Source organism: Bombus affinis, chromosome 17, assembly GCF_024516045.1.
Source record: "Bombus affinis isolate iyBomAffi1 chromosome 17, iyBomAffi1.2, whole genome shotgun sequence".
In the NCBI taxonomy this organism is placed as follows: Eukaryota; Metazoa; Arthropoda; class Insecta; order Hymenoptera; family Apidae; genus Bombus; species Bombus affinis.
In genome coordinates this window covers 64,203-339,961 of record NC_066360.1, presented here as the reverse complement: position 1 = coordinate 339,961, position 275,759 = coordinate 64,203, and the positions used below count along the sequence as shown (strand labels likewise).

Sequence of the window (275,759 nt, the reverse complement as noted above, 5' to 3'; positions counted from 1 at the left end):
ACTGCCATCCTTTCTTGCTCTTCTCTTGCTTCCATCTGTATCCCTCCATTTCTCACCTCTTCTAGTCCTTTCTTTCTCTTTCTTGCTCTTTTCCCTTCTTGTCCATTCCTCCAGTTTCTCTCTCTTTACTTTATGCACACTTTTACTAGTTCCTTTTTTTGACTCTATGGTTTTCCCTTCATACCTTGCTGCTTTTCTTAATGCTTTTTTTTTTATTTCTGTTAGCTTGCATTCTTCTATCAACATATAATTCGGTGTTGTCATATCTGAACCTAAGATCTATTTCACATATCTTCTTTGTATTCTATCCAGCTTTTCTTCCATGTTCCAGTTCCACACCTCTGTTCCAAACAGTGCCACGCTCTCTACCAGTGCTCCAAACACCTTCGTTCTCCTCTTGTAGTCCTGTTTGAAAATTTGTTCTCCCACGCTCCATGTTTTCTTCATTGCTATTATTGTTCTCTTTTTCCTATCTTGTATGTGTTTCTCATCACTGCCGTTTTTCTGTAGTATGTACCCTAGGTATCTTATCTCGTCCACTCCCCTAATTTTCATTTTCTTTGTCTCCTCTTGTTCTTTCTTTTTTCGAAAACTAATATCTTGGTCTTTTCCGTGCTCAGCTCCAATTCGGTTTCCTTTGAAAATTTTTCGAATTTTTTTAGCATTTCCTTTAGCTCCCCTTCTCTATCCGCCATCAGCACAATATCGTTTGCATATGCCAATGACCATACCTTCCTTTCTCCTACCATTATGTCCCCGACTTGTCCTTTCCTTTATTTTTCTTTTAGCCCCGCCACGTAGACGTTGAATAACGTCGGGTTCAACGAGCATCCTTGTCTGACTCCCCTTACTGCCCAAAATTCTTTTGTGTTGTTATCCTTGATTCTCGCCACATTCTTTGTTTCTGCGTACAACTCTTTTGTCCTTTGAATTAGTTTTTTGTTAATCCCCATTTTTCTCATTTTCTCCTCCAATTTCTCTCTGTTTAGCCTGTCGAACGCCGCTTCTAAGTCCGCAAAGCAGGCATATAGTTTCCCTTTTTCTCTACTCAACTGTTTGTCTATAATATGGTTTATCACAAATACCGCGTCGGTCACTTCTCTTCCTTTTCTAAATCCGAATTGACTCTCTTCCAGTTTGGTTTCAATCTCTGCTTTCAGCCGTTCGTCCAGTATCCCTGCGTAGATCTTGTATGATGTGTCCACTAATGTTACTCCTCTGTAACTTTTCGCTACTTTCTTGTCCCTCTTCTTGTATATCGGACATATTACTCGTTTTTTCCAATCTTCTGATATTCCCTTCCCATTTCATATTTTCCTTAACAAATCCCATAACGCTTCCCCTACTTCCTTCGGTGCATACTTCCATACTTCATTTTCTAACCCGTCTTTCCCCATTGCTTCCTTCTCCTTCAAGTTTCTTAGTTGGTAGATCACCTCTTACTTCTCCATATTATCTTGTCTCTCCTTCATTATTTTCTCTTCTGCTCGATGCTTCCGTTTTTCTGCCCTCTTTGTGCTCTGTTCCTTCTAAAATTTCCATAAAGTGATTTTTCCACTCTTCTTCGTTTATTTCTTCATCTATACTCTCTCTTCCTCTTCTATATTTATTTATGTATTTCCATACTTTTTGTTTTGTTCTGATTTTCTTGATTTTCACCATTCCCTCTTCTTCGTGTCTTTCCTTTCTTTGTTTGCGTCACTGTTTGAATGTCTTTTTTTCCTCTATGAGCGCTTCTCTACTGCATTTTCTTTTCAGAAACTTTGTCACTTTCCTTTTCATCTCTCTTTTCCTCTTTTTCCACTCCTTGTCGTACCACACTTTCTCTTCCATGCCCCATTTCCTTATCTTCACTTTCTTCTTTGGCATTGCTTCGTTTATCTTGTTTTCGATTTCTGTCCACATTTCCTCTACTATTCTTCCATTGCACGTCCAGTCCTTACATTCCTCCAAGTATTTTTCTACACTTTCGTTTGTCCATTTCCTTTTCTCCTGCTCTTCTTTCTTTTTCTCATTTTTTGTAATTCCCCCCCCCCCCCTCCCCTATTTTTATTTCTAACGGTATGTGGTCCGACTCTGTTCTTTTTCCTATTTTCATGTCGATTATTTCTTCTGTCGTCTCCTGATTGTCAATCACACAATCTATTACTGAGTTTCCTCTCTCCCCAATATATGTCCATTCCTCTCCTTCTTTATCTCTGCCATTGATTATCGTCCAGCATCTCTCTTTCAGATACTTTAGCAGTGTCCTTCCTTCCATGTTTATTGTCTTGTCTTTTGATCGTCTGTTTTTTTCTTTCCCTAGGCCCTCGTTTATCGGCCCACCCTCTTCTCCCGTTCTTGTATTCCACTCTCCGTCAATGATCATCACTTCCCCTTGTCTTCCGTCTATTCTTTCCACTATCTTTTTCCATGTCCCTTTTGTATCTTGATTATAAAGCACCATTATCCTATACGTCTTGTCGTTGTATATTTTTTTTTCTACTTGCTATTCCTCTTAGTTCTTTATTTATACCCGGTACTATTCCGGGTTCTTTTTGGGTAGTCTATATTTTAATTTTTCCCATTTGCCTTCCTCTATCCATGTTTCCGTGAATCCGATCACGTCTTCAGATATTCCCACATCTCCTTGTCCTTACTTATTAGCCCTGCTACATTCCAGAAGCATATTTTCATCCTCTTTTTATCCCCCTTTTCCCCTTTTTTCATTTTTCTCCCCCTCTCTTTCTTTCTTCCTCCAGCCTCTCTTCATTTTCGTTCTATCTGTACCATCTATTTTTTATTTTTAGTTTCTTATATTCAATTCTTACATATTCGCCCTTTTCCCTTCTTACTCTGGCTATCCTTCTCATTTGTTGCTGTACCTCCCTTTCTTTTCTTGTCAGATCGTCATCTATGTATATCCCCTTTTTCAATTTGCTTTTCTCCTTCATTATCCTTATTTTTTCCTTCATCGATTTCATTGTCGCCAATATTATTGTGTTCTTGCCCCCCCCCACACTTTTATCATATGTGCTTTTTCTACTTCTGCCCCTATCCTCATTTTTTCGTTTATAAAGTCCTTTACTGTCTCTTCATTGTTTCCTTCGTTCCAGTCCACTTCTTTAATTACTATGTTTCTTCTTCCTTTCTCTCTCTCTCTCTCTCTCTCTCTCTCTCTCTTTCTCTCTGCCCTGTCCTGATCCTCCTCAATTCTTCTGATTCTGTCCAATAATTCTTTCTTTTCCCTTTCCCACTCTCCTTTCTCTCTGGCACTCTCTCTCTCTCTCTCTCTCTTTCCCTTCTTTCCCTTTCCTCTTTCATTTCCCTCTTCAGCTCCTCCACTTGCTTTTCGAATATATCTTTTATTTCCTTTATCATTGCTTCGAATCCTCTTTCGACTCCGGGCAAAACAATGTCGCCGCTACGCATAACTGTCGAATAAAGACGAATTTGAATCTTCCGACTCCCCCCCCCCCGCATTGTCCAGTATAAATAAACCGACGCAACCAGAAACAGTTTAGTATCTACGAGTATTTACGAGCATCTTTCTGTATCAATGAGCGATCCAAGTGTTATCACGAGTTATTTACCGAGTTACGGGACGAGTATTTATCCGCGATTTTATTTTGCGATTTATACTTTGTACTAACGACTTAGCGAATATAGGCTGTACATTAATTTATTATTTTAAATAAATTCGACGGTTACGACAACAAACGATAATTTGCAATAAATCTCATGGTCAAACATCCATATATACCTGTCCTCTACAGTTGTACGTTACTCATCAGAAGAACGGTGCGATTTGCACAACTTTGGTGCACTGCCGTTGGTTATAGCACGCGCTATTGGAACTTAAATCGCAAGGCAATGGATTAACTATCTTGGATTTGTGCAACATGCAACAATAAATGTCTTAACCGTTTGAGTCTCAGGGGTCGAAAAATCGCGAACAGCGCGCTAACGCTTGTCTTAATCGATTGCGAAGAGAAACAAGCGGCGCAATAACGCTCGTCATATTTGTTATTTTTCTGACATAGTTTATAAATATTTCAAGTTTTTGTAAAGATATAGAAAGGATTTGGAAATACAAATAATTCCCTTTATTTAGCACACAACAGTTATACATATATCTTAAACTCTAAAGACCTCGAAATCCTATTCGCACGCACGCTTGTTGTCAACCGACTCTTCCAGATACTTCCAACGACTGACTCTTGTCTTTTGTCCCAACTAAGGCCTGGACATCCTCTGACGCTTACACACACATTCACATGTATAGTGTAAATGTATCATGTTCCTAACAGTTTTGTTCAATAAAAATTATTGAGAAGATAACAATGAAATACAGAATACCGTCAGTCGTCCGTAGCGTTCAAATGTACTGGGACCTTTCGACACAAAATCTAAACAGCGCGATCGCGCTGCTTGGGACGCAAACGGTTAAGTTTGTGATTTTATTGTTCAATAGAATCTAATTGTGAAATTCTGACCAAAGAAATAATATTACATATTTCAAAATCTAATCCATATTATATTTATACTTACAATAACATAATATTTTTAATCTACTATTTTAAATAACCAAGAGCTTAAATATATTTGAATTTTTGATATGAGATCTACAGAGAATAAAAAAAATAATTGGAGTAAATAAATAACTAAAACTTAATAATTTGATAATATGTTGTTTGCAGATACATCAGGGTGGCTTTCAACAGTCTTTGTGCTTTTGCATCTGTGAACCATCTTCATTGGCATTTATACTACTTGAAATGGAGGATGTTACTGGAATATATTGTAACTATATTTTTATTCTTTTATTTCTTATATATATATATATATCCCACTAGTCCAGTCGAATTACATCGAATTAAATTATATCCATTTCATTAAAAAATTCAAATTGTTGTCCTATCGTTTAATGTGTTCCTATTGATAATTGAGAATGAGAATCTGTTCAAGGTAAGAGATTATTTTCAACAATACATAATCAGAAGTGGTATAATTGTAAAAATCAGCCTCTTCTCTTACTTATTGGCATATATCTGGGGACTGATTGGAGATAGAGGAAAATATTAAGAATGAATGTTATAGGTGATTAAATAAGCTATAAAATGAGTTGTGTTTTGTTAAGATAGCAGCACCAATTGAACTGCAATTTGGATAACAAATTATTATTATCACACAAGAATATCTGTGTGAAAAATTAATAACTTTCTGTATTAACAAATTATAACATGTGTTACAAAGTTTTATTCTTCTTAAAAAAACAAATGAAAACTTTAAAATTCATAATTTTGAAATAAACTTATTTTCAGGGTGGTAAAAAGGTGTTTAAGTATACTTATACTTAATTATAATTATATATATTAAATACTTGATTGAATGCTGAATGAGGGAGCCATTTTTTATTGATATTCTTGCTGTTTTTATATATATATAGTGAATTGGGTAGTTGCTATGTCAAAGAATCAATCGATTGGAATAGGGCAGTCATCACGATAATCATGAGTATCAGGATATTATTATAAACTATGGGTGCTTAATAAGAATGTTATGTTGCTATGACAGAGGGGACACATGGTACTCTGTTACTTCCAATTGTATTGATTTCTTTGTGACTTAAACACTCATGAACAATTGAAACATTTAATTATAAATAAATGGAATAACTCTAGAAATAACTACTTAACAGGAATGGCATTTCTTGAATTAAAAAACATTTATTATTTCTTTATTAAAATTTCATAAATCAACAATTTCACATATCGTTTTTTTTTTATTTTTTTTATAACTCGCGAAGCCAATTTTATTTACTAAATATTGTAATAATGATAATAATGCACACGGTGAGCAAGCTAAATTATACAGTTGTATGTACAAAGAAAATTTAAAAGAAAAGTTTTTAGTATTTATATGAACAAAATGATGAGTCAATAATCGTAGCTTTTGTATAAATCATTATTCGCTGTCATAAATAAAATGTGTACAATTATCATGGTTAGAGGAAATATAAGAAATTTTTTGACTATACAGTAGTACTACGTTTATCCAAACGACTCGAGAAACAAGATCATTTGGATAATAAAAGTTCACTCGCTACCTTTAACAGCTACTCTTATTATAGTAGGATAGTGGATACCGGAAGGCAGTGACTCTACCTCTCCATATGATTACTTATGCCTTGAAAACTATTTAACTCTTATTACTATTTATTTGTATAATGGCTGCGTGATATTCGTTTTATATCAGTTACTACAAAATAAATGAATAGATAAAATTTCAAATAAATGAAGAGGGTAATGAAGTCGATTTATAATGCTCAGGTCTGCCACGATATCTTAGCTTGGTGCTTTTGCTCGGAGTGAAGTTTTGGCTTGACTTTCAACGAGCTCTTATCGAATTTTTAATAGAATACTGGATAAGTAATGATGCTGCACTATACATAAGAAATAAAATTATTCATATAAATTGTAATAAATGCTATGAATATGAAGCTAATGCAGAACAAGTAGTGAAAACAATAAATTATAATTTAATAAATTTATATATGCTTGTGGTTTCCCTTCATATCAAGTTGAAATGAAGCAGCAAATTTGAAACGTGCAGTATATATCTAACGTTTAGAGTAATACTCATTAAAAATATCCTCAAACAAACCAGATGGGAAACTAAAGCATATACGCAAAAGCATAAAAAATTGGCTAAAAACTGTAACATTTCTAGTTTTAGATTGTTGTGCAAAAAACTTCGACCTCAGACCCACAGAAAATCTATGGGAATTATTAAAAAGACGAATGTGTGATTCGTATGTTCCATCGCTATCATCGGTCACTCATTGAATTGCATAATAGAATTAATAGAAGCAATGCGAGCGAAAATGAGGAAGAACAAGAGGACTAAAGTGGTAGGATGCAGAATACTGGGAAACGAAAAGGCACTGACAACATGTCTTGGGAAGGCTAAAAAAGTAAAACAAGTATGACATAAGAAGAGTATAAAAGTATAAAGAGCAGAAAAAGAAGAGTATAAAATATTATGCAAAGAAAAGAAGAACAAAGAAAAACAAAGGCAGAAATATGGGCATATGTTAATAAGAAGAGAAAGAAGAAAAGCAAGACAAGTGCTCATATAAAAATGGAAGAGTGGAAATAACATTTCAATGACCTATTATAAGATAAACAAGGGATATGCAGGAGAATTAGAAGAAAGGGAAATAGAGGATTGAATAGGAAGAATAAACAAGAGGAAAGCAGTAAGCAGAGACAAGATAAAAATGAAGCACGAATATATGGTGCAGGAGAAGCCAGAAGGAAACTAAAAGAAATAGTAAGAACAATCTGGAATGAAGAAGACCTCTCAAGAGATTGGAGAAAGGGAGAAATAACAGCCATAAATAAAAATGGTAGTAAACATGAAGTATATAGCTACAGAGGGCTATTACTATTGAACACTGCGTATAAGGTTTACGCAATGATGTTAGAAGAAAAACTAATGAAAAAAGCAGAGAGGTAGAAAATACTCTCAGAAACACAACCAAGATTCAGAATAGGTCGATGCATGATAGATAACATATGTATATATTAAAATGTATATGTAAATTCTATAGAATTTAAATTACTCGCCAACTGACATTTTTACTTTTGCTTTGTTTTATTGGCAGTCATTTTGATGAATAGATTAGATCACGAGAGAAGAATGGTAATTTAGGACTTGGAAAATCGATTATTGATTTTCCAGAATCGATCGTCTGATTTACCCTAAGGATTTACGTTATTACAAATCGATTTTCACTACGTCATGCCGTTGAAGATTATTCTCCGTATCACCATAAACGAAAACACAAAAGGTGAAAGAATAGAATGTGTAGAATCTATAAGAAAACCAAAAGATGAAGTGAATTATGTCTTTTCCGCTGGAATATCAATCAAGAAGTTATCATCCTAGATTATTCAATTCATCAATTGTTAAGAACGCCTCAAAAAGTGTAACCAAGGTAGGCCAATATAGAAATATATCACACTCACGATGGATGATGAGACTGCGACGTCATACATTGATACGAACTTAAACTTTATATTTCAAAATACTTACTTAGAAGAATCATAAATCATCTCAAAAAAGGAAAATAAAGACTGAAAGTAAATCTAGTTTTGACATGGAAAGACTTTTGGAAATTCTTCAAAAACTAGATAATTATAAAAGAGAAGGAACGTACTTCGCTTTAAAGCAATTTCATGGGACTCAAAAAGCCACAGATTGGATGTTAAACTATGAAACAGAGTGGGAAAAATTCAAGATCCAAATTATGAGTAGAAAATCAAGTGCTTGAAGATGTATTTGGAGAAAATAGCACTGGAGTGGTATCAAACAAATCTGTTGAAGAACAAAGAATATAATTGGGAAGATTGGAGGACTTCATTTTTCAAAGTTTTCAGCAATAAAGTTTGGTCTTCATCACGATACGTGTATAATTTCAAATATATTTCAGGTTCGTTCGTTGATTACGCTAAAAAAAAAAAAGAAAGCTTAATATTTGAAAAAGAGAGGAAGACTATTGAAAACACAAGAATTGGTTTGATTGTTATCAGATTATCTATTCACATTAAGGATAGAATCGATAAAGAAACGATACTCAACAGATGATTTGATAAAAATTTTGGGACAGTATGAAGATAATTATCACAAAAAATTCAATAACGAAGTTCAGATGAAAGGAAAAGAAATGCAGGAGATGAAGGTATGTCTTGATAGAAATTAAAATCTATCATTCGCGAAACTAGCTTTTGTGAATCACTGAATTTTCCTGGCCGATTCCATCCGGTAGAATTATGCAGGAACATAAACAAGAATGTTCAGAAGAATTTCAAACAGGTAAATTCACTTGAGATATTCGCATCCGAAAACAAGAAGTCAATAAGATTGGATGAGAATGAAAAAACTAAAAACCCCGGAGAAGTATATAAACCATTGATAAAACACCGAGTTAGAATCAATGATCAGAAAGATGTTAAAGGTGTTTATGACACTGGAGCCAATGCAAGTTCTATTAACCAAAAGATTGTTGATCAAATAAAATCAGATCTAACCGAACATAAGAGTATTTTCAAAACTCAGTGGCAATGACTCACGAGTGTCCGGGCGAAACCGCGAATGAAGATAAATAAAATAGAAGAAATAATGGATGTTTTTGTGGTACGCAACGATAAGTTCACATACCACCTTGTCCTAGGGTTGGACGCCATAAAAAGTTCAAATTAATACAAGATAAGGATTTGAGAATTGCTCAAAAAGTTAAAAAAAATTGTTATAAAAAGATAAATCACAAAGAAGAAGAAATAATATCCGGGAAAAATAAAGAAAGAAAGAATGATCAGATGAGAAGAGAGATAAACTTCATTGAGTACATGGAGAATGATAAATTTGTTGACAACCTTGAACATTTAAACAGACCAGAGAAAAAAGAAGTGCTTTGTCTTATAGAGAAATACAGAGAGGTATTCGTTGTAGCGGCACATGATTTAGAGGACAAATCAAATCATGTTGTTGTTCTGTGCCGGAGCATCAAGACCGTTAGAATACAAGTAACGTAAACTCCGGGCAGAACAATGTCGCCGCTACAGGCAACCGTCGGGTCAAGACAAATTCAAATTTTTCGACTCTCCTTCGACCAGTATAAATAAACACGTTAAATAGACACGTTCGCGGGCGAGCAGAATATAGTACAGCATCGAGCGAATGTACACAGAAATCATCAGCACTAACGGTTATCTCCGCAATACTTGTATATTGTGTACGTAGAGCTATTTAAGGAGCAGAAATACATATAACAAGCTGTGACAGCAATAACTGCTTTCATCATTTCGCACTATCCTTAACGTGTTAAACCTCTACATTGGTGACCCTGACGTGATCGTCGTGACAGGCGTGATCGTCGTGATAGGCGTGATCGACGTGATATAAGTGAAAGAGGTGACTGTGATAGTGCCGCTGATAGACCAATCACTTTTTTTTGTGTGTGTGCCTAAGCATGACGAGCAATCCCGCCATTGCAGCCCATCCGCTGGTCCGCGTGCCTCCGGTAATGCCTAAGAACATGAGACTCTGGTTCAGCATACTGGAAGAGCAAATGAAGGCAGTGGATATAACAGACGATCGGGCGAAGTGTAGAGCCCTCGTCGGCTGCCACGAGCCGCAATACCTACAGCAAATCGGGGATGTGTATTTGTCCCTACCAGCCGTCGGGCGGTAGGCCGACAAGCCTCAAGGCCGAACTAACGCGCGCCCTTGAGGAATCGAATGACGAGAAATTCAGAAGGTTGATGGAAAAGGAAGAGATCGGCGACAGGAAACCTTCGAAATTTTATCATGATTTCAAAAGACTTGCCGGTCCTCTTGCGTCAGCCAAGTTTATCCTCACTCTGTGGAAGAATCGCCTACCAACGCGGATCAGGTGCTTTCTGGCTGGAGTCGACGGCGACGACGTAGCTAGGATGTTGCGGATAGCTGACGAGGTACACGAGGATCTCAGAGGGCGACCGGCACGCACCTCGTTTGGCGACCGTTGTCGAGCAGCCGGCACAACCCTAGACAACAAGCGAACCCTGACTTTCCGTCGTCAACGCCCTGAGCGAACAAATATCTCAACTGCGAGCGGAAATGCGCACGTCGAAGCGCGAGCTTCGTCCTAGGCTGCGACCCGAAGCGGGAAGGCGTAACCGGCCGAGATCAAGAGAAAGACCGAGAGAGAGATCGGGAAACCCCGACTTCTGCTACTATCATCGAACGTTCGGAGACCGGGCGTACAAGTGCCAGTCTCCGTGCAAATGGATGCAGGAAAACGGGGCCCGCCGTCCGTAAAAGCGGCAGACGACGACGGCATGGGCTCCCGCTGCATTTTTGTCACCGACAAGGCGACGCTGACGCCCTTCCTCGTGGACACTGGGGCCGACATAAGCGTGTATCCCCGCAGCAAAATACACCCAGGAACCAACGAACAGATGCGAATACGAACTGTTCGCGGCCAATGGGACGCGGATCCCGACGTACGGCACCATCGCCGTCACCCTCAACCTGTCCCTCAGAAGGGCATTCACATGGCGATTTGTGATAGCCAACGTCCAATCACCCATCATCGGTGTGGACTTTTTGAGCCACTATGGGTTGCTCGTGGACCCGCGAAACAAACGTCTCATCGACACGAGGACTCAATTGACAGCAAGGGGATACACCGGCACGACGGATGGAGCGTCCGTAAGAAATATAGTCGGTGAATCAGTGTATCATCGACTTTTGATGGAGTTTCCCGACCGAACTCGTCCATCTATTTTCGGGCGAGAGAAGATACGTCACGGGGTAGTACACCACATTGAAACCACACCTGGCTCACCAGTCTACAGTAAACCCCGTCGCCTGGACCCCGATCGCCTCAAAGAAGTCAAGATGGAAGGAGCATACGACTGCCGGCGGAATTTTTTTTACCAACAAGACAGCAGGCCACAGCGGAATACGCGAACCGGCTTGAAAAACGAATGGAAAAGGTCAGGCCGCAACCGGGCACGCGTCATGGCGAAAGGAAAATTTTCATTTTCAAAGAATTGGATTCCTCGCCTTACGTTTTCTTACGCCACGACGCGACGGGTGGCCCTTTACAGCCTCAATTCGATGGACCCTTCAAAGTTATAAAAAGGGACAAAAAAACTACGTTATAAAAATAAACAATCGCGACGAGCAGTTTCCATCGACCGTCTAAAACTCGCGTTCATTGTTCCGGATGATTTAGAAGATAGAGGCGTCGAATCTCGTAACATATTGATCTCCGTAGATCAAACGAACAGCCGCGATGGAAACGGCACAAACAACAACGATCAAACCAGGGAAGAAAACACCAGGGACAGGTATGTTACGAGATCCGGACAAAGAGTCCGTTTTCCCGACTAGTATCAGGCAGAGTTTGGATAACAAAAAAACCCGCAAATTATCAGACACAGGATATATCCGCAACTTTTAAAATAACGACGACAAGGAGATACTCGGCCTAACTTAATAAAAACGCTAGCACTGGTAGGGGGGTAATGTAGTGGCACATGATTTAGAGGACAAATCAAATCATGTTATTGTTTTGTCCCGGAGCATCAAGACCGTTAGAATACAAGTAACGTAAACTCCGGGCAGAACAATGTCGCCGCTACAGGCAACCGTCGGGTCAGAACAAATTCAAATTTTTCGACTCTCCTCCGACCAGTATAAATAAACAGAATATAGTACAGCATCGAGCGAATATACACAGAAATCATCAGCATTAACGGGTATCTCCGCAATACTTGTATATTGTGTACGTAGGATTATTTAAGGATCAGAAATTCATATAACAAGCTGTGACAGCAATAACTGCTTTTATCATTTCGCACTATCCTTAACCTGTTAAACCTCTACACGTCAAACACAAATTTGTCGTGAGAACTGTGAAACTCCATATATAAAAAAGACCATATAGGTGTTCGATTCCAGATCTATTGTAAATATTCTTAGAAGGAACAGATTGTAAGTTTTTTGCATAAATTACATTGATGGCATCTTGGTTTTTTCTGAAACATTCGACCAGTATATCGGGCATATAGAGCTGTTGATGAGGGCTATTAAGAAATAAGGCTTTCACTTGAAACTGGCCAAATGTAATTTTGCAAAAAATTCAGTGAAATATGTTCGTCACATCATCGAAAATGGCGGTGTGCGACCAGGAAAAGATAACCTCAGAGCAATACGCGTATTTGAACGTCCAAAGAACAAAAGAAATGTAAGACAATTGATAGGAAAAATTAATTTTTATTATAGGTACGTAGAAGATGCTTACAAACTCTTGGAATCACTTCATTACTTACTGAGGAAAAATGTGGAATTTAGCTGGACTGAGAAATGTGGGAAGTCATTCCAAAAGCTTAAGAAATATCTCTAAGTTCGATTCTATCAATATATGATCAAAATCAAGAAATATTCATTTATACAGATACAAGTGAGGATCGGTTTAGGAGCTGTTTTGAAGCAACCCCGAGACAACGGAATATTACAGCCTATTGCTTACTTCTCAAGAAAATTGAAACTGACAGAATCGAAGAAGAAAGCGTTCCATCTCGAATGTCTTGTTATTAAAGAAGCGATTCTGTATTGGCAACATTGTTTAATCGGCAGAAACTTTACCGTTTTATCATTTTCATTGATTATTTTTGAAGCGTTACTGTTTATGATAATAAATAATTATTTACACAAAAGCTGAAAATATGGATTCACTTAAGCTGTGACTCAGCTTAGTTCTTTAGTGCATGTTATACTTACCGTCATAGCGCAAAATTGGTTTTCGAAATTCAAAAAATGCAAAAAATGCCATTCTTATTAAGTAATTACCGAAGAATCGAAATAAAATATCTTTGTTCTGGAATTATTCCACATGATTTAAAAAAGAAAACGTTTCTCTAGGACCAATTGGCTCTAAGATCAATCTAAAAAAGAATCGTCAATACTAGACAATTAAACAATAAAAGATGAAACATGTGCCATTTTAAAGTTTATTACTTGTATTATATGTGGATTGTTTTTCGTACTGATTGGATAGAAGAACGTTTGCAGAGTTGTTTGGAGTGTACAGTCCCGAGAACTTCAGCGTTGCGGGTGTCACATAGAAGACACAGAAAATCGCGAAATTAATAGATCACCGGTTGTCTCCTCACGTCGTAATTCGAACTTTTCGCAAGTAAGGTAAAAATTTCGGACTTTATATATGATAGTAAAATTTATTATATGAATCCAACAGAGTAACGGTTCAGAGTGTTATAATAAAAGCGTATTAAGTGCTGAATTTGGGAAGGTTTATATACTAAGGTTTGATTCCTCTGAAGGAGTTATCGTCGGGTGCCTAACAGACGTAGCTGTCCTGTTACTGTCTGGTTATTGTTTCGATGACTGTGGTATGCAGGATGTTTTGTCAGCCGTGGTTATCCTATTACTATCTATCTATTACTATACTATCCTATATGCTATATATTCAACATGCTTCTTTACATTTATATTTGTTACAATAGTAATGTATTGTAGTGTCGTCTACTATTATGATTAGTTTATTTATTATAAATGGATTAAACAGATGCTGATTAAATAGGAAACGATGGTTGTTCAACGTGAACTAATAACAACAACGTATTATAATTAAGACAACTAGATAATTAATTAGCAATTCTCCTTACCACGGATTCAACTCTCTCTCTCTCTCTCTTTATTTTGTTTAAATTTTATACTATATATATTTATATATAAATTTTTATATAATATAAATATTTATATTAAAATTATAATTTATTTATATTTATAATTAATAATTATATGTTAATATATACTTATATATACGATAATTCATTTTTTCCAAAAAAAATATTTTTTCACAAAAATATTACATTCTTTACAAAAATATTACATTTTTTTTACAAAAATATTACATTTCTTACAAAAATATTATATTTTTTAAAAAAATATTAAATATTTTTATAAAATATTATATTATATCATATTATATTATTATTATATAATACAATATAATATAATATATAATATATATATATATATATATGTCGGATTAAAGTCAGGATTATGGGGATGGGCGTTTAATGAATTTTCATTGGAATTAGCCATTGCCGTGATACAATGGAGAGTTTATTAGCACGGGCTTATTAACAAGATTACGCACTAGTGATGATGACCTTAGGTTCGAAACGAATCCGCGGTCACGGGATGGTAAACGTATGTTCTCGCACAGTTCAAGTCTAACTCTTTATTAACTAGATGTGATGTATTCGCTGGTTGTAAGGTGGCACTGTCATTCGTCGATGAGATCGTACGAAAGAATGAATCTCCGTCTCGACGATGTCGTCGAGGAAAACTATATTGGGTGGGTCTAAGGATATGAGATCCTCGGATTCGTCAAAGAAAGCTTTCGTTCCAAAGGAGAGGGAAATTAGCACTGTTGCTAATTGGTCGATCTCCATATCGGCGTTTTGAAAGAGATGCTGGCCGCCCTTGAGGGGAGGTTGTTGACGGGGGGCAACGCTCGTGGAGGATAGGTTTCTCCTATCTTCCCGTAGTTGCAACAAAGTCTATTTGACGGACTTCGCTTGACTAAATCTTAAGATCTATAGCGGGTCCTTACGTTAGCTAAACATACGCCACAAAGGCATGCCGACACCCGGCGATCATCTTACCCGAAGGACAAAATCTGCGTGTGGCGGGCCGCGGGATAGAAACTATTGAAGTATTTACTGCCACGTATCGCTACGACTATTTCTTTTAAGGAGAGGTATAGAGTTACTCTGTGCCTTTGTTAGATAAAACGTTCATCCCTTTGACCGCGGCTACGTTCGGCGACTGATTGTCGCCTCGAGCCCAAGCTCATGATCATAAATCTCGAACAATCGGAGCGGCATTCGTTTAATCCAAGTTACAGAGTTGCGGTATTCCCGCGAATCCAAGGAGGAGCTCCGGCGTTCTTTCATCTCCGACATATATATATATATTCAATCAAATTTTTATATATTTTAACTTTATTAAATTTCCATTTAAAAAAAATGGAAATTATAAAATATTGTAATAATTTATTAATAATTTAAATTTTTATTAATTTTAATTATTAAATTTTTAAATATTAAATATTTATTTTAATTTAACTTCAATATTTTAAATAAATTATATATATATATTTAATATTTTTAACTTAAATAATAATAATAATAATAATATTTATATAAATAAACATAATAAATTAAATTTAAATCAATATATTTATACTCTATAATAAATTTAAAAATTTTTTATTTGAAATTGAACTAATATTAATCTAATTCTTTAAATAAATTATAAACAATAATAACATATTTCTAAAATTTTTTATTTTTAATAAATATTCATATTAATAAATTTATATACTTTTAATAATTTTTTAAATTTTATTATTAAATCAAAAAATAATTAATATATTTTTTAATAAACTATAAAAATTTTAAAAAATTTTAAATTATTAAAGAATATTTAAATCAACATTTATATAATAAGCTAAGTTTAAGCCTACAGTCCCTATAGCTCTCACCGTTCCTACATCTCTAAGAATTTCATCATCTTTCGCGGTGCCTAGAGTTCCTACAGTTCCTATAGCTCTCACCGTTCCTACATCTCTAAGAGTTCCATCATCTTTCGCGGTGCCTAGAGTTCCTACAGTCCCTGTAACTATCGCCGTTCCTATATCTCTCAGAGTTTCCTACAACTCTCAAGGTGCCTACACGGGCTAGAGTCTCCTACGGCTCTCGCAGTATCCAGAAGTCTGACAGCTCCTATAGCTCTCAAGGGCCTAGAGCTCCTAAAGCTCTCCTTCTCTCATCTAAGAACAATCCTTCTCTTCCTTATCTGTATCAACCCTTTGAGTGCTAAATACTCGCGGCCTATGCCGTCCGTACGGACGGCGCGCGTCTAGCACTGACGATCGCTGTGGACGGAATACTTTTTCGTTAGACTGAACTCTGTTGATTGACTATTCAAAGCGCAAATCGTAATAAGTTATAGTAATCCTTTTGCACGAGATTAAATGATTCAAGAGCATTATTTTTTAGTTATTTTTAATTATTTATTATAAACATTGAAATTTACAGTTAACTAGAATTTGGGTAATAAACTAGAAAACTAAATTTAGTAAATATAACACAAGTTAATAATTTAGTTGTGTGTGAAAAATTCAGTGCTTGAGAAAACTAAAAAAACCAGATGTAGAGTTTTCTTACAAGTGGTGACCACTTCAACAATAACGAGGCACTATTGGCATTTGTTTACTGCCGTAAGGAATGCATTTATATTTATTTCACACAAACGTAATAGTATTACTTCTGCGTAGGTGTTCGGAAAAATTGAAAAACCCATACATGCGTCCTTAGTCCATGCCGGGAACTTACAGAAAACGCATATATATATGTCCTCAGTCCACACCGATAAATAAATAAAATTTATAGTTATTTTAAAAATATTTAAATCAACATTTATATAATAAGCTAAGTTTAAGCTAATAGGCGCATGCCCTATCGATATTTTTAAATTTTTATATAAAACCATATTTCTTTCAAATAAACCAAAATAAATAAATAAATAAATATTTTTTAAATAAAGTATAATATAAACAATAATATTTTTTAGAATTTATAGTTATTTTAAAAATTTTATTATCAACATTTATATAATAAATTAAATATAAATTAATAAATTTATATTCTATTAATAAATTTTTTAAATTTTTATATATGTATATATAATTAATTATATATTAATATATATGTGGTATCTAAATGGGTCTTAGAGGAAAGGACAAGTAATGATGTTTTGATTTAATAAATAATATTCGAAGCAACGAAATAATTACAATGCTGTCGTACGTCTTATTTTCATACGCGGCTTTCGACTTCCTGATTCACACTCTCCGGCTTCTACACTCGCTCGCTCTCGCTTCTCAACTCACACTGCACACCTATTCTATTTATTAAATTTATATTTAAATCATAAATTTTTCCAAACTGAATAAAACTAAATAAATAAATTGAATATATAAATCTAAATAAACAATAAAAAAATAAAAATATAAATAAATATTTGCATCATCTAATTAATCTTATGAATAAAAAAATTTCACTTACTATATTCAAAGAAATTGGAGCAACTGAATTATAAATACATATTATAAATCACATTATTGATATTGATGGTATTAAATTAATTAATCCTTTATTGATAAAAATATTTCGTCCATTAGTTTGTCTATAAATTATATTAACTAAATAAAATAAACCAGAAGAAACTAACCCATGAGAAATCATTATTAATAAACCACCTAATAAACCAACCTTTAAACCCCTTAATATTCCTATAGATATAATTCCTATATGAATTACTGAAGATATAGCAATAATCAATTTTATATCAAATTGAAACAAACACATTCTTAAAATTAATATTCCAAATAAATTAATTATTATTAAATAATAAGATAAATTAATAAATTTATTTTTAAAAATTAAAATTAACCGTAATATTCCATATCTCTCTAATTTTAATATAACTGAAGCCAAAATTATTGTTCTAAAAAATGAAGCTTCTACATGAGCTTTAATTAATTACCCATGAAATATATATATTGGAATTTTAACTAAAAAGGATATTAATAAATAAATAAAATTAAAATAATCAAATTTAAATTCTTTAATTTCTAATAAAAAAAAAAAATCATTCTACACTGGTGTCACGTAAACTTGTGACTTAGATTATAAAAAAAGAAGGTTGAGCCGTAGCCCAGCTCTTAACATTCTGTTATCAAACTTTATTATAAATTCAATGATTACAATAGTTTTACATGAGTAGTATAATATTCTAAATCAGAGAAATCTGAACAAGAACTGCCTGAGCTTGCTGAAGATTCGGCTTATATATGTTTTAGTTTGGGCATGTTGAGGGGCTCGGTGTAGGTTATGATGATGATGAAGTGGTGCCGTGTGCGAAAGAGTCCGAAGGTAGGGGAGAAAGTCTTATCTCTGACGTAGTTTAAGGTGTGGTCGATGTCACACACGCGTTTCAGCACTCTTCTTGTAGCACCACCTTTTTTACCACCATGCGTACGGAACACTTGCATTTTTCTGTTTTACAAAACGCTGCGCACGCACATACTCTCACAATAACTCATATTAATATGTGTGTAAATACTACGTGGATAATCCAGTGTAGCACACAAAATTACGTATATCTCAATAGATAGTAAAATTTAATGTACCAATACAACAGAGTAACGGTTCAGTATATATAACAGAGTGTCGATGAGGAATCTGTCTCTTTCTCTGTTTCTTCGTTGCAATACGATTGACAATAATCTTCAGGTAGTGGTGCAGTTGACTCTAGGTACGTTTTCTCCGGATTCTTCGTTGTTTGGTTTGGGACCTTTCCTTGGTTGGCGAATAGAAAATTTTTTTTCTAGAGCAGCAGATTTCGGCTGCGTGTCCGATTCGTTGACACTTGGAACATTTATTTTCATGCGGTCACCTGATGGTTGGTTAGATGACTGAGTAAAAGTTCGTGATCGTGGATCGGTAGCATTTCGTTTCGATACTGGCGTAGTGCTGTTAGATTGGTTCTTTCGGCGGTTGGTAACACGATTTACTTCTCGTAACCATTGTCCTCTGTCGGCTGCTAGTCGTTGGGCGAGGTTCAGGTTTCTCGGATCGCTAGCTATTACCATATGTTCTATTTCGTATCGTAAATTGAGTAAATGTGTCTTAAGTGTTTCGCATTCTTCAATATCCATAGCTACGCGTCGTGCGGTTTTCGTTTTAAACCGCGTAATTTAATTCATTGAGCTGTTGTCCCAGCTTAATTTTTCAATTTGTCCCAGCAGTTACTAATAGTGGTTGGTGCTGATACGTGTTGTCTTAAACATGAATATAAGTCTCCAAGCGAGTTAATATTCAGGTATCGTATTTTTTTTCCGCTTTTTTTTTCGTCGGTTATACTTTCGATGAGTATAAGGTCAAATAGTAGCTCTCTATCACTTGCACACTTTGTCATGGCTCTTACTTTAGGATTGATAGGATAAAGTCTTCCACAATTACGTCGTCTTGACCCCGTAGTGTTTCAACAGTACGTATGACCTTTTCTGCTTGGACGCCTTGTTCTTCGTCGTAGTCGTTTCTTGGTCCAATTGTGACGTGACTAGTTTTACTTCGTTATCTTTGTAAAGCGTCTGATCCGTCAGTTTCGTCATCTGTTACGTTATCGGTAGCGGTTTCTAAAATGGATGGTCATCTGTGACTGGTCGGTTCCGGTGTCGTATTTCAGTTCTATGGTTTTTGCAAGATTACTATTTCTTTGGAGCAGTTTCTATCGCTAGTTTCTGTAAATTGTTTCATACTTTCAATGATTTCATCGGTACTATTTCTAATGCTTCTAAACTCGTGAGTTAGGCTTTGAAATTGTTCAATCAAAGTAGCAATTAGTTCGCTTTGCTTTTCGGTACTTTTGTCAGTTGGATTCATGTTGAGAGGCATGACACTTTTAGCAGAAGAAGAATCGCTACCTTCGGAACGTATTTCGGCTCTACTGTTTACATAGTGTGTGAAAGCCAATTTACTATTCTTTTGACCAAGTAGGTGTCCGTGCTCCTTCGCTATAGAATCCGTGGAGTTTCCGTTGAAGTTTCCTCTTGCAATTGCACATTATCTTGGCAACTATAATATTTAGAAGAATGTATTTTTTTAAATTCGGGATTACTTAAAACGAAAATGATGTAATATCTGTTTCCCTTTTGAACGTTTTTTAAAGACGAAAGATAGGAACCAAATCTCTTGTGTCTTTTTCCATTTAACGATGGTATTAAAATTATTTTTATTGTTGCAAAATCATGTTATCTCGATTAATAAATTATTTCTATATAAAATATTGATCGTTAAACTTTGAAGTAAATTGAACTATATAAGAACATGATTTCAACACAACATGTGAATAAGAATAAAATAAATAAAAATAACAATTTTTACATATGCTGTAAGCTCAGTCCCAAGATATGAGTCACCATAATCGACACCACGAATAGTTCGATCCCCGTATTTCGGTTAGGATAACTCTGAGAGGTATAGGAACAGTGAGAGTTATAGGGATTGCAGGAACTCTAGGCACCGTGAGAGCTGAAGGAACTCTGAGAGATATAGGAACGGTGAGAGTTATAGGGACTGTAGGAACTCTAGGCACCGCGAAAGATGATGAAATTCTTAGAGATGTAGGAACGGTGACAGCTATAGGGACTGTAGGAACTCTAGGCACCGCGAAAGATGATGGAACTCTTAGAGATGTAGGAACGGTGAGAGCTATGGGGACTGTAGGAACTCTAGGCACCGCGAAAGATGATGGAACTCTTAGAGATGTAGGAACGGTGAGAGCTATAGGGACTGTAGGAACTCTAGGCACCGCGAAAGATGGTGGAACTCTTAGAGATGTAGGAACGGTGAGAGCTATAGGGACTGTAGGAACTCTAGGCACCGCGAAAGATGATGGAACTCTTAGAGATGTAGGAACGGTGAGAGCTATAGGGACTGTAGGAACTCTAGGCACCGCGAAAGATGATGGAAATCTTAGAGATGTAGGAACGGTGAGAGCTATAGGGACTGTAGGAACTCTAGGCACCGCGAAAGATGATGGAACTCTCAAGTTTATTCTGATGTGAATACGGAGGAAAGCTCGGTATGGGTGTGCCCAAATGGGGAGACGTTCGAAATGTTGGAATATTAACAACAAAATATGCACCCATTATGATTTCAAGCACGAATTCTACATATCATGGATGTCTTCCGAAACAGAAACCTTTGGTGGTAATTGTATATAATAATGGAAAAACTGGTATCGATAGAAGTGACCAGGTGGTCTCATATGCCACTACGATACGGAAAAGCATCAAGTGGTATCGGAAATTAGCACCACATTTACTCTTAGGAACAACTATAGCAAATGCTCATATTGTGTACCAAACAGCAAAAAAAAAAAAAAAAAAAAAAAAAGAAAATACCGATAAGAAAATTTCGGGAAATTCTCGTTTCCGAATGGTTCAATGTGTTCTCAGAAAATAGTGTGTCCGGCAACCATCGGAAGAAAACGAAGAAGGTGCCCCACCATTTGGTGATACGTAAGAATCAGGAGGGCAAGCCTATAAGAAGGATGTGCACCCTATGTTACAAGAAGAAGAAGCAAACTGACTCACGCGAAGAAGCGACAAAAAACATAAAAAAACTACAACCCAAAATCATCCCAAATGTGTTTGGAATGTTTTAACGAATACCATGCGATATAGCATAATGTAATATTTTATCCAGAATATAAACTAATAAAAAGTATGGTATAATGTGTTTTTAGTATTTTTATGTTGTATATCCTATATGTAATATCCTATATTTAATTAACTCGAACAAAAAGAGCGTCACCCATACTTTGGTGACGGGGCCCCTACGATAGTATAACCGTCATGTAGATATGGGTGATGTGGCGACGAACGTGTTCATCGTTTATTGTTGAAAGTCATTTATTATCTGGATCACGTTCACATTCATAATCATAATTAGGGTTGCATTAAGCAATAAGATATTTATTAACAGTTTTTTACGATTCATGTCTGTATTTGATTCGATTGGATTAATGTAAATATTACCGTGTTTTAAGCCGTGTACTTCTCAATACGCGGGTATTGAAATACGCGGCTACACATATATCAAAATACAGGGATACAGGGATCATAATATCTATATATGCATCCGTGTACTGAGATTCACGAATACACGTATCGAAATGTATAGTTTCACGTGTATTAACCCGTACCTCATGTTTTATTTTATAATTAAATATCAGAATATTTAGCTATGTAAATTTTTCATGAGATTTAATTTATTAGGTTGCAGGTGAAAATAAGAAACATGGTTTTGGTTAATAAAGTTTAGTTTATTAACTTCTTATTTTCAGATAAGAAAACTGAAGTATTAAAATTTTGTGAAAGTAAACGGCTCCCCCCCCCCTTTTTTTTCTTTTTGTTACAATATTTCCAGCATACAAAAAACTCCGTTTCGATATCGCCGAGGTTGCTGGAATTGTTAAATATTTCTTGGTAAGTTCGGAAATTGTTGGATACTTGTTTGCCTTAGCCTTCTACCATTCAAATGGATTTAAATCGAAGCGTATTTGCGGTTTGATCATATATATTTCAATTTGAATATAAACATCATTGTTATCGATGACCTCGTCTTATAAAAGTTCTAGAGCAGATTCTTCATGTGCCTTTGCTGCACTTACTTGTTGAATATATAGTACATTGGTATTGTACGTGCGAGAGTAAGGAAACGTAGAGTGAACACACACGTATTTGTATGAGCGTCACATGATAACGAGAACTGTTGGGTAAGGGCGATGGGTTTTTGTTAGTGCTATAAACCTCCTGCGAGGACGATATCTTAAGAAGAGCAACACTAATAGAGTAGAAGTGTTCAAGGCAAGATCCAAATATGATACAGTGCTGAAAAACTAAAATTAATATATCTTAACATGGCAACAGAGCATGGTTAATGGTTCTGTTGATTTTGTTGGTTGGTTTGTTCGGGGGATTTAATCAGTGAATGAGTTTCATTAATTGAATAAAAGTTCGAGACGTTTATGGAAAAGATCACGACACCAAAGGTTAAGTAAGAAAACAATAGGAAGATTTCGAACACGCAGGAACGTTTGAGAATAAACAAAAAAGAAAAAAAATAAAATGGAAGGGAAGGAAATCACGACACCGGTGTTTGATGGAGAGGATTACAATATGTAGAAGAAAACAATTACCATGTTTCTGAAGCTTAAAAAATGTGATACTGTCGTAATTAGAAAAAAGACTAGTACAGATAATGCAGACTGGGAGAAAAATGATTTGAAGGCAATAAATATAACTTACATCTCAAATAAGCAATTAGAATTTATTAGTGAAGAACAAACGGCATATGGAATAATGAAAAAGTTAGACGAGATGTATTTGAAGGAATCTACAGCGCTACAAATTGTGTGCAGAAATAGAGTGGAAAAATAAGGCTTGATAAGCTAGTAAATGTATGAAAAAATGCGAGTGCACAAGTGAAAGAAAAGGAAAAACTGATTTACATGCTAAACATCTTATCCGAAGCATATAGCTATATGGGAGATTTGGTTGATGCCTTGAAGAAAGAAGATGAAACAGTAGCGTATGTGAAAAATAAAATCGAAATAGCTGAAATGCAAAATAAATTTGATCATGGAAAAAGAAGAACTAACGCATTTGCTGCAAAAAGGAGGATGATTCAAATGTGGGGAAGCAGGGCATTTTGTGAGAGAATGTCAGAATGGCGTCCAAGCAGGAGGCAATAACGGTTATCTACATGTCAGGCATGTTTTTGGGTACCTTTTCGCGACAGTTTCCTGGGATTGTTATATACCATCTCCGCTCTGTGCGCACGCGGGATTGTACCACGTTGACGCGTTTAGCGAACCTGTGTTGCTGAGTAATGCCATGGCCTCCGTGATATTTTCGGACGCACGTATAGGTGGTCTAGGGGATAATGACGACCAAGCAATCCGTGTGAACCAGAGTGTGGCCACTTTTCCTCATTTGTGTGAGACCTTTATGTCTAAACCTGAAGACGGCACTCGCGGATGCTTCGAAGAGATATATTGCCGAAAGTTTGCGCGACCGCTGCGACGGCGACGGAGATAGAAAAGTTCTTATGTTGGTTGCCGTCTGATTTGGGAACAGTCACTCTGGAGATAGCGGACGATATTAACGTTCTCGTCCTGGCTGGTATTTTGAGATGAATGGTGAAACACTTCCATCTGTTCAGCACTCGCAGTATATTTGCACCCATTAATGACCGTAGTTTCATCGGAGATTATGGCGGTGGATCAGCCTTTACCGCTGGTTTTCCCGAAAGTGACAAACGTGGATCTGGGAATGGCCCGGTTGCCGGAATATTTAGTTGGTCAAGATTTCCGCACAAATTTCGTAAATGCTATGATAGAATTCAGGTATTCAACCCTTTTGGCTGACTCATTTAACCCGAAAGAATATGATTTTTATATTTCGTTCATCGGTGATAATTCTTTAAAAATTAGTTTAGATGTTATTCGTCAGTTAGGGGAAAAATCCTTTAACTTGTCGACAACATTATTAAGAGATGGTTAGTCAAAGAATATACAAAAAAGTATAATTTTGGTTTTGTAAAAGATAAGTATGTAAAATTTGATGACAAAATCCACGTTTTGATACCGACTGTAAATATGTTCTAGTTTCGCGTAAAACTGAGATCATGTTAAATCAGCAGATTTCGAATAATATTAGGGGTGTTGATGTGACATCTGTTCCGTTGCCCAACATAACTTGAATTAATGGACCGCCTGTGTGTGATAAGCCCATTTGATAAATCAGTTTATCGTTCCGGTTTTTTCTAGGACGAATGATATTATCTTGACCATGACGAAGAAGGGCGCGAAAGAAATACGAGATAAATTAGCGAGGAGATATCCAACTGTCTCAGAGAAAATTTAGTTGCGTGACGTTAGGACCGTCGCGTCGGTATTGGTTAACGGAGTAAAAGAGGAGTACTCTCGTGTGTTTATCGACGAGGCGTTAATGATGCACACTGGAACAATAAGATTCTTAAATGCCTTAACATGTGCGGGGGAGGTGTACATGATCGGTGACGTGAACCAGAGCAAGAGCCAGATTCCAGATTCCATTGATACTCTGTTATAACACTCTGAACACAGCTACATACATATGAGTATGAGTTAGTGTGAGAGTAAGTGCGTGCGTAGCGTCTTGTAAAACAGAAGAATGCAACCGTTTCGTACGCATGGTGGTACAAAAGATGGTGCGACAAAAAGAATGCTGAGACGCGTGCAATGTGTATCTACAAATATCTTATAAAGCACATATTAAATAAATTTTTTTTTATTTATTAGAATATTTACAATCAATTCTCGTTGAGAATTTTCAGTAACTTAGTTTGGCGTGATACAATGACATGGATTATAATAGTTTGATAGTGTTGGTTCTAGTAGAAACTAAGGATTTAATCTAGAGGGTATTTTCTTTTTAGTCTGCGAATCTGGTCCGTCGTGTCCAGTAGTTGGGTGACTAGTGGGTTGTGGTGGTTGTTACTCTTGCGTTAAATCTGCTTCTGGACTTGTGTATTTCATCTTTGACTGTAGGTATCTTGAGGTCGCGGTGGATTGTTTCGTTGGTAACGTACCAAGGTGCATCAATTAGGGATCTTAGGGTTTTCGATTGGAAGCGTTGGAGTATTTCAATGTTGGAATTACTTGCTGTTCTCCATAGTTGGATTCCGTAGGTCCAGACAGGTTTTATTACGGTCTTATAGAGCGTAATTTTGTTCTGCGTGCTTAGGTTGGAGCGACGGCCAATAAGCCAATAAAATTTTTTGAGTTTGTCCCTGAGTCGTTTAGATTTGTCTACGATATGTTGTTTCCATGTTAAGAGACGATAGTCGTGTAACTATGGAACCTTAGTTAGGCAAAGCCCATACATTGTATCTGGATAATTGGTACACAAGCTCCGCACTTTTTATCTTTTTATATAAAAATGGAACTAATGTTTGTGGAACAGTCAGGAAAAGGCGAAAGGGCACGCCAATTACCCAGAAAAAATTAAAAAGCGTATTGTCGATTATAGTCATTTGTTAGTTATCAGCACCATTCACTCAGAACGAAAAAAATATGAAGTTGTACAAGAAATATTTTTTTCATTTAATAGATAAGTGTGTTGTAGAGGTGTGTGTGGCGTTGTGTTGTCGTCGGTGATAGTAGTAGTTGCCGGCTGTAGATGTCGCTGCTGGGACACTGCTAATTATTCTTGTATTTTGATATGCGTGACAGAAAAATAGGATCACGGGCGCCGGGAATCGAACCCGGGTCCCGAACGTTCGAAACCTAGAGCGCTAACCACTTTTTTTTTTTTTTTAACTTTGTTTATTAATTCCAGGTTTTTTACATATTTTTTTTTTACATGATTTTTTTTTCCAGAATAAACGCTGAATTCTAATTGTAGGGTGGTACAGGCAAAAGTACCGATACGCGACGGTACGACGTAGCCATGCATTATTACATTTTTTTTCTTTTTTTTTTTACGCCTATTATAGTTAGTTAAATTTAAGCCGCTGTTGCGCTGAGCTTATGTGCGATGTTTTAATTTATGTCCTGAAAGCCTGGACGCAAAAACAGGACAGTTCGCTAGCCTATTAGGGGAGGGATGGGAGGGGATGGACTGGGAGGGGAGGGGAGGGGTGTTCTGTGGGATTAGTATAGTATTCGTATATCTATTTACATATTTACATATTTACACTTTATTTGGTGAGCGTTGTCGTTCTGTGGCTCTTTATCTTGTTGCTTTTTGTTATGGGTTCCATATCCACCAATATTTTTTTGTGTTTTTTCTGTGTTTGTCTTCTGTATCCTTTTGGGGGAGGGCCATGTTGTATCTCCACCTAGTGTCTGCAGTACGGCTATCTAGGTTTTCCTCATATTGAATAGATTTCATTCCTATTTTCCTTTGCATATGATAAATTATGGGTATGTTGTTTTGGTCTTGGAGATAGTTTCTTTCGTTTAAGTATAGAAAGGCTTCGGGGGGGGGGGGATGTAGCCTGTTAACAGAGTGTTTTTGAAGTATGCGGCGTTTGGGTATAAGCAGCCGAAGATTAGGCTGTTTTCTTTGATCTTCGCTGCTTGCGAGAAGTGATTTCTCGTTAGTTTTAGGATGTGACAGTCGATGCGGTGGATGTTGGCTAAGTCGTATATTTTTTTGTTTTTTACGTATTTTCTGTATCCGCTGTGTTCAGATCTGTAAATGCTCAGGCAAGCTCTGATACATTTTCTTTCAAATATGCGAATTTTTTCCATTATTGACGCTGGTCTGTTGTACCATATTGGACAGCCGTAGGTTATAATGGGTCTTATTAGCGATTGGTAGCACATGATTTTTACTTTGTTATCGAGAAGTCTGGAATAAAACAGCCTTTTTGTATTCCAAAAAGCTTTGCTGGCTTCGGAGAGTTGGATTTCGATGTGTTGCTTGTAATTTAGTTTTTCATCTATGTTTATTCCTAGGTATTTTACGCAATTTTTGTGTGGTATGAGGTTCTCTTCGTTTGCTTTTTCTTTTAGGCGGAATTTCCTGATTTGTTCCCTTTCTGCTGGGCCGATTTTGCTTGTCATGGGTCTGAATAGTATGGTTTCGCATTTGCTCGCGTTAATTTTTAGTTTCCATGTATGATAGTAATCGCTGATTTTGTTAAAGAGTTCTTGCAGTTCTGTTCTTATCGTTTTGGTTTTGCGGCCTGTTACGTAGATGATTAGGTCATCCGCGAAGGCTATGGAGCGTTTATGTGTGGATGTGTTGAGGTTAAAGAGGTTTAGTAAGTCGTTATTGTAGATGCTGAAGAGTAGCGGGGAATTTACTGTTCCTTGTTGCAGGCCGTTCTCTATGGAGAATTCTTTGCTTGACGTGTGCGAGCCGTCGGTCATTATGAACGTTTTGTTTGTTATCATGTCCCATACTATTTTGATTAGGTATTCGGGGAAGTTCTTTTTAATCATTTTATAAATGAGCCCTGGGATCCAGACGGTGTCGAAGGCTTTTTCGATGTCTATTAGGCAGGCGGCTACTCGTTGATTTGCGTTAAAGCGCTAACCACTTCGCTACCGTATCCGTTACTTAGTTAGTGTCGTGTAGCGGTATTTGTTGTGTAGTGCCGCTACAGTGTTTTAAACGCTTATTGTTTATATGAACTAAAAATTGACAAACAAATATCAATGGCAAAATTTCACTTTATGGAAATTTTAGAAGGAACAGAGCACAAAGAGGCCTCCAAGCGGCAGTTATCGTGGCCTGTGTCACGTAAAAAAAACTCTCGTGATGATATAAAACAAAAACTTTATTTCTCAAGAGTCCAAGATCCTTGAGTATCAATTACAATACTATTACAATGTTCAAGTATCGGCTTACAAGTCAGACTGATTTGGTCGTCAATATTCGGAGTTTATATACTAAGCGAGAACAATGGAAATGATGGTGGGGATATTATTCTTGGAAGTTCCTTATCAGGATGGCGATGTGTCAACTGTCTGGGGGATATCTAGAGGTGGTCGCCTAAAGTGACGTCAGAGTAGAAGATTTTGGGGTTACACCTGCCATAGCGTGGGAGGAACCGCGCCGTATCCTACGACTGCATTGGCGAGAGTTTGGCTTCCGAAGCGATCGTAGAAGCCATGCTGAGGGGGCAAAAGGAGTACATCGCCGTCCGCTCCTACTGCGAACAAGTCATGTTCGCAAAGGAGAGCGCCGAGAGAGAAAAGGTGAGCGGACAACATCCATCGAGAGTGCCGTCACGCCGAGGAGGGCCTGGTCCCACCCTCGGATTTGAACGACGGCCCAGGTAGCGTGGCGTTAGGAGGAGTGGTCTCTCCTAATGACCCAATCAACCAAGGATGACTTCCGATTATACTATCAGGGAGAAGACGAAGGAATGCATTGGGGGCATAGCGGTAAGAGAAAGGAAGTTATGGTTATTGACATATGCAGACAATATTGTACTGATGGCGGATGTAGAAGAGGAGCTAAAAGAAATGCTAAAGAGATTCGAAAAATTTTTAAAGAAAACCGAATTGCAGCTGGTTCAAGGGCTTGGTACGAATGTTTCGTTGATTATATGAAAGAATTAGGATTTCGAAGAAGCGAGAGCGATTATTGTCTGTACGTAAAGTAGTCCCGCAGGAAGGACTTGCTCATGTGAGTCTATGGGGGCTGGCAAACCCACGTTCTCGAAGCCAGGGAGGACCGTCGGGACAAGCGTCCCGCTTACGTCAGTCCTCTATGTACACCGCAGTGAAGGTCGCCGGGAGTGTAAGGCGTTTAAGTACGGTTACACTCTCTCTACGTGGGCTTGGGTAGTAGCGCACCCAAGATCCTCATGCCAAGGATGGGACCGTCGGGATAAGTTCCCGGGTACTTTGTACCTTGAGGCTCCCGCTTACGCGAGGCCCATCTGGAACTGCCGAACACGGTTAGCAGGTCGCTGGCCGGTAGTGACGTGGCCGTACATCCACACGATAGTCCAACCAATGACTAAGGTTGGTACTACGGGGTCGAGTAAAAGCCCGGAGGGAGTAGCTACCCCTCAGCTCGGTCAATTATGGATTTGAACTCGTGGTGGCAGTGGTTGATGGTCAAGATGCTGGCAAAAGGTCCGATTTAAGGGGTACTTGGCTCCCCCGAATGATCTTCGGCGGGTGAGCAGCGTCCCACCTGCTCCGGAACCGTCCTGGTGAGTCGGAAGGGCTTAGAAAGCGCCCCGTTCTACCTGAGACGAGCGACAGCCCCTGCCAGGCTTAGCTAACCTAGGTAGCAAGGTACTAGGGCCTTGTGCGCTGGTTGGGCGTAATCCCAACTCCAATGGCCCTAGGGGTGCCCGGATATTGTATGGCGATAAATTTGCGCTCAGGAAAGCATCCGTTACCAAAGACGAGAATACTTGTACTTAAAGTATGAGAACGATAATGTTATATATTTAGTTCTATTCGTACACAATTTATTGATATGCGGAAAAAATAAAAGAAAAATCTATGAGGTTAAAAACAAGTTGTCAAACTAATTTGCGATGAAAGACTTAGGTGAAGTAAAGACTTATTAGAAATTAACATTGAATATTGTTGAGGTTATTCAGTATATAAAGAGAGAAAAACGCGTGGATGAAGTGTAAGATACAAAGTATATATTTGACTTAATAATGAAATACAGGAATACAATTTGAGCTGGTCCAGATCCGCACGCTAGCAGTGTTACTTTATGACTGAAAACCCCGAAGCCAACGTCGCCTGTCTACAGTTTATGGTCTGCCTCCCTGCTATTCTTTTGTCTATGTGCTGTCGATGGCTTCAGCGCTTGAGAAAGCTAAAAAGACCAGATGTGGAGTTTTCCTAGAAGTGGTGACCACTTCAACACAGACAATAATTATTCTCACTTCTTTGAAAACCTAATTTTTTTATATACTCGTCGAAACATTCATACCAAACTCTTGAACTTTCACACAATCCATATAACACCTTTGATAGTTTACATACTTTCCCGTTTTTATCGTTGTAACCCATAGGTTGTTTTACAAATACTTCCGATTTTATAGTTCCGTTTAGGAATGCTGTTTGTACATCCATTTGCATAATCATCAAACCACATTGACAACAATAAGATAGTAATAACTTCAGCGTTTGCATTTTTGCTACTGGAGAGCATAAATCTTGCAGTATTTCCTTTTGTTGGAAGCCTCGAACAACTAGTCGCGCTTTCTTACGATTATCGGATTTATTCGTATATACCCATTTCAAATCTAATACCTTTTTATCTTTTGGTTTCTCTACTAATTGCCAGGTTTTATTTTTGACTAAACTATTTATTTCTCGATCCATTGCTTCCTTCCATGATCTGCTATCATCTCCACATAAAGCTTCTTCATAGGTTTGAGGACTGTCTGCGCTAACTACATTCACATAAATGAAATATGAGCTCGTTTGGCCATATCTTTGAGGTTTCTTTGTTTCCCGTCCTGACCTTCTCAAATTATTTTCTATGTCCTCAAGCTTTTCTTCTGATTCGTTATTTAAGTTTCTCTCCTTTTTTATTACAATCTGCGCGACCTTTTTGTTACTTGTTTCACATTCATGAATTTCGTTTATATCCGAATATTCGTCAAAATCCCTTTCCGTTTCATTATCTGATTCATCCTTTCCTTGAAATCCTACTAAACTTTCATTTTCACCTATAAATTCTACGTGTCTTGCAATTATAATTTTATTATTAACTAAGATTCTATATCTAACGTTTTCATAACCTACAAGTATTCCAATATCTGCCTTTTTGTCCCACTTCGAATTTCTTTTAATTTCAGGTATTCTTACGAAAACTCTACTTCCGTACAATCCTAAATTATTTATTTTCGGTTTCTTTCTTAACAATATTTCGACTGGTGTTTTACTTTCATACATTTTCGAAATGGTTCTATTTTTTAAGTACGCCGCGGTTCTATCTTGTTGAAGTGGTTACCGCTTCTAAGAAAACTCCACATCTCGTCTTTTTAGTTTTCTCAAGCGCTGAAGCCATCGACAGTACATAGACAAAAGAATAGCAGGGAGGCAGACCATAAACTGTAGACAGGCGACGTTGGCTTCGGGGTTTTCAGTCATAAAGTAACACTGCTAGCGTGCGGATCTGGACCAGCTCAAATTGTATTCCTGTATTTCATTATTAAGTCAAATATATACTTTGTATCTTACACTTCATCCACGCGTTTTTCTCTCTTTATATACTGAATAACCTCAACAGGTTATGGGCCCAGGGCTGTAAAGTGTAAGATAGCAACGCGAAGTGAATAAATTGTCAAAGTATTGTGCTTAGTAAAGTAAGTGATAGTGCCAAAATGGAATCTGCAAGTGCGAAGATCGAAATGTTACGTGGCGAAGAAAACTGGCTCCAGTGGCGTTTTGTCATGCGTACACTTTTGGAGGAAGATGACGACCTGATCGACGTGTGTGAAGGGAATCTGTGTCATCCAGGTAACAGTGCGGAGAAAGAAATCGCCCGTAAAAGATTTTTGAAGGCAGATCGGCTAGCGAGAAAATTAATTGTGACCTCAGTAGGAAAGAAACCGTTGGATCTTCTTTTATGTTGCACAACAGCACATGAAATGTGGAAAAAGTTGAATACAGTATATGACATGAAGTCGGATGAGAATCTAAGTATGGTCCAGAAGCAGTTCTTCAATTTTAAATGGGAAGAATCTGAAAATGTATCTTACAACTTATCAAAGTTGGAATTGATAGCGGCGAAGATGAAAACTCTTGGGAGTGAAATTGGCGAGAAAATGCTGATAACACGCATTTTATCGGTGTTACCGAACAAATTTGACCATTTTCACAGTGCGTGGGATTCGGTGGAAGAAGAAAAGAAGACCTTAGACAGGCTTAGTACCAGGCTGATGGCGGAAGAAATCAGATGGAAGAAAGACGACCAGGAAACATCGGTGGCGCTGGTAACAAAAGGTAACAATTATAAAAGGGAACAGCAGAAGCAGTCAAGCAAACGTGAATACGAGAAACAAGGACCAAGCTGTTTCAACTGTGGAAAAGTTGGCCATCTAAAGAAAGATTGCTTTAGATGCTTTACATGCAAAAGGAAAGGCCACACCAGCAAAAATTGCTTCAAAAATAAGAAAGGAAACAACAGCAGAGACAACCAGGAACCCAGAAATGAAAATCGAGATCACAGCGGAATTGGTCTATTAGGAAGCACCTCAACGATACAAGTGGCAAACCATGATGCTTGGATAATCGACTCAGGAGCTACGAATCACATGACAGGACGACAAGAATGGTTCAGCGTCTTCGAAAAATTCGATAACACGGTAAAGATAGAAATCGGCGATGGTACGTTCATGGATGCGTACGGCAAAGGAAAAATCAAGGTAGAGACTTTTGTGGACGGCAAATGGGTAGCATGTACAATGAACGATGTCTTGTATGTACCAGGTATGAAAAGAAATCTATTTTCCATTAGATCTGTTGCAAGAAGAGGTATAGATTTCTGTATTCTAAGGGAAGGGAAAAACTGCATGTTTCTACAAAATCAGAAAATAATAGCAAGGGGTTCTGTTATTGGAAATTTATATAAGATCGACATGCGAGTTATCATACCGTCAGTTTGTAATCTTAGCAATAGAGCGGAGTCAAACGCGGACACACTGCAGTTATGGCACGAACGGCTATGTCATCAAAACATCAGACACGTTAAGGAATTTTTAAAGAATTCGAATATAAAAGTTGTAGAGGATAGTAACTTTTTCTGTGAAGGTTGCGCGTACGGGAAACACCATAGATCGAGTTTCCACCAGAAAACCAAGCGTGCGACTAAACCTCGCGAAATTATTTATACGGATGTATGTGGACCCATGGAAGTCGAGTCATTAGGCAAAAAATTGTATTTTCTTGCGTTTAAAGATGATTTTTCCAAATTCACAAAGATTTACTTCTTACGACATAAGTCAGAAGTAATCGAAAAGTTAAAAACTTTTTGCCTAGAAGTCGAAAATCAATTCAATGATAAGATTAAAGAAATTCATAGCGATGGAGGGAAAGAATTCAAAAATAAAGAAGTTAAAGAATTTTTAAGAAGTCAGGGAATTAAACATACGATTAACGTCCCATACACTCCTGAACAGTATGGCGTCGCAGAAAGAGAAAATAGAACAATAGTAGAAGCAGGAAGGTCGATGTTATATTCGAAATCTAATCTACCGCTGTTTTTATGGGCCGAAGCCATGAACACCGCAGTGCATGTCATAAATAAGACCGGGCCGACAAGACAAGACAAGAAAACACCATATGAACTGTGGTACGGGAAACCGCCAGATGTAGAAAAGTTTAGGGTTTTTGGTACTGAGTGCTTTGCACACATACCTGCGGAAAAGAGAAGAAAATTGGACAAAAAGGCTAACAAAGGATATTTGGTAGGCTATCTAGATGACGGACGAGGCTATCGAGTGTACGTGCCGACCGTAAGAAATGTAATATTAAGCCGTGACGTAATATTTAAGCCCGAATTAGAAACTGAAAAATTCGTTAATTTAAGTTTACCGAAAATTGTCGAGCGCGAAGATGTGCGTGCACAGAGCGATAGAGTATGTACGCATGAAAGTGCAGAGAGTGAAACTGAAAAACAACCTTTTATAACTAGCGAGAATGTGAGACAATTGAGAGATAGAGATAAGATCAAACGAACCGATTTTTATGGTAGCCCAGTAACGTACGTAGCGGAAAAATTACCGGTGGATTTTAACGAAGCGATGAGATCTGAAAAGAAAGAGTTATGGGAAACGGTTATGAATGATGAAATGAAATCGCACTATGAAAATAAGACGTGGATTCTTGTAGAAAAACCAAAAGATCAAAAGATACTTAGTAATAGGTGGGTTTTAACGGTAAAGCTTGTAATAAAAGGGTGTTCGCAGAAAGAAGGCATAGATTATAAGGAAACCTATAGTCCCGTTGCTCGGTTTGACACAATTAGATTAATGCTCGGTATTGCTGCCAAAAATAATTTACACTTTGAACAGTTTGACATTAAAACCGCATTTTTATATGGAAGTCTGAAAGAAGACATCTATATGAAACAACCTAAAGGTTATGATGATGGTTACGAATCGCGTTTATAAATTACTAAAAAGTCTATGTGGCTTAAAGCAGTCTCCAAGATGTTGGACGAAACGTATCACAAAATTTATTTCAAATCTAAAATTCTATCAGAGTAACGCAGATCCTTGTTTTTATATTTATACAGAAGATGACAAATTAATGCTGATGACCATATACGTAGACAATGGATTGGTAGCAGCTTCAGACAAATCTCTAATCGATAAATTTTTCAGTGATTTAAATAAAGAATTCAAAATTATGAGTTCGAAAGAAGTAAAGAGTTTTCTTGGACTTGAAATTAATAGATTAAAAGATGGTTCAATATTCATTTTTCATTTTTCAATATTCATCATTCATTTTTTCATTCATCAAACAGTGTTTCTACACCTATCGAGACTAATTGGAGCAAAAATAACATAGACAATAATGATTGTAACGCACCGTACAGAGAAGCCGTAGGAAACTTGAAAAGATATAGAATGGATTCGGAAATACAAATAATTCCCTTTATTTAGCACACAACTGTTACACATATATCTTATACTCTTAAGACCTTAAAATCCTACTCGCACGCACGCTTGTTGTCAACCGACTCTTCCAGATACTTCTAACGACTGCTCTTGTCTTTTGCCTCAATCAAGACCCGGACGTCCTCTGACGCTTACACACACACATTCACATGTACAGTGTAAATGTATCATATTCCCAACAAAACTTAATATTTTAACAAACCGTAAGTAGGCCAGACATTAGCGTGCAATAGCGTCGAGACATTTAGAGAATCTAAACGAGTATCAGTGGAAATTAGTCAAACGAATTTTGCGCTAGATAAAAGGGACCGCAGACATGGGATTCTTATATACAAAGCAGGCGGTCTGGAAACCTTTAGCGATGCTGACTATGCAGGCGACAAAGAAACAAGAAAGTCGACATCAGGCGTTGTATGTAAGTATGCGAATGCGGCCATTACATGGCAATGTGAGCGAAAACAATGTGTAGCTCTATCCACAACAGAAGCTGAGTATGTCAGTGCAGTCTCAGGAGCGAAAGAAATTATGTGGCTAAAGAAAATATTTTTTGAACGTAAAATAGAGATCTTTAAGTATATGCTACGTATAGACAATACTAGTGCCGTAAAATTAATTAAGATTCCAGAATTCCATCAAAGACGTAAGCATATTGACGTAAGATATTATTTCTTGCGAGATTTATACAATAGAGGCGAAATTGATGAAACATATGTAACAAACGAAGAGCAACTGGCAGATATATGTACAAAGGCGTTGTCATAACCAAGATTTGAATATTTAAGACAAAAGTTAGGTTTGAAAAATAAAAAAGATGTTAAGAGGTAATTGTTTATAGAGATGTAGAGTTTTTAGGGAGGGTGTCGAAGTGACTATCACTTCTAAAAAAAAAAAAACTCTACATGATCTGTTTAGTCTTCTCGTAATTTGTTTTTAGTAATAAATTAATTTGAATGGAAAAGAGAAAGGCAGCTGGAAAATGTATTTGTGAAGACATTGACAAAATCAAGGTTCAGATATTTACGACGAGAGTTAGAAAAATATTAAGATATAATTGTTTGTTGGGATGTAGAGTTTTGGGGAGGGTGTTGAAGTGGTCGCCACTTCTAGGAAAACTCCACATCTCGTCTTTTTAGCTTTCTCAAGCGCTGAAGCCATCGACAGTATATAGACAAAAGAATAACAGGGAGGCAGACCATAAACAGTAGACAGGCGACATTGGCTTCGGGGTTTTCAGTTATAAAGTAACACTGCTAGCGTGCGGATCTGAACCAGCTCAAATTGTATTTCTGTATTTCACTATTAAATCAAATATATATTTTGTATCTTACACTTTATCCACGCGTTCTCTCTTTATATAACGAATAAACTCAACATAACTATTTCCGGCCAATATTTAATATTTAGTTTTGAATTATGTAATAAGCATCTAGCGGAATTCATGATTGTTCTATTGTAGCGCTCAGCTGTTCCATTTAACTCGTGAACATAAGGTGGGCATGGTTCTAGGAGAATTCCCTTTTCCCTAATTAGCTTGTACATGCTTTTGTTCATATATTCTTTTCCATTGTCGCATCTTAGTCTCTTTATCTTCTTACCAGTAAGATTTTCAACTTTGTTTATATAATCAAGGAAACAATCGTAAACCTCATCTTTCAATTTCAAAGTATAAATGAATGCGCACTTACTGTGTTCTGCCGCGCAACACATCTGCACGCCATCCCGCGCGGCTTGCCAACCAACGGTCTACGTGTCGTCCTTCGAACACTCCATAGGCCCAAGGACCCACTATAAAGTTGCAATTCTAGCTGCATTGTTCGCACACATGGTCTAAGCACATCTGTTTGCCAGAAAAGACTTTCTAATTCCAGAAGTGTTTTCGGCCGGTTTTTAGAAAGGTCCTTGGGTTTATTATGTGCTCTTAAGAATTACGAAGAAAGCGGAGATATACCTAACGGAAAATCTGAGTTTCCCTGTAAACAATGTCGCCTAGAACCCAAGTTGGTAGGAGGTTTCTTCCTCCTCTCTTTCTTTCTAACATTGGTCCCAACCAATCGACATCGCGGATTATTGCCCTCACTTTACTAACTAAAAATGTAAGCAACGAATCCGCGTTCTTCGTTCAAAGGGCACACCCATACCAAGCTTTCCTCCGTATTCACATTAGAATAAGCTTCAGAGTTTTCCATCGTCTCTCACGGTGACTAGAGTTCCTACATTCCCTACAACTCTCACCGTTCCTATATCTCTCAGAGTTTCCTACCACAGTCAAAGATCTAACGCCTAACTTAACTTAAACTAACTTTAACTAACTTAACGCCTAACGCCTAACTAAGATCTAACATTATGTCTCATACCGTGCTACTTTCATATCTATATTATTGCAGCGTGATAAGTTATTAAGTGTTTATATCTATTCAATCGTGTATACTAATCGTGTTGGAAATATATATTTTAACTCTGTGAGCCACAGTGTTATCATACCTGAATCACCCCTATTATCTTAATCGAAATACGGGGATCGAACTATTCGTGGTGTCGATCATTCTAGTCGTAACGGGAATTTACGACTCCCGTTGACGCGTATTCTAACGACCGCGTCTCCCCGCGATAGCTCGAAAATACATGATCCTTCGAGCCGGATCACGTGCCATCAAAGAAGTGCACTGACCAGTGACTATACAGTGTCACGTGAAATCCACATTCCAACACCTTAGTCAACTGACCGAAGGAGCCGCCACCGGAGAGGAACACCTCCTTCGTTCAGCATCTGCACGAGCCCACGCCACACTGTAGCGAGTAAAAAACGACTCTCAGACCAACGCCCATTTGATCAAGGTAAGATCGTTCCTACCATTAAAATCAAACATAGCTCAACCTGACTCGATCAGCACATTGCGGCGGAGACGAAACGGCCTCGCCAGCCGCTTTACAATCACGAAGCGACAACTCGATGAATACGAAGAGTCTGGGCAAGTAAACAACGGCTACTTAGTATCTTGTCGCAATTCGTTCGACGAGTATTGGAGGAACTTAAGCGCGGTTCAAGACGAGCTAGAAGTGTTAGATCAGGGGGAAATTGCTTGTAGAGCCTCTTTATTGCAAGAGCATCTGGAGATTAACATACGACTCATAGATCTCTTTGACAAAATACCAGCAACAACCCCCTCGACAATAAAAACACGCGACTCATGCGTGAAGCCTGAGCCGACACCAATCACTTTACCAGGGGTCAGCTTGCCTCAGTTCGACGGTGCCTTCGAGAACTGGACCTATTCCTATGACACGTTCTCATCCACAGTGGACCGCAATGAACATTTGACCGAAGTCCAAAAATTCCAACACGAGTCGACGCATCAAGTCGAAGCTGTGCAACTCGAGATAGAATTATTAGACTCGGATGAACAATCGCGCGATCTCGAAATCAAAGAGCAGTATGAAGATATATACGAGCGGCTAAGACGTAACCAACGTGTCGATGACGGCAAGCCCCGTCATCGAGACCGAGAACCAGTGAATCCGCCGCTGCTATCAAATCGCCACGAAATGTCTTCATTCAGCCAACCTCTCACGATCCATTGGACCGGAAGGAAGTGAATCCCGTCCAGGACAACAAGAATCCAACTCCGCCGGCGGGGAACACCACTTTACATGTTACACCTTCTTTTTTTTTTGCGTGGGGAGGGGAAAATGCTATTACGCATGCCCAGTGACCCGCATCACTGGGTTATGTGGGAGTCGGTCGGTTGTCGTTGCCATACCCACTAAAAACCCCTCCTCCTTCTTCCTCCGCTTGGGGGGCAGACAACCCCGGTAAAACTTGTCGGCAGTCATCAGGGTTGTCCTTTCGTGCCCCGTAGTATCTACTTCTTCGGGCAGTTACTGCTCATGTCGTCCTTTCAGCCAGCTCAGAATACTGGGCTGGTCTCCTTCTGCGGTTTTTCGTTGTTTCATGTTCTTGCCCTCATTGCTCCGCGTAGTTGTTGTTTCGTTCGTTCTCCTCCTTGCTTCTTCCCAGGCCCTCGCTGTCACCCTCCTGTGACACATGACGGTCTTGCAGAATTGCCTGAATTTATTCCAGCTCTCGTCCTTGGCGGTCACCGTGGCGATCAGATTGCCCACGTCTATCTTCCCGCCCAGAGCGTTCTCCAGCTCGATCCTTCTGTCCGTCCACTTCGGACACGCGAAGAGGGCGTGCTCTGCATCGTCGTTCGGGTCTCCACAGTCGAGACAGTTGCTGTCGCTGTCCCTGCCAATCCTTTTCCTATAGACACCGAAGCTCCCATGCTCGGTTAGCAGCTGCATGGTGTGGTGATCGATGTCCATCTTCTTTTTGGTAAATAGCAGCGCACTCGGTATTAGCTTCTTTGTGATATTTTCTTTTTTGTAGTTGTTCCACTCCTTCTGCCAGTCCTCTTGAGCCTTCTTGCGAATGGCCTCCAGTTCCTCCTTCAGCTTGCAGTCGTCATCCGTGCCAATCCTGGACCCATGGATCTTGTTCCTCTCGTAGGTTTCTCCGAGCATCTTTTCTTTATGTAAATCGGGAGATTCCCGGTCAACTCGCAAAGTGCCGCGTGGGAGACGGTACGGTATGCCGTCGTTGTTATGCACAGGGCCGTTCGTTGTGCACGTTTCAGATTTTTCCTGTTCTTATCGGTATTCGCTGCTCTAGCCCACACCGGTGCTCCGTAAGTTACGATGGACTCCCACACATCGTAGTAGAGCCTACGAGCCAAGCTGGGCGGCCCGTTGATGTTGGGTAGAATTCCCCTAAGTGCTCCTATTAACTTGTCGGCTCTGTTACACACCATCTCGATATGCGCACCGAACCTCCGACTGGAGTCAATGACGACTCCGAGATACCTGATGCGATCGACCGTTTCGATGTCCGAGGAGCCCAACCTGAGTTTCACCACTCTCGGCACTCGCAAGCTTGTGATGAACATGACCTCCGTCTTTTCTCTCGCCAGGGTGAGCCCGACACTCGTGCACCAGTTGTTGGCGATCCTTAGCATCGTGTTGACCTTAGCGGAGGCCTCTTCGTTCCTCCCGACGGAGCATGTGATGGCCAGATCATCCGCGAAGGCGGTTGCTCTGACCATTGACATGTTGTCGAGTCTCTCGAGCAACCGGTCGTATACCAAGTTCCACAGGAATGGTCCGAGGATGGATCCCTGCGGGACTCCCGCCGCCACCTCGTGCTCCACCGTGCCGTGCTGGTTGCTCACGATGATCCTCCTTCCGGATAGGTAACTGCCGATTAGCCTTTTGACCTTCCATGGCAGCTTCCTCTTGTCAAATTCCTCGTATATGCTCTTCCAGCTGAGCGAATTGAAGGCATTGCTAATATCTAGGGTGATCATCACGCATACTACCTTCTTCTGTCTGCAGATGTTGGCAAACTTCATCACCTGCGTGATGGCGTCTACCGTACTCCTCTTCTTTCTGAAGCCATATTGCCTCCGATGGAACGGGTCCATTCCGATGCATCTCTCGATGATCTTCTTAAAGCATTTTTCCCAGATCTTGCTCATGGTTGGGAGTATGCTTATCGGCCGGCACGCGTTAGGGAGACTGGGATCCTTACCCGATTTCCTTAGCAGTATTACTCTGGCCGTCTTCCAGCAGACTGGGATCCTTCCTGATTCAGTGATGCCGTTGAACGCCCTTGTCACGAGCTCGCTCCTGCGACTCGCTACCAGCTTCGCGATCTCGCCCGGCACGCCATCGACTCCTGCAGCCTTCTTGGTGTTCATTCTTCCGGCGGCATCGACGACATCGCCTTCGCCGATGGCGACGCTGAGGCTAATATCTCCTTCATCTTCGGTCTCTGCCTCTTCGCGGCCCTCATAATGGGGGGGGGGGTCAGTGTCCCAAGGTGAATAGCCTCTGTAGGACTGCCTTCACCATGTCGATCGGCATGTCGTTGGTTGGTCCCTTGCTTTTACATATCTTCGTGACCGTGCGATGGGGTTTGCCCCAAGGGTCGCTCTCCAGTATCTTGCAGTATTCTGCCCAGGCTGTTTTTTTGCTGCGGGCGATCTCCTTTTTTAATTGCCTTCGGATCTCCTTGTAGGCGTTGACGAGGGGCTCGGTGTTGCCGGCATTCTTCTTCCTTTCTCTCGTCACCTTCCTGAGCGCTTTGTGCGCCTGCGCTCTCAGTTCCGCGATCATCGGGTTCCACCAGTAGTTCGCGTACTTGCAGGTCGCCGCACAGTTCGACTTCCTTAGCATCCCTTCGCACGTACCTTCGTACCTCGGCCCCATCCTCCCCGATAGCCGCGTCCTCCTTCTTCAGTGTGTCGTCGAATCTGCTCAGGAACTCCTCCGGCGACATGTCCTTGGTCACGTACCTGTAGAACTTCGATACGGTTCGGGTCTTCCTCGCCTTAAACCTGTGGAGCACGTACAGATGGTCCGAGGCCGAGTATTTGTCCAAGACCGCGCTTCCGGCGTGTATCTCGCTGACCTTATTGGATACGCTTATTATGTCGGGGAAGCTCCCGTTCATGAAGAAGGTGTACTTTTCCTTGAGCCTCGGTGGAAACACCCGGTGGCCGCTTAGTGCCTCCATTAAGACTCTCCCTCTCTTGACTGTGGTCGATCCTCCCCAACAGGTTGACTTTGCGTTGAAGTCTCCGGCTACGACGACCTTGTCGTGTCTTCTAGCAGCGCTCTTCGTCATAGTCGACAGCGTGTCTATGTATTCGGAGTATGCTAGTGTAACGTAAATCACATCAGAGACCAGGACACACACACACACCTCGGGCAGGATGGTGTCCCGGTCGGCATACTTCGAACCCGATGGACCGACGAGAGGAACACATGGCGACCTTGGCGACAATGTATATTGGCGGAGTACCTGAGGATTCATTTATGGCCTAACGGTCCTTCCACCAAATGTTCCAGAAGCGTAGCAACGGTCACGTACGCCTACAGGGTAGTGGGGATAATGAGAGAACAGATGACCGAAAGTAAAAAGATTGTAAGACTCACTCTCGTACGGTCACGGCTAGAGTTCGGAAGTGTCTTATACTTGTATAAACCAAGTGAAAATAAAGTCTTCTTCTTCCTTATAAAATTTCTCTTTATTTTTACGTGACACTAGCATATTTATGTTGGACGAACAGTATCCGCTGAAGCAGAAGACGTCGCCGACGCGGACGCCCACTATCCCGTCGCTCTTGACCTCTGTTGTTTCATCAGGCAGTTTGCCGTTGAGGAGTGTGACTCATATCGAGGCGTCTCCTTTGGTGTCATTAAACCAGTGCGGTAGCTGCCTGTTCGGCTTGGAAATTATTATTATATCCGGCCTAAGTTCGATCGCGCATTGGTGCATCATGTCCTGCGCCAGCTTGCATCTGTTGAGGTTTATCTGCAGTATCCTCATTTATTCGCTTTCAACCGCCTTCTATACTCTGGACAAGCCAGGGATCCGGTTACGTGGTCAAATTTCACACCTTTCTCCTTGCTGCAGATGGAGCAGCAGGGTGCGTTGGCGCAGGCAGCTATCGTGTGGTCTTTGGCTCCGCACTTCCTGAAAATCTCCTTTCCAGGGCTTATCGCCGTGCATTTGTTCGCGATATGACCGAACATGTGACATCTGTAGCACTTTACTACATTTGGTAGTGCCTTTATCGAGGCTATCGTCAAGCCGGTTCTGATCTTCCGGCTCGCCCCCTCTTTGGCCAGGTAGGCTTTCGGCATCGTCACTATTGCCGATTGGGTGCCCCACGGCGCCATTTTTAGGGTCTTTACTTCGACCTCAGTGATGTCGCTTATGCCCAGTTGCATTCCTATCACCCTGGCTAGTTCTTCCTTGCCTACGAGCGGGTCTATCTCCCTGATCTCTACGGAGGTCTTGTCGCGCATTGGTAGCGCTCTTACCTTGCCTCTTAGCGCCGTGTTCATATCCGCCGCGGTCTTTTTGGCGTTGCTACCTGCTTTCAGCTCGATCAGAATGTCACCTGTTCTGGTCCTCCTAATTCCACAGCTCTCTTTTAGGGTCTCCTTTGCCCCCATCAAGTCTTTGTAGACCTGGATCCACTCCTTGTCTTGCCCTACTTTGACGAGGATGGCTTCGGGTCTGTTACGTATCCTCTTCGGTCCCTCCGGCCTCTTTGGCTTGTCCAATGCCGCTCTTCCTGCGTTCGCCTTACTGACCACCGTCGGGGTGTCCGTTCTTTTTCCTCTCCTTCCGCGGACAGGGATCCAGTCATCCTTTACATCGCTGTCCGTGCAGTCCGTAGTCGCTTTTGCCGAGCTGTTGCCGGCACAGGCTCCTGCGTAGGAGGCCTCCATGGTCGTTGGTCTCTTTCTCTTGGTGTCGCCCTTCCCCTCGACGGGCGATCTCTCCTTCCTTTTTCCTTCCTTCTCCTCACTCCTCCCCGGAGGGGTGGTCATCCTGGTGGCCGTGACTGTCCTAGCGTTCCTCTTGAGCCTCATCTCGTCCAACATCGAGTGGAGCTTGATCGCTTTTTTACTGATAGCGTCCCTCCTTTTCTTGATATCAGTATCCTTTTTGCTCATGAGGTAGAGTCTGCTACCTATGTATTGGATTTCGCGGAAGACTTCTGTGATGATTTCCGTCATCGCCTTCCATTCGCTCATTTTGATGACGATACTGTCCTCGTCATTGCTTTTGGTCTCGGCCGTTGCTCTGTTCGCCATGGCCTTCCTCCTGAGACATTCCCTTGGTGCCGCCGCTTCGCTGCCGCTGTCCGACATTTCCGCCGGTGTGTCTAGCTCCGAGGTGCTGGCCGCTTCGTCCTTCGTTGCCATCTGCTGGCTCCTGGCCAGGCTTCTCGTTGTCTTGCACGCGCTCCCCTCCACTGGGGACTTTCTTAAATATCTGGTGATCTTGTCACCTTTCGGGATTTTTTCCTTGGCGAATCGGGTCGCCTTTTCGGTGGGTGGTGTCTTATCCTTGAGTGCCTGCATTGGCATCTCGACATCCTCGATGTTTCCCGCGATGTCTTCATCAAATTCGAGGTATCTTCTTGTGCTTTTTTTGCACATCTTTTCCTCTGTGACAACTGCGGGTGTTTCTTGGTCCCCGGTCGTGTTTACCGAACGAGGGGAGGCCCTGGGATCGACCTTCCCCTCGCCGTTCGTCCAGTCGTTGGGTGACCGTCGGGTCGAGCCTGGGACGCTACTCGAATCCCCGACGGGGCCTGGAAGCTCCGAAACCCCCTGAGCCGTAAGTAAGTTTATTTACCTTATTTAACTTATCCATATTGTTTTTTGTATAAAAGGGAAATGTCCGTTGACGTAGCCGGTCGTCGTATAATCACACTATATCCTTCCGAATGTATACAATTCGTATCCAAATAAACTTGCCAGTGTCGTCGTGAAATCGCCAATCGAATACTTATAGTTAATTTTAATTCTAGTTGGTCTCAATAATTAGGTACTAACTATAATACTAGCAATTCGTAATTTATTTTAACGAATCTAACTTTATAACCTTAATTTTATTTTTATCATTCTCACTTTCAGTTTTACTAATTAGACGGTTATTATCAGTTCTAACTTTACTCGTAGTACTACTAACAATTACTTATTGGTTTAAATCTAACTTTGGTCTTAGTAATTGTTTAGTTATAATTATTCTAACTTTAACTCGTAATTATTACCTTACGATCAATCTTACTAATTGTTATTAACAATTTGTTGGTATAATTAAATCTAACTTTTATTCGTAATTATCCTTTTACGAATCAAGTCCTAACTTTATAACCTTAATTTATTTTTTTTTATCCGTGCGCGTATCAATTATGTGTGTGCAGATCTATTTTCTTTCATCTACGTTCGATATTAGCTACAGAATTTACATTTAAATTAAGCGTTTATATTCTCCGTTATTGAATCGGTTTTGCCATCGAGTTCGACTCTATGCATCGTGCATTCCGTGACTCATTGATATCCGCATCGATACGAGTCGTCGATCTTGCGACCGTGTGCTCTATGCTTCGGTCGGCCCGCCACGTGCCACCAGTGTAATGGCGGCGCGTCACTAGCGTAATGGCGGCGCCCAGTGATCACCGCACGTTTCACATCGCAGTTACGGTTTACGAGTTTTTAAAAAAATAATAAAATATTCACAGTAATATCCGGATATTTGTAAAAATTCACCGTGACCTGTGCTCTCCTTCTTCTCCTCGGTTAGAAAAACCCACCGATTCATGCCCGCTGACGATGCGCTGTCCGCGAAGGGTAAATATTTACCTCGCAAAGTCACTTTCACTATTCGTCGTGGAGAGTCTTAACTTGCACTGCAGCTAGTTGATAAGTTTGTTCATCGGCCTTTATTGATTTGAAAAAATGAGCACGATGCCCCTGGTTACTGCATAACCTCAACCGTGTGACAGCTTGCCTTATAGGCACAAAACCTTAGTAAGTAATATTTGCTTATTATGGACTATTGCCTTCTCATCATAAGAACAATTATGCCCAAAAGTGGCATCGAATTCAGATGTTAGATATCCAGATTGTCATATATCAATTATGAACTTTTCCTCGTTTTAGGTTTGCGACGAGCAATTTTTATAAGCTATCCTGCTACGACACAATCAAGAGCGCTTGTGCCAGGAGAAAGGCACTAGAATTTAGTTTATTGGCTATAATTATAGTGCTATAATTAATCTGGCGTTCTATCCAAGATCAGTTCTACAGATGTTTCCTCTCCTTGAGTTGCGTCATATGACCACACGCTTCTATGTATCCCAGACTTTTCCCTTTCCGATGGAGAGTCTCCTCATTTGATTGTATTACACCCAAAGGGCTCGTGAACACATTCAGACACTAGTTGCTTTTACTTATAATGAAGAGAACGTATCCTGCTCCGACAGCTAGTATACGAGATAAGTATTGCACTAATAACTTGTTGCTTCGGGCTTATCACATACACAAATCACATACATACAACTATCACTAATACTTTTTCTTCCAGGTGGAGGATTTAACACAACAATCAACCACTCTGCTCTCACACATAATATTTGCCTAACTTAATTTAACTTAATACCACTCTACCTTCTGTGACGGTAATGGCCACACCCTGCGTCTACCCTGCTTTTCGCATAATCACTTTCTTAAATGCGACACAAGTTAAACTCATTGCATGGATTACCATCTCATATTTAATAAAGAACCTATAACATCCACCTTTGATTTATAATTTTGTTTTAAACCTATTTGTCCCTATAGAGAGTTACGAACACCGGACATAGCAAAGTATACTATCACAATATCTTTCTACGTTGGTATTAACCCTTTCCTACTCCTTCTTAGCTCTAAAGGACCGTCGCCACTATTGCTGGTCAAAATTATAACCACATTGTATCAAGAACTCTATAGACTTTTTTAGAAACCTAACCTCGACTTTTCACAGCTCGCCTAGCCTATTTGTTTGACTGAATATATGCCAAAGCTAATGTTAGCATAATCGTTACACCTTGCACTTTTGATTGCACACATCGTAGTTGAGAAATTTATTAATTCGTAAGTTTTCAAGCATATTCTACGAAGTCGATATAACATCGGCATGGCCGGGCCACGTGGCCCGGCATACGATCCCCTATTGATAAGGCATATCTAGATAGCCTAACACGCCAGTATCCAGGACCTAAACAAAAATTTTCTATGGGACGAGACAAATACGAAACGAACGAATACGTAACGAAACGAATTTTTGGACAGGATCACATCTTTCACATAGTATCGGACAACTTCCCTATTATCGAAGACGGAATCATTGGGCTACCATGTTTAGGGAAGTATAACTATTCAATATCCAATGACAAAATCCGACTAAACGACAAAACCATTTTGTTTCAGAAACCAATACACTTAACTCCTGGTGTACTGGTGACCCGAGGAGATCGCTCGTCTCCGCGAGGCGTGAATCCGCGCTCGGCGCCGGTTCACCAGATCCCGCCGTAAACGGCGGCTGGACGAAGCCACGGTGGCTCGTCTGTACGAGGTGAAGAGACGGGCTTGGGACGAGCTTCTGACCAGCCTCGACTCCGATTCCCTGGGGGCACCCTTACAAGATGGTATTGAACAAATTCCGTCCATGGGCGCCTTCCGCAACGGAGAGCATGGACCTTCGGTTCATGGAGGAGGTTGTCGGCACTCTGTTCCCGGGAGCGGCGAACGAGGAAGATGGCAGGTTCACCGATGAGGAAGAGCAGGAGCGTCAACCGCCGGAAGTTGGAGCCCGGAATCGAGGGTCACCGAGGAAGAATTGACCTAGGCTGTAGGGAGGCTCGGAGCGCGGAAAGCTCCGGGTCCCGACGGAGTCCCAGCCCGCCTGTGGAAGGACGTCGCCGGGGTCTTGCCCTGAGATTAATACGTCTGTTCGACAGATGCCTGTCTCGCGGCGAATTCCCCGTCTTGTGGAAGGAGGGACGGATGGTCCTGCTGCCGAAGCCGGGACGGTCTTCGTACTCGCCTTCCGTCTTTCGGCCGGTATGCCTTTTGGACGAGGCTGGCAAGCTACTGGAGAGAGTGGTAGCTGCCCGCCTCGAGTCGCATTTGTCTGGAAGTGTTCTCGGACTGCACGACAGCTAGTTTGGCTTTCGGAGGGGGCGGTCTACGGCCGACGCTGTCGCCCGTGTCCGTTCCTTGGTCGAGGGGGTCGAGCAGCGTGGTTGCGTGGCATTGGCCGTGTCGCTGAACGTGGTCAACGCTTTCAACAGCATCCCCTGGAACAAGATATGTCGGGCCCTCGAGTTTCATTGGGTACCCGCGTACCTGCGGCGTGTGGTCCGGGCGTTCCACCGGGACCGGAGTATCGTCTACACCGTTCGCGGCGGGGCGATGGCAGATAGGGCGGTGTACTGCGCGGGGTCCTGCAGGATTCTGTGTTGGGTCCGTTGCTGTGGAACATCGCGTACGACGCGGTGCTTCCCCCGGACTCGGCATTGGCGTGCTACGCCGACGACACCGTCAATTCACATCAATTCACATCAGAGACCAGGCCACACACCGCGGGCAGGATGGCACCCAGATGTCTGCACATCCTTGACGCGTACCCTCAATAGTCTTAAGTACTCACCAGGGGTCTTGCAATTGTCATAGTTAAGGTCCCTCAGACTAAGCGAGTATCTCTTGTCTTAGATTTCCTTTTACGTTTATTGTTTACTACGGAAAGTCGGTTTTCCTCACTTCTGGTATATTCCGTTGGCAACTTTCTCACGAGGGCGGTTGAAACCCTTCCTGGTCCACCAACCGTCTTATTATCCAATCGGAGACGGTGTCTACTGCCCTCACTTCCTTAACCAAAATTAACATCAACAAATCCGATAGACCCGTGTCCTCAGACACGCCCACACGTACTTTCCTCGGATACAGTATCGTCAGTACGTTTTATACGTACTGATTGCTCCATGCATTAACCTCGAGTACAACTTAGACGCTAACGAAGAGTAAAGTTCGTCATCCCGTTGACCGCGGATTCGTTATCGAACCTGAGGCCATTGTCATTAGTGTCGCGAGTACCTAGACGTTGTGGTTAACTACCAACGCTGTAATATCTCTACTTGTGTTAATAAACTGTACCTTTGTTCTACCGCATCGATGGCTAATTCCAGTGAAGATTCATTGAACACCCCTAATCCTAATCCTAACTGCAACTCGACATCAGAAGTGGGATCAGGGCAGTTAACTATGCAACAGCATATAGCCATCTTGCGTGAGTTAGTTCAGACGCTAGTGCAAAAATCGAGTGAGGAAACTAAAAATTTATCGCTTCCGCGCTTTAATCCTGGTATCGCGGGTTCCGACCCAGCTGCATGTTGCGCGGTTGTTAATCTGATCTTGGAAGAAAATCCTTTACGGGGCAGTGCGTTATTTTCTGCTCTAGAAGGTTCTGCAACAATGGCTTTCGCAAGTACCTGTTGCTCAAGATGTTACCTGGTCAAAGTTTAAGGTCATTTTTATTGCACGTTTTGGTGGCAAAGAAACAGCTACCTCAGTACTAATGAAGATGTCCAATGAAAAACCACTGAAGGACGAAACCACGGGAGCTTTCGGCATTCGTATCCGTTCCTTCCTGAAGGCGAAGTGGGAAAATTTAACTTTGGCTGAGGTAATCAACGCCTCCGTCGTTTTTCAATTGGCTTCACTAGACCAGCGTATTGAACGGATAGCACTTCAAGCGATATCAAGACTGAAGATCAATTCCTGAATGAAATGGGAGCTTTCTACTACGCGAAGAAGAGGCCGGCGTCTTCGTCAGACAACTCCTCAGCGGGTCCTGAAGCTAAACGACATAAGCCTTTTGACTCCCGGAATAGGTGCTACCACTGTCGTAACTATGGACATAAAGCACCCGAGTGCCGAAAGAGGATAAAATTGGAGGCGGAGAAGTACAGAGAAAAACCGATCGGCCACATCGTCGAAGGTGTCCTGCTACAAATGTAACGAGGAGGAGCATATCACGCCTAATTGCCCAGTGTTGCGGAAAAGGAACCGTACTTCCAAGGATGAGCGCCGGGTTGACTCCTGTGTGGTGGAGGCCCCAAGATTAAGTCATCTGGGTGAGTCGTTCCCATTTTGCTTCGATTCTGGAGCCGAATGTTCATTGATTAAGGAATCCGCAGCCTCGAAATTTTCCGGCAAAAGAACGACCGATATAATAGTAATGCGAAGAATAGGGAATACATGTGTTAAGAGTACATCTCAGATTTTGTCCACTATATGTATTAACGGTTTTGCATTGGAGATAACTTTTCACGTCCTGACCGATAAGCTATTTAAAACATGATATCATGATTGGTCGCGAGATTTTAAGCCAAGGTTTTGACGTACATATTACGCAAAATAGCCTCGTTATCAGTAAACCAAAGATAATTAATGCCTGTAGTAAAACTACGGAAGATGAGATCGATATTAACATGATCGACACTGATGTAATTAGTAACGATAAAAGTCGATTAATATCCGTTTTCGAAAAATTCAAAGATTCTTTCATTGCGGGTTTCCCACGCACTCGCGTAAGTACGGGCAAGTTGGAAATACGGTTACTTGATCCTAACGTCACCGTACAGAGAAGCCCTTACAGACTTAGTGAAGAAGAGTGAAGAATAGTACGTGAGATTATAGGCGAACTAATTAAAGCCAACATTGTAAGGCCTAGCAATTCATCGTACGCGAGCCCTATGTTACTCGGGAAGAAGAAGGACGGCTCAGATAGATCATGTGTAGACTTTCGAGAGTTAAATAAAAATACGGTCGCGGATCGGTATCCCCTGCCTCTTACTCCGGATCAAATCGCAAGACTGCAACAGGCGAGATACCTTATTAGCCTAGACATGACCACCGGGTTTCACCAAATCCCCATTCATCCTAATTCGACGGAGTACACAGCGTTCGTTACCCCCGACGGACAATATGAATACATAACGATGCCGTTTGGACTGAAAAAAATGCATCGTCCGTTTTTCAGAGGGCCATTCTCAATGCCTTAGGCGACATCGCTTATTCATATGTTGTTGTTTATATGGATGACGACCTAACTATTGCCGGCTCGATAGATCAAGTTTTAGAAAGATTTTTTTTTTTTTTTTTTTTTTATTTATTAGAATATTTACAATCAATTCTCGTTGAGAATTTTCAGTAACTTAATTTGGCGAGATACAATGACATGGATTATAATAGTTTTATATTGTTGGTTCTAGTAGAATTTAAGGATTTAATCTAGAGGGTATTTTCTTTTTAGTCTGCGGATCTGGTCCGTCGTGTCCAGTAGTTGGGTGACTAGTGGGTTGTGGTGGTTGTTGACTCTTGTGCTATATCTGCTTCTGGACTTGTGTATTTCATCTTTGACTGTAGGTATCTTGAGGTCTCGGTGGATTGTTTCGTTGGTAACATACCAGGGTGCATTTAATAGGGATCTTAGCGTTTTCGATTGGAAGCGTTGGAGTATTTCAATGTTGGAGTTACTTGCTGTTCCCCATAGTTGGATTCCGTAGGTCCAGACAGGTTTTATTACGGCCTTGTAGAGGGTTATTTTGTTCTGTATGTTTAGTTTGGAGCGTCGGCCCGTGAGCCAATAGAATTTTCTTAGTTTTTCCTTTAGTTGCTTTGTTTTTTCCGAGATATGTTTTTCCCAAGTTAGCCTCCTGTCCAGGGTCATGCCCAGGTATCTTACGGAGTCCTTGCTTGGGATTATTGTGTTGTTAATGGTGACCTGGGGGCAGGTTTGTTTTCGGAGCGTGAAGGTTACATGGGAGGATTTTTTTTCGTTTATTTTAAAACCCCATTTTTGGAACCACTTTTCCATGGAGTCGAGACTTCGCTGGAGAGTGGATGAGGCAATTGCCGGGTCTGCGTGGGTAGCTAATAGTGCTGTGTCGTCGGCAAATGTTGCTATTGTTACCTCGTTTGATATGGGTAAGTCGGCAGTGTAGATGGAGAATAGTAGGGGTCCGAGGACACTACCTTGCGGTATGCCGGATTCTATTTGGAATGTTGCGGAAGTGGCGCCTAGACATTTAACTATGAATTGTCTGTTGGTAAGGTAGGATTTTAAGATGGAGTAGTACGGGTGGGGTAGGATTTTTTTAAGCTTGTAGAGTAGCCCTTCATGCCATACTTTATCGAATGCTTGTTGGATGTCTAGGAATACGGCTGAGCAGTATTTTTTCTTTTCAAGGGTCTGGCTGATCATGTGGGTTATGCGGTGGATTTGCTCTACTGTTGAGTGTTGTTTTCGGAAGCCGAATTGGTGATCTGGGAGAGTTTTCAATTCTTCTAGGAGTGGAAGGAGACGATTCGTGAGCATCCTCTCGAATAGTTTAGAAAGGGTAGGTAAGAGACTGATTGGGCGATAGGAGCTGGCTTCATATATTGGTTTACCTGGTTTGGGGATGAGAGTGATTAGTGAGATTTTCCACGCCTTAGGAAAGTGTTCAAGGCGGAGGATGGCGTTAAAGATTGATGCGATGAGTGCGATCCCTTTTATGGGGAGTTCCTTGATTGCTTTATTTCCTATTAGGTCGTGACCTGCTGCTTTCTTGGGGTTTAGGCGACTGATTGCTTCTATGATCTCTGCAGAAGTGAAGGGTTGGATAGGAGGGGACATTTGGAAGGGAGTGTGCAGGTATTCGGTGACGTCTGCTGCAGCTATGGAGGAATGGGGTTGGAATACTTCAGTCAAGTGTTTCGCAAATAGGTTGGCTTTTTCTATAGGGCTACGCGCCCATCCACCCTGCGGGCGGCGGATTGGAGGTATTATTTGTGGGGGGCGCGTGAGTTTCCTGGAGGCTTTCCATAGTGAGTAGTTTGAGTCGGCTGTGGGGGACAGGCTGGCGAGATATTTGTGAAAACGGTCGTTATTGTAGTTCTTTATGGTTTTGGATAGTTTTCTAGTTGCGTTGTTTAGTTTGCGTTTGTCCTCCGGTGTTCTGTGGGTCTGCCATATCCTTCTTAGTCTACGTTTTTCTGCTATTTTTTTTAATAAGTACTGGGGGTATTCGTGATTGCTGATGGACGTTTTTGCCGGTGTGGAGACGCGGATAGCGTTTATTATGCTCGCATTTAGGTATTCCGTGGCTGCTTCGATTTCGTCATTGGTTTTTAGTGAGGTTGAGGCTGAAGTTGTGCGGGTAAAGACTTCTCTAAAGAGCTGCCAGTTGGTGTGTTGGTTATGAATGGAGCCATTAGGTGTATTCTCGATAATAGTTGAACTGACTGTTACTATCACGGGGGAATGATCAGAGGACAGATCGGCCGAGGAATTGATTTGGACGTGTCTTGGCGAGATATTTTTGGTTATGAAGAAATCAAGGAGATCGGGTATTTTGTTTGTGTCGGTGGGCCAGTGTGTGGGTTCGTATGTGGTAAGGTAGTTGAGGTTGTTGGTTATTATGCTGTTGAGGAGGTTTTTGCCTCTTACTGTAACCAGTCTGCTACCCCATTGGGTGTGTTTAGCGTTATAGTCTCCTCCGGCTATGTATCTGTTGCCCAGGGTGCCCAGGAAGTGGTCGAAGTCTTCTTTGGCGATGGAGTGTCTGGGAGGGCAGTATACAGCTGAGGTGGTGATTGTACCATGATAGTCTTCTATTGCTACGTTTGTTGCTTGGAGGTAGTCTTTCTGGAATGGTGGAAGTTCGTAGTGCTTGATGTTTGCTTTGATTATGATTCCGGTGCCGCCGTGGGCCTTTCCGCTGGGGTGTTGGGTATGGTAGAACTTGTATCCGTTTATGTTCAGGTAGTTTTTGTCGGTGAAGTGGGTTTCAGATATGAGCATTATGTCGATTAGCTGGTGTTTTAGGAAGAGTTCTAGCTCAAGTTTGCGTTGCGCTAGACCATTGGCGTTCCACAGAGCTATGCGTCTTGGCTTTATTTTGTGTCTGGGCGTATTAATTTTTCCATTATGTGTGTTAATAGCGATAGCAAATTGTTTATTTGTTCTGATTGTTTCTCTATTAGCTTTTCCAGTCTAGAGACGTTGTCTGTGTTAGGTGAGGTGGGGGCACTATTTTGGGGAGGATCCCTGTGGCTATTTGGTGTATTTTGAGTGCCTTGTACCGTTTGGGCATAGGAGTTTGAGGGAGTGGTGAGTTTGATAGGGCTGGGTGTTTGATTGGTTGGGGGGATTGGGATTACGGTGGATTTCGGCGTGCTGGGTGTTTGGTAATTTTCCTCTCTTGTTCTGAGTTTGGGGTATTTGCTTGAGTACAGGGTTTTGTAGGCTGAGCAGCCTTTGTAGTTGGCAGGATGATCACCTTGACAGTGGATGCACTTCGCTGGGGTTTCCGGTGATTTCCTGCATTGGTCGGTGGGGTGAGTACCTGCACATTTGACGCAGCGGAAGGTGTGGTTGCAGTATTTCTGTGTGTGCCCATATCTTTGGCACCTTTTGCATTGGACTATCTCCTTTTTGGTTTGCGGTGGTTCGAATTTAACGATGGCGTTCATTAGGCGACTGATACTGTAGATTTCCTTGTTGTTTGGTTTCTGTTTTAAATCAATGAAAAATAGGGATAGCGGGTCTTTTGTAACTCTGTGCCTTATATTGCTGACATTGGTGACTTCGTGGCCGAGTTTCGATAGTTCTATTTTTAGTTCGTCGATGTCTGCGGAGTGGTGGATGTTTCGTAGCACCACCCGAAAAGGTCTTTCTTCTTTGAGTTGGTAGGTGTGGAAGTTGGCGTTCAGGGCCCTGAGTGTTTTGGTGAGCTTCCTGTAAGCTTCTGGATTTGTCGGCAGGATTTTTACTTGATTGTTGGCTATCTTCAGGTTATAGTCCTCCTTGGAGATATCTCTCTCTAAGGACTTGGTCATTGTCTGGATGTCGATGACATCATTAACAAATATTGGTGGGGGAGGAGGGCTTCTCTGTGCTTGTTGGTTTGGTGGCGGGCCTGCGATTTCCATGGCGTCGTTTGTGGATTCAAGTATTGTGAACCTATTGTGGGTGTTGAAGTGTGTTGTTTGCTGTTGGTTTGAGTTTGTATTTGGTGGTTCAATTTTACGTTTTTTCGCTTTATTGGCATCGTTGGCGCGTGGAGATCTGCTGCACTTCTGCCACGGGGGGAGTAGTGCGGGGTAGTTGTAAGTTTGCGTGGGCGAGCCTGGTGGTGAAAGCTGGGCCATCATCGAGCTAGCTATTTCAATATAAATAACTAGTCGTGAGGCTATGAGTCAAGGTTCGGGTAGGGGTTAGCTGCGTAGGCTTTTCTTCTCTCTGGCGGATAGGAAACACTTGGAAGGATAGGAGCACGTTATGTTCACGTTCGACGGTTGGGTGACACGTGTTGCTTTCGAACTTCACTGGGCACTAGAGACACGTCTGTACGCTTCGGCACTCAACAGCGAACTCGTTTTAGAAAGATTGGACATCGTATTAAATGCCCTCGTAAACGCCGGATTTTCTTTTTGTTGAAGTGGTCACCACTTCTAGGAAAACTCCACATCTGGTCTTTTTAGCTTTCTCAAGCGCTGAAGCCATCGACAGCACATAGACAAAAGAATAGCAGGGAGGCAGACCATAAACAGTAGACAGGCGACGTTGGCTTCGGGGTTTTCAGTCATAAAGTAACACTGCTAGCATGCGGATCTGGACCAGCTCAAATTGTATTCCTGTATTTCATTATTAAGTCAAATATATACTTTGTATCTTACACTTTATCCACGCGTTTTTCTCTCTTTATATACCGAATAACCTCAACACTTTTAACTTCGCTAAATGCTCTTTTTTAAAGACGTCGATACTCTATTTGGGATATGTATGTAGTATCGTGGAGAAAAAGGCCTAAGATATCGGTCGAACCATAAACAATGTCGCGAGAGCCGAGGCGTCGTCGGGTCCATCAATGTGTCGTAGGTCCTTTCAAGTGAATAGTTTCGTAGAAAAGGCCCACGTGATCCTGGCCACGGGTGTCTGCGGAACACGGAACGTTCTACCGACGTTTCATACCGGAGGCCACAAAAACACTTAAACCGCTCAATGATCTGTTAACTGCAAACCTGTAAATTGCATCCGCTAAGGTTCGCAACGATATCTTTGACCCCCGCTCGGCAAAAATATAGCGCGTACGATCGCGAACTACTCGCAATATACAGCGCAATCAAACACTTTCGACACACTTTAGAGGGCAGAAACTTCGTAGTATATACCGACCACAAACCTCTTACCTACGCGTTCAGACAAAAACTAGAAAAATGTTCGCCCCGACAATTTCGATATCTAGACTACATCGGTCAATTCACCACCGACATACGTTACATAAAGGGTCTAGATAACAATGTAGCCGACGCTCTGTTCCGCATCGAAGCGATAGGAAAGTCAGTGAATCATTAAACTCTCGCCGCCGCGTAAGAAAACGACAACGAACTAAGCGACATCGTCAACTCCGGTACAACCGCGTTACGGTTAATGAAGATACGCTTTCCTGATCACGGCGCAGAAATATCCTGCCACATATCAGACGACATTGTAAGACCGTACGTACCGAAATCCTTGAAGCGCGACGCATTTAATTCGCTCCACGGACTTTCCCATCCAGGGATACGTGCCACGCAAAAATTGGTGACGTCACGTTTCATTTGGCCGTCCGTAAATAAAGATTACCGGACTTGGGCACGACAATGTACCCCGTGTCAACGATGCAATGTCACCAGGCACTTATTCTCACCTGTCAGAACGTTCGAAACTTCAGCAGGCCGGTTCGAGCACATACACACATACATTATCGCGATGCAATATTCACAAGGATACCGATATTGTCTAACGTGTATCGACCGTTTTTCGCGTTGGCCCGAAGCCATTCCCATCGTTGATATGGAAGCGACAACCGTTGCCTCCGTTCTCCTCTCTACACGAATAGCTCGTTTTGGCGTACCTTCGAAAATAACTATCGATCAAGGACGCCGGTTCAAACTGGTAAACTGCAACCGGTAAAAACTGTAATTCCGACAGAAAACATTGTATGGTTATGTCGTATCGTCACGTATCGGTACTTTTGCCTAAGCCACCCCGCACTCGAAGGCCATTGTTTATTGCGAACAACATACAAATGTAATTCTCATCTACTGGTCAATAAATGTTATATAGAAAAAAAGCACTCGTTCTCATCCGATCACGAAAGTTAAGCAGCGCCAGGCACGGATAGTACTTAAATAGGTGACCGCTTGGTAACTCCGCGTGGTGAAAAACAAAACACCTTTTTGTTTTTCCAATCCTCTTTACTTCCCTTAATAATCTATTTTCAATAATCTATAATCTAAACATGAGGAAATAGAAATGCTTTAGTTTTACATGACTAATACCATATATAACACTCATTCTTGCATACATTTTTTCAAATATTCTTTTTTTGTACATTAAAAGCAAATAAATCACTTATTTCAGCTAACGTTCATACCGCTCATAATGGAATCATTTTCGTCTGAAGGCAATTTGAGAGATGTGGTAGAGTTTGATTCTTTTGATGTAAAAATTTGATTCCTATGTGGGGCATGCTAGCAGAGTCCCTTTTAGAGATATTTTTTATTTTGTTTGCCCACTGTCGATTTATAAAGTATGTGAATTCTTGTTTTGACCCAAATTTATTTTGTGCAAAAGGTACTTTAATTATTCTAAATCTTCTTTTTGATCGTAGGAATAGTTTTATTTTAGATTGTTAATATTGGATGGTATCAAGCTTTTGTCTCGTAATTTTTTTTTTTTTTTTTTATTATAGGTATAGGGCTCGAAAGCCGACTTTCTTACTTTATTTTTAGTACGGATTCTTGAAGAGCGGTTTGTATAAGTTTTTCTATTTTGTCTATAAATGAGACGATTTGCCTCTTGGTTAGGTTGACATTGTTGTAGATACATAGGTCGCAGTACTTTTCAAGCTGATTTTGTAATTTTTTCTAGTTTATTTTTTTGTACTTGCACCTGGGTTCGTCACTCTGTGTTTCTAGGGTTAGGAAGTCAGATGTATTTTTATTTATCTGTAATACGGGAGCGTTATGGTCGCATTCGTAGTCTATAGTTTTGAGCCTGTTATTTGCCCGTAAATTAGGGAATTGTAATTGTGTGTCTCCAAGGCATATGTTTAGGTATGAGCCTTCTTTTGGGCAAGAGTCAATCCATTCTTCGTGCGTTTTTAATGATTGTTTTAGTTCAATTGTGTTTGTTGTTCATTTAGGGCTTCGAATATGCTTTTTTTGAAGTCTTCGATAAGTTTATTACGGTATGGTTTGTTACGGATATGGTTTTAATTGGATTTGGATTTTGCATTACTCGTAGTAATAAATTTGTTCGATGTGATTGGTTTTTCAGAGACTTGGTTTCGGCTTATTCCTTGTCTTAGGATGGCTGAGAATTTTGGCTACGGGATGAATTTGCGGCTTATTTGAGCAACGCGTTTGTTTTTGATTCTTTGCATTTGATGATATTTTCGCAAAGTTTTTTGAAAGGTTTGCAAAGAATTTTGGGCATCCTTCACACAAAGGATGTATCCGCAGTTTTTACGGTTCACGCAGTACACTTTGCCTTTGTTTACCGTGTCTTCCTTTCTGATTCTGCACTCGCTTGGACCGTGCGGCTCCGTGCAGTTTGCATTTGTGACATTGCGTTATGTCATTTTTTCTGACTTTATCCAATTTACCCTAAAGTAAATTAGACGGTTCAATTTTAGTAAGTAACTAATATTGCTTTGTGGGGATACTTGGATTATGTAAATTGGAAGCAATTCATTGTTTTCTATTGATCTTTTTATTGAGAAGTACCAATATTTTGTCAATTGTACGTCGGACATCTGTAGTGCTTGTAACTCTGCGAGTATCTTTGTCTCGAAGAAACTATTGTTTAGACCCTTTAGTAAGACCGTGTGGTACTTCTTTGATTTGGATGTATATGCGTAAACCCTGTCTTAGTTGCAATTACGATTTCTTTCGCTTTGTTAAAGACTGGTATACTTCGTAGGAATAGCACATGTTTATCTGCGTGTATTCGTTTAATATGGAATGAATTTATGTTTAGAGTCTCTTCAAAGAGTTTTACTGTCTCCTTCTGGTCTTGGTTAATAATGTATATTGGAGGCGATTTGTCTCTATTTGTGGGGGGCTGTGGTGTCAGCGTTCTTTGTTCATCAGCGTTCTCTGGCTTCTCGGTAGCGTTGCCGCTGGAAATGCATTGTCCATTTCGCTGGGCTACGCCTGGGACGTTGTGGTTTTCGTTGATGATAGTATATCTCTCTCTCGATCCATCCTTTATTCTCTTTCGGACATGTGATTTCCCTGTGATTTCCTGAGAGGTCGTATGACTACTTGCTTTCTTCCGTAGATTTTCGTTCTTTTTCCTTATTATGATGGTTTCTTTTATTGTTCCTATTTGAGGGTGTTGCTGTATCCGAGATAGGCAGGACTCTTGCGAATGCAATACGCTGAACCTATTTTTCGTTCGTATTGCCGATAATGGGGAGCTATCTGCTGAATTTATGGTTTCGTTTCCTTCGCGGTCCGCGTCTCCTGTTGCGCTTTCCTTTTTGTTTACACTTTCCTGGCTACTTTGTGCCCTGTTATTCCTGTTCACCAGGTTTGGCGGACGGTTGAGTTTCCGCGTCCTTTGGGTGCCAAAGCTTGTATTGCCAAGAAAGTTCTTGATTTACTTTTGCTATATTTTTCTTTTGGTTGTTTCTTTCATTCTCTCTACCTTCTTTCCTTCTCTTATTTTCTTGATTGTTTTTATAGTGAGCATTATTTATCACTTTTCGTTATTGAGTTTTACTGTATAAATTGGCAAACTCACTAACAGGCCTTACGCCTGGTATTTTTTGCCAGTGAGGACCGACCTGCTTTGGGGGTTCCCAGCACTCCGACGAGAAAGAATGCATTCAGCTCGGTATGAGCGTTAGTTGAAGTAATCAATTTTGGTATTTAATATTATTGAATAAAAAGCTTTTACGACGTACAATTATGTAAGAGGATAAAAGAGATATGTAAAATCTTGCCCGGCTTCGTTTTCAAGAAAATGGACTGTGAAGTTAAGTAGGGGCAACTTCATAATTGATTTTCGCGAAAACAAAGCGAAAAATGTCATTTTACATTTTCGACTTCATTTTCGCCACGCGCAGGGAATCATTGCCCTTCGGTTTGTGTCACAATTTTTGGCACATGTATTTTTGCATTCTCTCAAACGACGTACGTATGTATAATACTTGCACATTCTCCAATTCCCAATATTGAATACATATAACATTATCGGAAAGTATAAACAAAGTAATATATAAGTAAGCGTGTATGCGAGAATGATACAACATATGGTGATAATCGTTTAATGCTAAAAAGATATTTTCTTCATGTATACGAACATAGCTTATTAACACTTAGCCAACCGCGCCAGCACAGGCCAACCTATAAACTGCCCATCGTGCATATTTCTAAGTAAGGAGGAGAACATCTAAATAAACTCGCAAAGGAAATAAAAAGTAAAATAAAAGATCATAATAATAACAAATTCTCAAAATTCATAGAGACACTCTCTGCGTACGTGCATTTTTCTAAGTAAGCAGAACTGATATTAACTAATATTTGAAAAACAAAGAAGTCTAAAAATTACTTAAGTGGTCAATTATATTCTGCGGTAATGATTTTGTTGAATGATTTCACATATTGTGTATACAAAACATCAAATTAAAACTATAAACAGATATAGGTAAAATTAAAAACATTAAAGATGACTAATGATAAATGACACGACTTGAACGTGAAGTTAAAAATTCATAATGCATTTTAATATTTTTTTACAGTGTGGTATCGTTCGACTTCAACTTTATTTAGTCATAACTGATAGTGTAACTTTTTAATTAATTTTAAGACCACTAAATTGGTGTATTTTACTACATATTGCACTTTATAAAAGCAGAAAGAATCGCAATTAATTGGGAACAATTCTAAGTAGACAATAACTGATAATAACAGCAACATCAAAAAAGAAAATGCGTTGCTAAAGTCAAAAAGGGAGACCTCCCCCTGTTCGGTCACTCAGCGATGTTCTTCACAGGGGGGGGGGGGGAGATCTGATGGTTCGGTTGGCCAAGTGTTAACAAAAGTAAAAAGAGCCAACACCACACGGAGTTCCCAACCGGTCGCCCATCTAAGTACTAACCGTGCCCAGCGATCGGACGAGAACGACTACTTTTTTTTCTTTTATAACGTTTATTGACCAGTAGGTAGTATTACATGTGTATGTTTCTCATAATAAACAATGAATTTCGGTTGTGGGGTGGATCAGGCAAAAGTACCGATACGTGACGGTACGACATAGCCATGCTATATTTTGTGTGTCGGGTTTACGTTTTTTTAAGTTTACAATTTGTAACTGAAATTTAGATTGACGTTGTTGTAGACCTTTAGGTCGCAATTCTGTTCGAGTAGGTTTTGGAATTTTTTTCAGTCTGTCTTTTTGTAATTGAACCTGGGTGTTTCGGTCTGTGTTTCGAGTGTTAGGAAGTCAGACGTGTTCTTGTTTATCTGAAATGCTATGCCGTTATGGCCGCAGTCGTAGTCTAGGGTTCTGAGAGTGCTATTTGGTCATACATTTTAGAATTTTAGTCGCCTGTCTGCTAGGCATATGTCCAGGCATGAGCGTCCTTTTAGATAAGAGGATAGCTCGGAGCTGTAATGATTTGTTTTGTAATGTATGCTTTTATTGTCTAGCCAGTTTCTAATGAAGTTTCCTCTCGTACTGTTTAGTTCGTTTTTCCAGCTTGTATGTTTTGCATCAAGGTCGCCAGCTATTACATAATAGTTTTCCTGTCTGTCGATCTGTAAAAGTTCAAAGAGATTGTTGAATTCATCGTTAAATTGTTTCTGGTTTCCGTAGGCTGCGTAGGCCGCAGTGATAAATAAATTTTCCATACTGCTTATTTTTATTTTTATGATCGTTGTTTCTAGGATTTTGAAACTTGTTATTTTGTCGTTTTGGATTGTTTTGAAATTCAGTGGTTGTTACGGTTTGCCAATCCTCCCTCTAATCAAGTGTTCAAGGAAACTTTAATTTGTGGCGGCATCGACCACGAAACTTTCCAACGGCTTCGCGGTACAAAGAGCTATGCCGTCGAAGCGCAATACCGACATGACCAATGTATTGTAACCCCAAACTCTTTTGCCCTGACGTCACCTTAGGCGACCACTTCTAAACATTCTCCAGACAGCCGATACTTGAACATTACACATGGCGACCTTGGCGACAATGTATATTGCCGGAGTACCTGAGGGTTCATCTATGTCCTAACGGTCCTTCCACCGAATGTTCTAGAAGCGTAGCAACAGTCACGTACGCCTACAGGGTAGTGGGGATGATGAAGGATGAAAAACAAAAGAAGAAACAGATGTCACCGAAAGTAAGAAGATATTGTAAGAGCCTCAGTCTCGAACGGCCACGGCTAGAGTTCAGAAGTGTATAAACGAGGAAAAAATAAAGTTTTCTTCTTTCCTCTAAATTTCTTCCTTATTTTACGTGACATTTTGGCGATCCTGCCAGGATATATCAACGTTGGATAAAACAAGATTACGGTTTTGACCAACGGGACATCCGACCAAAGGTGTATCAAGCAACCTGGACTACGAAAAACGGTTTTATTAGTAAGTAGAACCATTTCCTCTAAAAGAATCGATCGATTGCATTCGATAACGTCAGACTCCGACGATCTATTACTCTGAAATGGACAAAAGGGACGATAAGAAAGTTACACCTGTCGCTTCGACTAGCGGTGATCCAAACCTGCGGGCAATTTTGGATATGATGCAGCGCCAGCACGAAGAACATAAGGCAGTTATAAATGATTTGTATAAACTAATCCGCGATGAAAGCACTCAACGGATCAAGGAAATAGAACTAATAGGGAAGACTGTGGCCGAACTCAAGCTAGGAGTACAATCCTCCGTAGATACGTCTGAGTTCAACTCAATTGTGACAGACGATACTAGTTCTGCCAGCAGAAGCACTACTCGGGACACCCGCATAGTGAAATCTCCGGAAGAACGCGTTCGGATCAAAGAAACTCCAGAAACCTCCGACCCAGCGAACTCCGAGGACGAGGAAGAAGAATCAGCCTCGTACGAACGACATATGTTCGACGCGAAAACCAGCATCGAGTTCATCCCAGTCCTCAACGGTCAAGATGACATTGGAGTGGAGGGATTCATCAGGGCGGGTAAGCGAAGCTAGATCGGAATGTAAGGAAAAGCGTGCTTTATTGAAATTAATTCTAACCAAACGCATTGTCGGCGAAGCCGAAAGAGGCATTAGACATTCGGTTATCGAGACGTACGGCGCCTTATTCGAAAATCTGAGGAAGTTCGTATCGATTAGCGTAACTTCAAACGGTGCGCGCGATAAATTACAAAGAACTCGGCAAAGTTTTAACGAATCAGTACACGGATACGTCAAAAGATTTCGACAAGGTCTTAATGAACTTATATACGCATTGCAACACGAAATTCGCGATCCTATTCGACGAGCAGTCGCGATAGACCTAGAGAACGAACGCGCAACCAAAACGTTCATACTAAATTTAAAACCCGAGATAGAAATCAGAACATCAAGCATGAAACCGCGCACCTTACAAGAAGCACAAGATGCCGCGTTCGAAGCAGAACTATTAATCGGAGAAATTGAGCGAAACCGCGGAAATCAGTGCAGGCAGCAAATAAGAGCTCACTCATTCGCCCGAGGGAATGTATCGTCACAACGCAAACCCCCACTTAGGAGCGGTCCGATGACTACGCTCAATCGCCTGCCGACAAGCACTCAAATAAACAACGGAGGAAGAATGAAGTGTTTTAAGTGCAACCAGATAGGACATACCGCAAATTACTGCCGAAATTTTCAACCGGCCAGCCAGCAAAATCTTCCGCCACCGCGCAGCTACAATATAAACATGGAGAATGCGGGACGAGAAGAGGAAACAGCGCTACCAGAACCTCGAGAGACGTCGTACGAGTACACGCAACAACAGGAAAACTTCTATCCATTGGAGTTCGATCGGGAACAGAAATCAAACGATATTTAATCGATACCGGTGCAGGAATAAATTTAGTTAAAAGATCAAGTGCCATATTTAAACCCAAAAAGACAGTAGCTAAAACATTTTACATGGGCAATGACAAATACCAAACTGACGAAACAGTAGACTTTCAATTCTTTAACATCATGAACACATTTCACGTTGTGCCAGACGATTTTCCTTTAATAGAAGACGGAATAATTGGTTTACCTATGCTCTCTAACTACTCATATCGAATTAACAACGAATCAATACAATTAAACGGGAACGAAATATTTTTCCAGGCGCCGAAAACCATTCTCCCAGGGCAAACCAAAATCGAAACAATTTATCTGGATAAAGTTCCGACGAGAGTATGTTTCTGCAATACTGGTGAGCAACCAACTATAATCACTAATGATCTTTCTTATGAACACGATCTCGATAAAATTGCTAAAATGAAACAAATAATTAGACTAGACCATATTGAAGACAAACTTCGTATTCCTATCGAAAAGATCCTTCTACATTACATAGACGTGTTTGACCTAGAATCCGATACCCTACCTTGTACTAACCTAACAAAACCAAACACACTATTACCCTACGCGAAAACAAAATCGTCAATACCAAATCGTACCGACCTCCCGAAGCCCATAATGCAGAAATTGAAAAACAAATGAAAAAAATGTTAGATAAAAATATCATTGAAGAATCAGATTCTCCTTACAACAGTCCAGTATGGGTAGTACCCAAGAAATCAGACGCATCAGGCAAACAGAAATGGCGTATAGTTATCGACTTTCGAAAATTAAATGAACTTACCGATCAAGACGCCTACCCACTACCGACAATCGACGACATTCTATCACAATTAGGCAACGCCAAATTCTTCTCTGCTCTAGATTTATCTTCGGGATTCCATCAAATACCTATGGACCCCGACTCAAAGAAATATACAGCCTTTAGCACACCTCAGGGACACTTTCACTATAATCGCATGCCATTCGGTTTAAAAAACGCCCCAGCCACCTTCCAACGCATGATGGATACCGCGTTACGAGGATTATTGAACAAATACTGCTTTGTATACCTTGACGACATAATAATATTCGGTAGTACAATTCAACAACACAATGAAAACCTTGCTATAGTATTGCAAAGATTAAAAGAGTTAGGACTAAAAATCCAACCCGACAAATGCGAGTTTCTAAAACCTGAATTAGAATACTTAGGACATGTCATAACACACGAGGGCATAAAGCCAAATCCTAAAAAGATCTCCGCAGTTAAAGACTTTAAGATTCCCAAAACACCAACAGACGTAAAGTCATTTCTCGCATTAGCTGGATACTACAGAAAATTCATTAAAAACTTTTCCAAACTCGCCAAACCATTAACAGATCTCACAAAGAAAGACAATCCTTTTAGATGGACAGAAACGCAACAGACACAACAAGACAAGCTTTGACACACTAAAAGAAAAGCTATGCTCAGCCCCAGTCTTAGCATACCCAGACTACACGAAAACATTTACACTCACCACAGACGCTTCCAATGAAGGAATAGGCGCAATCTTATCACAAGACGGACATCCTTGTTGTTACATATCACGGACACTCAACCCCCCAGAGAAAAATTATTCTACCACAGAAAAGGAATTATTAGTTATCGTATGGGCAGTTAAGAGACTCAGGCAATACCTGTTAGGAAGACGATTCGTTATTCGAACCGATCACCAAGCACTCACTTGGCTCAAAAATTGCAAAGACCCTTCCTCGCGTTTGATTAGATGGAGACTTAAACTCGAAGAATACGAGTACGATATTCAGTATTGCAAAGGTAAAGAGAACACAGCAGCCGACGCACTTTCCAGAAAAATTTACCAAATTACCGACAAATCAGTCCCAGACACACCTGCAAACTCCGAAAATATTGTAGAACACTTTAACGCATGGTCAGAAGACGCGACACCCCCGAGACGACTTAAAATCACGCCAAACGATCACACCTTCTATCAATTGAATAGAGAAACATTAGGTCCATTCGACAAAGATACTTGGATTCGAAAAATTTTTGAGCTAACGAAGAAACACAAGAAAATTGGGATAGGAGACAATAGTTTTACCGAAACCGAAAAAGCTAGGATCAAAGTAACACTCATGTTTATTAATGACCAAATTGAAGAAATAACTTTTGCATACGAACCAATACAAACCATAACTGACGAACAAGCTCTAGACATTATACGCGAAAACCATAACGACATTAGTGGACACTTGGGTATTCAAAAGACATATAGTAAAATCAAAGACCAATTCAAAATCCCACGCCTCATGGAAAGGATAGAAGATTTTATAAAAAATTGCGAAGCTTGTCAACGACAAAAGCTAGTCAGAATCAGGCCCAAGGAACAACCCGTAATTCCTCAGACACCAGTAGAGCCAAACGAAAAGATAGCCATGGATCTAATTGGTCCGATGCCTAAAACCTCACGTGGAAATCAATACATTCTTTCGATTCACGATGACCTAACGAAATATCTCGTTCTAGTACCACTGAAAACACAACGAACCGAATCGATTATCGATGCACTACTACACCACTACATTTACATCTTCTCAGCACCCAAAACGATACTGACAGACCAGGGACAAAACTTTATTAGCGAACTAATGGAAAAATTCGAAGAAGCATTTAAAATCAAACATATAAAGACCACTAGTTTTCATCCTCAATCTAACGGATCTTTAGAACGAACACACGCCACAGTAAAAGACATGATTCGCACGAGCCTACACGATTCTAATAAAGAATGGGATCAGGTATTAGACTTTATTTGCCTAGGGTATAATACCGCGATACACGATGCAACTGGATTTTCACCCTTCGAACTAACATTTGGAAGAAAAGCCAACCTCCCGTCTTCCGTATCCCGAACTTCCAATTACACCTACGAAGAAATGTTTGCACTATGGCAAAAACAATTGCAAAAATATAGAATGATAGCGAAGAACACTCTTGAACAAAGTAGAAAGAGGTACATGAGAGATCAGACAAGAAAAATCATTAGAAGTCAAACCTTATTTAAGGAAGGAGATCGTATACTCCTTCACAACGATCATAAGTCGGATAAATTGGACGACGAATGGTTAGGACCCTACGTTATTAAATCAGTCAAGACACCGTATTATGAGATTCTCATTAGAGATCGAGTTAAGAAAATCCACGGTAACAGAATAAAACCTTATTTTTCAGGACGATCGCCCTTGCCGTCGGCTTTACCACCTTTAACGGATTAAAAATAACCCCTATTGACAATAATGGAATATTTCATGAGAAAATATCCAAAGCATATCTTTATAGCGAACACATAAATGTTATTATAGGACTAGATATTAGTGCTGTATTGGAACAAGTAAGATATATTGAAAAGGGAGTAGCCGAAGTTAGGAATCACTGCGAGACACGAAAAGACTGTAGCATATTACCAGAAATACGCTCTTTACAAGCAAAACTAAATAACGTCAGAACACTTAGCATCGAATTACGATCCTTAGCTCACATTCATCCCAGAAGTAGACGAGGACTAGTAGACGCTATCGGATCTATTAGTAAAACTCTTTTTGGAACCCTAGCCGCGAACGATCTAGATATAATCAACAAAAATATAGACAAACTCTTTGAAGAAGGTAACAGCCTAAAAACCATAGTAGCCAACCAGACAGCTTTGATTAAACGAATTTTAAATAACGACGTCATCCAGCGACTGAAACAAGTAGACACAGGTGTAACAAACGAACTTAAAACGCTTAACAAAAACGAGATCACCTTAATAAAAGTCATAGCTCTAGAAAGCTCACTCTCTGACTTACATTTCCAAATCGACGAAATATTCAATTTAATCATCTTAGGAAAACAAGGAATAATAAGCCCACAGATTATTGATCCCGGAACTTTTATTAACAATTACGCCCAAGTACTAGGTAGCAAAACAGTAGGAAACGCTTTTATACCAAAGGAAGAGAATTTCCAAAATATTTTAGATATCTCAGAACTCACATTGTTTACTCGACAAAACAAAGTTTTCTTTGTAATTTCTGTACCAACAGTTATGGACATGGAATGGGATATAGAGCAAATATATCCCATACCATCTCTCACGAACAAAGTGTTTTTAGCACCTTTAGTAGTTCATCCGATATTTTTAACGTCAGGACTAAATTACATCAATGTCGATCAAAACTACTTGGATAAGCAATGCCGTTCTATATCTGACTTTTACATTTGCAAACAAACTCGGCCGATTCACGACCGTCGAGTGAAGCACGATTGTAACTCTGAAATCTTAAGCGCAGAAAACACTGTCAAATTCTGTAAGGTGGTAGTTTATAACATTGAAGATATAACTTTTATCCCATTAAATGCTGAGAATCATTTTATAGCTATACCAGAAAAACCAATAGATCTGAGCATTTTCGAAGAAAAGACACATCGAATTGTTAGACTAGAGAAACCATCTTTGTTACAAACTAATAAAACCGTAGACATATTGTACAAGAATAACCATATGAGAATCAGTGGTAGTAGCAAGGAAATTTCTTAAAATCAAAACAGTCAATGTAACTAATGATTCAGACTGGATTGTTTTACTAAATAAACTAGAGAAAACTCCAAAACTTATTAACGATAATTACGGATACAAAGACACTCTGGATGGAATCGAAGATCAAACGAATCAACTAACTTTTGCTCATAGAATCGATCAAGTTGAATCACGGGGAATATCTATATTACAAATTATAGGATATTTATCCATTGCTCTCATATGCTTATACTTTCTCAACAAAATAGGAATGCCGAAATTGTGTTTTCATTTATTCTGTTGTAAAATCAAGCGAAACACGACAAATAACAATCCACCAGCCAGCGCTCCGATGCCAATCAACCCGGCACCTATCAACATATTCACCCCGATTCTACCTGTGCCCAGCACCAGCAACGATTCACAAGTAACCTTCGACCTGGAAACACCCAAGGCAAAATTTCACCCATCTATCTTAAAGAGGAAAAGGAACTTCGAGGACTAAGTTCATTCTAAGGAGGGGGGAGTGTAACCTCAAACTCTTTTGCCCTGACGTCACCTTAGGCGACCACTTCTAAACATTCTCCAGACAGCCGATACTTGAACATTACACATGGCGACCTTGGCGACAATGTATATTGCCGGAGTACCTGAGGGTTCATCTATGTCCTAACGGTCCTTCCACCGAATGTTCTAGAAGCGTAGCAACAGTCACGTACGCCTACAGGGTAGTGGGGATGATGAAGGATGAAAAACAAAAGAAGAAACAGATGTCACCGAAAGTAAGAAGATATTGTAAGAGCCTCAGTCTCGAACGGCCACGGCTAGAGTTCAGAAGTGTATAAACGAGGAAAAAATAAAGTTTTCTTCTTTCCTCTAAATTTCTTCCTTATTTTACGTGACAGTATCATCGATATCTCTACGTTTCTTTCGCCGAATTCTCGGAAGAACGCATATGCGGCGACCGTCGCGGTACATGTAATAAACGTATGTGTAGTAGGAATATCGAAGAGTAACAAAGGAAAGAATCCGTGGTTTCGAACAAAAGAATCAGTCAGTCTATCTCAAACTGCGAAGTACGAAAAGTCCCGGTATAAACAAACCACTAACAAAACATGAATTGTTATATTTTCGTCTTAATTGTTAATCGAAGATACATTTTTGTTGGGAATATGATACATTTACACTGTACATGTGAATGTGTGTGTAAGCGTCAGAGGACGTCCGGGTCTTGGTTGAGACAAAAGACAAGAGCAGTCGTTAGAAGTATCTGGAAGAGTCGGTTGACAACAAGCGTGCGTGCGAGTAGGATTTTGAGGTCTTAAGAGTATAAGATATATGTATAACAGTTGTGTGCTAAATAAAGGGAATTATTTGTATTTCCGAATCCATTCTATATCTTTTCAATTTTGAACTGAAATTGTTGCTTCTTTATTTATTATTAAACTTTGTTAACAAATCAAGTGTAGTTTTCCGCATGCACTCATTCCAATCACTTCTATTCTCGTAATAGAAATAGGGGATCAATCAGTTCGTGGCGTCAATTGTTTAATCGTAACGACAATTTACAACTCTCGTTGACGCGTTATCTCGCGATCGCGTCTCTCCACGAACGGTTGAAACAGTGGATTTTTTTATGAGGATTGCCATTCCTTCTCCTTGGCTAGCGTTCGGCCTGTCGCGTCTTAACATAGAATAGTTTTTGATGTGTACTTTGTGTCTTTTGTTCAATGTTGCTTCTGAGATAAGTACGATGTCGGGGGTTTCTTTATTTATTAGGGTTAGCATACTGTATCTTTTTTGGTTTTGATTTGAAATTAGAGAGTTGGCATTTATTGCAATTATTTTCAGATGTTTTAAGTTAAACCGATGTTTTTTGCTGTAATTGTTGGTTTAATGGATTTTGGTTATTCGTCATCTATACTACGGATAGTGTTAAAGATGGCGTCGATTCGTTCTTCGTGCGTTGATAACGATCTTTTCATTTCATTTAATTGTATTTGTTGTTCGTTTAATGTTTTGAGTATACTTTTTTTAAAGTCTTCGATGACGTTTATGATGTTTAGTTGAGTGGTGTTATCGGTTGAGGTTAAGTTTTGGTTTGAGCGCGGAGCTGAGTTTGTTGTTTGTGGTGGATTTTCGATCGCCTGATGTAGGTTATTTTTTTATTTATTTCTTTATATTCACAATTTGTCTAACCTGGAAATTTGGTAGAATTTTTTAATAGTTATATTAACATGTTGGTGGCTACCCCCAGTGGGGTACCATCCTCGCGTTTGCTAGGTTATATCCTTCGTGAGATCTGTTGGGAGGTTCGTTTTTAGCCTTCTTTCCATATTTAAAGTGCTGATCGTTTCCGCAATTAGTCAGTTTGGCGAGATATATCTAGGCGAGATATTTTTTGTTATGAAGAAGTCAAGTAAATCAGGAATTTTGTTAGTGTCAGTGGGCCAGTATGTGGGTTCATATGTGGTGAGGTAGTTGAGATTGTTGGTGGTTATGCTATGCAGGAGGTTTTTGCCTCTTACTGTGACAAGTCTGCTGCCCCATTGGGTATGTTTGGCGTTATAGTCTCCTCCACCTAAGAATCTATTGCCTAGGGCATCAAAGAGGCTGTCGAAGTTCTCTTTAGCAATCGAGTGTCTGGGAGGGCAGTATACTGCTGAGGTGGTGATTGTACCATGGCGGTCTTCTATTGCTACGCTTGTGGCTTAAAGGTAGTCTTTCTGGAATGATGGAAGATCGTAGTGCTTAATGCTGGATTTGATGATGATTCCGGTACCGCCGTGTGCCTTTCCACTGGGGTGTTGGGTGTGGTAGAAGTTGTAGCCGTGTATTTTGAGGTAGTTTTTGTCGGTGAAGTGGGTTTCAGATATGAGCATTACGTCGATTTGCTGTTGCTTTAAGAATAGTTCTAGTACAAATTTGTGCTGAGCTAGACCGTTGGCGTTCCACAGAGCTATTCGCATTGGTTTTATTTTGCTTCTGTGCGTATAAATTTGTCCATGAAGAGTGTGAGTAGTGACAGCAAGTTGTAAATTTACTCAGATTGCTTCTCGATAAGTTTTTCGAGTCTGGTGAAGTTGTCTGTGTTTTGTGAGATGGGAACACTATTTTCTGAGTGTTCACTGTGGGTTTTCGAGTTGTTTATGTTTCCTTGTGTTGCCTGAGCATAGGATATTGATGGTGTGGTGAGTTTTGGGGGTCTTGGTTCTTGTATGGTTATTTCCTTGGGTCTCAGCTTTGGATACTTAGTATTATGTAGAGTTTATAGGCTGAGCATCCTTTGTAGTTCGCAGGATGCTCTCCCTGACAGTGGATGCACTTCGCGGGGGTTTCTGGTTTCTGATTTAGCGCATTGGTCAGTGGGGTGACTACCTGCTAATTTTACGCACCGGAAATTATGATTGCAGTATTTCTGCGTGTGGCCGTGCATTTGGCACTTTTTGCATTGTACTATCTCTTTCTTTGCAAGAGGTGGTTCCAACTTAACTATGGAGTTCATCAGCCGGTTGACGTTGTAGATTTCTTTGTTATTTTCTTTTTGTTTTATATCTATGAAAAATAGCGATAGTGGATTTTTTGTGACTCTATGTCTTATGTTGCTGATGTTGGTTACCTCATGGCCAAGCTTTTGAAGTTCGAACTTTAGTTCGTCTAGGTCGACTGAGTGGTGGATATTGCGTAGCACCACTCGAAATGGTCTTTCTTGCTTGAGTTGGTATGTGTGGAAGTTGGCATTCAGAGTTTTTAACAACTTCGTTAATTTTCTGTATGCGTCTGGGTTGGCCGGCAGGACTTTTACGCTGTTGTTGCTGATTTTCAATTTATATTCGTCCTTGTCGATTGCTTTTTGGATTGTCTTTGTCATTGATTGAATGTCAATGACATCATCGATGAAGATTGGCGGTGGAGGGGGTTTTTTTGTGTAGGTTGTGTATTTACCTCTGTGGTTGTATCCATAGCGACTTCAGCCTCCAGTATCGCGAACCTGTTGTGGGTGGTCACTTGGCTGGCTGGCGGGTTGGTTTGCCTTTTGTTGACATTGGTCCTGCTAGCTTCGAGTTTGCATTTTTTCGTAAGAGGATGGTTTGCAAAGAGAGGTGTATTGCCCCTTTGCCACGGGGGAGGAAAAGCGGCGTTGTTGTAACTAAGCTCCGTAGAATCCGTTTGGTATGATTGGGCCATCGTCGATCTAGCTAATTCAATATGAATAACTAGTCGTAAGGCTAGAACTTGTATCCGTTTATGTTCAGGTAGTTTTTGTCGGTGAAGTGGGTTTCCAATACGAGCATTACGTCGATTTGCTGGTGTTTTAGGAAGAGTTCTAGTTCAAATTTGTGTTACGCTAGACCGTTGGCATTCCACAGAGCTATGCGTCTTGGTTTTATTTTGCGTCAGGGCGTATTAAGTTATCCATGATGAGTGTTAGTAGCGATAGCAAATTATTTATTTGCTCTGATTGTTTCTCTATTAGCTTTTCAAGCCTAGAGACGTTGTCTGTGTTAGGTGAGTTGGGGGTACTATTTTGAGGAAGATCCCTGTGGCTATTTGGTATATTTTGAGTGCCTTGTACCGCTTGGGCATAGGAGGTTGAGGGAATGGTGAATTTGGTAGGACTGGGTGTTTGATTGGTTGAGGGGATTGGGGTAATAGTGAATTTCGGCAGGCTGGGTGTTTGGTAGGTTACCTCTTTTGTTCTGGGGTACTTGTTTGAGTACAGTGTTTTGTAGGCTGAGCAGCCTTTGTAGTTGGCAGGATGGTCACCTTGACAGTGGATGCACTTCGCTGGGGTTTCCGGTGATTTCCTGCACTGGTCGGTGGGGTGTGTACCTGCACATTTGACGCAGCGGAAGGTAAGGTTGCAGTATTTCTGCGTGTGCCCGTATCTTTGGCACCTTTTGCATTGCACTAACTCCTTTTTGATTTGCGGTGGTTCGAATTTTACGATGGCGTTCATTAGGCGGCTGATATTGTAATTTCCTTGTTGTTGGGTTTCTGTTTTAAATCGATGAAAAATAGGGATAGCGGGTCTTTTGTGACTCTATTCCTTATGTTGCTGACATTGGTGACTTCGTGGCCGAGTTTCGATAGTTCTATTTTTAGTTCGTCGATGTCTGCGGAGTGGTGGATGTTTCATAGCACCACCCGAAAAGGTCTTTCTTCTTTGAGTTGGTAGGTGTGGAAATTGGCGTTCAGGGCCCTAAGTGTCTTGGTGAGCTTCCTGTAGGCTTCTGGATTCGTCGGCAGGATTTTTACCTGGTTGTTGGTTATCTTCAGGTTGTAGTCCTCCTTGGAGATATCTCTCTCTAAGGACTTGGTCATTGTCTGGATGTCGATGACATCATTAATAAATATTGGTGGGGGAGGGGGGCTTCTCTGTGCGTGGTGGTTAGGTGGCGAGCCTGCGGTTTCCATGGCGTCGTTTGTGGATTCCAAAATTGCGAACCTGTTGTGGGTGTTAATTTGCGTTGATGGCTGTTCGTTCGAGTTTGTGTCTGATGGTTCGGTTTTGCGTTTTTTCGCCTTATTGGCGTCGTTGGCACGGGGGGATCTGCTGAACTTCTGCCACGGGGGGAGTAGCGCGGGGTAGTAATGGGTTTGCACAGGCGAGCCTGGTCGTGATTGTTGGGCCATCATCGAGTTAGCTATTTCAATATGAATAACTAGTCGTGAGGCTATGCGGCAGGGATCGGGTTGTGGTTAGGTGCGTAGGCTTTTCTTCTCTCTGGCGGATAGGAAACACTTGGGAAGATAGGAGCACGTTGTGTTCACTTTCGACGGTTGGGTGACCCGTGTTACTTTCGAACTTCACTGGGCACTAGAGACACGTCTGCACGCTTCGGCACTCGACAGCGAACTCCTTAACGAAAAGTGTGAACAATGAATCCGCGTTCGTCATGCAAAAGGCACACCCACGCCGAACTTTCTTCCGCCTGAACGCAATAGCGACCAAGGAGTCAAAATTCTAACGCCTAACGTCTAACTCTGAACAGAACGCCAACGGAGCGTAATTCAAGTCGGTCCGCGACATTGCCAAACATTCGCTTATTCTATTAAGTATCATACCGTGCTACGTCCTCTAAGAGACTAAATTCAATTGTAAGAGCCTTGCTCTATATTGTACACATCTATATTATTTGCGCGCGATAAAGTTGTTAATTGTTTATATCTATTCAATCGTGTAGACTAACTGTTGGAAATATACATTATTATAACTCCGTGACTCCCAGTGTTATACCGCAACAACTACCCCGATTATCCTAACCGAAATACGGGAATCGAACTATTCGTGGTGTCGATTATTCTAATCGTAACGGGAATTTACGACTGCCGTTGACGCGTATTCTAACGACCGCGTCTCCCCGCGATAGCTCGAATCTACAAACGCAACACAAAGTAATTTTGCTTCATGATAATGCACCATCACATACAGCAAAACCGGTCAAGGAAACGATTGATGCGTTCAGTTGGGAAATACTTTCGCACGCGGCTTACTCACCAGACTTGGCTCCGTCCGATTACTATTTATTTGCATCGATGGGACACGCACTTTCTAACCAGCACTTCATTTCTTACAAAGATGTACGAAAATGGCTCGATGACTGGTTTGCCTCAAAATAGCGACAGTTTTTTTTGGCGTGGCATCCACCAATTGCCAGACAGGTGGGAAAAATGTATAGCTAGCGATGGGCAATACTTCGAATAAAATATTTTTAATCATTTTCATACAATAAACGTGTATTTTCTATACAAAAATTCCGGTTTCATATTTACATACCTGGTAGCTGCGAAAATAATAGACCCCCTCCTCATTGAACTGCTAAACAACACAGCAGGGAAAGAAAACTACACCATTAAACAAACAAAAATAAATCAGGTGAAAGTGCAAACCAACACCCTAGACACATTCAGAAAAGTGACAAGATCACTAAAGGATAAAAAGAAAATAATTTTTGCGAACCCTATATCAACAATAAAATATAAAAACTACAACGAGACAAAACCTACATACTATCCAAATTAAACAATATAAAATACAACTATTCTTACGACAAAAGAGAAGATTTAGAATTCCTAAAGTACCTACTGTACAAAATAAAATCGCAAACGAAACAAGAATTTACAAACTCTATAAATCAATACTGGATAAACAAAATGAAAAATATCTCCAAAAACGACTCTGCCAGCATGTTCCCGCATATAAGTCAAATTTTCAGACCAAAACAACAAAACTCCATCCCGCCTCTCAAACTGCCCCCAGAAAAAGCCTCCCTCGTCCAAGAAGCAGGTATAGCGATACGCAACACCAACAAAGACACCGAGGATAACTTCATAATATCCAAAACAACGGAAAGAGTAGACATTATTGGCACCCACTTTTCCAAAACACCTACGCAAAACGATCACATGGGTCGAGAACAATTAAACAGAATTATCATCGCCAAAACAAACAAACTCAAAAATAAAATAGAACAAGACATAGCGCTAAATAAAATAGTCTGCTCATTCTTAAATGAAAACATCTCGGATAGCCCCAAACAATCAGAACCAGAAACAAACTACAAATTACAACCAACTAAAAATAATCTTCTCCAAACTAAGCAACAAAAAATCCTCCGGCTTCGATGGCATTACAAAAAAAGATAAATACGGCTCATCGCCTGCAAACCTACGACCTATAAGCCTCCTTCTGCGCAAAAATAAGGTAATCCCAGAAAATCAATTCGGCATCCAGTACAAACACTCCACAATCCACGCAATAAATAAATTGACCTCGGACATCTGCTGAGCGTTAAACGCAAGGCAACAAGTAGCCGCCTGTTTAATAGACCTTGAAAAAGCCTTCGACACAGTCTGGATCCCAGGTCTTATATACAAAATGATCAAGAAAAACTTCTCGCAATACTTAATTAAAATAGTCTGGAACATGATAACAAACAAAACATTCGTAATGACCGACGGCTCACACGCATTAAGCAAAGAATTCTCCATAGAAAATAGTCTACAACAAGGAACAGTAAATTCTCCGTTACTTTTCTGTATTTACAATAGCGACTTACTAAATCTATTTAATCTCAATACATCCACCTATAAACGCTTCATAGCCTTCGCAGATGACCTAATCATCTACGTAACAGGCCGCAAAACCAAAACAATGTGCAGTTTTCTAAGTAAGCAGGACTAATATTTGAAAAACAGAAAAGTCTAAAAATTATTTAAGTGGTCAATTATATTTTACGGTAATGATTTCACATATTGTTTATACAAAACATCAAATTAAAAGTATAAAAAGATATAGGTAAAATTAAAAACATTAAAGATGACCAATGATAAATGACACGACTTGAACGTGAAGTTAAAAATTCATAATGCATTTTAATATTTTTTTTTACAGTGTGGTATCGTTCGACTTCAACTTTATTTAGTCATAACTGATAGTGTAACTTTTTAATTAATTTTAAGACCACTAAATTGGTGTATTTTACTACATATTGCACTTTATAAAAGCAGAAGAAGAGTCGCAATTAATTGGGAACAATTCTAGGTAACTGGATAAGTAAACAATAACTGATAATAACAACAACAACAAAAAAGGGAATGCGTTGCTAGAGTCAAAAAGGGAGATCTCCCCGTTCGGTCACTCAGTAATGTTCTTCACAGAGGGAAGACCTGATGGTTTGGTTGGCTAAGTGTTAACAAAAGTAAAAAGAGCCAACACCACACGGAGTTCCCAAGCGGTCACCCATCTAAGTACTAACCGTGCCCAGCGCTGCTTGACTTTCGTGATCGGACGAGAACGAGTACTCTCAACACGGTATGAGCGTTGGCTGAAGTAATCAGCTTTGTTATTTCATGTTATCCAATAGACAAAATATTTAAGAAAACATACATGTATTTATGAGGATAAATGGTATTTTTTTAGACGTGCATACAGATATATAACATTTTTCCTGGCTTCGTTTCCCAAACAATGGATTGTGAAGTTCCGTCATATAGGTACGCGTATACTTAAAAAGTAGCGAGTCAAGTGGACGGAACTTCGTAATTGATTTTCTGGAAAACCAAGTCTTGTGTTAAAAATTGTCACTTCATCATCGACTTATTTTTGTATAGGAAATCAGGCCCTTTCGACCTGCACCATCATAATACTCTAATTTTCTCGCCTACTTCAATTTTGAAATTATTTAGTTTCACTGCATTGCGTATAACTACCAACAGCAAAATATTAATATTCACGAACAACACGGCTGTTCTGACAACGATCATAAATCGTCAAATCCACGTCATTCCATACTACCTGACAGCGGACCGTTAGGTTTTGACTTGACCTTTGCACATGGCCCAACATTACATTTGCCCCATTACCTAGGGCAATTAGGATCCGTCCCTTGTCCCTCAACGCCGACAAACGCAGCAGCCTGTAAAAACTGCAAACATTCGACCAAGAATTTTTTTTTTTTTAGTCTTGAGTCTAGTCTTGTGTACAGTTTGGCCGTGATTTGAACTTCATTGTAATATTATACTTAATCGTTCTCGTGAATAAAAGCCTACAAAATTTTAAAAACACGGTCAAATTACGTTACTCCTTCTTTATCATAAATTTTACGTGATACTGTAGAACGGCTTCTTTGGTCTCTATTATAGTAACGCGGAAAGATCGCCGACATAGAGACAATGTCGGCGACGAAGAGCAAATGCCAACAAGCAGAAACGGTCGGAAAACTTGAATAGGGCTTAGCGGCACTCGACAACAAAACTTTCCAACGGCGGTCCAAACATCACCGAGGCGCAAGTGCCGACAGGCCTAATCAGCCATCGATATCCGTAAGGTTCTTCCTTATAGGACATTTTTTGTAATATTGGAAGAAGGCGTAGGTAGCAACGGTGGCGGACGCGTAACGAACGCGCGCGTAGTAGAGATATTGATGGATGACGAAAAGAAACGAATCGGATCAAGAAAATAGTTGAGTTGTAACCGAGGGGAGAGAATCGTCAGTTGGAATCGAGAGTTGTACGTAAATACCAATGGTCAAAGAAGAAATCGGCAAGTACTTAAAAAGAAAAACACAAGGAAAGAACGGCAATACATCCAAACCAGCTAGCTGCTGAAGCGAGCAAAACTCTCATAAAAAGAAGAATAAAAAGAAAACACCCCACTGACCTCGCTACAGAAATAAAATAGTCATACTCGGATAAAGTTAGAGAAATTTAACAAATGTCCAGCTGGACAAATTGTAAAGTGCAAATTAAAAAGAACAAAAAAAAAGGAAATGGATTGCATGTTTGCCCATAGAAGAGTCAGTGGGGTGTTTTCTTTTTATTCTTCTTTTTATGAGAGTTTTGCTCGCTTCAGCAGCTAGCTGGTTTGGATGTATTGCCGTTCTTTCCTTGTGTTTTTCTTTTTAAGTACTTGCCGATTTCTTCTTTGACCATTGGTATTTACGTACAACTCTCGATTCCAACTGACGATTCTCTCCCCTCGGTTACAACTCAACTATTTTCTTGATCCGATTCGTTTCTTTTCGTCATCCATCAATATCTCTACTACGCGCGCGTTCGTTACGCGTCCGCCACCGTTGCTACCTACGCCTTCTTCCAATATTACAAAAAATGTCCTATAAGGAAGAACCTTACGGATATCGATGGCTGATTAGGCCTGTCGGCACTTGCGCCTCGGTGATGTTTGGACCGCCGTTGGAAAGTTTTGTTGTCGAGTGCCGCTAAGCCCTATTCAAGTTTTCCGACCGTTTCTGCTTGTTGGCATTTGCTCTTCGTCGCCGACATTGTCTCTATGTCGGCGATCTTTCCGCGTTACTATAATAGAGACCAAAGAAGCCGTTCTACAGTATCACGTAAAATTTATGATAAAGAAGGAGTAACGTAATTTGACCGTGTTTTTAAAATTTTGTAGGCTTTTATTCACGAGAACGATTAAGTATAATATTACAATGAAGTTCAAATCACGGCCAAACTGTACACAAGACTAGACTCAAGACTAAAAAAAAAAAAATTCTTGGTCGAATGTTTGCAGTTTTTACAGGCTGCTGCGTTTGTCGGCGTTGAGGGACAAGGGACGGATCCTAATTGCCCTAGGTAATGGGGCAAATGTAATGTTGGGCCATGTGCAAAGGTCAAGTCAAAACCTAACGGTCCGCTGTCAGGTAGTATGGAATGACGTGGATTTGACGATTTATGATCGTTGTCAGAACAGCCGTGTTGTTCGTGAATATTAATATTTTGCTGTTGGTAGTTATACGCAATGCAGTGAAACTAAATAATTTCAAAATTGAAGTAGGCGAGAAAATTAGAGTATTATGATGGTGCAGGTCGAAAGGGCCTGATTTCCTATACAAAAATAAGTCGATGATGAAGTGACAATTTTTAACACAAGACTTGGTTTTCCAGAAAATCAATTACGAAGTTCCGTCCACTTGACTCGCTACTTTTTAAGTATACGCGTACCTATATGACGGAACTTCACAATCCATTGTTTGGGAAACGAAGCCAGGAAAAATGTTATATATCTGTATGCACGTCTAAAAAAATACCATTTATCCTCATAAATACATGTATGTTTTCTTAAATATTTTGTCTATTGGATAACATGAAATAACAAAGCTGATTACTTCAGCCAACGCTCATACCGTGTTGAGAGTACTCGTTCTCGTCCGATCACGAAAGTCAAGCAGCGCTGGGCACGGTTAGTACTTAGATGGGTGACCGCTTGGGAACTCCGTGTGGTGTTGGCTCTTTTTACTTTTGTTAACACTTAGCCAACCAAACCATCAGGTCTTCCCTCTGTGAAGAACATTACTGAGTGACCGAACGGGGAGATCTCCCTTTTTGACTCTAGCAACGCATTCCCTTTTTTGTTGTTGTTGTTATTATCAGTTATTGTTTACTTATCCAGTTACCTAGAATTGTTCCCAATTAATTGCGACTCTTCTTCTGCTTTTATAAAGTGCAATATGTAGTAAAATACACCAATTTAGTGGTCTTAAAATTAATTAAAAAGTTACACTATCAGTTATGACTAAATAAAGTTGAAGTCGAACGATACCACACTGTAAAAAAAAATATTAAAATGCATTATGAATTTTTAACTTCACGTTCAAGTCGTGTCATTTATCATTGGTCATCTTTAATGTTTTTAATTTTACCTATATCTTTTTATACTTTTAATTTGATGTTTTGTATAAACAATATGTGAAATCATTACCGTAAAATATAATTGACCACTTAAATAATTTTTAGACTTTTCTGTTTTTCAAATATTAGTCCTGCTTACTTAGAAAACTGCACATTGTTTTGGTTTTGCGGCCTGTTACGTAGATGATTAGGTCATCTGCGAAGGCTATGAAGCGTTTATAGGTGGATGTATTGAGATTAAATAGATTTAGTAAGTCGCTATTGTAAATACAGAAAAGTAACGGAGAATTTACTGTTCCTTGTTGTAGACTATTTTCTATGGAGAATTCTTTGCTTAATGCGTGTGAGCCGTCGGTCATTACGAATGTTTTGTTTGTTATCATGTTCCAGACTATTTTAATTAAGTATTGCGAGAAGTTTTTCTTGATCATTTTGTATATAAGACCTGGGATCCAGACTGTGTCGAAGGCTTTTTCAAGGTCTATTAAACAGGCGGCTACTTGTTGCCTTGCGTTTAACGCTCAGCAGATGTCCGAGGTCAATTTATTTATTGCGTGGATTGTGGAGTGTTTGTACTGGATGCCGAATTGATTTTCTGGGATTACCTTATTTTTGCGCAGAAGGAGGCTTATAGGTCGTAGGTTTGCAGGCGATGAGCCGTATTTATCTTTTTTTGTAATGCCATCGAAGCCGGAGGATTTTTTGTTGCTTAGTTTGGAGAAGATTATTTTTAGTTGGTTGTAATTTGTAGTTTGTTTCTGGTTCTGATTGTTTGGGGCTATCCGAGATGTTTTCATTTAAGAATGAGCAGACTATTTTATTTAGCGCTATGTCTTGTTCTATTTTATTTTTGAGTTTGTTTGTTTTGGCGATGATAATTCTGTTTAATTGTTCTCGACCCATGTGATCGTTTTGCGTAGGTGTTTTGGAAAAGTGGGTGCCAATAATGTCTACTCTTTCCGTTGTTTTGGATATTATGAAGTTATCCTCGGTGTCTTTGTTGGTGTTGCGTATCGCTATACCTGCTTCTTGGACGAGGGAGGCTTTTTCTGGGGGCAGTTTGAGAGGCGGGATGGAGTTTTGTTGTTTTGGTCTGAAAATTTGACTTATATGCGGGAACATGCTGGCAGAGTCGTTTTTGGAGATATTTTTCATTTTGTTTATCCAGTATTGATTTATAGAGTTTGTAAATTCTTGTTTCGTTTGCGATTTTATTTTGTACAGTAGGTACTTTAGGAATTCTAAATCTTCTCTTTTGTCGTAAGAATAGTTGTATTTTATATTGTTTAATTTGGATAGTATGTAGGTTTTGTCTCGTTGTAGTTTTTATATTTTATTGTTGATATAGGGTTCGCAAAAATTATTTTCTTTTTATCCTTTAGTGATCTTGTCACTTTTCTGAATGTGTCTAGGGTGTTGGTTTGCACTTTCACCTGATTTATTTTTGTTTGTTTAATGGTGTAGTTTTCTTTCCCTGCTGTGTTGTTTAGCAGTTCAATGAGGAGGGGGTCTATTATTTTCGCAGCTACCAGGTATGTAAATATGAAACCGGAATTTTTGTATAGAAAATACACGTTTATTGTATGAAAATGATTAAAAATATTTTATTCGAAGTATTGCCCATCGCTAGCTATACATTTTTCCCACCTGTCTGGCAATTGGTGGATGCCACGCCAAAAAAAACTGTCGCTATTTTGAGGCAAACCAGTCATCGAGCCATTTTCGTACATCTTTGTAAGAAATGAAGTGCTGGTTAGAAAGTGCGTGTCCCATCGATGCAAATAAATAGTAATCGGACGGAGCCAAGTCTGGTGAGTAAGCCGCGTGCGAAAGTATTTCCCAACTGAACGCATCAATCGTTTCCTTGACCGGTTTTGCTGTATGTGATGGTGCATTATCATGAAGCAAAATTACTTTGTGTTGCGTTTGTAGATTCGAGCTATCGCGGGGAGACGCGGTCGTTAGAATACGCGTCAACGGCAGTCGTAAATTCCCGTTACGATTAGAATAATCGACACCACGAATAGTTCGATTCCCGTATTTCGGTTAGGATAATCGGGGTAGTTGTTGCGGTATAACACTGGGAGTCACGGAGTTATAATAATGTATATTTCCAACAGTTAGTCTACACGATTGAATAGATATAAACAATTAACAACTTTATCGCGCGCAAATAATATAGATGTGTACAATATAGAGCAAGGCTCTTACAATTGAATTTAGTCTCTTAGAGGACGTAGCACGGTATGATACTTAATAGAATAAGCGAATGTTTGGCAATGTCGCGGACCGACTTGAATTACGCTCCGTTGGCGTTCTGTTCAGAGTTAGACGTTAGGCGTTAGAATTTTGACTCCTTGGTCGCTATTGCGTTCAGGCGGAAGAAAGTTCGGCGTGGGTGTGCCTTTTGCATGACGAACGCGGATTCATTGTTCACACTTTTCGTTAAGGAGTTCGCTGTCGAGTGCCGAAGCGTGCAGACGTGTCTCTAGTGCCCAGTGAAGTTCGAAAGTAACACGGGTCACCCAACCGTCGAAAGTGAACACAACGTGCTCCTATCTTCCCAAGTGTTTCCTATCCGCCAGAGAGAAGAAAAGCCTACGCACCTAACCACAACCCGATCCCTGCCGCATAGCCTCACGACTAGTTATTCATATTGAAATAGCTAACTCGATGATGGCCCAACAATCACGACCAGGCTCGCCTGTGCAAACCCATTACTACCCCGCGCTACTCCCCCCGTGGCAGAAGTTCAGCAGATCCCCCCGTGCCAACGACGCCAATAAGGCGAAAAAACGCAAAACCGAACCATCAGACACAAACTCGAACGAACAGCCATCAACGCAAATTAACACCCACAACAGGTTCGCAATTTTGGAATCCACAAACGACGCCATGGAAACCGCAGGCTCGCCACCTAACCACCACGCACAGAGAAGCCCCCCTCCCCCACCAATATTTATTAATGATGTCATCGACATCCAGACAATGACCAAGTCCTTAGAGAGAGATATCTCCAAGGAGGACTACAACCTGAAGATAACCAACAACCAGGTAAAAATCCTGCCGACGAATCCAGAAGCCTACAGGAAGCTCACCAAGACACTTAGGGCCCTGAACGCCAATTTCCACACCTACCAACTCAAAGAAGAAAGACCTTTTCGGGTGGTGCTATGAAACATCCACCACTCCGCAGACATCGACGAACTAAAAATAGAACTATCGAAACTCGGCCACGAAGTCACCAATGTCAGCAACATAAGGAATAGAGTCACAAAAGACCCGCTATCCCTATTTTTCATCGATTTAAAACAGAAACCCAACAACAAGGAAATTACAATATCAGCCGCCTAATGAACGCCATCGTAAAATTCGAACCACCGCAAATCAAAAAGGAGTTAGTGCAATGCAAAAGGTGCCAAAGATACGGGCACACGCAGAAATACTGCAACCTTACCTTCCGCTGCGTCAAATGTGCAGGTACACACCCCACCGACCAGTGCAGGAAATCACCGGAAACCCCAGCGAAGTGCATCCACTGTCAAGGTGACCATCCTGCCAACTACAAAGGCTGCTCAGCCTACAAAACACTGTACTCAAACAAGTACCCCAGAACAAAAGAGGTAACCTACCAAACACCCAGCCTGCCGAAATTCACTATTACCCCAATCCCCTCAACCAATCAAACACCCAGTCCTACCAAATTCACCATTCCCTCAACCTCCTATGCCCAAGCGGTACAAGGCACTCAAAATATACCAAATAGCCACAGGGATCTTCCTCAAAATAGTACCCCCAACTCACCTAACACAGACAACGTCTCTAGGCTTGAAAAGCTAATAGAGAAACAATCAGAGCAAATAAATAATTTGCTATCGCTACTAACACTCATCATGGATAACTTAATACGCCCTGACGCAAAATAAAACCAAGACGCATAGCTCTGTGGAATGCCAACGGTCTAGCGTAACACAAATTTGAACTAGAACTCTTCCTAAAACACCAGCAAATCGACGTAATGCTCGTATCGGAAACCCACTTCACCGACAAAAACTACCTGAACATAAACGGATACAAGTTCTAGCCTCACGACTAGTTATTCATATTGAATTAGCTAGATCGACGATGGCCCAATCATACCAAACGGATTCTACGGAGCTTAGTTACAACAACGCCGCTTTTCCTCCCCCGTGGCAAAGGGGCAATACACCTCTCTTTGCAAACGATCCTCTTACGAAAAAACGCAAACTCGAAGCTAGCAGGACCAATGTCAACAAAAGGCAAACCAACCCGCCAGCCAGCCAAGTGACCACCCACAACAGGTTCGCGATACTGGAGGCTGAAGTCGCTATGGATACAACCACAGAGGTAAATACACAACCTACACAAAAAAACCCCCTCCACCGCCAATCTTCATCGATGATGTCATTGACATTCAATCAATGACAAAGACAATCCAAAAAGCAATCGACAAGGACGAATATAAATTGAAAATCAGCAACAACAGCGTAAAAGTCCTGCCGGCCAACCCAGACGCATACAGAAAATTAACGAAGTTGTTAAAAACTCTGAATGCCAACTTCCACACATACCAACTCAAGCAAGAAAGACCATTTCGAGTGGTGCTACGCAATATCCACCACTCAGTCGACCTAGACGAACTAAAGTTCGAACTTCAAAAGCTTGGCCATGAGGTAACCAACATCAGCAACATAAGACATAGAGTCACAAAAAATCCACTATCGCTATTTTTCATAGATATAAAACAAAAAGAAAATAACAAAGAAATCTACAACGTCAACCGGCTGATGAACTCCATAGTTAAGTTGGAACCACCTCTTGCAAAGAAAGAGATAGTACAATGCAAAAAGTGCCAAATGCACGGCCACACGCAGAAATACTGCAATCATAATTTCCGGTGCGTAAAATTAGCAGGTAGTCACCCCACTGACCAATGCGCTAAATCAGAAACCAGAAACCCCCGCGAAGTGCATCCACTGTCAGGGAGAGCATCCTGCGAACTACAAAGGATGCTCAGCCTATAAACTCTACATAATACTAAGTATCCAAAGCTGAGACCCAAGGAAATAACCATACAAGAACCAAGACCCCCAAAACTCACCACACCATCAATATCCTATGCTCAGGCAACACAAGGAAACATAAACAACTCGAAAACCCACAGTGAACACTCAGAAAATAGTGTTCCCATCTCACAAAACACAGACAACTTCACCAGACTCGAAAAACTTATCGAGAAGCAATCTGAGTAAATTTACAACTTGCTGTCACTACTCACACTCTTCATGGACAAATTTATACGCACAGAAGCAAAATAAAACCAATGCGAATAGCTCTGTGGAACGCCAACGGTCTAGCTCAGCACAAATTTGTACTAGAACTATTCTTAAAGCAACAGCAAATCGACGTAATGCTCATATCTGAAACCCACTTCACCGACAAAAACTACCTCAAAATACACGGCTACAACTTCTACCACACCCAACACCCCAGTGGAAAGGCACACGGCGGTACCGGAATCATCATCAAATCCAGCATTAAGCACTACGATCTTCCATCATTCCAGAAAGACTACCTTTAAGCCACAAGCGTAGCAATAGAAGACCGCCATGGTACAATCACCACCTCAGCAGTATACTGCCCTCCCAGACACTCGATTGCTAAAGAGAACTTCGACAGCCTCTTTGATGCCCTAGGCAATAGATTCTTAGGTGGAGGAGACTATAACGCCAAACATACCCAATGGGGCAGCAGACTTGTCACAGTAAGAGGCAAAAACCTCCTGCATAGCATAACCACCAACAATCTCAACTACCTCACCACATATGAACCCACATACTGGCCCACTGACACTAACAAAATTCCTGATTTACTTGACTTCTTCATAACAAAAAATATCTCGCCTAGATATATCTCGCCAAACTGACTAATTGCGGAAACGATCAGCACTTTAAATATGGAAAGAAGGCTAAAAACGAACCTCCCAACAGATCTCACGAAGGATATAACCTAGCAAACGCTGGAGGATGGTACCCCACTGGGGGTAGCCACCAACATGTTAATATAACTATTAAAAAATTCTACCAAATTTCCAGGTTAGACAAATTGTGAATATAAAGAAATAAATAAAAAAATAACCTACATCAGGCGATCGAAAATCCACCACAAACAACAAACTCAGCTCCGCGCTCAAACCAAAACTTAACCTCAACCGATAACACCACTCAACTAAACATCATAAACGTCATCGAAGACTTTAAAAAAAGTATACTCAAAACATTAAACGAACAACAAATACAATTAAATGAAATGAAAAGATCGTTATCAACGCACGAAGAACGAATCGACGCCATCTTTAACACTATCCGTAGTATAGATGACGAATAACCAAAATCCATTAAACCAACAATTACAGCAAAAAACATCGGTTTAACTTAAAACATCTGAAAATAATTGCAATAAATGCCAACTCTCTAATTTCAAATCAAAACCAAAAAAGATACAGTATGCTAACCCTAATAAATAAAGAAACCCCCGACATCGTACTTATCTCAGAAGCAACATTGAACAAAAGACACAAAGTACACATCAAAAACTATTCTATGTTAAGACGCGACAGGCCGAACGCTAGCCAAGGAGAAGGAATGGCAATCCTCATAAAAAAATCCACTGTTTCAACCGTTCGTGGAGAGACGCGATCGCGAGATAACGCGTCAACGAGAGTTGTAAATTGTCGTTACGATTAAACAATTGACGCCACGAACTGATTGATCCCCTATTTCTATTACGAGAATAGAAGTGATTGGAATGAGTGCATGCGGAAAACTACACTTGATTTGTTAACAAAGTTTAATAATAAATAAAGAAGCAACAATTTCAGTTCAAAATTGAAAAGATATAGAATGGATTCGGAAATACAAATAATTCCCTTTATTTAGCACACAACTGTTATACATATATCTTATACTCTTAAGACCTCAAAATCCTACTCGCACGCACGCTTGTTGTCAACCGACTCTTCCAGATACTTCTAACGACTGCTCTTGTCTTTTGTCTCAACCAAGACCCGGACGTCCTCTGACGCTTACACACACATTCACATGTACAGTGTAAATGTATCATATTCCCAACAAAAATGTATCTTCGATTAACAATTAAGACGAAAATATAACAATTCATGTTTTGTTAGTGGTTTGTTTATACCGGGACTTTTCGTACTTCGCAGTTTGAGATAGACTGACTGATTCTTTTGTTCGAAACCACGGATTCTTTCCTTTGTTACTCTTCGATATTCCTACTACACATACGTTTATTACATGTACCGCGACGGTCGCCGCATATGCGTTCTTCCGAGAATTCGGCGAAAGAAACGTAGAGATATCGATGATACTGTCACGTAAAATAAGGAAGAAATTTAGAGGAAAGAAGAAAACTTTATTTTTTCCTCGTTTATACACTTCTGAACTCTAGCCGTGGCCGTTCGAGACTGAGGCTCTTACAATATCTTCTTACTTTCGGTGACATCTGTTTCTTCTTTTGTTTTTCATCCTTCATCATCCCCACTACCCTGTAGGCGTACGTGACTGTTGCTACGCTTCTAGAACATTCGGTGGAAGGACCGTTAGGACATAGATGAACCCTCAGGTACTCCGGCAATATACATTGTCGCCAAGGTCGCCATGTGTAATGTTCAAGTATCGGCTGTCTGGAGAATGTTTAGAAGTGGTCGCCTAAGGTGACGTCAGGGCAAAAGAGTTTGAGGTTACACTCCCCCCTCCTTAGAATGAACTTAGTCCTCGAAGTTCCTTTTCCTCTTTAAGATAGATGGGTGAAATTTTGCCTTGGGTGTTTCCAGGTCGAAGGTTACTTGTGAATCGTTGCTGGTGCTGGGCACAGGTAGAATCGGGGTGAATATGTTGATAGGTGCCGGGTTGATTGGCATCGGAGCGCTGGCTGGTGGATTGTTATTTGTCGTGTTTCGCTTGATTTTACAACAGAATAAATGAAAACACAATTTCGGCATTCCTATTTTGTTGAGAAAGTATAAGCATATGAGAGCAATGGATAAATATCCTATAATTTGTAATATAGATATTCCCCGTGATTCAACTTGATCGATTCTATGTGCAAAAGTTAGTTGATTCGTTTGATCTTCGATTCCATCCAGAGTGTCTTTGTATCCGTAATTATCGTTAATAAGTTTTGGAGTTTTCTCTAGTTTATTTAGTAAAACAATCCAGTCTGAATCATTAGTTACATTGACTGTTTTGATTTTAAGAAATTTCCTTGCTACTACCACTGATTCTCATATGGTTATTCTTGTACAATATGTCTACGGTTTTATTAGTTTGTAACAAAGATGGTTTCTCTAGTCTAACAATTCGATGTGTCTTTTCTTCGAAAATGCTCAGATCTATTGGTTTTTCTGGTATAGCTATAAAATGATTCTCAGCATTTAATGGGATAAAAGTTATATCTTCAATGTTATAAACTACCACCTTACAGAATTTGACAGTGTTTTCTGCGCTTAAGATTTCAGAGTTACAATCGTGCTTCACTCGACGGTTGTGAATCGGCCGAGTTTGTTTGCAAATGTAAAAGTCAGATATAGAACGGCATTGCTTATCCAAGTAGTTTTGATCGACATTGATGTAATTTAGTCCTGACGTTAAAAATATCGGATGAACTACTAAAGGTGCTAAAAACACTTTGTTCGTGAGAGATGGTATGGGATATATTTGCTCTATATCCCATTCCATGTCCATAACTGTTGGTACAGAAATTACAAAGAAAACTTTGTTTTGTCGAGTAAACAATGTGAGTTCTGAGATATCTAAAATATTTTGGAAATCCTCTTCCTTTGGTATAAAAGCGTTTCCTACTGTTTTGCTACCTAGTACTTGGGCGTAATTGTTAATAAAAGTTCCGGGATCAATAATCTGTGGGCTTATTATTCCTTGTTTTCCTAAGATGATTAAATTGAATATTTCGTCGATTTGGAAATGTAAGTCAGAGAGTGAGCTTTCTAGAGCTATGACTTTTATTAAGGTGATCTCGTTTTTGTTAAGCGTTTTAAGTTCGTTTGTTACACCTGTGTCTACTTGTTTCAGTCGCTGGATGACGTCGTTATTTAAAACTCGTTTAATCAAAGCTGTCTGGTTGGCTACTATGGTTTTTAGGCTGTTACCTTCTTCAAAGAGTTTGTCTATATTTTTGTTGATTATATCTAGATCGTTCGCGGTTAGGGTTCCAAAAAGAGTTTTACTAATAGATCCGATAGCGTCTACTAGTCCTCGTCTACTTCTGGGATGAATGTGAGCTAAGGATCGTAATTCGATGCTAAGTGTTCTGACGTTATTTAGTTTTGCTTGTAAAGAGCGTATTTCTGGTAATATGCTACAGTCTTTTCGTGTCTCGCAGTGATTCCTAACTTCGGCTACTCCCTTTTCAATATATCTTACTTGTTCCAATACAGCACTAATATCTAGTCCTATAATAACATTTATGTGTTCGCTATAAAGATATGCTTTGGATATTTTCTCATGAAATATTCCATTATTGTCAATAGGGGTTATTTTTAATCCGTTAAGGGTGGTAAAGCCGACGGCAAGGGCGATCGTCTTGAAAAATAAGGTTTTATTCTGTTACCGTGGATTTTCTTAACTCGATCTCTAATGAGAATCTCATAATACGGTGTCTTGACTGATTTAATAACGTAGGGTCCTAACCATTCGTCGTCCAATTTATCCGACTTATGATCGTTGTGAAGGAGTATACGATCTCCTTCCTTAAATAAGGTTTGAGTTCTAATGATTTTCCTTGTCTGATCTCTCATGTACCTCTTTCTACTTTGTTCACGAGTGTTCTTCGCTATCATTCTATATTTTTGCAATTGTTTTTGCCATAGTGCAAACATTTCTTCGTAGGTGTAATTGGAAGTTCGGGATGCGGAAGACGGGAGGTTGGCTTTTCTTCCAAATGTTAGTTCGAAGGGTGAAAATCCAGTTGCATCGTGTATCGCGGTATTATACCCTAGGCAAATAAAGTCTAATACCTGATCCCATTCTTTATTAGAATCGTGTAGGCTCGTGCGAATCATGTCTTTTACTGTGGCGTGTGTTCGTTCTAAGGATCCGTTAGATTGAGGATGAAAACTAGTGGTCTTTATATGTTTGATTTTAAATGCTTCTTCGAATTTTTCCATTAGTTCGCTAATAAAGTTTTGTCCCTGGTCTGTCAGTATCGTTTTGGGTGCTGAGAAGATGTAAATGTAGTGGTGTAGTAGTGCATCGATAATCGATTCGGTTCGTTGTGTTTTCAGTGGTACTAGAACGAGATATTTCGTTAGGTCATCGTAAATCGAAAGAATGTACTGATTTCCACGTGTGGTTTTAGGCATCGGACCAATTAGATCCATGGCTATCTTTTCGTTTGGCTCTACTGGTGTCTGAGGAATTACGGGTTGTTCCTTGGGTCTGATTCTAACTAGCTTTTGTCGTTGACAAGCTTCGCAATTTTTTATAAAATCTTCTATCCTTTCCATGAGGCGTGGGATTTTGAATTGGTCTTTGATTTTACTATATGTCTTTTGAATACCCAAGTGTCCACTAATGTCGTTATGGTTTTCGCGTATAATGTCTAGAGCTTGTTCGTCAGTTATGGTTTGTATTGGTTCGTATGCAAAAGTTATTTCTTCAATTTGGTCATTAATAAACATGAGTGTTACTTTGATCCTAGCTTTTTCGGTTTCGGTAAAACTATTGTCTCCTATCCCAATTTTCTTGTGTTTCTTGGTTAGTTCAAAAATTTTTCGAATCCAAGTATCTTTGTCGAATGGACCTAATGTTTCTCTATTCAATTGATAGAAGGTGTGATCGTTTGGCGTGATTTTAAGTCGTCTCGGGGGTGTCGCGTCTTCTGACCATGCGTTAAAGTGTTCTACAATATTTTCGGAGTTTGCAGGTGTGTCTGGGACTGATTTGTCGGTAATTTGGTAAATTTTTCTGGAAAGTGCGTCGGCTGCTGTGTTCTCTTTACCTTTGCAATACTGAATATCGTACTCGTATTCTTCGAGTTTAAGTCTCCATCTAATCAAACGCGAGGAAGGGTCTTTGCAATTTTTAAGCCAAGTGAGTGCTTGGTGATCGGTTCGAATAACGAATCGTCTTCCTAACAGGTATTGCCTGAGTCTCTTAACTGCCCATACGATAACTAATAATTCCTTTTCTGTGGTAGAATAATTTTTCTCTGGGGGGTTGAGTGTCCGTGATATGTAACAACAAGGATGTCCGTCTTGTGATAAGATTGCGCCTATTCCTTCATTGGAAGCGTCTGTGGTGAGTGTGAATGTTTTCGTGTAGTCTGGGTATGCTAAGACGGGGGTTGAGCATAGCTTTTCTTTTAGTGTGTCAAAGCTTGTCTGTTGCGTTTCTGTCCATCTAAAAGGATTGTCTTTCTTTGTGAGATCTGTTAATGGTTTGGCGAGTTTGGAAAAGTTTTTAATGAATTTTCTGTAGTATCCAGCTAATCCGAGAAATGACTTTACGTCTGTTGGTGTTTTGGGAATCTTAAAGTCTTTAACTGCGGAGATCTTTTTAGGATTTGGCTTTATGCCCTCGTGTGTTATGACATGTCCTAAGTATTCTAATTCAGGTTTTAGAAACTCGCATTTGTCGGGTTGGATTTTTAGTCCTAACTCTTTTAATCTTTGCAATACTATAGCAAGGTTTTCATTGTGTTGTTGAATTGTACTACCGAATATTATTATGTCGTCAAGGTATACAAAGCAGTATTTGTTCAATAATCCTCGTAACGCGGTATCCATCATGCGTTGGAAGGTGGCTGGGGCGTTTTTTAAACCGAATGGCATGCGATTATAGTGAAAGTGTCCCTGAGGTGTGCTAAAGGCTGTATATTTCTTTGAGTCGGGGTCCATAGGTATTTGATGGAATCCCGAAGATAAATCTAGAGCAGAGAAGAATTTGGCGTTGCCTAATTGTGATAGAATGTCGTCGATTGTCGGTAGTGGGTAGGCGTCTTGATCGGTAAGTTCATTTAATTTTCGAAAGTCGATAACTATACGCCATTTCTGTTTGCCTGATGCGTCTGATTTCTTGGGTACTACCCATACTGGACTGTTGTAAGGAGAATCTGATTCTTCAATGATATTTTTATCTAACATTTTTTTCATTTGTTTTTCAATTTCTGCATTATGGGCTTCGGGAGGTCGGTACGATTTGGTATTGACGATTTTGTTTTCGCGTAGGGTAATAGTGTGTTTGGTTTTGTTAGGTTAGTACAAGGTAGGGTATCGGATTCTAGGTCAAACACGTCTATGTAATGTAGAAGGATCTTTTCGATAGGAATACGAAGTTTGTCTTCAATATGGTCTAGTCTAATTATTTGTTTCATTTTAGCAATTTTATCGAGATCGTGTTCATAAGAAAGATCATTAGTGATTATAGTTGGTTGCTCACCAGTATTGCAGAAACATACTCTCGTCGGAACTTTATCCAGATAAATTGTTTCGATTTTGGTTTGCCCTGGGAGAATGGTTTTCGGCGCCTGGAAAAATATTTCGTTCCCGTTTAATTGTATTGATTCGTTGTTAATTCGATATGAGTAGTTAGAGAGCATAGGTAAACCAATTATTCCGTCTTCTATTAAAGGAAAATCGTCTGGCACAACGTGAAATGTGTTCATGATGTTAAAGAATTGAAAGTCTACTGTTTCGTCAGTTTGGTATTTGTCATTGCCCATGTAAAATGTTTTAGCTACTGTCTTTTTGGGTTTAAATATGGCACTTGATCTTTTAACTAAATTTATTCCTGCACCGGTATCGATTAAATATCGTTTGATTTCTGTTCCCGATCGAACTCCAATGGATAGAAGTTTTCCTGTTGTTGCGTGTACTCGTACGACGTCTCTCGAGGTTCTGGTAGCGCTGTTTCCTCTTCTCGTCCCGCATTCTCCATGTTTATATTGTAGCTGCGCGGTGGCGGAAGATTTTGCTGGCTGGCCGGTTGAAAATTTCGGCAGTAATTTGCGGTATGTCCTATCTGGTTGCACTTAAAACACTTCATTCTTCCTCCGTTGTTTATTTGAGTGCTTGTCGGCAGGCGATTGAGCGTAGTCATCGGACCGCTCCTAAGTGGGGGTTTGCGTTGTGACGATACATTCCCTCGGGCGAATGAGTGAGCTCTTATTTGCTGCCTGCACTGATTTCCGCGGTTTCGCTCAATTTCTCCGATTAATAGTTCTGCTTCGAACGCGGCATCTTGTGCTTCTTGTAAGGTGCGCGGTTTCATGCTTGATGTTCTGATTTCTATCTCGGGTTTTAAATTTAGTATGAACGTTTTGGTTGCGCGTTCGTTCTCTAGGTCTATCGCGACTGCTCGTCGAATAGGATCGCGAATTTCGTGTTGCAATGCGTATATAAGTTCATTAAGACCTTGTCGAAATCTTTTGACGTATCCGTGTACTGATTCGTTAAAACTTTGCCGAGTTCTTTGTAATTTATCGCGCGCACCGTTTGAAGTTACGCTAATCGATACGAACTTCCTCAGATTTTCGAATAAGGCGCCGTACGTCTCGATAACCGAATGTCTAATGCCTCTTTCGGCTTCGCCGACAATGCGTTTGGTTAGAATTAATTTCAATAAAGCACGCTTTTCCTTACATTCCGATCTAGCTTCGCTTACCCGCCCTGATGAATCCCTCCACTCCAATGTCATCTTGACCGTTGAGGACTGGGATGAACTCGATGCTGGTTTTCGCGTCGAACATATGTCGTTCGTACGAGGCTGATTCTTCTTCCTCGTCCTCGGAGTTCGCTGGGTCGGAGGTTTCTGGAGTTTCTTTGATCCGAACGCGTTCTTCCGGAGATTTCACTATGCGGGTGTCCCGAGTAGTGCTTCTGCTGGCAGAACTAGTATCGTCTGTCACAATTGAGTTGAACTCAGACGTATCTACGGAGGATTGTACTCCTAGCTTGAGTTCGGCCACAGTCTTCCCTATTAGTTCTATTTCCTTGATCCGTTGAGTGCTTTCATCGCGGATTAGTTTATACAAATCATTTATAACTGCCTTATGTTCTTCGTGCTGGCGCTGCATCATATCCAAAATTGCCCGCAGGTTTGGATCACCGCTAGTCGAAGCGACAGGTGTAACTTTCTTATCGTCCCTTTTGTCCATTTCAGAGTAATAGATCGTCGGAGTCTGACGTTATCGAATGCAATCGATCGATTCTTTTAGAGGAAATGGTTCTACTTACTAATAAAACCGTTTTTCGTAGTCCAGGTTGCTTGATACACCTTTGGTCGGATGTCCCGTTGGTCAAAACCGTAATCTTGTTTTATCCAACGTTGATATATCCTGGCAGGATCGCCAAAATGTCACGTAAAATAAGGAAGAAATTTAGAGGAAAGAAGAAAACTTTATTTTTTCCTCGTTTATACACTTCTGAACTCTAGCCGTGGCCGTTCGAGACTGAGGCTCTTACAATATCTTCTTACTTTCGGTGACATCTGTTTCTTCTTTTGTTTTTCATCCTTCATCATCCCCACTACCCTGTAGGCGTACGTGACTGTTGCTACGCTTCTAGAACATTCGGTGGAAGGACCGTTAGGACATAGATGAACCCTCAGGTACTCCGGCAATATACATTGTCGCCAAGGTCGCCATGTGTAATGTTCAAGTATCGGCTGTCTGGAGAATGTTTAGAAGTGGTCGCCTAAGGTGACGTCAGGGCAAAAGAGTTTGGGGTTACAATACATTGGTCATGTCGGTATTGCGCTTCGACGGCATAGCTCTTTGTACCGCGAAGCCGTTGGAAAGTTTCGTGGTCGATGCCGCCACAAATTAAAGTTTCCTTGAACACTTGATTAGAGGGAGGATTGGCAAACCGTAACAACCACTGAATTTCAAAACAATCCAAAACGACAAAATAACAAGTTTCAAAATCCTAGAAACAACGATCATAAAAATAAAAATAAGCAGTATGGAAAATTTATTTATCACTGCGGCCTACGCAGCCTACGGAAACCAGAAACAATTTAACGATGAATTCAACAATCTCTTTGAACTTTTACAGATCGACAGACAGGAAAACTATTATGTAATAGCTGGCGACCTTGATGCAAAACATACAAGCTGGAAAAACGAACTAAACAGTACGAGAGGAAACTTCATTAGAAACTGGCTAGACAATAAAAGCATACATTACAAAACAAATCATTACAGCTCCGAGCTATCCTCTTATCTAAAAGGACGCTCATGCCTGGACATATGCCTAGCAGACAGGCGACTAAAATTCTAAAATGTATGACCAAATAGCACTCTCAGAACCCTAGACTACGACTGCGGCCATAACGGCATAGCATTTCAGATAAACAAGAACACGTCTGACTTCCTAACACTCGAAACACAGACCGAAACACCCAGGTTCAATTACAAAAAGACAGACTGAAAAAAATTCCAAAACCTACTCGAACAGAATTGCGACCTAAAGGTCTACAACAACGTCAATCTAAATTTCAGTTACAAATTGTAAACTTAAAAAAACGTAAACCCGACACACAAAATATAGCATGGCTATGTCGTACCGTCACGTATCGGTACTTTTGCCTGATCCACCCCACAACCGAAATTCATTGTTTATTATGAGAAACATACACATGTAATACTACCTACTGGTCAATAAACGTTATAAAAGAAAAAAAAGTAGTCGTTCTCGTCCGATCGCTGGGCACGGTTAGTACTTAGATGGGCGACCGGTTGGGAACTCCGTGTGGTGTTGGCTCTTTTTACTTTTGTTAACACTTGGCCAACCGAACCATCAGATCTCCCCCCCCCCCCCTGTGAAGAACATCGCTGAGTGACCGAACAGGGGGAGGTCTCCCTTTTTGACTTTAGCAACGCATTTTCTTTTTTGATGTTGCTGTTATTATCAGTTATTGTCTACTTAGAATTGTTCCCAATTAATTGCGATTCTTTCTGCTTTTATAAAGTGCAATATGTAGTAAAATACACCAATTTAGTGGTCTTAAAATTAATTAAAAAGTTACACTATCAGTTATGACTAAATAAAGTTGAAGTCGAACGATACCACACTGTAAAAAAATATTAAAATGCATTATGAATTTTTAACTTCACGTTCAAGTCGTGTCATTTATCATTAGTCATCTTTAATGTTTTTAATTTTACCTATATCTGTTTATAGTTTTAATTTGATGTTTTGTATACACAATATGTGAAATCATTCAACAAAATCATTACCGCAGAATATAATTGACCACTTAAGTAATTTTTAGACTTCTTTGTTTTTCAAATATTAGTTAATATCAGTTCTGCTTACTTAGAAAAATGCACGTACGCAGAGAGTGTCTCTATGAATTTTGAGAATTTGTTATTATTATGATCTTTTATTTTACTTTTTATTTCCTTTGCGAGTTTATTTAGATGTTCTCCTCCTTACTTAGAAATATGCACGATGGGCAGTTTATAGGTTGGCCTGTGCTGGCGCGGTTGGCTAAGTGTTAATAAGCTATGTTCGTATACATGAAGAAAATATCTTTTTAGCATTAAACGATTATCACCATATGTTGTATCATTCTCGCATACACGCTTACTTATATATTACTTTGTTTATACTTTCCGATAATGTTATATGTATTCAATATTGGGAATTGGAGAATGTGCAAGTATTATACATACGTACGTCGTTTGAGAGAATGCAAAAATACATGTGCCAAAAATTGTGACACAAACCGAAGGGCAATGATTCCCTGCGCGTGGCGAAAATGAAGTCGAAAATGTAAAATGACATTTTTCGCTTTGTTTTCGCGAAAATCAATTATGAAGTTGCCCCTACTTAACTTCACAGTCCATTTTCTTGAAAACGAAGCCGGGCAAGATTTTACATATCTCTTTTATCCTCTTACATAATTGTACGTCGTAAAAGCTTTTTATTCAATAATATTAAATACCAAAATTGATTACTTCAACTAACGCTCATACCGAGCTGAATGCATTCTTTCTCGTCGGAGTGCTGGGAACCCCCAAAGCAGGTCGGTCCTCACTGGCAAAAAATACCAGGCGTAAGGCCTGTTAGTGAGTTTGCCAATTTATACAGTAAAACTCAATAACGAAAAGTGATAAATAATGCTCACTATAAAAACAATCAAGAAAATAAGAGAAGGAAAGAAGGTAGAGAGAATGAAAGAAACAACCAAAAGAAAAATATAGCAAAAGTAAATCAAGAACTTTCTTGGCAATACAAGCTTTGGCACCCAAAGGACGCGGAAACTCAACCGTCCGCCAAACCTGGTGAACAGGAATAACAGGGCACAAAGTAGCCAGGAAAGTGTAAACAAAAAGGAAAGCGCAACAGGAGACGCGGACCGCGAAGGAAACGAAACCATAAATTCAGCAGATAGCTCCCCATTATCGGCAATACGAACGAAAAATAGGTTCAGCGTATTGCATTCGCAAGAGTCCTGCCTATCTCGGATACAGCAACACCCTCAAATAGGAACAATAAAAGAAACCATCATAATAAGGAAAAAGAACGAAAATCTACGGAAGAAAGCAAGTAGTCATACGACCTCTCAGGAAATCACAGGGAAATCACATGTCCGAAAGAGAATAAAGGATGGATCGAGAGAGAGATATACTATCATCAACGAAAACCACAACGTCCCAGGCGTAGCCCAGCGAAATGGACAATGCATTTCCAGCGGCAACGCTACCGAGAAGCCAGAGAACGCTGATGAACAAAGAACGCTGACACCACAGCCCCCCACAAATAGAGACAAATCGCCTCCAATATACATTATTAACCAAGACCAGAAGGAGACAGTAAAACTCTTTGAAGAGACTCTAAACATAAATTCATTCCATATTAAACGAATACACGCAGATAAACATGTGCTATTCCTACGAAGTATACCAGTCTTTAACAAAGCGAAAGAAATCGTAATTGCAACTAAGACAGGGTTTACGCATATACATCCAAATCAAAGAAGTACCACACGGTCTTACTAAAGGGTCTAAACAATAGTTTCTTCGAGACAAAGATACTCGCAGAGTTACAAGCACTACAGATGTCCGACGTACAATTGACAAAATATTGGTACTTCTCAATAAAAAGATCAATAGAAAACAATGAATTGCTTCCAATTTACATAATCCAAGTATCCCCACAAAGCAATATTAGTTACTTACTAAAATTGAACCGTCTAATTTACTTTAGGGTAAATTGGATAAAGTCAGAAAAAATGACATAACGCAATGTCACAAATGCAAACTGCACGGAGCCGCACGGTCCAAGCGAGTGCAGAATCAGAAAGGAAGACACGGTAAACAAAGGCAAAGTGTACTGCGTGAACCGTAAAAACTGCGGATACATCCTTTGTGTGAAGGATGCCCAAAATTCTTTGCAAACCTTTCAAAAAACTTTGCGAAAATATCATCAAATGCAAAGAATCAAAAACAAACGCGTTGCTCAAATAAGCCGCAAATTCATCCCGTAGCCAAAATTCTCAGCCATCCTAAGACAAGGAATAAGCCGAAACCAAGTCTCTGAAAAACCAATCACATCGAACAAATTTATTACTACGAGTAATGCAAAATCCAAATCCAATTAAAACCATATCCGTAACAAACCATACCGTAATAAACTTATCGAAGACTTCAAAAAAAGCATATTCGAAGCCCTAAATGAACAACAAACACAATTGAACTAAAACAATCATTAAAAACGCACGAAGAATGGATTGACTCTTGCCCAAAAGAAGGCTCATACCTAAACATATGCCTTGGAGACACACAATTACAATTCCCTAATTTACGGGCAAATAACAGGCTCAAAACTATAGACTACGAATGCGACCATAACGCTCCCGTATTACAGATAAATAAAAATACATCTGACTTCCTAACCCTAGAAACACAGAGTGACGAACCCAGGTGCAAGTACAAAAAAATAAACTAGAAAAAATTACAAAATCAGCTTGAAAAGTACTGCGACCTATGTATCTACAACAATGTCAACCTAACCAAGAGGCAAATCGTCTCATTTATAGACAAAATAGAAAAACTTATACAAACCGCTCTTCAAGAATCCGTACTAAAAATAAAGTAAGAAAGTCGGCTTTCGAGCCCTATACCTATAATAAAAAAAAAAAAAAAAAATTACGAGACAAAAGCTTGATACCATCCAATATTAACAATCTAAAATAAAACTATTCCTACGATCAAAAAGAAGATTTAGAATAATTAAAGTACCTTTTGCACAAAATAAATTTGGGTCAAAACAAGAATTCACATACTTTATAAATCGACAGTGGGCAAACAAAATAAAAAATATCTCTAAAAGGGACTCTGCTAGCATGCCCCACATAGGAATCAAATTTTTACATCAAAAGAATCAAACTCTACCACATCTCTCAAATTGCCTTCAGACGAAAATGATTCCATTATGAGCGGTATGAACGTTAGCTGAAATAAGTGATTTATTTGCTTTTAATGTACAAAAAAAGAATATTTGAAAAAATGTATGCAAGAATGAGTGTTATATATGGTATTAGTCATGTAAAACTAAAGCATTTCTATTTCCTCATGTTTAGATTATAGATTATTGAAAATAGATTATTAAGGGAAGTAAAGAGGATTGGAAAAACAAAAAGGTGTTTTGTTTTTCACCACGCGGAGTTACCAAGCGGTCACCTATTTAAGTACTATCCGTGCCTGGCGCTGCTTAACTTTCGTGATCGGATGAGAACGAGTGCTTTTTTTCTATATAACATTTATTGACCAGTAGATGAGAATTACATTTGTATGTTGTTCGCAATAAACAATGGCCTTCGAGTGCGGGGTGGCTTAGGCAAAAGTACCGATACGTGACGATACGACATAACCATACAATGTTTTCTGTCGGAATTACAGTTTTTACCGGTTGCAGTTTACCAGTTTGAACCGGCGTCCTTGATCGATAGTTATTTTCGAAGGTACGCCAAAACGAGCTATTCGTGTAGAGAGGAGAACGGAGGCAACGGTTGTCGCTTCCATATCAACGATGGGAATGGCTTCGGGCCAACGCGAAAAACGGTCGATACACGTTAGACAATATCGGTATCCTTGTGAATATTGCATCGCGATAATGTATGTGTGTATGTGCTCGAACCGGCCTGCTGAAGTTTCGAACGTTCTGACAGGTGAGAATAAGTGCCTGGTGACATTGCATCGTTGACACGGGGTACATTGTCGTGCCCAAGTCCGGTAATCTTTATTTACGGACGGCCAAATGAAACGTGACGTCACCAATTTTTGCGTGGCACGTATCCCTGGATGGGAAAGTCCGTGGAGCGAATTAAATGCGTCGCGCTTCAAGGATTTCGGTACGTACGGTCTTACAATGTCGTCTGATATGTGGCAGGATATTTCTGCGCCGTGATCAGGAAAGCGTATCTTCATTAACCGTAACGCGGTTGTACCGGAGTTGACGATGTCGCTTAGTTCGTTGTCGTTTTCTTACGCGGCGGCGAGAGTTTAATGATTCACTGACTTTCCTATCGCTTCGATGCGGAACAGAGCGTCGGCTACATTGTTATCTAGACCCTTTATGTAACGTATGTCGGTGGTGAATTGACCGATGTAGTCTAGATATCGAAATTGTCGGGGCGAACATTTTTCTAGTTTTTGTCTGAACGCGTAGGTAAGAGGTTTGTGGTCGGTATATACTACGAAGTTTCTGCCCTCTAAAGTGTGTCGAAAGTGTTTGATTGCGCTGTATATTGCGAGTAGTTCGCGATCGTACGCGCTATATTTTTGCCGAGCGGGGGTCAAAGATATCGTTGCGAACCTTAGCGGATGCAATTTACAGGTTTGCAGTTAACAGATCATTGAGCGGTTTAAGTGTTTTTGTGGCCTCCGGTATGAAACGTCGGTAGAACGTTCCGTGTTCCGCAGACACCCGTGGCCAGGATCACGTGGGCCTTTTCTACGAAACTATTCACTTGAAAGGACCTACGACACATTGATGGACCCGACGACGCCTCGGCTCTCGCGACATTGTTTATGGTTCGACCGATATCTTAGGCCTTTTTCTCCACGATACTACATACATATCCCAAATAGAGTATCGACGTCTTTAAAAAAGAGCATTTAGCGAAGTTAAAAGTGTTGAGGTTATTCGGTATATAAAGAGAGAAAAACGCGTGGATAAAGTGTAAGATACAAAGTATATATTTGACTTAATAATGAAATACAGGAATACAATTTGAGCTGGTCCAGATCCGCATGCTAGCAGTGTTACTTTATGACTGAAAACCCCGAAGCCAACGTCGCCTGTCTACTGTTTATGGTCTGCCTCCCTGCTATTCTTTTGTCTATGTGCTGTCGATGGCTTCAGCGCTTGAGAAAGCTAAAAAGACCAGATGTGGAGTTTTCCTAGAAGTGGTGACCACTTCAACAAAAAGAAAATCCGGCGTTTACGAGGGCATTTAATACGATGTCCAATCTTTCTAAAACGAGTTCGCTGTTGAGTGCCGAAGCGTACAGACGTGTCTCTAGTGCCCAGTGAAGTTCGAAAGCAACACGTGTCACCCAACCGTCGAACGTGAACATAACGTGCTCCTATCCTTCCAAGTGTTTCCTATCCGCCAGAGAGAAGAAAAGCCTACGCAGCTAACCCCTACCCGAACCTTGACTCATAGCCTCACGACTAGTTATTTATATTGAAATAGCTAGCTCGATGATGGCCCAGCTTTCACCACCAGGCTCGCCCACGCAAACTTACAACTACCCCGCACTACTCCCCCCGTGGCAGAAGTGCAGCAGATCTCCACGCGCCAACGATGCCAATAAAGCGAAAAAACGTAAAATTGAACCACCAAATACAAACTCAAACCAACAGCAAACAACACACTTCAACACCCACAATAGGTTCACAATACTTGAATCCACAAACGACGCCATGGAAATCGCAGGCCCGCCACCAAACCAACAAGCACAGAGAAGCCCTCCTCCCCCACCAATATTTGTTAATGATGTCATCGACATCCAGACAATGACCAAGTCCTTAGAGAGAGATATCTCCAAGGAGGACTATAACCTGAAGATAGCCAACAATCAAGTAAAAATCCTGCCGACAAATCCAGAAGCTTACAGGAAGCTCACCAAAACACTCAGGGCCCTGAACGCCAACTTCCACACCTACCAACTCAAAGAAGAAAGACCTTTTCGGGTGGTGCTACGAAACATCCACCACTCCGCAGACATCGACGAACTAAAAATAGAACTATCGAAACTCGGCCACGAAGTCACCAATGTCAGCAATATAAGGCACAGAGTTACAAAAGACCCGCTATCCCTATTTTTCATTGATTTAAAACAGAAACCAAACAACAAGGAAATCTACAGTATCAGTCGCCTAATGAACGCCATCGTTAAATTCGAACCACCGCAAACCAAAAAGGAGATAGTCCAATGCAAAAGGTGCCAAAGATATGGGCACACACAGAAATACTGCAACCACACCTTCCGCTGCGTCAAATGTGCAGGTACTCACCCCACCGACCAATGCAGGAAATCACCGGAAACCCCAGCGAAGTGCATCCACTGTCAAGGTGATCATCCTGCCAACTACAAAGGCTGCTCAGCCTACAAAACCCTGTACTCAAGCAAATACCCCAAACTCAGAACAAGAGAGGAAAATTACCAAACACCCAGCACGCCGAAATCCACCGTAATCCCAATCCCCCCAACCAATCAAACACCCAGCCCTATCAAACTCACCACTCCCTCAAACTCCTATGCCCAAACGGTACAAGGCACTCAAAATACACCAAATAGCCACAGGGATCCTCCCCAAAATAGTGCCCCCACCTCACCTAACACAGACAACGTCTCTAGACTGGAAAAGCTAATAGAGAAACAATCAGAACAAATAAACAATTTGCTATCGCTATTAACACACATAATGGAAAAATTAATACGCCCAGACACAAAATAAAGCCAAGACGCATAGCTCTGTGGAACGCCAATGGTCTAGCGCAACGCAAACTTGAGCTAGAACTCTTCCTAAAACACCAGCTAATCGACATAATGCTCATATCTGAAACCCACTTCACCGACAAAAACTACCTGAACATAAACGGATACAAGTTCTACCATACCCAACACCCCAGCGGAAAGGCCCACGGCGGCACCGGAATCATAATCAAAGCAAACATCAAGCACTACGAACTTCCACCATTCCAGAAAGACTACCTCCAAGCAACAAACGTAGCAATAGAAGACTATCATGGTACAATCACCACCTCAGCTGTATACTGCCCTCCCAGACACTCCATCGCCAAAGAAGACTTCGACCACTTCCTGGACACCCTGGGCAACAGATACATAGCCGGAGGAGACTATAACGCTAAACACACCCAATGGGGTAGCAGACTGGTTACAGTAAGAGGCAAAAACCTCCTCAACAGCATAATAACCAACAACCTCAACTACCTTACCACATACGAACCCACACACTGGCCCACCGACACAAACAAAATACCCGATCTCCTTGATTTCTTCATAACCAAAAATATCTCGCCAAGACACGTCCAAATCAATTCCTCGGCCGATCTGTCCTCTGATCATTCCCCCGTGATAGTAACAGTCAGTTCAACTATTATCGAGAATACACCTAATGGCTCCATTCATAACCAACACACCAACTGGCAGCTCTTTAGAGAAGTCTTTACCCGCACAACTTCAGCCTCAACCTCACTAAAAACCAATGACGAAATCGAAGCAGCCACGGAATACCTAAATGCGAGCATAATAAACGCTATCCGCGTCTCCACACCGGCAAAAACGTCCATCAGCAATCACGAATACCCCCAGTACTTATTAAAAAAAATAGCAGAAAAACGTAGACTAAGAAGGATATGGCAGACCCACAGAACACCGGAGGACAAACGCAAACTAAACAACGCAACTAGAAAACTATCCAAAACCATAAAGAACTACAATAACGACCGTTTTCACAAATATCTCGCCAGCCTGTCCCCCACAGCCGACTCAAACTACTCACTATGGAAAGCCTCCAGGAAACTCACGCGCCCCCCACAAATAATACCTCCAATCCGCCGCCCGCAGGGTGGATGGGCGCGTAGCCCTATAGAAAAAGCCAACCTATTTGCGAAACACTTGACTGAAGTATTCCAACCCCATTCCTCCATAGCTGCAGCAGACGTCACCGAATACCTGCACACTCCCTTCCAAATGTCCCCTCCTATCCAACCCTTCACTTCTGCAGAGATCATAGAAGCAATCAGTCGCCTAAACCCCAAGAAAGCAGCAGGTCACGACCTAATAGGAAATAAAGCAATCAAGGAACTCCCCATAAAAGGGATCGCACTCATCGCATCAATCTTTAACGCCATCCTCCGCCTTGAACACTTTCCTAAGGCGTGGAAAATCTCACTAATCACTCTCATCCCCAAACCAGGTAAACCAATATATGAAGCCAGCTCCTATCGCCCAATCAGTCTCTTACCTACCCTTTCTAAACTATTCGAGAGGATGCTCACGAATCGTCTCCTTCCACTCCTAGAAGAATTGAAAACTCTCCCAGATCACCAATTCGGCTTCCGAAAACAACACTCAACAGTAGAGCAAATCCACCGCATAACCCACATGATCAGCCAGACCCTTGAAAAGAAAAAATACTGCTCAGCCGTATTCCTAGACATCCAACAAGCATTCGATAAAGTATGGCATGAAGGGCTACTCTACAAGCTTAAAAAAATCCTACCCCACCCGTACTACTCCATCTTAAAATCCTACCTTACCAACAGACAATTCATAGTTAAATGTCTAGGCGCCACTTCCGCAACATTCCAAATAGAATCCGGCATACCGCAAGGTAGTGTCCTCGGACCCCTACTATTCTCCATCTACACTGCCGACTTACCCATATCAAACGAGGTAACAATAGCAACATTTGCCGACGACACAGCACTATTAGCTACCCACGCAGACCCGGCAATTGCCTCATCCACTCTCCAGCGAAGTCTCGACTCCATGGAAAAGTGGTTCCAAAAATGGGGTTTTAAAATAAACGAAAAAAAATCCTCCCATGTAACCTTCACGCTCCGAAAACAAACCTGCCCCCAGGTCACCATTAACAACACAATAATCCCAAGCAAGGACTCCGTAAGATACCTGGGCATGACCCTGGACAGGAGGCTAACTTGGGAAAAACATATCTCGGAAAAAACAAAGCAACTAAAGGAAAAACTAAGAAAATTCTATTGGCTCACGGGCCGACGCTCCAAACTAAACATACAGAACAAAATAACCCTCTACAAGGCCGTAATAAAACCTGTCTGGACCTACGGAATCCAACTATGGGGAACAGCAAGTAACTCCAACATTGAAATACTCCAACGCTTCCAATCGAAAACGCTAAGATCCCTATTAAATGCACCCTGGTATGTTACCAACGAAACAATCCACCGAGACCTCAAGATACCTACAGTCAAAGATGAAATACACAAGTCCAGAAGCAGATATAGCACAAGAGTCAACAACCACCACAACCCACTAGTCACCCAACTACTGGACACGACGGACCAGATCCGCAGACTAAAAAGAAAATACCCTCTAGATTAAATCCTTAAATTCTACTAGAACCAACAATATAAAACTATTATAATCCATGTCATTGTATCTCGCCAAATTAAGTTACTGAAAATTCTCAACGAGAATTGATTGTAAATATTCTAATAAATAAAAAAAAAAAAAAAAAAAAATCTTTCTAAAACTTGATCTATCGAGCCGGCAATAGTTAGGTCGTCATCCATATAAACAACAACATATGAATAAGCGATGTCGCCTAAGGCATTGAGAATGGCCCTCTGAAAAACGGACGATGCATTTTTTTCAGTCCAAACGGCATCGTTATGTATTCATATTGTCCGTCGGGGGTAACGAACGCTGTGTACTCCGTCGAATTAGGATGAATGGGGATTTGGTGAAACCCGGTGGTCATGTCTAGGCTAATAAGGTATCTCGCCTGTTGCAGTCTTGCGATTTGATCCGGAGTAAGAGGCAGGGGATACCGATCCGCGACCGTATTTTTATTTAACTCTCGAAAGTCTACACATGATCTATCTGAGCCGTCCTTCTTCTTCACGAGTAACATAGGGCTCGCGTACGATGAATTGCTAGGCCTTACAATGTTGGCTTTAATTAGTTCGCCTATAATCTCACGTACTATTCTTCACTCTTCTTCACTAAGTCTGTAAGGGCTTCTCTGTACGGTGACGTTAGGATCAAGTAACCGTATTTCCAACTTGCCCGTACTTACGCGAGTGCGTGGGAAACCCGCAATGAAAGAATCTTTGAATTTTTCGAAAACGGATATTAATCGACTTTTATCGTTACTAATTACATCAGTGTCGATCATGTTAATATCGATCTCATCTTCCGTAGTTTTACTACAGGCATTAATTATCTTTGGTTTACTGATAACGAGGCTATTTTGCGTAATATGTACGTCAAAACCTTGGCTTAAAATCTCGCGACCAATCATGATATCATGTTTTAAATAGCTTATCGGTCAGGACGTGAAAAGTTATCTCCAATGCAAAACCGTTAATACATATAGTGGACAAAATCTGAGATGTACTCTTAACACATGTATTCCCTATTCTTCGCATTACTATTATATCGGTCGTTCTTTTGCCGGAAAATTTCGAGGCTGCGGATTCCTTAATCAATGAACATTCGGCTCCAGAATCGAAGCAAAATGGGAACGACTCACCCAGATGACTTAATCTATCAGTTGGGGCCTCCACCACACAGGAGTCAACCCGGCGCTCATCCTTGGAAGTACGGTTTCTTTTCCGCAACACTGGGCAATTAGGCGTGATATGCTCCTCCTCGTTACATTTGTAGCAGGACACCTTCGACGATGTGGCCGATCGGTTTTTCCCTGTACTTCTCCGCCTCCGATTTTATCCTCTTTCGGCACTCGGGTGCTTTATGTCCATAGTTACGACAGTGGTAGCACCTATTCCGGGAGTCAAAAGGCTTATGTCGTTTAGCTTCAGGACCCGCTGAGGAGTTGTCTGACGAAGACGCCGGCCTCTTCTTCGCGTAGTAGAAAGCTCCCATTTCATTCAGGAATTGATCTTCAGTCTTGATATCGCTTGAAGTGCTATCCGTTCAATACGCTGGTCTAGTGAAGCCAATTGAAAAACGACGGAGGCGTTGATTACCTCAGCCAAAGTTAAATTTTCCCACTTCGCCTTCAGGAAGGAACGGATACGAATGCCGAAAGCTCCCGTGGTTTCGTCCTCCAGTGGTTTTTCATTGGACATCTTCATTAGTACTGAGGTAGCTGTTTCTTTGCCACCAAAACGTGCAATAAAAATGACCTTAAACTTTGACCAGGTAACATCTTGAGCAACAGGTACTTGCGAAAGCCATTGTGTTGCAGAACCTTCTAGAGCAGAAAATAACGCACTGCCCCGTAAAGGATTTTCTTCCAAGATCAGATTAACAACCGCGCAACATGCAGCTGGGTCGGAACCCGCGATACCAGGATTAAAGCGCGGAAGCGATAAATTTTTAGTTTCCTCACTCGATTTTTGCACTAGCGTCTGAACTAACTCACGCAAGATGGCTATATGCTGTTGCATAGTTAACTGCCCTGATCCCACTTCTGATGTCGAGTTGCAGTTAGGATTAGGATTAGGGGTGTTCAATGAATCTTCACTGGAATTAGCCATCGATGCGGTAGAACAAAGGTACAGTTTATTAACACAAGTAGAGATATTACAGCGTTGGTAGTTAACCACAACGTCTAGGTACTCGCGACACTAATGACAATGGCCTCAGGTTCGATAACGAATCCGCGGTCAACGGGATGACGAACTTTACTCTTCGTTAGCGTCTAAGTTGTACTCGAGGTTAATGCATGGAGCAATCAGTACGTATAAGACGTACTGACGATACTGTATCCGAGGAAAGTACGTGTGGGCGTGTCTGAGGACACGGGTCTATCGGATTTGTTGATGTTAATTTTGGTTAAGGAAGTGAGGGCAGTAGACACCGTCTCCGATTGGATAATAAGACGGTTGGTGGACCAGGAAGGGTTTCAACCGCCCTCGTGAGAAAGTTGCCAACGGAATATACCAGAAGTGAGGAAAACCGACTTTCCGTAGTAAACAATAAACGTAAAAGGAAATCTAAGACAAGAGATACTCGCTTAGTCTGAGGGACCTTAACTATGAAAATTGCAAGACCCCTGGTGAGTACTTAAGACTATTGAGGGTACGCGTCAAGGATGTGCAGACATCTGGGTGCCATCCTGCCCGCGGTGTGTGGCCTGGTCTCTGATGTGAATTGATGTGAATTGACGGTGTCGTCGGCGTAGCACGCCAATGCCGAGTCCGGGGGAAGCACCGCGTCGTACGCGATGTTCCACAGCAACGGACCCAACACAGAATCCTGCAGGACCCCGCGCAGTACACCGCCCTATCTGCCATCCCCCCGCCGCGAACGGTGTAGACGATACTCCGGTCCCGGTGGAACGCCCGGACCACACGCCGCAGGTACGCGGGTACCCAATGAAACTCGAGGGCCCGACATATCTTGTTCCAGGGGATGCTGTTGAAAGCGTTGACCACGTTCAGCGACACGGCCAATGCCACGCAACCACGCTGCTCGACCCCCTCGACCAAGGAACGGACACGGGCGACAGCGTCGGCCGTAGACCGCCCCCTCCGAAAGCCAAACTAGCTGTCGTGCAGTCCGAGAACACTTCCAGACAAATGCGACTCGAGGCGGGCAGCTACCACTCTCTCCAGTAGCTTGCCAGCCTCGTCCAAAAGGCATACCGGCCGAAAGACGGAAGGCGAGTACGAAGACCGTCCCGGCTTCGGCAGCAGGACCATCCGTCCCTCCTTCCACAAGACGGGGAATTCGCCGCGAGACAGGCATCTGTCGAACAGACGTATTAATCTCAGGGCAAGACCCCGGCGACGTCCTTCCACAGGCGGGCTGGGACTCCGTCGGGACCCGGAGCTTTCCGCGCTCCGAGCCTCCCTACAGCCTAGGTCAATTCTTCCTCGGTGACCCTCGATTCCGGGCTCCAACTTCCGGCGGTTGACGCTCCTGCTCTTCCTCATCGGTGAACCTGCCATCTTCCTCGTTCGCCGCTCCCGGGAACAGAGTGCCGACAACCTCCTCCATGAACCGAAGGTCCATGCTCTCCGTTGCGGAAGGCGCCCATGGACGGAATTTGTTCAATACCATCTTGTAAGGGTGCCCCCAGGGAATCGGAGTCGAGGCTGGTCAGAAGCTCGTCCCAAGCCCGTCTCTTCACCTCGTACAGACGAGCCACCGTGGCTTCGTCCAGCCGCCGTTTACGGCGGGATCTGGTGAACCGGCGCCGAGCGCGGATTCACGCCTCGCGGAGACGAGCGATCTCCTCGGGTCACCAGTACACCAGGAGTTAAGTGTATTGGTTTCTGAAACAAAATGGTTTTGTCGTTTAGTCGGATTTTGTCATTGGATATTGAATAGTTATACTTCCCTAAACATGGTAGCCCAATGATTCCGTCTTCGATAATAGGGAAGTTGTCCGATACTATGTGAAAGATGTGATCCTGTCCAAAAATTCGTTTCGTTACGTATTCGTTCGTTTCGTATTTGTCTCGTCCCATAGAAAATTTTTGTTTAGGTCCTGGATACTGGCGTGTTAGGCTATCTAGATATGCCTTATCAATAGGGGATCGTATGCCGGGCCACGTGGCCCGGCCATGCCGATGTTATATCGACTTCGTAGAATATGCTTGAAAACTTACGAATTAATAAATTTCTCAACTACGATGTGTGCAATCAAAAGTGCAAGGTGTAACGATTATGCTAACATTAGCTTTGGCATATATTCAGTCAAACAAATAGGCTAGGCGAGCTGTGAAAAGTCGAGGTTAGGTTTCTAAAAAAGTCTATAGAGTTCTTGATACAATGTGGTTATAATTTTGACCAGCAATAGTGGCGACGGTCCTATAGAGCTAAGAAGGAGTAGGAAAGGGTTAATACCAACGTAGAAAGATATTGTGATAGTATACTTTGCTATGTCCGGTGTTCGTAACTCTCTATAGGGACAAATAGGTTTAAAACAAAATTATAAATCAAAGGTGGATGTTATAGGTTCTTTATTAAATATGAGATGGTAATCCATGCAATGAGTTTAACTTGTGTCGCATTTAAGAAAGTGATTATGCGAAAAGCAGGGTAGACGCAGGGTGTGGCCATTACCGTCACAGAAGGTAGAGTGGTATTAAGTTAAATTAAGTTAGGCAAATATTATGTGTGAGAGCAGAGTGGTTGATTGTTGTGTTAAATCCTCCACCTGGAAGAAAAAGTATTAGTGATAGTTGTATGTATGTGATTTGTGTATGTGATAAGCCCGAAGCAACAAGTTATTAGTGCAATACTTATCTCGTATACTAGCTGTCGGAGCAGGATACGTTCTCTTCATTATAAGTAAAAGCAACTAGTGTCTGAATGTGTTCACGAGCCCTTTGGGTGTAATACAATCAAATGAGGAGACTCTCCATCGGAAAGGGAAAAGTCTGGGATACATAGAAGCGTGTGGTCATATGACGCAACTCAAGGAGAGGAAACATCTGTAGAACTGATCTTGGATAGAACGCCAGATTAATTATAGCACTATAATTATAGCCAATAAACTAAATTCTAGTGCCTTTCTCCTGGCACAAGCGCTCTTGATTGTGTCGTAGCAGGATAGCTTATAAAAATTGCTCGTCGCAAACCTAAAACGAGGAAAAGTTCATAATTGATATATGACAATCTGGATATCTAACATCTGAATTCGATGCCACTTTTGGGCATAATTGTTCTTATGATGAGAAGGCAATAGTCCATAATAAGCAAATATTACTTACTAAGGTTTTGTGCCTATAAGGCAAGCTGTCACACGGTTGAGGTTATGCAGTAACCAGGGGCATCGTGCTCATTTTTTCAAATCAATAAAGGCCGATGAACAAACTTATCAACTAGCTGCAGTGCAAGTTAAGACTCTCCACGACGAATAGTGAAAGTGACTTTGCGAGGTAAATATTTACCCTTCGCGGACAGCGCATCGTCAGCGGGCATGAATCGGTGGGTTTTTCTAACCGAGGAGAAGAAGGAGAGCACAGGTCACGGTGAATTTTTACAAATATCCGGATATTACTGTGAATATTTTATTATTTTTTTAAAAACTCGTAAACCGTAACTGCGATGTGAAACGTGCGGTGATCACCGGGCGCCGCCATTACGCTAGTGACGCGCCGCCATTACACTGGTGGCACGTGGCGGGCCGACCGAAGCATAGAGCACACGGTCGCAAGATCGACGACTCGTATCGATGCGGATATCAATGAGTCACGGAATGCACGATGCATAGAGTCGAACTCGATGGCAAAACCGATTCAATAACGGAGAATATAAACGCTTAATTTAAATGTAAATTCTGTAGCTAATATCGAACGTAGATGAAAGAAAATAGATCTGCACACACATAATTGATACGCGCACGGATAAAAAAAAATAAATTAAGGTTATAAAGTTAGGACTTGATTCGTAAAAGGATAATTACGAATAAAAGTTAGATTTAATTATACCAACAAATTGTTAATAACAATTAGTAAGATTGATCGTAAGGTAATAATTACGAGTTAAAGTTAGAATAATTATAACTAAACAATTACTAAGACCAAAGTTAGATTTAAACCAATAAGTAATTGTTAGTAGTACTACGAGTAAAGTTAGAACTGATAATAACCGTCTAATTAGTAAAACTGAAAGTGAGAATGATAAAAATAAAATTAAGGTTATAAAGTTAGATTCGTTAAAATAAATTACGAATTGCTAGTATTATAGTTAGTACCTAATTATTGAGACCAACTAGAATTAAAATTAACTATAAGTATTCGATTGGCGATTTCACGACGACACTGGCAAGTTTATTTGGATACGAATTGTATACATTCGGAAGGATATAGTGTGATTATACGACGACCGGCTACGTCAACGGACATTTCCCTTTTATACAAAAAACAATATGGATAAGTTAAATAAGGTAAATAAACTTACTTACGGCTCAGGGGGTTTCGGAGTCTCCAGGCCCCGTCGGTGATTCGAGTAGCGTCCCAGGCTCGACCCGATGGTCACCTAGCGACTGGACGAACGGCGAGGGGAAGTTCGATCCCAGGGCCTCCCCTCGTTCGGTAAATACGACCGGGGACCAAGAAACACCCGCAGTTGTCACAGAGGAAAAGATGTGCAAGAAAACCACAAGAAGATACCTCGAATTTGATGAAGACAACGCGAGAACCATCGAGGATGTCGAGATGCCAATGCAGGCATTCAAGGAAAAGACACCACCCACCGAAAAGGCGACCCGAATCGCCAAGGAAAAAATCTTGAAAGGTGACAAGATCACCAGATATATGAGAAAGTTCCCAGTGGAGGAGGGCGCGTGCAAGACAACGAGAAGCCTAGCCAGGAGCCAGTCGAAGGCAACAAGGGACGAGGCAGCCAGTACTTCGGAGCTAGACACACCGGCAGAAATGTCCGACAGCGGCGGCGAAGCGGCAGTAACAAGAGAATGCCTCAGGAGGAAGGCCATGATGAACAGAGCAACGGCCGAGAACAAAAGCAACGACGAAGACAGTATCGTCATTAAAATGAGCGAATGGAAGGCGATGACGGAAATCATCAGAGAAGTCTTCCGCGAAATTCAAGGAATAGGTAACAGACTATACCTCACGAGCAAAAAGGATGCCGACATCAAGAAAAGGAGGGACGCTATTAGTAACAAAGCGAACAAGCTCCACTCGATGCTGGACGAGATAAGGCTCAAGAAGAATGCTAGGATGGTCAGAGCCACTAGGCTGACCTTCTCTCTGGGGAGGAGCGATAAGAAGAAAGGGAAAAGGAAGGAGATATCGCCCATCGAAGGGAAAGGATCTACATAAAGATGAAGATGCTCGGAGAGACTTACGAGAGGAACAAGATCCATAAGACCAGGATCGGCGCGGATGACGGCAGCGAGCTGAAGGAGGAACTGGAGGCGATTCACAAGAAAGCCCAAGAGGAGTGGCAGGAGTGGAACAACTACAAAAAGGAGAATGTCACAAGGAAATTAATACCGAATGCGCTGCTATTTACCAAAAAGAAGATGAACATCGATCATCATACCATGCAGCTGTTACAGCTGTCCACTCCTTGTCTTGTCCTACTTTGACAAGGATGGCTTCGGGCCTGTTACGTAGCCTCTTCGGTCTCTCCGGCCTCTTTGGCTTGTCCACTGTCGCCCTTTCTGCGTTCGCCTTCCTGTCCATCGTCGGGATGTCCTTTCTTGTTCCTCTTCTTCCGCGGACAGATCCAGTCTTCCTTTCAATCGCTGTCCGTGCAGTCCGTAGTCGCTTTTGCCGAGCTGTTGCCGGCACAGGCTCCTGCGTAGGAGGCCTCCACGGTCGTTGGTCCCTTTCTCTTGGTGTAGCCTTTCCCCTCGACGGGCGATATCTCCTTCCTTTTTCCTTCCTTCTCCTCACTCCTCCCCGGAGGGGTGGTCATCCTGGTGGCCGTGACTATCCTAGCGTTCCTCTTGAGCCTCATCTCGTCCAACATCGAGTGGAGCTTGATCGCTTTTTTACTGATAGCGTCCCTCCTTTTCTTGATGTCGGTGTCCTTTTTGCTTATGAGGTAGAGTCTGCTACCTATGCATTGGATTTCGCGGAAGACTTCTGTGATGATTTCCGTCATCGCCTTCCATTCGCTCATTTTGATGACGATACTGTCCTCGTCATTGCATTTGGTCTCGGCCGTCGCTCTGTTCGCCATGGCTTTCCTCCTGAGACATTCCCTTGGTGCCGCCGCTTCGCTGCCGCTGTCCGACATTTCCGCCGGTGTGTCTAGCTCCGAGGTGCTGGCTGCTTCGTCCCTCGTTGCCATCGGCTGGCTCCTGGCCAGGCTTCTCGTTGTCTTGCACGCGCCCTCCTCCACTGGGAACTTTCTCATATATCTGGTGATCTTGTCACCTTTCAAGATTTTTTCCTTGGCGATTCGGGTCGCCTTTTCGGTGGGTGGTGTCTTTTCCTTGAATGCCTGCATTGGCATCTCGACATCCTCGATGGTTCTCGCGTTGTCTTCATCAAATTCGAGGTATCTTCTTGTGGTTTTCTTACACATCTTTTCCTTTGTGACAACTGCGGGTGTTTCTTGGTCCCCGGTCGTATTTACCGAACGAGGGGTGGCCCTGGAATCGACCTTCCCCTCGCCGTTCGTCCAGTCGCTAGGTGACCATCGGGTCGAGCCTGGGACGCTACTCGAATCACCGACGGGACCTGGTGGCTCCGAAACCCCCTGAGCCGTAAGTAAGTTTATTTACCTTATTTAACTTATCCATATTGTTTGTTATATAAAAGGGAAATGTCCGTTGAAGTAGCCGGTCGTCGTATAATCACACTATATCCTTCCGAATGTATACAATTCGTATCCAAATAAACTTGCCAGTGTCGTCGTAAAATCGCCAATCAAATACTTATAGTTGATTTTAATTCTAATTGGTCTCTAATTAGGTACCCGCCAGTTGGAGGTGTCTCCTTGTGGCGTTTTCATAGTTGATATTGTTTCCTCCCTTCTGAGTTTCCCTGTGACTGTTCTATATGCGATGCCCCAAGATTCCCTGTTATCTTCCTTGGTAAAGAAATCCTGCCAACTTTGGACTTTTGTTCTTGATATCATCCGCTGATACTCCTTTCGGGTTTCCCTGTATCGCAGCTTCTCTTGTTCCCTCGTTGCGAGGTCCTTGACCCCTTGGTATCTTCTTCTCGCCTGGTAGGTGCTCCTTTTGCTCTGGTGAGTTCGGGCGTTCACCAGGTTACTGAGCTGTAGTGCCACTTCTTCTTTTGAATGGCGGCATCGCAGGCTCTTATCAAGGTTACCTGGAGTTGCCCGGCCATTCGCTCGACGTCCTCAGCCCGCTGGAGGGTTATTTCTTTGAGTGTCTCTGTTCCCTCCATGACAGCTCTCTGAAATTCCTCCCAGTTGGCCTTCTGCGTATTGTATCTTCTTTCTTGAAGCTGCGGCATGGTACTTCTCTTCCCGAAATCTAGGAGCGTCTCCAGTATCCTATGGTATGGTATTTTCCCTTCGAAGCTGTATAGTTCTTGTATTAACAGGATATCGTTACCATCAGCATCCATCCTGATGCTGATCTCGTAGGGAACTGTTTTGGATCGCTGAATGTTATGCTGCAGGATCCATATTCCCCCTTTTCTCCCATGTCCTCTTCTGTCTCTGTTTCCTGTTTCACTCATACTGTGTGCGTGAAACAAGTACTTCCAGTGCTTTCTTATACTTCGGGCAGTTCACGCTGGAGGCTGCGTGATCGCCCTTCTTCCCTGCCTTCCTGCAGTTTACGCAGCTGGCGTCTTTGTTTTTGCTTGTACACTCTTTCGTGCTATGCCCGCTTTCTGCGCAGTGTGCGCAGATTTCGTAGTCGGCGCGGCAGTATTTTGCCACGTGCCCATAGCCTTGGCATTTGTAGCATCGGCTGGTAGCGATATAGTCCCTCGCCTTGCATGCGTGCCATGCTATAAGTACTTTCCTAGTTAGGAGCTTTCCCTTACCTGGGGGGGGGGGTACTTCCATTAACCAGTTGGTTTCCTCGGCATCCTTGCGACCCGTCCTGAAGCAGTACTTGATGGCCGCAATGTCTTCTTCGTTGAGCCTGTCTTGATTATGTTTCCTCATGCAGACCAGTATCTCCTTTTCCGGGATTGCCCTCGGGACGTCGTAGGCAATTATCCGGGGGAGTCTCCTCTGTGGCGTGCTAGCTTTTAGGCCGGCCTCTTTCGGTTTTTTATTCTCCGTGAAGGCCTTTATGCCCTCCCGGTTCGCCGTTTCCACAACTAGGCCGTTACCGCCGATCTTTCTTACTGCGGTAACTTGTATCCCCTTCTTGCGCGGGTTTACCAGCGCGAAGACCCTTCCTTCGCTTCTTCACTGGTTTTTATCTCTCCCTCTTTGTCCTCGGGGCGGATTATAATGACGTTTCTCGGCGGCTTTACCACCAACTGTCCGATCCTCGTGTTGGTCACTCGAACCTTTTCCGCGTACGTGGGCTGCTTCGGTTCGGCCTTCGCGGTTTTCTTGACGGCTGTTTCCAGCCGCTTGCTGACTTGCTGTGACTTGTTCACTGCGCTTAGTATTTGTGTGTCCTTGACCGAGCCTGTGCATTGCTCCAGTTTCCCGGTCAGGTAGCTGTTGTGGAGCAGGAGTTCCTCAACGATTCCTCTCATGTCTTTGAAGTACCGCATGATAGTTGCGGTCTGTTCCATGTTGACCTTTTTACTGGGGTCAAGGCAGAAGGCTAGTATCTTCTTTTCAATGTCCCCGGCTTGCACTCTTATGTCTGATATCGACCGAGTTGTATCACGTGCCGGTCGGGTTTCCTCCTTGGATTCTTTCTCTTTCTCCTCCTCCTCCGCCCTTTTCCTCTTCTTCATTTCTGGGCTTTTACTCTGCGGTGAACCTTCTGGCTTTTGTGTCCTGAGTGGCTGCAGGATTACCCTTGCTTTCGTGGTGGGTGGCGTCTGTCCTCTTGACGTCATTTTGACTATTAGCGGCGATCCACCAGCAGCGTATTGCTTCTTCCACGCAGACATTTCCCCCTCCTTAGCTTCGCTTTGCTCCGCTAAAGCGTAAGGCTCTGGTGGGGCTTTTAAGTTGAATGATGCCCGCATCTTCGTTCCGATTCGAGGAGCTCAGTGGCACTGTGAAACGGCTGAAGAAGGGGAAATGTCCAGACCCCGACCTAATCGAGGTAGAAACAATCCAACGGGCCTGGGGTGGAATACACCAGGAGCTCCTAAGGCTCATGAACGGCTGCCTCGCCTGGGGGATCTTCCCTAAACGGTGAAAGATTGGAAATGTTATCACCATCCTCAAAGGACCAGATCGGGACAGAAGCGACCCCAAGTCCTATAGGCCAATCTGCCTGCTCTCCATGATAGGCGAATTGCTGGAAAGGCTAATGATCACCAGGATGGGGCCAATCCTCTATGGCCGCGCGTTATCCTCGAATAGACAATACGGATTTCGCCCCGGGAGATCGAGGGCGGATGCGATCACCAAGTTCCGGGAGAAAGTCGAGCAAATGAGCGATAAGAAATACGTCCTCGCAATCGCGCTCGACATATCAGGAGCTTTCGATAACGTTTGGTGGACGAACGTGCTGCACGAACTGAAAAGAAGAGGCTGCTCCGACAACCTGTACTGGCTGACAAGGAGCTACTTCTCGGACAGAACTGTGTAGATCGTGGGGAAAAACGAATAGTGAGCAAGCCCATTACGAAAGGATACCCGCAGGGATCGGTACTGTGTCCAAGCTTCTGGAACCTTGTACCAGGTATCTAAATATGAAACCGGAATTTTTGTATAGAAAATATACGGTTATTGTATGAAAATGATTAAAAATATTTTATTCGAAATATTGCCCATCGCTAGCTATACATTTTTCCCACCTGTCTGGCAATTGGTGGATGCCACGCCAAAAAAAACTGTCGCTCTTTTGAGGCAAACCAGTCATCGAGGCATTTTCGTACATTTTCGTAAGAAATGAAGCGCTGGTCAGAAAGTGCGTGTCCCATCGATGCAAATAAATGGTAATCAGGCGGAGCCAAGTCTGGTGAGTAAGCCGCGTGCGAAAGTATTTCCCAACTGAACGCTTCGACCGTTTCCTTGACCGGTTTTGCTGTATGTGATGGTGCATTAACACGCAGAAAAATTACATTGTGTTGCCTTTTTTGATATTCTGGTCGTCTTTCACGCAAAGCTTGATTCAAATCGGTCATTTGTTGTCGTTAGCGCTGAGTATTAACGGTTTCGCCAGGTTTTAACAGCTCATAATAGATCACGTTCCACGTTCCACGTTCTTCGTTCCTCATGTCAAAATTACCACTTCTGAATTTTTAAACTACTCAAAGCACTGTGATTTACCAAGAGCATGCTCACCGTAAGCTTCGACAAGCATTCGATGCGATTCTGCAGCAGTTTTCTTCAAATGGTAACAGAAAATCAATGCTGTCCGCAAATCGTAGTTTCCAGGCACAAAATTCGACATGTTCAACGCTATTACAAACTATGCTGTTGTATGAAACTTGTATTGTTCTGAGTCGAAAATGTTTGTGAGATGTCAACAAAGACTTTTGGCATCAATGACGCAGTTCAGTGATAACTACATTATCAGCTAGGGCCAACTATAGGCAAATTCCGGTTTCATACTTACAGACCTGATATTCGATGACCTGCTGGCCGAGCTAACGGAAAGCGAGACAGAGTGCGAACCTATCGCGTACGCGGACGAAATAATGATGCTGGTCGCCGGTAACGCGAGGAGCGAGCTTCAGGAAAAAGGGCAGGAGGTAGTTACCCGAATCTCTGCCTGGTGCACCAGGAAGAAGTTAGCGTTATCGGCACGGAGGACCGAGTTGCTGCTTGTCAAAGGCAAACTGGACACGGAGAGACCACCAATCATTAAGATCAGCAGCAGTAATGTAAGGATGGAACAAGCGATCAAATACCTGGGAGTGCATCTCTAAAGAGGCCTAAAAATCTACAGGCACGTACAAGAAATAACCGGTAAGTGCCAAAAACTTTTCAGCAGCCTCGCGAGAGTGGCCAAGGCAAAATGGGGACACGGACACGCGGCCATGCGTACCCTGTACAAAGGGCTGTACGAGCCGATCGATAACCACATACGCCGCAGCCGGTTGGAGTGATCTGCTGAAGGGGAAAGCGAGGAGTAAGTTGATAAGGTCACAGAGGATGGCGCTCCTCCAAGTGACCAAGGCGTATAGAACAACGTCAACCGAGGCACTACAGGTCATCGCTGGAGTCATACCCATCGACCTCCTAGGTGAAATCAGGGCGAGACTCCACAACAAGAAAAAAGGACGCGACGAAGTGCGCGGCGAAAGAACCATCGTCGGAGAGGCGATAGAGAAGTGGCAAGAACGCTGGCGAACAACATCGAAGGGCAGGACGACCTTCGAGTACTTCGACAGTGTCAAGAACAGACATGAGAACCGCTGGGTAAGACCCGACCACTACACGACACAGTTCATTAGCGGCCACGGGGACTTCAACAGCAAACTCAAGTCATTCAGTCTCAGAGAAGTGGACACATGCAGATGCGGCAGAACAGAAACCCTCATCACATCCTAGGGGACTGTCCAATCTTCAACGAAGAAAGGCATGAATTCCGGAACGCAATAGGAGAACTCGATCTGCGCTGGCCGGAAGAAAAGTGGGAGTTCGTAACAAAGGACGTATACCCCCACTTCCGTCAGTTCACAAGGAAAGTACTCCAAGCAAAGGAATAGAAGAGAAGGAGAGCCCTACGAGAGATGGGAGGCGCATCGCAGCCAGGACGACCCCCAGAAAGAAGATCGACACAACTGGAGGAGCAAACAGGCCGGCCTCCAAGTCGAAGTCCAAGGCTGGCTCGGCGGGTGTCCGAACAAAGAAGGGAAGAAGAAGAAGAAAGCAACGCAGAGGGACCCACCACAATGACGGCACCTGAAAGCGGAGAGACTAATATCAACAACAACAGCAAAGGCAACAGCAACAGCAACAACGACAACCACAATAACAACGAAGAAGAAGACGGCAATACCCAATAGAAGAGGAGAGGGATTAAGAAGAAGAAGAAAACAGCGAAGAGGAAGAAAACCTGCATAACAACTCAGGACCCAAGACAGGACAATACACAAAAGTACTGGGAACGGAGATGAGAATTAAGAAGAAGAGGAGAGGACAACCAGTACGAGTCGGAGAGGCGACCTGTGACCGTCAGTGCAGGCGGTACTCATGCAAATGAGTGCAGAGACGGTGCAGGGACAATTGGTTGCAAAGCCAACCTGCTGGGATCGAGCTACATGCTGGCAGTTCCGGCCTCTTCGTGGCCCCCGCTGGTAACGGTGCTGTGCGATGCGTGCATCGCTCGACGCCGGCTAAACGAGCTGCCGCCCGAAAGGGTAGGTTCAATGTGTCCAATAACCCGAAAGGAGAGAGCAGGGTGTTTCCAAGTCGCGCGCCGACCACCTATGCGCGCCGTTCCCCGGGCATTGGACGTCAGAAAGTAGGATATAATTAACATCTGATTGCGAAGCCAGTGTGAGTGCTATACTCCAGGAATGGCGTGGTCGGCCCAAATGGTTGAGCCCTAACCGCTCAAACTACTTGTCCCTTCAGTGGCGTTGTCGGTGGTGATAGGCATTTGGGTTTGTCTGTTTGCATGGGCTGCGCTTGTGATGTTGTCTTTTTCATCAGTTCGAGGGGAGGGGGGTGATTGTCCGTACGTCATTGCTCATGTTTCTGGTTTCTGGTGTTGTAGCCAGGGACGTAGGTTGTCTGTTTGGTTTGTTTCTTAACATTTTATTTTCTTTTTTTATGCTTTCCACAATCGTATTTTGAGTTTCTGTTTTTTTCGTTAATATTGATTTTGGATGGCCCTGCAGTTGCGATAAGCTGGGTTCTTGTGATTGTAGGACTTCAAATCTATTTTTTGTTGGTATTACCGTTGGCTGGGAGCTTCTTTTTTGCTTCATGTTTTTGTTTTTATCGTCGTGCTCTTCTTGTGAGTCGCTTTCTTCTCCTTTTAAATTTTCTTGTTTTGTGTTTATTTTGTTCCTGGTTACCAGGTTTGGGGGCGGATTGAGTTTCCGCGTCTTTTGTGTAGCAGTTCTTATGCTGCTATCTTTAATTATTTGTTGTTTTTCTATTTTTCTTTTGATTCCTTTTTTTGACGAGCTTATGGCGGATTCCGCCTCCTTGGTTTCGATTTCATTCCTTTCTTCTTCTATTTTTAAATTGTTTGTAGAGAGGTTGATGTTATCAGAACAGAACGTCGAACAGAACTGCGACCTAAAAATCTACAACAATGTCAACCTAACAGACAGACAAATCGACTCGTTCATAGACGAAATAGAAAAACATATACAAAACGCCCTACTAGAATTCGTACCGACGTTAAAAAAAAAGACTCCTGCTAGCCATATGTAAACTATAAACTAAAAAAACTACAACGAGGTAAAAGCTACATACTATCTAAATTAAACAACCTAAGACACAACTACTCTTACGACAAAAGAGAAGACATAGAATTCCTAAAGTACCTGCTACACGAAATAAAATCACAACTAAAACAAGAATTCACAAACTCTATAAATCAATACTGGACAAATAAAATAAAAAATATCTCCAAAAAAGACTCTGCTAGCATGTTCCCGCAGATAAATCAAATTTTCAGACCAAAGGAACAAAACTCCATTCCGCCCCTCAAACTGCCACCAGAAAAAGCCTCCCTCATCCAAGAAGCAGGCATCGTGATACACAACACCAACAAAGACACCGAGGATAACTTCATAATATCAAAAACAACGGAAAAACTAGACATTATCGGTACCCACTTTGCCAAAACTCACACACAAAACGAACACATGGGCCGAGAACAATTAAACAGAATTATCATCGCCGAAACAAACATACTAAAAAATAAAATAAAACAAGACATAGCGCTAAACAAAACAGTCTGCACATTCTCAAACGAAAACACATCGGACGACCCCAAACAGCCCGACCCAGAAATAAACTACTTTACAAACTTCAATCAACTAAGTACAATCTTCTGCACGCTAAACGACAAAAAATCCGCCGGCTTCGATGGCATCCCAAACTTCTCGCTCAAATGCTTACCAAACAAAATAAAATGGTACTACACAGTACTGTTTAATAACGCACTAAACAACACGTACTTTCCTAAAAAATGGAAAAAAGCCAAACTCATAGCCATTACAAAAAAAAAAAAAAAAAAAAATACAGACGGTTCATCACCTGCAAACCTACGACCTATAAGCCTCCTTCTGCTTAAAAAAAATAAGGTAATAGCAGAAAATCAATTCGGCTTCCGTCACAAACACTCCACAATCCACGCAATAAACAAACTTACGTCGGATATCTGCTGGGCACTTAACGCAAATGAACGAGTAGCCGCCTGCCTAATAGACCTCGAAAAAGCCTTCGACACAGTCTGGATTCCAGGGCTCATTTATAAAATGATTAAAAAGAACTTCCCTGAATACCTAATGAAAATAGTCTGGGACATGATAACAAACAAAACTTTTATAATGACCGACGGCTCGTACACATCAAGCAAAGAATTCTCCATAGAGAACGGCCTGCAACAAGGAACAGTAAATTCCCCGCTACTCTTCAGCATCTACAATAACGACTTACTAAACCTCTTTAACCTCAACACATCCACACATAAACGCTCCATAGCCTTCGCGGATGACCTAGTCATCTACGTAACAGGCCACAAAACCAAAACGATAAGGACAGAACTGCAAGAACTCTTTAACAAAATCAGCGATTACTATCACACATGGAAACTAAAAATTAACGCAAGCAAATGCGAAACCATACTATTCAGACCCATGACAAGCAAAATCGGCCCAGCAGAAAGGGAACAAGTCAGGAAATTCCGCCTAAAAGAAAAAGCAAACGAAGAGAACCTCATACCACACAAAAATTGCGTAAAATACCTAGGAATAAATATAGATGAAAAACTAAATTATAAGCAACACATCGAAATCCAACTCTCCAAAGCCAGCAAAGCTTTTTGGAATACAAAAAGGCTGTTTTACTCCAGAATTCTCGATAGCAAAGTAAAAATCATGTGCTACCAATCGCTAATAAGACCCATTATAACCTACGGCTATCCAATATGGTACAACATACCAGCGTCAGTAATGGAAAAAATTCGCATATTCGAAAGAAAATGCACCAGAGCTTGCCTGAGCATTTACAGACCAGAACACAGCGGATACAGAAAATACGTAAAAAACAAAAAAATATACGACTTAGCAAACATCCACCGCATCGACTGTCACATCCTAAAACTAACAAGAAACCACTTCGCGCAAGCCGCGAAGATCAAAGAAAACAGCCTAATCTTCGGCTGCTTATTCCCAAACGACGCATACTTCAAAGACACTCTGTTAACAGGCTACATCCCCCCCCCCCGAACCTAGACGAAAGAAACTATCTCCAAGACCAAAACAACATACCCATAATTTATCATATGCAAAGGAAAATAGGAATGAAATCTATTCAATACGAGGAAAACCTAGATGGCCGTACTGCAGACACTAGGTGGAGATACAACATGGCACTCCCCCAAAAGGATACAGAAGACAAACACAGAAAAAACACAAAAAAATATTGGTGGATAAGGAACCCATAACAAAAAAACAACAAGATAAAGAGCCACAGAACGGCAACGCTCACCAAATAAAGTGTAAATATGTAAATATGTAAATAGATAAACAAATATTATACTAATCCCACAGAACACCCCTCCCATCCCTCCCTAATAGGCTAGCGAACTGTCCTGTTTTTGCGTCCAGGCTTTCAGGACATAAATTAAAATATCGTACATTGGCACAGCGCAACAGCGGCTTAAATTTAAGGCACAATAATAATCTTAAAAAAAAAAAAAAAAGTAATAATGCATGGCTACGTTTATTCTGGAAAAAAAATTATGTAAAAAAAATATGTAAAAAACCTGGAATTAATAAACAAAAATAAAAAAAAAGCAATGGTTAACGCCTTAGGTTGCGAACGTTCGGAACCCGGGTTCGAATCCCGGCGACCGGAGTCCGATTTTATTTCCACGTACCAAAAAAACGGAGGAAAAATCAGCAGTATCCCGGCAGCGACATCTACAGCCCCCAGTGACAATTACAGCGGACCAGGCCCAACAACTATAACTCACTCACGGCCACCTCAACATATTTTTAATTTTTAAATTTAATAGTAATGAATTTATTAAAATTATAATTGATAATAAGCAAGTCATACATAACAAAAAGATAAATAAATCAATTAATAGGTATCATTTGTGGAATTCGTTAGAAGTAAATTTTAATTACTCTAATTGATTTAAAAGATCAATTCTTAATTTCAGACATTTAATGATAGAAAAATAATAAGTTAAATTATTAATTTTAGAATGACAATCTAATGTTATTTAATTAACTAATTTTTCATATTAATTTTTTTTAATCCGATTTGAAAATAATTCATAAGAAGTTCTTTCTAATATAATTGGTATAAAACTATGATTTATTCCACAAATTTCAGAGCGTTGACCAAAATAAATTCCAGGACGAATACAAAATATGTTTAGTTGATTAATTCTATCAGGAATTGCATCAACTTTAATTCCTAATGAAGGGATTGTTCATGAGTGAATTACATTTGTAGAAGATACAATTATACGTATTGAAATTTTAAATGGAATAATTAATCGATTATCAGTTTCTAAAAGTCGAAATTGATTTATTGATTCACAATTTAATATATATGAATCAAATTCATAGTTATTAAATTCTGGATATTTATAAGATCAATATCATTGATGACAAATAGATTTAATAGAAAAATAAGGATTTATGATTTCATCAATATAATATAAAATTTTTAGTGATGGAAAACGAATAATTATTAAAATAATTATAGGAGTTAAAGTTCAAATAATTTCAATAGTATGATTTTTTAATAAATTTAAGTTTAAGAAATTATTTAATGTAAAATCTATAAGGAAAAATGTAGTTAAAGTAATAATAATAATTATTATGATTATAGTTAAATTATGAAATGAAATAAGATTATCTGAATAAACAGAATTTGAGTCTTGAAATATAAATATATTTCATGTAGAAATTTTTAATAAGTAAGTTTATTTGAATTTTAAGTTCAATTCAAAATTAATGTTTTATTAAAATATATATATGTCGGAGATGAAAGAACACCGGAACCTTCCCTTTGGAACTTTGGGAAGACCCCTAGTATTGTAATTTAGATTTCACCATAGCCGTATTGAGAAACTGTTGTCATTCGATCCGACTGTACTTATTTGAGATTTATGATCATGAGCTTGGGCTCGAGGCGACCATCAGTCGCCGAACGTAGCCGCGGTCAAAGGGATGAACGTTTTATCTAACAAAGGCACAGAGTAACTCTATACCTCTCCTTAAAAGAAATAGTCGTAGCGACACGCGGCAGTAAATATTTCAATGGTTTCTGTCCCGTGGCTCGCCACACGCAGATTCTATACTCCGGGTAAGATGATCTCCAGATGTCAACATACCTCCGCCGTATATGTTTAGCTAACGTGAGGACCCGCAATAAATCTTAAGATTTAGTCAAGCAAAGTCCTTCATATAGACAAGCAGTCTTTGTTGCAACTACGGGAAGATAAGAGAAATCTATCCTTCCACGAACGATGCCCCGTCAGCAACCCCCCCTTAAGGGCGGCTAGCATCTCTCTCAAAACGCCGGTATGGAGATCGACCAATTAGCAACAGCGCTAATTTCCCTCACTTTTGGAACGAAAGCTTTCGTTGACGAATCCGAGGATCTCATGTCCTTAGACATACCCATTATAGTTCTCCTCGACGGCATCGTCGAGACGGAGATTCATTCTTTCGTACGATCTCATCGACGAAGGACAGTGCCACCTTACAACCAGTGAATACCTCACATCTAGTTAACAAAGAGTTAGACTTGAACTGTGCGAGAACATACGTTTACCATCCCGTGACCGCGGATTCGTTTCGAACCTAAGGTCATTATCACTAGTGCTACGAGTGCTTAATCTTGTTAATAAGCCCGTGCTAATAAACTCTCCGTTGTATCACGACAATGGCTAATTCTAATGAAAATTCATTAAACGCCCATCTCCATAATCCTGACTTCAATCCGACATATATAAATAAAAGAAAAGGAAATATCTTTTTTTATTGAATTTTAAATTCAAGGCACTAATCTGCCATATTACTAAATATAATAATAATTATATATATGTCGGAGATGGAGAGACACCGGAGCCTTCCGTCGAAAACCGGGGAAAAACCCCTAATATTGTAGTTTGGATTCCGCCATAGCCGTAGCTAAACAATCACCGTCCTTCAGCCCAATTGTAATTGCCTGCAATCTATGAGAATGAGTTTGGGTTCGAGGTGACAACCAGTCACCGAACGTAGCCGCGGTCAAGGGACGAACATTTTCTAACAAAGTCATGGAAAAGTTTATAGCCCTCCATAAAAAGAAATAGTTGTAACGGTTTTTCAATTTTTCCGAACACCTACGCAGAAGTAATACTATTGCGTTTGTGTGAAATAAATATAAATGCATTCCTTACGGCAGTAAACAAATGCCAATAGTGCCTCGTTATTGTTGAAGTGGTCACCACTTGTAAGAAAACTCTACATCTGGTTTTTTTAGTTTTCTCAAGCACTGAATTTTTCACACACAACTAAATTATTAACTTGTGTTATATTTACTAAATTTAGTTTTCTAGTTTATTACCCAAATTCTAGTTAACTGTAAATTTCAATGTTTATAATAAATAATTAAAAATAACTAAAAAATAATGCACTTGAATCATTTAATCTCGTGCAAATGGATTACTATAACTTATTACGATTTGCGCTTTGAATAGTCAATCAACAGAGTTCAGTCTAACGAAAAAGTATTCCGTCCACAGCGATCGTCAGCGCTAGACGCGCGCCGTCCGTACGGACGACATAGGCCGCGAGTAGTCAGCACTCAAAGGGTTAATATCTGGTTTGTCATCTTCTCGAGGGTTCGAAAATAGTTCAAGCAAAAGATTGTTTCTCAAGTTCAGCTAAAGGGCATAAAATACAGGATATTAAAGGCGAGTGTGCGAATAAAGCTGCTTGGAAATGTTAAATTTTATAATTTCTATTTTTTCTTAATGAAAGGTATTGTAATAGATCGGAGTGATGTTCTCAATTAATATGAATTTACACAAACTCAATCCAACTATTTTGGATTCAGTTCAGACAGATTCATATTTTATTTACTACAAATTATCTACAGATTAATTATCTGAAGATGAAAATACTTTGATTCATATCAGTTCACATCTAAACTTATTTTACTTGAATAGATTGAAGCAGTCTTTTACAGCTTTTTTCTACAGGAAAGGAATACGAGTTATTAAAATTTCACTTTTTATGGGTAGCAACAATCGTGTGCGTTGAACGAAGCTTTATTCTGTCGCTCATTCAATTTTGCTATGTTTATTTTACCAGTTTGAGTTGAATTCCAGGCATCAAAATTTCCCACGGATTCAATTATCAATTTCATAAACTGAAATATTTCGATATTAATAGAGCATTGTTTTATACAATAATAAAAGTTAGAATAATAGTAAAAAATAAGTAAATGGTTACCTTAAAATCAGCAGTCCAATCAGATAATTCATTTATTCGATATAACATATCCGTGAACCAACTGTTTAATCCTAACTTTGAAGGGTAAACTCTCTTTGTCCAAGACGGCGGAACAGCATCCATCATTATATAATTTTGTAGATCTTCCATCTCAGCATTAATAATTAATTCTCCCTATCAAAAAAATATCACTAATTAATTGTCTGGCGTTATATTACAAAGCAGCATTTAAAGTTTGAAAATTCAGAAGATTAGGAAACTTTCTTCATCTATTATCGATAAATTTGAGAAGTTATAATTTTTTTCCATAAGCAGATACATTCAATATAAACAATTTCGAATTTACTGTCACATTTCAGTAGTTTTAAGTTGATCACGTTCTAATTGATTTAATGATGATGGAAGAAGTACGGCAATATGTTCCAAGAGTTGTAACAGTAATTTGAGTCGCATAGGAGAATGTCGTTTTGCCATTGCACTCATCGTATGATATAATTCTACAATGATTTCTTTCATTACGATATTTTTAAAAATATTTTATATAACATACAATTTGGAAATTAGGTTCCAAAAACACATGTGGCGGCACACGAGCACGGAACTTTCCAACGGCTTCGCGACACAAAGCGCTATATCTTCAAAGCGTAAGGCCGACGCGCCTAATGTGCCATCGATATTCCTATGGTTCTTCCGCCGAATGTTTGGAAGAATGCACGCGCGGCAACCGCCGCGGTACATCTAATAAACGCGTGTGTAGTAGGGATATCGAAGGGCAACTAAGAAAAGAATCCGTTCGGTTTCGAACAAAGAGTCATTCTGCCTCCAGCCGCGAAGTGCGAAAGGTTCAGGTATCATAGCGACGCAAACACAAGCCGAGACACGCGATTATAAACTCTCGATGGTTAATCGTTAAGTGTGAATCGTATGAATTGTTGACTCGTTGATTGTTATAAGTAATAAACTTTTTGTTGAACATCGGAGTATTCCTTCTGCACCTATCACGACATACCACCTCACACATATAAGAAACATTCGGTATTTGCACAAAAGTTGAAACTCAAGTGTTGCAGTTATAGGGAGGTAGAGACTGTTCTAAAAACTGAGATCTTCGATATGCTCAACGTAGAAGAGGATAACGCGAGTTTTCGTTTTCTTTTACTCTTTTTTTTATTTATTATTTGTATTCACAATTTGTCCAATTTGGACATTTGGTAGAATTTTTTAACAGTTATATTAACATGTAGGTGGCTACCCCCAGCGGGATACCATCCTCGGTTTCGCTAGGTCATATCATTTGTGAGGTCTGCTGGGTACTTCCTTTTTAGCCTTCTATCCATGTTTATGGTTTTGAACGTTTCCGCTGCTAGCCGGTTTGGCTAAACGCGTTTTTTTTTATTTATTAGAATATTTACAATCAATTCTCGTTGAGAATTTTCAGTAACTTAATTTGGCGTGATACAATGACATGGATTATAATAGCTTTATATTGTTGGTTCTAGTAGGACTAAGGATTTAATCTAGTGGGTATTTTCTTTTTAGTCTGCGGATCTGGTCCGTCGTGTCCAGTAGTTGGGTGACTAGTGGGTTGTGGTGGTTGTTGACTCTTGTGTTATATCTGCTTCTGGACCTGTGTATTTCATCTTTGACTGTAGGTATCTTGAGGTCACGGTGGATTGTTTCGTTGGTAACATACCAGGGTGCTTTTAATAGGGATCTTAGCGTTTTCGATTGGAAGCGTTGGAGTATTTCAATGTTGGAGTTACTTGCTGTTCCCCATAGTTGGATACCGTAGGTCCAGACAGGTTTTATTACGGTCTTGTAGAGGGTTATTTTGTTCTGTATGTTTAGTTTGGAGCGTCGGCCCGTGAGCCAATAGAATTTTCTTAGTTTTTCCTTTAGTTGCTTTGTTTTTTCCGAGATATGTTTTTTCCAAGTTAGCCTCCTGTCCAGGGTCATGCCCAGGTATCTTACGGAGTCCTTGCTTGGGATTATTGTGTTGTTAATGGTGACCTGGGGGCAGGTTTGTTTTCGGAGCGTGAAGGTTACGTGGGAGGATTTTTTTTTTTGTTTATTTTAAAACCCCATTTTTGGAACCACTTTTCCATGGCGTCGAGACTTCGCTGGAGAGTGGATGAGGCAATTGCCGGGTCTGCGTGGGTAGCTAATAGTGCTGTGTCGTCGGCAAATGTTGCTATTGTTACCTCGTTTGGTATGGGTAAGTCGGCAGTGTAGATTGAGAATAGTGGGGGTCCGAGGACACTACCTTGCGGTATGCCGGATTCTATTGGGAATGTTGCGGAAGTGGCGCCTAGACATTTAACTATGAATTGTCTGTTGGTAAGGTAGGATTTTAGGATGGAGTAGTATGGGTGGGGTAGGATTTTTTTAAGCTTGTAGAGTAGCCCTTCATGCCATACTTTATCGAATGCCTGTTGGATGTCTAGGAATACCGCTGAGCAGTATCTTTTCTTTTCAAGGGTTTGGCTGATCATGTGGGTTATGCGGTGGATTTGCTCTCCTGTTGAGTGTTGTTTTCGGAAGCCGAATTGGTGATCTGGGAGTGTTTTCAATTCTTCTAGGAGTGGAAGGAGACGATTCGTGAGCATCCTCCCGAATAGTTTAGACAGGGTAGGTAAAAGACTGATTGGGCGATAGGAGCTGGTTTCATATATTGGTTTACCGGGTTTGGGGATGAGGGTGATTAGTGAGATTTTCCACGCCTTAGGAAAGTGTACAAGGCGGAGGATGGCGTTAAAGATTGATGCGATGAGTGCAATCCCTTTTATGGGAAGTTCCTTGATTGCTTTATTTCCTATTAGGTCGTGACCTGCTGTTTTCTTGGGGTTTAGGCGACTGATTGCTTCTATGATCCCTGCAGAAGTGAAGGGTTGAATAGGAGGGGACATTTGGAAGGGAGTGTGCAGGTATTCGGTGACGTCCGCTGCAGCTATGGAGGAATGGGGTGGGAATACTTCAGTCAAGTGTTTGGCAAATAGGTTGGCTTTTTCTATAGGGCTACGCGCCCATCCACCCTGCGGACGGCGGATTGGAGGTATTATTTGTGGGGGGCGCGTGAGTTTCCTGGAGACTTTCCATAGTGAGTAGTTAGAGACGGCTGTGGGGGACAAGCTGGCGAGATATTTGTGAAAACGGTCGTTATTGTAGTTTTTTATGGTTTTGGATAGTTTTCTAGTTGCGTTGTTTAGTTTGCGTTTGTCCTCCGGTGTTCTATGGGTCTGCCATATCCTTCTTAGTCTACGTTTTTCTGCTATTTTTTTTAATATGTACTGGGGGTATTCGTGATTGCTGATGGACGTTATTGCCGGTGTGGAGAAGCGGATAGCGTTTATTATGCTCGTGTTTAGGTATTCCGTGGCTGCTTCGATTTCTTCATTGGTTTTTAGTGAGGTTGAGGCTGAAGTTGTGTGGGTAAAGACTTCTCTAAAGAGCTGCCAGTTGGTGTGTTGGTTATGAATGGAGCCATTAGGTGTATTCTCGATGATAGTTGAACTGACTGTTACTATCACGGGGGAATGATCAGAGGAGAGATCAGCCGAGGAATTGATTTGGACGTGTCTTGACGAGATATTTTTACTTATGAGGAAATCAAGGAGATCGGGTATTTTGTTTTTGTCGGTGGGCCAGTGTGTGGGTTCGTATGTGGTAAGGTAGTTGAGGTTGTTCGTTATTATGCTGTTGAGGAGGTTTTTGCCTCTTACTGTAACCAGTCTGCTACCCCATTGGGTGTGTTTAGCATTGTAGTCTCCTCCGGCTATGAATCTATTGCCCAGGGTGTCCAGGAAGTAGTCGAAGTCTTCTTTGGCGATGGAGTGTCTGGGAGGGCATTATACAGCTGAAGTGGTGATTGTACCATGACAGTCTTCTATTGCTACGTTTGTTGCTTGGAGGTAGTCTTTCTGAAATGGTGGAAGTTCGTAGTGCTTAATGTTTGATTTGATTATGATTCCGGTGCCGCCGTGGGCCTTTCCGCTGGGGTGTTGGGTATGGTAGAACTTGTATCCGTTTTTGTTCGGGTAGTTTTTGTCGGTAAAGCATTATGTCGATTAGCTGGTGTTTTAGGAAGAGTTCTAGCTCAAGTTTGCGTTGCGCTAGACCGTTGGCATTCCACAGAGCTATGCGTCTTGGTTTTATTTTGTGTCGGGGCGTATTAATTTATCCATGATGAGTGTTAAGAGCAATAGCATATTGTTTATTTGCTCTGATTGTTTCTCTATTAGATTTTCAAGTCTAGAGACGTTGTCTGTATTAGGTGAGGTGGGGGCACTATTTTGGGGAGGATCCCTGTGGCTATTTGGTGTATTTCGTGTGCTTTGTACCGCTTGGGCATAGGAGTTTGAGGGGGTGGTGAGTTTGATAGGGCTGGGTATTTGGTTGATTGGGGGGATTGGGGTAAAGGTGAATTTCGGCGAGCTGGGTGTTTGGTAATTTACCTCTTTTGTTCTAAGTTTGGGATACTTGTTTGAGTACAGGGTTTTGTAGGCTGAGCAGCCTTTGTAGTTGGCAGGATGGTCACCTTGACAGTGGATGCACTTCGCTGGGGTTTTCGGTGATTTCCTGCATTGGTCGGTGGGGTGTGTTCCTGCACATTTGACGCAGCGGAAGGTATGGTTGCAGTATTTCTGCGTGTGCCCGTATCTTTGGCACCTTTTGCATTGCACTATCTCCTTTTTGATTTGCGGTGGTTCGAATTTTACAATGGCGTTCATTAGGCGACTGATATTGTAGATTTCCTTGTTATTAGGTTTTTGTTTTTAATCGATGAAAAATAGGGATAGCGGGTCTTTTGTGACTCTATGCCTTATGTTGCTGACATTGGTGACTTCGTGGCCGAGTTTCGATAGTTCTATTTTTAGTTCGTCGATGTCTGCGGAGTGGTGGATGTTTCGTAGCACCACCCGAAAAGGTCTTTCTTCTTTGAGTTGGTAGATGTGGAAGTTGGCGTTCAGGGCCCTAAGTGTCTTGGTGAGCTTTCTGTAGGCTTCTGGATTCGTCGGCAGGATTTTTACTTGATTGTTGGTTATCTTCAGGTTGTAGCCCTCCTTGGAGATATCTCTCTCTAAGGACTTGGTCATTGTCTGGATGTCGATGACATCATTAATAAATATTGGTGAGGGAGGGGGGCTTCCCTGTGCGTGGTGGTTAGGTGGCGAGCCTGCGGTTTCCATGGCGTCGTTGGTGGATTCCAAAATTGCGAACCTGTTGTGGGTGTTAATTTGCGTTGATGGCTGTTCGTTCGAGTTTGTGCCTGCTGGTTCGGTTTTGCGTTTTTTCGCCTTATTGGCGTCGTTGGCACGGGGGGATCTGCTGAACTTCTGCCACGGGGGAGTAGCGCGGGGTAGTGATGGGTTTGCACAGGCGAGCCTGGTCGTGATTGTTGGGCCATCTTCGAGCTAGCTATTTCAATATGAATAACTAGTCGTGAGGCTATGCGGCAGGGGTCGGGTTGGGGTTAGGTGCGTAGGCTTTTCTTCTCTCTGGCGGATAGGAAACACTTGGGAAGATAGGAGCACGTTGTGTTCACTTTCGACGGTTGGGTGACACGTGTTACTTTCGAACTTCACTGGGCACTAGAGACACGTCTGCACGCTTCGGCACTCGACAGCGAACTGAGATTTCGCCTTTCTTATATGGTATTTCTACAACATCAGACCCGTAAAAGTATTGCATATCATTTGGACATCCTCGTTCTTGTTTCGGCTGTGGAAACGTGGAGGAGGTCATGGTTGATTGAGGGATGAGGCTCCCCCCGTTGACCCCTTCGGATTGCGCCTTCTCGCTGATGGCTGGTAGTTGTACCGGCGTAGTCCAACAATCCGCAAAAGACAAAATCAGCGATTTGTCCGACGTAGTGATCTGTGGGCTTAGTGGACAAGTGTTGAGATCAGCTGGCGCGTTCTGAAAACTACCGACAATTAAATGATTAGTCATAGTTGTAATAGCGTGGAGATTATCTCGATCTGGGTCACTCGCAGGCGTGGCTCCTCGCGGCCATGGCGATGGAGAATTCTTCACGTTAGGGCCCGGAGAAAGATTCTCTACTATGATGTCCATGTCAGGTGTAACATGTGACACTCGATGATGGCGGCAAGCAGAACGGACACGTGCACGTCGCTCCGTAAGCATAACCGAAATATCTGGGTAAATTAAAGAACTCGGGCGGAAAAGTGCACGAAAATGAAGTTTCTAGTGCTCCGGAATGAGTGGGAATACAAGAAATAGGGGAGCTCGCTGGTATAAAAGCGAGAGAAACGATTGAAAGTGCTGTGTGTGGAATGTGAGGTTAGGGGCAGAGCGGAGGCCATCTTGGGTCGCGAGACCGAAGCGGCACCGTGCGGGCTACCAGGGTAACCAAGGAGTGGTGGAGAGCGCCCCCGTGGAGGGCCAGTCTAAACTCCCCGCGTCGAACAGTGATAGGGACACTGCGAGTTTTAGTATCCGGTCATCAGTCAGACGACTGGCGACGTTACGACGACATCGGCAAGTTATTTAGGACACGAATCGCATACACGCGGAAGGATACATTTCAAACATACATATATATATATGTATATTAAAGTTACAAACACAATATGGACAAGTACTATAAGGTAAGTAAACTTACGGCTCAGGAGGTTTCGGAGCTTCCAGGCCCCGTCGGGGATTCGAGTAGCGTCCCAGGCTCGACCCGACGGTCACCCAACGACTGGACGAACGGCGAGGGGAAGGTCGATCCCAGGGCCTCCCCTCGTTCGGTAAACACGACCGGGGACCAAGAAACACCCGCAGTTGTCACAGAGGAAAAGATGTGCAAAAAAAGCACAAGAAGATACCTCGAATTTGATGAAGACATCGCGGGAAACATCGAGGATGTCGAGATGCCAATGCAGGCACTCAAGGATAAGACACCACCCACCGAAAAGGCGACCCGATTCGCCAAGGAAAAAATCCCGAAGGGTGACAAGATCACCAGATATTTGAGAAAGTCCCCAGTGGAGGGGAGCGCGTGCAAGACAACGAGAAGCCTGGCCAGGAGCCAGCAGATGGCAACGAAGGACGAAGCGGCCAGCACCTCGGAGCTAGACACACCGGCGGAAATGTCGGACAGCGGCAGCGAAGCGGCGGCACCAAGGGAATGTCTCAGGAGGAAGGCCATGGCGAACAGAGCAACGGCCGAGACCAAAAGCAATGACGAGGACAGTATCGTCATCAAAATGAGCGAATGGAAGGCGATGACGGAAATCATCACAGAAGTCTTCCGCGAAATCCAATACATAGGTAGCAGACTCTACCTCATGAGCAAAAAGGATACCGATATCAAGAAAAGGAGGGACGCTATCAGTAAAAAAGCGATCAAGCTCCACTCGATGTTGGACGAGATGAGGCTCAAGAGGAACGCTAGGACAGTCACGGCCACCAGGATGACCACCCCTCCGGGGAGGAGTGAGGAGAAGGAAGGAAAAAGGAAGGAGAGATCGCCCGTCGAGGGGAAGGGCGACACCAAGAGAAAGAGACCAACGACCATGGAGGCCTCCTACGCAGGAGCCTGTGCCGGCAACAGCTCGGCAAAAGCGACTACGGACTGCACGGACAGCGATGTAAAGGATGACTGGATCCCTGTCCGCGGAAGGAGAGGAAAAAGAACGGACACCCCGACGGTGGTCAGTAAGGCGAACGCAGGAAGAGCGGCATTGGACAAGCCAAAGAGGCCGGAGGGACCGAAGAGGATACGTAACAGACCCGAAGCCATCCTCGTCAAAGTAGGGCAAGACAAGGAGTGGATCCAGGTCTACAAAGACTTGATGGGGGCAAAGGAGACCCTAAAAGAGAGCTGTGGAATTAGGAGGACCAGAACAGGTGACATTCTGATCGAGCTGAAAGCAGGTAGCAACGCCAAAAAGACCGCGGCGGATATGAACACGGCGCTAAGAGGCAAGGTAAGAGCGCTACCAATGCGCGACAAGACCTCCGTAGAGATCAGGGAGATAGACCCGCTCGTAGGCAAGGAAGAACTAGCCAGGGTGATAGGAATGCAACTGGGCATAAGCGACATCACTGAGGTCGAAGTAAAGACCCTAAAAATGGCGCCGTGGGGCACCCAATCGGCAATAGTGACGATGCCGAAAGCCTACCTGGCCAAAGAGGGGGCGAGCCGGAAGATCAGAACCGGCTTGACGATAGCCTCGATAGAGGCACTACCCAATGTAGTAAAGTGCTACAGATGTCACATGTTCGGTCATATCGCGAACAAATGCACGGCGATAAGCCCTGGAAAGGAGATTTACAGGAAGTGCGGAGCCAAAGACCACACGATAGCTGCCTGCGCCAACGCACCCTGCTGCTCCATCTGCAGCAAGGAGAAAGGTGTGAAATTTGACCACGTAACCGGATCCCTGGCTTGTCCAGAGTATAGAAGGCGGTTGAAAGCGAATAAATGAGGATACTGCAGATAAACCTCAACAGATGCAAGCTGGCGCAGGACATGATGCACCAATGCGCGATCGAACTTAGGCCGGATATAATAATAATTTCCAAGCCGAACAGGCAGCTACCGCACTGGTTTAATGACACCAAAGGAGACGCCTCGATATGGGTCACACTCCTCAACGGCAAACTGCCTGATGAAACAACAGAGGTCAAGAGCGACGGGATAGTGGGCGTCCGCGTCGGCGACGTCTTCTGCTTCAGCGGATACTGTTCGTCCAACATAAATATGCTAGTGTCACGTAAAAATAAAGAGAAATTTTATAAGGAAGAAGAAGACTTTATTTTCACTTGGTTTATACAAGTATAAGACACTTCCGAACTCTAGCCGTGACCGTACGAGAGTGAGTCTTACAATCTTTTTACTTTCGGTCATCTGTTCTCTCATTATCCCCACTACCCTGTAGGCGTACGTGACCGTTGCTACGCTTCTGGAACATTTGGTGGAAGGACCGTTAGGCCATAAATGAATCCTCAGGTACTCCGCCAATATACATTGTCGCCAAGGTCGCCATGTGTTCCTCTCGTCGGTCCATCGGGTTCGAAGTATGCCGACCGGGACACCATCCTGCCCGAGGTGTGTGTGTGTGTCCTGGTCTCTGATGTGATTTACGTTACATACCTCCCTCCTTAGATTGATTTTGGTCCTCTAAAATCTCAGTGTTTCTTCAGGATTGTTTTATGGAGGCTAATTGGCTAAAAGTGTGTTTTCTTCTTTGTCTTAATCGACAAGACAAAACAAAAACAAAGTGCATAACAGCTACTTATGGAGAAGGTGAAGACCGTCCTGGAAAATAAGGTTTAATACGATTACCATGTATTTTCCTAATCGAGTCATTCACCATTATTTCGTAATAAGGGGTTTTTACTTTTTCAATGGTGTACGGCCCTAACCATTCAGTATCTAATTTGTGTTTTTTATGATCATTATGAACTAATATTAAATCTCCTTCTCTAAAAATGGATTGAGGTTTAATAATTTTTTTTCTTTGATCTCTTTGGTATCTTTGTTTACTCTTCATTAGAGTTTCCCTGGCTTTAAGTAGCTTGGCATCCCATTCTCGTTTCCTGAAGCTGACCTCATCAGCGTATGTTCTTTGCGAATTTTGGGATATGGTAGATGGGAGATTGGCCTTGTGTCCAAATGTTAGTTCGAAAGGGGTATATCCAGTGGCATCATGAACCATAGTGTTATATGCTAGACACACAAAATTTAGGTTTTGATCCCATTCTGTTTCATTATCGTTTTGTATAGCTTTTAACATGTCGGATATTACAGCATGTGTTCGTTCTAGGCTTCCGTTGGATTGTGGATGGAATGAGGTGGTTTTTATGTGTTTGATCCTAAATGCTTCTTCATATCGTTGCATTAGCTCGCTAATGAAACTTTGTCCTCTGTCAGTTAATATACGTTTCGGTGCGGAGAATATATAAATGTAATGATTCAATAAAGCATTCCAGATTGATTGGGTCTGTTGTGTTTTTAGGGGCACAAGTATTAAATATTTGGTTAGTTCATCGTGTATAGAGAGAATGTATTGGTTTCCTATCTTGGTCTTTTTCAACGGGCCTATCACATCCATAGCGATTTTGTCGTTAGATTCTAACGGGGTGTCGGTTATCTGTGGTTCCTCCTTTCCTCTTATCCGAGTAGTCTTTGATGTTTGACATGTCGCGCAAGTTCCTATTCTGCTTTTTATTCTGTCTATTAGGTGTGGGATATCATATTTGCCTCGGATTCTGTCGTACGTCTTTTGTATTCCGGGATGTCCTACCAAGTCATGATTTTCTTTTAGTACTTGTTCTATTTCCTCTTCGCTTAAACTCTGTATTGGTTCGTAAGCAAATTCTATGTCGTCGCGTTGGTCATTGAAAAATAAAAGAAATCTTTTTATGTGTGCTTTGTCTTGTGCGTTTAAGTTATTGTCTCCTATTCCTATCTTTCTATTTGTTTTAAGTATGTCTGATATTTTCTGTAACCATACGGTTTCGTCATATGGGCCCAGATATGGTTTTGTTAATTGGAAAAAGTTGTCTTTGTTAGATGTTAGTTTCAATAATTTTGGTATTTCTTCTGATATTTCCCAGTCTCTGAATTGTCTTAATAAAACGTCAGTTTGTGTTATCGCGTGTACTCTGGATAGGGTGTCAGCGGCTACGTTTTCCTTTCCTTTTACGTACTCTATATCGTATTCGTATTCCTCTAATCTCAATCTCCATCGAATCAATCGACTAGAGGGGTCCTTGCAGTTGTGCAGCCATTTAAGGGCTTGGTGGTCTGTTTGAATTTTGAATTTGCGGCCTAATAAATATTGCCTAAATCTTCTAACTGCCCAAACGATGGCCAATAATTCTTTTTCCGTCGTAGTATAATTTCGTTCAGGGGGGTTTAATGTCCTTGAAATGAAGCAACAAGGGTGTCCGTCTTGTGAAAGGATGGCTCCTAGACCTTCATTACTGGCGTCCGTTGTTAACGTAAATGTTTTCGTATAGTCGGGGTATTTTAGTACTGGTGCTTGGCATAGTCTTTCTTTTAATGTATCGAAGCTAAGTTGTGTTTTGTCAGTCCAGTGGAATTGTATGTCTTTCTTAGTTAGTTCCGTTAACGGTTTGGCAATTTTCGAGAAATTCTTAATAAATTTTCTATAGTATCCGGCTAACCCAAGGAACGATTTTACATCCGTAGGATTTTTGGGTAGTTTGAAGTTCTTTACTGCTTCTATCTTTTCAGGGTTAGGTTTTACTCCGTTTGCTGTCACTAAGTGTCCTAAATATTCCAATTCGGGTTTTAGGAATTCACATTTATCCGGTTGTACTTTTAGACCTACTTCCCTGAGTCTTTGGAGTATAATGGCTAGGTTTTTATTATGTTCCTCTATCGATTGCCCGAATATAATGATATCATCGAGATAGACGAAACAGTGATTATTAATTAAACTTCTTAACGCGGTGTCCATCATTCTTGGAAAGGTAGCGGGTGCGTTCTTGAGCCCGAATGGCATTCTGTTATAGTGGAAGTGCCCTTGTGGTGTGCTAAATGCAGTGTACTTCCTCGAATTCTCATCCATGGGTATTTGGTGGAATCCCGAGGATAAGTCTAAAGCGGAGAAATATTTTGCGTTCCCTAGTTGCGATAGTATATCGTCAATGTCGGGTAATGGATATGCGTCTTGGTCCGTTAATTCGTTTAACTTCCGAAAGTCAATCACTATTCGCCACTTTTGTTTCCCCGACGCGTCGATTTTCTTTGGGACGACCCAGACGGGAGAGTTATAGGGAGAGTCGGAGGGTTCTATAATCTTTTTGTCTAACATTTCCGTCATTTGTTTGTTTATTTCGATTTTATGGTGTTCGGGAGGACGGTAGGATTTTACGTTGATGATTTTATCTTCTTTCAATGTAATGGAATGTTTAGCAAGAGATGTACATGGTAATGTTTCGCTGTCTAAATTAAATACATCCATGTAATAGAGAAGAATCTTTTCTACAGGTTCTCTGAGAGGTTTTTCTATGTGCGATAGTCGAATCGAAGATTTGAATTTTTGGATTTGATCTATGGTATTTGTATTTTCGATAATGTTAGAAACTTGAATTGAGGACTTACCACCATTGATAAAGCACACTGGCGTTGGCTTCCCTTCGAGGTATACAATTTTTTGAATGGTTTCTCCTGGTGCAAGGGTTGGTTCTTGTTGCAGCAGAAGGGTGTTGTTATCTAATTTCAATGTTTCGTTGGAGAGTTCGAATCGATATTGATTCAAACCGGGTAAGCCTAATACGCCATCTTCTATAATTGGGAAATCGTCATCTATTAAAGAGAAGTCTATCTTTTTGTCGAACAAATTCAATTTGACTTTGGAATTAGATTCGTATTCGGAATGTCCCATGGAGAATTTCTTTGTGTCTGGTATTGTTGTCTTTCCTGGGTAGCATCTTTGTTTAAGCAAGTTGATTCCTGCCCCGGAGTCAACGAGAAATCGCAATCCTGGTCGTCCTGGTAATTGTAATAGTATTGTGGGTAATCTTCCTGAGGTAGCATTGTTAATTCTGATTGTTCTTGAACGTGGTTTATTCCTGGAGGGGCTTTTCTTTGAGGCGGTATCGGAAAATTTTGGCATTGATTTGGAAGGTGTCCCAATCGATTGCATTTGGGATATTTCGCTTGCGTCCTTTCGCTTAATGGTCTGTTCCCAAACTTCGTAAAATTGTTCGTTCTTGGTAGAATATTTTGTGTGAGTGGAGTTTTATTATTTGTGTTACTTGTAATAGCGAGGCGATTGTCTACTGGATGAGAAGCCTGGTTACGATAAAATGGCGGGGCGGTTGTTTGTCGCGTCATCTGTCTGCGAGAGCTGTGCTCGCGAAAGTATCTTTCCATATTCATTGCTTTCCTTTCTGCTTCGATGAGGTTTGGGGGGGGGGATTAGCCATTAGCGCCTGCCCTATTTCTGGACGAAGGCCTCCTACATAGTCGGTCACAGAGTCCATGTATAGTTGCTCGTTCATCACCCGTCGAGTTAGTTCGTCTCTATACTCGTTGGTAATGCTGTGTTGGAGTTTGTTAAAAACACTTCGAAATCTGATGTTATAGTTTTGCACGCTTTCGGTTAATCCTTGCCTCATTCCCCTTAATTCGTCCTGTTGTTCTCTCACTGATACTTGCGCAGCTACATTACGTCTCAATGCTTCATACAGAGATTCGAATTCGGTAATACGAATATTGCGGATTGCCATTGCGGCTTTTCCTACAATCTTCTCTATTTTAATCATTTTTAGCAATAGTGTTGGTTCGCTACACATCATTCTTACTTCTTGTATTTCATGAATAAAATCCTCCACGTCTATATCATCCTCTCCGTTTAATATCGGAATGCATTTTAATGCACTCTCAGCTTTTAGCTCTGGTTGCGTATATTGTTCAGGAAAAGTCCTTTCCCAGGATGGTTGAGGTGGTGTTTGAAGTAATGGGCGAGATTCTCGAAGGACCGATAGATCTTTAGCGGTGTGGGTTACTTCGTCTACGGTTATTAGGGAACTGGCCTCCGATACATTTCCCGTTTTTGTTTTTGCTACAACTTCATCCATACGCAGTGCAAGCATACTCATTTGTTTCTGCATTGCATCAAGCAAAGCTTTAACTGTTGGGTCTATTCCGCTGTTAGTTAAAGCGGCGCTAACAGTTTCGGTTTTGTCTTCTCGTGGCGTTGCCATTGTTATACTAATTGTGCTGTCTGTTCTCGATCTGTATTTGACAAAAGAATCCAGGGCTTGCTCACCTTGATCGTTTAACCCGTAGGAAAGGTTCCGTTGCGGTGTTCCTTTGTCGAAACGTCGAAAGTGTCTGCTCTGTTACAGTGGTCCACTGATCCTCAATCTTCAAAGTTGACCGTAGCCCGAAATGCGTAATTTCGTTTTTTTGAAGTTGATGGATCCTGGCAGGATCGCCAAAATGTCACGTAAAGATAAAGAGAAATTTTATAAGGAAGAAGAAGACTTTATTTTCACTTGGTTTATACAAGTATAAGACACTTCCGAACTCTAGCCGTGACCGTACGAGAGTGAGTCTTACAATCTTTTTACTTTCGGTCATCTGTTCTCTCATTATCCCCACTACCCTGTAGGCGTACGTGACCGTTGCTACGCTTCTGGAACATTTGGTGGAAGGACCGTTAGGCCATAAATGAATCCTCAGGTACTCCGCCAATATACATTGTCGCCAAGGTCGCCATGTGTTCCTCTCGTCGGTCCATCGGGTTCGAAGTATGCCGACCGGGACACCATCCTGCCCGAGGTGTGTGTGTGTGTCCTGGTCTCTGATGTGATTTACGTTACACTAGCATACTCCGAATACATAGACACGCTGTCGACTATGACGAAGAGCGCTGCTAGAAGACACGACAAGGTCATCGTGGCCGGAGACTTCAACGCAAAGTCAACCTGTTGGGGAGGATCGACCACAGACAAGAGAGGGAGAGTCTTAATGGAGGCACTAAGCGGCCACCGGGTGTTTCCACCGAGGCTCAAGGAAAAGTACACCTTCTTCATGAACGGGAAGACGAGCTTCCCCGACATAATAAGCGTATCCAATAAGGTCAGCGAGATACACGCCGGAAGCGCGGTCTTGGACAAATACTCGGCCTCGGACCATCTGTACGTGCTCCACAGGTTTAAGGCGAGGAAGACCCGAACCGTATCGAAGTTCTACAGGTACGTGACCAAGGACATGTCGCCGGAGGAGTTCCTGAGCAGATTCGACGACACACCGAAGAAGGAGGACCTCAACGCGGCTATCGGAGAGGATGGGGCCGAGCCCCTGCAAAAGAGCATCGAAGGTACGTGCGAAGGGATGCTAAGGAAGTCGAACTGTGCGGCGACCCGCAAGTACGCGAACTACTGGTGGAACCCGATGATCGCGGAACTGAGAGCGCAGGCGCACAAAGCGCTCAGGAAGGTGACGAGAGAAAGGAGGAAGAATGCCGGCAACACCGAGCCCCTCGTCAACGCCTACAAGGAGATCCGAAGGCAATTAAAAAAGGAGATCGCCCGCAGCAAAAAAACAGCCTGGGCAGAATACTGCAAGATACTGGAGAGCGACCCTTGGGGCAAACCCTATCGCACGGTCACGAAGATATGTAAAAGCAAGGGACCAACCAACGACATGCCGATCGACATGGTGAAGGCAGTCCTACAGAGGCTATTCACCTTGGGACACTGACCCCCCCCCCCCCATTATGAGGGCCGCGAAGAGGCAGAGACCGAAGATGAAGGAGATATTAGCCTCAGCGTCGCCATCGGCGAAGGCGATGTCGTCGATGCCGCCGGAAGAATGAACACCAAGAAGGCTGCAGGAGTCGATGGCGTGCCGGGCGAGATCGCGAAGCTGGTAGCGAGTCGCAGGAGCGAGCTCGTGACAAGGGCGTTCAACGGCATCACTGAATCAGGAAGGATCCCAGTCTGCTGGAAGACGGCCAGAGTAATACTGCTAAGGAAACCGGGTAAGGATCCCAGTCTCCCTAACGCGTACCGGCCGATAAGCATACTCCCAACCATGAGCAAGATCTGGGAAAAATGCTTTAAGAAGATCATCGAGAGATGCATCGGAATGGACCCGTTCCATCGGAGGCAATATGGCTTCAGAAAGAAGAGGAGTACGGTAGACGCCATCACGCAGGTGATGAAGTTTGCCAACATCTGCAGACAGAAGAAGGTAGTATGCGTGATGATCACCCTAGATATTAGCAATGCCTTCAATTCGCTCAGCTGGAAGAGCATATACGAGGAATTTGACAAGAGGAAGCTGCCATGGAAGGTCAAAAGGCTAATCGGCAGTTACCTATCCGGAAGGAGGATCATCGTGAGCAACCAGCACGGCACGGTGGAGCACGAGGTGGCGGCGGGAGTCCCGCAGGGATCCATCCTCGGACCATTCCTGTGGAACTTGGTATACGACCGGTTGCTCGAGAGACTCGACAACATGTCAATGGTCAGAGCAACCGCCTTCGCGGATGATCTGGCCATCACATGCTCCGTCGGGAGGAACGAAGAGGCCTCCGCTAAGGTCAACACGATGCTAAGGATCGCCAACAACTGGTGCACGAGTGTCGGGCTCACCCTGGCGAGAGAAAAGACGGAGGTCATGTTCATCACAAGCTTGCGAGTGCCGAGAGTGGTGAAACTCAGGTTGGGCTCCTCGGACATCGAAACGGTCGATCGCATCAGGTATCTCGGAGTCGTCATTGACTCCAGTCGGAGGTTCGGTGCGCATATCGAGATGGTGTGTAACAGAGCCGACAAGTTAATAGGAGCACTTAGGGGAATTCTACCCAACATCAACGGGCCGCCCAGCTTGGCTCGTAGGCTCTACTACGATGTGTGGGAGTCCATCGTAACTTACGGAGCACCGGTGTGGGCTAGAGCAGCGAATACCGATAAGAACAGGAAAAATCTGAAACGTGCACAACGAACGGCCCTGTGCATAACAACGACGGCATACCGTACCGTCTCCCACGCGGCACTTTGCGAGTTGACCGGGAATCTCCCGATTTACATAAAGAAAAGATGCTCGGAGAAACCTACGAGAGGAACAAGATCCATGGGTCCAGGATTGGCACGGATGACGACTGCAAGCTGAAGGAGGAACTGGAGGCCATTCGCAAGAAGGCTCAAGAGGACTGGCAGAAGGAGTGGAACAACTACAAAAAAGAAAATATCACAAAGAAGCTAATACCGAGTGCGCTGCTATTTACCAAAAAGAAGATGGACATCGATCACCACACCATGCAGCTGCTAACCGAACATGGGAGCTTCGGTGTCTATAGGAAAAGGATTGGCAGGGACAGCGACAGCAACTGTCTCGACTGTGGAGACCCGAACGACGATGCAGAGCACGCCCTCTTCGCGTGTCCGAAGTGGACGGACAGAAGGATCGAGCTGGAGAACGCTCTGGGCGGGAAGATAGACGTGGGCAATCTGATCGCCACGGTGACCGCCAAGGACGAGAGCTGGAATAAATTCAGGCAATTCTGCAAGACCGTCATGTGTCACAGGAGGGTGACAGCGAGGGCCTGGGAAGAAGCAAGGAGGAGAACGAACGAAACAACAACTACGCGGAGCAATGAGGGCAAGAACATGAAACAACGAAAAACCGCAGAAGGAGACCAGCCCAGTATTCTGAGCTGGCTGAAAGGACGACATGAGCAGTAACTGCCCGAAGAAGTAGATACTACGGGGCACGAAAGGACAACCCTGATGACTGCCGACAAGTTTTACCGGGGTTGTCTGCCCCCCAAGCGGAGGAAGAAGGAGGAGGGGTTTTTAGTGGGTATGGCAACGACAACCGACCGACTCCCACATAACCCAGTGATGCGGGTCACTGGGCATGCGTAATAGCATTTTCCCCTCCCCACGCAAAAAAAAAAAAGAAGGTGTAACATGTAAAGTGGTGTTCCCCGTCGGCGGAGTTGGATTCTTGTTGTCCTGGACGGGATTCACTTCCTTCCGGTCCAATGGATCGTGAGAGGTTGGCTGAATGAAGACATTTCGTGGCGATTTGATAGCAGCGGCGGATTCACTGGTTCTCGGTCTCGATGACGGGGCTTGCCGTGCGACACGTTGGTTACGTCTTAGCCGCTCGTATATATCTTCATACTGCTCTTTGATTTCGAGATCGCGCGATTGTTCATCCGAGTCTAATAATTCTATCTCGAGTTGCACAGCTTCGACTTGATGCGTCGACTCGTGTTGGAATTTTTGGACTTCGGTCAAATGTTCATTGCGGTCCACTGTGGATGAGAACGTGTCATAGGAATAGGTCCAGTTCTCGAAGGCACCGTCGAACTGAGGCAAGCTGACCCCTGGTAAAGTGATTGGTGTCGGCTCAGGCTTCAGGCATGAGTCGCGTGTTTTTATTGTCGAGGGGGTTGTTGCTGGTATTTTGTCAAAGAGATCTATGAGTCGTATGTTAATCTCCAGATGCTCTTGCAATAAAGAGGCTCTACAAGCAATTTCCCCCTGATCTAACACTTCTAGCTCGTCTTGAACCGCGCTTAAGTTCCTCCAATACTCGTCGAACGAATTGCGACAAGATACTAAGTAGCCGTTGTTTACTTGCCCAGACTCTTCGTATTCATCGAGTTGGCGCTTCGTGATTGTAAAGCGGCTGGCGAGGCCGTTTCGTCTCCGCCGCAATGTGCTGATCGAGTCAGGTTGAGCTATGTTTGATTTTAATGGTAGGAACGATCTTACCTTGATCAAATGGGCGTTGGTCTGAGAGTCGTTTTTTACTCGCTACAGTGTGGCGTGGGCTCGTACAGTGGGCGTGTAGATGCTGAACGAAGGAGGTGTTCCTCTCCGGTGGCGGCTCCTTCGGTCAGTTGACTAAGGTGTTGGAATGTGGATTTCACGTGACACTGTATAGTCACTGGTCAGTGCACTTCTTTGATGGCACGTGATCCGGCTCGAAGGATCATGTATTTTCGAGCTATCGCGGGGAGACGCGGTCGTTAGAATACGCGTCAACGGGAGTCGTAAATTCCCGTTACGACTAGAATGATCGACACCACGAATAGTTCGATCCTCGTATTTCGATTAAGATAATAGGGGTGATTCAGGTATGATAACACTGTGGCTCACAGAGTTAAAATATATATTTCCAACACTTAGTATACACGATTGAATAGATATAAACACTTAATAACTTATCACGCTGCAATAATATAGATATGAAAGTAGCACGGTATGAGACATAATGTTAGATCTTAGTTAGGCGTTAGGCGTTAAGTTAGTTAAAGTTAGTTTAAGTTAAGTTAGGCGTTAGATCTTTGACTGTGGTAGGAAACTCTGAGAGATATAGGAACGGTGAGAGTTGTAGGGAATGTAGGAACTCTAGTCACCGTGAGAGACGATGGAAAACTCTGAAGCTTATTCTAATGTGAATACGGAGGAAAGCTTGGTATGGGTGTGCCCTTTGAACGAAGAACGCGGATTCGTTGCTTACATTTTTAGTTAGTAAAGTGAGGGCAATAATCCGCGATGTCGATTGGTTGGGACCAATGTTAGAAAGGAAGAGAGGAGGAAGAAACCTCCTACCAACTTGGGTTCTAGGCGACATTGTTTACAGGGAAACTCAGATTTTCCGTTAGGTATATCTCCGCTTTCTTCGTAATTCTTAAGAGCACATAATAAACCCAAGGACCTTTCTAAAAACCGGCCGAAAACACTTCTGGAATTAGAAAGTCTTTTCTGGCAAACAGATGTGCTTAGACCATGTGTGCGAACAATGCAGCTAGAATTGCAACTTTATAGTGGGTCCTTGGGCCTATGGAGTGTTCGAAGGACGACACGTAGACCGTTGGTTGGCAAGCCGCGCGGGATGGCGTGCAGATGTGTTGCGCGGCAGAACACAGTAAGTGCGCATTCATTTATACTTTGAAATTGAAAGATGAGGTTTACGATTGTTTCCTTGATTATATAAACAAAGTTGAAAATCTTACTGGTAAGAAGATAAAGAGACTAAGATGCGACAATGGAAAAGAATATATGAACAAAAGCATGTACAAGCTAATTAGGGAAAAGGGAATTCTCCTAGAACCATGCCCACCTTATGTTCACGAGTTAAATGGAACAGCTGAGCGCTACAATAGAACAATCATGAATTCCGCTAGATGCTTATTACATAATTCAAAACTAAATATTAAATATTGGCCGGAAATAGTTATGTTGAGTTTATTCGTTATATAAAGAGAGAACGCGTGGATAAAGTGTAAGATACAAAATATATATTTGATTTAATAGTTTTTTTTTTTTTTTTTTTTTTTTTTATTTATTTAAATTCACTATTTGTCCAATTTGGACATTTGGTGGAATTTTTTAGCGGTTACATTAGCATGTTGGTGGCTACCCCCAGCGGGGTACCATCCTCGTGTTTGTTAGGTTATGTCCTTTATAAGGTCTGCTGGGTGCTTCCTTTTTAGTCTTCTGTCCATATTTGTGATTTTGTATGTTTCCGCAGCTAGCCGGTTTATGTGTGTTGCTATTCTTGATTTGTATTTCTCGGAGTATCTGCTGATTTCTTCCTTGACCGTTGGCATTCCCAGGTCCCTTCGTATATCTTCGTTTCTGACGTACCAAGGTCCGTTTACTATTGTCCTGAGGATTTTAGCCTGTATTACCTCTATCTTGTTTATATGGCTCATTGCTGCCGTCCCCCATAGTGGTATTCCGTACGTCCAGATTGGTTTTATGATCGTTTTATATATTTTTACTTTATTTTCTGTGCTTAGTTTGGATTTTCGGCTTGTTAGCCAATACATTTGTCTCCTTGTTTTCTGTATTTTTTCTACTATTGATTTGATGTGTAGTTTCCAGGTAAGTTTTTGATCTAAGTGGAGTCCTAGGTATTTGACATGCTTTGTTTGCGTTATATGCGTACCGTTCAATAGGATGTTTGGTGGTATCTTTTTCCGTAGCGTGAATGTAATATGGTTGCATTTATTGGGGTTTGCTTTTAATTGTTTTTCTTGTAGCCAATTTTCTATTTTTACGATATGTTCTTGTAGTATTTTGACTGCCGTTTCTGGGTTAGTATGCCTGGCTAGTATAGCTGTGTCGTCCGCGAATGTCAATACTGTGCTGTTGGTAGTTGTTGGTATGTTCGCCGTGTATAATGTGTATAGTATTGGGCCTAGGACGCTTCCTTGTGGTACCCCGGCCTTGATGTCTTTAACTTGAGAATGTGTGTCCTTGATTTTTATTACGAAGGTTCTGCTGCTTAGGTAGGATTTTATTAAGTGGTGTATTTGCTCCGGAAATTGTTTCCTAATTGTTTGTAGTAGACTTTCATGGTTAATTTTATCGAATGCTTTCTCTATGTCTATAAAGAGGGCTGTGCAGTATTCCTTGTTTTCTAGTGCTACTATTATTTCGTTTATAAGCCTGTGCATTTGCTCTATCGTGGAGTGTTTGTTTCTGAAACCAAATTGGTGATCCGGTATTAGTTTTTTTGTCTCTATTATTGGTTTTATGCGGTCGTATATTATCTTTTCCAGTATTTTGGAAAATACTGGGAGCAGTGATATTGGTCTGTAGGATGCAGTTTGGTGCGGGTCTTTGCCTGGTTTATGTAACATTTTGATTTGTGCTAATTTCCATGGTTTGGGGAAGTATTGAATTCTTAGAATTGCATTGAATATTATTGTAATTAGTCTTATTGCTTTTGGCGGAAGGTTTTTCAAGATTTTACCATTGATTAGGTCGATTCCTGGCGCTTTGTTGTTTTTTGTTTTATCAATTATGTTTCTAATTTCTTGTGCCGATGTTTTAGGTATGGTGTATTCCTTGTCGGCTGTGGTAGTAGTGGTTTGTGGATCCTCCTCCGTATGACTTTTGAGGTTGCTGTTGTTGATAATGTGTGGTGTGAATGTGTTGCAGAGGTGGTTGGAGAATTCTTCGGCTTGTTCTTCGTTGCTTCTTGCCCATGTGTTATCTGCTTTTCTGATTGCCGGGACGGGTATTATTGGCTTCCTTATTTTTTTCGTGGCTTTCCATAGTGAGTAGTTGGTGTTCTCGTGTGTGGAGAGTGTCCCTATGAACTTTGCGAATTCGTTATCGTTGTGCTCCTTTATTTTGTTTTTTATTTCCTTTGCAAGTTTGTTTAAGTGTTTTTTGTTTTCTCGGGTTCTGTATTTTTGCCATTTTGCTTTTGCTTTTCTTTTTTCTTTGATTTTGTCGAGTATTTCTTGCGGGATTGTTATTGTTTGTCTGCTGGTTGGTTCGGGAGTAGTGGTTGTTCTTGCTGCTTCCTGAATAGTTGCTGTCAATGTTTCTACTGCCTGTTCTATGTGTTCAGGAGTTTTTAACGGGATGTTGCAGTTTATTTTGCTTTCTATTATTTCTTTGAACGTTTGCCATTTGGTGGTTTTGTTGCATAGTGTTTCTGGTTTGCTATAGTGAATTGGTTTGTTTCTGTATTCAATTATTATGGGTGTATGATCGGAGCTGAGCTCGAGGTTGGGTGTTATTTTTAGTTTATTTGTGTTTAGTCCCCTTGTAACTGCAAAGTCCAGAAGATCTGGTTTTTTGTTCAGGTCAGTCGGCCAATGTGTCGGTGTTCCTGTGGATAATATATTGAGGTTATTATTTCTTATGTATTTTTCCAGTGTTCTACCTCGAGGTGTAATGTTTCTTGACCCCCAAAGCGTGTGCTTTGAGTTGTAGTCTACCGCTGCGATGTACTTGTCCCCTAGGTCCTGGAAGTATTCTTCCCACATTTGTGTTGTTATTTTGTGTCGCGGAGGCACATATACTGCTGACAACTGGAAGTAGTTGCTGCTAGTTTGAACTGTAACAGTGGTTGCTTGTAAATATTCTTTGTTAACTTGGCTGTGTAGATAATGTTTGATATCGTTTCTGACTATCACTGCTGTCCCTCCGTGAGCTTTTCCTGAGGGGTGTTTGGTATCATATATGGTGTAGTATGGTATTTTCAAGTAGCTTTTTGTAGTGAAGTGTGTTTCTGAGACAAGTAGTATGTCTATATCGTTATTGTATATGAATGTTTTAATTTCGAGGGCTCGTTGTTGCAGGCCATTTGAGTTCCAGGCTGCTATTTTTAGAGTGTCCGTTTTTATTTTTTGCTTAGCACGTTTGTAATTAGTTGTAGCATGACTGTGATTTGTTGAGTTTGCTGTTTTAATACTGCATTTTGTTCGCTTATCATTCTGGTTAGCATTTCGGTGTTCTTTATGGATTGTTTGAGTAGTTCTTTGATTTCTGCAGTGTCATTGTTACTATTGCTGTGGTATTGGTTGTGTGTATGTGTTGATTGGCTGGTTATTTGAGCATAGCTTAGACCACCAATGGTGTTGGTGCTGATAGGTTTGGTGTTTGTTGCTTGCTCTGTACTTGGAATTATTTCAGGATTTGTGCTGTCCTGTTGGGCTTGTGTGTTAGTGATTGTTCTGCTTCGTAGGGGCGGGAACAGTTTACGTTGTAATTGTTTTCTTACTTCACATCCTTTATAGCTGGCTGGGTGGTTTCCGTTACAGTTGTAGCATTTAACCTCCTCAATTTTTCCCGTGGATGGGCAGTGTGTCGTGAGATGATTTTTTGCGCATTTAACGCATGCCGGGGTTCTATTACAATAATTTTTGGTGTGTCCGTATTGTTGGCATCTTATGCATTGTGGGATTTCTTTTTTATGCCTGGGTGGCTCCACTTTTACTATTGTGTTTAGTAATTTTTCTATATCGTATATTTCCTTATTGTTGTTTTTAGGTTCTAGTTCAACTAGGAATAGCGGTAGTGGTTGTTTGGTATCGTATTTGTTTATGTTATTTATTGACCTTACTTGGTGTCCGATTTTTGCCAGTTCTTCACTTATTTTTCCAGTATTTGTTTTTGGGTGTAGTCCCCTGATTACTGCTTTGTAGCTTTTGTCTGTTTTGAGCTGAAAAGTGTGATATGCTGCATTTTTTTCCTTTAGTGATCTTGTAATTTTTCTGAATGTTTCTGGGGTGTTGGTTTGTACTTTAACCTGGTCTATTTTTATCTGTTTGATGATGTAGTTGTCTTTTCCTGCGATGTTGTTTAGCAGTTCGATGAGGGGGTCAATTATTTTTGCGTCTACGTATATCGGTGGTGGTTTGGGTGTACGGTTTGTCGGACTTTCCGTTGGGTCCGTTGCTGCCTCTTCTGGCAGTGCGCTGAATGGATTGTGCAGTTTGATATCTTGTAGCCATTGTTTTTTTTCATATGTATCAATTTTCCTCGCGCTTGCGAGCGGGGTTACCTTCCGTTTTTTGCTGGAGGTTGCCACCGTCCAGCTTTCTTCCTGGTGTATTGGTATGTTTTGCTCTTCGTCGGATTGTGTTGTTTCCATAATGTCATCATTTTTCTCTACATATGTAGAGTCTGTAGCTTTATTTATGAAAAATGTTTCACCGGAGTTAATTATTTTTATTGGTGGAATCTGCATGATTCCACTTTTTGTCTATTTTTGGCTTTAACTTTGTCCCTATCTCTTCTCTCTTGCCGCACTTTCACTGGAGCACTGTTTCGCACGTCCGTTTAGGTCGCCTGCCCAGGCGGAACTGTGATTTAATAGTGAAATACAGAAATACAATTTGAGCTGGTTCAGATCCGCACGCTAGCAGTGTTACTTTATAACTGAAAACCCCGAAGCCAATGTCGCCTGTCTACTGTTTATGGTCTGCCTCCCTGTTATTCTTTTGTCTATATACTGTCGATGGCTTCAGCGCTTGAGAAAGCTAAAAAGACGAGATGTGGAGTTTTCCTAGAAGTGGCGACCACTTCAACACCCTCCCCAAAACTCTACATCCCAACAAACAATTATATCTTAATATTTTTCTAACTCTCGTCGTAAATATCTGAACCTTGATTTTGTCAATGTCTTCACAAATACATTTTCCAGCTGCCTTTCTCTTTTCCATTCAAATTAATTTATTACTAAAAACAAATTACGAGAAGACTAAACAGATCATGTAGAGTTTTTTTTTTTTTAGAAGTGATAGTCACTTCGACACCCTCCCTAAAAACTCTACATCTCTATAAACAATTACCTCTTAACATCTTTTTTATTTTTCAAACCTAACTTTTGTCTTAAATATTCAAATCTTGGTTATGACAACGCCTTTGTACATATATCTGCCAGTTGCTCTTCGTTTGTTACATATGTTTCATCAATTTCGCCTCTATTGTATAAATCTCGCAAGAAATAATATCTTACGTCAATATGCTTACGTCTTTGATGGAATTCTGGAATCTTAATTAATTTTACGGCACTAGTATTGTCTATACGTAGCATATACTTAAAGATCTCTATTTTACGTTCAAAAAATATTTTCTTTAGCCACATAATTTCTTTCGCTCCTGAGACTGCACTGACATACTCAGCTTCTGTTGTGGATAGAGCTTTTTTTTTTTTTTTTTTTTATTTAGTAGAATATTTACAATCAATTCTCGTTGAGAATTTTCAGTAACTTAGTTTGGCGTGATACAATGACATGGATTATAATAGTTTTATATTGTTGATTTTAGTAGGACTAATGGTTTAATCTAGTGGGTATTTTCTTTTTAGTCTGCGGATCTGGTCCGTCGTGTCCAGTAGTTGGGTGACTAGTGGGTTGTGGTGGTTGTTGACTCTTGTGCTATATCTGCTTCTGAACTTGTGTATTTCATCTTTGACTGTAGGTATCTTGAGGTCTCGGTGGATTGTTTCGTTCGTAACATACCAGGGTGCATTTAATAGGGATCTTAGCGTTTTCGATTGGAAGCGTTGGAGTATTTCAATGTTGGAGTTACTTGCTGTTCCCCATAGTTGGATTCCGTAGGTCCAGACAGGTTTTATTACGGCCTTGTAGAGGGTTATTTTGTTCTGTATGTTTAGTTTGGAGCGTCGGCCCGTGAGCCAATAGAATTTTCTTAGTTTTTCCTTTAGTTGCTTTGTTTTTTCGGAGATATGTTTTTCCCAAGTTAGCCTCCTGTCCAGGGTCATGCCCAGGTATCTTACGGAGTCCTTGCTTGGGATTATTGTGTTGTTAATGGTGACCTGGGGACAGGTTTGTTTTCGGAGCGTGAAGGTTACATGGGAGGATTTTTTTTCGTTTATTTTAAAACCCCATTTTTGGAACCACTTTTCCATGGAGTCGAGACTTCGCTGGAGAGTGGATGAGGCAATTGCTGGGTCTGCGTGGGTAGCTAATAGTGCTGTGTCGTCGGCAAATGTTGCTATTGTTACCTCGTTTGATATGGGTAAGTCGGCAGTGTAGATGGAGAATAGTAGGGGTCCGAGGACACTACCTTGCGGTATGCCGGATTTTATTGGGAATGTTGCGGAAGTGGCGCCTAGACATTTAACTATGAATTGTCTGTTGGTTAGGTAGGATTTTAAGATGGAGTAGTATGGGTGGGGTAGGATTTTTTTAAGCTTGTAGAGTAGCCCTTCATGCCATACTTTATCGAATGCCTGTTGGATGTCTAGGAATACGGCTGAGCAGTATTTTTTCTTTTCAAGGGTTTGGCTGATTATGTGGGTTATGCGGTGGATTTGCTCTACTGTTGAGTGTTGTTTTCGGAAGCCGAATTGGTGATCTGGGAGAGTCTTCAATTCTTCTAAGAGTGGAAGGAGACGATTCGTGAGCATCCTCTCGAATAGTTTAGACAGGGTAGGTAAGAGACTGATTGGGCGATAGGAGCTGGTTTCATATATTGGTTTACCGGGTTTGGGGATGAGGGTGATTAGTGAGATTTTCCACGCCTTAGGAAAGTGTTCAAGGCGGAGGATGGCGTTAAAGATTGATGCGATGAGTGCAATCCCTTTTATGGGAAGTTCCTTGATTGCTTTATTTCCTATTTGGTCGTGACCTGCTGCTTTCTTGGGGTTTAGGCGACTGATTGCTTCTATGATCTCTGCAGAAGTGAAAGGTTGAATAGGAGGGGACATTTGGAAGGGAGTGTGCAGGTATTCGGTGACGTCCGCTGCGGCTATGGAGGAATGGGGTTGGAATACTTCAGTCAAATGTTTGGCAAATAAGTTGGCTTTTTCTATAGGGCTACGCGCCCATCCACCCTGCGGGCGGCGGATTGGAGGTATTATTTGTGGGGGGCGCGTGAGTTTCCTGGAGGCTTTCCATAGTGAGTAGTTTGAGTCGGCTGTGGGGGACAAGCTGGCGAGATATTTGTGAAAACGGTCATTATTGTAGTTCTTTATGGTTTTGGATAGTTTTCTAGTTGCGTTGTTTAGTTTGCGTTTGTCCTCCGGTGTTCTATGGGTCTGCCATATCCTTCTTAGTCTACGTTTTTCTGCTATTTTTTTTAGTATGTACTGGGGGTATTCGTGGTTGCTGGTGGACGTTTTTGCCGGTGTGGAGACGCGGATAGCGTTTATTATGCTCGCATTTAGGTATTCCGTGGCTGCTTCGATTTCATCATTGGTTTTTAGTGAGGTTGAGGCTGAAGTTGTGTGGGTAAAGACTTCTCTAAAGAGCTGCCAGTTGGTGTGTTCGTTATGAATGGAGCCATTAGGTGTATTCTCGATGATAGTTGAACTGACTGTTACTATCACGGGGGAATGATCAGAGGAGAGATCAGCCGAGGAATTGATTTGGACGTGTCTTGACGAGATATTTTTAGTTATGAAGAAATCAAGGAGATCGGGTATTTTGTTTGTGTCGGTGGGCCAGTGTGTGGGTTCGTACGTGGTAAGGTAGTTGAGGTTGTTGGTTAATATGCTGTTGAGGAGGTTTTTGCCTCTTACTGTAACCAGTCTGCTGCCCCATTGGGTGTGTTTAGCGTTGTAGTCTCCTCCGGCTATGAATTTGCTGCCCAGGGTGTCCAGGAAGTGGTCAAAGTCTTCTTTGGCGATGGAGTGTCTGGGAGGGCAGTATACAGCTGAGGTGGTGATTGTACCATGACAGTCTTCTATTGCTACGTTTGTTGCTTGGAGGTAGTCTTTCTGGAATGGTTGAAGTTCGTAGTGCTTGATGTTTGACTTGATTATGATTCCGGTGCCGCCGTGAGCCTTTCCGCTGGGGTGTTGGGTGTGGTAGAAGTTGTAGCCGTGTATTTTGAGGTAGTTTTTGTCGGTGAAGTGGGTTTCGGATATGAGCATCACATCGATTTGCTGTTGTTTTAAGAATAGTTCTAGTTCGGCTTTGTGCTGAGCTAGACCGTTGGCGTTCCACAGAGCTATTCGCATTGGTTTTATTTTGCTTCTGTGCTTATGAATTTGTCCATGAAGCGTGTGAGTAGTGACAGCAAGTTGTTAATTTGCTCAGTTTGCTTCTCGATAAGTTTTTCGAGTCTGGTAAAGTTGTCAGTGCTTGGTGGGGTGGGAATTCTATTTTCTGTGTGTACACTGTGTGTTTTCGAGTTGTATGCGTTTCCTTGCGTTGCCTGCGCATAGGATACTGTTGGTGTGGTGAGTTTTTGGGGTTTAGGTTCTTGTATGTTTATGTCCTTGGGTCTCAGTTTTGGATACTTTATATTATGTAGCGATTTGTAGGCTGAGCATCCTTTGTAGTTCGCAGGATGCTCTCCTTGACAGTGGATACACTTGGCGGGGGTTTCCGTGGATTTAGTGCATTGGTCAGTGGGGTGATTACCTGCACATTTTACGCACCGGAAGTTGTGATTGCAGTATTTCTGCGTGTGGCCGTACCTTTGGCACCTCTTGCATTGTATTATTTCTTTCTTTACAAGAGGTGGCTCGAACTTAACTATGGAGTTCATCAGCCGATTGATATTGTAGATTTCTTTATTGTTTGTTTTTTGTTTTAGGTCTATAAAAAATAAGGATAGTGGGTTTTTTGTGATTCTATGCCTAATGTTACTGATGTTAGTTACTTCGTGGCCGTGATTTGACAGTTCGCATTTTAGTTCGTCTAGATCGACTGAGTGATGGATATTGCGTAGCACCACTCGAAATGGTCTTTCTTGTTTGAGCTGGTATGTGTGGAATTTGGCGTTTAACGTTTTTAATAGCTTGGTTAACTTTCTATAGGCGTCTGGGTGGGACGGCAGTATTTTCACTTGGTTGTTGTTAATCTTTAGCTTGTAGTCTTCTTTGCTGATGTCTTTTTCGATAGTTTTAATCATTGACTGTATGTCGATTACGTCGTTAATGAATATCGGTGGGGGAGGGGGAATTCTTTGAGTATGGAGATTATTTACCTCTTCGGTTGTAATCATGGAGTCTTCCGTGGACTCCAGAATTGAGAATCTATTGTAGGTAGTCACTTGGCTGGCTGATGGTTTGGTTTGAATCTTGTTTACATTTGTCTTGGTCGGTTCGAGCTTTCGTTTTTTCGTGTGGTGGTCATTTACCAGGATAGTTGCGTTGCCCTCTTGCCACGGGGGAGGAAACATGGCGGTGTTATAATTTTGCTCCGGGGAGCCTGTTGGAAATGATAGAGCCATCATCGAGCTAGTTGGTTCAGTGTGAAAGAACTAGTCGAGAGGCTGTTAACCCCTGGCTAGGTTAGTTGGATTTGCTTTCGTCAGCTGGGCGTCACGTGGAGTTTTGTGAACTTCACAGGGCACTGGACACACGTCTGCACGTCTCGGCACTCAGCAGCAACTGGATGGTACTTGCTATTTTGTGGACTTTGCCGGGCACGTCTGCACGCCTCGGCGCTCACGAACGAACTGGTAAACTTAAATTAACGAATTTTTCAGTTTCTAATTCGGGCTTAAATATTACGTCACGGCTTAATATTACATTTCTTACGGTCGGCACGTACACTCGATAGCCTCGTCCGTCATCTAGATAGCCTACCAAATATCCTTTGTTAGCCTTTTTGTCCAATTTTCTTCTCTTTTCCGCAGGTATGTGTGCAAAGCACTCAGTACCAAAAACCCTAAACTTTTCTACATCTGGCGGTTTCCCGTACCACAGTTCATATGGTGTTTTCTTGTCTTGTCTTGTCGGCCCGGTCTTATTTATGACATGCACTGCGGTGTTCATGGCTTCGGCCCATAAAAACAGCGGTAGATTAGATTTCGAATATAACATCGACCTTCCTGCTTCTACTATTGTTCTATTTTCTCTTTCTGCGACGCCATACTGTTCAGGAGTGTATGGGACGTTAATCGTATGTTTAATTCCCTGACTTCTTAAAAATTCTTTAACTTCTTTATTTTTGAATTCTTTCCCTCCATCGCTATGAATTTCTTTAATCTTATCATTGAATTGATTTTCGACTTCTAGGCAAAAAGTTTTTAACTTTTCGATTACTTCTGACTTATGTCGTAAGAAGTAAATCTTTGTGAATTTGGAAAAATCATCTTTAAACGCAAGAAAATACAATTTTTTGCCTAATGACTCGACTTCCATGGGTCCACATACATCCGTATAAATAATTTCGCGAGGTTTAGTCGCACGCTTGGTTTTCTGGTGGAAACTCGATCTATGGTGTTTCCCGTACGCGCAACCTTCACAGAAAAAGTTACTATCCTCTACAACTTTTATATTCGAATTCTTTAAAAATTCCTTAACGTGTCTGATGTTTTGATGACATAGCCATTCGTGCCATAACTGCAGTGTGTCCGCGTTTGACTCCGCTCTATTGCTAAGATTACAAACTGACGGTATGATAACTCGCATGTCGATCTTATATAAATTTCCAATAACAGAACCCCTTGCTATTATTTTCTGATTTTGTAGAAACATGCAGTTTTTCCCTTCCCTTAGAATACAGAAATCTATACCTCTTCTTGCAACAGATCTAATGGAAAATAGATTTCTTTTCATACCTGGTACATACAAGACATCGTTCATTGTACATGCTACCCATTTGCCGTCCACAAAAGTCTCTACCTTGATTTTTCCTTTGCCGTACGCATCCATGAACGTACCATCGCCGATTTCTATCTTTACCGTGTTATCGAATTTTTCGAAGACGCTGAACCATTCTTGTCGTCCTGTCATGTGATTCGTAGCTCCTGAGTCGATTATCCAAGCATCATGGTTTGCCACTTGTATCGTTGAGGTGCTTCCTAATAGACCAATTCCGCTGTGATCTCGATTTTCATTTCTGGGTTCCTGGTTGTCTCTGCTGTTGTTTCCTTTCTTATTTTTGAAGCAATTTTTGCTGGTGTGGCCTTTCCTTTTGCATGTAAAGCATCTAAAGCAATCTTTCTTTAGATGGCCAACTTTTCCACAGTTGAAACAGCTTGGTCCTTGTTTCTCGTATTCACGTTTGCTTGACTGCTTCTGCTGTTCCCTTTTATAATTGTTACCTTTTGTTACCAGCGCCACCGATGTTTCCTGGTCGTCTTTCTTCCATCTGATTTCTTCCGCCATCAGCCTGGTACTAAGCCTGTCTAAGGTCTTCTTTTCTTCTTCCACCGAATCCCACGCACTGTGAAAATGGTCAAATTTGTTCGGTAACACCGATAAAATGCGTGTTATCAGCATTTTCTCGCCAATTTCACTCCCAAGAGTTTTCATCTTCGCCGCTATCAATTCCAACTTTGATAAGTTGTAAGATACATTTTCAGATTCTTCCCATTTAAAATTGAAGAACTGCTTCTGGACCATACTTAGATTCTCATCCGACTTCATGTCATATACTGTATTCAACTTTTTCCACATTTCATGTGCTGTTGTGCAACATAAAAGAAGATCCAACGGTTTCTTTCCTACTGAGGTCACAATTAATTTTCTCGCTAGCCGATCTGCCTTCAAAAATCTTTTACGGGCGATTTCTTTCTCCGCACTGTTACCTGGATGACACAGATTCCCTTCACACACGTCGATCAGGTCGTCATCTTCCTCCAAAAGTGTACGCATGACAAAACGCCACTGGAGCCAGTTTTCTTCGCCACGTAACATTTCGATCTTCGCACTTGCAGATTCCATTTTGGCACTATCACTTACTTTACTAAGCACAATACTTTGACAATTTATTCACTTCGCGTTGCTATCTTACACTTTACAGCCCTGGGCCCATAACCTGTTGAGGTTATTCAGTATATAAAGAGAGAAAAACGCGTGGATGAAGTGTAAGATACAAAGTATATATTTGACTTAATGATGAAATACAGGAATACAATTTGAGCTGGTCCAGATCCGCACGCTAGCAGTGTTACTTTATGACTGAAAACCCCGAAGCCAACGTCGCCTGTCTACAGTTTATGGTCTGCCTCCCTGCTATTCTTTTGTCTATGTACTGTCGATGGCTTCAGCGCTTGAGAAAACTAAAAAGACGAGATGTGGAGTTTTCTTAGAAGCGGTAACCACTTCAACAAGATAGAACCGCGGCGTACTTAAAAAATAGAACCATTTCGAAAATGTATGAAAGTAAAACACCAGTCGAAATATTGTTAAGAAAGAAACCGAAAATAAATAATTTAGGATTGTACGGAAGTAGAGTTTTCGTAAGAATACCTGAAATTAAAAGAAATTCGAAGTGGGACAAAAAGGCAGATATTGGAATACTTGTAGGTTATGAAAACGTTAGATATAGAATCTTAGTTAATAATAAAATTATAATTGCAAGACACGTAGAATTTATAGGTGAAAATGAAAGTTTAGTAGGATTTCAAGGAAAGGATGAATCAGATAATGAAACGGAAAGGGATTTTGACGAATATTCGGATATAAACGAAATTCATGAATGTGAAACAAGTAACAAAAAGGTCGCGCAGATTGTAATAAAAAAGGAGAGAAACTTAAATAACGAATCAGAAGAAAAGCTTGGGGACATAGAAAATAATTTGAGAAGGTCAGGACGGGAAACAAAGAAACCTCAAAGATATGGCCAAACGAGCTCATATTTCATTTATGTGAATGTAGTTAGCGCAGACAGTCCTCAAACCTATGAAGAAGCTTTATGTGGAGATGATAGCAGATCATGGAAGGAAGCAATGGATCGAGAAATAAATAGTTTAGTCAAAAATAAAACCTGGCAATTAGTAGAGAAACCAAAAGATAAAAAGGTATTAGATTTTTTTTTTTTTTTTATTTATTAGAATATTTACAATCAATTCTCGTTGAGAATTTTCAGTAACTTAATTTGGCGTGATACAATGACATGGATTATAATAGCTTTATATTGTTAATTCTAGTAGGACTAAGGGTTTAATCTAGTGGGTATTTTCTTTTTAGTCTGCGGATCTGGTCCGTCGTGTCCAGTAGTTGGGTGACTAGTGGGTTGTGGTGGTTGTTGACTCTTGTGCTATATCTGCTTCTGGACTTGTGTATTTCATCTTTGACTGTAGGTATCTTGAGGTCTCGGTGGATTGTTTCGTTGGTAACATACCAGGGTGCATTTAATAGGGATCTTAGCGTTTTCGATTGGAAGCGTTGGAGTATTTCAATGTTGGAGTTACTTGCTGTTCCCCATAGTTGGATTCCGTAGGTCCAGACAGGTTTTATTACGGCTTTGTAGAGGGTTATTTTGTTCTGTATGTTTAGTTTGGAGCGTCGGCCCGTGAGCCAATAGAATTTTCTTAGTTTTTCCTTTAGTTGCTTTGTTTTTTCCGAGATATGTTTTTTCCAAGTTAGCCTCCTGTCCAGGGTCATGCCCAGGTATCTTACGGAGTCCTTGCTTGGGATTATTGTGTTGTTAATGGTGACCTGGGGGCAGGTTTGTTTCCGGAGCGTGAAGGTTACATGGGAGGATTTTTTTTCGTTTATTTTAAAACCCCATTTTTGGAACCACTTTTCCATGGAGTCGAGACTTCGCTGGAGAGTGGATGAGGCAATTGCCGGGTCTGCGTGGGTAGCTAATAGTGCTGTGTCGTCGGCAAATGTTGCTATTGTTACCTCGTTTGATATGGGTAAGTCGGCAGTGTAGATGGAGAATAGTAGGGGTCCGAGGACACTACCTTGCGGTATGCCGGATTCTATTGGGAATGTTGCGGAAGTGGCGCCTAGACATTTAACTATGAATTGTCTGTTGGTAAGGTAGGATTTTAAGATGGAGTAGTATGGGTGGGGTAGGATTTTTTTAAGCTTGTAGAGTAGCCCTTCATGCCATACTTTATCGAATGCCTGTTGGATGTCTAGGAATACGGCTGAGCAGTATTTTTTCTTTTCAAGGGTTTGGCTGATCATGTGGGTTATGCGGTGGATTTGCTCTACTGTTGAGTGTTGTTTTCGGAAGCCGAATTGGTGATCTGGGAGAGTTTTCAATTCTTCTAGGAGTGGAAGGAGACGATTCGTGAGCATCCTCTCGAATAGTTTAGACAGGGTAGGTAAAAGACTGATTGGGCGATAGGAGCTGGCTTCATATATTGGTTTACCGGGTTTGGGGATGAGGGTGATTAGTGAGATTTTCCACGCCTTAGGAAAGTGTTCTAGGCGGAGGATGGCGTTGAAGATTGATGCGATGAGTGCGATCCCTTTTATGGGGAGTTCCTTGATTGCTTTATTTCCTATTAGGTCGTGACCTGCTGCTTTCTTGGGGTTTAGGCGACTGATTGCTTCTATGATCTCTGCAGAAGTGAAGGGTTGAATAGGAGGGGACATTTGGAAGGGAGTGTGCAGGTATTCGGTGACGTCCGCTGCAGCTATGGAGGAATGGGGTTGGAATACTTCAGTCAGGTGTTCAGCAAATATGTTGGCTTTTTCTATAGGGCTACGCGCCCATCCACCCTGCGGGCGGCGGATTGGAGGTATTATTTGTGGGGGGCGCGTGAGTTTCCTGGAGGCTTTCCATAGTGAGTAGTTTGAGTCGGCTGTGGGGGACAGGCTGGCGAGATATTTGTGAAAACGGTCGTTATTGTAGTTCTTTATGGTTTTGGATAGTTTTCTAGTTGCGTTGTTTAGTTTGCGTTTGGCCTCCGGTGTTCTATGGGTCTGCCATATCCTTCTTAGTCTACGTTTTTCTGCTATTTTTTTTAATATGTACTGGGGGTATTCGTGATTGCTGATGGACGTTTTTGCCGGTGTGGAGACGCGGATAGCGTTTATTATGCTCGCATTTAGGTATTCCGTGGCTGCTTCGATTTCGTCATTGGTTTTTAGTGAGGTTGAGGCTGAAGTTGTGCGGGTAAAGACTTCTCTAAAGAGCTGCCAGTTGGTGTGTTGGTTATGAATGGAGCCATTAGGTGTATTCTCGATGATGGTTGAACTGACTGTTACTATCACGGGGGAATGATCAGAGGAGAGATCGGCCGAGGAATTGATTTGGACGTGTCTTGGCGAGATATTTTTGGTTATGAAGAAATCAAGGAGATCGGGTATTTTGTTTGTGTCGGTGGGCCAGTGTGTGGGTTCGTATGTGGTAAGGTAGTTGAGGTTGTTGGTTATTATGCTGTTGAGGAGGTTTTTGCCTCTTACTGTAACCAGTCTGCTACCCCATTGGGTGTGTTTAGCATTGTAGTCTCCTCCGGCTATGAATCTATTGCCCAGGGTGTCCAGGAAGTAGTCGAAGTCTTCTTTGGCGATGGAATGTCTGGGAGGGCAGTATACAGCTGAAGTGGTGATTGTACCATGACCGTCTTCTATTGCTACGTTTGTTGCTTGGAGGTAGTCTTTCTGGAATGGTGGAAGTTCGTAGTGCTTAATATTTGATTTGATTATGATTCCGGTGCCGCCGTGGGCCTTTCCGCTGGGGTGTTGGGTATGGTAGAACTTGTATCCGTTTATGTTCAGGTAGTTTTTGTCGGTGAAGTGGGTTTCAGATATGAGCATTATGTCGATTAGCTGGTGTTTTAGGAAGAGTTCTAGCTCAAGTTTGCGTTGCGCTAGGCCATTGGCGTTCCACAGAGCTATGCGTCTTGGTTTTATTTTGTGTCTGGGCGTATTAATTTTTCCATTATGATTGTTAATAGCGATAGCAAATTGTTTATTTGCTCTGATTGTTTCTCTATTAGCTTTTCAAGTCTAGAGACGTTGTCTGTGTTAGGTGAGGTGGGGACACTATTTTGGGGAGGATCCCTGTGGCTATTTGGTGTATTTTGAGTGCCTTGTACCGCTTGGGCATAGGAGTTTGAGGGAGTGGTGAGTTTGATAGGGCTGGGTGTTTGATTGGTTGGGGGGATTGGGATAACGGTGGATTTCGGCGAGCTGGGTGTTTGGTAATTTTCCTCTTTTGTTCTAAGTTTGGGGTATTTGCTTGAGTACAGAGTTTTGTAGGCTGAGCAGCCTTTGTAGTTGGCAGGATGATCACCTTGACAGTGGATGCACTTCGCTGGGGTTTCCGGTGATTTCCTGCACTGGTCGGTGGGGTGTGTACCTGCACATTTGACGCAGCGGAAGGTGTGGTTGCAGTATTTCTGTGTGTGCCCATATCTTTGGCACCTTTTGCATTGGACTATCTCCTTTTTGGTTTGCGGTGGTTCGAATTTAACGATGGCGTTCATTATGCGACTGATATTGTAGATTTCCTTGTTGTTTGGTTTCTGTTTTAAGTCAATGAAAAATAGGGATAGCGGGTCTTTTGTGACTCTATGCCTTATGTTGCTGACATTGGTGACTTCGTGGCCGAGTTTCGATAGTTCTATTTTTAGTTCGTCGATGTCTGCGGAGTGGTGGATGTTTCGTAGCACCACCCGAAAAGGTCTTTCTTCTTTGAGTTGGTAGGTGTGGAAGTTGGCGTTCAGGGCCCTGAGTGTCTTGGTGAGCTTTCTGTAAGCTTCTGGATTCGTAGGCAGGATTTTTACCTGATTGTTGGTTATCTTCAGGTTATAGTCCTCCTTGGAGATATCTCTTTCTAAGGACTTGGTCATTGTCTGGATGTCGATGACATCGTTAATAAATATTGGTGGGGGAGGGGGGCGTCTCTGTGCGTGGTGGTTAAGTGGTGAGTCTGCGGTTTCCATGGCATCGTTGGTGGATTCCAAAATTGCGAACCTGTTGTGGGTGTTAATTTGCGTTGGTGGATGTTCGTTCTAGTTTATGTCTGCTGTTTCGGTTTTGCGTTTTTTCGCCTTATTGGCGTCGTTGGCACGGGGGGATCTGCAGAATTTCTGCCACGGGGGGAGTAGCGCGGGGTAGTGATGGGTTTGGACAGGCGAGCCTGGTCGTGATTGTTGGGCCATCATCGAGCTAGCTATTTCAATATGAATAACTAGTCGTGAGGCTATGCGGCAGGGATCGGGTTGGGATTAGGTGCGTAGGCTTTTCTTCTCTCTGGCGGATAGGAAACACTTGGGAAGATAGGAGCACGTTGTGTTCACTTTCGACGGTTGGGCGACACGTGTTGTTTTCGAACTTCACTGGGCACTAGAGACACGTCTGCACGCTTCGGCACTCGACAGCGAACTGTATTAGATTTGAAATGGGTATATACGAATAAATCCGATAATCGTAAGAAAGCGCGACTAGTTGTTCGAGGCTTCCAACAAAAGGAAATACTGCAAGATTTATGCTCTCCAGTAGCAAAAATGCAAACGCTGAAGTTATTACTATCTTATTGTTGTCAATGTGGTTTGATGATTATGCAAATGGATGTACAAACAGCATTCCTAAACGGAACTATAAAATCGGAAGTATTTGTAAAACAACCTATGGGTTACAACGATAAAAACGGGAAAGTATGTAAACTATCAAAGGTGTTATATGGATTGTGTGAAAGTTCAAGAGTTTGGTATGAATGTTTCGACGAGTATATAAAAAAATTAGGTTTTCAAAGAAGTGAGAATAATTATTGTCTGTGTTGAAGTGGTCACCACTTCTAGGAAAACTCCACATCTGGTCTTTTTAGCTTTCTCAAGCGCTGAAGCCATCGACAGCACATAGACAAAAGAATAGCAGGGAGGCAGACCATAAACTGTAGACAGGCGACGTTGGCTTCGGGGTTTTCAGTCATAAAGTAACACTGCTAGCGTGCGGATCTGGACCAGCTCAAATTGTATTCCTGTATTTCATTATTAAGTCAAATATATACTTTGTATCTTACACTTCATCCACGCGTTTTTCTCTCTTTATATACTGAATAACCTCAACAGTCTGTATATGAAGTATGAGAGCGATGATGTTATATACTTAATTCTATTCGTAGATGATTTATTAATATGTGGAAAAAACAAAAGAAAAATCGATGAAATTAAAAATACATTGTCAAACAAATTTGCGATGAAGGACTTAGGTGAAGTAAAGACTTACTTAGGAATAAACATTGAATACGATCACAAGAAATGTGAGATGAAATTAGATCAAAGTAGTTATATAAAGTCATTAGCGAAACGATATAATATAGAAAATAGTAAACTATAATTTAGACTAATGGAACAAAACATAAATTTAGAACCCGCACAATCAGCCTCAGACGATATAAGATATAGAAATCTCATAAGAGCTTTATTATATATTATTACTGGAACGAGATTAGACGTTAGCTATAGTGTAAACTATTTAAGTCGATTTCAATACAGTTACGACGGGACCTATTATAAATATGCGTTGAGAATTTTGAAATGCTTATATTTAACCAGAAAATTAAGATTAACTTATAAAAGAAATTTGAACCCTGAAGTCATTAATTGTTTTGTTGACGCTGATTGGGCTGGTGATAAAATAGATAGAAAATCCACTACGGAATTTATCATAAGATTTTTCGGAAACGCAATTTACTGGAAATCGAGAAAGCAAAGTAGCGTGACAAAATCATCAACGGCCGCCGAGTAATGTAGCTTTGTCAGAAGCAGTGAGTGAAATAAAATTTGTAAAGAAATTATTGAAAAATTTCAAAATTACGATCGACAGACCAATAAAAATTTACGAAGATAATTCTGGAGCGATTGCGATATCAAAATTTGGAAACTTAACAAAAAATTCTAAGTACATTGAAGTTCATTTCCATTTTATTTATTTTTTTTTTTATTTATTTATTTATTGAAATTCACAATTTGTCCAATTTGGACATTTGGTGGAATTTTTTAACAGTTAAATTAGCATGTTGGTGGCTACCCCCAGCGGGATACCATCCTCGTGTTTGCTAGGTTATGTCCTTTATAAGGTCTACTGGGTGCTTCTTTTTTAGTCTTCTGTCCATGTCTATGGTTCTGTACGTTTCCGCAGCTAGCCGGTTTGGGTGTGCTGCTATTCTTGATTTGTATTTTTGTGAGTATCTGCTAATTTCTTCCTTGACCGTTGGGATTCCCAGGTCCCTCCGTATGTCTTCGTTTCTGACGTACCACGGACCGTTTACTATTGTTCTAAGGATTTTAGCCTGTGTTACCTCTATTTTATTTATATGGCTCATTGCTGCCGTCCCCCATAATGGTATTCCGTACGTCCAGATTGGTTTTATGATCGTTTTATATATTTTTAATTTATTTTCTATGCTTAATTTGGATTTTCGGCTTGTTAGCCAATGCATTTGTCTCCTTGTTTTCTGTATTTTTCTACTATTGATTTGATATGTAGTTTCCATGTGAGTTGTGTATCTAAGTGGAGTCCTAGGTATTTGACATGCTTTGTTTGTGTTATATGCGTGCCGTTCAATAGGATGTTTGGTGGTATCTTTTTCCGTAGCGTGAATGTAAAATGGTTGCATTTATTGGGGTTTGCTTTTATTTGTTTTTCTTGTAGCCAATTTTCTATTTTTATGATATGTTCTTGTAGTATTTTGACTGCCGTTTCTGGGTTACTATGCCTGACTAGTATAGCTGTGTCTTCCGTGAATGTCAGTACTTTACTATTGGTAGTTGTTGGTATGTTCACCGTGTATAATGTGTATAATATTGGGCCTAGGACGCTTCCTTGTGGTACCCCGGCCTTGATGTCTTTAACTTGAGAATGTGTGTCCTTGATTTTTATTACGAAGGTTCTGCTGCTTAGGTAGGATTTTATTAAGTGGTGTATTTGCTCCGGGAATTGTTTCCTAATTGTTTGTAGTAGACTTTCATGGTTAATTTTATCGAATGCTTTCTCTATGTCTATAAAGAGGGCTGTGCAGTATTCCTTGTTTTCTAGTGCTACTATTATTTCGTTTATAAGCCTGTGCATTTGCTCTATCGCACAGTTCGCTGTTGAGTGCCGAAGCGTGCAGACGTGTCTTTAGTGCCCAGTGAAGTTCGAAAGCAACACGTGTCACCCAACCGTCGAAAGTGAACACAACGTGCTCCTATCTTCCCAAGTGTTTCCTATCCGCCAGAGAGAACAAAAGCCTACGCACCTAACCCCAACCCGATCCCTGCCGCATAGCCTCACGACTAGTTATTCATATTGAAATAGCTAACTCGATGATGGCCCAACAATCACGACCAGGCTCGCCTGTCCAAACCCATCACTACCCCGCGCTACTCCTCCCGTGGCAGAAGTTCAGCAGATCCCCCCGTGCCAACGACGCCAATAAGGCGAAAAAACGCAAAACCGAACCAGCAGACACAAACTCGAACGAACAGCCATCAACGCAAATTAACACCCACAACAGGTTCGCAATTTTGGAATCCACCAACGACGCCATGGAAACCGCAGGCTCGCCACCTAACCACCACGCACAGAGAAGCCCCCCTCCCCCACCAATATTTATTAATGATGTCATCGACATCCAGACAATGACCAAGTCCTTAGAGAGAGATATCTCCAAGGAGGGCTACAACCTGAAGATAACCAACAATCAAGTAAAAATCCTGCCGACGAATCCAGAAGTCTACAGAAAGCTCACCAAAACACTTAGGGCCCTGAACGCCAACTTCCACATCTACCAACTCAAAGAAGAAAGACCTTTTCGGGTGGTGCTACGAAACATCCACCACTCCGCAGACATCGACGAACTAAGAATAGAACTATCGAAACTCGGCCACGAAGTCACCAATGTCAGCAACATAAGGCATAGAGTCACAAAAGACCCGCTATCCCTATTTTTCATCGATTTAAAACAGAAACCCAACAACAAGGAAATCTACAACATCAGTCGCCTAATGAACGCCATCGTTAAATTCGAACCACCGCAAATCAAAAAGGAGATAGTCCAATGCAAAAGGTGCCAAAGATACGGGCACACGCAGAAATACTGTAACCATACCTTCCGCTGCGTCAAATGTGCAGGTACACACCCCACCGACCAGTGCAGGAAATCACCGGAAACCCCAGCGAAGTGCATCCACTGTCAAGGTGACCATCCTGCCAACTACAAAGGCTGCTCAGCCTACAAAACTCTGTACTCAAACAAATACCCCAAACTTAGAACAAAAGAGGTAAATTACCAAACACCCAGCTCGCCGAAATTCACCGTTATCCCAATCCCCCCAACCAATCAAACACCCAGCTCTATCAAATTCACCACTCCCTCAAACTCATGTGCCCAAGCGGTACAAGGCACTCAAAATACACCAAATAGCCACAGGGATCCTCCCCAAAATAGTGCCCCCACCTCACCTAATACAGACAACGTCTCTAGACTTGAAAAGCTAATAGAGAAACAATCAGAGCAAATAAACAATTTGCTATCGCTATTAACAATCATAATGGAAAAATTAATACGCCCAGACACAAAATAAAACCAAGACGCATAGCTCTGTGGAACGCCAATGGTCTAGCGCAACGCAAACTTGAGCTAGAACTCTTCCTAAAACACCAGCTAATCGACATAATGCTCATATCTGAAACCCACTTCACCGACAAAAACTACCTGAACATAAACGGATACAAGTTCTACCATACCCAACACCCCAGCGGAAAGGCCCACGGCGGCACCGGAATCATAATCAAAGCAAACATCAAGCACTACGAACTTCCACCATTCCAGAAAGACTACCTCCAAGCAACAAACGTAGCAATAGAAGACTATCATGGTACAATCACCACCTCAGCTGTATACTGCCCTCCCAGACACTCCATCGCCAAAGAATACTTCGACCACATCCTGGACACCCTGGGCAACAGATATATAGCCGGAGGAGACTATAACGCTAAACACACCCAATGGGGTAGCAGACTGGTTACAGTAAGAGGCAAAAACCTCCTCAACAGCATAATAACCAACAACCTCAACTACCTTACCACATACGAACCCACACACTGGCCCACCGACAAAAACAAAATACCCGATCTCCTTGATTTCTTCATAACCAAAAATATCTCGCCAAGACACGTCCAAATCAATTCCTCGGCTGATCTCTCCTCTGATCATTCCCCCGTGATAGTAACAGTCAGTTCAACTATCATCGAGAATACACCTAATGGCTCCATTCATAACCAACACACCAACTGGCAGCTCTTTAGAGAAGTATTTAATCACTCAACCTCTGCCTCAATTTCGCTAAAAACAAAGGAAGATATTGAAACAGTCACAGAATACTTAAACACGAGCATAATAAACGCTATCCACTCCTCCACACCTACTAAGACTTTTATCAGCAAAGACGAATATCCCCATTACATATTAAAAATAATCAGAGAAAAAGGAAGACTAAGAAGAGTATGGCAGACCCATAGAACACCGGACGACAAACGCAAATTAAACAACGCAACCAGGAAGTTAATCAAAATCATCAAAAAATAAAAAAATGACTGTTTTAAAAAATATCTCGACAATTTGTCCCCCACTGCCGTCTCCAACTACTTACTATGGGAGGCTTCCAGGAAACTTACGCGTCCCCCGCAAATAATCACTCTAATTCGCTGTCCGCAAGGCGGATGGGCACGAAGCCCTAAAGAAAAAGCCAACCTGTTCGCTAAATAGCTATCCAACGTATTTAAACCTCATTCCTCCAATATCGTCCCGGAAATAACAGAATATCTGCACTCTCCCTCCCAAATGTCTCCTCCTATTAAACCTTTCACTTCTCTAGAGGTTACAGAATTAATCCATCGCCTAAACCCCTAATTTAACTCGATTATAATTGTACGAGATTTGTGATAATGAGCTTGGGCTCGAGGCGACAACCAGTCGCCAAATGTAGCCGCGGATGAACATTTTTACCTGAACATAGGGATGGAGTAATTCTATAGCTCTTCTTAAAAGAAATAGTTGTAGCGGCACGCGACAGTAAACTTTCCAACGGTTTCTGTCCCGTGGCTCACCACACGCAGGCCCTATTCTTCGGGTAAGATGATTACCAGATGTCGATGCATCCCCACAGTACATGTTCAACTAGCCTGAGGACCCGTTACAAATCCTAAGATTCAGTTAACTAAAGTCCTTCAAAGAGACAAACGGTCTTTGTCCCAACTACGGGAAGATAAGGGAGATTATTTTTCTCACGAACAATGCTTCCCGCTAGTAACTTTCTCTCAAGGGCGGTTAGCATCCTTCTTCAATGACCAACATAGAAACTAACTAATTAACAGGAACGCTCATTTTTCTCATTTTCCGAACGATGGTTTTCCTCGACGAATCTGATGATCTTGTGCCCTTAGACATACCCCATCATAGTTTTCCACTGCAGCATCACCGCGGCGGAAAATCGTTCTCTCGTGAGGTCCGATTAGCGAGTTACATAGCGTTTTTACGCTCGGTGAACATTCTACGTTTTAACAAAGAGTTGGTTTAGTAATACTTGTACCGTAGACAAGCAAGTGGAGTACAACTTAGACTTCGGAAGAAAGCGCATTTGGTTATACCGTTGACCGCGGATTCGTTATTGAACCTAAGATCATTGTCATTAACATCTCGAGTATCGAATTACCACGGTTACTTGTCAAATTCTGTAATAATCATATTTGCACTAGTAAATATCTCTATTGCATAACAATAATGTCTAATCCAAATGAAGATTCGTTTCACGCCCCTAACTCTAGTCATAATGTGAACCCGACATATAAATAAAGCTATTTTTCTATGTTTTATACTGCATTAATTTCATCATACCATTGTAGTAACGATGGTGGTAGTAAACTATTTATAACTATTGACATTTGTTCAAATTATGTATTTTTACTTATTTTGGTGAATTACTCCACGGCGCTACGACCAAGTTGAGTGTCGGTCACTGGTGATCACCATGGCATTCAACGTGTTAATATAAACATGCATTTTATTATTGTTTTTGATAATCTATAGCACATTATTTAATTCATTATATTATTTGTTATTAAATAGGTTTTGATTCACACAGATTTAATTTTTACGTTCTGTATTTCACCATCATGTACAGCCATATGAAGACACCGGATACACTCAGATAATTAACACGTGACGGACGCCAAAACAAAAGAGCGTTGTTGGAAGTCGTACCAACTTTGCATGGAGGGACTAGTGATCATACCAACCTGATATTTTCCTCAATAATATTATAGTAATAGTTGTTTATACTAATGAAAAAATGTACACAGTAAAGTTCTAACATCAATTTTGTTTTAATTTACCTATACCAGAACACGAATGGTTTGTATTGACACCGTGCGAATCGCGGTTGCTACGCTCAATAGGAATGTTATGTTACTATACCAGAGATCACGGATGTATATCTGTATATTATACATGTATATGCATAAGTATTTGCGTATGCATGTCTCAAACGGCAAAATTGGATTTGGAAACAATTTCTCTTTGCTAATTTAAAGATAACCGAATATAGTTCGCAAATATAAAATGGTTTAAGCATAATATTACCGAGGACGCTATTTTAGCTCCGCGTTATTTTTTCCATTTCCCAATTTATGTGCTTTTGCCTAGTTATAGTTTTGGAAAGTATTACACTGTCTGTTTTTGTACTGCAGCTGCATTTATTTGAGATTCTACTAACGCTTTAATTTTAGCAGCAACAGAAGAGAAAGTTTCTTCCGTTGCCTCTCGCAAAGCGCGTGTTACATATTCCTCCGTAACGTTCTCGTATGCCTCTTTGGCTGTAACATACATAAAGAAAAATGATAATTATTTATCCTGGTTTAAAGTTACAAAGAGATTCCAATTAATAAACATATCTAATCATCCATTTACACGTTAATAACAAAAGCGTCAAAAATAAACAAATACGGCGCTTTATATCAACCATGTTTGTGAAGTTTTAATGAAATTTCATGCAATAAATTATGCAATTAATGATATAGACATTTTGCTGTTTCGTCATACTGAATATAAAAAGTGTTAAATAATACTTTTGTAGATAGCCACAAATCTTTATTATTTCTAATGGGGATAAAATGTATCGATGTCACCATACGTTATAATCCAACCATTCTCTCAAAGACTAGTATAAAAGTTTCATCATTATCTACAGAACGATTACGTTTCAAAGAAAAATGTAAAGTAAGTGATTATTGTCTGACTGTTTATTGACGCACATTAGAACCATAAATATGGTGAATCAAATTTTCAGCAAGCAAACTAACAGTAAATTATTCTTCCACTTGTGAAATATACCGCTGTGCAATAATAACTAACAATGACTACTACATTCACTTACTATGTAAATTAAGAACTAATATTACATCATGTTTTTTGACATTGAAGAGTAGATCATACCACAGCATTCACGTAAAGAAACAAATTTTCGTTATTACATGTCTATTTATAAACGAATTTACAGCATTGTTCATCGAGTAGGAATATCAGGGCAGAATTTCTCATAGACATCAGGACTAGAGACACGCATCGGTAGCGATACCATGGACAGCGATGCTTCGATTTCCCAATAAGTGATTATTCAAGTGTTGCATCTGACGATTGCTTGCTTCAGAAGCAGTCTTATCGCAAACGCAGTGTGCTCCAATTGTGGCGGTATAAATAACTTTTATTGCATATATTTATTTAATTAAAATGAATACAAACGTATCCACTTTTGAAAATAAATTTAATTTTTATTGTCGAGTGCGTGTCACGATTCGGACGTTAACGAATCGATGGTGATAATCGTTGTCGAACTGTATTCAACCGTTATCGTCGCAAGAAAGCGAAAAAAAAGGAAAAGAAAAGAAAAAGGAAAACATCAGAACCGGCTAATTGGCGACGACAATTAATTCTCGGCGAAGGAGTTTGGACATGTAACTGTCGTGCCGATAAAGCAATATAAATAAATCGTGGCAAACGAGTGGGTCGGTAGAATTAAGAATCTAATCGGTGAAAGGAGAAAACTGGTAATCTGAGATGGTCTACAAAAAATTTAAGGGTCATTCGACGAGAAAATGAGTCTCAATACTTAGCGTTGTAATTTTATCAACTAATATATTATGTACTTTCAATTTTAATTTTATTGTGCTTTAATTTTGTTGAAGTGGTCACCACTTCTAGGAAAACTCCACATCTGGTCTTTTTAGCTTTCTCAAGCGCTGAAGCCATCGACAGCACATAGACAAAAGAATAGCAGGGAGGCAGACCATAAACTGTAGACAGGCGACGTTGGCTTCGGGGTTTTCAGTCATAAAGTAACATTGCTAGCGTGCGGATCTGGACCAGCTCAAATTGTATTCCTGTATTTCATTATTAAGTCAAATATATACTTTGTATCTTACACTTCATCCACGCGTTTTTCTCTCTTTATATACTGAATAACCTCAACAAATTTCAAACGCAGTCCATCACTCATGTTATGGTATTAGGATGTGTAGCATTTTATCGCGTGCTTCGCGATTTTAATAATAAAGACTACAAATGTCATATTATGAAAGAAAATGTGTAGAGAGATACACATATGGAACAAATTAGGAAGAACAGGTAAATTGTAAAATTTATTATAGATTTATAAAATTAATTATTTTGTAAATTTGTAATAGTTGTAAGTGTAGAATCTTACGAATACTGGAATGTCTTTATTATGGAACGGTCTCATTTATTTATTTCTGTATCAGCATTTGTGCGATAGTTAACAACATTTAAGAGAGTCAGTATCATCAGTCCTATAATATTATATTTGTTACATATATGTTTGAAATAGTTTCTCCTAGACGGTGTCACAGGCTCAGAAATAATAATAGGGTGGACAAAACATCCTGCATGCCATAGCCACTAAAACAATAACCAGATAGTAACAGAACCCTCCTTTTAGTACAAGAACCCTCCCTTTAGTACAAGAACCCTCCCCATAGTACAAGAACCCTCCCAAATCAGTACTCAACAGCTTTTTATTATAACACTCTGAATCGTTACTCTGTTGGATTCGTACAATAAATTTTACTATCATATCTAAAGTCTGAATTTTGTACTTTACTTGCGAAAAGTTCGAACTACGACGCGAGGAGATCACCGGTGATCTGTTGATTTTGTGATTTCCTGTGTTTTCTACGTGACAACGACAATACTACCAGCAAAAGTCTTAACATCAGAAGAAGAAGCAAAAATTGCAGCATATCACGATGTTGACTTAACTATCGGAGAGATCTCTACAAAAATTAATAAATCTACTGCATTTATTTACAATTCCCTGGAAATGCCGAAGAAGTACGATAAAAACCACTATACTGGTGACAATACTAAATTAACGAGAGAAAATTGTTCACGAATATTCAAAGAAATTATTAGTGGGAATAAAAGAGTTAGCGAAGTGACAAGAATTTTGGACTTTTCGGTGATCGCACAACGTGCCCAAAAACATTGTGGCAAAATAGAAGATTAAAGTAGATCAAAAGATCATTGAAACCACCTCTTGCGCAGGAGCATAAAAGAGTAAGAATGTAATTCGTTCAAAATCACATGTCATAGCGTGAGAAGTGAAAAGATATCACATTTTCTGATGGAAAAAAGATTTAATTTAGTCAGTCCAGGCAGATTTAAACATTATTGACATTCTTTGGTTAAATTTCGGTGAAGGAAGTTTGATGGTGTGAATTGCATTCAATTATTTCTAAAAAAAAAAAAAAAAAAATCACCAATTTGTATGACCTCTACAAGAATGAATTCAAAACAATACGTAGACTTAGTAGATGATTGTTTGATTACAATTCTTTAAGAAAGTCACAAAGAAAATGTTATCTTTCAACATTCGACAAAAGAATTGGAAAATAAAGTGGTCTTTACGCTGCCCAGATTTAAATTCAAAAAACTTAGTCGGAACGCTATCAAGAACCGTATATAAAAGCGGCATATAATAATGTTACGATACTACAATATTTCAAAAATTAATTTGTAATATGGACCATCGAATATTCGAAATGATTAAGCGTAATAGTGGAAGTACATGTCATTAATATCATAATTTTTATGTTCTTTGTAATAATTTGGTACATTGTACTTTACACATTACGTATTGCATATGCGTTATTTTGTTTGCGTTATATAATAGCTAAGAAAATGACAGCGCAGGACAATGATTGTAGCGCTTTTCCGACATTAAAAAAAATGTTTCCTACATCTGGCTCATCTCTCGAAATCACATGAATTTCGTGAAAGTAATTCTTATATTATCGGAGATCGAGAAAATATTTACATGGCCTGTTTTAGGTGAAACACTTTGTATATTGGGAATTACATCAGAAATATTGTTTAATAACCGTTTAAGCCTAGCTCGTTTTCAAAAAGTCTAGTGAGTGGCTAAAATAAAACCGCTTTTGAAGAAGAATAAGGATGAATCGGACCCAGTTAATTATAGGTCCGTATCACTTTTTCCTAATATTAACAAAATTTTTGAAAAATCGTAAACAGAAATGTTATCAATTTTTGTCATAATAATAGTCTTATGTCAGACAAATAGTGAGAATTTCGCAATAAGATAAGCACAGTTCATGCTGTAAATACATTTATATCTATTATATGTTGGAGTAATGGCAAGTTATGTGCGGGCGGTCTTTTGATTGTTTTGACAAACACATTCGGCACGATATGTTTAGATGGACTCGTAACTAACAGTTTTCCGAGTCATCTTATTAATATAATATAGACCATGAATAATAACAAAAATTATTTTGTAATACCTGCATCGACCAAGTGATGAATAGAATTTAAAATTACGATCGTTCACATCAAGGCACACTGGACGCGATTTATTTACCAATCCTGTTTCCTATATTTTATAATCATTTAATTTATTTTCTTTAAACAGTGATTCCAATAAGATTACCATAGCGTACACAGGTTATCAGACACGGAGATCCATTTACGATAAATAAACAGCTTCGAGATTTTTTTCAATTAAAGTCAAATGTATCTTTGAAACTGAAGATTAAGAGTAAACGTCAAAAAGTGTGAAACAGTACCATCTAGTACTGTCTTTCAAGATAATATAGACTCAACTATAATAATAATAAAAAATTTTGCCACGGGCGCACACAACTATGGAATGAGTTCACTGTACCGATTATTTTTTGCAAAAATCTCGGAAAATAAGCGGGACCGCCGATTACGTATTTAGGAAAAATCGGAGGTGAAGTAGCTTTTCGGTAGTTTTACAATTCAGTCTTTTCTTTTATGTATATTATAATTTACGATCGATTTATTTCAATATTGCCACATGAATGTTTCAAGAGAATTTCTATAGGAAATGAATTTCTACCATGTTTTTGGGATTTTTTACAACTTTGGAATATCAGTGTATGAGCAGCACATCTCCTCCGACAGCGGTCTCCTGTAGTGGTTGCAGATCCTGAAACTGGATCCGCATACAGGTAGCTGTGGTCACAACTGAATAACTATAGCGCGTTGCTTGAGCGTACCTCAACTTTGTACTTATGAAAAGCGTACTTGGTAAGGCTTCGCGCCAGGTACAGGTACGTGAAGAAAATAATAACGTATTTGCTATCGTAATCTAAAATCTCCGAAAAGTTCTGTATTCTTATTCGGGATACCATTTTGTTAATTTATTTTCATCTCGACATAAGTTATAGATTAATTTAGGTATCATTTTTAAAAAATTATAGATTGTGGCTACTAAGTATAAAATATGATATGAGTGAACAATCTTTTATGAATATATTAGGAAACTGGTAAGAATATGATTAGGAATATATATACTAACAATTACTCACATTTTATTGACAAGTGTCCAAAAAGTTCGCAAGCTGCCAGATTAAACGCATGAATATCTTTTGCACCTTGACTAGATTTTCTGGCCCAAATGTAAATTCTCACGTCTCTGTACTCTTCTTTATTTTCTTTAATATTTGATTTCCCTCTCGTAATATATATATTGTGTGCTATTTGATTATTTTGCAAATAGTTTATTATCAAAAATGCCCAATTAACAAAATCATCCATATTCTGCACATTGGAATACTTTATACAAAATCCTTTTGCTGGGTAGTTTCCTAATATTTGTATAGGTCCTGCATATTCTTCAAGATCCTAAAAAATAGTACTAGTATAGGTAATAATGTTATACAATAACAAATAGTTATATCTCTATATAAATAGTGTTATAATCTCAATTTTTTTACTTTCGTAACATTCATTTACAAAATGCAAATGAACTTCATCGTACTTAGAATTTTTTGTCAGGTTTCCAAATTTGCATATCGCAATGACTCCAGAATTGTTTTCGTAAATTTTGATTGGTCTCTCGATCATTATTTCGAAGTCTTTCAACAATTTTATTACAATTTTAACTTCGCTCACTGCTTCTGATAAAGCTACATACTCGCGGCTGTTGGTGATTTTGTCACACTACTTTGCTTCCTCGATTTCAAGTATTATTACGTTTCCGAATAATCTTATTGCGAATCCCGTAGTGGATTTTCTATCTACTTTATCCCCAGCCCAGTCAGTATCAACGAAACAATCCATAACTTTAGAATTTAAGTTTCTTTTGTAAGTTAATTTTAATTCTCTAGTCAAATACAAGTATTTTAGAATTCTTAATGCTTATTTATAACGAATCTCGTCGTAACTGTTTTGTTACGCTATAGTTATGGTCCAATGTTATTCTAGTACTAATATATAATAGAGTTCATATGAGATTTCTATATCACATCGTCTGAGGCTGATTGTGCGGGTTCTAAACTTAAGTTTTGTTCCATCGGTGTACAATATAGTTTACTATTTTCAGTATTATATTGTCTCCCTAATGACTTTATATAATTACTTTGGTCTAGTTTCATTTCACATTTCATATAATCATATTCAATGTTAATTTCTAATAAGTCTTTACTTCACCTAAGTCTTTCATCGCAAATTAGTTTGACAACTTGTTTTTAACCTCATAGATTTTTCTTTTATTTTTTCCGCATATCAATAAATTGTGTACGAATAGAACTAAATATATAACATTATCGCTCTCGTACTTTAAGTACAAGTATTCTCGTCTTTGGTAACGGATGCTTTCCTGAGCGCAAATTTATCGCCATACAATATCCGGGCACCCCTAGGGCCATTGGAGTTGGGATTACGCCCAACCAGCGCACAAGGCCCTAGTACCTTGCTACCTAGGTTAGCTAAGCCTGGCAGGGGCTGTCGCTCGTCTCAGGTAGAACGGGGCGCTTTCTAAGCCCTTCCGACTCACCAGGACGGTTCCGGAGCAGGTGGGACGCTGCTCACCCGCCGAAGATCATTCGGGGGAGCCAAGTACCCCTTAAATCGGACCTTTTGCCAGCATCTTGACCATCAACCACTGCCACCACGAGTTCAAATCCATAATTGACCGAGCTGAGGGGTAGCTACTCCCTCCGGGCTTTTACTCGACCCCCGTAGTACCAACCTTAGTCATTGGTTGGACTATCGTGTGGATGTACGGCCACGTCACTACCGGCCAGCGACCTGCTAACCGTGTTCGGCAGTTCCAGATGGGCCTCGCGTAAGCGGGAGCCTCAAGGTACAAAGTACCCGGGAACTTATCCCGACGGTCCCATCCTTGGCATGAGGATCTTGGGTGCGCTACTACCCAAGCCCACGTAGAGAGAGTGTAACCGTACTTAAACGCCTTACACTCCCGGCGACCTTCACTGCGGTGTACATAGAGGACTGACGTAAGCGGGACGCTTGTCCCGACGGTCCTCCCTGGCTTCGAGAACGTGGGTTTGCCAGCCCCCATAGACTCACATGAGCAAGTCCTTCCTGCGGGACTACTTTATGTACAGACAATAATCGCTCTCGCTTCTTCGAAATCCTAATTCTTTCATATAATCAACGAAACATTCGTACCAAGCCCTTGAACCAGCTGCAATTCGGTTTTCTTTAAAAATTTTTCGAATCTCTTTAGCATTTCTTTTAGCTCCTCTTCGACATCCGCCATCAGTACAATATTGTCTGCATATGTCAATAACCATAACTTCCTTTCTCTTACCGCTATGCCCCCAATGCATTCCTTCGTCTTCTCCCTGATAGTATAATCGGAAGTCATCCTTGGTTGATTGGGTCATTAGGAGAGACCACTCCTCCTAACGCCACGCTACCTGGGCCGTCGTTCAAATCCGAAGGTGGGACCAGGCCCTCCTCGGCGTGACGGCACTCTCGATGGATGTTGTCCGCTCACCTTTTCTCTCTCGGCGCTCTCCTTTGCGAACATGACTTGTTCGCAGTAGGAGCGGACGGCGATGTACTCCTTTTGCCCCCTCAGCATGGCTTCTACGATCGCTTCGGAAGCCAAACTCTCGCCAATGCAGTCGTAGGATACGGCGCGGTTCCTCCCACGCTATGGCAGGTGTAACCCCAAAATCTTCTACTCTGACGTCACTTTAGGCGACCACCTCTAGATATCCCCCAGACAGTTGACACATCGCCACCCTGATAAGGAACTTCCAAGAATAATATCCCCACCATCATTTCCATTGTTCTCGCTTAGTATATAAACTCCGAATATTGACGACCAAATCAGTCTGACTTGTAAGCCGATACTTGAACATTGTAATAGTATTGTAATTGATACTCAAGGATCTTGGACTCTTGAGAAATAAAGTTTTTGTTTTATATCATCACGAGAGTTTTTTTTACGTGACACAGGCTACGATAACTGCCGCTTGGAGGCCTCTTTGTGCTCTGTTCCTTCTAAAATTTCCATAAAGTGAAATTTTGCCATTGATATTTGTTTGTCAATTTTTAGTTCATATAAACAATAAGCGTTTAAAACACTGTAGCGGCACTACACAACAAATACCGCTACACGACACTAACTAAGTAACGGATACGGTAGCGAAGTGGTTAGCGCTTTAACGCAAATCAACGAGTAGCCGCCTGCCTAATAGACATCGAAAAAGCCTTCGACACCGTCTGGATCCCAGGGCTCATTTATAAAATGATTAAAAAGAACTTCCCCGAATACCTAATCAAAATAGTATGGGACATGATAACAAACAAAACGTTCATAATGACCGACGGCTCGCACACGTCAAGCAAAGAATTCTCCATAGAGAACGGCCTGCAACAAGGAACAGTAAATTCCCCGCTACTCTTCAGCATCTACAATAACGACTTACTAAACCTCTTTAACCTCAACACATCCACACATAAACGCTCCATAGCCTTCGCGGATGACCTAATCATCTACGTAACAGGCCGCAAAACCAAAACGATAAGAACAGAACTGCAAGAACTCTTTAACAAAATCAGCGATTACTATCATACATGGAAACTAAAAATTAACGCGAGCAAATGCGAAACCATACTATTCAGACCCATGACAAGCAAAATCGGCCCAGCAGAAAGGGAACAAATCAGGAAATTCCGCCTAAAAGAAAAAGCAAACGAAGAGAACCTCATACCACACAAAAATTGCGTAAAATACCTAGGAATAAACATAGATGAAAAACTAAATTACAAGCAACACATCGAAATCCAACTCTCCGAAGCCAGCAAAGCTTTTTGGAATACAAAAAGGCTGTTTTATTCCAGACTTCTCGATAGCAAAGTAAAAATCATGTGCTACCAATCGCTAATAAGACCCATTATAACCTACGGCTGTCCAATATGGTACAACATACCAGCGTCAATAATGGAAAAAATTCGCATATTTGAAAGAAAATGTATCAGAGCTTGCCTGAGCATTTACAGATCTGAACACAGCGGATACAGAAAATACGTAAAAAACAAAAAAATATACGACTTAGCCAACATCCACCGCATCGACTGTCACATCCTAAAACTAACGAGAAATCACTTCTCGCAAGCAGCGAAGATCAAAGAAAACAGCCTAATCTTCGGCTGCTTATACCCAAACGCCGCATACTTCAAAAACACTCTGTTAACAGGCTACATCCCCCCCCCCCCCCCGAAGCCTTTCTATACCTAAACGAAAGAAACTATCTCCAAGACCAAAACAACATACCCATAATTTATCATATGCAAAGGAAAATAGGAATGAAATCTATTCAATATGAGGAAAACCTAGATAGCCGTACTGCAGACACTAGGTGGAGATACAACATGGCCCTCCCCCAAAAGGATACAGAAGACAAACACAGAAAAAACACAAAAAAATATTGGTGGATAAGGAACCCATAACAAAAAGCAACAAGATAAAGAGCCACAGAACGACAACGCTCACCAAATAAAGTGTAAATATGTAAATATGTAAATAGATATACGAATACTATACTAATCCCACAGAACACCCCTCCCCTCTCCTGCCCTCCCAGTCCATCCCCTCCCATCCCTCCCAGTCCATCCCCTCCCATCCCTCCCCTAATAGGCTAGCGAACTGTCCTGTTTTTGCGTCCAGGCTTTCAGGACATAAATTAAAACATCGCACATAAGCTCAGCGCAACAGCGGCTTAAATTTAACTAACTATAATAGGCGTAAAAAAAAAAGAAAAAAAATGTAATAATGCATGGCTACGTCGTACCGTCGCGTATCGGTACTTTTGCCTGTACCACCCTACAATTAGAATTCAGCGTTTATTCTGGAAAAAAAAATCATGTAAAAAAAAAATATGTAAAAAACCTGGAATTAATAAACAAAGTTAAAAAAAAAAAGTGGTTAGCGCTCTAGGTTTCGAACGTTCGGGACCCGGGTTCGATTCCCGGCGCCCGTGATCCTATTTTTCTGTCACGCATATCAAAATACAAGAATAATTAGCAGTGTCCCAGCAGCGACATCTACAGCCGGCAACTACTACTATCATCGACGACAACACAACGCCACACACACCTCTACAACACACTTATCTATTAAATGAAAAAAATATTTCTTGTACAACTTCATATTTTTTCGTTCTGAGTGAATGGTGCTGATAACTAACAAATGACTATAATCGACAATACGCTTTTTAATTTTTTCTGGGTAATTGGCGTGCCCTTTCGCCTTTTCCTGACTGTTCCACAAACATTAGTTCCATTTTTATATAAAAAGATAAACAGTGCGGAGCTTGTGTACCAATTATCCAGATACAATGTATGGGCTTTGCCTAACTAAGGTTCCATAGTTACACGACTATCGTCTCTTAACATGGAAACAACATATCGTAGACAAATCTAAACGACTCAGGGACAAACTCAAAAAATTTTATTGGCTTATTGGCCGTCGCTCCAACCTAAGCACGCAGAACAAAATTACGCTCTATAAGACCGTAATAAAACCTGTCTGGACCTACGGAATCCAACTATGGAGAACAGCAAGTAATTCCAACATTGAAATACTCCAACGCTTCCAATCGAAAACGCTAAGATCCCTATTAAATGCACCCTGGTATGTTACCAACGAAACAATCCACCGCGACCTCAAGATACCTACAGTCAAAGATGAAATACACAAGTCCAGAAGCAGATTTAACGCAAGAGTAACAACCACCACAACCCACTAGTCACCCAACTACTGGACACGACGGACCAGATTCGCAGACTAAAAAGAAAATACCCTCTAGATTAAATCCTTAGTTTCTACTAGAACCAACACTATCAAACTATTATAATCCATGTCATTGTATCACGCCAAACTAAGTTACTGAAAATTCTCAACGAGAATTGATTGTAAATATTCTAATAAATAAAAAAAAATTTATTTAATATGTGCTTTATAAGATATTTGTAGATACACATTGCACGCGTCTCAGCATTCTTTTTGTCGCACCATCTTTTGTACCACCATGCGTACGAAACGGTTGCATTCTTCTGTTTTACAAGACGCTACGCACGCACTTACTCTCACACTAACTCATACTCATATGTATGTAGCTGTGTTCAGAGTGTTATAACAGAGTATCAATGGAATCTGGAATCTGGCTCTTGCTCTGGTTCACGTCACCGATCATGTACACCTCCCCCGCACATGTTAAGGCATTTAAGAATCTTATTGTTCCAGTGTGCATCATTAACGCCTCGTCGATAAACACACGAGAGTACTCCTCTTTTACTCCGTTAACCAATACCGACGCGACGGTCCTAACGTCACGCAACTAAATTTTCTCTGAGACAGTTGGATATCTCCTCGCTAATTTATCTCGTATTTCTTTCGCGCCCTTCTTCGTCATGGTCAAGATAATATCATTCGTCCTAGAAAAAACCGGAACGATAAACTGATTTATCAAATGGGCTTATCACACACAGGCGGTCCATTAATTCAAGTTATGTTGGGCAACGGAACAGATGTCACATCAACACCCCTAATATTATTCGAAATCTGCTGATTTAACATGATCTCAGTTTTACGCGAAACTAGAACATATCTACAGTCGGTATCAAAACGTGGATTTTGTCATCAAATTTTACATACTTATCTTTTACAAAACCAAAATTATACTTTTTTGTATATTCTTTGACTAACCATCTCTTAATAATGTTGTCGACAAGTTAAAGGATTTTTCCCCTAACTGACGAATAACATCTAAACTAATTTTTAAAGAATTATCACCGATGAACGAAATATAAAAATCATATTCTTTCGGGTTAAATGAGTCAGCCAAAAGGGTTGAATACCTGAATTCTATCATAGCATTTACGAAATTTGTGCGGAAATCTTGACCAACTAAATATTCCGGCAACCGGGCCATTCCCAGATCCACGTTTGTCACTTTCGGGAAAACCAGCGGTAAAGGCTGATCCACCGCCATAATCTCCGATGGAACTACGGTCATTAATGGGTGCAAATATACTGCGAGTGCTGAACAGATGGAAGTGTTTCACCATTCATCTCAAAATACCAGCCAGGACGAGAACGTTAATATCGTCCGCTATCTCCAGAGTGACTGTTCCCAAATCAGACGGCAACCAACATAAGAACTTTTCTATCTCCGTCGCCGTCGCAGCGGTCGCGCAAACTTTCGGCAATATATCTCTTCGAAGCATCCGCGAGTGCCGTCTTCAGGTTTAGACATAAAGGTCTCACACAAATGAGGAAAAGTGGCCACACTCTGGTTCACACGGATTGTTTGGTCGTCATTATCCCCTAGACCACCTATACGTGCGTCCGAAAATATCACGAAGGCCATGGCATTACTCAGCAACACAGGTTCGCTAAACGCGTCAACGTGGTACAATCCCGCGTGCGCACAGAGCGGAGATGGTATATAACAATCCCAGGAAACTGTCGCGAAAAGGTACCCAAAAACATGCCTGACATGTAGGTAACCGTTATTGCCTCCTGCTTGGACGCCATTCTGACATTCTCTCACAAAATGCCCTGCTTCCCCACATTTGAATCATCCTCCTTTTTGCAGCAAATGCGTTAATTCTTCTTTTTCCATGATCAAATTTATTTTGCATTTCAGCTATTTCGATTTTATTTTTCACATACGCTACTGTTTCATCTTCTTTCTTCAAGGCATCAACCAAATCTCCCATATAGCTATATGCTTCGGATAAGATGTTTAGCATGTAAATCAGTTTTTCCTTTTCTTTCACTTGTGCACTCGCATTTTTTCATACATTTACTAGCTTATCAAGCCTTATTTTTCCACTCTATTTCTGCACACAATTTGTAGCGCTGTAGATTCCTTCAAATACATCTCGTCTAACTTTTTCATTATTCCATATGCCGTTTGTTCTTCACTAATAAATTCTAATTGCTTATTTGAGATGTAAGTTATATTTATTGCCTTCAAATCATTTTTCCCCCAGTCTGCATTATCTGTACTAGTCTTTTTTCTAATTACGACAGTATCACATTTTTTAAGCTTCAGAAACATGGTAATTGTTTTCTTCTACATATTGTAATCCTCTCCATCAAACACCGGTATCGTGATTTCCTTCCTTTCCATTTTATTTTTTTTTCTTTTTTGTTTATTCTCAAACGTTCCCGCGTGTTCGAAATCTTCCTATTGTTTTCTTACTTAACCTTTGGTGTCGTGATCTTTTCCATAAACGTCTCGAACTTTTATTCACTTAATGAAACTCATTCACTGATTAAATCCCCCGAACAAACCAACCAACAAAATCAACAGAACCATTAACCATGCTCTGTTGCCATGTTAAGATATATTAATTTTAGTTTTTCAGCACTGTATCATATTTGGATCTTGCCTTGAACACTTCTACTCTATTAGTGTTGCTCTTCTTAAGATATCGTTCTCGCAGGAGGTTTATAGCACTAACAAAAACCCATCGCCCTTACCCAACAGTTCTCGTTATCATGTGACGCTCATACACATACGTGTGTGTTCACTCTACGTTTCCTTACTCTCGCACGTACAATACCAATGTACTATATATTCAACAAGTAAGTGCAGCAAAGGCACATGAAGAATCTGCTCTAGAACTTTTATAAGACGAGGTCATCGATAACAATGATGTTTATATTCAAATTGAAATATATATGATCGAGCCACAAATACGCTTCGATTTAAATCCATTTGAATGGTAGAAGGCTAAGGCAAACAAGTATCCAACAATTTCCGAACTTACCAAGAAATATTTAACAATTCCAGCAACCTCGGCGATATCGAAACGGAGTTTTTTGTATGCTGGAAATATTGTAACAAAAAGAAAAAAAAGGGGGGGGGGAGGAGCCGTTTACTTTCACAAAATTTTAATACTTCAGTTTTCTTATCTGAAAATAAGAAGTTAATAAACTAAACTTTATTAACCAAAACCATGTTTCTTATTTTCACCTGCAACCTAATAAATTAAATCTCATAAAAAATGTACATATCTAAATATTCTGACATTTAATTATAAAATAAAACATGAGGTACGGGTTAATACACGTGAAACTATACATTTCGATACGTGTATTCGTGAATCTCAGTACACGGATGCATATATAGATATTATGATCCCTGTATCCCTGTATTTTGATATATGTGTAGCCGCGTATTTCAATACCCGCGTATTGAGAAGTACACGGCTTAAAACACGGTAATATTTACATTAATCCAATCGAATCAAATACAGACATGAATCATAAAAAACTGTTAATAAATATCTTATTGCTTAATGCAACCCTAATTATGATTATGAATGTGAACGTGATCCAGATAATAAATGATTTTCAACAATAAACGATTAACACGTTCGTCGCCACATCACCCATATCTACATGACGGTTATACTTTCATAGGGACCCCGTCACCAAAGTATGGGTGACGCTCTTTTTCTTCGAGTTAATTAAATATAGGATATTACATATAGGATATACAACATAAAAATATTAAAAACACATTATACCATACCTTTTATTAATTTATATTCTGGATAAAATATTACATTATGCTATATCGCATGGTATTCGTTAAAACATTCCAAACACATTTGGGATGATTTTGGGTTGTAGTTTTTTTATGTTTTTTGTCGCTTCTTCGCGTGAGACAGTTTGCTTCTTCTTCTTGTAACATAGGGTGCACATCCTTCTTATAGGCTTGCCCTCCTGATTCTTACGTATCACCAAATGGTGGGGCACCTTCTTCGTTTTCTTCCGATGATTGCCGGACACACTATTTTCTGAGAACACATTGAACCATTCGGAAACGAGAATTTCCCGAAATTTTCTTATCGGTATTTTCTTTTTTTTTTTTTTTTGCTGTTTGGTACACAATATGAGCATTTGCTATAGTTGTTCCTAAGAGTAAATGTGGTGCTAATTTCCGATACCACTTGATGCTTTTCCGTATCGTAGTGGCATATGAGACCACCTGGTCACTTCTATCAATACCAGTTTTTCCATTATTATATACAATTACCACCAAAGGTTTCTGTTTCGGAAGACATCCATGATATGTAGAATTCGTGCTTGAAATCATAATGGGTGCATATTTTGTTGTTAATATTCCAACATTTCGAACGTCTCCCCATTTGGGCACACCCATACCGAGCTTTCCTCCGTATTCACATCAGAATAAACTTGAGAGTTCCATCATCTTTCGCGGTGCCTAGAGTTCCTACAGTCCCTATAGCTCTCACCGTTCCTACATCTCTAAGAGTTCCATCATCTTTCGCGGTGCCTAGAGTTCCTACAGTCCCTATAGCTCTCACCGTTCCTACATCTCTAAGAGTTCCATCATCTTTCGCGGTGCCTAGAGTTCCTACAGTCCATATAGCTCTCACTGTTCCTACATCTCTAAGAGTTCCATCATCTTTCGCGGTGCCTAGAGTTCCTACAGTCCCCATAGCTCTCACCGTTCCTACATCTCTAAGAGTTCCATCATCTTTCGCGGTGCCTAGAGTTCCTACAGTCCCTATAGCTGTCACCGTTCCTACATCTCTAAGAATTTCATCATCTTTCGCGGTGCCTAGAGTTCCTACAGTCCCTATAACTCTCACCGTTCCTATATCTCTCAGAGTTCCTTCAGCTCTCACGGTGCCTAGAGTTCCTGCAATCCCTATAACTCTCACTGTTCCTATACCTCTCAGAGTTATCCTAACTGAAATACGGGGATCGAACTATTCGTGGTGTCGATTATGGTGACTCATATCTTGGGACTGAGCTTACAGCATATGTAAAAATTGTTATTTTTATTTATTTTATTCTTATTCACATGTTGTGTTGAAATCATGTTCTTATATAGTTCAATTTACTTCAAAGTTTAACGATCAATATTTTATATAGAAATAATTTATTAATCAAGATAACATGATTTTGCAACAATAAAAATAATTTTAATACCATCGTTAAATGGAAAAAGACACAAGAGATTTGGTTCCTATCTTTCGTCTTTAAAAAACGTTCAAAAGGGAAACAGATATTACATCATTTTCGTTTTAAGTAATCCCGAATTTAAAAAAATACATTCTTCTAAATATTATAGTTGCCAAGATAATGTGCAATTGCAAGAGGAAACTTCAACGGAAACTCCACGGATTCTATAGCGAAGGAGCACGGACACCTACTTGGTCAAAAGAATAGTAAATTGGCTTTTACACACTATGTAAACAGTAGAGCCGAAATACGTTCCGAAGGTAGCGATTCTTCTTCTGCTAAAAGTGTCATGCCTCTCAACATGAATCCAACTGACAAAAGTACCGAAAAGCAAAGCGAACTAATTGCTACTTTGATTGAACAATTTCAAAACCTAACTCACGAGTTTAGAAGCTTTAGAAATAGTACCGATGAAATCATTGAAAGTATGAAACAATTTACAGAAACTAGCGATAGAAACTGCTCCAAAGAAATAGTAATCTTGCAAAAACCATAGAACTGAAATACGACACCGGAACCGACCAGTCACAGATGACCATCCATTTTAGAAACCGCTACCGATAACGTAACAGATGACGAAACTGACGGATCAGACGCTTTACAAAGATTACGAAGTAAAACTAGTCACGTCACAATTGGACCAAGAAACGACTACGACGAAGAACAAGGCGTCCAAGCAGAAAAGGTCATACGTACTGTTGAAACACTACGGGGTCAAGACGACGTAATTGTGGAAGACTTTATCCTATCAATCCTAAAGTAAGAGCCATGACAAAGTGTGCAAGTGATAGAGAGCTACTATTTGACCTTATACTCATCGAAAGTATAACCGACGAAAAAAAAAGCGGAAAAAAAATACGATACCTGAATATTAACTCGCTTGGAGACTTATATTCATGTTTAAGACAACACGTATCAGCACCAACCACTATTAGTAACTGCTGGGACAAATTGAAAAATTAAGCTGGGACAACAGCTCAATGAATTAAATTACGCGGTTTAAAACGAAAACCGCACGACGCGTAGCTATGGATATTGAAGAATGCGAAACACTTAAGACACATTTACTCAATTTACGATACGAAATAGAACATATGGTAATAGCTAGCGATCCGAGAAACCTGAACCTCGCCCAACGACTAGCAGCCGACAGAGGACAATGGTTACGAGAAGTAAATCGTGTTACCAACCGCCGAAAGAACCAATCTAACAGCACTACGCCAGTATCGAAACGAAATGCTACCGATCCACGATCACGAACTTTTACTCAGTCATCTAACCAACCATCAGGTGACCGCATGAAAATAAATGTTCCAAGTGTCAACGAATCGGACACGCAGCCGAAATCTGCTGCTCTAGAAAAAAAATTTTCTATTCGCCAACCAAGGAAAGGTCCCAAACCAAACAACGAAGAATCCGGAGAAAACGTACCTAGAGTCAACTGCACCACTACCTGAAGATTATTGTCAATCGTATTGCAACGAAGAAACAGAGAAAGAGACAGATTCCTCATCGACACTCTGTTATATATACTGAACCGTTACTCTGTTGTATTGGTACATTAAATTTTACTATCTATTGAGATATACGTAATTTTGTGTGCTACACTGGATTATCCACGTAGTATTTACACACATATTAATATGAGTTATTGTGAGAGTATGTGCGTGCGCAGCGTTTTGTAAAACAGAAAAATGCAAGTGTTCCGTACGCATGGTGGTAAAAAAGGTGGTGCTACAAGAAGAGTGCTGAAACGCGTGTGTGACATCGACCACACCTTAAACTACGTCAGAGATAAGACTTTCTCCCCTACCTTCGGACTCTTTCGCACACGGCACCACTTCATCATCATCATAACCTACACCGAGCCCCTCAACATGCCCAAACTAAAACATATATAAGCCGAATCTTCAGCAAGCTCAGGCAGTTCTTGTTCAGATTTCTCTGATTTAGAATACTATACTACTCATGTAAAACTATTGTAATCATTGAATTTATAATAAAGTTTGATAACAGAATGTTAAGAGCTGGGCTACGGCTCAACCTTCTTTTTTTATAATCTAAGTCACAAGTTTACGTGACACCAGTGTAGAATGATTTTTTTTTTTTATTAGAAATTAAAGAATTTAAATTTGATTATTTTAATTTTATTTATTTATTAATATCCTTTTTAGTTAAAATTCCAATATATATATTTCATGGGTAATTAATTAAAGCTCATGTAGAAGCTTCATTTTTTAGAACAATAATTTTGGCTTCAGTTATATTAAAATTAGAGAGATATGGAATATTACGGTTAATTTTAATTTTTAAAAATAAATTTATTAATTTATCTTATTATTTAATAATAATTAATTTATTTGGAATATTAATTTTAAGAATGTGTTTGTTTCAATTTGATATAAAATTGATTATTGCTATATCTTCAGTAATTCATATAGGAATTATATCTATAGGAATATTAAGGGGTTTAAAGGTTGGTTTATTAGGTGGTTTATTAATAATGATTTCTCATGGGTTAGTTTCTTCTGGTTTATTTTATTTAGTTAATATAATTTATAGACAAACTAATGGACGAAATATTTTTATCAATAAAGGATTAATTAATTTAATACCATCAATATCAATAATGTGATTTATAATATGTATTTATAATTCAGTTGCTCCAATTTCTTTGAATATAGTAAGTGAAATTTTTTTATTAATAAGATTAATTAGATGATGCAAATATTTATTTATATTTTTATTTTTTTATTGTTTATTTAGATTTATATATTCAATTTATTTATTTAGTTTTATTCAGTTTGGAAAAATTTATGATTTAAATATAAATTTAATAAATAGAATAGGTGTGCAGTGTGAGTTGAGAAGCGAGAGCGAGCGAGTGTAGAAGCCGGAGAGTGTGAATCAGGAAGTCGAAAGCCGCGTATGAAAATAAGACGTACGACAGCATTGTAATTATTTCGTTGCTTCGAATATTATTTATTAAATCAAAACATCATTACTTGTCCTTTCCTCTAAGACCCATTTAGATACCACATATATATTAATATATAATTAATTATATATACATATATAAAAATTTAAAAAATTTATTAATAGAATATAAATTTATTAATTTATATTTAATTTATTATATAAATGTTGATAATAAAATTTTTAAAATAACTATAAATTCTAAAAAATATTATTGTTTATATTATACTTTATTTAAAAAATATTTATTTATTTATTTATTTTGGTTTATTTGAAAGAAATATGGTTTTATATAAAAATTTAAAAATATCGATAGGGCATGCGCCTATTAGCTTAAACTTAGCTTATTATATAAATGTTGATTTAAATATTTTTAAAATAACTATAAATTTTATTTATTTATCGGTGTGGACTGAGGACATATATATATGCGTTTTCTGTAAGTTCCCGGCATGGACTAAGGACGCATGTATGGGTTTTTCAATTTTTCCGAACACCTACGCAGAAGTAATACTATTACGTTTGTGTGAAATAAATATAAATGCATTCCTTACGGCAGTAAACAAATGCCAATAGTGCCTCGTTATTGTTGAAGTGGTCACCACTTGTAAGAAAACTCTACATCTGGTTTTTTTAGTTTTCTCAAGCACTGAATTTTTCACACACAACTAAATTATTAACTTGTGTTATATTTACTAAATTTAGTTTTCTAGTTTATTACCCAAATTCTAGTTAACTGTAAATTTCAATGTTTATAATAAATAATTAAAAATAACTAAAAAATAATGCTCTTGAATCATTTAATCTCGTGCAAAAGGATTACTATAACTTATTACGATTTGCGCTTTGAATAGTCAATCAACAGAGTTCAGTCTAACGAAAAAGTATTCCGTCCACAGCGATCGTCAGTGCTAGACGCGCGCCGTCCGTACGGACGGCATAGGCCGCGAGTATTTAGCACTCAAAGGGTTGATACAGATAAGGAAGAGAAGGATTGTTCTTAGATGAGAGAAGGAGAGCTTTAGGAGCTCTAGGCCCTTGAGAGCTATAGGAGCTGTCAGACTTCTGGATACTGCGAGAGCCGTAGGAGACTCTAGCCCGTGTAGGCACCTTGAGAGTTGTAGGAAACTCTGAAAGATATAGGAACGGCGATAGTTACAGGGACTGTAGGAACTCTAGGCACCGCGAAAGATGATGGAACTCTTAGAGATGTAGGAACGGTGAGAGCTATAGGGACTGTAGGAACTCTAGGCACCGCGAAAGATGATGAAATTCTTAGAGATGTAGGAACGGTGAGAGCTATAGGGACTGTAGGCTTAATCTTAGCTTATTATATAAATGTTGATTTAAATATTCTTTAATAATTTTAAATTTTTTAAAATTTTTATAGTTTATTAAAAAATATATTAATTATTTTTTGATTTAATAATAAAATTTAAAAAATTAATAAAAGTATATAAATTTATTAATATGAATATTTATTAAAAATAAAAAATTTTAGAAATATGTTATTATTGTTTATAATTTATTTAAAGAATTAGATTAATATTAGTTCAATTTCAAATAAAAAATTTTTAAATTTATTATAGAGTATAAATATATTGATTTAAATTTAATTTATTATGTTTATTTATATAAATATTATTATTATTATTATTATTTAAGTTAAAAATATTAAATATATATATATAATTTATTTAAAATATTGAAGTTAAATTAAAATAAATATTTAATATTTAAAAATTTAATAATTAAAATTAATAAAAATTTAAATTATTAATAAATTATTACAATATTTTATAATTTCCATTTTTTTTAAATGGAAATTTAATAAAGTTAAAATATATAAAAATTTGATTGAATATATATATATATATATATATATATATATTATATATTATATTATATTGTATTATATAATAATAATATAATATGATATAATATAATATTTTATAAAAATATTTAATATTTTTTTAAAAAATATAATATTTTTGTAAGAAATGTAATATTTTTGTAAAAAAAATGTAATATTTTTGTAAAGAATGTAATATTTTTGTGAAAAAATATTTTTTTTGGAAAAAATGAATTATCGTATATATAAGTATATATTAACATATAATTATTAATTATAAATATAAATAAATTATAATTTTAATATAAATATTTATATTATATAAAAATTTATATATAAATATATATAGTTTAAAATTTAAACAAAATAAAGAGAGAGAGAGAGAGAGTTGAATCCGTGGTAAGGAGAATTGCTAATTAATTATCTAGTTGTCTTAATTATAATACGTTGTTGTTATTAGTTCACGTTGAACAACCATCGTTTCCTATTTAATCAGCATCTGTTTAATCCATTTATAATAAATAAACTAATCATAATAGTAGACGACACTACAATACATTACTACTGTAACAAATATAAATGTAAAGAAGCATGTTGAATATATAGCATATAGGATAGTATAGTAATAGATAGATAGTAATAGGATAACCACGGCTGACAAAACATCCTGCATACCACAGTCATCGAAACAATAACCAGACAGTAACAGGACAGCTACGTCTGTTAGGCACCCGACGATAACTCCTTCAGAGGAATCAAACCTTAGTATATAAACCTTCCCAAATTCAGCACTTAATACGCTTTTATTATAACACTCTGAACCGTTACTCTGTTGGATTCATATAATAAATTTTACTATCATATATAAAGTCCGAAATTTTTACCTTACTTGCGAAAAGTTCGAACTACGACGTGAGGAGACAACCGGTAATCTATTAATTTCGCGATTTTCTGTGTCTTCTATGTGACACCCGCAACGCTGAAGTTCTCGGGACTGTACACTCCAAACAACTCTGCAAACGTTCTTCTATCCAATCAGTACGAAAAACAATCCACATATAATACAAGTAATAAACTTTAAAATGGCACATGTTTCATCTTTTATTGTTTAATTGTTTAGTATTGACGATTCTTTTTTAGATTGATCTTAGAGCCAATTGGTCCTAGAGAAACGTTTTCTTTTTTAAATCATGTGGAATAATTCCAGAACAAAGATATTTTATTTCGATTCTTCGGTAATTACTTAATAAGAATGCCATTTTTTGCATTTTTTGAATTTCGAAAACCAATTTTGCGCTATGACGGTAAGTATAACATGCACTAAAGAACTAAGCTGAGTCACAGCTCAAGTGAATCCATATTTTCAGCTTTTGTGTAAATAATTATTTATTATCATAAACAGTAACGCTTCAAAAATAATCAATGAAAATGATAAAACGGTAAAGTTTCTGCCGATTAAACAATGTTGCCAATACAGAATCGCTTCTTTAATAACAAGACATTCGAGATGGAACGCTTTCTTCTTCGATTCTGTCAGTTTCAATTTTCTTGAGAAGTAAGCAATAGGCTGTAATATTCCGTTGTCTCGGGGTTGCTTCAAAACAGCTCCTAAACCGATCCCCACTTGTATCTGTATAAATGAATATTTCTTGATTTTGATCATATATTGATAGAATCGAACTTAGAGATATTTCTTAAGCTTTTGGAATGACTTCCCACATTTCTCAGTCCAGCTAAATTCCACATTTTTCCTCAGTAAGTAATGAAGTGATTCCAAGAGTTTGTAAGCATCTTCTACGTACCTATAATAAAAATTAATTTTTCCTATCAATTGTCTTACATTTCTTTTGTTCTTTGGACGTTCAAATACGCGTATTGCTCTGAGGTTATCTTTTCCTGGTCGCACACCGCCATTTTCGATGATGTGACGAACATATTTCACTGAATTTTTTGCAAAATTACATTTGGCCAGTTTCAAGTGAAAGCCTTATTTCTTAATAGCCCTCATCAACAGCTCTATATGCCCGATATACTGGTCGAATGTTTCAGAAAAAACCAAGATGCCATCAATGTAATTTATGCAAAAAACTTACAATCTGTTCCTTCTAAGAATATTTACAATAGATCTGGAATCGAACACCTATATGGTCTTTTTTATATATGGAGTTTCACAGTTCTCACGACAAATTTGTGTTTGACGTGTAGAGGTTTAACAGGTTAAGGATAGTGCGAAATGATAAAAGCAGTTATTGCTGTCACAGCTTGTTATATGAATTTCTGATCCTTAAATAATCCTACGTACACAATATACAACTATTGCGGAGATACCCGTTAATGCTGATGATTTCTGTGTACATTCGCTCGATGCTGTACTATATTCTGTTTATTTATACTGGTCGGAGGAGAGTCGAAAAATTTGAATTTGTTCTGATCCGACGGTTGCCTGTAGCGGCGACATTGTTCTGCCCGGAGTTTACGTTACTTGTATTCTAACGGTCTTGATGCTCCAGGACAGAACAATAACATGATTTGATTTGTCCTCTAAATCATGTGCCACTACATTGCCCCCCTACCAGTGCTAGCGTTTTTATTAAGTTAGGCCGAGTATCTCCTTGTCGTCGTTATTTTAAAAGTTGCGGATATATCCTGTGTCTGATAATTTGCGGGTTTTTTTGTTATCCAAACTCTGCCTGATACTAGTCGGGAAAACGGACTCTTTGTCCGGATCTCGTAACATACCTGTCCCTGGTGTTTTCTTCCCTGGTTTGATCGTTGTTGTTTGTGCCGTTTCCATCGCGGCTGTTCGTTTGATCTACGGAGATCAATATGTTACGAGATTCGACGCCTCTATCTTCTAAATCATCCGGAACAATGAACGCGAGTTTTAGACGGTCGATGGAAACTGCTCGTCGCGATTGTTTATTTTTATAACGTAGTTTTTTTGTCCCTTTTTATAACTTTGAAGGGTCCATCGAATTGAGGCTGTAAAGGGCCACCCGTCGCGTCGTGGCGTAAGAAAACGTAAGGCGAGGAATCCAATTCTTTGAAAATGAAAATTTTCCTTTCGCCATGACGCGTGCCCGGTTGCGGCCTGACCTTTTCCATTCGTTTTTCAAGCCGGTTCGCGTATTCCGCTGTGGCCTGCTGTCTTGTTGGTAAAAAAAATTCCGCCGGCAGTCGTATGCTCCTTCCATCTTGACTTCTTTGAGGCGATCGGGGTCCAGGCGACGGGGTTTACTGTAGACTGGTGAGCCAGGTGTGGTTTCAATGTGGTGTACTACCCCGTGACGTATCTTCTCTCGCCCGAAAATAGATGGACGAGTTCGGTCGGGAAACTCCATCAAAAGTCGATGATACACTGATTCACCGACTATATTTCTTACGGACGCTCCATCCGTCGTGCCGGTGTATCCCCTTGCTGTCAATTGAGTCCTCGTGTCGATGAGACGTTTGTTTCGCGGGTCCACGAGCAACCCATAGTGGCTCAAAAAGTCCACACCGATGATGGGTGATTGGACGTTGGCTATCACAAATCGCCATGTGAATGCCCTTCTGAGGGACAGGTTGAGGGTGACGGCGATGGTGCCGTACGTCGGGATCCGCGTCCCATTGGCCGCGAACAGTTCGTATTCGCATCTGTTCGTTGGTTCCTGGGTGTATTTTGCTGCGGGGATACACGCTTATGTCGGCCCCAGTGTCCACGAGGAAGGGCGTCAGCGTCGCCTTGTCGGTGACAAAAATGCAGCGGGAGCCCATGCCGTCGTCGTCTGCCGCTTTTACGGACGGCGGGCCCCGTTTTCCTGCATCCATTTGCACGGAGACTGGCACTTGTACGCCCGGTCTCCGAACGTTCGATGGTAGTAGCAGAAGTCGGGGTTTCCCGATCTCTCTCTCGGTCTTTCTCTTGATCTCGGCCGGTTACGCCTTCCCGCTTCGGGTCGCAGCCTAGGACGAAGCTCGCGCTTCGACGTGCGCATTTCCGCTCGCAGTTGAGATATTTGTTCGCTCAGGGCGTTGACGACGGAAAGTCAGGGTTCGCTTGTTGTCTAGGGTTGTGCCGGCTGCTCGACAACGGTCGCCAAACGAGGTGCGTGCCGGTCGCCCTCTGAGATCCTCGTGTACCTCGTCAGCTATCCGCAACATCCTAGCTACGTCGTCGCCGTCGACTCCAGCCAGAAAGCACCTGATCCGCGTTGGTAGGCGATTCTTCCACAGAGTGAGGATAAACTTGGCTGACGCAAGAGGACCGGCAAGTCTTTTGAAATCATGATAAAATTTCGAAGGTTTCCTGTCGCCGATCTCTTCCTTTTCCATCAACCTTCTGAATTTCTCGTCATTCGATTCCTCAAGGGCGCGCGTTAGTTCGGCCTTGAGGCTTGTCGGCCTACCGCCCGACGGCTGGTAGGGACAAATACACATCCCCGATTTGCTGTAGGTATTGCGGCTCGTGGCAGCCGACGAGGGCTCTACACTTCGCCCGATCGTCTGTTATATCCACTGCCTTCATTTGCTCTTCCAGTATGCTGAACCAGAGTCTCATGTTCTTAGGCATTACTGGAGGCACGCGGACCAGCGGATGGGCTGCAATGGCGGGATTGCTCGTCATGCTTAGGCACACACACAAAAAAAAGTGATTGGTCTATCAGCGGCACTATCACAGTCACCTCTTTCACTTATATCACGTCGATCACGCCTATCACGACGATCACGCCTGTCACGACGATCACGTCAGGGTCACCAATGTAGAGGTTTAACACGTTAAGGATAGTGCGAAATGATGAAAGCAGTTATTGCTGTCACAGCTTGTTATATGTATTTCTGCTCCTTAAATAGCTCTACGTACACAATATACAAGTATTGCGGAGATAACCGTTAGTGCTGATGATTTCTGTGTACATTCGCTCGATGCTGTACTATATTCTGCTCGCCCGCGAACGTGTCTGTTTATTTATACTGGTCGAAGGAGAGTCGAAAAATTTGAATTTGTCTTGACCCGACGGTTGCCTGTAGCGGCGACATTGTTCTGCCCGGAGTTTACGTTACTTGTATTCTAACGGTTTTGATGCTCCGGCACAGAACAACAACATGATTTGATTTGTCCTCTAAATCATGTGCCGCTACAACGAATACCTCTCTGTATTTCTCTATAAGACAAAGCACTTCTTTTTTCTCTGGTCTGTTTAAATGTTCAAGGTTGTCAACAAATTTATCATTCTCCATGTACTCAATGAAGTTTATCTCTCTTCTCATCTGATCATTCTTTCTTTCTTTATTTTTCCCGGATATTATTTCTTCTTCTTTGTCATCTATCTTTCTATAACAATTTTTTTTAACTTTTTGAGCAATTCTCAAATCCTTATCTTGTATTAATTTGAACTTTTTATGGCGACCAACCCTAGGACAAGGTGGTATGTGAACTTATCGTTGCGTACCACAAAAACATCCATTATTTCTTCTATTTTATTTATCTTCATTCGCGGTTTCGCCCGGACACTCGTGAGTCATTGCCACTGAGTTTTGAAAATACTCTTATGTTCGGTTAGATCTGATTTTATTTGATCAACAATCTTTTGGTTAATAGAACTTGCATTGGCTCCAGTGTCATAAACACCTTTAACATCTTTCTGATCATTGATTCTAACTCGGTGTTTTATCAATGGTTTATATACTTCTCCGGGGTTTTTAGTTTTTTCATTCTTATCCAATCTTATTGACTTCTTGTTTTCGGATGCGAATATCTCAAGTGAATTTACCTGTTTGAAATTCTTCTGAACATTCTTGTTTATGTTCCTGCATAATTCTACCGGATGGAATCGGCCAGGAAAATTCAGTGATTCACAAAAGCTAGTTTCGCGAATGATAGATTTTAATTTCTATCAAGACATACCTTCATCTCCTGCATTTCTTTTCCTTTCATCTGAACTTCGTTATTGAATTTTTTGTGATAATTATCTTCATACTGTCCCAAAATTTTTATCAAATCATCTGTTGAGTATCGTTTCTTTATCGATTCTATCCTTAATGTGAATAGATAATCTGATAACAATCAAACCAATTCTTGTGTTTTCAATAGTCTTCCTCTCTTTTTCAAATATTAAGCTTTCTTTTTTTTTTTTAGCGTAATCAACGAACGAACCTGAAATATATTTGAAATTATACACGTATCGTGATGAAGACCAAACTTTATTGCTGAAAACTTTGAAAAATGAAGTCCTCCAATCTTCCCAATTATATTCTTTGTTCTTCAACAGATTTGTTTGATACCACTCCAGTGCTATTTTCTCCAAATACATCTTCAAGCACTTGATTTTCTACTCATAATTTGGATCTTGAATTTTTCCCACTCTGTTTCATAGTTTAACATCCAATCTGTGGCTTTTTGAGTCCCATGAAATTGCTTTAAAGCGAAGTACGTTCCTTCTCTTTTATAATTATCTAGTTTTTGAAGAATTTCCAAAAGTCTTTCCATGTCAAAACTAGATTTACTTTCAGTCTTTATTTTCCTTTTTTGAGATGATTTATGATTCTTCTAAGTAAGTATTTTGAAATATAAAGTTTAAGTTCGTATCAATGTATGACGTCGCAGTCTCATCATCCATCGTGAGTGTGATATATTTCTATATTGGCCTACCTTGGTTACACTTTTTGAGGCGTTCTTAACAATTGATGAATTGAATAATCTAGGATGATAACTTCTTGATTGATATTCCAGCGGAAAAGACATAATTCACTTCATCTTTTGGTTTTCTTATAGATTCTACACATTCTATTCTTTCACCTTTTGTGTTTTCGTTTATGGTGATACGGAGAATAATCTTCAACGGCATGACGTAGTGAAAATCGATTTGTAATAACGTAAATCCTTAGGGTAAATCAGACGATCGATTCTGGAAAATCAATAATCGATTTTCCAAGTCCTAAATTACCATTCTTCTCTCGTGATCTAATCTATTCATCAAAATGACTGCCAATAAAACAAAGCAAAAGTAAAAATGTCAGTTGGCGAGTAATTTAAATTCTATAGAATTTACATATACATTTTAATATATACATATGTTATCTATCATGCATCGACCTATTCTGAATCTTGGTTGTGTTTCTGAGAGTATTTTCTACCTCTCTGCTTTTTTCATTAGTTTTTCTTCTAACATCATTGCGTAAACCTTATACGCAGTGTTCAATAGTAATAGCCCTCTGTAGCTATATACTTCATGTTTACTACCATTTTTATTTATGGCTGTTATTTCTCCCTTTCTCCAATCTCTTGAGAGGTCTTCTTCATTCCAGATTGTTCTTACTATTTCTTTTAGTTTCCTTCTGGCTTCTCCTGCACCATATATTCGTGCTTCATTTTTATCTTGTCTCTGCTTACTGCTTTCCTCTTGTTTATTCTTCCTATTCAATCCTCTATTTCCCTTTCTTCTAATTCTCCTGCATATCCCTTGTTTATCTTATAATAGGTCATTGAAATGTTATTTCCACTCTTCCATTTTTATATGAGCACTTGTCTTGCTTTTCTTCTTTCTCTTCTTATTAACATATGCCCATATTTCTGCCTTTGTTTTTCTTTGTTCTTCTTTTCTTTGCATATTTTATACTCTTCTTTTTCTGCTCTTTATACTTTTATACTCTTCTTATGTCATACTTGTTTTACTTTTTTAGCCTTCCCAAGACATGTTGTCAGTGCCTTTTCGTTTCCCAGTATTCTGCATCCTACCACTTTAGTCCTCTTGTTCTTCCTCATTTTCGCTCGCATTGCTTCTATTAATTCTATTATGCAATTCAATGAGTGACCGATGATAGCGATGGAACATACGAATCACACATTCGTCTTTTTAATAATTCCCATAGATTTTCTGTGGGTCTGAGGTCGAAGTTTTTTGCACAACAATCTAAAACTAGAAATGTTACAGTTTTTAGCCAATTTTTTATGCTTTTGCGTATATGCTTTAGTTTCCCATCTGGTTTGTTTGAGGATATTTTTAATGAGTATTACTCTAAACGTTAGATATATACTGCACGTTTCAAATTTGCTGCTTCATTTCAACTTGATATGAAGGGAAACCACAAGCATATATAAATTTATTAAATTATAATTTATTGTTTTCACTACTTGTTCTGCATTAGCTTCATATTCATAGCATTTATTACAATTTATATGAATAATTTTATTTCTTATGTATAGTGCAGCATCATTACTTATCCAGTATTCTATTAAAAATTCGATAAGAGCTCGTTGAAAGTCAAGCCAAAACTTCACTCCGAGCAAAAGCACCAAGCTAAGATATCGTGGCAGACCTGAGCATTATAAATCGACTTCATTACCCTCTTCATTTATTTGAAATTTTATCTATTCATTTATTTTGTAGTAACTGATATAAAACGAATATCACGCAGCCATTATACAAATAAATAGTAATAAGAGTTAAATAGTTTTCAAGGCATAAGTAATCATATGGAGAGGTAGAGTCACTACCTTCCGGTATCCACTATCCTACTATAATAAGAGTAGCTGTTAAAGGTAGCGAGTGAACTTTTATTATCCAAATGATCTTGTTTCTCGAGTCGTTTGGATAAACGTAGTACTACTGTATAGTCAAAAAATTTCTTATATTTCCTCTAACCATGATAATTGTACACATTTTATTTATGACAGCGAATAATGATTTATACAAAAGCTACGATTATTGACTCATCATTTTGTTCATATAAATACTAAAAACTTTTCTTTTAAATTTTCTTTGTACATACAACTGTATAATTTAGCTTGCTCACCGTGTGCATTATTATCATTATTACAATATTTAGTAAATAAAATTGGCTTCGCGAGTTATAAAAAAAATAAAAAAAAAACGATATGTGAAATTGTTGATTTATGAAATTTTAATAAAGAAATAATAAATGTTTTTTAATTCAAGAAATGCCATTCCTGTTAAGTAGTTATTTCTAGAGTTATTCCATTTATTTATAATTAAATGTTTCAATTGTTCATGAGTGTTTAAGTCACAAAGAAATCAATACAATTGGAAGTAACAGAGTACCATGTGTCCCCTCTGTCATAGCAACATAACATTCTTATTAAGCACCCATAGTTTATAATAATATCCTGATACTCATGATTATCGTGATGACTGCCCTATTCCAATCGATTGATTCTTTGACATAGCAACTACCCAATTCACTATATATATATAAAAACAGCAAGAATATCAATAAAAAATGGCTCCCTCATTCAGCATTCAATCAAGTATTTAATATATATAATTATAATTAAGTATAAGTATACTTAAACACCTTTTTACCACCCTGAAAATAAGTTTATTTCAAAATTATGAATTTTAAAGTTTTCATTTGTTTTTTTAAGAAGAATAAAACTTTGTAACACATGTTATAATTTGTTAATACAGAAAGTTATTAATTTTTCACACAGATATTCTTGTGTGATAATAATAATTTGTTATCCAAATTGCAGTTCAATTGGTGCTGCTATCTTAACAAAACACAACTCATTTTATAGCTTATTTAATCACCTATAACATTCATTCTTAATATTTTCCTCTATCTCCAATCAGTCCCCAGATATATGCCAATAAGTAAGAGAAGAGGCTGATTTTTACAATTATACCACTTCTGATTATGTATTGTTGAAAATAATCTCTTACCTTGAACAGATTCTCATTCTCAATTATCAATAGGAACACATTAAACGATAGGACAACAATTTGAATTTTTTAATGAAATGGATATAATTTAATTCGATGTAATTCGACTGGACTAGTGGGATATATATATATATATAAGAAATAAAAGAATAAAAATATAGTTACAATATATTCCAGTAACATCCTCCATTTCAAGTAGTATAAATGCCAATGAAGATGGTTCACAGATGCAAAAGCACAAAGACTGTTGAAAGCCACCCTGATGTATCTGCAAACAACATATTATCAAATTATTAAGTTTTAGTTATTTATTTACTCCAATTATTTTTTTTATTCTCTGTAGATCTCATATCAAAAATTCAAATATATTTAAGCTCTTGGTTATTTAAAATAGTAGATTAAAAATATTATTTTATTGTAAGTATAAATATAATATGGATTAGATTTTGAAATATGTAATATTATTTCTTTGGTCAGAATTTCACAATTAGATTCTATTGAACAATAAAATCACAAACTTAACCTTTTGCGTCCCAAGCAGCGCGATCGCGCTGTTTAGATTTTGTGTCGAAAGGTCCCAGTACATTTGAACGCTACGGACGACTGACGGTATTCTATATTTCATTGTTATCTTCTCAATAATTTTTATTGAACAAAACTGTTAGGAACATGATACATTTACACTATACATGTGAATGTGTGTGTAAGCGTCAGAGGATGTCCAGGCCTTAGTTGGGACAAAAGACAAGAGTCAGTCGTTGGAAGTATCTGGAAGAGTCGGTTGACAACAAGCGTGCGTGCGAATAGGATTTCGAGGTCTTTAGAGTTTAAGATATATGTATAACTGTTGTGTGCTAAATAAAGGGAATTATTTGTATTTCCAAATCCTTTCTATATCTTTACAAAAACTTGAAATATTTATAAACTATGTCAGAAAAATAACAAATATGACGAGCGTTATTGCGCCGCTTGTTTCTCTTCGCAATCGATTAAGACAAGCGTTAGCGCGCTGTTCGCGATTTTTCGACCCCTGAGACTCAAACGGTTAAGACATTTATTGTTGCATGTTGCACAAATCCAAGATAGTTAATCCATTGCCTTGCGATTTAAGTTCCAATAGCGCGTGCTATAACCAACGGCAGTGCACCAAAGTTGTGCAAATCGCACCGTTCTTCTGATGAGTAACGTACAACTGTAGAGGACAGGTATATATGGATGTTTGACCATGAGATTTATTGCAAATTATCGTTTGTTGTCGTAACCGTCGAATTTATTTAAAATAATAAATTAATGTACAGCCTATATTCGCTAAGTCGTTAGTACAAAGTATAAATCGCAAAATAAAATCGCGGATAAATACTCGTCCCGTAACTCGGTAAATAACTCGTGATAACACTTGGATCGCTCGTTGATACAGAAAGATGCTCGTAAATACTCGTAGATACTAAACTGTTTCTGGTTGCGTCGGTTTATTTATACTGGACAATGCGGGGGGGGGGGGGGGAGTCGGAAGATTCAAATTCGTCTTTATTCGACAGTTATGCGTAGCGGCGACATTGTTTTGCCCGGAGTCGAAAGAGGATTCGAAGCAATGATAAAGGAAATAAAAGATATATTCGAAAAGCAAGTGGAGGAGCTGAAGAGGGAAATGAAAGAGGAAAGGGAAAGAAGGGAAAGAGAGAGAGAGAGAGAGAGAGTGCCAGAGAGAAAGGAGAGTGGGAAAGGGAAAAGAAAGAATTATTGGACAGAATCAGAAGAATTGAGGAGGATCAGGACAGGGCAGAGAGAGAGAGAGAGAGAGAGAGAGAGAGAGAGAGAGAGAAAGGAAGAAGAAACATAGTAATTAAAGAAGTGGACTGGAACGAAGGAAACAATGAAGAGACAGTAAAGGACTTTATAAACGAAAAAATGAGGATAGGGGCAGAAGTAGAAAAAGCACATATGATAAAAGTGTGGGGGGGGGGGCAAGAACACAATAATATTGGCGACAATGAAATCGATGAAGGAAAAAATAAGGATAATGAAGGAGAAAAGCAAATTGAAAAAGGGGGTATACATAGATGACGATCTGACAAGAAAAGAAAGGGAGGTACAGCAACAAATGAGAAGGATAGCCAGAGTAAGAAGGGAAAAGGGCGAATATGTAAGAATTGAATATAAGAAACTAAAAATAAAAAATAGATGGTACAGATAGAACGAAAATGAAGAGAGGCTGGAGGAAGAAAGAAAGAGAGGGGGAGAAAAATGAAAAAAGGGGAAAAGGGGGATAAAAAGAGGATGAAAATATGCTTCTGGAATGTAGCAGGGCTAATAAGTAAGGACAAGGAGATATGGGAATATCTGAAGACGTGATCGAATTCACGGAAACATGGATAGAGGAAGGCAAATGGGAAAAATTAAAATATAGACTACCCAAAGAATTCGACTGGAAATGCAGGGCAACAATGAGAGTAAGGAAAAAAGGAAGAGCAAAAGGGGGAGTAGTACCGGGTATAAATAAAGAACTAAGAGGAATAGCAAGTAGAAAAAAAAATATACAATGACAAAACGTATAGGATAATGGTGCTTTATAATCAAGATACAAAAGGGACATGGAAAAAGATAGAGGAAAGAATAGACGGAAGACAAGAGGAAGTGATGATCATTGGCGGAGAGTGGAATACAAAAACGGGAGAAGAGGGTGGGCCGATAAACGAGGGCCTAGGGAAAGAAAAAAACAGACGATCAAAAGACAAGACAATAAACATGGAAGGAAGGACACTGCTAAAGTATCTGAAAGAGAGATGCTGGACGATAATCAATGGCAGAGATAAAGAAGGAGAGGAATGGACATATATTGGGGAGAGAGGAAACTCAGTAATAGATTGTGTGATTGACAATCAGGAGACGACAGAAGAAATAATCGACATGAAAATAGGAAAAAGAACAGAGTCGGACCACATACCGTTAGAAATAAAAATAGGGGAGGGGGGGGGGGAATTACAAAAAAATGAGAAAAAGAAAGAAGAGCAGGAGAAAAGGAAATGGACAAACGAAAGTGTAGAAAAATACTTGGAGGAATGTAAGGACTGGACGTGCAATGGAAGAATAGTAGAGGAAATGTGGACAGAAATCGAAAACAAGATAAACGAAGCAATGCCAAAGAAGAAAGTGAAGATAAGGAAATGGGGCATGGAAGAGAAAGTGTGGTACGACAAGGAGTGGAAAAAGAGGAAAAGAGAGATGAAAAGGAAAGTGACAAAGTTTCTGAATAGAAAATGCAGTAGAGAAGCGCTCATAGAGGAAAAAAAGACATTCAAACAGTGACGCAAACAAAGAAAGGAAAGACACGAAGAAGAAGGAATGGTGAAAATCAAGAAAATCAGAACAAAACAAAAAGTATGGAAATACATAAATAAATATAGAAGAGGAAGAGAGAGTATAGATGAAGAAATAAACGAAGAAGAGTGGAAAAATCACTTTATGGAAATTTTAGAAGGAACAGAGCACAAAGAGGGCAGAAAAACGGAAGCATCGAGCAGAAGAGAAAATAATGAAGGAGAAACAAGATAATATGGAGAAGTAAGAGGTGATCTACCAACTAAGAAACTTGAAGGAGAAGAAAGCAATGGGGAAAGACGGGTTAGAAAATGAAGCATGGAAGTATGCACCGAAGGAAGTAGGGGAAGCGTTATGGGATTTGTTAAGGAAAATATGAAATGGGAAGGGGATATCAGATGATTGGAAAAAACGAGTAATATGTCCGATATACAAGAAGAGGGACAAGAAAGTAGCGAAAAGTTACAGAGGAGTAACATTAATGGACATATCATACAAGATCTACGCAGGGGTACTGGACGAACGGCTGAAAGCAGAGATTGAAACCAAACTGGAAGAGAGTCAATTCGGATTTAGAAAAGGAAGAGAAGTGACCGACGCGGTATTTGTGATAAACCATATTATAGACAAACAGTTGAGTAGAGAAAAAGGGAAACTATATGCCTGCTTTGCGGACTTAGAAGCGGCGTTCGACAGGCTAAACAGAGAGAAATTGGAGGAGAAAATGAGAAAAATGGGGTTTAACAAAAAACTAATTCAAAGGACAAAAGAGTTGTACGCAGAAACAAAGAATGTGGCGAGAATCAAGGATAACAACACAAAAGAATTTTGGGCAGTAAGGGGAGTCAGATAAGGATGCTCGTTGAGCCCGACGTTATTCAACGTCTACGTGGCGGGGCTAAAAGAAAAATAAAGGAAAGGACAAGTCGGGGACATAATGGTAGGAGAAAGGAAGGTATGGTCATTGGCATATGCAAACGATATTGTGCTGATGGCGGATAGAGAAGGGGAGCTAAAGGAAATGCTAAAAAAATTCGAAAAATTTTCAAAGGAAACCGAATTGGAGCTGAGCACGGAAAAGACCAAGATATTAGTTTTCGAAAAAAGAAAGAACAAGAGGAGACAAAGAAAATGAAAATTAGGGGAGTGGACGAGATAAGATACCTAGGGTACATACTACAGAAAAACGGCAGTGATGAGAAACACATACAAGATAGGAAAAAGAGAACAATAATAGCAATGAAGAAAACATGGAGCGTGGGAGAACAAATTTTCAAACAGGACTACAAGAGGAGAACGAAGGTGTTTGGAGCACTGGTAGAGAGCGTGGCACTGTTTGGAACAGAGGTGTGGAACTGGAACATGGAAGAAAAGCTGGATAGAATACAAAGAAGATATGTGAAATAGATCTTAGGTTCAGATATGACAACACCGAATTATATGTTGATAGAAGAATGCAAGCTAACAGAAATAAAAAAAAAAGCATTAAGAAAAGCAGCAAGGTATGAAGGGAAAACCATAGAGTCAAAAAAAGGAACTAGTAAAAGTGTGCATAAAGTAAAGAGAGAGAAACTGGAGGAATGGACAAGAAGGGAAAAGAGCAAGAAAGAGAAAGAAAGGACTAGAAGAGGTGAGAAATGGAGGGATACAGATGGAAGCAAGAGAAGAGCAAGAAAGGATGGCAGTACACCAAATTATAGAAGAAAGGAGAAAAAAGAAGCAGAAGAGAGGAGGAAAAGGATAAGCGAATCAAAATACTTAAAAGGAAGACTGAAGCGGAAGGACAGAAAAATATTAGCAAGATTCAGATGTGGAAACGAGACTAAAGCAAGAGAATACTGGAAAGAAGAGGGGAAAAAAAGATGCAGGCTATGTAAAAGGAAAGAAGAAGACCTTGTTGAGAAACGCTAAGTTGGTATGACCGCTAGTTCCTATAAGCTAAGTTGGTACGACTCTTAACGACGCTCTTTTGTCTTAGAAGTCGACCACGTGTTAATTGCTTAAGCGTATCCGGTGTGTTCAGACGTTTTGTATAAGAAGTAGAAATAAAAGGTGTGATAATCAATCCGTGTGAATCAACATGAATATCAACCCCAACCTATATCTAACAACAGACCTGAGACGTGTAATATAAGAATGTAAAACGTGTAATAGAAGAAGAATGCCAAATAACGGGAGGACCAAAGGACACGGAAAAAATACTAAACGAGACTGGAGGACTAACAGAACTGAAAACAATAATGGAGAAGAGAAGGGCAATACAAGACGGGGAGGAATAAGGAAGCATAGCAAGGAGGCGAAAGCCCAAAAGTTGCCATAATTTTAGAGACAGAATAATTAAGGGAGTGCAATATAATAGAGTAGATAAGAGGGGAGGTAGATATATAAGAAGTGTAATAGGTAAACGAGACGTAAAATCGAAAGCTCGTCCAAAGCCGAAAGGCACAGACTAAGCAATAACGTTTTTTATGTTTTGTGTAAACTTTACAGGCTCTTGCTGGCCTTGATTTCGATATTGTTGCGTCTATATGCTTTGGAAAACAACTCCAATATTTCGCGTACAGTCTCTCTGGTAAATCTCCCTTCGATAATCGTCCTCTTCGTTTATACTCTGGTAACGGTATATTTTTTAGTAATGATTCAGCTATCTCAATCCTATATTCAGTGTAAGACCGTTTTTTCCTAGTATTTATTTTGTTGAATAAAATGTACGAGTTGAACAAAGCAATATTAAAGAGGTAAAAGAAAACTTTTCGGTGGTATCCTTTCATACATTTCCTCATCACAGGGAAGCATGCTAACATTTGGTCTTGCCGATCAATTCCAATCATTCCTTTGTTATACTCAATGACACATTTTGGTTTCAAAGTACAATTGAATCGATTTTTGTCTGGTTCAATCATTTTTGCTGTTTCGTGTTTTGAAAAAAGAATATAAAAGTCTTGTTTATTTTTCCATTTCAATGCCAGTATTCCATTGCAGTTCCTCATTCTATATTCACCCTTTTTTAATTTTACTTTAGAAAAATCTTTTGGCATATTATTTCTGTTGGAGCACACTGTTCCAACAACATTACTTTTACTGTTAATTACAGATTTAAACAGTCCTTTATGTAATATTGACTGTGATAGTTCTTTGACAACACTTTAGGATGCACTGTCACTAGAATATATTTTATCACTACTAATGTATATTTTAAAATCATAGCAATAACCCGATTTTGACTCACATAATTTATAAAATTTTATACCGGATCTTGTCCCTTCCAATGGATTAAATTGTTTGTAGGATAAGCGTCCCTTATAATTCATCAATGATTCATTGGTAACAATGTCCTCTTGCGTTGTATATACTTCTTATAAATCTTTGATTCAAAAAAAGGTTTAAAAAAGGTTTTATTTTACATAATTTATCTGTATTGTTAGCCAAATTGCTATCTGCAAAATGCAAACATCTAGTTATTTACAGAAATCTTTTGAATGACATCGTTTTTCTGAAAATTGGAGTTTCTATGACTGCTCTCTTAGATCAATTTATTTGTATTGTTGGTTTCTTAACTTCAGTCATTATTGTACATAGTGCAAAATATACTTTGATCCCACCACAGTTTACAGGAAACCAAGTTTCGTCTAGTTTTAGTTTTTTATTTTCATTGTTCATTATTTGATTTGCATATCGATTCATTTCCATAACAATATTTTCCCAAAATATATTATCAAATATTATATTAAAAACATCTACTTCTTTTTTGTTTTCACCTAACTTACTCAAAGTTGCCACTTTTATACCACAAATCTCTGTATATGTTTCAAATTTTTGGTACATTAGTTTCTTCTTTCCAAATCCATAGCTCTAGTTGTTGATGATTACTGTGATCTTCGTCGTCGGTATCATCTTCGATAACCAGTCGCTTACAACGTTCTCGTACAGAAAGTGAAATATCACTACTGTCACTATCACTATTTAAAATATCTATTAAATCACTTTTTGCGATGTTAGCAGAACTTTCAATGTCCTCAACAACGCTTAACATTCTTTTTAAAGTTATTTTTAGGGGTACCTTTCTAATATTTTTCAAGAAAATATACTGCACCTCCGAATGCGGACAAGAAAAAAAAGCATTTGTCGCATGTATCCCAACAAATATACAAAGTTTCACGTACAAAGTACACGTGTTGTTTATGTTTGGCCCGAAGGATATACCACGTCTCTAACACGACGTTGTAGGTTAAAAGCTTAATGATACAATAAGGTTAATTGAAAATACTTATAAACTGTAAACAACAATGTGATATTGTAAATAGTTATAATGTAAATATTTTTAAATGTCAGAAAATGTTAATAAATCATGCCAAAATTTCAAAATTTTTATTTTTCCTATTAAATTGGAATTGCATCACTGATTAAGCTTTATGCTATAACAATTAAAGTTTCAAAAATAAAATAGAATCATAAAATAATTACTTCTTTACTCATAATGCATTACTACAATAATCTTATTTCATTAACTGAATAATGCTTAATAAATATTATTAAGAAAAATGAAGTTTATGAGAGTAATGTGTAAGTTTTATTAACTTTCCTTTGACATTGCACTTTTTAACAATCAACATATGTATTTATAAATTAATTAAAGATTTAATTTCTGTTATTTTTGCTTCAAAGGTGGAATATACTTACGAAGACAAACTCAAGGAAAACAACTCAACAGCTTTCACTAAGCTATGTTTTGTTACAAGTTGAGGTAATTGTTTACATCTTTGTGGCAACAGCAGAGAATGACAGTATTCAATCGGACTAGCATTAATTGCAATTATATCATCTTTGTCTGTATTATTTAAATTCATTATTTGTTCTTCTGACACAAGTTTTGTAAAGTTAAAATCTTTCTCATTGAAAGGTTGGTTCATTGAAATAATATTTTCTGGAGATCTTCTTTTATAACCGCGATCAATATTTAGCTAAAATTAATAAAAATGGTCAGTATTAAATATTAAAAAAAGTAAATATTATTTATTATAAGATTACCAATAATAAAGAAAATTTATATAATGATTAAAACAAGTTTGTATGGTATGTTTTGTCAGAGGACAATATATAATTGGATTGTTCATATAAAACTTTTATAAAAATTTGAATCATTAAATATTTTAGACATTTAATGCCTATGTCTAATGAATACAAAATATCAGTACATATAAGAATCAATCTAATATACATTACTATTTTATCTTCATCAGTATAAGATCAATTATTTTTTAGATGAGAAAAAAAGTTGAAATTTGATATAAGATGTTTTTTTTTTGGTAAACTATTATATGGCACACCATTACATAAATTCGGTTGTAGGACTCTTTTGACCCCGTTCACTGGCTATACTTTTTAGATAAAAGTAGCTTTAGATAAAAACTGCTATTTTACTAATTTTGTATTCCTTACAATGTTTAGATATTTTGCAAATTTTTAACCACAATTTCTATGGATTAAATTAACGGAAGTCATATTCACAAGACACAAGTATTCCAAGATCTGGTTAATGACTAAATGTACAAATGAAGGTGCAACATCCCATTGGAAGATAAAGTACATTATTGGCAAACAGATACAGGTACAGGTACAAGCTAATGAGTTCAGAAGTCTTCCAACAAAGTCTCAGCCACCATAAATGTCCGATGCTGAGAAGATAGATAAAATTGTGTAGGTCGGGCATACCATAGGTAACCACATTATTGTCCAAATCAATACCAACTCATTTTGCCAACCAGCACTCTGGCAACGCACACATATTAATCTTTTTTGCAAAAAGATGTTAATGAGATGCTAGTCACAACAACTTAGTAATAGGCGACGTTTATAGCAGGGAGGCATGTTTAACCAGGGTATACTCATCATGTCAAAAAATGGCAATAATTTGTGTTATGGCGATTCATATCAGTAATAAAATTAAAAAATAAAACCGTCATTTCATTACAACTTAATTCTATATTATAACAGCCACACATACTCTGTATTTGGCCATTATACTTCATCGCTTACTTTTTGTGATACATTTTAGGTACACAATTTTCAAAGTTTTCAAAGAAGGCACAACAGCTAACTGGTTAATCAGCAATTGTATACTCCAATAAATGTACTGTGGCACGCAATATGATTTTTCTCAAATATTAAGTTTTCTGAATGTGAGGTTGGCGGTAGCCAAAACTTTCATCATTGAACTCCTCTACTTACAAGTTTTCTAACAATATATCATGCACTCTATGGACATTAAAGTACTGAATACTACAGTATTTCAAATTTATTTACTATGCAGAAAAAACAATATTACATTTATGTTTCATTTATAAATGTTATATTTATGATTGTATATATAAAATGCTATTTATCATAAGAATAAGGTAAGAAGAGAAGAAACATTTATGTCAAAATAGAATAAAAACTAGAATAGAATAAAAAAATAGAATAAAAAAAATATTGAAAAACAGACATTATATGTATACAGAAGAATTGAATCCTGAATCTTAGCATAGGACTTTAACGGATTACCATCATACTATCGCATTGTTTGTTAAATACCATAGTTGAATCACATTTTAGCGTAGTAGTAAAATTTCAATCACTAATGTTTCAAAAAATATTGGATCTTTGCCCTCATAATGGAATACTTTTGCAGAGTGAGGATCTTCCCATATGCAGAATTTTAACTAAATCAGTAATACAAATGTCTTGCAGTTCCATTGTTATTTCTTAATTATGAATTTACATATATATGAATCGATATAATTATTTTTTTCTTTTCATTGTGTTAAATAATTATATTAACTAAGTCATACTAGAGTAACTTAACACATTAGCACCATGACTCACATATATGTCATTTGGATTCCTCTGCTAGAACCTGAATGATATATATAGATGAGTTTCTAAATGCTGTGATGCCAATGTGTTAAAGGATTATAAGTTCTTTGAAATACAATCGGGGATAGAGACATTATGATTCTCACAATCATAAATCATAAAACATTAAATAATTTCAGTTCACTAATACGTATAAATTCCTAAAAGTATAATACATTGATTAATAAATAAACAATCCTGATATTGTCTTGGCAATATAATAACAAATATGATATATTCATTGCTACTTCTTTAACTGTTATTTTATATATGATTTTGCACTATAAAATTAATTTATATAATTTTATTCTTATAAAAATTCCTAGAATAAACAATATTATCTATATTATATTATTAGATATAATTACAGTTACATAATATTTATTTCATTTTTATTTTTGTAAATTGTCACTGATTTTGTAAATATTTTTGTTTTGTCTGCTTATTTTTATTTTATAAGTTATCAACAAACTGTACTTGTAAGTATTAAAACTAAGAGATAAGCATACGTAACAAGATTTATAGGTATTAATGACATTAATACACAAAACATATTTGTAATTATTAAAATTTGAACTAGAAAATTATCTTACGAATATTTATGCAAGGGATGGTAAAATTAAAGCATACATTTACACATATGACAAGTGAACAATAAAAACATGTGAAATATTTTATCCTGTAAATTACTATATTACTTAAACAAAATTGTAACAACTAAAAAATATTTAAAAATAAATTAAACAAATATTTATTATAATTAATTATTTAATAACATTACCTGGACTAAAAAGTGATATTTGCCTTCCAATATTTTCGAATCTTGAATGTTTAATATATAACGAAACACTCCATTCTTCTGGGCTTCCATCCACTTTTCTTTTAAAACCAAATCAAAATTAGATTCCTCATCTTTTTTAATATCTTCACTACAAACACAATTCGCTTCAGTAGAAGAATTGTAGGACATGACTGTGTCGGATTTTGTTATGTAGATTTAAATAATATGAAATCATTTAACACAACTAACCACACCTATTTTAGGTATAAACTATGTGGTGATCGAAACATAACCTAGTTAATATTCTATGTAATATATATATATATATACATATGTATGTATGTACTTCTCCATAGATTTCCTGCGAAATTAAATGATACTGACACGATAAAAATATTATAATACAGTGAGTTAGAATATGCAATAGTGAATACAATACATGTAAAACGAATTTATACCATATTTAGATTAACTAGTTATATTTATTATTTTTTTGTGTATCACAATTACTTAGATGAAGTGAGAAGTGTTGTATAATATTAAATATTTATTTTTTATCTTTTATCTTAGGTATTTTAATCTACAATATGATAGTATTACATAATTTTTTTTACATTAAGATCTTATTAATTAACAATATCATTGCATTATTGTAACACTAGTTACATGAAAGTTATAATATGACTTTTTTAAAGAATTAAAGCATGATATCTTTATTATATTAGAAAATATGTTTAATCCTTTGCACTCCAAATTTTATTTCAATTTTGTTACCAGCAGCTCCTAACGCTTTTAAGTGTTTTATCTGAAATTTACTTTAACTAAAAAATAAGACAATTTAAATAAATAAAGGAAGAAACAAATTCATTTAAATATCAGTTTTATTCACGCTATTGTTGTATTTTGTAATTTTTAAGTGTATGTATTATGTATGTAAGTATTAAGTGTATCTTGAAACAATTTCCAGGATGCAATCCTTGTTTTCTTTCGCACATTTCACAAAAAAAGGTGGAATTGAAAGAATGTGGAGTGAGACTCGACAAAGTAGCTCCTGAAATAAAAACTGATGTTGAGTCATACTCGACATAGGAGTGCAAAGGGTTAATACATTAATAAAAAATTAATAGTACAAAATTTAACAAAGAAGAAATTAAAAGAAGACATTAAGTTACATTTAAAATTTGTATTTCATATTGAATTTGTTGATCTCTGTTAAAAGTTTCTCATGGTGGTATTAAAGCTAGTAAGTATAAGTAAATAAAGATAATTAGTTTAAAAAATTGTTATTTTAATGTTTGATCTCTGAATTAATTTTTTCATTCTGATGTTAATTTGAAATTTTATTAATTTTTAATGAAATCTTGTATTAGATTTAACTTTTTGTTGAAAAATATAAAACAACAATTTTTTTCTATTGTAACTTTGGGAATATTTTGATTTAAATTTTCTTCTACTTCCTTTTCATTGTTATTTTTACTATCTGATATTATGAAAATCATTGTTAAAACTTGGAAACGCGCACGTCGATTATATTGTCTATTCGTTACAACACACGCACAAGGGTCGACTTCCGAGACTATGCATGCCGAACCGAAAAATCAATGGAAAACCATAAATAAGGAAAGAGAACAAGAAGTGTATCAACGCTATGTTACAAACAGCACGCCAGCGACATCCATATACTCATTCATCAAACACGCACAAATGTCGCAGGACACTTGAATTCCTAATAATTATTTTATATTTACAAATAATAATCACTACGGTAAATATATTTTCTATATTTCACTGTGCTTCTAGATGTTTTTGTGTTTTCTTTTATTTCTTTCATTTCTGAATCTTATTTGCTTTCTTTATGCTCTTCCATTTTCTAATGTAGTATAGCAAAGTCTGAATATTGTCTGGTCTATGTTTGTGAGTTAAAAATTAACAATTTTTTATTACAATTCTTTTGTATTGCCAGTCATAATTTACTTGCATTACTCTGTTTTTTACCACATAAATTTGGAACCTACATAAAGAACAATATAAAATTTGTAGATACGTGCAAAATAGCTATACTCTATATATATCTATATAATATCACAGAGGAAATTTCCTCTCTCATACATATGTGTATATATGATACATATATGATATATATGTATAAAGCAAATCAGTTATACATATATGTTAGTATATTATTATATACTATTTGTTACATAATATATAATTATTTATTATTGTTATATATTATTTTGTATATATAATTTTGTATTATTATAATTATATATTATAGTTATATTATTTTACTATTTCATTAATAGTATTAGTAAATTATTAATAATAAATAATAAATTAAATATGAATTATATAAATTGTACACAAAATAGTAAATTATTATTTTATAATAATAATATTATTGAATTTATTTATTTATTGAAATTATTTTGAATTTACCAGAAACGATATTAGAAAGAACGAATTATTAATTAGATAAATAAATATGAATCAAATTGTATCATGTTCGATCTCACTTTATTCAAAAAAGGTTCGTCAGTAGCAAAATCTTTTTTCACAAGGAACCGAAAAGAAAGAAGGTTTGTCGTTGCAACGGTAATATTCCCTGATACATAAACTTTTAATCTTTTTCTATCGTTTCCGCCCTGTACTGTATTGTACCCCTACTATATCCCTCTCTGTTGTACATTCGGTATTTTTTCAGTATTTTTCGCTGCCGGCAAAATATATATAAAGCATGTGGAGAATTTATTCTATCGTCGTATCCCTTTCAGAAGAACTAAGATTGTTGATTCGTTAGAAGTTTCTAAAATTACTTACCAAATTAAGAGAACGTTAATATAAATTATATCATTGATTCATGTGTTAATTTTTCTAACATGTGCTAAAAATGAACCCCTCAATCAAAGAATGCTAATACATGATAACTACCGCTTGTAATTATACTTATTAAAATTTTTTTAACAATTTTATTTCAATATGTTTGTTGCTTACGAAGGCTATGTATATATACAGTTTTGTTTTTCGTTTAATATTTACTCCCAAACGTAGAACTTACTTAGCAAACTACGTACTGATAAAGTTTATGTTACATTGAATCGTTTTAAGAGCTTATTTATTTCGTGTAAATTTTGTTCTGCATGTTGAGCTATTTTTCCTTCCGGTAGAACTTTTGGTTCGTACTTTAGCAATTGATAGCCATCAACTAAATACTTCTTTGACTCCTGCTGCAAAAAGAAACAAACCTTCAAATACTTGTTAATGTAAAGTGCAAATAAATGATGGCAGAAATTTTTGTTCACAATTTATGTAATTGTCTGTTAATATTGTATAATTATCGTATTATGTAAAAAATGCTTCAGCCCCTTATAACTATAATTACTGTTAGAACACGCGTATATTACCGAAAGAAATAGAAACAAAGGCAACCGAAGATAATACAAAAAATGTATTTTGTAGATTAAGTACGTTGCATATATGGTACATTTGTATTGTATGTGGAGAGTGAGGGAACGTAGAGAGAAACGATACACAAGTATGTATCCCCTCCATAGTATGTATGTGAGCGTTGATGGCCTAGAACTCCGTTGAGAAAAAAGAGAGAAGTGCAGTGTGAAATCTCGTGTCCTAGGCCTCCGGCGAGTAGCCCACGTGGCGAGCAGAGTTATGTGAATATTCTAATATTCTAGTATTCTAATACTAGGGAGGGGATACATACTTGTTTGTGTTTTCGCTCTACGTTCCCTCTCCCTCGCACGTACAATACAAATATATTACATATTCAACAAAGACCAATAGTGTTGAATCTACTGATTAGTAATGTTATCAAAAATTCCTTATTGACTATTTTTGACTAGTAGTTTTCTGAGTCCATGAGTCAACAGCTTATCACAGACAACGTAATTTTTCACGTGCGGATCCATGATCTTAAAAATGATCAATTATTTATCAGTTATTTTGTTTATAAAAATAGTACATACAAGTTGTTATACTCCAAAATTTTATAGAAAATTGCTGTGCGACGACAGTATCTTCAAAATGATTAATAAGTACAATATTCTACGCTTATTACTTTCGTTACGAAATAGTCGAATAAGTAGACAAATATCCTCGAACAATTGAGTACTATACAACTTTTTGTAACAAACTTTGCAACGGCAGTCAACGTGGACAAAATTTTAAGTACTTTAAGTATTAACGTGTTAGTTTATTAAAGAGACGAGTAGTAAAAATGTAATAGTTAATTATATTAAAATCATTTTAAGTACAAGTACAGAGATAGTGCATGTCGGTCGTAACCATCGCTCACTTGATTCTACCGTATGACTCGCTATGCTGCTCGCTATATTCTTCGCTATACTAATTCGCTCTAAAGACTCCTTTCCCTAGAGGGGATGTCCGTCTATTTATATTGTCCGATGGATTTACAGAAGGTCATATGTGGTTCCGGTTGACGATTATTCATAACAGCGATAATGTTTTTGTCCAAAGTTTGTTTATTCTTAAACCTTGCAAATCAAAACAGCGTTGATACTCTAAGGTACAACAATAAAAGTCACTTCCGATTCGAATCGTCCTATGACTCATGTGTCGCTACATATCCATGTTTATAAGAGCAGTAATAGACCACCTACTTAGCCTTATCAGAAATTATTTTAGCTTCTTTTCAAATCACAGACGATGAGATCAAGGTTTTCGAAAACTTTATATGATCTTTGAAACGGTGTTCGGGATTTCGAGTGGCCGTTCGTTTATGCCTTGGATAGCACCTATCCGTTCTTTGAGAAATTTCGAATTACCTATCCTCCTCGAGCTGTAAATCTGATGATTCAGAGGTCAGGGAGAAACCCCAGGGAAAACCCCCGGTCGGGAAGGCACGATGCATGGACGAGACCCAACGGCTGATGGGGGAAATCAGCGACATACTAGGACAGTCATCAACAGAGCGTCGTACCGTGCGGGTGAAATACTTCACTCTCAACAAGATCTTACAACTGCTGTGTTCAAAACATCAAACTTTACTTTTATGCAACAACTTTACTTTTACTTTTATACACTAACAATCGATCTATTAAACCTCCTCCACCTTGAGTATTAAGTCATTCAAGGTACGCGATATCGACCAATCGGTTGGGCTTGGCCGGTCGCTCTTTAGTTGATAATTCTCAACAGACGGTATGCAAGATAACATCATAGATACAGATTTTCAGAATGTTGTCTCAAAATTTTCACATTATCTTAAAACTTGAGAATGAAATGACAACTATGGATATAATATTTCGATATGATTACAATAATAAAGCACTTCAATGAGGTTGAAAGAAGCGATAACTTTTTTTTTTTTTTTTGACGTGGAGGAAATCCGCACGGACACCCGAGTACCTGCGTCACACTATAAGTCAGGGGGCCCCGGCCCCGTCCAACCAAACGTCCCAGTTTGGAAGGACGGCCTCGAGGACCCTTAGCCCCGGCGCGCCTGCTCTCATGCCGAGCCTGGCACGCCATCTGTCGAGCAGGGCCCGTCGAGCCCGACCCTCAACGTCGGCGCCCACCGGATCGACCTCGTCCGACAGACCCCGAGTGTGAAGGTAAATCTCGCGACACCTCAGTGCCTGCAGTTCGAACGGGGGGAACCCGGCGAGCACCGCCGCTGCTGCCGCAAAAATGGTGTGGAAGCCCCTCACTACCCTGATGGCCACCGTCCTGTGCAACCTCCTGACCTTCAGAAGACTGCGGCGGCTGGCTATCAGGTCCTCTGCCCAGATTGGAGTTCCATAGAGGAGCCTCGATCGCACCACGCCGGCGTACAGCCGGCGCACTCCGATGCCGGGCTAGCTGAACATGTACTGTAGAGATGCGTCGACATCTGGTAATCATTTTACCCGAAGAATAGGGTCTGCGTGTGGCGAGCCACAGGACAGAAACCGTTAGAATTGTCGTTTACACGCGTTTACTGTCGCGTGTCGCTATAACTATTTCTTTTAAGGAGAGCTATAGAATTACTCCATACCTTTGTTAGGTAAAAACGTTCATCCCTTGACCGCGGTTACGTTCGGCGACTGGTTATCGCCTCGAGCCCAAGTTCACTATCATAAATCCCGAACGAACACAGTCGGATTGAATGACGACAATTGCTTAATTACGGCTATGGTAGAATCTAGATTAAAGTGTTAAGGGACTTTCCCAAAATTCTAAAGGGAAGGCTCCGGTGTCCTTTCATCATCGACATATATATTATTATTTAAATATGTAGTATTATTTAAGTATGTGTCAAATTTGATATTTCATCTTACCAATAATGGCACTAAAATCTCCATTTCTGTATGTCTCCTACTAAGGTCTGCGTGGGCTGCATGTAATTCGAAAAAAATCAAGCCTCGAATTCGATTTTCAGCTGAAACAAAAAGCTCAAATTATACGTACTGTTACTATCCGTACCAAGTGGATGAGATACAATGAAATTGTAAAGTAAAGCATGACGTAAGTAAGCGTTCTAATTGATCTGATTCAGGTAGGATCGTGCTCATTGCGCACATACATACGTAGGCAACTGTATGAATTTTTGAAATTGCCGATTTTTATAATCTTATGTAATTGACGATTTTTAAGAAAGCATACTAGTTATATTTGAAATAAAAATAGAGTTAAAATTAAAGATAATGTTTTTTCGTTGCAGCTTTGCTTTCTGATAAATTTGTAAAAGTTTATCAATTGCATGTTTATTGTTTTCTCTTATATATACCTATCATGTATAGCTATAAATGATATGCAGTGATATTTGTACCTATCATATCAAATTGCAAAGGAAGAAATATTAGTAGTAATAACATAATATTAATATATCTTCTATACAAGGATTATTGGTAATTATTTACGACGTGGATGAACTTATCCAAATCAATTCCTCGGCTGATCTCTCCTCTGATCATTCCCCCGTAATAGTAACAGTCAGTTCAACTATCATCGAGAATACACCTAATGGCTCCATTCATAACCAACACACCAATTGGCAGCTCTTTAGAGAAGTCTTTACCCGCACAACTTCAGCCTCAACCTCACTAAAAACCAATGACGAAATGCGTCGGAATACCTAAATGCGAGCATAATAAACGCTATCCGCGTCTCCACACCGGCAAAAACGTCCATCAGCAATCACGAATACCCCCAGTACATATTAAAAAAAATAGCAGAAAAACGTAGACTAAGAAGGATATGGCAGACCCATAGAACACCGGAGGACAAACGCAAACTAAACAACGCAACTAGAAAACTATCCAACACCATAAAGAACTACAATAATGACCGTTTTCACAAATATCTCGTGAGCCTGTCCCCCACAGCCGACTCAAACTACTCACTATGGAAAGCCTCCAGGAAACTCACGCGCCCCCCACAAATAATACCTCCAACCCGCCGCCCGCAGGGTCGATGGGCGTGTAGCCCTATAGAAAAAGCCAACCTATTTGCCAAACACTTGACTGAAGTATTCCAACCCCATTCCTCCATAGCTGCAGCGGACGTCACCGAATACCTGCACACTCCCTTCCAAATGTCCCCTCCTATTCAACCCTTCACTTCTGCAGAGATCATAGAAGCAATCAGTCGCCTAAACCCCAAGAAAGCAGCAGGTCACGACCTAATAGGAAATAAAGCAATCAAGGAACTCCCCATAAAAGGGATTGCACTCATCGCATCAATCTTTAACGCCATCCTCCGCCTTGAACACTTTCCTAAGGCGTGGAAAATCTCACTAATCACCCTCATCCCCAAACCCGGTAAACCAATATATGAAACCAGCTCCTATCGCCCAATCAGTCTCTTACCTACCCTGTCTAAACTATTCGAGAGGATGCTCACGAATCGCCTCCTTCCACTCCTAGAAGAATTGAAGACCCTCCCAGATCACCAATTCGGCTTCCGAAAACAACACTCAACAGTAGAGCAAATCCACCACATAACCCACATGATCAGCCAAACCCTTGAAAAGAAAAAATACTGCTCAGCCGTATTCCTAGACATCCAACAGGCATTCGATAAAGTATGGCATGAAGGGCTACTCTACAAGCTTAAAAAAATCCTACCCCACCCATACTACTCCATCTTAAAATCCTACCTAACCAACAGACAATTCATAGTTAAATGTATAGGCGCCACTTCCGCAACATTCCCAATAAAATCCGGCATACCGCAAGGTAGTGTCCTCGGACCCCTACTATTCTCCATCTACACTGCCGACTTACCCATATCAAACGAGGTAACAATAGCAACATTTGCCGACGACACAGCACTATTAGCTACCCACGCAGACCCGGCAATTGCCTCATCCACTCTCCAGCGAAGTCTCGACTCCATGAAAAAGTGGTTCCAAAAATGGGGTTTTAAAATAAACGAAAAAAAATCCTCCCATGTAACCTTCACGCTCCGAAAACAAACCTGCCCCCAGGTCACCATTAACAACACAATAATCCCAAGCAAGGACTCCGTAAGATACCTGGGCATGACCCTGGACAGGAGGCTAACTTGGAAAAAACATATCTCGGAAAAAACAAAGCAACTAAAGGAAAAACTAAGAAAATTCTATTGGCTCACGGGCCGACGCTCCAAACTAAACATACAGAACAAAATAACCCTCTACAAAGCCGTAATAAAACCTGTCTGGACCTACGGAATCCAACTATGGGGAACAGCAAGTAACTCCAACATTGAAATACTCCAACGCTTCCAATCGAAAACGCTAAGATCCCTATTAAATGCACCCTGGTATGTTACCAACGAAACAATCCACCGAGACCTCAAGATACCTACAGTCAAAGATGAAATACACAAGTCCAGAAGCAGATATAGCACAAGAGTCAACAACCACCACAACCCACTAGTCACCCAACTACTGGACACGACGGACCAGATCCGCAGACTAAAAAGAAAATACCCACTAGATTAAACCCTTAGTCCTACTAGAATCAACAATATAAAGCTATTATAATCCATGTCATTGTATCACGCCAAATTAAGTTACTGAAAATTCTCAACGAGAATTGATTGTAAATATTCTAATAAATAAATAAAAAAAAAAAAAAAAAAAAAAAAAAAAAAAAAAAAAAAAAAAAAAAAAAAAAATCAACAACCGGCACGAGCGAGCATGGTAACTCAAAAACAGGCACATGGATAGTGTCACGGTGGTCCCGGGAATACAGCGATAGGATAATCATATCTCATATACCTTAGCCATCGAAACAATAACTAAACAGTAATAGGATGCTAATATAATCGGCATCCAGCGATAACCCCTCCACAGGAACTAAACCCTTGATATAAAAACCCTCCCAAGTCAATACTCGACATTCTATTCTGTTCTGTTATAACATTCTGTATCGTTACTCTGTCAGTTGCTAATAGATTTTGTAATAACGATCATAATTGAAATACGAGTCTCTCACCTCTCGTGCGGAACGTGAAATAATCTCGAATCGACATGACAATAGCAACAGCGCACGCAGCACACAGCAGTGAGGTGAACGAGATAAGTGCTAATGAAATAATGTGGCTATTAGGTAGCGGTTGTACAGATCACATAATTAATAATGTCAATTATTTTGATAAATCTATCGACCTTAAAGAACCGGTAAATATATATTTAGGCGATAATAGATCGATAAAGGCAACAAAAGTAGGGAATGTTATAAGCTATTTTGAAGCATTTGGAAAGCAAAATAAAATAAATATGAATAATGTTTTTTATGCGAAAGAAATGTCCGCAAACTTGATTAGTTTAGGCAAGTTAACAGATGATAAGAACACGGTTATTTCAAAAGGAAATATTGCAAAAGTAATAGAAGAGTACAATAAACTTACAGCGGTAGCGGTTAAAGAAAATGGAACATATAGAATGAAAAGTATATTGAAAGGGAAGGAGCACTTAGCAAACAGTGCCGAACGTATAAGTAAAAAGGAAAGATGGCATAGGATGCTAGGGCACGTAAATTTTAAATATTTAAATATTTTGGGTAAAGAGCAGCTAGTGACTGGTATACCGAATGAATTTGAAAAGGAATTTTTGAAATGTAGGGTGTGCATAGAAAGTAAAATGCATAATTTACCATTCAAAAATAATCGAACCAAGGCTAGGGAGATAATGGAAATTATTCATACGGACGTGTGCGGTCCCTTTAAGACTACCGGATTCAATGAAGAGAAATATTTCATCTTATTTATCGATGATTATAGTAAAATAGCTAGAATTTATTGTATAAAATCAAAAGATGAGGTCTTTGATTGTTTCGTACAGCTTGTAAATGAAGCCGAGAATTTAACGAGCAAGAGGTTAAAAATATTGAGATGCAATAATGGAGAAGAACACTTAAATAATCGAATTTATAAATTTGCTAGAGATAAAGGTATCAGAATAAATAATTGCCCAACCTACGTACATGAATTAAACGGAACAGCGGAAAGGTATAATAGAACAGTGATAGTGTAACCCCAAACTCTTTTGCCCTGACGTCACCTTAGGCGACCACTTCTAAACATTCTCCAGACAGCCGATACTTGAACATTACACATGGCGACCTTGGCGACAATGTATATTGCCGGAGTACCTGAGGGTTCATCTATGTCCTAACGGTCCTTCCACCGAATGTTCTAGAAGCGTAGCAACAGTCACGTACGCCTACAGGGTAGTGGGGATGATGAAGGATGAAAAACAAAAGAAGAAACAGATGTCATCGAAAGTAAGAAGATATTGTAAGAGCCTCAGTCTCGAACGGCCACGGCTAGAGTTCAGAAGTGTATAAACGAGGAAAAAATAAAGTTTTTTTCTTTCCTTTAAATTTCTTCCTTATTTTACGTGACATTTTGGCGATCCTGCCAGGATACATCAACGTTGGATAAAACAAGATTACGGTTTTGGCCTACGGGACATCCGACCAAAGGTGTATCAAGCAACCTGGACTACGAAAAACGGTTTTATTAGTAAGTAGAACCATTTCCTCTAAAAGGATCGATCGATTGCATTCGATAACGTCAGACTCCGACGATCTATTACTCTGAAATGGACAAAAGGGACGATAAGATAGTTACACCTGTCGCTTCGACTAGCGGTGATCCAAACCTGCGGGCAATTTTGGATATGATGCAGCGCCAGCACGAAGAACATAAGGCAGTTATAAATGATTTGTATAAACTAATCCGCGATGAAAGCACTCAACGGATCAAGGAAATAGAACTAATAGGGAAGACTGTGGCCGAACTCAAGCTAGGAGTACAATCCTCCGTAGATACGTCTGAGTTCAACTCAGTTATGACAGACGATACTAGTTCTGCCAGCAGAAGCACTACTCGGGACACCCGCATAGTGAAATCTCCGGAAGAACGCGTTCGGATCAAAGAAACTCCAGAAACCTCCGACCCAGCGAATTCCGAGGACGAGGAAGAAGAATCAGCCTCGTACGAACGACATATGTTCGACGCGAAAACCAGCATCGAGTTCATCCCAGTCCTCAACGGTCAAGATGACATTGGAGTGGAGGGATTCATCAAGCGGGTAAGCGAAGCTAGATCGGAATGTAAGGAAAAGCGTGCTTTATTGAAATTAATTCTAACCAAACGCATTGTCGGCGAAGCCGAAAGAGGCATTAGACATTCGGTTATCGAGACGTACGGCGCCTTATTCGAAAATCTGAGGAAGTTCGTATCGATTAGCGTAACTTCCAACGGTGCGCGCGATAAATTACAAAGAACTCGGCAAAGTTTTAACGAATCAGTACACGGATACGTCAAAAGATTTCGACAAGGTCTTAATGAACTTATATATGCATTGCAACACGAAATTCGCGATCCTATTCGACGAGCAGTCGCGATAGACCTAGAGAACGAACGCGCAACCAAAACGTTCATACTAAATTTAAAACCCGAGATAGAAATCAGAACATCAAGCATGAAACCGCGCACCTTACAAGAAGCACAAGATGCCGCGTTCGAAGCAGAACTATTAATCGGAGAAATTGAGCGAAACCGCGGAAATCAGTGCAGGCAGCAAATAAAAGCTCACTCATTCGCCCGAGGGAATGTATCGTCACAACGCAAACCCCCACTTAGGAGCGGTCCGATGACTACGCTCAATCGCCTGCCGACAAGCACTCAAATAAACAACGGAGGAAGAATGAAGTGTTTTAAGTGCAACCAGATAGGACATACCGCAAATTACTGCCGAAATTTTCAACCGGCCAGCCAGCGAAATCTTCCGCCACCGCGCAGCTACAATATAAACATGGAGAATGCGGGACGAGAAGAGGAAACAGCGCTACCAGAACCTCGAGAGACGTCGTACGAGTACACGCAACAACAGGAAAACTTCTATCCATTGGAGTTCGATCGGGAACAGAAATCAAACGATATTTAATCGATACCGGTGCAGGAATAAATTTAGTTAAAAGATCAAGTGCCATATTTAAACCTAAAAAGACAGTAGCTAAAACATTTTACATGGGCAATGACAAATACCAAACTGACGAAACAGTAGACTTTCAATTCTTTAACATCATGAACACATTTCACGTTGTGCCAGACGATTTTCCTTTAATAGAAGACGGAATAATTGGTTTACCTATGCTCTCTAACTACTCATATCGAATTAACAACGAATCAATACAATTAAACGGGAATGAAATATTTTTCCAGGCGCCGAAAACCATTCTCCCAGGGCAAACCAAAATCGAAACAATTTATCTGGATAAAGTTCCGACGAGAGTATGTTTCTGCAATACTGGTGAGCAACCAACTATAATTACTAATGATCTTTCTTATGAACACGATCTCGATAAAATTGCTAAAATGAAACAAATAATTAGACTAGACCATATTGAAGACAAACTTCGTATTCCTATCGAAAAGATCCTCCTACATTACATAAACGTGTTTGACCTAGAATCCGATACCCTACCTTGTACTAACCTAACAAAACACACTATTACCCTACGCGAAAACAAAATCGTCAATACCAAATCGTACCGACCTCCCGAAGCCCATAAAGCAGAAATTGAAAAACAAATGAAAAAAATGTTAGATAAAAATATCATTGAAGAATCAGATTCTCCTTACAACAGTCCAGTATGGGTAGTACCCAAGAAATCAGACGCATCAGGCAAACAGAAATGGCGTATAGTTATCGACTTTCGAAAATTAAATGAACTTACCGATCAAGACGCCTACCCACTACCGACAATCGACGACATTCTATCACAATTAGGCAACGCCAAATTCTTCTCTGCTCTAGATTTATCTTCGGGATTCCATCAAATACCTATGGACCCCGACTCAAAGAAATATACAGCCTTTAGCACACCTCAGGGACACTTTCACTACAATCGCATGCCATTCGGTTTAAAAAACGCCCCAGCCACCTTCCAACGCATGATGGATACCGCGTTACGAGGATTATTGAACAAATACTGCTTTGTATACCTTGACGACATAATAATATTCGGTAGTACAATTCAACAACACAATGAAAACCTTGCTATAGTATTGCAAAGATTAAAAGAGTTAGGACTAAAAATCCAACCCGACAAATGCGAATTTCTAAAACCTGAATTAGAATACTTAGGACATGTCATAACACACGAGGGCATAAAGCCAAATCCTAAAAAGATCTCCGCAGTTAAAGACTTTAAGATTCCCAAAACACCAACAGACGTAAAGTCATTTCTCGGATTAGCTGGATACTACAGAAAATTCATTAAAAACTTTTCCAAACTCGCCAAACCATTAACAGATCTCACAAAGAAAGACAATCCTTTTAGATGGACAGAAACGCAACAGACAAGCTTTGACACACTAAAAGAAAAGCTATGCTCAGCCCCAGTTTTAGCATACCCAGACTACACGAAAACATTCACACTCACCACAGACGCTTCCAATGAAGGAATAGGCGCAATCTTATCACAAGACGGACATCCTTGTTGTTACATATCACGGACACTCAACCCCCCAGAGAAAAATTATTCTACCACAGAAAAGGAATTGTTAGTTATCGTATGGGCAGTTAAGAGACTCAGGCAATACCTGTTAGGAAGACGATTCGTTATTCGAACCGATCACCAAGCACTCACTTGGCTCAAAAATTGCAAAGACCCTTCCTCGCGTTTGATTAGATGGAGACTTAAACTCGAAGAATACGAGTACGATATTCAGTATTGCAAAGGTAAAGAGAACACAGCAGCCGACGCACTTTCCAGAAAAATTTACCAAATTACCGACAAATCAGTCCCAGACACACCTGCAAACTCCGAAAATATTGTAGAACACTTTAACGCATGGTCAGAAGACGCGACACCCCCGAGACGACTTAAAATCACGCCAAACGATCACACCTTCTATCAATTGAATAGAGAAACATTAGGTCCATTCGACAAAGATACTTGGATTCGAAAAATTTTTGAACTAACCAAGAAACACAAGAAAATTGGGATAGGAGACAATAGTTTTACCGAAACCGAAAAAGCTAGGATCAAAGTAACACTCATGTTTATTAATGACCAAATTGAAGAAATAACTTTTGCATACGAACCAATACAAACCATAACTGACGAACAAGCTCTAGACATTATACGCGAAAACCATAACGACATTAGTGGACACTTGGGTATTCAAAAGACATATAGTAAAATCAAAGACCAATTCAAAATCCCACGCCTCATGGAAAAGATAGAAGATTTTATAAAAAATTGCGAAGCTTGTCAACGACAAAAGCTAGTTAGAATCAGACCCAAGGAACAACCCGTAATTCCTCAGACACCAGTAGAGCCAAACGAAAAGATAGCCATGGATCTAATTGGTCCGATGCCTAAAACCACACGTGGAAATCAATACATTCTTTCGATTCACGATGACCTAACGAAATATCTCGTTCTAGTACCACTGAAAACACAACGAACCGAATCGATTATCGATGCACTACTACACCACTACATTTACATCTTCTCAGCACCCAAAACGATACTGACAGACCAGGGACAAAACTTTATTAGCGAACTAATGGAAAAATTCGAAGAAGCATTTAAAATCAAACATATAAAGACCACTAGTTTTCATCCTCAATCTAACGGATCCTTAGAACGAACACACGCCACAGTAAAAGACATGATTCGCACGAGCCTACACGATTCTAATAAAGAATGGGATCAGGTATTAGACTTTATTTGCCTCGGGTATAATACCGCGATACACGATGCAACTGGATTTTCACCCTTCGAACTAACATTTGGAAGAAAAGCCAACCTCCCGTCTTCCGTATCCCGAACTTCCAATTACACCTACGAAGAAATGTTTGCACTATGGCAAAAACAATTGCAAAAATATAGAATGATAGCGAAGAACACTCTTGAACAAAGTAGAAAGAGGTACATGAGAGATCAGACAAGGAAAATCATTAGAACTCAAACCTTATTTAAGGAAGGAGATCGTATACTCCTTCACAACGATCATAAGTCCGATAAATTGGACGACGAATGGTTAGGACCCTACGTTATTAAATCAGTCAAGACACCGTATTATGAGATTCTCATTAGAGATCGAGTTAAGAAAATCCACGGTAACAGAATAAAACCTTATTTTTCAGGACGATCGCCCTTGCCGTCGGCTTTACCACCCTTAACGGATTAAAAGTAACCCCTATTGACAATAACGGAATATTTCATGAGAAAATATCCAAAGCATATCTTTATAGCGAACACATAAATGTTATTATAGGACTAGATATTAGTGCTGTATTGGAACAAGTAAGATATATCGAAAAGGGAGTAGCCGAAGTTAGGAATCACTGCGAGACACGAAAAGACTGTAGCATATTACCAGAAATACGCTCTTTACAAGCAAAACTAAATAACGTCAGAACACTTAGCATCGAATTACGATCCTTAGCTCACATTCATCCCAGAAGTAGACGAGGACTAGTAGACGCTATCGGATCTATTAGTAAAACTCTTTTTGGAACCCTAGCCGCGAACGATCTAGATATAATCAACAAAAATATAGACAAACTCTTTGAAGAAGGTAACAGCCTAAAAACCATAGTAGCCAACCAGACAGCTTTGATTAAACGAATTTTAAATAACGACGTCATCCAGCGACTGAAACAAGTAGACACAGGTGTAACAAACGAACTTAAAACGCTTAACAAAAACGAGATCACCTTAATAAAAGTCATAGCTCTAGAAAGCTCACTCTCTGACTTACATTTCCAAATCGACGAAATATTCAATTTAATCATCTTAGGAAAACAAGGAATAATAAGCCCACAGATTATTGATCCCGGAACTTTTATTAACAATTACGCCCAAGTACTAGGTAGCAAAACAGTAGGAAACGCTTTTATACCAAAGGAAGAGAATTTCCAAAATATTTTAGATATCTCAGAACTCACATTGTTTACTCGACAAAACAAAGTTTTCTTTGTAATTTCTGTACCAACAGTTATGGACATGGAATGGGATATAGAGCAAATATATCCCATACCATCTCTCACGAACAAAGTGTTTTTAGCACCTTTAGTAGTTCATTCGATATTTTTAACGTCAGGACTAAATTACATCAATGTCGATCAAAACTACTTGGATAAGCAATGCCGTTCTATATCTGACTTTTACATTTGCAAACAAACTCAGCCGATTCACGACCGTCGAGTGAAGCACGATTGTAACTCTGAAATCTTAAGCGCAGAAAACACTGTCAAATTCTGTAAGGTAGTAGTTTATAACATTGAAGATATAACTTTTATCCCATTAAACGCTGAGAATCATTTTATAGCTATACCAGAAAAACCAATAGATCTGAGCATTTTCGAAGAAAAGACACATCGAATTGTTAGACTAGAGAAACCATCTTTGTTACAAACTAATAAAACCGTAGACATATTGTACAAGAATAACCATATGAGAATCAGTGGTAGTAGCAAGGAAATTTCTTACGAGATTAAAATCAAAACAGTCAATGTAACTAATGATTCAGACTGGATTGTTTTACTAAATAAACTAGAGAAAACTCCAAAACTTATTAACGATAATTACGGATACAAAGACACTCTGGATGGAATCGAAGATCAAACGAATCAACTAACTTTTGCTCATAGAATCGATCAAGTTGAATCACGGGGAATATCTATATTACAAATTATAGGATATTTATCCATTGCTCTCATATGCTTATACTTTCTCAACAAAATAGGAATGCCGAAATTGTGTTTTCATTTATTCTGTTGTAAAATCAAGCGAAACACGACAAATAACAATCCACCAGCCAGCGCTCCGATGCCAATCAACCCGGCACCTATCAACATATTCACCCCGATTCTACCTGTGCCCAGCACCAGCAACGATTCACAAGTAACCTTCGACCTGGAAACACCCAAGGCAAAATTTCACCCATCTATCTTAAAGAGGAAAAGGAACTTCGAGGACTAAGTTCATTCTAAGGAGGGGGGAGTGTAACCCCAAACTCTTTTGCCCTGACGTCACCTTAGGCGACCACTTCTAAACATTCTCCAGACAGCCGATACTTGAACATTACACATGGCGACCTTGGCGACAATGTATATTGCCGGAGTACCTGAGGGTTCATCTATGTCCTAACGGTCCTTCCACCGAATGTTCTAGAAGCGTAGCAACAGTCACGTACGCCTACAGGGTAGTGGGGATGATGAAGGATGAAAAACAAAAGAAGAAACAGATGTCATCGAAAGTAAGAAGATATTGTAAGAGCCTCAGTCTCGAACGGCCACGGCTAGAGTTCAGAAGTGTATAAACGAGGAAAAAATAAAGTTTTTTTCTTTCCTTTAAATTTCTTCCTTATTTTACGTGACAATAGACATGGCACGTTGCTTGTTAGCAGAAGCGAAAGTACATAAAAGGTACTGGCCGAAAATAGTTTGTACAGCGGTATACTTGAAAAATCGAATACTGGTAAATACTATAGAGAGAAAGACACCTTTTGAAATATTCTTCGGGAGAAAACCAAGTGTTGAAAATCTACATCTATATGGAAGTAAAGTTTTTGTAAGAAGACCAGAACAAAAAAGAGTTGTGGCGGCACACGAGCACGGAACTTTCCAACGGCTTCGCGACACAAAGCGCTATATCTTCAAAGCGTAAGGCCGACGCGCCTAATGTGCCATCGATATTCCTATGGTTCTTCCGCCGAATGTTTGGAAGAATGCACGCGCGGCAACCGCCGCGGTACATCTAATAAACGCGTGTGTAGTAGGGATATCGAAGGGCAACTAAGAAAAGAATCCGTTCGGTTTCGAACAAAGAGTCATTCTGCCTCCAGCCGCGAAGTGCGAAAGATTCAGTATCATAGCGACGCAAACACAAGCCGAGACACGCGATTATAAACTCTCGATGGTTAATCGTTAAGTGTGAATCGTATGAATTGTTGACTCGTTGATTGTTATAAGTAATAAACTTTTTGTTGAACATCGGAGTATTCCTTCTGCACCTATCACGACATACCACCTCAGTTTCTAAATGGGATAAGAAGGCAGACATGGGAATTTTGTTAAGATATAGTGAAGTAGGTTACAGAGTGTTATTAGGTGGGAAAATAACAGTAGCTAGACGTGTAGAGGTCATAGAAACAGACACAAAATGTGTCGGTTTTATGGAAAATTCATTCGATAAAGATAACGATGACATTGAGGATAATGATTTATTGGTAAGCGTGAATAAGAAAGAGTTAGAAAGTAGGGAAGATGAAAATGATAACAGTCCTGGAAGCTTAAACATCCCTAGGAGATCTACACGTAATAAGAGAAATCCAGTAAGGTATCCAGAAAAAGAAAACATTAGTGAAATCCATGCAAATTATTGTAGAGTAGATATCCCTTGTACATTTGAGGAGGCGATTTGTTGTGAAAATAGCGAAGATTGGAAACAAGCTATGGATAAGGAAATAGAATGTCTTTATAAGAATAAAACTTGAAAATTGGAAGAAAGGATAAAAGGCAAAGAAGTATTAGATGTAAAATGGGTTTATACGAGAAAATCAGATGACAGGTCTAAGGCTAGATTAGTGGTAAGAGGATTCCAACAAAGAAACGTAGCCGATGACATATATTCCTCAGTAGCGAGTAATCAGACTTTTAAGATATTGCTATCATATTGTTGTCAAAATGGATTAATTATTGAGCAAATGGATATAGAAACTGCTTTTTTAAATGGTGAAGTAACCTCGGAGATATATGTAAATTAACCAAAGGGATATACGGACGGAACGAATGGAGTTTGTAAACTATCGAAAGCGCTTTATGGGTTAAAAGAAAGTCCAAGGGACTGGTATGAGTGTTTTGATAGGTATGTGACGAGATTAGGTTTTAAGAAGAATAACATAGAGTTGTGTCTATATACACATGGAGACGGAGAAAATGTTGTTTATATGTTAATACATGTAGACGATTTGCTAATTTGTAGTAAAAACAAAAGGAAGATACAAAGTGTAAAGAAGTTATTAACTAATAGATTTGAAATGAAAGATTTAGGTGAAGTCAAAGAATATCTTGGAATAAATATAGAGTATGATTATTTCAAAAATGAAATGAGATTAAGCCAAAAGAAATACATTGAATCATTTTTTTTTTTTTTTTTTTTATTTATTTATTAGAATATTTACAATCAATTCTCGTTGAGAATTTTCAGTAACTTAATTTGGCGTGATACAATGACATGGATTATAATAGCTTTATATTGTTGATTCTAGTAGGACTAAGGGTTTAATCTAGTGGGTATTTTCTTTTTAGTCTGCGGATCTGGTCCGTCGTGTCCAGTAGTTGGGTGACTAGTGGGTTGTGGTGGTTGTTGACTCTTGTGCTATATCTGCTTCTGGACTTGTGTATTTCATCTTTGACTGTAGGTATCTTGAGGTCTCGGTGGATTGTTTCGTTGGTAACATACCAGGGTGCATTTAATAGGGATCTTAGCGTTTTCGATTGGAAGCGTTGGAGTATTTCAATGTTGGAGTTACTTGCTGTTCCCCATAGTTGGATTCCGTAGGTCCAGACAGGTTTTATTACGGCTTTGTAGAGGGTTATTTTGTTCTGTATGTTTAGTTTGGAGCGTCGGCCCGTGAGCCAATAGAATTTTCTTAGTTTTTCCTTTAGTTGCTTTGTTTTTTTCCGAGATATGTTTTTTCCAAGTTAGCCTCCCGTCCAGGGTCATGCCCAGGTATCTTACGGAGTCCTTGCTTGGGATTATTGTGTTGTTAATGGTGACCTGGGGGCAGGTTTGTTTTCGGAGCGTGAAGGTTACATGGGAGGATTTTTTTTCGTTTATTTTAAAACCCCATTTTTGGAACCACTTTTCCATGGAGTCGAGACTTCGCTGGAGAGTGGATGAGGCAATTGCCGGGTCTGCGTGGGTAGCTAATAGTGCTGTGTCGTCGGCAAATGTTGCTATTGTTACCTCGTTTGATATGGGTAAGTCGGCAGTGTAGATGGAGAATAGTAGGGGTCCGAGGACACTACCTTGCGGTTTACCGGATTCTATTGGGAATGTTGCGGAAGTGGCGCCTAGACATTTAACTATGAATTGTCTGTTGGTAAGGTAGGATTTTAAGATGGAGTAGTATGGGTGGGGTAGGATTTTTTTAAGCTTGTAGAGTAGCCCTTCATGCCATACTTTATCGAATGCCTGTTGGATGTCTAGGAATACGGCTGAGCAGTATTTTTTCTTTTCAAGGGTTTGGCTGATCATGTGGGTTATGCGGTGGATTTGCTCTACTGTTGAGTGTTGTTTTCGGAAGCCGAATTGGTGATCTGGGAGAGTTTTCAATTCTTCTAGGAGTGGAAGGAGACGATTCGTGAGCATCCTCTCGAATAGTTTAGACAGGGTAGGTAAGAGACTGATTGGGCGATAGGAGCTGGCTTCATATATTGGTTTACCGGGTTTGGGGATGAGGGTGATTAGAGAGATTTTCCACGCCTTAGGAAAGTGTTCTAGGCGGAGGATGGCGTTGAAGATTGATGCGATTAGTGCGATCCCTTTTATGGGGAGTTCCTTGATTGCTTTATTTCCTATTAGGTCGCGACCTGCTGCTTTCTTGGGGTTTAGGCGACTGATTGCTTCTATGATCTCTGCAGAAGTGAAGGGTTGAATAGGAGGGGACATTTGGAAGGGAGTGTGCAGGTATTCGGTGACGTCCGCTGCAGCTATGGAGGAATGGGGTTGGAATACTTCAGTCAGGTGTTCAGCAAATATGTTGGCTTTTTCTATAGGGCTACGCGCCCATCCACCCTGCGGGCGGCGGATTGGAGGTATTATTTGTGGGGGGCGCGTGAGTTTCCTGGAGGCTTTCCATAGTGAGTAGTTTGAGTCGGCTGTGGGGGACAGGCTGGCGAGATATTTGTGAAAACGGTCGTTATTGTAGTTCTTTATGGTTTTGGATAGTTTTCTAGTTGCGTTGTTTAGTTTGCGTTTGTCCTCCGGTGTTCTATGGGTCTGCCATATCCTTCTTAGTCTACGTTTTTCTGCTATTTTTTTTAATATGTACTGGGGGTATTCGTGATTGCTGATGGACGTTTTTGCCGGTGTGGAGACGCGGATAGCGTTTATTATGCTCGCATTTAGGTATTCCGTGGCTGCTTCGATTTCGTCATTGGTTTTTAGTGAGGTTGAGGCTGAAGTTGTGCGGGTAAAGACTTCTCTAAAGAGCTGCCAGTTGGTGTGTTGGTTATGAATGGAGCCATTAGGTGTATTCTCGATGATGGTTGAACTGACTGTTACTATCACGGGGGAATGATCAGAGGAGAGATCGGCCGAGGAATTGATTTGGACGTGTCTTGGCGAGATATTTTTGGTTATGAAGAAATCAAGGAGATCGGGTATTTTGTTTTTGTCGGTGGGCCAGTGTGTGGGTTCGTATGTGGTAAGGTAGTTGAGGTTGTTGGTTATTATGCTGTTGAGGAGGTTTTTGCCTCTTACTGTAACCAGTCTGCTACCCCATTGGGTGTGTTTAGCGTTATAGTCTCCTCCGGCTATATATCTGTTGCCCAGGGTGTCCAGGATGTGGTCGAAGTATTCTTTGGCGATGGAGTGTCTGGGAGGGCAGTATACAGCTGAGGTGGTGATTGTACCATGATAGTCTTCTATTGCTACGTTTGTTGCTTGGAGGTAGTCTTTCTGGAATGGTGGAAGTTCGTAGTGCTTGATGTTTGCTTTGATTATGATTCCGGTGCCGCCGTGGGCCTTTCCGCTGGGGTGTTGGGTATGGTAGAACTTGTATCCGTTTATGTTCAGGTAGTTTTTGTCGGTGAAGTGGGTTTCAGATATGAGCATTATGTCGATTAGCTGGTGTTTTAGGAAGAGTTCTAGCTCAAGTTTGCGTTGCGCTAGACCATTGGCGTTCCACAGAGCTATGCGTCTTGGTTTTATTTTGTGTCTGGGCGTATTAATTTTTCCATTATGATTGTTAATAGCGATAGCAAATTGTTTATTTGCTCTGATTGTTTCTCTATTAGCTTTTCAAGTCTAGAGACGTTGTCTGTGTTAGGTGAGGTGGGGGCACTATTTTGGGGAGGATCCCTGTGGCTATTTGGTGTATTTTGAGTGCCTTGTACCGCTTGGGCATAGGAGTTTGAGGGAGTGGTGAGTTTGATAGGGCTGGGTGTTTGATTGGTTGGGGGGATTGGGATAACGGTGGATTTCGGCGAGCTGGGTGTTTGGTAATTTTCCTCTTTTGTTCTAAGTTTGGGGTATTTGCTTGAGTACAGAGTTTTGTAGGCTGAGCAGCCTTTGTAGTTGGCAGGATGATCACCTTGACAGTGGATGCACTTCGCTGGGGTTTCCGGTGATTTCCTGCACTGGTCGGTGGGGTGTGTACCTGCACATTTGACGCAGCGGAAGGTGTGGTTGCAGTATTTCTGTGTGTGCCCATATCTTTGGCACCTTTTGCATTGGACTATCTCCTTTTTGGTTTGCGGTGGTTCGAATTTAACGATGGCGTTCATTATGCGACTGATATTGTAGATTTCCTTGTTGTTTGGTTTCTGTTTTAAATCAATGAAAAATAGGGATAGCGGGTCTTGTGTGACTCTAAGCCTTATGTTGCTGACATTGGTGACTTCGTGGCCGAGTTTCGATAGTTCTATTTTTAGTTCGTCGATGTCTGCGGAGTGGTGGATGTTTCGTAGCACCACCCGAAAAGGTCTTTCTTCTTTGAGTTGGTAGGTGTGGAAGTTGGCGTTCAGGGCCCTGAGTGTCTTGGTGAGCTTCCTGTAAGCTTCTGGATTCGTAGGCAGGATTTTTACCTGATTGTTGGTTATCTTCAGGTTATAGTCCTCCTTGGAGATATCTCTCTCTAAGGACTTGGTCATTGTCTGGATGTCGATGACATCGTTAATAAATATTGGTGGGGGAGGGGGGCGTCTCTGTGCGTGGTGGTTAAGTGGTGAGCCTGCGGTTTCCATGGCATCGTTGGTGGATTCCAAAATTGCGAACCTGTTGTGGGTGTTAATTTGCGTTGGTGGCTGTTCGTTCGAGTTTGTGTCTGCTGGTTCGGTTTTGCGTTTTTTCGCCTTATTGGCGTCGTTGGCACGGGGGGATCTGCAGAATTTCTGCCACGGGGGGAGTAGCGCAGGGTAGTGATGGGTTTGCACAGGCGAGCCTGGTCGTGATTGTTGGGTCATCATCGAGCTAGCTATTTCAATATGAATAACTAGTCGTGAGGCTATGCGGCAGGGATCGGGTTGGGGTTAGGTGCGTAGGCTTTTCTTCTCTCTGGCGGATAGGAAACACTTGGGAAGATAGGAGCACGTTGTGTTCACTTTCGACGGTTGGGCGACACGTGTTGTTTTCGAACTTCACTGGGCACTAGAGGCACGTCTGCACGCTTCGGCACTCGACAGCGAACTCCATTGAATCATTAGCAAACAAATATACGTTACAAAATAGCGAATTGTACTGTACACCTATGGAGACCAAGTTAAAAATTGAAAAAGCTGAGATAAATAGAGAGGATATTGGATAGAAAAATTTAATTGGCACATTGTTGTATATTAGTGTAAATACCAGACCCGATATAAGTTATAGTGTGAATTATTTGAGTAGATTTCAAGATTGTTGTAATGAGACACATTTTAAATATGCTTTGCGAATATTGAAATATTTGTACCGAACTAGAGATTTAAGATTAGATTATAAAAGGAATGAAAAATGTGAAACGATAGATTGTTATGTGGACGCTGATTGGGCAGGAGATCATTTAGATAGGAAATCGACTCTGGATATGTAATTAAATTGTATAGAGATGTAATCGGTTGGAAGTCTAAAAAACAAAGGTATGTGACAAAAGCCTCGACGTATGCAGAGTATGTAGCTCTATCGGAAGCGGTGAGTGAATTAATGTCTATTAGGAAAATTATGAAAATCTTCAATGTAAATCTAGACAATAACCCTGTACAAATTTATGATGATAACTCCGAAGTGGTAAGTATAGCAAAGCATGGAAATTTTACAAAAAATTCTAAACACATTAAAGTTCATTACCACTACGTTCACGAGTGCTTAAAGGAGAACAAGATAAACATACTTAAAGTAAGTACAGACGAAAATACTGCGGATATTTTTACGAAGGCACTGTGCAGAGAGAAATTCGAAAGGTTTAGGTCATGGATGAATGTAAACTAAGAGAAATGTAAATAGAGCAATAAGTGTTAAAGTTTCTGTTACATAATTTCTCAAAGCATGTAAATACGATTAAGTGTACAGTATAAATGTAAGGAGGCGTGTTAGGAACATGATACATTTACACTGTACATGTGAATGTGTGTGTAAGCGTCAAAGAGCGTCCAGGCCTTAGTTGGGACAAAAGACAATAGTCAGTCGTTAGAAGTATCTGGAAGAGTTGGTTGACAACAAGCGTGCGTGCGAGTAGGATTTCGAGGTCTAAGATATATGTATAACTGTTGTGTGCTAAATAAAGGAAATTATTTGTATTTCCGAATCCCTTCTATATCTTTACAGTACTCAAGGAAACAACTGGTGTTTGACCAGGGCAGGGCAAATCTTGATTGAAATTAATAATAAGGTACCGGCGCACGAGGTTGCAGTGAAACTGAAGACGGCCATGAAGAAGGACATGGAAATATCAAGTAGGGAGACATTGAGATAAAAAATATAGATCCCATTACTACCAGGGAGGAGCTGACCGAGGACACCGAGCTGGACATCAAGGAGGAAATATGAATTCAGATAAAATCGCTGAGAACCCAGCAGGCGATGGTGGTAGCTCCAGTGAATAGCATTCCACGTGAGAAATCCACCATCAGGATTAGGACAGGATTGACAATAGCAACAACCAGAGTTATCCCGAATGTCCTCAGATGCTATAGATGTCACATGCTAGGGCATAATGCGACGAGGTGTACGGTACTGAGTACAAGGAGGGAGCTATGTCGGAGGTGTGACGATAGGGATCACGCTATAAACGGCTGTAGTAAAGAGCCAAGATGTGCGATCTGCGCGGCAGAGAGAAGAGACAACCTGAGACATATAACAGGATCACTGGCATGTCCAGCGGTGAAGGATACGATGAGAGGAGGAAATAGACTTAGAAGATAATAATCCTAATTTAAAATTTGAATAGGTGTAGGTTGGCCCAAGAGCTAATGTATCAGTATGTCTGCAAAACTAAAGTCGACGTGGTCCTTATCACTGAGCCTTATCGACAGAAGGCTTACTGGTGTAACGATAACAAAGGTGATGCATCGTTGTGGGTGATCCTGTTCAGAGGAAAACATCCAGATGAAAGTACTGTGACAACCAGCAACGGACTAGTGAGCATTACTGTTAACGACGTGTATTGCTTTCGGGGTATTATTCCCCCAATGTCAAACCAGAAGAATTTTACGAATACTTAAAGGAAATGGAGACCATCATCCAGACAAACAGGAAGAGTTATCCCTCAGTGATGATCGCCGGCGATTTTAACACGAAGACTACTGCGTGGAGCGGCCAGAGAACTGATTGCTGGGAGACGAGTCCAATGAATATGTTGGTAAAGAATGGTATCGTACCCATCAATATGAGGGAAAGCTATGCGTTCTGTAGGAACGGGAGAACGAGTTTCATCGACGTGATCAGTACGGATTGAAGACTGGCCAAGAAATATGTGGGAGAGAAAATACCAAATGTGTGGATAGCGTCAGACCATACGTATGTCCTGCATGATTTTAAAACGAGAAAGACGAGGCGTAACCGAAAAAATTTTAGGTATTCGTCGAAGGATGCCGATTTAAATAAAGTTATTTTAAAATTTGACGAAATCTAGTAAACCTCAGTGAAAGGATACCTGCGATATGGAAGGTGACGAAGGTGGTACCTATCCCGAAACCGGGTAGGGACCCTATAATACTATCGTTGTACCGGTCGATCAGTATGTTGCCAACACTTAGTAAAGTCTAGGAACATACCTTCAAGAATTTGACCAAGGAAAAGCTGGGGCTCGACCCCTTCCATATAAACCAGTTTGGATTTTGCAAGAGGAAGAGCACGGTGGACGCGCTGCGCCGGGTAGTTGAATTGGCGGACAGCTTCAGAAGAAAAAACGGATATGTGTGCTTGCAGCGGTGGATATTAAGAATGTGTTCAATGCTCTTACTGGAATAAGATTCTGCTGGAGGCTGAAGCGAGAGGGATGCCCCGGAAGCTTTTATGTCTTCTAGGCAGCTACCTGAAAGACAGGAAGATTGTAATCCGTAACAGCGGAGGGTCGGTGAAGAGGAAAGTTTACCCGGGTGTCCTACAGGGTTCTATATTAGGTTCCCTGTTATGGAATCTTTTATACGAAGGCCTCCTGAAGGAGCTTCAGGATATCCCTCGTTTGAATGCGGTCGCCTTTGCCGACGAACTGGCACTGATACTTGACATAACTAGCCAAGAGGAGATCGGGGTAAGCTTGGGCAATGAATGTAGTGACACTGTGATGTGCTGACAATAGATTAGTGATAGCACACGAAAAGACGGAGGTAATCCTGCCCACCGGGAAACATAATCCCAATGTCATGGACATTTAGATTGAGAGTCATCCAGTGAGAACCAAGAAAGGGATCAGATACCTTGGGGTGCAGTTGCATAATTGCAGGAGGTTCGGAGCTCACTTTGAGAAAGTCCGTGGCAAGGCGGATTTATTCATGGGGGCGCTGAGGATGTTGCTAACTAACGTTAACGGGTCCACTGTCTCAGTCAGGAAACTTTACTATGGAATATGGGAGACAGTGGTGCTTTATGCTGTTGATCAGGAAAAACAGAAACATCTTCCGGGGGGCAGCATTCGTAAGATCGTCTACGGCCTACAGCACTGCATCGCATGCAGCGCCGTGCGTATTGACGGGCACAATGCCGATTTACTACAAAGCGGAACTCCGGGCCGAGATGTATGAAGTAAAGAAGAATTACCAACAAGAACATTATGAGAGTCGGTCTAGCGTAGGAATTGCTTCAAATTTCGTGGAAAGGATGAAGGCAGTGATAGAACGTATAGACGACAAGTGGAGGAAGAATGGAGCTCTTATAGAAATGACAATTGGACGAAGAAATTAATAGGGGACGCTTGTACTTTCAAGAAGTGCAAAAGAGATATTGATCATTGGACGATGCAACTATTGGCCGGATACGAGATATTAAACGTGTATCATAGGGCTATCAGCAAAGAGGTTCATTCTAGATGCTGAGATGCGACACAGAAGGAGACGACACGGAGCATGCGTTGTGACACTGTCCTAGGTTGATCTTCGACAGAACCAAATTGGGGAGCTATGTCGGCACGCTATTGACGACGGAAAATATTATTGAAGAGGTAATCATGATGACAACTGGAGTTACTTATTATTATATAGTTATTATTATACATTACTTATTATTATTATATATTATTATATTATTATTATTATATTATATTATATATTATACATACTTATTATTACTAAAATGAAGTCACTTGCGGTCGACCCTGACGTGAAGGGGAGGGACCCTCCCCTGACGGGAGGTTCGAACTAAAAGAACCTAATGTGAAATCCGAGAGCCACTGAGAAGAACGGCGTAGATGAACTCAATGACGTGCTATTATTTATTAATTATTTATGGAGGGAAAGGACTAAAGGAAACATTAATACTTTGTACTCGAAAATTCCATGAGGTGATCAAAAAAAGAAGCTATGGTCAAGACATGTAGCTAAACTATGGAAAGAAAGAGAACAAAGCTAAAGGCTAAAAACATTATATACTGGTGGACACGGGAGATTGAGATGGGTGGGAAAGAACTGATCAAGAAATTTATCCAGTTTTTTGCATAATTATATTTTCTCGATGAGAAGATCTTTTTCTACTGCCGCTAATCCTCCAGTTTGTTGTCCAATCAATTGAGCCAGAGCAATCGTTACATCAATGTTGTAAAAATGATTTGGGTGGAGGGTACTTTCGTAACGACTTATAAATTCTTTACATGCAATAATGTCATTTTTCTTCATGGTTGAAAGGTATATACCAATATTTTCTAACATTTTTTCAATTTCCACATAAGGAACAATTGATTCACAAATTTTGCATATATAATCCTGTTCTTGTTCAAAAAAAGTTTTTGGTAACATGTATCCTGGACAATTCCTGGAAAGAAGCAAACAGATAAAATCATTCTTGTATACAAATAATTTGAAAAATAATGTTCCCCAACTTTTCGTAGTATTTTTGTGTTAAAGAGAAAGAGTTTAAGACTTTAAGAGCTCATAGTACTTTTCAAGAGAGTGTGTAATTATCATAGATTCTGAAAGCAACTCTTTTGCTGTAAAATTAATTTTTTTTATTTACAAGTGTCTGACGTTGTACGTCAGCCACTTCGCAACATATTCCAAATAAGCCACAGCATAGATTTAGTTTAAAAGTACTATAACGTTGCCACTCTCATTCCTGGACCATCAATATAAAAATGACTACTTTATGTTATTTTCATTTTTATTTAGAAAATATTGTATTTTAGTTTAAATTGTGTATTTTTCTTTAAGATTAAATGAGGATTATTATTAATATAAGTTCAGTCTTTGTCTTTTATATTTTTTAATAAAAAATTAGCAACGAAATATATTCGAGGCCAGACACTGCGCATCCACGTGAGTGCACCACATAATCACGACTATCAAGCATAAATAGGGAGCTGGTAGTTCGATTCAGTTCCTTGATTAGTGGCTTCAAGAACCGACTTAGAGACTAGATCTTTGAGAAACCAAGAGACTCATAACCGGTTGATTCGCTTCAAGTTTAATGAGCTCGCGAAGAGCTTAATCACCGAAACCCTAGAATTTACCTGATCCAGTTTTATCTGTCTGTGTAGAGCTCTCAAGATCAACTTGATTGAATCAGCTAGCGAAGGAATACTTTTGGTTTAAGAACACGCTCTGGGATAAATCTAATGTTGATTTAAGGTTGAGTTTAAGATTCGTTCTACGTCTAATGATCCAGCGAGGAGCGGAGCTTCTTAGTAGCGATATCTCAATAAAAGTATCTCAATAAAACTTACTGGATTTACTGAGTTTGAGCTTTATTTACAAAGCCTGTCGCACATGCGCAGTCAGTTTAATTAATAAGATAGATTTTAAGCATCTCAATTATCGTACATATTGAAAACGTTTCAGAATATTATAAACTTCCGTATTCAAACTTTCAATATTATATCATTATCATTCAAATACTTGTCATTTCAGTTTATTATATTAGTATTGTTGTATTTATTGTATCAATATTATTATTCATATTATTTTCATTGAATAAATCTCTGTTTAAAGATCTTAACTTGTGAATTTCTACTCTAAACGCGCCACACGAACATTATTTCCACTCTTACTCCACTCTTACGCCACTGATGCTAACCGTTCTTTTATCAATAACAGGTGCCATAACCTCTGAGAGCGCTTCTTCAAGATTGTCGTTATAATATTTATTAATGCCAACAAAAATTATTTCACAGCAATCTAGACGAAGAAGCTTCGAAGTATGATTGAAGCATGAATTACAAGCTCTTTTGGATAGTAGAATTTCCATTATTCGAATTTATGGAGGAAATTAATGGAGTGACGACTGCTTGAATGAGGGAATTTGTGGATGGTAGAACACGCGTGTTTTATTATCATTATCGTTCCACTTTTCAAAAAGAATAATTCAAGAACAATTACAAAAAATACAATATAATATAAATTTTTTAAATCATTTACAGATTTCATATTTTTTTTTTACTGCTACATCAAGTAAATTTGTTAATAGCTTGAGCTGCGTTGAATCATCCTATTTATACCTGAAGACAGTGGTTTCCAACGTGGAAGGCGCGGAGTATTGCCAGGGGAGGTGGCAACATTTTTTAATAAAATATTAATTTTCATACCATAATATCTACAAATAAATAAAACTTCATATCGTAAAGCACGTATATGTTATAGCACAATTTTATTATTATTCTGTTAATTGTAGTTTTCAGCTTTTTTTATTATTTAAAACGTTTTTATATTATTATATCTGTTAAAAAGGTAAAAGGTAGGGAGGCGCGGAAAGAAATTTTTTTTTAGGAGAAGCATAGTAGCATAAAGGTTGGAAACCGCTGTCTCAAGACACTTAAGTCCATTAATGTCATGCTGGCCCCAAACGTCTTAGGAATCGCCGAGGAGGACGCGTGGGATCAGTGGCGATCCCAGCTGAACAACGAGAGAGGCGAACATCGAGACGCGGAGGCGGTCCTTCCAAACTGGGAAACATGGAGAAGCTGCCGCGACCTCCCGCTCACCTATAGAATGATCCAGGTGCTCACGGGACACGACGTATTCGGCGAGTAACTGAGAAAAATCAGACGGGAGAGACGGACATCTATCACCACTGCGGGGAGGGCAGGGACACGACGCAGCACACGCTGAAGCTTTGTCCGGCATGGGAGCTGTCCCGCTACACCCTGTGACACGTCATTGGTAAAAGATTGATCCCCCTCGGCGATTGTACAAGCGATGCTGAGCGGGCCACAGGAATACGAGGCTGCCCGCCTCTTTTGCGAGCGAGTTATGCTCGCAAAGGAACGAGCAGAAAGGGAGAGAAAGAAAAACTCACACCCTTGTAGGATAACGCGATGGAGGGGGATAGCGGTCAGGCGGTCTGGAGCCGCTCCATCGTCGACTCAACGGACCACGACTAAAAGGGGGGATAGCGCTAGGGACAATGCCCCCCCCCCGACCCTTTAACACCAAATTCAACAGTCGGAGAATCATTAAAACTGGCTCGAACAAGAGGACGGGGAAAAGGGGTACAACTGAAGACAATTCATAAGAGGTTCCTGGAGCACTCCTATCATACGCGTAGGATGGGCATCGTGGAGTTTTAGTCGGTAAGAGTTCGACATTACTCTGCTGTTATCGATTATTAGCAACAGCGGAGTGTCCATGAGGATTTAATAATTTAATCTTTAAAAATATATTAAATTAATAATATTTATTAAATAAATTTAATTTAATAAATTTATATTCAATAAATTTCATTAATTAATAATAAATTTTAAATTTTAAATATTTTTAATTAATAAATTTTTAAATTTTATATAAATTCCCCTTACATATTAAATTTAAAAATTCAATTTATTATTATTATTATATATATATATATATATAATTAATTAATTATTTAAATTAATAATTTTATATTAAAATACTTTAATTAAATAAAAATTCAAATTTATTTAATATAAAATTTAAAATTTAATAAATTATAATAAATTAAATTAAAATAATTTATTAAATAATAATAATAATAATAATTATAATATATATATGTCGGAGATGTAGAGACATCGAGCCTTTCTTTTGGAAGATTTCTCAATATTTGGGCTCGGGGTGACATAACTGGTCGCCGAACGTAGCCACGGTCACGGGATGAACGAAATGTTTTACAAAGGAGGTTCCAGTGTTAACGGATACGCTGTATAAACAATCAAGTCTTGATCAGGAGCAATGCTGGTTTATGTGGAACTGCCTAGTTACGGCGCTTGGGAATTTGTTGATATTCCCGATCGATATGTATTTGATATATGTTACTGTATCTGTCTTTTATTTTGCAATCTCCTTGGAGAGTTTACTGTCATCGTCTTGGAGTCAGTCTTAGAGAAACCCTGTGCCTGAGTGAACGTGTCAGTGTGCTATCAAAAATATATTAAAACGTACAGAAAGTTTCCCGTTGACCGTGGATTCGTTACAGAACCCAAGAATATTATTAAAAGCATTTGTTTACTTATTAACATCATGATGGCAAATGCTAACGAAGAATCGTCTCGCGCTCGAAATCCAAACGACAATTCGACATCAGAAGTGGGATACGTGCCGTTTATTACTATGCAAGAGCATTTGACTGTCATGCGAGGAATAGGAAATACTACCATTAAGAGTACTTTACAAATTTTGTCTGTTGTGTGTATTAACGAATTTACGTTGGAGATAGTTTTCCATGTCCTTGCTGATAAATATTTAAAATATGACATAATGATTGGTCGTGAAATTTTGAGCCGGGGTTTTGATATAAAAATCATAAAAATATTCATTTAAGATTTAAAGGAATATGTCATTGTTTTGATTGATGCTTTTACAAAATTTGTGTATTTATATCATACTCGTAAAATAGATTCTTCTAATACAGTAAAGGCGAGTTATAGCGGATCAGGGTAGATGTTTTACTGGTAAAGAATTTCAGGATTTTTGTCAAAGTAAACATATTAAACTTCACTTAATAGCTACCGGTGTTAGTAGGGCCAATGGTCAGGGAAAACAGCAAGACCTTATGGTTTATTGCTTCCCGATGACTTTGTAGAAAAGGAAGTAGATATCTCCAATGTAAGACAGCAGGCTATACAAAACATAGAGTCAAACGCTAAATATGATAAGGAAAGATTTGATAGAACTAAGGCTAAAATAGTTAAATTTAATCTTGGAGACTTTGTATTACGTAAAAATGAAGAAAGAAATCAAACAAAATTAGATCCTAAGTACAGGGGTCCATTTATAATAGCAGAGATTTTGGAAGGAGATAGATATATTTTAAAAACGATGGATGGCAAACGGTCGTATAAGTACAGTCATGATAAGTTAAGGAAAATGCCAGATGGTTGCATTCCTGCTGAGTTGGATGTGTGTAGTGATGATATTGGCAACGACAGTGACGATTGAGGTACAGTGATTGAGAAGGAATGTTTTGATCATAACATTTCACACACGCCCAATGTGGTGTTGTGAAGTAATTTGGTGTTTCACACACGCCCAATGTGGTGTTGTGAAGTAATTTGGTGTTTCACACACGCCCAATGTGGTGTTGTGAAGTAATTTGGTGTTTTACACACGCCCAATGTGGTGTTGTGAAGTAATTTGGTGTTTCACACACGCCCAGTGTGGTGTTGTGAAGTAATTTGGTGTTTCACACACGCCCAATGTGGTGTTGTGAAGTAATTTGGTGTTTCACACACGCCCAATGTGGTGTTGTGAAGTAATTTGGTGTTTCACACACGCCCAATGTGGTGTTGTGAAGTAATTTGGTGTTTTACACACGCCCAATGTGGTGTTGTGAAGTAATTTGGTGTTTCACACACGCCCAGTGTGGTGTTGTGAAGTAATTTGGTGTTTCACACACGCCCAGTGTGGTGTTGTGAAGTAATTTGGTGTTTCACACACGCCCAATGTGGTGTTGTGAAGTAATTTGGTGTTTCACACACGCCCAATGTGGTGTTGTGAAGTAATTTGGTGTTTCACACACGCCCAATGTGGTGTTGTGAAGTAATTTGGTGTTTCACACACGCCCAGTGTGGTGTTGTGAAGTAATTTGGTGTTTCACACACGCCCAGTGTGGTGTTGTGATATAATTTGGTATATTCATGTATAAGAGTAGTACTGTGATGTGTTCTGGTGAGAGATTGAGAAGTCTAATGACTGGAGGATCAGAGGATGCAACTAAATAACAGTTTTGGAGAAAGACATTGTAATATGACAGATTGTTGTTTATGTTTGTTAACAAATATTTAGTAAGAATCTTTGTTGTTGTGGTGGACCCTTGGCTTATTAGAATGTTTTGTTAAATTATAAAAGATGTTAAATTGAGTCTAATGTTAAGAAAACCGAATATTTTAGATGCACCCGAGGACGGGTGATTGTCAGGATGGCCGTGTCGGAGATGTAGAGACATCGAGCCTTTCTTTTGGAAGATTTCTCAATATTTGGGCTCGGGGTGACATAACTGGTCGCCGAACGTAGCCACGGTCACGGGATGAACGAAATGTTTTACAAAGGAGGTTCCAGTGTTAACGGATACGCTGTATAAACAATCAAGTCTTGATCAGGAGCAATGCTGGTTTATGTGGAACTGCCTAGTTACGGCGCTTGGGAATTTGTTGATATTCCCGATCGATATGTATTTGATATATGTTACTGTATCTGTCTTTTATTTTGCAATCTCCTTGGAGAGTTTACTGTCATCGTCTTGGAGTCAGTCTTAGAGAAACCCTGTGCCTGAGTGAACGTGTCAGTGTGCTATCAAAAAATATATTAAAACGTACAGAAAGTTTCCCGTTGACCGTGGATTCGTTACAGAACCCAAGAATATTATTAAAAGCATTTGTTTACTTATTAACATCATGATGGCAAATGCTAACGAAGAATCGTCTCGCGCTCGAAATCCAAACGACAATTCGACATATATATATATATATATATATATATATAAATATAATAACATTTCTTAAATAAAATATATATAATAATTTCATTTAAAAAAAAAATAAATTATTTAAATAAATTAATTTAATAACATTTTTATAAAAATTTTAATTTTTAAAATATTTATATTTATTTATTTATTTATATATATATATATATATAAATATTTCTAAAATAAAATATATATAATAATTTCATTTTTATATAAATTTTCTATTTAAATAAATTAATTTTAAAATAATAATAATAATAATAATAATAATTATATATATATATATATATATATATATATATATTTATTATTGATCTTTAAAAATATATTAAATTAATAATATTTATTAAATAAATTTAATTTAATAAATTTATATTCAATAAATTTCATTAATTAATAATAAATTTTAAATTTTAAATATTTTTAATTAATAAATTTTTAAATTTTATATAAATTCCCCTTACATATTAAATTTAAAAATTCAATTTATTATATATATATATATATATAAATATAATTAATCATTTAAATTAATAATCTTATATTAAAATACTTTAATTAAATAAAAATTCAAATTTATTTAATATAAAATTTTAAATTTAATAAATTATATTAAATTAAATTAAAATTATTTATTAAATATTATATATATATATATATATATATAATTTCATTAAAAAAAAAATCATTTAAATAAATAAAGGACTTGATACTAATAGAATTAATTCTATTATTAAATTATAAATTTTTATATAAAATATTTATTTTTAATAAATATAAATATTAATTTTAATGAATAAATTAAACTTAATTTATTTAATTTCTATCATAACCTTATTTTTTATATTAATAAATTCATCTAGAATTTATATTCAATGATTATCAATAGAATTTTCTACTATTATTATAATTAGATTAATTAATATTAAATCAACAAACAAAATTGTTAGAATTTTATATTTTATAATTTCATCAATTTCAAGTTTAATAACAATTATAATTATTTCATTTAATTTTACTCAACTATTTACTTTTAAAAATCCTGATATTAATTTAATATTAATAATCTCTATATTTAGAAAGATTGGAATATTTCCATTTTGTTTTTGAATAATTTTTATTTATAATAAATCCTCATGAAGACAAATTTTTATTATTTCAACATTTATAAAATTTATTCCTATTTATTTTTTTTCCTCAATTATTAATCTTTCACCAACTATAATCACCTTTTTATTTTTAAATAGTTTATTTATTTCATTATACACAAATTTAAACTTTTCTATCAAAAAATTATTTGGATGCTCATCAATCTTTAATTCTTTATTATTTATTTTAATAATTTATAGAAATAAAAATTTATTTTTATTATTTATAATTATTTATTTAACTTCATTTCTTAATTTAATTTTAATTTTAAAATTTTATAATATTAAAAATTTAAATTTTAATAATATTTCATTAAATTCTTACTATTTATTAATTTTTATATTATTTATATATGCTTCATTTCCATTATTTTTAACATTTATAATAAAATGAGAATTCATTTATTTTTTAAATACAAATTTTAGAAATAATTTAATTTTTATTTTTATATTATCAAGAATATTAATACTTTGAAATTATTTCATTCTATTTAAATTCTTAATTTTAAAATTTAAATTTAATAAAATATCTAATATTAATTTTATTAATATTAAAAAAATTTCTTTATTCATTTTAATAACTTATTCATTTACCTTTATATTATTTAACTTAATTTAATATAAATTTAATAATTTAATCCTTAAATTTGCAATTTAAAATTTTTTTTTTTAAACTATATTAAATATTTATTTGATTTATTATTATTATTATTATATATATATATATATATATATATATATATAGATTAAAAATAAATACTAATTAGTATTAGAAAAATTTCAATTTTCATTAATAAATTTACAATTTATTTCTTTTTCAGACATAATACTAAATATTAAATTTAAAAAGATTTTAAGTTAATTTTAAACTATTAATCTTCAAAATTAAAAATATTAATAAATTAATAAATCTTAATAAAAAAATGATTAATATCAACTAACCATAAAAATATTGGAATAATATATTTTATTTTTGCTATATGATCAGGAATAATTGGTTCATCAATAAGTTTATTAGTTCGAATAGAGTTAAGTCATCCAGGAATATGAATTAATAATGATCAAATTTATAATTCTTTAGTAACTAGACATGCATTTTTAATAATTTTTTTTATAGTTATACCATTTATAATTGGAGGATTTGGTAATTACTTAATTCCATTAATATTAGGATCACCAGATATAGCTTTTCCTCGAATAAATAATATTAGATTTTGACTATTACCCCCATCATTATTTATATTATTATTAAGAAATTTATTTACACCTAATGTAGGAACAGGATGAACTATTTATCCCCCTTTATCTTCTTATTTATTTCATTCTTCACCATCAATTGATATTGCAATCTTCTCATTGCATATATCAGGAATTTCTTCTATTATTGGATCATTAAATTTTATTGTAACTATTTTATTAATAAAAAATTTTTCATTAAATTATGATCAAATTAATTTATTCTCATGATCAGTATGTATTACTGTAATTTTATTAATTTTATCTCTACCAGTATTAGCTGGAGCAATTACAATATTACTTTTTGATCGAAATTTTAATACCTCATTTTTTGACCCTATAGGAGGAGGAGATCCAATTTTATATCAACACCTATTTTGATTTTTTGGTCACCCAGAAGTGTATATTTTAATTTTACCTGGATTTGGATTAATTTCACAAGTTATTATAAATGAAAGAGGTAAAAAAGAAACCTTTGGAAATTTAAGAATAATTTATGCTATATTAGGAATTGGATTTTTAGGATTTATTGTTTGAGCTCATCATATATTTACTGTTGGATTAGATGTTGATACACGTGCATATTTCACATCCGCTACAATAATTATTGCCGTACCTACAGGAATTAAAGTTTTCAGATGATTAGCTACATATCATGGTTCAAAAATAAATTTTAATATTACAATTATTTGATCTATTGGATTTATTTTAATATTTACAATTGGTGGATTAACTGGAGTAATGCTTTCTAATTCTTCAATTGATATTATTTTACATGATACATATTATGTAGTTGGTCATTTTCATTATGTATTATCTATAGGAGCAGTCTTTGCTATTATTACTAGTATTATTCATTGATTCCCAATAATTACAGGTTTAATAATAAATCAAAAATGATTAAAAATTCAATTTGTTATAATATTTATTGGTGTTAATATAACATTTTTTCCTCAACATTTTCTTGGGCTAATATCTATACCTCGACGATATTCAGATTATCCAGATTCATATTATTGTTGAAATTTAATCTCTTCAATTGGAGCAATAATTTCAATAAATAGATTATTACTTTTAATTTTTATTATTTTTGAAAGATTAATTTCTAAACGATTAATTTTATTTAAATTTAATCAATCATCACTTGAATGATTAAATAATTATCCACCTTATGATCACTCATTATTAGAAATTCCATTAATTTCAAAAAATAAAATTAAAAATATTTTCAATAAATAATTTATTTAAATAATAATAATAATTTAATATTTACAATTAATATGGCAGATTAGTGCTTTGAACTTAAAATTCAACTATAAAGACAATTTTTTTCTTTTATTAATATTAATATTTTAATAAATCAATATATTTTGAACTGAATTTAAAATTCAAATAAATCTAATTAATTTATTAATAATTTCTACATGAAATATATTTTTATTTCAAGATTCAAATTCTTTTTACTCTGATAATCTTATTTCATTTCATAATTTAACTATAATAATAATAATAATAATTATTACTTTAACAATATTTTTTATTATAGATTTTTCATTAAATAATTTTTTAAATCTTAATCTTTTAAAAAATCATACTATTGAGATTATTTGAACTTTAACACCTATAATTATTTTAATAATTATCTGTTTTCCATCTTTAAAAATTTTATATTATATTGATGAAATTATAAATCCTTATTTTTCAATTAAATCAATTGGTCACCAATGATACTGATCCTATGAATATCCAGAATTTAATAATTATGAATTTGATTCATATATATTAAATTATGAATCTATAAATCAATTTCGACTATTAGAAACAGATAATCGATTAATTATTCCATTTAAAATTTCAATACGAATAATTGTATCTTCAATAGATGTAATTCACTCATGAACTATTCCATCGTTAGGAATTAAAGTTGACGCAATCCCTGGACGAATTAATCAATTAAATTTATTTTGTATTCGTCCTGGAATTTATTTTGGTCAATGTTCAGAAATTTGTGGAATAAATCATAGTTTTATACCAATTATATTAGAAAGAACTTCTTATGAATTATTTTCAAATTGAATTAAAAAAAAAATATTATGAAAAATTAGTTAATTTATAACATTAGATTGTCATTCTAAAATTAATAATTTAATTTATTATTTTTCTTCCATTAGATGTCTGAAATTAAGAATTGATCTTTTAAATCAATTATAGTAATTAAAATTTACTTCTAATGAATTCCACAAATAATACCTATTAATTGATTAATTATTTTTTTAATATGCATAATTTGTTTAATTTCAATTATAATTTTATTAAATTCTATAATATTAAATTTTAAAATTAAAAATTTAAAAAAAAAAATTATTTATAAAAAATGAAAATGATTATGATAAATTTATTTGAAACTTTTGATCCATCAATTAATAATTATTTTCAATTAAACTGAATTTTTATATTTATACCAATTATTATTTTTCCTAATATATATTGACTAATTCCATCACGAATTATAATAATTTTTAAATTATTTATTAAATATCTATTTAATGAATACAAAATAATTATATCAAATAAATATATTATAAATATTATTATATTTTTAAGAATTATAATCTATATTATATTATTAAATTTATTTAGATTAATTCCTTATATTTTTACATCAACTAGGCATCTATTATTTAATTTATCAATATCTTTATCTTTATGAATAAGATTTATAATCTATTCAATTATTAATTTTCCTATTAAAACTTTAAGACATTTAGTTCCATTAAATTCACCAAAATTTTTAATAAATTTTATAGTAATTATTGAATTAATTAGATTAATAATTCGACCTTGGACCTTATCTATTCGATTATCGGCAAATTTAATTTCAGGTCATTTAATTTTAATTTTATTAAGAAATTTTATAATAAATTTTTTTCTATTATCCCCAATTTCATTAATTATTCAAAATATATTATTAACTTTAGAAATTTCTATAGCTTTAATTCAAGCTTATGTATTTTCAATTTTATTAACATTATATTTCTCAGAATCAAATTAAATGAAAAAAAATTTTCCATTTCATATAGTAACTATTAGTCCTTGACCTCTTATTTCATCTATAAATTTAATAAACTTGATATTAAGAACAATTTTATGAATTTATTCAAATAATTTAATATTAATAATTATAAACTTAATTATATTAATTTTAGTTTCTCTAATGTGATTTCGAGATATTATTCGAGAAAGAACATTTCAAGGAATACATTCATTATTAATTATTTCAATAATAAAATTTAGAATAATTATATTTATTATTTCTGAATTATTTTTTTTTATTTCATTTTTTTGAACTTTCTTTCATAATTCAATTTCTCCTTCAATCGAAATTAATTTTTCTTGACCTCCTTCTGTAATTAAATTTTTTAATCCATTTGAAATTCCTTTATTAAACTCTATTATTTTAATTACATCAGGATTTACTGTTACATTAAGACATTATTACTTATTAAATAATAAATCAAAATCAAGTATTTTAAATTTAATATTTACAATTATTTTAGGATTTTATTTTAATTTTATACAAATATTTGAATATTATAATTCATTTTTTTGTATTAATGATAGAATCTTTGGATCAATTTTTTATTTATCAACAGGATTTCATGGAATTCATGTTCTTATTGGAACTTTAATGTTATTATATTCTTTTATTCGAATATGTAAAAACCACTTTTCATCAATTCATCATATTAATTTTGAATTCTCAATTTGATATTGACATTCTGTTGATGTAATTTGATTATTTATTTATATATTTTATTATATCTTAATAAATTAAATCTTCTTATATTTAATTTTTATTAATAAATTAAATAAATATATAGTATAATTATTACAATTAATTTCCAATTAAAAAATTTAAAATAACTTAATATATTTAATTAATATTATAATTTTTTATTTATTAAATTTAATTATTATTTTAATTATTTTATTCTTAAATAAATTTTTATCAATAATTAAAAAAATTAATTTTGAAAAAAATCTTCCATATGAATGTGGATTTAACCCTATTACAAAAATAAATTTACCATTCTCACTTCCATTTTATTTAATTTCATTAACATTTATAATTTTCGATATTGAAATTATTTTATTAATACCTTTAATTTCATTTATTAAAACCCTAAATTACTTATATATATTTATTATAATAACTTTTTTTTTCTTAATATTAATTTTTTCATTAATTATAGAATGATTTTGTAATTATTTAAATTGAATATATTAAATATATATATATATATATATATATATAAGGATTTTTTTAAAAATCTATATTTAAGTCGAAATTAAAAGTAATATTATTACTTCTTATATATATATATATATATATATATATATATATATATATATATATATATATATATTAAATAATTTTAAATTAAAGCCAAAAAGAGGCATTTTATTGTTAATAAAATTATTGAATTATATTATTCTAATTTAATTTATATAGTTTATAAAAACATTATACTTTCAATATAAAATTATTAGTAAAAAAATAATTAATTATAAATAGAAATAAATTAATAAAGCTTCTAACTTTAATCTAGATATTAAATTATCATTATTTCTATTCATAATATATATATATATATATATTTAAAAATTTAATAATTTCCTTAATATTTTCAATATTATGCTCTAATATATAACCTATTTAAATATTAATTAAATTCATTTACTATTTTTTTTTTAAATTAATAAATTTATTTAAATTTATTATTTTAAATTATTTTTAAATTTTTAAATTTATTTATTATAAATATATATATATATATATATATATATATAATTAATTAATTTAATAAAATTAATACTATTAAATAAATATATATTAATAATATATAAAAAATTTTTAATATATAATTTATTTCAAATAAATTACAAAAAAAATATATAATCTTTCCTGTAAATTTTTCAATTACTCCTTTTTCAAAATAAATCTCATAAAAAACTAATCAATAAAATAAATAATTTAAAATAAATTTATAAAAAAAATCCATTATAAAAAAACTTTTAATTAATATAACAAATTTATTTAAAAAATTTATATTAAATATTAATAATGAAAATAAAATCCCTAATAATATTATTTTAAAAACAAAATATTTAAAAATATAAAACAAATTAACTCCAATAAAAAAAAAAAAAAATTATAAATAAATTTTCTAATAAATAATATAATTAATAAAATAAATATTATATGTGTTATTATAATTCTATCTTCATCAAAATAAATTAAATTTATTATAAAATAATTTATTATTAAAATATTTATTAAACGAAAAGAATATGATACAGTAAAAATTGTACCAATAATTAAATTTAATAATCTAAAAATTCTTATTATATTTAAAAAATAATACTCAATAATTAAATCTTTAGAAAAATATCCAACTAAAAAAGGAAATCCACACAATATAAATAATGAAAATATTATTAATAAACCTTTTATTGGATATACATAATATATTCCAAAATAAAAACGAAAATTTTGAATTCCTCTTATATAATGAATATAACTACCTACACATATAAATATTATAGATTTAAAAAAAGCATGAATAAATAAATGTAAAAATGTTAAATTTACTATTCCTAAAGAAAAAATTCTTATTATAAATCCTAACTGACTTAATGTTGATAAAGCAATAATCTTTTTAAAATCTATTTCAAAATTTGCTATCACACCTGATATAAATATTGTTATTCTTGAAACTATTAAAATATACTCCTTATATTTTAAATCAATTAATATATCATAATTAATTAATAAATAAATTCCAGCAGTTACTAATGTTGATGAATGAACTAAAGAAGAAACAGGAGTAGGAGCTATTATTGCAGCAGGCAATCAAATTATAAATATTAATTGTGCACTTTTCCTAAATACTATTATTAAAAATATTAATAAAATTAATAAATTTATATTATATAAAATTAAATTTCATCTACCAAAAATTATTATAAAAGAAATAATTATTAATAATCTTGAATCTCCTAAACGATTTAAAATCACAGTAATTATTCCTGAATTAAAAGCTAAATTCTTTTGATAATAAATAATTAAACAATAAGAAATTAAACCTAACCCATCTCATCCTAATAATAAAGTTAATATATTAGGACTTAAAATTAAAAAAATTATTGATATTAAAAATAACATTATCAAATAATAAAAACGTTTAATTAAATATTTATTATTTAAATTTATATAACTTACCCTATATAATAAAATTACTGAACAAATTAATATAACTAAAAACAAAAACATTAATAATTTGAATCTAATTATTAAAATTAAATTCATTTTTATTGAATTTAAATTATAAATTATTCATTCATAAATAAATAATTTATTAACTAATAAGACATAAAATCTTAAAAATATAAATATTAAACTTATTAAAATTAAAGTAATTCTAAAAACAATTATTTTTAAAATAACTTAAAATACTATCATACATCTTTGAAACCACAATTCAATATTTTTTAAAATTAAACTATTTAAATAAATTAAATTAATAAATCTAAAATAATTAAATTTAATGGTAATAAATGTAAAATTAAAGTTAAATAATTTATTAAACCCCTATTTATTAAATTAAAATTAAAATTATAAATTTTTCCAAACTGAATAAATCTATATAAATAAATTGAATAAATAAATCTAAATAAACAATAAAAAAATAAAAATATAAATAAATATTTATATCATATAATTAATCTTATTAATAAAAAAATTTCACTTACTATATTTAAAGAAATTGGGGCTCCTGAATTATAAACACATATTATAAATCATATTATTGATATTGAAGGTATTAAATTAATTAATCCTTTATTTACAAAAATAATTCGTCTATTAGTTTGTTTATAAATTTCATTAACTAAATAAAATAAACCTGAAGAAACTAACCCATGAGAAATTATTATTAATAACCCTCCTAATAAACCAATTTTTGAACCACTAAATATTCCTATAGATATAATTCCTATATGAATTACTGAAGATAAAGCAATGATTAATTTTATATCAAATTGAAATAAACATAATATTCTTAAAATTAATATTCCAAATAAATTGATTATTATTAAATAATAAATTAAATTAACAAATTTATTATTAAAAATTAAAATTAATCGTAATATTCCATATCTTCCTAACTTTAATATTACTGAAGCTAAAATTATTGAACTAAAAAATGAAGCTTCAACATGTGCTTTAATTAATCATCCATGAAATATAGATATTGGAATTTTAATTAAAAAAGATATTAATAAATATATAAAATTAAAATAATCAAATATAAAATTCTTAATCTCTAAAAAAAAAAAAATTATTCTACCTCTTCTTTCTAATATTTTAAAAATTAAATACAACATTGGTAAAGAAAATACTAATGTATAAAATATTAAATAAAATGCAGCTAAAATTCGGTCTTCTCTATACCCTCATTCCATAATTATATAAAAAATTAATAATAATCTAGATTCATATATAAAATAAAATATTAATAAATCTATGACTATAAAATTTAATAGCATTAAAAAAAATAAAATTAAATTTAATATTAAACATCCTTTTTTTATTTCATTTAAATTTATAAAAATTATTCCAAAAACTCAAATTATTATTAAAATTAAATAATTTGAATAATTATTATTTCTTAAACCTATAAAAATATTAATTCATTTTATTCATCTAATATTTTTTAAAAAATATAATCCTATCAAAAATATTAAATTTCTTAAAATATAAAAATTAATATAATTTATAAAAAACATTACAGCTAATAAAATTAAAATCTCATTCATTATATTAAATTTAAAAAATTAATTTTTTGATGACCATATTCATAATTTAATCTTACTAATAATGATAATCCTAAAACTCTTTCACATACTGAATAGATTAAATAAATTAAATATAAAAATCCACTATAATCTATTGATAATAAATAAAATAAAATTATTGCAATTAAATACTCTACTCCAATTAAAAATCTTAAAAAATAAATTCAATAATTTAATACAACAATTAATATCAAAAATACTATATTAAAAATTATATAATCTAAAATAAATTTAATATTATATTAAAATTATATATATATATATATATATATATATAAATATAATATTAAACTTCAAAAAAATTTTCTTAAAAATATCTATAATTCCCAAAATTATTATTTTTTTATTAAACTATTTTTTGTCAATTAAATATAAATGTTTTATAGTTTTAAAAAAAAAACATTAATCTTGTAAATTAAAAATTTAATTATAATATTAATATAACAAAAAATTTAATAAAAATTAAAAATGAAAACTTTATTAATTCTTAATTTTATCATATACATAAATTTAAATATTAATTTAATACTTATTATTTACTATTTTTATATAAACATTTTTCATTATCCTTTAAAACAATTAATTTGTTTAATTTTTTATATTATTTATATAACATTTAATACTTTAATTATAAAACAAAATTTTTCAATAAATTTATATATTTTAATAATTATCTTTATTAGAGGAATTTTAATTATATTCTCTTATTTTATTAGATTAATTAATAAAATAAATAAAAAAAATAATATTTATAAAATATTAATTCTAAATTCATTAATTATATTAATTATAATTTTTCAAATTAATCAAATTAAAATTATTCTAAAACATTTAAATTTTAATTTTCATAAAAATTATAAATTTAAAATTATCAAAAATTTATACTATAAACCAAATAATTTAATTTTATTAATTATTATTATTTTTCTAATTTTAATACTTCTTATTATAACAAAAATTTATTATATTAAAAATAAAAATTTACGAACAAAAAAATGAAAAAAATAATTTCTATAATTTATAAAACTCATTTATTAAACTTACCATTATCATTTATTAATTTACCAACACCAATCAACATTAATTATTTATGAAATTTTGGTTCAAGACTAGGAATATTTTTAATAATTCAAATCATTTCAGGCTTATTTTTATCAATACATTATTGTCCAAATATTAATTTTGCTTTTTATAGAATTTCTAATATTATAAAAGATATAAATTCAGGATGATTAATTCGTTTAATTCATATAAATGGAGCATCATTTTATTTTTTAATTATATATTTACATATTGCACGAAATTTATTCTATTACTCATTTAAATTAATTCAAGTATGATCAATTGGTGTATCAATTTTATTTTTATCAATAGCAACAGCTTTTTTAGGTTATGTTCTACCATGAGGACAAATATCATTTTGAGGTGCTATAGTTATCACAAATCTTATTTCAGCAATTCCATATATTGGTCAATTTACTGTTGAATGAATTTGAGGAGGATTTTCAATTAATAATGATACATTAAATCGATTTTACTCTTTTCATTTTATTTTACCATTTATTATTTTATTAATAGTATTTATTCATTTAATAATTTTACATATTACAGGTTCTTCTAATCCAATTCATTCAAAAATAAATATTTATAAAATTAATTTCCACCCATATTTTACTATTAAAGATATAATTACTATTATTCTTACATTTATAATATTTATATTAATTAATTTACAATTACCTTTTATATTAAGAGATCCTGATAATTTTAAAATAGCAAATCCTATAATTACACCAATTCATATTAAACCTGAATGATATTTTCTATTTGCATATTCAATTTTACGTACAATTCCAAATAAATTAGGAGGTGTAATTATATTATTTATATCAATTTTTATCCTATATATTATCCCTTTAATTAATTCTAATAATTTAAAAAATAATAAATTTTACTTTATTAATAAATTCATATATTGATGATTTATTAATATTTTTATTATATTAACCTGATTAGGAGGTCAAGTAATTGAATATCCTTATACTAATTTAAATATATTTTTCACTTTAATATACTTCTTATACATAATTATTTCTATATATATAAATAATATATGAGATTTAATTTTAAAAAATTAGTTAATGAACTTGAATAAGTTTATGATTTGAAATCATATTATAGAAATAAAATTTTCTATTAACTTAAAAAATTACACTATAACCATATTAACCTTTATTATATTCATATATATATATATATATATATATATTTATAAATTCTAAATTTATTAATTAATTAATTTTATAATAAAAATATTAATAATAATAATAAATATTTATATTTATTTATTTATTTATAATATATATATATATATATATATATATATATATATATTAAATTAATTAAAATCAAAATATACATTTCTAATATTTAAAATAAAAATATTTATAATAATTTATTAATCTTAATAATATAACAATATTTTAAATTTATTAATTTAATATATATATATATATATATATATTAAAACTTAATAAACTTAAATTTTATATAATTTTAATTTTTAAATTTCAATTAAATTTATAAAATAAATAAATAATATTATATTTTTATTTATTTATTAATATATAAATATATATATATATATATATATATAATTAATTTAATATAATTATTTCCTTTATTAAATAAATTAAAAAACAATATATCAAAACTAATACTAATAATTCAAGTCAACATGCTTTTATTAATATATCATATCGAATTCGTGGTAAAACTCCTCGAATTATAATTAAAAAAATTAAATGAAATATAAAAATTAATAAAAAATATAAAGATCAATTATTTAACCCATAAAATATTACAGTTAAAATAATCCTAATAAATATAATATTTATATATTCTGATAAAAAAATTAATACAAATAATCTTCTAAAATATTCAAGATTAAATCCAGAGACTAATTCAGACTCTCCTTCAATTAAATCAAATGGAACTCGATTTAAATCAATTAATACTCTAATCATAAAAATTAAATATAAAGGATATAAAAAAAATATAAAATTAATATTCTTTTGAAATTTTAAAAATCTAAAAAATGAATAATCTTCAATTATTATCATTATAATAAAAAATATTATAAATAATAAAATTTCAAATGAAATTATTTGAGAAACAACACGTAATGATCCTAAAATTGAATAATTACATATTGATACCCAACCAATTATCATAATTGGATAAACTATAAATCTCAAAATTAATATTAAATAAATAATTCTAAAATCAATAAAATAAAATTTATAAATTCAAGGATAAATTAACCATAAAATTATTGATAAAAAAAATATAATTATTGGACTATATAAATATCTTAAATTAATTCTTAAATAAAAAAATTCTTTAGTTAACAATTTTAATGCATCTCTAAATGGTTGAAATAAACCTTTAAATATAATCTTATTAGGGCCTTTTCGTAGCTGTATATATCCTAAAATTTTACGTTCAAATAAAGTTAAAAAAGCTACCCTAATTAAAATTATTAAAATTAATAAAATATAATTTAATAAATTATTTATAATTATTATATATTAAAATATATTTTAATTTATTTAAATTCTAAATTTAATGCACTAAATATGCTAATATAATTATTTTAAATATATTTATTAATTTAAATAATAATTTAATTACAAATTATAGTCCTTTCGTACAAATAATTTATTATATTTTTATAGATAGAAACCAATCTGACTTACGTCGATTTGAACTCAAATCATGTAAGATTTTAAAAGTCGAACAGACTTAATTATTAAATTTCTTCATTTAAAATTTATCTTAATTCAACATCGAGGTCGCAATCATCTTTTTCAATTTGATCTTTAAAAAGACATTACGCTGTTATCCCTAAGGTAATTTATTCTTTTAATTTTTATTAAAAGATCAAAAAATATTATTCTTTAATCAAAGTTAATATTTAAAATAAAGTTTAATAAATTTATTTATCCTCCCAATAAAATATTAATATTTAATAATTAAATTATAATCAACATATTAATATCAAATTCTATAGGGTCTTATCGTCCCATAAATAAATCTTAGCATTTTAACTAAAAATTTAAATTAATTAAATATATATGAGACAGTATATATCTCATTAACTCTTTCATTCCAGTCCTCAATTAAAAAACAATTGATTATGCTACCTTTGTACAGTTATTTATACTGCAGCCATTAAATTTTTATCATTGGGCAGAATTGACTTAAAATTATTATTCAATAAGCCATGTTTTTGATAAACAGGTGGATATAATTAACTTGCTGAATTCCTTATATATATATATATATATATATTAAATATTATTTATAACTTAAATTTTAAATTTATATATTATTTATTAATTACTAATTCAATCATTATATTTAATTTAATTAAATTAAAAATTATTTTTTTTTAAAAAATATATATTTCATCTATTAATATAATTTTAATACTTTAAATCTTTAAAATTTTAAATTATTAAATTATTAAATACTTATTAATAAAAATCATTATTAAATTAACATTATTAATATTAAATAATAAAATTATATATTATAAATTTATAGATTATCCCATAAATTTTTTATATAAAAATATAAAAATTTTTAAAATATAATTTTTTATATTCTTTATATATAAATTAAACTTATTTCAAAAAAAACTAGATATAAAAAAATTCGATTAACATTTAATTTCTAAATAAATATTTTAACTTTTTATTCCACAAAAGCATAATTAAATATTTAGCTCTTCTTTTTTCGAGATCATTAAATTTATAAATTATATTAATTAACCCTGATACAAAAGGTACAAAAATTATTTTACTTATTTAATTTTTAAAAAATTCATTTACATTACTTTATCTATTAATTTAAATATTTATTCATAATTTATTACTCAAACAAATAAAAATTATATAATTTTAAATAATTATAATATTTTCAAAATCTTAAATATTAAATTTATTTAATTAAATAAAATTTTAACTTACAAATTAAACCTTTCATTGTAAATGAAATATTTTCGCTTAAACTAAAATTTTATTCTAAAAACATTTTCCAATATTTTTACTATGTTACGACTTATTCCATAAATGAAATTGACGGGCAATTTGTACACTTTTCAAAACTAATTTCAATTTAATTAATTTTATTAAATTTACTATTAAATCCTCTTTCAAATTAATTTTAAAATTTAAATTATCCAAAAAATTAAATTTATTATAATTCATAAATTCTTAAATACACTACATTTTGATTTGAATTATTATTTTATTAAATATTATTAATAATAAATTTTATTTTAAAATATACAACAATATATAAATTTTTTATTTAAGTTAATCTTATCGTGGATTATCAAATTAAACTACAAATTTCTCTAATAAGAATGAAAAGCCGCCATATAATTTAATTTTAATGATTCAACATTTATTTATAAATTAATTATCATTATTTTATATAATAGGGTATCTAATCCTAGTTTAATTATTTATCTTATTATATATATATAAATATTAAATTTAATATATTTATAAATCAAATTTCACCTAAAATTTAAAAATTTAATTAAACTTAACCAATTCTATATTAATATTAATTAACAAAATTAATTTGCAAAATTAGTTTAACCGCTATTGCTGGCACTAATTTTAATCTTTACTATCTTTCTTTTCTAAATTTAACTTTCATTAATTTATTAAATTTAATCACTAACCTAAATAAATTTTTAATATAAAATTATCTTATATTAATAAAAAAATATTATTAATTTAAAAATCATTATAAAATTTTCTTATATTATTAATTATTATTAATTCTTTTAAAATCAAAGTTTAATATGCAAATTTACATTAAATATAAATTAAATAAATAAAATATTTATTAAACTTAAATTTTAATTATTAAGCTAATTATTTAATTTAAAATATTTATAAATTATATTTTTTAAACAAAAAAAAATATAAATTTAAATTTAATTTATTTATTAATTTTAAACAAAAAAAAGAATAATTTTATTTAATATTAAATTAAATTTAAAATTTAATATTTTTTTTTTTTTTAAAAAATATAATTTATATTTTTAACATTAACATTAATTTTATAAATTATTTATTTTTATAAAAATTATAAATTATAGATATATACATTTTTATAGTACTTTATTGATTTTAAAAAATCTACCTAATCCTTTTTAAAGATCAAATTGAAAAAGATGATTGCGACCTCGATGTTGAATTAAGATAAATTTTAAATGAAGAAATTTAATAATTAAGTCTGTTCGACTTTTAAAATCTTACATGATTTGAGTTCAAATCGACGTAAGTCAGATTGGTTTCTATCTATAAAAATATAATAAATTATTTGTACGAAAGGACTATAATTTGTAATTAAATTATTATTTAAATTAATAAATATATTTAAAATAATTATATTAGCATATTTAGTGCATTAAATTTAGAATTTAAATAAATTAAAATATATTTTAATATATAATAATTATAAATAATTTATTAAATTATATTTTATTAATTTTAATAATTTTAATTAGGGTAGCTTTTTTAACTTTATTTGAACGTAAAATTTTAGGATATATACAGCTACGAAAAGGCCCTAATAAGATTATATTTAAAGGTTTATTTCAACCATTTAGAGATGCATTAAAATTGTTAACTAAAGAATTTTTTTATTTAAGAATTAACTTAAGATATTTATATAGTCCAATAATTATATTTTTTTTATCAATAATTTTATGGTTAATTTATCCATGAATTTATAAATTTTATTTTATTGATTTTAGAATTATTTATTTAATATTAATTTTGAGATTTATAGTTTATCCAATTATGATAATTGGTTGGGTATCAATATGTAATTATTCAATTTTAGGATCATTACGTGTTGTTTCTCAAATAATTTCATTTGAAATTTTATTATTTATAATATTTTTTATTATAATGATAATAATTGAAGATTATTCATTTTTTAGATTTTTAAAATTTCAAAAGAATATTAATTTTATATTTTTTTTATATCCTTTATATTTAATTTTTATGATTAGAGTATTAATTGATTTAAATCGAGTTCCATTTGATTTAATTGAAGGAGAGTCTGAATTAGTCTCTGGATTTAATCTTGAATATTTTAGAAGATTATTTGTATTAATTTTTTTATCAGAATATATAAATATTATATTTATTAGGATTATTTTAACTGTAATATTTTATGGGTTAAATAATTGATCTTTATATTTTTTATTAATTTTTATATTTCATTTAATTTTTTTAATTATAATTCGAGGAGTTTTACCACGAATTCGATATGATATATTAATAAAAGCATGTTGACTTGAATTATTAGTATTAATTTTAATATATTGTTTTTTAATTTATTTAATAAAGGAAATAATTATATTAAATTAATTATATATATATATATATATATATATATTTATATATTAATAAATAAATAAAAATATAATATTATTTATTTATTTTATAAATTTAATTGAAATTTAAAAATTAAAATTATATAAAATTTAAGTTTATTAAGTTTTAATATATATATATATATATATATTAAATTAATAAATTTAAAATATTGTTATATTATTAAGATTAATAAATTATTATAAATATCTTTATTTTAAATATTAGAAATGTATATTTTGATTTTAATTAATTTAATATATATATATATATATATATATATATATATATATATAAATAAATAAATATAAATATTTATTATTATTATTAATATTTTTTATTATAAAATTAATTAATTAATAAATTTAGAATTTATAAATATATATATATATATATATATATATATATATATATATGAATATAATAAAGGTTAATATGGTTATAGTGTAATTTTTAAGTTAATAGAAAATTTTATTTCTATAATATGATTTCAAATCATAAACTTATTCAAGTTCATTAACTAATTTTTTAAAATTAAATCTCATATATTATTTATATATATAGAAATAATTATGTATAAGAAGTATATTAAAGTGAAAAATATATTTAAATTAGTATAAGGATATTCAATTACTTGACCTCCTAATCAGGTTAATATAATAAAACTATTAATAAATCATCAATATATGAATTTATTAATAAAGTAAAATTTATTATTTTTTAAATTATTAGAATTAATTAAAGGGATAATATATAGGATAAAAATTGATATAAATAATATAATTACACCCCCTAATTTATTTGGAATTGTACGTAAAATTGAATATGCAAATAGAAAATATCATTCAGGTTTAATATGAATTGGTGTAATTATAGGATTTGCTATTTTAAAATTATCAGGATCTCTTAATATAAAAGGTAATTGTAAATTAATTAATATAAATATTATAAATGTAAGAATAATAGTAATTATATCTTTAATAGTAAAATATGGGTGGAAATTAATTTTATAAATATTTATTTTTGAATGAATTGGATTAGAAGAACCTGTAATATGTAAAATTATTAAATGAATAAATACTATTAATAAAATAATAAATGGTAAAATAAAATGAAAAGAATAAAATCGATTTAATGTATCATTATTAATTGAAAATCCTCCTCAAATTCATTCAACAGTAAATTGACCAATATATGGAATTGCTGAAATAAGATTTGTGATAACTATAGCACCTCAAAATGATATTTGTCCTCATGGTAGAACATAACCTAAAAAAGCTGTTGCTATTGATAAAAATAAAATTGATACACCAATTGATCATACTTGAATTAATTTAAATGAGTAATAGAATAAATTTCGTGCAATATGTAAATATATAATTAAAAAATAAAATGATGCTCCATTTATATGGATTAAACGAATTAATCATCCTGAATTTATATCTTTTATAATATTAGAAATTCTATAAAAAGCAAAATTAATATTTGGACAATAATGTATTGATAAAAATAAGCCTGAAATGATTTGAATTATTAAAAATATTCCTAGTATTGAACCAAAATTTCATAAATAATTAATGTTGATTGGTGTTGGTAAATTAATAAATGATAATGGTAAATTTAATAAATGAGTTTTATAAATTATAGAAATTATTTTTTTCATTTTTTTGTTCGTAAATTTTTATTTTTAATATAACAAATTTTTGTTATAATAAGAAGTATTAAAATTAGAAAAATAATAATAATTAATAAAATTAAATTATTTGGTTTATAGTATAAATTTTTGATAATTTTAAATTTATAATTTTTATGAAAATTAAAATTTAAATGTTTTAGAATAATTTTAATTTGATTAATTTGAAAAATTATAATTAGTATAATTAATGAATTTAGAATTAATATTTTATAAATATTATTTTTTTTATTTATTTTATTAATTAATCTAATAAAATAATAGAATATAATTAAAATTCCTCTAATAAAGATAATTATTAAAATATATAAATTTATTGAAAAATTTTGTTTTATAATTAAAGTATTAAATGTTATATAAATAATATAAAAAATTAAACAAATTAATTGTTTTAAAGGATAATGAAAAATGTTTATATAAAAATAGTAAATAATAAGTATTATATTAATATTTAAATTTATGTATATGATAAAATTAAGAATTAATAAAGTTTTCATTTTTAATTTTTATTAAATTTTTGTTATATTAATATTATAATTAAATTTTTAATTTACAAGATTAATGTTTTTTTTTAAAACTATAAAACATTTATATTTAATTGACAAAAAATAGTTTAATAAAAAATAATAATTTTGGGAATTATAGATATTTTTAAGAAAATTTTTTTGAAGTTTAATATTATATTTATATATATATATATATATATAATTTTAATATAATATTAAATTTATTTTAGATTATATAATTTTTAATATAGTATTTTTGATATTAATTGTTGTATTAAATTATTGAATTTATTTTTTAAGATTTTTAATTGGAGTAGAGTATTTAATTGCAATAATTTTATTTTATTTATTATCAATAGATTATAGTGGATTTTTATATTTAATTTATTTAATCTATTCAGTATGTGAAAGAGTTTTAGGATTATCATTATTAGTAAGATTAAATTATGAATATGGTCATCAAAAAATTAATTTTTTAAATTTAATATAATGAATGAGATTTTAATTTTATTAGCTGTAATGTTTTTTATAAATTATATTAATTTTTATATTTTAAGAAATTTAATATTTTTGATAGGAATATATTTTTTAAAAAATATTAGATGAATAAAATGAATTAATATTTTTATAGGTTTAAGAAATAATAATTATTCAAATTATTTAATTTTAATAATAATTTGAGTTTTTGGAATAATTTTTATAAATTTAAATGAAATAAAAAAAGGATGTTTAATATTAAATTTAATTTTATTTTTTTTAATGCTATTAAATTTTATAGTCATAGATTTATTAATATTTTATTTTATATATGAATCTAGATTATTATTAATTTTTTATATAATTATGGAATGAGGGTATAGAGAAGACCGAATTTTAGCTGCATTTTATTTAATATTTTATACATTAGTATTTTCTTTGCCAATGTTGTATTTAATTTTTAAAATATTAGAAAGAAGAGGTAGAATAATTTTTTTTTTTTTAGAGATTAAGAATTTTATATTTGATTATTTTAATTTTATATATTTATTAATATCTTTTTTAATTAAAATTCCAATATATATATTTCATGGATGATTAATTAAAGCACATGTTGAAGCTTCATTTTTTAGTTCAATAATTTTAGCTTCAGTAATATTAAAGTTAGGAAGATATGGAATATTACGATTAATTTTAATTTTTAATAATAAATTTGTTAATTTAATTTATTATTTAATAATAATCAATTTATTTGGAATATTAATTTTAAGAATATTATGTTTATTTCAATTTGATATAAAATTAATCATTGCTTTATCTTCAGTAATTCATATAGGAATTATATCTATAGGAATATTTAGTGGTTCAAAAATTGGTTTATTAGGAGGGTTATTAATAATAATTTCTCATGGGTTAGTTTCTTCAGGTTTATTTTATTTAGTTAATGAAATTTATAAACAAACTAATAGACGAATTATTTTTGTAAATAAAGGATTAATTAATTTAATACCTTCAATATCAATAATATGATTTATAATATGTGTTTATAATTCAGGAGCCCCAATTTCTTTAAATATAGTAAGTGAAATTTTTTTATTAATAAGATTAATTATATGATATAAATATTTATTTATATTTTTATTTTTTTATTGTTTATTTAGATTTATTTATTCAATTTATTTATATAGATTTATTCAGTTTGGAAAAATTTATAATTTTAATTTTAATTTAATAAATAGGGGTTTAATAAATTATTTAACTTTAATTTTACATTTATTACCATTAAATTTAATTATTTTAGATTTATTAATTTAATTTATTTAAATAGTTTAATTTTAAAAAATATTGAATTGTGGTTTCAAAGATGTATGATAGTATTTTAAGTTATTTTAAAAATAATTGTTTTTAGAATTACTTTAATTTTAATAAGTTTAATATTTATATTTTTAAGATTTTATGTCTTATTAGTTAATAAATTATTTATTTATGAATGAATAATTTATAATTTAAATTCAATAAAAATGAATTTAATTTTAATAATTAGATTCAAATTATTAATGTTTTTGTTTTTAGTTATATTAATTTGTTCAGTAATTTTATTATATAGGGTAAGTTATATAAATTTAAATAATAAATATTTAATTAAACGTTTTTATTATTTGATAATGTTATTTTTAATATCAATAATTTTTTTAATTTTAAGTCCTAATATATTAACTTTATTATTAGGATGAGATGGATTAGGTTTAATTTCTTATTGTTTAATTATTTATTATCAAAAGAATTTAGTTTTTAATTCAGGAATAATTACTGTGATTTTAAATCGTTTAGGGGATTCAAGATTATTAATAATTATTTCTTTTATAATAATTTTTGGTAGATGAAATTTAATTTTATATAATATAAATTTATTAATTTTATTAATATTTTTAATAATAGTATTTAGGAAAAGTGCACAATTAATATTTATAATTTGATTGCCTGCTGCAATAATAGCTCCTACTCCTGTTTCTTCTTTAGTTCATTCATCAACATTAGTAACTGCTGGAATTTATTTATTAATTAATTATGATATATTAATTGATTTAAAATATAAGGAGTATATTTTAATAGTTTCAAGAATAACAATATTTATATCAGGTGTGATAGCAAATTTTGAAATAGATTTTAAAAAGATTATTGCTTTATCAACATTAAGTCAGTTAGGATTTATAATAAGAATTTTTTCTTTAGGAATAGTAAATTTAACATTTTTACATTTATTTATTCATGCTTTTTTTAAATCTATAATATTTATATGTGTAGGTAGTTATATTCATTATATAAGAGGAATTCAAAATTTTCGTTTTTATTTCGGAATATATTATGTATATCCAATAAAAGGTTTATTAATAATATTTTCATTATTTATATTGTGTGGATTTCCTTTTTTAGTTGGATATTTTTCTAAAGATTTAATTATTGAGTATTATTTTTTAAATATAATAAGAATTTTTAGATTATTAAATTTAATTATTGGTACAATTTTTACTGTATCATATTCTTTTCGTTTAATAAATATTTTAATAATAAATTATTTTATAATAAATTTAATTTATTTTGATGAAGATAGAATTATAATAACACATATAATATTTATTTTATTAATTATATTATTTATTAGAAAATTTATTTATAATTTTTTTTTTTTTTTATTGGAGTTAATTTGTTTTATATTTTTAAATATTTTGTTTTTAAAATAATATTATTAGGGATTTTATTTTCATTATTAATATTTAATATAAATTTTTTAAATAAATTTGTTATATTAATTAAAAGTTTTTTTATAATGGATTTTTTTTATAAATTTATTTTAAATTATTTATTTTATTGATTAGTTTTTTATGAGATTTATTTTGAAAAAGGAGTAATTGAAAAATTTACAGGAAAGATTATATATTTTTTTTGTAATTTATTTGAAATAAATTATATATTAAAAATTTTTTATATATTATTAATATATATTTATTTAATAGTATTAATTTTATTAAATTAATTAATTATATATATATATATATATATAATAAATAAATTTAAAAATTTAAAAATAATTTAAAATAATAAATTTAAATAAATTTATTAATTTTAAAAAAAAAATAGTAAATGAATTTAATTAATATTTAAATAGCTTATATATTAGAGCATAATATTGAAAATATTAAGGAAATTATTAAATTTTTAAATATATATATATATATATATATATATATATGTCGGAGATGAAAGAACGCCGGAGCTCCTCCTTGGATTCGCGGGAATACCGCAACTCTGTAACTTGGATTAAACGAATGCCGCTCCGATTGTTCGAGATTTATGATCATGAGCTTGGGCTCGAGGCGACAATCAGTCGCCGAACGTAGCCGCGGTCAAAGGGATGAACGTTTTATCTAACAAAGGCACAGAGTAACTCTATACCTCTCCTTAAAAGAAATAGTCGTAGCGATACGTGGCAGTAAATACTTCAATAGTTTCTATCCCGCGGCCCGCCACACGCAGATTTTGTCCTTCGGGTAAGATGATCGCCGGGTGTCGGCATGCCTTTGTGGCGTATGTTTAGCTAACGTAAGGACCCGCTATAGATCTTAAGATTTAGTCAAGCGAAGTCCGTCAAATAGACTTTGTTGCAACTACGGGAAGATAGGAGAAACCTATCCTCCACGAGCGTTGCCCCCCGTCAACAACCTCCCCTCAAGGGCGGCCAGCATCTCTTTCAAAACGCCGATATGGAGATCGACCAATTAGCAACAGCGCTAATTTCCCTCTCCTTTGGAAAGAAAGCTTTCTTTGACGAATCCGAGGATCTCATATCCTTAGACCCACCCAATATAGTTTTCCTCGACGACATCGTCGAGACGGAGATTCATTCTTTCGTACGATCTCATCGACGAATGACAGTGCCACCTTACAACCAGCGAATACATCACTTCTAGTTAATAAAGAGTTAGACTTGAACTGTGCGAGAACATACGTTTACCATCCCGTGACCGCGGATTCGTTTCGAACCTAAGGTCATCATCACTAGTGCGTAATCTTGTTAATAAGCCCGTGCTAATAAACTCTCCATTGTATCACGGCAATGGCTAATTCCAACGAAAATTCATTAAACGCCCATCCCCATAATCCTGACTTTAATCCGACATCAGAAGTGGGATCAGGGCCATACGTAACGATGGAACAACTCATGGCCATCGTGCGCCAGATAACTCAGCCGCGAGAGCAAAGACCGAGTGAAACATCTACGATCGTGCCGCTTCCGCGTTTTAACCCCGGAAGCTTGGGTTCTGACCCAGCCGCATGGTGTGCGACTGTTGACGTGATCATGGAAGAAAAACCTTTGCAAGGCAGTGCGCTACTTTGTGCCTTGAGTGCCGCTCTAGAAAGCTCGGCAGCGCAGTGGCTTACACAAGTACCTGCTACTCAAATTTCCTCTTGGCCAAAGTTTAAAGACCGTTTCCTTACACGCTTTGGTGGGAAAGAGACAGCCGCCACGACGCTATGGAAGATGAAAAACCAAGCACGACTGGAGGGTGAAACCCTGGGAGATTACAGCAGCCGTTTACGTTCCTTCCTGATGGCGAGGTGGGAAAGGTGTACCAAGGACGAGATAGTCAACGCTACCGTGCTCCTTCATATAGGTTCACAGGACCAGCGCGTCCTACGGATAGCACTCACGAACGATATCAAGACCGAGGACCAGCTCACAGGCGAAATGACAGTGCTCTCCGATTCTGTGAAGAGGCCGGCGTCTTCAGTAAGCAACTCCTCCGCGAGTCCCGAAGCTAAACGGCATAAGCCTTCTGACTCCCGACACAAGTGCTACCACTGTGGTAGACACGGACATAAAGCATCTGAGTGCCGCGAGAGGACAAGACTGGAGGCGGAGAAACGCAATCGAAAATCAGGGGAAAACCGGGCTGCCACGTCTTCGAAGGTGTCCTGCTACAGGTGTAACGAGGAGGGCCACATCGCGCCCAACTGCCCGACCTTACGTAGAGGAAACCCTGCTACGAAAGAGGAGCGACAGGTTAACTTCTGTGTGGTGGAGGCCCCGACCGGTAAATTAAGTCACGAGGGTGAGTCGTTCCTGTTTTGTTTTGATTCCGGAGCTGAATGCTCATTAATCAAAGAATCGGTAGCTTCAAAATTTTCCGGCAAGAGAACGACCGAGATAGTAGTAATGCGTGGAATTGGGAACACTTGCGTTAAGAGTACGACCCAAATTCTGTCCGCCGTATGTATCAGCGGTCTTACACTGGAGGTAATTTTTCACGTCCTTGCCGACAATTACTTAAAACACGATATTATTATTGGGTGCGAAATTTTAAGCCAAGGCTTCGACGTACTCATGACGCGCAATAGCCTCGATATTTGTAAGTCGAAAACGGTTAATGTCTGTAATAATATCGCCGAACCTGCGATCGATCTCAATGATGTAGACACCGAGGTACTCGGCGACGATAAAGACCGATTGATTTCCATTCTCGGCAGATTCAAAAACTCGTTCATCACGGGTTTCCCACGTACCCGCGTAAATACGGGTCAATTAGAAATACGGTTGATCGACCCTAACATCACCGTCCAAAGAAGCCCCTATAGACTTAGTGAGGAAGAACGGAGAATCGTACGAGCGCGAATCAGCGAACTACTCAGAGCTAACATTATAAGACCTAGCAATTCGCCGTTCGCGAGCCCCATGCTACTCGTGAAGAAAAAGGACGGTTCGGATAGATTGTGCGTAGATTTTCGAGCGTTGAATAAGAATACGGTCGCGGACCGGTACCCCCTACCCCTTATCGCGGACCAAATCGCGAGGTTACAAACGGCGAAATACTTCATTAGCCTGGACATGGCCAGCGGGTTCCACCAAATTCCTATACATCCTAATTCGGCGGAATACACGGCGTTCGTTACACCCGACGGGCAGTACGAGTACGTAACGATGCCGTTCGGATTGAAAAATGCACCGTCTGTTTTTCAGAGGGCCATTTTCAATGCCCTGGGCGACCTTGCGTATTCCTACGTCGTTGTCTATTTGGATGACGTCCTAATTATCGCCGACTCAATAGATCAAGCCTTAGAGAGGTTGGACATCGTGTTAAGTACCCTTGTAAACGCCGGGTTTTCGTTTAACTTTTCTAAGTGCTCTTTCCTGAAGACGTCGATACTCTATTTGGGATACGTAATCCAGAACGGAGAAGTCCGTCCCAACCCGGGTAAAGTATATGCCTTAAGCTCCCTACCCGCGCCGACGACCGTCACACAGCTCAGGCAGTTCATAGGGCTAGCCTCGTACTTTCGGAAGTTCATCCCTAAATTTTCGCAATTGTTAAAACCCTTATACGCGCTTACGTCCGGCAGTAAAAATATAACATGGGCGGACAGGCACGAAAAAATAAGACAAGAGGTAATCTCCGTTCTGACCGACGCACCGGTGTTAATGCTATTTGACCCCAATTACCCAATAGAATTACATACCGATGCTAGCTCCGAAGGATTTGGGGCTATTTTAATGCACAAGGTGGAAGGTAAAAATCGAGTAGTAGAATACTATAGTAAAAGAACCAGCCTCACGGAATCCAGATATCACTCTTATGAACTCGAAACATTAGCTGTTGTAAACGCCATAAAACATTTCCGCCACTACCTGCACGGACGGGAGTTTCTTGTCGTCACGGACTGCAATTCATTAAAGGCGTCTAAGAGCAAAGTACATTTGAATGACAGGGTACACAGGTGGTGGGCTTACTTGCAAACGTTTACCTTCGACATTGTGTATCGGGAGGGCAAGCGAATGGCCCACGTAGATTTCTTTTCGCGAAATCCCACAGGCGTTGACCC

General features: G+C 37.8%; 5 protein-coding genes, 6 long non-coding RNA genes, 2 other non-coding genes and 1 pseudogene across 28 annotated transcripts; 7 read left to right on the top strand and 7 right to left on the bottom strand.

Annotated features, from left to right (window-relative positions):
- The first annotated feature begins 9,682 nt into the window (after positions 1 to 9,682).
- On the top strand, positions 9,683 to 12,861 carry LOC126926119 (uncharacterized). Its single transcript, XR_007714288.1, has 2 exons — positions 9,683 to 11,882; positions 12,820 to 12,861. It is a non-coding gene; the product is annotated as an uncharacterized LOC126926119 (long non-coding RNA).
- A 3,029-nt stretch (positions 12,862 to 15,890) lies between these two features.
- LOC126926111 (uncharacterized) lies at positions 15,891 to 17,654 on the top strand. Its single transcript, XR_007714276.1, has 2 exons — positions 15,891 to 16,574; positions 16,695 to 17,654. It is a non-coding gene; the product is annotated as an uncharacterized LOC126926111 (long non-coding RNA).
- A 25,555-nt stretch (positions 17,655 to 43,209) lies between these two features.
- LOC126926092 (uncharacterized) lies at positions 43,210 to 114,845 on the bottom strand. 2 transcript variants are annotated; one of them, XM_050742223.1, is made up of 3 exons: positions 113,886 to 114,845; positions 113,689 to 113,801; positions 43,210 to 43,648 (listed from the first exon to the last, which is right to left on the bottom strand). In XM_050742223.1, the coding sequence occupies exon 1, from the start codon at positions 114,804 to 114,806 to the stop codon at positions 114,084 to 114,086; it is 723 nt and encodes a 240-aa protein (XP_050598180.1). In that variant the 5' UTR covers positions 114,807 to 114,845; the 3' UTR covers positions 43,210 to 43,648; positions 113,689 to 113,801; positions 113,886 to 114,083. The 2 variants fall into 2 exon arrangements, with proteins under 2 accessions (XP_050598180.1, XP_050598179.1); XM_050742222.1 differs by having other exon boundaries at positions 113,689 to 114,845.
- Positions 45,089 to 48,944, top strand: LOC126926102 (uncharacterized). Its single transcript, XR_007714260.1, has 2 exons — positions 45,089 to 45,761; positions 45,894 to 48,944. It is a non-coding gene; the product is annotated as an uncharacterized LOC126926102 (long non-coding RNA).
- Positions 77,155 to 77,273, bottom strand: LOC126926399 (5S ribosomal RNA). Its single transcript, XR_007714535.1, has one exon. It is a non-coding gene; the product is annotated as a 5S ribosomal RNA (ribosomal RNA).
- LOC126926398 (5S ribosomal RNA) lies at positions 80,076 to 80,194 on the top strand. Its single transcript, XR_007714534.1, has one exon. It is a non-coding gene; the product is annotated as a 5S ribosomal RNA (ribosomal RNA).
- LOC126926090 (uncharacterized) lies at positions 93,004 to 142,344 on the bottom strand. 3 transcript variants are annotated; one of them, XM_050742219.1, is made up of 2 exons: positions 140,103 to 142,344; positions 93,004 to 93,179 (listed from the first exon to the last, which is right to left on the bottom strand). In XM_050742219.1, the coding sequence occupies exon 1, from the start codon at positions 141,707 to 141,709 to the stop codon at positions 140,879 to 140,881; it is 831 nt and encodes a 276-aa protein (XP_050598176.1). In that variant the 5' UTR covers positions 141,710 to 142,344; the 3' UTR covers positions 93,004 to 93,179; positions 140,103 to 140,878. The 3 variants fall into 3 exon arrangements, with proteins under 3 accessions (XP_050598176.1, XP_050598175.1, XP_050598174.1); XM_050742218.1 differs by lacking the exon at positions 93,004 to 93,179 and adding an exon at positions 136,742 to 137,285; XM_050742217.1 differs by lacking the exon at positions 93,004 to 93,179 and adding an exon at positions 136,742 to 137,218.
- On the bottom strand, positions 106,481 to 111,914 carry LOC126926096 (uncharacterized). The gene is made up of 2 exons (XM_050742226.1): positions 111,767 to 111,914; positions 106,481 to 110,143 (listed from the first exon to the last, which is right to left on the bottom strand). The coding sequence occupies exon 2, from the start codon at positions 108,398 to 108,400 to the stop codon at positions 107,789 to 107,791; it is 612 nt and encodes a 203-aa protein (XP_050598183.1). The 5' UTR covers positions 108,401 to 110,143; positions 111,767 to 111,914; the 3' UTR covers positions 106,481 to 107,788.
- LOC126926082 (GDP-D-glucose phosphorylase 1-like) lies at positions 126,894 to 215,781 on the bottom strand. 11 transcript variants are annotated; one of them, XM_050742200.1, is made up of 8 exons: positions 214,868 to 215,781; positions 214,236 to 214,275; positions 213,945 to 213,974; positions 213,696 to 213,843; positions 210,701 to 210,981; positions 202,868 to 202,970; positions 177,249 to 177,564; positions 171,471 to 172,199 (listed from the first exon to the last, which is right to left on the bottom strand). In XM_050742200.1, exons 4-8 carry the CDS (start codon positions 213,783 to 213,785, stop codon positions 172,048 to 172,050), a joined length of 942 nt encoding a protein of 313 aa, XP_050598157.1. In that variant the 5' UTR covers positions 213,786 to 213,843; positions 213,945 to 213,974; positions 214,236 to 214,275; positions 214,868 to 215,781; the 3' UTR covers positions 171,471 to 172,047. The 11 variants fall into 11 exon arrangements, 9 of the variants coding, with proteins under 9 accessions (XP_050598161.1, XP_050598157.1, XP_050598156.1 ...); XR_007714256.1 differs by lacking the exons at positions 171,471 to 172,199; positions 177,249 to 177,564; positions 213,945 to 213,974; positions 214,236 to 214,275; positions 214,868 to 215,781 and adding exons at positions 126,894 to 127,115; positions 127,236 to 127,934; positions 128,018 to 128,191 and having other exon boundaries at positions 213,696 to 213,938; XM_050742199.1 differs by lacking the exons at positions 213,945 to 213,974; positions 214,236 to 214,275 and having other exon boundaries at positions 214,868 to 215,780.
- On the bottom strand, positions 190,589 to 192,631 carry LOC126926110 (uncharacterized). Its single transcript, XR_007714275.1, has 2 exons — positions 192,018 to 192,631; positions 190,589 to 191,897 (listed from the first exon to the last, which is right to left on the bottom strand). It is a non-coding gene; the product is annotated as an uncharacterized LOC126926110 (long non-coding RNA).
- On the top strand, positions 203,684 to 211,810 carry LOC126926108 (uncharacterized). Of its 3 annotated transcripts, none has more exons than XR_007714273.1 (3): positions 203,684 to 203,907; positions 210,686 to 210,764; positions 211,469 to 211,810. It is a non-coding gene; the product is annotated as an uncharacterized LOC126926108 (long non-coding RNA). The 3 variants fall into 3 exon arrangements; XR_007714272.1 differs by lacking the exon at positions 203,684 to 203,907 and adding an exon at positions 209,856 to 210,272; XR_007714271.1 differs by lacking the exon at positions 203,684 to 203,907 and adding an exon at positions 209,856 to 210,331.
- Positions 215,782 to 216,824: 1,043 nt separating the features above from the next.
- On the bottom strand, positions 216,825 to 218,248 carry LOC126926116 (uncharacterized). Its single transcript, XR_007714283.1, has 2 exons — positions 218,005 to 218,248; positions 216,825 to 216,922 (listed from the first exon to the last, which is right to left on the bottom strand). It is a non-coding gene; the product is annotated as an uncharacterized LOC126926116 (long non-coding RNA).
- A 33,995-nt stretch (positions 218,249 to 252,243) lies between these two features.
- On the top strand, positions 252,244 to 252,922 carry LOC126926100 (cytochrome c oxidase subunit 2-like; annotated as a pseudogene).
- A 139-nt stretch (positions 252,923 to 253,061) lies between these two features.
- On the top strand, positions 253,062 to 254,349 carry LOC126926095 (ATP synthase subunit a-like). Its single transcript, XM_050742225.1, is given in 1 exon segment — positions 253,062 to 254,349. A coding segment is annotated over 1 exon segment (678 nt). The 5' UTR covers positions 253,062 to 253,195; the 3' UTR covers positions 253,874 to 254,349.
- Positions 254,350 to 275,759: the final 21,410 nt, after the last annotated feature.

Bases quoted from the DNA above. Each gene is read 5' to 3' on its own strand.
- LOC126926096 (XM_050742226.1), bottom strand. From the start codon at position 108,400: ATGGCTAATTCCAGTGAAGATTCATTGAACACCCCTAATCCTAATCCT.
- LOC126926092 (XM_050742222.1), bottom strand. From the start codon at position 114,806: ATGCCAATGCAGGCATTCAAGGAAAAGACACCACCCACCGAAAAGGCG.
- LOC126926090 (XM_050742219.1), bottom strand. From the start codon at position 141,709: ATGGCAACGCCACGAGAAGACAAAACCGAAACTGTTAGCGCCGCTTTA.
- LOC126926082 (XM_050742197.1), bottom strand. From the start codon at position 213,884: ATGTCCTACAATTCTTCTACTGAAGCGAATTGTGTTTGTAGTGAAGAT. The intron at 177,565-202,867 runs GTAACTATATTT...ACTATTTTTTAG, and splicing joins GGATGTTACTGGAATATATT to GATCTTGAAGAATATGCAGG. The intron at 172,200-177,248 runs GTGAGTAATTGT...TGTATGTTACAG, and splicing joins TGGACACTTGTCAATAAAAT to CCAAAGAGGCATACGAGAAC.